Source organism: Ciconia boyciana, chromosome 4 (genome assembly GCF_034638445.1).
Source record: "Ciconia boyciana chromosome 4, ASM3463844v1, whole genome shotgun sequence".
In the NCBI taxonomy this organism is placed as follows: domain Eukaryota; kingdom Metazoa; phylum Chordata; class Aves; order Ciconiiformes; family Ciconiidae; genus Ciconia; species Ciconia boyciana.
Window position 1 is genome coordinate 60693640 of NC_132937.1, and position 238765 is coordinate 60932404.

At 39.2% G+C, this 238765-nt stretch overlaps 4 protein-coding genes across 12 annotated transcripts; 1 reads left to right on the plus strand and 3 right to left on the minus strand.

The window, feature by feature from the left end:
- Positions 1 to 7561: 7561 nt before the first annotated feature.
- Positions 7562 to 147916, minus strand: FRMD3 (FERM domain containing 3). Its single transcript, XM_072859275.1, has 14 exons — positions 147818 to 147916; positions 84380 to 84484; positions 71579 to 71621; positions 62325 to 62403; positions 50048 to 50145; positions 48706 to 48829; positions 36420 to 36507; positions 34515 to 34603; positions 32092 to 32155; positions 30971 to 31059; positions 27561 to 27635; positions 26916 to 26984; positions 23552 to 23673; positions 7562 to 8291 (listed from the first exon to the last, which is right to left on the minus strand). Exons 1-14 carry the CDS (start codon positions 147914 to 147916, stop codon positions 7696 to 7698), a joined length of 1740 nt encoding a protein of 579 aa, XP_072715376.1. The 3' UTR covers positions 7562 to 7695.
- Positions 147917 to 162692: 14776 nt separating this feature from the next.
- On the plus strand, positions 162693 to 168403 carry IDNK (IDNK gluconokinase). 5 transcript variants are annotated; one of them, XM_072859568.1, is made up of 5 exons: positions 163028 to 163099; positions 163273 to 163303; positions 163766 to 163852; positions 165427 to 165470; positions 167685 to 168403. In XM_072859568.1, exons 1-5 carry the CDS (start codon positions 163059 to 163061, stop codon positions 168043 to 168045), a joined length of 564 nt encoding a protein of 187 aa, XP_072715669.1. In that variant the 5' UTR covers positions 163028 to 163058; the 3' UTR covers positions 168046 to 168403. The 5 variants fall into 5 exon arrangements, with proteins under 5 accessions (XP_072715673.1, XP_072715669.1, XP_072715670.1 ...); XM_072859569.1 differs by having other exon boundaries at positions 163047 to 163099; positions 163273 to 163473; positions 167685 to 168402; XM_072859572.1 differs by lacking the exons at positions 163028 to 163099; positions 163273 to 163303 and adding an exon at positions 162693 to 162761 and having other exon boundaries at positions 167685 to 168402.
- A 5833-nt stretch (positions 168404 to 174236) lies between these two features.
- On the minus strand, positions 174237 to 203287 carry UBQLN1 (ubiquilin 1). 3 transcript variants are annotated; one of them, XM_072859565.1, is made up of 11 exons: positions 202989 to 203287; positions 189591 to 189742; positions 185297 to 185412; positions 183856 to 184118; positions 182885 to 183043; positions 181996 to 182239; positions 181377 to 181519; positions 180332 to 180415; positions 177659 to 177774; positions 177164 to 177332; positions 174237 to 175420 (listed from the first exon to the last, which is right to left on the minus strand). In XM_072859565.1, the coding sequence occupies exons 1-11, from the start codon at positions 203145 to 203147 to the stop codon at positions 175268 to 175270; spliced, it is 1758 nt and encodes a 585-aa protein (XP_072715666.1). In that variant the 5' UTR covers positions 203148 to 203287; the 3' UTR covers positions 174237 to 175267. The 3 variants fall into 3 exon arrangements, with proteins under 3 accessions (XP_072715666.1, XP_072715667.1, XP_072715665.1); XM_072859566.1 differs by having other exon boundaries at positions 174237 to 175442; XM_072859564.1 differs by having other exon boundaries at positions 174237 to 175423; positions 202989 to 203286.
- Positions 203288 to 209706: 6419 nt separating this feature from the next.
- GKAP1 (G kinase anchoring protein 1) lies at positions 209707 to 237831 on the minus strand. Of its 3 annotated transcripts, none has more exons than XM_072860146.1 (12): positions 237480 to 237831; positions 230272 to 230535; positions 227945 to 228088; positions 220755 to 220832; positions 219006 to 219135; positions 217916 to 217938; positions 217079 to 217231; positions 216581 to 216682; positions 214532 to 214595; positions 212940 to 213010; positions 211969 to 212046; positions 209707 to 210027 (listed from the first exon to the last, which is right to left on the minus strand). In XM_072860146.1, exons 2-12 carry the CDS (start codon positions 230482 to 230484, stop codon positions 209980 to 209982), a joined length of 1104 nt encoding a protein of 367 aa, XP_072716247.1. In that variant the 5' UTR covers positions 230485 to 230535; positions 237480 to 237831; the 3' UTR covers positions 209707 to 209979. The 3 variants fall into 3 exon arrangements, with proteins under 3 accessions (XP_072716247.1, XP_072716244.1, XP_072716246.1); XM_072860143.1 differs by lacking the exon at positions 237480 to 237831 and adding an exon at positions 236802 to 237123; XM_072860145.1 differs by lacking the exon at positions 237480 to 237831 and adding an exon at positions 236174 to 236775.
- Positions 237832 to 238765: the final 934 nt, after the last annotated feature.

Genomic DNA, 238765 nt, shown 5'->3' on the forward strand with positions numbered 1-238765 from the left:
TAATATATTTTACACTTTAGTTACAACATTGTTAGAAACTTGCTATTTCCATATCTGTAAAGGTGTGGTACCACTACTTATGTACCTTGTCTTTAATTGCTCAAAGCAACTGGTCATGTATACATTTTTTTAAAAATTACTTAGGCATTATGTTTCTAGAAATGTAAAACTAGGTTCATAAAACTAGCAGCAGTATTAAAAGTATTGAAATAACTACAATGTCATTGCCTTATCATTATTTTAGAACATTACATTACATTGCTTACATTTCTGAAGCATACCCAGTTTATAGCTGATAATAATATGAACCACTGGGTTTTTTCTCTTTTCTTCTTTTTCTCTTATATTCTATATGGGAGCTAAACACTTAGATAAATGTAACTGCAAATAGGATTACACTCCTTGCTTTGTATATCTTTGGAGAGAGTCGAACCCCCATGATTAGCAAGGCTTTCTGGTGTACATTCAGAGTTGTAAAATGTTTTACCTAGATGTGAGGTCTGCTTTATGAATGCTCAGTAATGATTACATAATTTCAAATTTGCTGTATTCCTTTTTCTAAGTTGTTATTTTGTGATTAATAGCTCCAGCCTTTGGGGGGGAATATCTTGTGATTTTGGAGTTCTGCTGATTGATTTTTGCTAAATGCGCTTCTCAATGTCCTGCTAAGGGAGTCCTGATAACTCCAGAAGTCAATATGCAAAGTACAACCATAAATTCAGAGGTGTTATTCTCACAGGCAGGAGAGTAGACACACCCACAGAGCCAAAGGCTTTGAAACAGAAGCTATTGTACTTTATAAAGGTCCTGAGAGTGCTGGATCATAGTATAATCTGCTATAACTGTAGATTTTTAGCAAATATGTAAGGACAGCAAGTGCTGTAATGCAAGTCGCAAAAAATAGCTGTTCATCACACGATACACAGGAATCAGTTGTACATGTTGTACAGCTCAGGAGAATTATAAGTCAAAGCAGAACTGAATTAAAAAGGACAGGAAAGAAACTGAGAACTGTCTCTAATATTATTAGAATGCTTTCAGAAACAGCCCTTTCAGTGTAAAAACTGTGATTTTTGTAAGTAGCCAGAAGAATTAAAAGGAAAGATCCTTTTTAATGCATTGCCAAAGATTTAGCCTGCCCTGTTATTGACAAACACGGCTACAGCTGCACTTTCCTACAAGCCAGGATGGCCAAACCACAGTTCACAAGCAGCTTAAAAGCAACTTTCCTACCAGCCAAACCGCAGTCCACATGCAGCTTAAAAGCAACTTTCCTACAAGGCAAACCGCAGTTCACAAGCAGCTTAAAGGTGGCCGCTGCAGTCCCTGGTGCATGCAGCCAATGCATGGGGCTGTGGGGTGAGGCTGCAGCCATGGGCTCGTGTGCCTGGCAAGCCCCAGCTGCCGGCCTGGCTCCACCTGATCTCAAAGCTTTTCTGGTGCTGGGTGTTCAGGGGGCTGCACAGGCCTGCACAGGGGTAAGAGAAGCAGCAGGGAGCTGGGGATGGAGAGTGTGCTGGGGACAGAGAGGGTGGACAGAGCTGTGGGCTATGCTGAAGTTCAGTGCAATGGTTTGGAGGTCTGGGGTGTGTGTTAAATTTGCATGAGAGATGGTAGAGAAAGAGGCTTAGGAAATGAGGATTTTGACAGGAGGAGCTTTGTACTTTGTGGAGTATAGTTGCCTAAATCAGAACAGCAAAGGAGGCTGTGATCAGAAGGACAATATACACAAAGGAGGAAGTTCTGAGTACATGGCTGGCAATAGAAACTCTTTTGTTTCCAGCCTCTGAGCTCCCTTCTCACACAAACATGCCAGCTATGCTTTTGTAATGACAAAGGCACTGCTCACACATTAAAAGAAAAGATTAGTCCTTTCTCTGTGTACCCATACTACATCATGTTCTTTAGAGACATGTTGCTTTATCTCATTTCTGAGGTGCCAAAATAACTTTTGGGGAAAGCAAGGGGGAGGGAAGAGGACTTCCCATCCATCTGAGATGGAGAAAATTGTGAGGATAGAATAACAGTCTCAAAGGTAATAGAGTTAGTAATATCCTTGGTGGGCTGTCCAAAGAAAATACAACTCAGCTATTCTGGCTTAACGGTAGGTTTATTCCAAAAAAGCAGTAGGTTGAAATAACAAGAACAGATAGGCAACTATGAAGCAAAGCTGATTCAATCTATTTTTCACCAGCAGTTGACATTTATTTGTTTTTATGCCAGTTTACTACAGCGCAGACATCTTCCTACATCACCTTCGTTGTTACAGTTCCCTGTAAGCATACCAGGATCTCAGACTGAAACGGCACATGCCATCAGCTAGGCAAAACCAGTAAAGGAATGGTGGGCATCATGAAGAAATCATGAGCTGCTGTGCTACTGAGTTTTGCATTCCGGTGGTTATATACCTGCAGAGTGGGGATTAGAGCTGTTGACTTAGATCCCAAGAACAAGATTTAAGCAAACTTTGTGCTCAGATGCTTTTTGGATTTGGCTTTGCAGAAGTCCTTTTTTCCCCATACCTGAAGTGTATCTCATTATGTCCACCCAGCTCTAACTGTGAGAAGAGGAATCTGAAGATTTCATCTGAGAAAAGCAGTGGGCACATTAGGTGACAATTTATTTTTTATTGCCCGGTTCACTGCACTAGAAGTTAATTTAAAAACATCTGCAGCCCTCTCAAAACTTCTCTTTTGGAAAGTATTCCTGTGCATAATACTGAAAATCAGAAAATATTTTAAAGTGGTTTTAAAACCAGATTTTTCAGAAGACATACCATTTAGTAGATCTTTTTATTACAGATTCTAAATAGGGTATATAGGGTTGCAATTGAGAGGCTTTCCATGTTCTTCTGTCTACAGCTCTTTCCAGTTAATACATGCCCTATTCAATAAATATAGCTAATTATTCTTCAGTCAAAGAAATGTAACCTATTTCACCTCAATTTCTAGCCCATTTAAACCAATTCTGTTCTCTTCATCTTTTGTGACTAGCAATTAGTAGGTGGTATTTGTTCATCAGGACACTGATGAAGATTCTAGGGGCACTTTGCTTCTCTGAAGTATCTGCCGTTTTGTGAGCTCAGCAAACATATCTGCATTGAAATTAAAAGCAAAAGTCAGAATGAAATAAATAGAGAAGGTAATTTTTCATGCTCATGTTTCATTTTTATTTTTTTAACTATTTTTTGTACTCCTCCACTACATGACTGTGAAGTAGAAATTAATGCCTTATTGTTCTTCATTGTAATGCAGAAGCAGTGAGCTGTGGTTGGGTATAGCAGTAAAACTTTTGTGATAAAAGTTATGCCACAGCTTTAAATTCCCACTACATCATTAAGCATCACTTCACAGGGACAGGTAGTGACCAAGTTTTCTAGGAGGGAGCTACAAGACCTGTAGAGGGCAAGCTGTGAACCTTTGTAACAGTGTAAGATGGAATTCCAGCAGGGAGTTCATCTGGCTGAGATGAACAGCAATAACCCGCATTAAAAGAAAGCAACTGCAAGCAAGACAGCTTCAAAACACCAGAGCAGCTCCTACAAATTTCTGAGGATAAGGCTGATGAAGGATTCGCCTTTGTAGAGGAGCAGAACGAAAGACATAAGACTACGGGATCAAAGTCTTGTAGCATGGCATTTAACAGCCATAATGGTAGAAATCTTCACAAGGTGTCTCAAGAGACCTTTTTCCATATAAACCACAGCTGTAAGAAAACCTACAGAAAATCCATACAAACAGAAGAGACAATTACTTCCTTTGGGATTTAAACAAAAAAACAACAAAACAAAAAGTTGTGAAATGTACCTTGACTTCCAGATGAAGTTTCTTGCATTCCAGTGCTTGTGATCTCCAGTTTAGCCAACATGGCTGTTGTCAAGTTTTAGCAGTTACCTACCGCAACCATTAGCACCAATTGATGCAGCCTGACTTCTTCAAATGCACATTTGGCACGACATTTCAGTGAGTTGTAATTTTAGAGAAATTTTGTGTGTCATTATTCAGAAAGAATTTATGACAAATGCTGAATTTCTACCCAAAGTACACATACTATTTTCATAAATTGTGGTAAGTACTTAGAATGCAAACAATGTTGAGGAGGATATGCTGTGTTCTTATATTAAAGAAGGAATGCAACCCCTTTTGAAGGCAGCATTATAACCTACACCATTTTAACTGAATAAATAGGTCTACCTGTACTATATAGTCCTGGCCCTTTACATTTCAAGTTGCCGGAGTCCATTTAGATTTTGACACTTTCTATACAGTACAGACATGTCTGCATCTAAATGTTTTATGTGCTCAAGAAGTAGCCTTAGTTTCTCTGACTTAGCTCCCCAAAATGATGTTCAATTGCCTCTTTGCAGACTGTATGTTTCTTACCAGATGCTTTTGTACTCTCTGAGCTCCAAAGCAACTTAACGTAAGCAAGCTCCATGCAAAAGCTGCACAGCTTTGCTTGCATAACACTCTAGCCAGATCTGCCTACCAAAAGGTTCCTACAGACAGGTCCTGACTTTAAAACCAGACTTCTCAATTTGTGTTCTGCGTGTAGTAATTTTATTTTAGGGCAAATTCAAGACTGTGACTAACTCTTACATGGTAAGACCGTTAGGCAAACCGTTAGGCCCTTGGTTAGTGCATCTGAAGCCATGTTAGTAACATCTTACTTTAAAGCACTTCCTTAGTGGCTCTCCAGCTGATGAATAAAAAAAATGTATGTAAAAAAATTTGTAAGAGTCCTAAGAAATCTGTACTATATCATGTACCAAGCAATTCTCAACAAAAACTCATTTATGAAACATCTTTCACCGTAAGAACTGTCACAACTGCAGAAAGCTTTTCTCCAGTGTATTTTTATTAGGGATTCCTGCCATCATATCAACATACAAAACAATCAAGATGTTGACATATAGAAATGTGAAATTCACTGTACAAAGATAAGGCTCGAGTTACAGGTATATTTTCCCCTTAGTCTCCATGAAATAAAACCATTTTTAATTCTTCCCAGAGTTGTGTTTATAAATGTTAGACAAACCACAAAATAGATTTCAAGTACATAACATTTTACAATAGAATCCAAGCACAGACAGAAATACACAATACTGTACCTATAGATGCTCCACAATCCAAGTCTGTCATCCTCATCAATAAAATACTAGACTGCTACTCTCTCTGAATATGCCCAACCATATCCTTCTGTGTGTATTACGTGGTCCTGGCCTTTAAGTTATAGGACTCTCATGACTTTCAGTTAAATTACTTTGACAGACCAGAGAATATCAGGAAGGAAGGGAAGAATTTTAAAAGGCCAGGCCTGAATGTATGCACATGGTTAGTAAAGGCAGGCACATGTGCACACACACACTTGCATTTAACCCTACATAAAACCTCACTGCACTGCACATTTTCTGAGATTATGTTCTCATGCAACTCAGCTATTTTCTGATAGAGTTAAATGAAGCATAACAATACTCCTACTTATGGAGTGCTGTAATTTACAGGGACAAGACTATATTTTTGAGCATAGGATCTAACTTACTTTTTTTTTTAACATAATTATCAGACTTATATAGGAGCCTGTATGGAACCACGTCTCCATAGTCCAGCAGGATGCCAGCTCTCACAGCCTTCACCACTCAAAACACCTTTTCCGACACCTTTGTTTAGAAACAATGCAAGTGAATCATTTCCCGTTAAGGCTAAATATCTACTTTAGTTCACTCTCCATTTCTATTAGGCTGAATGATTATTACCTCATAGGAAAGGATCATTTAGCTGCAAGTAGCACAAGTAACACACCAAGTAACTAATCAATAATGATTCTTCTGGGGAACAGATTGAAAGGACAAACAAAGACAAGAGAAAAAAGGCCGTTGTTTAATTTACCCTTTTTTTGGTTGGGAAATGAATAGCAATCCAAAAGTTTTCAACTAAGAAAAGGAACTCCTAAGCCCTGTAACTGTTTTGTCCTTTAAAAACTGGAGAAGATTAGAAGGGAAGGAGAAATCCTCTAAGGAAATTGCCGTTTTTGAACTAGACATTTGCAAAGGCTTATATGAGAAAACCAGACAAAACCGATTCTGTGATATCGAAACTAAAGGAATTTATTCAGTAGGAATTACAGATGTGGTTACAATGTGTTAAATGCACATCTAATAAAACAGCCTCAAATATATCTCCAATTCATAAATCTCTAAGCAGGAGAAAGACTCTGAGGCCAAAATCAGAGTTCCCTAGTTTAAATACGAAATACGTCTGCACTAAGATCTGGGAATGGGGGGAGAATAAAAACTTTCTCCTCTTAAATACAACCTCTGTGGTACATTTGAGGGCCTTCAAATTTTCTCAGCACTGGCAAGATTTTACTTAAGTATATTCTCTAAGCTATATTGGAATACCTTTAGATAGACAAATCCATGTTACACGAAACAGCATTAGATCATGTAACTGGGCTCGTAATAACAGGGAAAGAGGGTAAATATGCTGCTATATGTGAAAGGAAGCATATTAGTATGCACAGAAAATATGTTGTCTTAGAGATTAGTAATAATGGGCATCAAGGATGAAGATGCACCTATTAAAGTGTTTAAACCTTTAACTGTGAGTCAGTAGAATACTTTTATGTCAACTGTACAGCCTAATGCTTTGCTTTTTAAAAGGAATACATTTTTCTTCTCTATTATTTTTAAAAGTAGGTCACTCACCTACTGATTTAGCTAGGGTTTTGGCTTTTTTTTCTTCTTTTTTTTTTTTTTTTTTTTTTGCTACTTACTATTATCTTCTTCCATGTTATGTACAATAATCTACATTGAGACTGAAGACTCACTCTTCCAATACATACTTGGACTATCTTGTAGAGACTTTCTACAGCACTGATAAAGTGTAAGACAACCTCACAGGTAAGAGGAAGGATCATTTCTTTCAGTTCTGCTCACTTCCCCAAGCTTTACAACTGTGCCTTTCAGAAATTATTCTGCGTACTTGGTGTCCTTGCATCTCCCCCAGGCAGCCCCTACTGAACTTGAGTGAACTTTCTATGCATTTCCCAAACCACAGTCCCTCTGTATAGAGCTATATTAAACTCATTCATTCTCCAGCCAGTAGTTTAAAAACAAATCATTGCTAAAACACTAAAAACACCCTACATGCCCTTGTGCATTATTCTTACCAATTTGTACATTTAAATAACATCAGAAGTTGTCTTTTGCTAAAAATTTACCAAAATATTTTAAACACATAAAAATGTAAAAAACCAAACAAACAGAAAAACAAACCAAAAACAAAAACCCAGCATAAACATTGGTTGTATAGGCATTGGTTAGAAGAGATTGCTGAACTAAGGAGTATATTCAAAAAAGTTTTGCTTTCAGTTTCATTGGATTTAGTGTCATGGATTGAAAGGTTAAGGACAATGAAACTTATTGTGGCCCCATCTTATATGATGTAATAGATGAGCAGGAAGTCTGAAATGCAATTAAAATAAAGCTTCTTTTTGGTTACTGAAAGGTGACTATATAAGCCTGTAACTAAATGGGCAATTTAAGTATGTAAAGGGAACTTAAGAACCTGGAGAGTCTGTAATGAACTGGATATGAAGACAGCTACTGACTGATGGCCCCAGGGGCATTATGGAAAGCTGGCACTAACTGAAATTTTGAATATAGCCCTTAGTTGTATCATATTTATTTAAAATTTAAAAGCTGCCCAGCATGTCATGAATGAAGTTTATTTTGCAAGCCACCCACTGCCTAAGAGGGCAGTAATATTCAATATGAAACTGCTGAAACTCCGGCGTCTGACGGATTTCATGGAGAAAAGAGATTTGAAGGTCCGACTCCAAGAGAACAAGGAGAAGAGGAAACACAAACAACAACAGTCCAAGGCCTACAAGGAGAAGTCTGGAGAAACTCTTCACAAAGGCATTCACCTCTATGTTGCCCATTAGAAAGTCATAGCTCCACCTAAGTGCTCTCCGAGCTTCTTTCAATTCTTCCTCCTCTGCAATCAAAAATGCATTTTCATCTGCTTCCAGTTCCTCAAATGAATCTGTATCATCTTTCTCATTCTCTACTCTTGGACAGGTATCAAAGAGCATGTCAATCTCATCATCAACAGGGGTGGGCAGCAAGCTGGCACTAGGATTGTATACCAATTCTGAGATGGTTAAAGGTTCCTCTTTCATCTTCTCTTCCTGTTCAATGGCAAGATCAACATTCTCCCCAGTGTCCTTAACTGGGGAGCTTGAAGTCACAGGTACTGAAATCTCATCTTCCTTTGGCAGTTGGATACCTGAAAAAAGGAGATGAAAATAGTGATCCTAAATTTCTGCCTTCCTGGTGGCAAAACTCAATCTTCCAATAGTATCTAACAGATGTTGGAAAGAAGATTCTGCAATCATTTTGCATATTGAAGCTAGACCATACACAATTAGCAAAAACTGGAGAAGCTTTTCAAAAAGTTCCACAGGAGGGCAACATCTTTTACAACACTGCACTACACCAGATCTGCTTAACTGTGTCTGACACAGCTACCACTAACAATGGTGTAATGCAAAACAGAAAACAGAACAGCTCATTCTCTACTGGCAATCAGACTTCTGATATAAATGAATACCTAGTACATATGTGAATTGGAGCTATTTGGTGTATGATAATAACAACAACAACCACCCACCTTTATTTCTTTGAAATGAATGAGGAGAAAGTGATAAGATAATGGCTGAGGTTGGGAATTTTTAATAGAGCATGACATTAAAAAGAGACAATAGATTACCATGATAAATTCATATTAACAGTAGAAAAGATAAAAGGAGAGGAAGGTTGAAACACAGTATGAGGATTAGGTATCACTGAAATTGAATGAAAATGCCTCACCTCTTTAAAAAGCTCCCTCTCCTCGTGTCTCATTTTTTCCTCCAGTCATCCTTCTACTCTTCATACTCAGTCTCTTTTCTCCCCCTCCTTTAAATTTCTCTCTCCCCCTTACAGAGGAGTCTTTCTTAGCCTTACCGGTATGCTTGTTTCTTATGACCCCACTCTCTGCCCAAGCTCTCTCCTCTCAAAACTTACTACCCTTTTTCCAGTCTAACACTAACAGCAATAAGTCTGCAAAAAAGTCTATCCATTTTGCAGCTACATCAACACTGCAGTGACTGCTGTTAGTTGTCAGTTGCAGGAGTGGAAGGGAGGAGAGTCGGGCACAGAGCTCAAAGTGATAGGAAAACAGTTTTAAATTTGTCCCATGTCCAACACTCATTACCATCATCAGATGCCATCTATGTTCAAAAGGAACAAACCATACACAGTATCATGTGCAACAGTAATATATAATAACACTTAGTACATCTCGTTTTGTGACGTTAAGCATCTCTCCATTCTTCACTAATGACTAATCCAGATGCAACACACAGATAAAGATATAGCAGGTAAAACCAATACAAGGTTACATGACTTGTCCAACAAGTAACTCAGGAAATTAATATCAAAGTACTATTTATAATTCAAATTAGCCCAATTCTTTGAATTCAGCAAAAGATCTCTGTAAAAGCTAGCAAACTGACATTGTCAAAGATTCATTCCAGTTTTAGTGCAATAAAGATTAAGGTTCAGAGACTTTAAAACAACGTGGTATAAAAGAAAATGTATTATTACAGAAAAACAAGTAATCAGAAAAGCAGTACGTCTCCAGTGCTAATTACACTAGAAATGTAATGGTTTTCAGTGTGAAGTAAAAGGGTCTCAGCAAGCTCTATTAAAGTTTTCTATTAAAGGATGGCAAACATATAAAAAAACGAAACTAAACAAAAGGCCCATTATGGTCATTTTGAGGTGAGGGAAATAAAACATGACCTGAACCATGCTATAAGGAAGAGATGCATCACTGCTCTGTAAACAGGACAAAAATTGAAAAGCAAAAGTCCCTATCATAAAGACATCTACAATATAGGAAGATACACAGCTTAGACGCATTTTGGATCACAATCCTAAGCTACAATTTTAAATAGTAACTCAACTATAATTGACCAAAATTCTGCAAAGAATTTCTTTTTGAGATCAGAAGCCTTTTCACATTTTTTTCTTGAAAATGTCACTTTTTAAAATATTATTAGTCCTAAGAACTGTAGATACCATTCACTGTACTGAAATTATTAACTTTGTTTCTGAAACCTACTTTCCCTCTATTTGACTAGATAGCAAAAGAATATTCTTATGCCATTGGCTACTGATCATTAAGCTAGCAGTAGGCATAACTACATTTCAGCAAAGCTGGTGATACTTACCTTATCCTAGACTTTCTCACTGTTACAAATTTTGCATTTCTTGAATGACAAGGTCTTACAATCTCTATTTTCCATTTCTCCCTCCCCCTTTATATCTACCATGACTACCATGCTCAGGACAGGACATATCCACAAAAATCTCAGTTTCATAACTGATAGCAGATTTGTGCACTACCAGGTCACTCAGCAGTAGACCTGCCCTGAGCCAGACACAGGCACATGAACACATTTCTGCCAGAGCCCGAAATACTCAGTATTTGCAGTTGGGAGGAAATGCCAATAAATGCAACATAAAATATACAACATATTACAAATAATTCTAAAAGATAGAAGAAATGACAGAAACCCGCACTTTAAACCTACTTACATTAAATTACTCCTTGAACAAGCCAGCTTGCTCCTTACCTGACAAGACAACTTGCTGGATCCCCTTCTTAGTGCATGCTTTTATGTGTCATGTTATATTCATTACAGAAAACCTCTTCATTACAGAACACCATCCTCAGGAAGCATCCCCCCCTTCAGCAGAGCACATTAGCTATTAAAATTCATTTCCCCTTTTAAGTCTTCAAAATGGCCCAGACAGATCTCTCCCTCTGTAATTTGTTATCTTTTCCTGCTCTCTAGGAGTTAAGCTGGCCATGCCTCCAGGTGAGGTTTCACGTTCTGGCTAAATCAACCAAAAAGACCATTTCTGCTTCCTCTCATTTCATCCCTGAGCGAGCCAGCTTGTAAAGCTAACCTAGGAAAATAACTGTTTTTCTTCCTGGGTTAGTTCTCTGATGGTTTTTCTTCCTGAATTGGCTTGTCAGATGTCTCACGAGCACAGCACATTACCGGAGATGGAGAGAGAGCAGGGGTGCTTCCTTGACCAGCACCTAGCCAGCAGATCTGCATAGCTGAAATGAAATCTTGTCCTCAATAAAGAAAATACAGACTTCTCCTCATTAGTTTAATTTGACTACCTAGCTAATAATTCCTTGCCTCAACTACTCTGTCCTCTCCTATCACAGCCATTTTAGAAATTCATCACATTTCAGCATGAAACATGTTTTGTGCTGGAACTTACTGTCTACACCAGTCTTTGCATTAACAAATACACTTGCCACAGTCATCAAGAGGAGGATACAAACTGAATGAAACTAGACACAACAGTACATGAACATTAAGACGTAAGAACAGATTTGGGGGCATCTTTCTCCTAAGCATACTGTAACACTAGGTAATGCTGGATCATCAAACCATACTCGGAGTCATTTGAGAGTGCACTCATGGTATCTTAAAACATAAAAGCCAAAATTTTTAAACTCTGAAGTCCAACACATATCTTTAGATACACAAGTACTACAATTTTATTTTCCAATGGGCTTTTTCACTTTCTCTTAATAGGAGTAAAAGGTAAGTTGAGCCATTTACTTTGGCACCTCAATATGGATTAAAGGACCTAATTTTAACCTCCCGAATTTGAGAATCCTGGCCATAGGCCTCTCTATACCTGCTTAGATGCAAGGTCAGTAATTTATCTTCATCATGTTTCTCATCATAGAGAGGACAGCTGCAGCTACTGCAAAGAAAGGTCACATCGATTTATGATTCTTGAGCCTTCTCTCCTTCCCCAGAGTAAATTGCAGCGTGCATAACATACATAGTGAAGATAAACAAGAAAGATCATATTAACTTTCATTAAAACTGTATTTTTCTCAAATAACTGGCGAACTTCTGACTTTGTGATTAACCTGTAGACAGAAGGCAGCAGAGGAACTTTTTCAGATCAGTTTTTTTTCTGAAGGGATTGTATTAAAATTGGAATGGGTCACAGTTCTGAAGCATACATCAACTTTACAATCCACTATTTAGTTTGAGCAGATAACTTGAAAGCAACACAATGAGAGGAAGGCACACATGAAACTCAAACAATTACTACTGCCAATCCATCCTAACCATACTCTTTTCTAATATGGTAGTACAAAAATTACATCCTATCCTATAGCATCAAAGAAAAAAAAAAGTTCTAAACATAAAAGACTTTTCAAATAGTTTACGTGTTGTTAAAACATATTACATCAAAGTAACTGCATTTTACATCAGCCAAATACAAGTGCAAATAAATAATATTTTAATATAAAAAATTGAAAATTCTGAACAGGCATTAACTGCTGCTGTGGCAAGCTCATTTGATATTTAAAAAATCAAATATATAAAGCTGTTCTTTTGATTCCTTCACATTGCCTGTAACACTACAGCATTTCTCAAGCCAAGGATTGAGGAAACAATTAGCTATTAACCATGGTCAGTGTAAGCCCACAGCAAAGTTCCAATCATGTTGCAATATACAGATAAGTATGTAGGGTCACTCAGATTTTGATGGTGTCAAAAGACACAAGTGTAGTGTCATTATGGCACATATCATTTACAATGCTTGTGCAGGCATAAGAATATCACATTATAGCACTGAAATTCAGAATCACTCTACAGTACAAAAATACTCTAGTGACACAAATTTAAGAAAGGTCCAAGTTTTTCAGATACAGTTTTTCAGTTTTTCACTTTTTGGATAGCCTTCAAGAGAGACAGTTATCTGAAGTAATAAAACCAGGTTAAAAGAAAAAAATCCTCAAAGTCTTGCAATGGAAAAAGAGAATACAAAAGCTAAAGCAAGGCCAAAGCCAATATCCTTTAATTACTCTACAACACTGCTGCAAATCCTTTGCTCCTATTCAGACATAACAATTCTTTTGCTGCTACCCTTATAAGGCTACAATTTTGTATAATTTTTTGGGCTAGATTTTGAAAACTCTACTGTTTCTTTAGTTAAAATTTATACTGTGTTTAGATTTAAAGGACTATGACTTGAGTATTAAATTGCATTTGGGAAGACTTCTTCCTTCCAGTCTTCATTTTATATTTTTACTGGCAATTTATGTTCCGTACATCAGAATCTTTTAATACGTATTACTGGAATATCAAGTAAATAAGCTCAATTTTATTTCTTATATACCTATAGCAAAAATTTGCTACACTTTTCTGGCAGCTGGATGAATTTTACAGAGCCAGAGAGATCTCATTATGCTAGCCAAAACTCAGTACTTCCCTTTCACAAAATACTGGGATTGCTCCCAACCTCTAACTTGCTACAGCAGATAGGAACATGAACAGCTGAATAAAACATAAGTTTGCAGTGGTCATCTGCTAGGAACATGAATGTGCAAGAGGTCTGACATAAACATAATCAGCTGCCAGTGTTTCTAAAGGGGCCAAAATCAGCAGCTGAGGATTAGCAGGATGAAGGGCAGCCCCAGCGCCACGATTCTTAAGAAGCTGCAGTTGCTGGAAATACAGCACCCCAGAAAAATGTATCCTTTTAAATGTATTTAAAAATTCAGTTCACACGTTGTCTGGTGGCCAGATGTACTGCACACAGCTTTATCTACCAGACATGCAAACACAATTACACATCTGTAAAGGCTTTGTATAGTGGAGAAAGGAACAAGTGTGAAGATTTCCTTCTTTTAAACAGAGAACTGAAAAATTAGATACCGTCCAGAAAGAGCTGTGCTGGGAATACTTCATATAGACGTGTAAACAAGTAAGTCCAGCCAGACTGCAATTAGGACAGTTCCTTCCTATCCCTTTCACTACTTCCTCTAGAAATACTGTGTAATCCTTTGCTTATTTTCAATGTGGACAAAATTTATTTGTACTATGAATAGAATGACCTTTCAGAGGGAAGGAGAGCGTGAGTTTCTCACATCAGCAAAGTGCATGGATGTCACAAAGAAAATATAGGAAAGGGAATCTAGAATTGCACTAAACTCAAATGTTCCTCTACACAGGATCTATATCAAAGCAGGATCTGCATCACGGCCAGATGTCCAGCCCTCAGAAGTAGGAGGCCATAGATCCCTGCCTTACCCACATCCCGTGGCCATAGAAGACACCTGTTCTAGCTTTGCAAGGAGAGTAAATCAATGGGAGTTTATAGTAACTCCTTTTTGGGCAGTGACCTGGCTTTCCTGCTGGACATTCCCGGGAACTTCTAGAAGGGAGCAAAGCCCTGTCAGAGCTGCCAGCTCCATCAGCTGCAAGCACTGTGACTCTGCAGCGTTACAGCTGGCCTCCCAACTGCGTTGTGTGTCACAGTGTTCAACTAATGTCACAGCTATTGCAGCCACTGGAGATCACCACTCTGCTTTTCACACCCCGCAAAGCGCACCCAAAGCACAGAGATGGAATCAAAACAGAGCATGCAGCACAGTGGGTGTTCTGGGGTGCCTGTCTCTAACCTCCCTCTGGCCTGGAAGGAGCCCACCCCAGCACTGCTGACCCCTTTCCAGAAGCAGGATTAAGCAGTGAAAAGGCTGAGGGGTGTAGCAGGGAGAGAGGACTATGTATCATGGGAGCAGGAATGAGAAGGCAAGATACATCTGTCAGCAGCTGAGAGAAAGGGGAGGAGCTGCTGAAGGGACTGCAGCGACTCAGTGTCTAGCACCGAGCCAAAGAGAGCAAGGCCAAAAAGAGCTCGGCACTGATGTGAGAGCTTAGCACCCGAGAAAAAGACAAGTGGGACATTTCAGCATCCCCACGCAGCAACAGGGTTCTCCCAAGGAGTTATGTCCCCTGCCACGAGTTTTGCACAAGCTAACTCCAGTCCTTGTTTCATATGCTGATATACAGGTTTTATATGCTGATATAGAGGTTTTATGCACGTGTACACCAAAAGGAATAACGTCCTATGAACAGTACTGCAAAATCAAGGTTTTTAAGAACCAGTGTAGCCCCTATGCACAAATCTGTTACTAGACTGGTATCATATTAAACCAACAAGATGGCTTGTATCTATTTGGAACTAGCATTTAACTTCTGAGGTATAAGAAAACAAAATAATGCTTTTTCAATTTTGCTACTAATTTTTGAATCAAGGGTGTTAGGTACATTCTCATAGACCCTATAGTTTCCCCTGAGTGGTGAATTCGTAAAGCAAAGGCAGCTAGGAGCTGCTGCTACTCAGAGGCAAATCCCTGCAAGAAGCGAGTTCTCCTGTATCTGCTGTGCTTACTGCTTTCTGATTTTCAGTTCCCAAAAGTGTGAGAATATTCTGATCTTTGCCAGAACATTCTCAGTTAATTCTTCTGTAAATACTCATTTCTGAAATGAAGATTCAATAAAAATGCACAGTTTTATACAGGTGCATGGAAACTGAATCTGTCAACCTATATATGCAAAAATATCAAAAGTAAACAGTACCACAGAAAGCATGGAGAAATAAATTTTGAAATTTGTTTCAAGGAAACAGAGACATACAGATTGATAGAGGGACCAATCTATCCTTGGCAAAGGGATCTGGTATAAAAACAAGAAAAAAAACCCCTTTGTTTTGGTTGCTATCCAAAGCAATACTGAATACTTTTTGTTCCTTGGGTTGCACTCCTGTTATGTGTAGTGAAAAAGAGATCCGAATCAGACTCCTTTCCCCACCCACCCTCCACCCAGTACTATTATTCAGTATATTAAATTTTTCAGTATTTAGAAAAATAAAAACAACAAAGTTATGATCTGGCAACCCAACCCACTCAGTTGCAGTAAAACGCTAAACTGTATCCACTACTGTATTCAGCTGACATTCAAAATCTGCTACCAACCTGTCTGCTAATTTAAGAACTAGTTAGTTTTATCAGAAATTATCACAGTTTCAAGGTATTTCTCCCCCTCAGTCCAAGAAAACTACAAGGGCAAAATTCCAGTCACCCATTTGTTAGCAATTAACAAATAAATACACAATTTACGTAAGATATTACAACAAATGTCATTTAAGTTTCATCTCATTCATTCCCCATTTGCAACTCTGCTCCTGTTAGTAATTCATCCTTATTCTCTGCTGTACTCGATGTAACATTTTCATTCACAGTACAGTTCCTTTCCAAGAGACCACTATTAGCATAATAAATGGGGGGGATGGGGGGGGATGGGGGGGGGAAGGTTTGAGTAAAATAAATGTAAATTTACCAGCCCTTCTGGCTGTGATCTTGGAGCCATGCCGCAGTAATCGAATGCACACTTCCTTGTTGCAGTGGTTAACCATCCGCAAATGAATGCTTCTCTTGGTTTGGATTTTTACAAGACATTTCACCATTTTGACTATTAATTCCTCTTCTCAAAGTCTTGTAAAGGCTCTACCCATACCAGCTTTGACCTTTCATTAGTTCTTACCGAGTTTTAAGAGACTAACACAAGTCACTCTCAATGAATCAAATGACAAGCTTCTAACACGGCCAATAAAAATATCCCAGTAGGGAACAGAACGAGAGGTTATTTTTAAACATTTCCAAATGCCTCGTAACGTACAATACAAACTTCCACAGCATCCATCTCAGCTAGCAGTTGCTAGCATAACAGCTGAACTACACACACAAGCATAAAAATATCCAAGGCATCAAAACATAGTGCACTGAAACAAAAGGCCAGCATTTAAGGTCTGTTTTGTACAGAACAAAATGACACTGGGACCATTATTTTTCTAAAGAGCTTCAATTTGGCCACTGATGTCAGCTCCCCACCACTGCCCGGAAAGTATTTGTGGGAAATGTATAGATACAAAAGGAAAAGTAATATGCTGTGCTTACAAACCTTAGTCACAAGGCAAACCAATGAGATGAAAATGTGTTCATTTCAAGCCTAGAATCAAAGCTGACCTGCCTGTGTATAAACAAGAAGAGAAAATTCCTAAGTTTGGGAAAAGTGTCTCTCTTTGCATATGTGCTCCAGTTCCCACTTGTCGACAACTATTGGACACATTCGCATCCATCAGAAATAAGTGTTGCTTCAGAAAACTCAGCACTTCCCTGTCCCATCCAGCAGAAATATGCAGGCTCCTATAAAAGGCATGGCATATATATGCTGGCTGCTGATAACTTGCTCCAGCTGGAAGCTGGAATGCAACCACGTGCACAGCATCATACTCTCCTAGTGGGAAAGGAGCTCTGACTGGCTCCACCGAAACTACAGAGGGGAGATAAACTGGAAGGAGTGTGCTGCGGGGAGGTAGTCTTGGTAGCACCAATTCTTACAATAAACACCAACTTGTTCAATACGCAAAGGAAAGCCTAATCGAGGACGGAAGTGTCACCTGGACAAGGCTGTGAATGATTTCCAACTGGAGCACATTCACGTCAATGCGTAAACATGTATCATTCATGTGACCAAGCTCATGCAAAAGAGGAATGACTGTAAGATTTCAAGTCACTGCCCACAAACCATGTATACAAAACTAAGGGAGATTTATGTTGAAATCTTGCAGCTGAGTCAGCAATGCTCTGTCTCTACTATTAACTCACAGCAAGTAAGGAACAGGCTCTGTCTCCTGAGAGAAAGAAGACTTTGCATGACCTGACCTTGGCAGCATATCCTGCATAGTGGTTGGAAAATGTTTTTCAGCAAAGATTTTCCAGACAAGGAGCCTGCTGCTGTCCTGCAGAGCTGCCCAGGACTATCTGTGTGCAGAAGAGAGCCAGCAAGGCAACAGGTCTGCTCTCAGGAACTAATTGGTTTTGCAGCTCTTGCCACTCCCCTCATTCCTAAATTGCTACTCTACATATTACACAACGGAAAGGTTAATGGCTGGTGGGAACTGTGGCAGAGAGACCCTTAGCATTCATGCCCTGTTACCCAGGAGGCATAAAACAGCAGATGGTTATATAACTTCTCTTAAAATCAGAAAGTACGGTTTACAAAAGCATAAACAATCCCCTCCCAAAACCAGAAAACTAAAACTAATAAAACACTCTCCAAATTAGTATCCTTCCCCAGCCAGTGAAAATAGCGTACAGGAAACTTCTGTTCAAGCATAACAACTTTAATGTATTTGTGAAAAGGAAGTATATCATCTGTCTTCAGATTTTAAAGGTACCTTATTATGGCGATAAGGGCAATGTCGTTTTGTTTGTAACAAAAGTAGTGATCTTATTTTGTAGACACATGGCATGGTAAACACCTGGAAATCTGAGAATTTGTAAATAAGTTACAAAAGAAAGCTGGCAGAGCTAATTGTTGTTAGCATTAGGTACTGTTACCTTGAAGAAAAAGGTTTGCTTGCAAAAAAGTTGTTTTTAGAGGACTGTAAATCCAACTTAGTTTGTTGAACACAGACATGATGATGCACACAGTGATGTTAAGATCTCCTGAGGTCAGAACACTCTCTTGGGAGACATCCCAGAAAATCGCAAGACAAAGTGCACAGTAGTGGGAGAAACTTAAGATGACCAGACTTTATTCCATGAATGAGAGAACCATCTCAATGTTAAAAAACTACCAAAAAAAAAACCAATAGAAAATTCCAGTACATACAACCTGACCTAAGGGTGCTCACTTTGGCCTCTAATAAGTTTAATGGAGTATTAGAATAAATTAGTTATCTCTGCAGACCACAGGAATCTAGAAATAGAACCGTTATTTTATTTAGAAAAGCCACTAAGAAATCTGATGAACTACATACTACAATTTTTGTTATCATACACACACACACACACACATCAGGTACAATCAGCTAACAGAAGTATTGTTTCTCTTAATTTCACAGGAAAAGCTGATGCTACACGACACAAGACGTTTCATGATTCTCTCTATCTGATATATTAAGATAAATTGTGTCTCGTATACAGCAGGTATGATTTAAAAAATATGAATGTTGACAAGCTGTGTATTAGTTCTACCCAGAGAAACAGTTAACACTAAAACAGTATTTTTTTTCCAGTAAAAATTAAATTAACAACACTGAGCTGTGCCCAGGGAAAAAAGTGGACTAGATTACCTGTTATAGTGTTCTTGCTGTACAAACATAACATCTGAACAGATACTTAACATTATTTCATATTTTACTAGCATATATTTAGTATTTATTCATACTATTATTCATAAGTGGCCAATTTTTTATGTGTTGTTGCCTAAGCTGTACCCACAAAAGCTCCATATGCCTCTGCTCTACAACCAAAGCTTACACAGATGAGAACTCACACACACAGACAACTAGACTGGTAGTAGCTGCTGTATGCTCATTCCCATACCTGCTTGTAAGATGCAACAAAGACTCCACATTATAAAGTAAAGATCGCATTCCTGCCAATTAATTGCCATTAATGCAATATTTCTTATACTTGAGTGACACACAGAAATAAGTCTGCTAAAGGATAAGAGCTCTCTGTACACAACTCAGATGCACAGGCATACAATTTCATAAGAAAAAAAAAATCTTAAAAGAACAATGAGGACATCTAAAAAGTGTGTAACTCTCTGGGGAAATAAAAATGGAGGAACATGGAGTTTAAACAGGAGGAATTTAGAATGAGTCTGTGCCATCAACGCTCTCTTTTCTGAAATACAGTACAAGGTAGATCAGTCAATAGAATGACTGAAGCATGCTACTTTCACTTTGGTTGCTCCAAAGGCAAAAGTCAATGTCACCAGGAAAGTAATTCATGTATGAAACCTGAGCACAGAAGTATCAAGTGACTTAAAAGACGTTTTCATCACGTTGTCAAAACCACATTAATATCCTGTGACTCAGAGATGTGGGTTTGCCCTTTTTTTTTTTTTTTTAAATTGGACTACTCAAATACTTGAAGCCCTGACAGCATCTGGTGCTGGGAAATCCAAACACAATGATCTACTACCTGCAAAATAATTGCCAAGTGATCAGGACAGGCAATAATCTGTCTCACCATATCAGATGGTGAAAGAAGGCAGCCACACAATTCCTATAGCAATAGCAAAAGAAATATAATATGTTCAACTGCACATGAAGCAAGGACCATGGAAAGCACCTAATAGGACCATTCAGAAGGACCTAATCTGCCCATCTGTGACAAAGATTAATTTCACAATCACGCTTCTGGATACACTTAAAACTTTTGTAGCTAGGTGCCTTTTGAAGAACGTCTTTTAGGTTCAAAAGGTAGAAATAATCTCTCCAAGCATATCTGACACTCATACATGTAAAATCTAATTCCATGTGGTAACTTTCTACGCATGACAGTAATTTTATGGTTGCATCTTTATAGTACCATGCCTCTTTCCTCCTCCTGAGACAGAGAGGACATTAGTGCAAATCAAGAGTCAGTAACAAGGAATGTGAAAGCCTGAAGAATCTTAAGCAGTAGCAACAAAGCAGCAAGAGATGACCTGCAAAACCTAACACATCAGGATTTGAGATTATTTTTTTAATTTGATAAAATATGTATTGGCTGGTGGCCAATCTCTTAGGTAAGTCACTTACATAACTATAATTTAAAACAGGAATAAAAGCATATTTAAGTCAGAATACCAAGTCAAATCTGGGTGCTTAAATTAGTAATTGGACACCTATATATGGCCTCTAAGTGCAGACTGAAGAATTGCCTCTTGAAGAAGGAGACACCAATACACAAACTCAGGATATTTTTGCCTGCCATTCCAATAAAAAATAAAATGCCATTACTTGTTTTCAAATCCTTTTGCATAAGTGTCAACTGCTAAAGTAACTATTACAGTGATATCATGGTCATCCAGTATCTTTTTTCCCCACAAACAGTGGTCATTTATGACCACGTTTACTCAGCATACCCTTTCTTACATGTGTGCAAAACCACTGGACAATTTGGGCTTTTTTGGGGGGCAGCTTCACTTCAGCATGACAGCCAGAGTAGATTTGTAAGATGGAATTTCATACAGGAGAATGGCTAGGCTTTAGTTGTTTTTCTATATCCGTTTGCATCGTGTTTATTTTCCATCTGAAAGGATTATCCTAAGGACAACAAGGCAGGCTGAAGCTGCTCAAAATCCCCTGCAGACTCTGCTATCACCATCTCCAATGGCTTTGTCCCCTAGCAACTATCAAGTAATTGGCACAAAAGCTTCCCTCTCACCTGGCAGTTTCTGTTAGTTCCATTTCATACCACCCAGGCTCAGCCAACTCAGAGTTTATCTCTCCAGAAGTTTCAGGAAGCAGAGATATTTACTCAAGACACTGAGGTCACCATATTTTTGGCCATGTGTTTTGCTCATAATATATATAAGGCCAATTTAAAATTAAGAACAAGTAAATTTTGCTAAGTTAAAAGACAAAGCTGTGCACTCTCCTGAGTCTGCCCAAGGTATACACAGCTGACACTGCCATTACAGACAGCTCTGCTAATGAGTTGCTTGGGCCCATCTACACCGCACAGTGCAGCACCGTGTGAAGGTCTTGGCCATCAGCAGCTGGAACATCTGTATGCATACAGCAGCACCTTGCAGAAATACAAGCCTGGGTGCTGGAAGCTGCATTAGCCAACCCATGCAGTGTAGGGACATCTGACCAAGGCAGGGCTGCACTGTGGTCTCAACAGCACAGTGGAAAGCACCTTTGGAAAGCAACCCAAGGTGTTGACGCCCACCTCAGGCCTGGACATTTAGAGAGATGCCAAGGCTGTTTCACATCTGTAGCACATTAAAAGCAGTTTCCCAATGCAGTGGAGTCAGTCCCAGCGCTAGCTGCCTTCCCTCTTCCCACCTCCTGCTCCTGCCCTTGCCCTCACACAGGACCTTGCCTGACCCTCTCTGATTAGTCACTTAAAGTTTGAGCCAGCCAGTAGTGGGACATTGTACAGTTAGGGGCGTTTTCGCTGTTTGTTTGGGTTTTTTTAATTTTTGTTTTAGGGGGTTTTTTTAACTCCTTCTTCCAGTTCACTCTCAGGTGATTAGTGCTGTTGCAAGGGAGAAGATGGGAATCCAGAGAAGTGGCTTGAGTGCATGTGGGGGAGAGAGCCAGTGTCAGTGTCGGAGAGCTGTGGGATCAGTTCTGGCTGCAATTTGATAATACAGCCAAGTTTGCTGCAGGAAAATACTGTAAAAGAGCTGAGTACTATTAACTTAGCAGCTGGTGGTATTTAGCTGTGCATAACATATTCTACAGGAAACCCACCAACAAGTATTTCTATTAAATCGTAGTAGTAACAACAATCTGTCTGACTAAAAGGAAACATGACTTTCAAACTTATGTAATTCATACATTTGAAGCCAGCACTCTCTGGTGAGTGTATAGCAATGATAAGTCAGCAGTTTCCAAAAATAGATTTCATTGCTTAGAGTTGTAAGTGTGGCACAGCAGTCTTACAAGCAGCAAGCTGTTGTTACTCTGCAGTGGTGGCAACTGCCTAGCAAGAACACAGTGCTTGGTACTTGTCTGCCAGAAGGTGAATTCTCAGATACAGGTATTTCACAGCAGAGGTAAACAAGCAATTGTTAAAAATAACTACATGTCATGCAGCTACTACTACTCATTATAATAAGCTAAGTACACAGACAATCTAATTCGCCCTCTTCTTATTACATCCAGTGTTGAAACTCCGAAGAATGAACAAAACACGTTCATATGACTCCTATGAAATGAAATTAGGATGTACCCCCATGAAAATGAACATACTTGCTCAGCTGTTTTCTGTTTTCTCAGCTACCATTAATTGACAACAACAAAGCAACAGCAGAGGTCATATTTCCCAACTACTGAAACAATTAGATCACAATATCTCAAGTAAGAACCACTGTTAGCTTTTGTTTGGTTGGCTTCCTTTTTTATTAGGAAGAATGCAGTTATCCTCATTTAAATTGGCTAAGATGTTCATACCGTTCTTTGTAATGACTGCATATCAGAAAGACAGGTGCTGAATGTGATCTTTAAAATATCAAGGAATAAACAAATACATGGAAAATCTTGTTCTATAAAATGCATTCAAACTGATATTCCAATAACATCCCTTTTTGTCAATGGGATTAAATTAGCAGACACTCTTTCCCTAGCTGACCTACAAATAACATCCCTTTTTGTCAATGGAATTAAATTAGCAGAGAGTTTTTCCTAACATTAGAACAGGAAGAAAGAAATTGAAAAGTAAAGGGAAGCAAGACTAGCAGTAAACTGCCACTTTTCACTACTGAGTAGCTGCAGCTACTATTTAGGAGAATGCTGCTATGCTGAATTATTTATTTCCTGTTAAGTTCCTTTCACCTGACAATCTAATAAAAGATTTTTGAAACAGAAAGCTTAACAGCAATAACTTTCCTCACAATATATCTCACATGAGGCTTGTGCACAGTTCCTTGAGCTAGTGAAAATTTCTTAGTATGACATGCAGAGGCTTAATGGTGTACTCCTAATGGAAATTATTAGATTTTTTCCATATCCCTGAGTCAGTTACACACCTTTTTCCATATCTTTTATAAGAAATATTGATAGTGTTTGGCAGGAATCGAGGAATTGACTCACCTTCATCTAAAGGAACTTCTTCCTCCTCGCAGGGAGAAGGAAGGAGGGGCTGCAGAGGTTCCATGTTGATTATGAGTTGCTTGTTCAACGAGGGAGAGCTGCGACTCTGGGTAATGCTGGTTCTAAAAGAACAGGGAAAACAGGGTCAGTTTTTTCACAAGGAAACAACTGCAGTCCAATACGTCTCATCTCAGAATTGTTTTACATAAATTACAATAGGCCTTGGGCTATCATAACAAGCTCTGCACACTGAACGCTGCTTTCAGCTGTGTTATGTTGCACCCTCAGCAGATATAAACCTTTCAACATCTGAAGTGTAAGAGAAGGTTTTGTGCTGGTTTACTTCCCTTTATGCAGCCTGACTCCTTCTCATTTCATGCAGGATTTCAGTGTTTTGCTCCTCTCCCACGCTGCACAGCAGACATGAGTATTTGGCTTCAAGGAAGGGGAAGGTAAAGAGGATACAAATCAGTTTCCTGATGTTGTTCCATTGCCTCCGGGACTGGGTAAAGGATTTGTTACGATTTGAGCACTGCAGACTAAAGACTAAAGCAGGAACAACTGTATCCCTTCAGTTAACAGATACACAGTGCTCTCATTCTCATGCACCCCAGACACTGCCTCTACACCATGCCTCCAGCTCAGGCTGGTTTTCTTTCTTGTCTTACTTGGCTCTAACAGGCTTTCCTGGTAGCAGGTGTTGAACTTTCTCAGGAAAGTTTGAGGAATGCTGTTGATTCGCTTCAGTCATGGGGCTCATTAGCCTAAAATTATATTACTGAGAAAATAAAATGGGTCTTTAGAATAAGTTATCTGGCACTTACATGGTACAGGCCTGAAGCATGAATCCTGCAATAAATCTGCACCATTACATTATAAAATATTTACTCTTGACAAAAGCAAAGATGAAAGGGAAGAGGATTCTATTTGGCTTCAAATGGTACATAGGTACAGTGCTGAAGTTTCACAAAATGCATTTCAAGTTTGCACAAAGACCCAACTTACAATTCCACATAGATAAACAAACTGAACAAAGCACCTGTTGCAAGTGAAAAGAAGGGACTGTGTGTTGCTGAGGGTTTAGGCAAACTCGGGACACAGATGTCCTACTCTAAGTCACATTACATGTAGTTAAATGTTCTGTGGGGACAAACAAGCTTTCTTGCTCAATTGCCATGATTCCTTGCTCATTAACGTATGCCCAAAGCTACTTATGTCCTCATTTGCATTCTGTGAGCAGTCTCTGATAACTATTTAGTTTAAATTTTCACTATCCAAAGAAGTTTTTCACTCAGATTACTGTAATTACAATCACTCCAACCCAACAGCACCTCCACAGACTTGTTATGCATCCTCTGCATCTTTGTGCTTGCTGTAAAGAGCTACCAAGCAACTCCCAAAACAGGAGTTGTGCCTGGGAGCACCCATAAGGCTCCTACTCCATACTTATTTACAAAGATCCCTCCTTCAGGCATGTCCTGGAAGCAAAATATTAAATAATCCACTGTGTATTTGTCAAAAGAACTTGCCACCACATTAATGCTGCATGACTACACACTCCAACAGATTTTCAGTCTGTAGTGCTTTAAGTGTAATATCCAGACACAAAGATATTGAACAGTAACGTCCTCACAACTGCATGTTTCTTTCTCAGTGCAGCCATGGTACCACTCAATTCACTTTGAGGGAGGGGGCGCAGGGAAAGAAAACTTTAGATAGATAGATAGATAGATAGATAGATAGATAGATAGATAGATATCTGTATCTATTTACCTGCAATCGTATAATTTCCTCTAAATGTTTTGCATCTGAAAAACTACCATTTCCTGTCCCCAGATCCTCTTTCACAGAGTAACTTGTTTCTAAAGCTTGGTTTTTTTGGAGCTGAAAATTTTCTATGCTTTTTTCCTAGTTGTGCTGTTAGAAGAACAAGCTATCTACCGTGTCTCCCATTTCAAAACCTGCATTATAAAAACATTTGACATCATTAGGCTCTTTCTTAGTCTTTCTAAGACAGTGAACTTGGAGCTACCATAATATTGTAAATGCAGGCATTTTAAGAAGGTTAATCATAAAAAATATACATTACTATTTGCGGGTGTTAAATCCCGATGGCATTGCTTTATGAACTTATTTTCCCTCTGATCTGTTTCTTTATGTACACTGAGAGTTTTAAACAATATGTTTAAAATACTTCAAATACTGAAAGCAAAGAAAAGTAAAATACAAGATAAAAATTAATTTTACATGAAAATCTTTTCTTATCCTATGGAAGAAAGAAACCCTATGGAAAGTAGGCAATAAGCTATTTCCTTATGTGAGTAACTATTTTCATTTAAAATGCATTTGTGTGCCCAAGTAACATACCCTGCCTCAATGATGGACCTATATTCTGCCTTCTGTGTTCTCAGTTAACACATTCCAGACTGTCACTTACCCCATTTTTAAATGTAATCTGCAAAAGCATGTTCAAAAGCATCCCTGCATGGCCTTACTATTAGTTACACAGTAGGGCTGGACAACATATTTATAAATATTTGCTGCAAATACATTTCTACCCTTTAGTAAAGACAATCCACTTTTCTCTCAAATATAGATGGAATAGCCATATTCAATTAAAAATAAACCAAACACACCCCTCCACCCCTGAAAAAAATCACAATAAAAATAGGGACATGGCTGTAGAATCTCCAGAAAGTTAAGTAACCTTTTAAAGAAGTTTTTAAATAGCTTTTTCCTGCTCGCCTCTTTGTTCTCTTCCAAAGGACTATAATTAGTTTCTTATCAATTTTCACTGTCACTACAATGAGTGATAAGGACCAGAAAGTATTAGTTTGCTTGCAAAGTCCAGCTGCTTATTTCTAACAAGCCAAATATTTTTTCTCTGAAAAAAAGATTATCTGATCCTTTTTCTCTTTACTGAATGAACTTCTTGCTTTTTAATCTGACTGCGTTATGGAAAAACTATCAAGTATACCTTTAAACATACCCATATACATACACAGAACACAATCTTTCAAAACCGGGCAAGAACTAGGAATGAAATGAGAATGTACTTTTCTGTCAGGATCATATAGTAACAGCCTATGTCATAACACAGAAAATAATACAAGCTACTTATCTGACTGATTGATTAAACCCAGCTTCGAAGCAGCACAGATTAAGTTCCCTTGTGTAGGAGACAATACGCTATTGTCAGAATTTTGTAACACCGGCAACGCATATTTCCCAAGGCTTGCATGCCTCATTGTGGAAGCTCAGAATGACAGCCATTACATCTCACAGTAAAGGAAAGAGGATTTCTCTGTAGAGAACAATAATCCTCCTTAGTCCTTAAACTTTAGTATTGAATGTCAAGACATACCTGTGAACTTCAGGAGGTTCCCTCTGGATTTTTGAGCTTGCCTCCACAACCTCTTTGGCTACTTTTCCACTGCATTAAAACACGAAATAAATATTCAAGCAAATACTAAGATGAGCTCATTGCACACCAAGCACTATACATACAGGAACAATTAAGTTACATTCAAAAGAAGAAATTAAAAAAAAAAAAAAAAAAATCCCGTGCAGTGGATATATAATGTCCCAGATTAAAAATTCTGCTGACCACTTGTTTGCAAAGCTACTGAAGAAAAAGAAACCTTTTGTAGTAGAACGCTAGGATTGGGACTGGACTGTCCCATTAATGCACCCCTGGTCCAGAGCTGCCCAGTTACAGGGGGCATATAATCTCTACACTGGCCACACATCCTTGTTTTTACAGAAACTGCACCAAAAGTGGAGCCCTGTTCTGGTGAAACTGCCCTTTGACAGTAGTCTGCATGAAGCCTCCAATTTATTTTATAAGTGACGGTAAAGAGACAACAGAAAATCTTTCAAATCCTGACCTGGATTAGGTGTGAACAGGTCCTCAAGAAGGAAAAGCCTTCAATTTGCCATGAGTAATTACTGTCATTTTCTCTTACTTTCTGAAATGGTTTACCATGAAAAACAAACAGCAAACACCTACCTATATCGAAATCTACTGCCTTTAAAAAATATCTTGCTGCTGGACATGGTCTTGATCTGACTGGATTTTGCATACCTTGAAGAAAAAGAACAGAGGCTGTCACATTTTCAGCACAGAAGGAACCTGATGAGCAAAAATGAACAAGGCCAACTACAAGCTTTGTTATTTTTATATCACAAAGTAATAATCAGTAATTGGGCTTTCCAATTTTTTTAAGGTGTTTATACAAATTAGAATATAAAGTGTACATAAAACAATTCAGACAGCACAGAACAACTGAACATAAAACAAGTGATTACTTGGATAGGAAAGCAAGAAAATTAAATGCTGATACTTGCTGCATCTCTAGGGACTTTCATTCACAGGATGAAGGAAAGACCCTGGTACACCAAAAGCCCCTAGGACAAGTTTGCCCTAACGCTACCTTGTTTGTGGGAAGATATGGCTATTTCCACTTTCCCACTAGTAAAGTAAAGAAATAATAAAGAAGTGGTAACACTTGTGTCCAAAAGTAGTTGCATTTCCGATGCCTCTATACAGTCAACTTCTTAGTAGCCTACATCATATCCTACTGCTTCTCTCTAATCACGAAGTACACAGCAACCTTTTATCACAGTCTTTTATCACAAAGATCATGGAAGAGTACTTCAGACATGCCATCTCCTTGATGTTCTCTGCCTTCAAAATGGCAAATTGATTTCATATCACGTCTCTCATTGCCAGACCCTAGTAGACAATCTTCTATGATTTATATCTACTTGAAAATAATCACAACAGTCAACCCTGAGCCTGGATTGAGACAGGACTAAAATTCTGTTTTTCAAGACATGCCAAGAGATCATGACCGTATCTTAAATTCCAAGTCTCAAGCTCTTCTAAGCAGAGGAGAGGACCAGATCTAATTAAGGCAAAGTGTTATTATAATGAATTACTTACACAACCTGGCTACATCCGTTCTAGTCTAATTAGAATACCTTGTTGGTATCACACAGAACATAAACAGACAGGATTTATCTAATGCTGTTAAGTAACTAACAGTCCACACTGTACAGCTCAGTTTGTCTGAAATGTATGAAAACTTTTGCTGTTTCAAAACTACTATCCTAAGCCTTTATTTACAGATTGCTTTGGCATCAGTTTCAAGTTTGGAGGATTGTTGTTATTTTTCTGTACTCCGCATATTAACCATTAGTATTTTCCAATCTATCCGCCAGGTTCCTCTCCACTGAATATCACTACCAATCTTCATTCTACTAAAGTAGTCCTCTTTTGAGACCCACCAAAATTGAAACAGGCAAGCATCATCTTAAGCAATCATGCTAAAGAAAAAACCCCACAGTAGTGCCCTGAAAACATTTGGAAAGTAGAAAAAAACATGAGAGAAGCAGCCCTGCAGTCACCAAGGTCAGGGAAGAAAGAGGGGGACGAGGTGCTCCAGGTGCCAGAGCAGAGGTTCCCCTGCAGCCCGTGGAGAAGACCATGGTGGAGCAGGCTGTCCCCCTGCAGCCCATGAAAGATCATGCCAAACCAGATATCCACACTGCAGCCCATGGTGGACCCTGCCCTTCAGCAGGTGGACGTGCCCTGAGGGAAGCCGTGGCCCCTGGAGAGCCCACACAGGAGCTGGCTCCTGGCAGGAGTTGAGGCCTGTGGAGAGGAACCCATGCTGCAGCAGGTTTATCCTGAAGGACTGCACCCCATGGGAAGGACCCATGCTGGAGCAGCTTGTGAAGGACACTGGAGCAGGGGAAAAGTGTAAGGAGGAAGGAGCAGCAGAGAGAAACTGCTATGAACTGATTGCAACCCCCATTCTCCATCGCTCTGTGCTGCTCAGGGCAAGGAGGACATAGAGGAGTTGGGAATGAAGGAGTGAAGTTAAGCCTGGGAATAAATAGGGGAGGGGTGTTTTTAGTTTTGTCTTTATTGTCATTTAAAAATAGAGTAAGAAGCTGAGAAACAAATTAAATTAACCTTCCCCAAGTCAAGGCTGTTTTGCCTGTGACTGTAACTGGTAAGCAATCTTCCTGTCTTTATCCCAACCCATGAGCTTTTTCATCTTATTTTCTATCCTTGACCTGTTGAGGAGAGGGAGTGAGAGAGCAGCTGACTGAGCGTCTGGCACCTAGTCAAGGCCAAACTCACCACAACCATGTATTTATGACCAAAACCCAAACAGTTAATATTGCAACCATTTAACAATAAGAGCAGAGAGATGATATTCCTTTGAGTCTCCCTCAGACATCTTTACTTCGAGCATGAATTTCTCTCCTTTGGGTGGGAATTGTTTCCTATTCCCTATATTTATTTCTAGTAACATAAAATAAAACTGCTCAACCACCATGCACTGTTTTCCTACTTACATGTACTTCCAGTGGAACACACTTCCTGATAATCTTTTCATTAATTCAGTCTCAAATACAGTAAATGTTAACACAGAGAATTAACAGCTGTATTGTGAGAGTTCATATTTCCTGTTTCTTCATTGAATGTATCAATTGAATAGATTATATTGATATATTGTATCAGTGTTGAAACGAAAGAAGGAATCTTCTCCAAAATAAAGCAGGTCATTAACATCCATGTTAGAAGACATGTTCTTCCTTCCTACTTAGTTATTATTTACCCTTCTAGCAGCCCCCTGGTGTTGCTATACTCCAACACAGAAATAATATTTTTTATAAAATATGCAAGATGCTGTAAGGAGAGACTTAGTAGCAAGAATAAAACTACATGCCTAAAGGGAAGCATCAATAAACAGATCTAACAAAGTCAATGGAGGGCAGAAAGAATGCATAAAATTCCTTTCAAATGAGGAATTATTTTCAGGTTCTCTTTTAGGGAATAGGAAGGAAGATACTCCTTTTTTCTTGTCAATTTACAGGCTTTATTTTTTTTTAGAAGGGATGGCTGGCATCTTTCAAAATGTATCTAAGAACATTTTCTTATTTTTTCAATCATTGCAGACATTTGGGTTTTTTTTAATCAACTCTTACTAAACCTTGGATTTCAAGTGGGACAACATTACCTACTGGCAGAAGAGCCCAGAGAATCAAGCATAACAGATTGTTTCCTCCATTCTCAAGGTATTCAACAGCAGGGCTAAGATTAACAGTTATGTTCCCAGACACAAGTGCAGTACTGTGTCCATCCAACGTCACACTACAGAGCAGCAAAAACAGTGTGCTGGAAAAGTGTAATTATTCACTGCCAAACCCCTCCTGCCTCATTCAGATTTTAAACAATTTATAATACTGGCTTGAAATGAAATAATATTCCGCATTAACTTGCATATTTTCTGTTTGCATTTTGAATTTGATTAATGAAATGCAACATTTCACACTGAACAATCTTCTACTCACATGCACATTTTTTTTACTTTTAGTATAGATAATGATTTCAGGTTTACATACTTGTAAAAAGCCTGGTTCTCCACCCCACATTTCCAAAGATGCTTGCAGGCTGCTGGTGTAGAGGTATGGAATGACAGCACAGCCTTTTTCTAAGTGCAAGGAAATGAAGGCAAATAAAAGTAATGAAAATGTTGAATTCTCAAAGATTGAAATAGCTGTACCTGACGGCATCACCATGAACCGGATACACTGAAGACCAAGTTTTCCTGTGTAGCCTCAATCTGTGGTTCACCCACAGAAGTACAACCCATATGTAGCTGATATTTAAACTGCCCAGGCAATTGTTTCAGAAATAAAAGGGGAGGGTTGGAGGAGGCAGAGAAGAGCATATGTACAAGTGGCTTGCAGAATAAATCTGTACCAACTGTCTTCAGGCCAAAATCAAAGGAGGAAAGTCTCTATGTTCAATATTCCACATTGCACAGTTGCTGCACTACTTACCATCCACTACTCCCTGTTTCCTATGTCCTACCGTCAGATCCTCCCTGCAACCACACAAACAGCCCCTGATACCTCTGGCATGATTTCCTTCCTCCATTTTCTATTCCTTACCCAGACTGCATCCAAAGCCATAATCTTGGGCTATATCACTCTGCTTTAGGGGAAGAACTGAGTATAGCACACTGCAGGCAAAAGTCTGTATGATTTCAATGGCAAGAGCCCAATGATAGGACTCCTAACTATCTAGGACAGACTCCAGCCTATTCAGCTGACCAAGATTTGAGGAGATGATCATAATTAGCCAAAAATACCTCACATTGATCCAGGTATCAATGCCCACCTGAATTTTCAATCATATACAGATGTCACTCATGCTTTAGTGTGGGTGGGTACAGCTTTAGCGCTTTAAAATCTATTAAAACTTGACTAAACAGATGACCAAAACCACGAGCGGTCACCACAGCACTGCATTAATGTTAAGTGAGAAATCTCTCAACCCTTTTCAAATTAGACATTGTTTGGACAACAGCAATATTCATATTCACTCATATTCTATATTTTAGTTACAATATGAAGTACAATTATTGATTGTTTAGAAGTTTGTTTAGTTAAAAAATGATGTTAGGTTTTAGTTGACTCTAAATCAAATACAGAAGTTCTGTAAAAATATTAAACCTGACCTCTTTCTGAGCTCCAAACACATAAAAAGTCTTCCCTTCAAATTTCAGTTTATAGACATCACACCTAGAAAGAGAAAAATCATTTAAGTATAGGAAAAATAGATAGATCTACAGGTAAGAAAAGCAACTTGCATGCACGTTTCCCTGATTCCCAAAGTCGAGCAGGCTGTGAAATGACAACAAGCCTCAACAGACATCTTACAACCTTTAGCATAACAGCATTTAATATTCTAATCGTCTTTAGAGTAGAGAACATAAGCCCAGAGTATTTCTTTTACATCCCTATGCACCTTCAAAGAATTAACTTTGGCTGCTGGAAAATGAAGAGGAAATTAAAAGTAGACAGAAGCTTTTGTTTACATTCTATTTATTACACAGTTTGTAATTCCTCATATCTTAAAATCTAGGAATGGCTAATGTAATTAAATTGAGGGAAAGACAATACTCTTAGCCTGCATATGTTGCATAAGAAGGCATACAATTTTCTAGATGCAGGCACTTTTTACCAGCAACATCGTATCTCCATACTTATCTATTTGTGGTTTCATATCACATATCTTAGTAACTGACTACTTACAGACAGAGCACAACAGGAAGAAAAATAAAATGTTTGACAGCACTTATTACTGGGGCCTTGTGAGTTGCAAACCCATGTCGAAATTTAATTTAACCAAGGCTGAAAGCACAACCTACATATGGAATAGTGGTGCACTATATAAAGGCAATACAATGCCTCTGCTTAAATTGTAATGTAAATTTTGTCATTACCACAGCTAAAATGCAGACACTGTAGTTTTTCATAAACTCCTCTAAAGATTTTGGATGTCCGATGGTTGAAATGGGAACAATTCTTGAGGCAAGAACAATGCTATCCTGGAAACTTTATGACAAGAGTTTTGCTTTAACGTTAAACACCACCACCACCACATCATTCCAGTTGAGAAAGCTTTTCCATTGAAAAGGAAATCTCACATATGAATTTGGATTTTTACTGTGTAGTGCAAATTTCAGCTAATATCAGTTAAAGCTACTAGCACTCACTTCTGGGTCTCAGAAATAAAAGGAGCAGTACACGGCATTCAGATAAATCTCACCAGATCAACCTTCCAATGACCAGCGTAACACTGAGACAGTTTAATGGCTTTTCCTCTATCACTATTTCATTTTGTACCTAGTTTACATGCCAATGGACTAAATGAATACACTGAGGTCTCTGAAGGAACACGTTATCCTTGAGTAACATGAAAAACTAAGTGCCATGAAACTAATTTCCCACAGTATGGTGGATACATGCTTGGCAAGTGCTATTCTCTCCTCCCTGCACTGTAGACTGACATTACAGTTACACTGTCCTTATGCCAAAAGCACAACTCCCCAAAGCACTGTGACTAGGGCTACCTGAAATTAACCCTAGGGAAACTACAGCACAGATTCAGGATCACAAATGGATGGTATTTGACAGACGTGTCTCTGGAGCTCCACATGGAACTGAATCGTACAGACAGGACTACACTGACTTTATACCTCTTAGGATTACAGGTTAGTCAGCTCTCAAGGAGGTTTCTATGGATATGGAGCAGAGTCCAGCTCTACACAAAAAAAGCACCTCAACATTTCTTCACCTCCTGCCCATCTTCTTGCCACAAGACAGGCTGGGAGCGCTGAGGTGAAGCAGCCAGATCTAAGTAACTGCTGTTGGCATCTGCTTAGCAGCAGGGTTAAAATGGGATTTATCAATGTCTGAGCATGACTGTGCTCACTCTGCACCACATCGCTGAGGGCATGGCCAGCTGCTGTTACTCTGCCTCATGAGGGAGCTCAGTTTTACCTCTTCCTCAAACGTGGCTGAGGCTGCCCAATTAAGTCAAAAGTTTTACAGGAGCAGAAAAGAAGAGCAAAGCCAGACAAACCAAGGACAATTGTGTAAGTGTCCACTTCTTAAAAAAAGAGGTTAAAAAATAAAAATTCAAAGGCATTCTCACCTCCTCCTCTGCTTACCAAGTAAGTTCTTTTATAGTTTTCAAATTGAAGTTAATTAAATGAGGAAATAGCAACTTTTCCAAGAGTCACAAATAAAGATGCAGGTGGACTCCTGTAAACTATTCCAGACACCTCTGCCAATAAGCCTCACTGGTAATTTACAGCACAGTTGAAAAATCAACTTACTCCATTTTAGCATTTGTGCATTATGTTGACTAATGCACCCTGTGGAATAATTTTCACTGGAGGAAGAACAAGACCAAATTATTATTATTCTACTTCTCATCTAAGATCCTTTAAAACAGAAACATGATGGGGCAAGAGCAGGAATATTCACATGGTTCACCTTAAAGACAAAAATGCAGGTGAAGATAGTAGGAAGAAGGGAAGACACAGGAGAAGAGACTCTTGCATATCAATCTACTCTTACTTCACATGCTTACCATTTTAACAAATGAATTCTTTTATTCCCCTGGAAAACTACAAATCCTGCAGCTGTGAATCCTAAAAATGTAGTCGTCCCCGTTGAGTCCTTGAAAGAGAAAAAAGAAATATAATTTTCCCCTCATCCAATGAGGTATTTCTTACTAATGGCATGAATTGTTACTCCACTGTAGATTACCTCTATTTTGTTTTCCTTTTTGAAATAAATTTCGCCTTCAAATTGTACATTTCTAAAGAACAAAGACTGCTCTTGGCAATATAGTCCTCATTTATTTCTATTTAACTGAGTAACAGCATCTTATGGTTTGTTTCCGTCTACCTGTAGCTGATGACAACAGGGAATCCTTAGGTATACTTACTAATTTTGTTGAAAACATACTTCTGTGTATGTCCCATTCTTAACGTGCTGACTAACTACAAACCAGTGATTCACATCTGCTTCAACACTGATATTTTTTAAGATTTCACAATACATTGTTCCTGTGTGAGATGTTGTGTTGAATGTACCGCTGACAGACAGCATTTATGACAATAAGCAAGTACTTTTGAGTACAAACCAGAACATATGGTGATACTTGCCTTTCAAATAGGAAAGACCATTTTTTAAATCTTTAATTCCACAACAAAAGTTCTGGCTTATAGTTTTTGAGCAATGATTCAGGTGAGTTTTGTATTAACTGGATTTCCTGTCCATCCCAAGTTCCAGAACTTTTGCTAGAGTTAGTCAACTTTATTGTGCCTAAATAAATAAGGGGCAATAAAATAAGGGGGAACAGATACAGTGATGCTTCTGGAGTAGCAGCCACAGCACTGGAAGGAGCATGTCATAAGGAGCTAGGGAAGCACCTTGCTTTTCAGTTCACTTCCAGAAGACTGAAAAATTTTCCTTAAGCATGGGCCATGAACCCCTGCATGCTCCCACACTACAAGCCCTACCACACAGGTAAAGAGGAAATTCTGAGCCAGTTTTGACCCTGTTATAAGTGCCAACATAAGTTTCTGGGATGCCCTCTGAAAATCTGCAGTGTCATTTCAAACTAAAGTTTACTAAGTTGCTGACTTCACTGAGCTCTGAACCAGACGCTGTATTTCACACAGGACCACCATTCCTAGCAAAGTATATATGAAATCTGATGCAGCTCTGTATTAGAGCTGACTGGTTAAGGGCACTCACCACCAGAACAGCTAACTGGACAGCACTGCTGTTCCACCAAATGAGATTGTATACAAGCCAAAGTAAAAGCAGCAGTTAAAACATGAAGCAAGTAACACTAAAACCAAACACTGCAGATTAGTCAGATAAAACCAAGTGATTAAAAATGCAGGTGTAAGGGATAATCAGAAGTGGTAACTAAAATCACCTACTTATATAGAACCACAAAACAGGAAAGTGGAGGAATATTCAAATGTATATCTGGTTCTCCCCTCTGTACATTTGGTTTGCTGTTCTTCCTAAGATTTGCATATTTTGATGGTGTTTGAAAAACTAATCTGCCAAGGACTAACAATTTGTTGCATCTTCTGGACAAGAATAACACCGAATCCTGAAATTCTTGGCAAACATAAAATATTTCACACTTGGAGTATATAGAGAAACCTTTGCATTAAATGCAAAGAAATTATGAAGTATAATCAAGCTTTTATCATTACACTCTACTACATTCTCCTATGATGTTCTGCTTCCTCTGGAGAGACCTTTCCTTTGATTGATGCAGAAATGACAACCAGTCAATGTTCTTCTAAGGCTTAGAAGTAATACATAGTTCCAGGGCAAGTTCTTTTATAAATTACTCCCTATTTGTGCCTGGATAAAAAACAGAGCTAAATCAATTCAATTAACTTTTTTTTTACTAAATGTTAGTAAAAATAACATTTTATTAAATGCTAGTAAAAAGAACTGTTACCTTGCAAGGATGAGGATCGACACCGTAAGTTTCCAAAGAATATGCTTTCAGGAGCAAGTTAAATTCAGCAATAGCTGGGCTCTGACCTCTGTAATTACAAGAGAAACAGTATTTGACAGCAAAAAGAAAATAGGAGAAAAAGATTTTTTGACTGGAGTGTTTAAATGCCTAAAAAGGGAGGAAAGAAAAGTTCTTAATGAAATACAAACTATTTCAACCATATTCTGCTTATAATATAAAGATAGAAAACTTTTCACATGTTTTCTCCTGCTGAATTGTACAGTGCCTGATGTTTTCAGGTACATTCTGATGACTTTTTCTCAATCCTGAGATAACAACGTTATGCAGTTAACCAGAGTTATCCAATATCCTGCAAGTATTTATTGTCTTTTGATATACACACACATCAGCCTGAATATGAAATAAACCTCAGTATCTTTTTTCCACAAACTCTTGCTCCCCAACTCATTTAAAAGGATTGCACAGATTAACAAACATTCCTTCCAGCACAGGGTATAAACATGGCAATCATATTACACTGTCTACTCAGATGCATGCCTAATTATAGCAGTGCCTGTTACCATCATGATAGTTCAGAATCTGTCAGCTTTTCCATTATATGCTCCTATTTTTAGGGTGTCTATAATCAACCATGAATATACACTAAAGCCTGAAACATGGCATGCAAGACTTGAGTTCTAGCATAAGTTGCATTATTTGACTTTTGCTCTTCTAACACCTGCCATTACAATGAGCTCTAACACAGATTTACAATGCCTGTTTGTCAGTGAACTGTTCCGAGTATTATTTTATTTCCATGACTAGAGTACGTGATTCTAATAGATAATATGGTTTTGTGACAATAAGCAGTGCTTAGGACCTTTAGAAAGCCAGGCCTCATAAATGCTTCTCATACAAATTATCCAAAAAATGAGACATACACAAATCTTCAAGAAACACAGCAAGAGTCATACTTCATCTTACCCCTGCATTTTGGGGTCCAGTCTCACATTGTCACCAATGGCACTTGGGAATTGGCATTTAAAAACTGCTCTGTGCACTGGTGTAGAATAATTTCCTTGTAAGTCTGTTATCCTCCAGTAGCTAGAAACCAACAAGCATTGACATACGAGATTGAGTATCCAGCCCAAGGTTCAGTTTAACAATTACGACAACGTCTAGCATGCTTGTGGATGCCAAATCCTATTTTGAACCTACCAAGCTGATGCCCTGTGGCAATGTAAGTGTCAATAACCTTTCCTGTTACAAAGTTTTAATTCATGCTCATTTGTACTTCACTGCTCATCATCTCCCAGTCAATCCCATGATACTTCTTTGGCTTCTTCCATATGTCTTTTGGTCCTCCTTTATACTACACTACTTGGACTTCATTTCAGATCACATTTTTGTTGATGTTTAGCTTTTAAAGAATAAACACCACACAAGATTAAAGAAGAACTGTACTTCTTTCTGCTTCCTTTTTTGGCCTCTTTCTCACCACTTTCCAGTGAAGAACATATTTCAAATGGAACACCAAAAATTACAAATGTGCATTTACAGAGCTAAATATTTAAGGGGAAAACAGCATGAACACAGCAAACCAACCAAAAATGCTTATTTTGCCCGATCAGCTTTCTGATGGCTCTACTAAACTGTCTTTCTCCCTTTTCAATACTAATAAATCACAACTTTAAGTGTAATCACAACTGTAAGACCATAAATGAGCCTTAAAAAGGCAACAAGTTTGTTTCATGTACCAACCAACTGCACAGGACAGAAGTAATTAACTAACTTCACTTAAATTACTTAGAATGCTTATGTTGCATAGTGAAAAGGCAAACAAATAGACAGTTTGATTGCCTATTGGAAATTGGGCCTTACAGAAAAATAAGATCATAAAATGCATCTTTTTCCCACCTCCCTTTGCTGGTACAAAGGAAAGTAGTCACTCTTCTGGTTTGAAAGGACCAAAAAGCGACAAATAATTTGGAACAATGTGATTTAGGGGTTTTGGCATTTCCAAAAGAGAAAAAAATATTAAATTGTTATTATTATTATTAGACACATTAAAGAAGAATTAGGATTCTCTCCTCACCTATAGCCTCTGAAACTATGCTGTCTTTGTACACATCAAGTGGAACAAGCTGTGGTACTCGGAAAAAAAAAGCAGAAGACATGGACAAGTTTGATCTTATCAGATTACAGGCTAATCAAATGGCTACTGTGCAAAGCCTTAAAAGAACATCACAAAGGAGAATAGTCAAGAGCAATATCAAATGAAAAAATCCTCATTCATCCCTTATCAGGGGATTAATATTCAAGCCTTGATAATATGCTTTTCATCTGTAACTTAGCAATGAAATTTTCCTTACTAGATAAAAATGTAACTATAGCAAATCCTATCAGCAAAGAAAAGTCAACATTCTTTCATCAATCACTGATTTAACATTAGACATGCCTTTGACTGGCTTTGTTAAAAAGTCTTTAAGCTTTCTACATCCAACAAACAGCCTTACACAAAAATGTATAGAGTTTACTCACACAAGTGTTTCAACTAATGCCTCTTACAGTAGAAAAACAGAGAATATTTAGACAATGCATCTTTGCTGTTTTGTTACTCAGTTCTCTCAGGAAAGTCAGGCGTCTCTCTCAGTGCATTCACTCCTTTTGACCTTACATGACTTCCCAAATTTTTCAGTATGTATTCAGCATTAAATGGAAGAGGTATTCCCTTTCCATATGTTGCAGCCACTATAGCACCCAGCTGCAGTGTGCCAAAGGTTTTGAACACGACCAGAAAAAGAAACCATTACACAGAAAAGTTTCTGTATACCATACAAATAATAAAATGTGGATTACTTGTGAAATTAGAGCTCCACAGTTATTAGCTACGAATTAATGATTCAACCTAGAAAACAATATAAAAGTTCCCAATAAAATTTTAATGAAACAAAGACTTTAATAGAAGACTGAGAAGTCTGCAACACACTCTGTTTTCTCCTTTAGGCTCATGAGAAGTACGCACTAGAGCATGTACAAGCTCTGTTTATTCCCTGCAGGGCCCCCAATGCTGAAGCACTTCAAAGGCCAGGAAGCTCAACAGGGAATACTTCCAGGGTGTGCCACAGCAATGATCTACTTGTTTTGCTGGCTGCCCACACTAATTCACTCTAGAATTTTCTCCCCTTCATACCTTTCCTTTGAGGTATGTATCTGTTACAAACTGAAGTAGTGAAACTTGGTGAAAGTCAAGGATGAGATAGCACAGGATTGAGCATTAATTCCTTTTAACAAACAGAGAAGACTATATAGCAATAACAGCAAAGAAAAAGCAGTTTCAATGCTATTCTCAGTTTCTTGCTTCCTGAATGACCTTAGTGAAGTCACTTCATCTGTCTTCTCTGATTCTCTTACTGACTTATAAAGTGCTGTGAGATACTACTATTAACAAACTACTAATCATAATAAAAGGCATAATTATTGTCCATCCTTTTGCCTCATCTCTACATCAAACAAAGTTATTTGCTGCAGAATACAACAGCAATACTGTACTTGAGCATGCCCCATGTATGATTAATTTCTGGGTATTTATGATCTGTAGGGTGTTTCAATGTAATTAATTCAAAGAATAGATAAGTACGTACATAATGATCTGGCCTCTAGAAACATTACATGTTCACCTCCATGCAAATCAGGGAAAAGTACCAGCTATAAAGCTTTAAATAACATAGGCTTGGTCTCCATCAAACACCCTTTTCCCTGCCCTGAAACTGTGGACATACTTCACTGCAGTCTCGGGAGAGACCACAGTGACTATTTCAAGAAGGATCTCCATCTGTGAAATATTCTCCTTGTTATATGTTGGATCTTGTACCGGACACCCCTCAGCAGAACAGGGTTACCTGTGTTTCCTTTTAACCTAAAACAAAGACAGAATTCTGCATAAAGCATCAGCACATTTAGCTACACCATATACTGATCACAGAACTGCTTATCACATGGCTGAGGTTTTGCTGTTGTTTCTTCAAATCTTTTTACAGGTGGTTGAGACTCCAATTGCTATACAAGTATAGTACTAAAGGTCTTGAGTAGTTTTTACTTTTCCTTTAAGCTCAGGAGATTTTGGCAGACGGTGGCAATGTTTTTAAATACAGGCTGTCTGGTAGTATTTTTAGTCATGATAAACGTGCTGAGGAGGACTACATGGTATTGAAACACAAATCTGCTACAATTACCAGTGTTTCAGTTGTACGGGAGATAGTACGGCAACGGTGGTGATAATTTCAAAGAAAAGCACTAAACAAAGACACTGGTAAATGAAAGTGCATTGTTGGCTGTGGCTCAGTTTGTCAGAATAGCGAAGTCAGGCTTTGCACATTGCCCAGGCAGCAGTGCTGCTCCCTTGAGAACTGCCCAGGCCACCGGCACTGGGGAAGGTGAAAGCCTTTAAATGGGTCTGCATATGAAAAGAGACCCTATCACCTGGCAAGTAGCTGAATTGCTGAAATGTTGCTCGAACATATAAAACTTAGAACACTGCAGAACACTCAAATATCAATTTTAACTTGTACTGTAAAATTGTTTTTTTCTCTCAGATAGATAGAATTCCAGGATAAGAAAAACCTGTATCATCACTTCAAAACAATAATCAAACTCTTTTACTGAGTCTATTAAACAGTTATGGGTTTAATTTTACACCACGCACACTGTAATGACATGTGCCACTTACATAACTCCTTCTTCCAGAACATTTGAAATTACTTGTGTGCTTCAGAGATCAAGCTGAGATGGTATCTCTGAAATCTGTGTTTAGGTATTCGTATTTCAACTTTACTTCATAAATTGATGCAGTGACACAGACAGCTTTAAGCCTATTCAACAGACAGAATACATTTACAGAGCAGATGCAGTTTTAATTTACCTATTATTAATTTAAAATCTATTCCCATGATACAGAGACGTCTACTGAGCTATCTGTTTTTAATATCACAGTAGACTCATCTTTCTGGTCCTGACACATCTGGCCCATAAAGCCTTCTCCCAAATAAAGAGGAGGTGGCAAGGGAGCAGAGGGGCAGAGGAAATAGGTCCTTTCAGCTGATGAAGAAATCCCTAGATTGTAGAAATTCACACAGACATCTGAATTCAGCAGTATGCTAAATATGCAGAACCTGAATCCAAACATCACCATGAAACAGGCAACAACTAGCTTGGTAAAGAAAACAACCACATGTGTGGATCATGATTATGACCACTATTCCCAGGGCGGGGAGCACAGGCACATACACACATAAAATAAATCTTTCCTAAAGCTAAAAAAATTATCAATGTTACAATAAAAACAGCTACCTTTTTCAGTTCAAGTAGATTATCCTTTCTACTGAATACTTCTTGGAATTCCCATTAAAAGAAAAATCACATGTATTGATATATCTTTTCAGTTTTTCATTGTATCAGACAGACCTTTGGGAAAAGAGGAGGGAAAAGACACCTGTTTTGTCTGTGAAGTTCCTTCCTCTAGATTAGTTCTACAACTGCATCTTCCATTAAAATCATGCTCAGGTAAAGCTGCTCCTCACCATAAAGCTTCTGGAAATACTCTCTGTGCCACGCAAACACCAATCCAGCAAAACAGCATCCCACTCTTAACATTTTCTAGTAGTGCATCCAGAATTACAAGTACGGTTCCTTAATTTTAACGGGTTTTAAGCACACTTCTGTAAGAAAAAAATGATTCAGAAGAACAAAGCTTTGAGGAAAGCAACACACACATCATTCTTTAGGGAAAGGACTAGGTGACCAGAAGAACCTGTTATTTCAAACTTCTAACAAATATATGTTCCAGCCATCTCTCTAATTCAGTCAAATTACTACTGATAAGAATTATGGAGTGAAAGAATACACCAGAAGAATACAGCAGAATAGAAACAAACAAATTATTCACCTATTACAGCAAACACAATGGCATTTTAATACCAGATTGCTAAATTAGAGAGAATTAGGTAATTTTGAAGTTGCAGTGACATGTGCCAACATACAGCCTGATGGATAAACCTCAATGCCTACACTGGGAAACTGTAAATGAGCCAGCATAAGCTACCAAGGCTGAAATGAAGAGGACATTCAGTGCAGCCCAGGGCTCTAACGTAGGTGGGACCCCAAGCAGCTGCCACCACTATCTGCCTATGAACTCCCACTGCACATCATCGTCCTCCTCAGCTCTCCAAAGTCCTTGGTATACTTCATATAGCTGAGAACTACAAAGACTTCGGCTCCTTAGTCCTAGAAGTCAGCTATCCCTGCTGTAGCCCAAGTCCTGCCCTTTTCCAAACTCCCCTCTCCCCTCCATGTAAACCTCAACAGATCCTTGGTCCCCAGCAAAGTAGCTTCTGTCTCCTGTAACGTGGCTTGCAAGTTTTGGAGCACACCGTATGTCCTTCCAATCAGACTCCCTTTGTGTATATGAGGCCGTTAGATACCAATGTGATTAGGGTAGTATAAGAAGCTAAATATAAAGTGTAGATGAGTATGCCACCAGTATTAAATGCATAAGAGCAGATAGTATGTAGTTTTAATTGCGAGAAGCTCTTAAATGAAATACAAGATCCACCTCATTCTGGACTTGCTAAACAGGAATTTAGTTTTAGCACTTTTTAATGTATTCAACAGCATGCAAGAAGTTGCTTTAATCTTGGATCAAACGATATTAACACCCACAAAGAGAAGCATTTTCTAGCAACCCTTGCCAAGTCTTCTAGGACAGCCTCCCAGAATATACTCTAATAGTAACATCTGTAGTTATGCTTGCCAGTGGCTCCACTGACAGCTCCATGTCTGCACGAGAGCTGGAGAGCCAGATCAGCAGAGACCAAGAAATCCTGTACTCCTGCTCGCACCAGAGTCTAAGCACCCATGGTAACCAATGGTACGGTGAAGGGAATACAGTAAGAGTTAGAGCAGCAGAGGAAAGTTAAAAGTGCTTAAATCCCCACCAAGTAGTTACAGTACAGATGATGCAGCAAAGGATAAAAATGTTATATGCCCTTCAAATCAAATTTAAATAACACTTCTCATTTAGCTTGGATCAAAGACAAGCATTAATTTGCTACTCTGGTTTTCAAGAAAAAACTACCCTTTAGCTTAAAAGTCTAAATTGCTTTTGAGATAGTTAATAGCAGAACATGGCAGTGATTTCACACCCTCAGAGGAAACTTTTTCTTTTCCCAAAAGATGTTCTCCCACATACGACTTTTGCAAAAGCTGGAGTATTTGATACCCACAATGGAGATGACAGCCAATTCAGTAGCACTCAACCTTCTTGAGCCTGTATCCACAATGGCCATCCCAAGCAATAATAAATAACTTGCACTTTACCTATACGAGGTCAGCCTGGGAAACAGGCATTTGAACAGTTGATGTAACTCTATAATTTACTGGGCAAAGCTAATGTTTGCATAGGCCTGTCAGATAAATTAATAGCTGTTTACATAATACTTTCATCTAAATTACATGGCATAATATTTCATATCAGAAATAAGTAAAAATGGATCATTAGTTTTCAGGTGGGATACAAAAAAAAAAATCTTTATTTTCAACCACTGAGTCCTTTCAAAAAAGAAAAAAAGGGAAAAAAACACAATTCCTACAAACATAAATTCCCTTGCTAGGTATTCATGTGGATCTTCTCTTTAGAAATCTCTGTATTTTCAGGCGCCTGGCCTCAGGGAGCTCTGGCTGACAGGTATGTTTCAAAAGCCAGGGAATTTTATCAGAGTAATGAATGTTCTGTTAAAGGACATAAGATTTGATATAAATTCACAGGAAGGAATTTTTGTCTTGGAAAAGAGAGAAAGGAATGTGACTGCACTAAAAACATCTGATGTTTTAATTTGGTTGTCTGAAGCAAATCCCTCAGTTGTAACAACACAGAAGTCAATTTGGAACTAGTACTCACGCAGGTGTGTACGTTCGTACAAAGTCCATTCTTTTGTAAGAGGAGCCCACCAAATCCAATAGCAATAGCTAGAAGCAAAACTGGGCCAGCTACTAATGCAGGTTGCCCAAGCAAACAAACAGTACTAATTCTGCCATGGAAAAAGTACAACTGTTTTGGGAACATCTGAAAGGAGCAAAATCCTGATATATTAAAAAAAAAAAAAAACCATAACAAAACAAAACCTCAAATCCCAAAGATATTATTAAGATCACCTGAGTGATCTTTCACACAGAAACCCAGTAATGCTAGTAATCCCTGCTGTTGTGCTTGAAGAATTAAACTTTCACTCAGCTTTCCTATCCTCTACCTAGAAGATTTCATGACTCCGCTTAACCTCATTTCATGGGTTAGTTTTGTTTTGGTTTTCCCCAAGTCTATACAGAAATCTTCACTATATTTTACTTAAACTGCGGGCTTTTGGTTACCAGAAATAAAAATTAACTAAGGCTTTACACACTAAGCACAGTGCAGTGTATTAAATATCTTTAATACTGCCAAAACAGGTGAGAAGTGAGCATGTGGTTCCATGTACTTTTGTGTGGAAGTCAAGTAAAAGAAAGTAAGTTATTTTTAACCTGGATCATTTCAATGATGTGATTTACAATGCAACCTTACAAACACTGTACACATCTAACTAAAAGGGATAAGGGACATGCAAATGAACAACCTGGGGAGGGACCTTAGCATTCACTTCACTTGAAGAAGAAGGTATACCAGAATACGTTCACAGAATATCTAGATTTTTATGGCCCAAATCTTTTCCAGTCTGTTAAGAGTGGCAGGGAAACAGAAATGCAAGTAGCTAATACTTCAGTAGCTATGCTTTGTTGTAACCATACCCAAAACCATAACTTTGGAATCAATTTTTAATTCTTTTAAGAACAAGTCTCCAAGTCTCATCAGTTCCTAGTGCATCCTCACATATTCTAAGATTTTAAGTCCTAAGAGCATTATCTCTTCACCTCCCAGCAGTACACCATGTTTCAAAAGAGGACTTACCTGGAATGACAGGAAAATGAGTATTGTGATGAAATCAAGGCAGGTGTTTGCCCCACCACTGGTAAGGTTCAATGAAATTATTCCTGTACCTCTCCCTTTCTCAATGAGGGAAGAATAATTCATTAAAATTCACAGGACAATTAATCACATCCCAGTAAAGCTGACATGCATTTCTGTCTGTCACATTTATATTTTTGCAGTTAGGTGCAGTGGAAAGTCACATAAAAGGTCACATTTTGCTAAAATCCAGTGATGTTCTCACAGCCACAAAAGATAAGAAATAGGGGCACTATGTCGTACATCTGTTTTAACTAATAAGAACAAGGCTTTTAAATGACACAAGATGAGTCACTAAGTCACTGGCAGCTGTCACAGTACCCTATCGCTGCTTCCCAGGCATTCCCCTCAGTGTCTTCATGCGCCTTTCAAAAGGCAAATTCTTCCAACATGCCGTAGGACAGAAGAAAAGATGTGCCCAGTGAACAGGCCTTGAGGATGCTGAGACAGGATCCAGTGAAGAACTGGCCCCTTCCAAGCCACAGGGTTTTGGTTATATGGGAGCCTGTTGCAGGAGAGAGATGCCATGATCTTTGTTTATTTACACGTGCGAAGAAAACAAAGAACTTGCAGTGCTGAAGCTCAGAAGTAACTCTTCTGAAGGTAGCAGAATGGCAGCTGGATTAAAATGGCTCTTAGTCTCTTCTGCTCTCCTCACATGTTAGCCCTCCGCCAACACGTCACTCAAGTATCTTGTTACAAAAAGGCCAGGGGAACCTTTTGCAGCATTTTTAAAAATACTCATTGAGCAGCAAGTTATTAATTCTTATCAGAAAATTCAGCTTGCTGAATGCAGTGAAACAGATGTGCTGATCAATACCAAACAGAAGCCTGTAAGCTCAGTGTTTTTTCTAAGCATCTTTTTCCAGCTAGATATGGAAATCTGGTTGTCTAGCACTGGACATATCTATATATAGTTCATTTATGTGATGGATATGTTTTATTAATTTGTACTGCTAAAATAGAGATCCATGGAATTAAATATCTGGAAAAAGGTAAAACTTCTATGTGAATAGTGGATGTCTGATGTAAAAAAATGTAATAGGATGATCAATTTGGGGAAGACAGAGCTACAGTGGAAAATTGCCAGATAGTAGCTATCCAGACAGCTCTGAAACTGTCTTTGTAACCAGACAAATAGGTAAGGCACACCAGATGTTGACATAAGCAAAAGAAAACAGAAAAGAAAGAAAAGAGTTCCTGAGGGCTGCAAAGAGGTATAAGCCACTGAGCCTAACATTCATAACATACAAAGTGGTAAAATCTAGAATAGAAAGGGAATTAAGGAACATAAAGTGGGCTATATGAGGAGAGTTCTGCTATAAATTATAGTTATGCCTCAAACGCCTCCTGGAATTCTTTGCAGGAATCAGCAGATCCACAGGCAAAAGAAGTCGGGTTGATACCATCTGATTTCCAAAAGGCAATAACGAATAGTGACCCTCACCAAGACTGCTGAAGAAATTCCGGGGACATCCTCACATGCTGAGAAGCCATTGATGGGAGGAATCCATGACTAGGTGAATCCCAGAGGGACCTGTGCGAAGGCTTGTAACTTTTACTGTCACAGGATCAGGAACATTACACTAACGGGAAAGAGGGTTTAAAAAATGAGCTAGAAATGTGCCTGGTTATTCATAACAGAGGAACTAGCAGATTAAATTCACAATGGATGGGCAGAATTATGCACAAGGGAAAAAACCAACACAGAAAAATACATCTCTCCCAGGGCTATGAAATACAAAAAACACCAGCTTTGGCTAATCACCCTTCCTTCCCTTTTCCTAACTTTAAATAAAGGACTAGCCTGTACTTGAAAGACTGAATTGATCAAAATCTTTTCAATTGCACCTTGGCTTAATTGATGAAAGACCTTGGTTTTCAAAGGTTGAATTTATCCTTTGGAAATCTGCAGCCACTGTATGGAACAATACTGAAAGTAAGAGAAATTCTGTTTTCTTTTTTAAAAGGCTGTTTCTATGGGTCTGTGTAAAGTGCAGCCTGGACTGCTCTAAAAATATTAGATGTAGCTGTGCCATTTAAAACATTGTTTCACTGAAAGAAATATAAACAAAGTATATAGGTTTAGGAAGGAAAAAAGAGAAGACACATTAATACTGGCAAGCTTACTGTCATGAATGTTGCACTTTGGTTCAACAACATATTTGATAGGCTTCTGGGAAAAAAAAAGTGTTTTAAGTTTTAACTCCTCCGAAAATGAATTTTTCATTTTCTTTCTTTTTTCCCCAGGAACTTGGTGTCTCACAATCTAATTTTTATGTAAATAGTGTTCATATACTTAAGCTAAGCATTTACATATATCACAATATGAAAACAAAACATAGGGGTTTAAAGCAAGTGCAAAGAGCCTTGTAATCTTTGAATAAAAATTGTCCTTCTACTTTATGTAATTAATCGTCGGCTTTCATTTAATTTTCTTCACATCCTATTCCTCTCCAAGTTTTCCGAGGACTATCCTCAACTAAGCGAAATGAGGAGGGTATCATGCAAGCGACCGTCATGACGACTGTGCATGTCATTCACTGACAGTCCTGAAGAGGGTATAGTTGCACAACGCACTCTCCTGAAACACCTTTCTCTCCTGAAATACTCTGCTTCAGGGACACATTCAACTTTGAAACCAAAAGATTGATTAAGCTATCTTTCTCCGTTCCCCATTGTCACACTATTAAAAGTTTAGGACAGAAAAAGAGCATGCAGAGTTCTGAATCTCACCTCCTTAGTCTTCCAAAGAAATTATTTAAATACATTTCTGTGCAATTCACCACTATGTTAACAACCTACAGATAAAATAACTTAATTACAGTTTCAGTCAGGTCAATATCTAGCAAGAATTTTATAATTGCACTACATACAGAAATTTCACAGCAAAAGACAGTAAGTGTGATCCCTCAATGAAAGATGTTATTCCACTAATCAACCAGAGGAACACTCACAATGTCAGCCACTCCCGCTAACCAGACCTACATTTCAAGCAAATGCAGTCTGAATTACCAGCACACATGCAGGAATCAGCTATGATTAATGAAGGTTAACAGGAAACGAAAACCCACTAATCTGAAACCACATTTTCAAATACAGCATATTAGACAGTATATTGGTAGAGCATCTATTATAATCCAAGGAACAAACACTCCTAGTTAACATACACTATTTGGAAACAGATAAAAGTATTTCTCAGCTGTCTGTTTACCAAACAGCATTCTAAATTACCTGAATTCATTTTTATGCATTTCAGCTATTTTCTTCTTGAGCTTTTGTGACTGCTTGGGAAAAATCTTAAAGTCACTGATGTAATTCTCTGGGTGTTCATCAGGATCATGATCACCAAGCTCAGCTAAACAGATCCGAAACACAAAACAAAACAGAAAAATTCAATTGCAACATTAGTTAATATGGAGAAAACTCAATAAATACAATGTAACTGAATACACTTCCATGATCAGTAAGAATCCAGCATCTCTCAAGTAATCAATTGAAGAATTGATACTTAACTGAAACAACAAAATCCTTATAACTGCCACTTCAATCAATGAGTTTCAGGTGAAGTTCATGGTTTATTAACTGCAGCAGTAAGTAGCAATCCTAAACTATTTTCTGTGGCAGAAACATGCTCTGTAAACAGAGGCTCCTCTTTTGAACACCTGTCATTCTGGTATCAGGCAGAACTAAAACAATGCCCTCCAGATTCTCCTCTTTTTTACACCAATTTATCCTCGCTGATATGAACTGGTTTAATTCTGTTCTAGCAGAGAAACACAGGCTGTAACATTATTTAAGGTGGCCCACAGCATTTGACTCCTCTTCTAAAAGATGTGCCACTTAGGTACCCAAACATGGCATTTAGTGTTTTAATTTTCTACGTAAGCCTCTTCTAATAAGGTCTAGACTCTATCTTGTTTTGGATATGCTGCCTTATAATGCATTAATGACTTAATTCATGTTAAGGCAGAATGAAGGGGCCTTCCACACATATGAAGTCCCTAATCAGACATCTAGCTAACTACTTCTCTGTTTGCAATTCAAGACATATACCAGAATGTGGCCCTAAGGAAATGATGGGGAGAGACAGAGAGAGAATTTTAAAAAAAGGGGGGGGGGGGGGGGGGGGGAAAGACCTTTCTCCTTGAATTACGTCTACTATTTTTGCCAGAGATTCCATCATCACACAGGTCTTCTTTACCATAAGGAAGGGCACTGAATGACATTTTTTCCTGCTTAGTTCAAATGGAATAGGCTACATTTACATTCAGGATTCAAAACAGAATTTAGCTTTGTTTATAACTGGAATCTAACATCAATGCCATAATTTTTCACTTAAATGCTAAGACAACCCATTGTTTTGAAATTTTTTAAAGTTCCATTTGGTTTTAGTTGGCTAAATGGCTAAATTACTTAAAACACTTTATAGTGCATGTCAATGCAGGGCAACAGTACAACTGAAAAAATTATACACATTATTGCTAGCTATATTCCCACAACAGTTTTGAGTTTCTCTTTCTACTGAACACACCTATGAGTTAAGTATTTAAAAAAGCCTGCTGCTTGTACTTACCTTGTACAATACAGGCACCCAGGTAGGCAGCATCAGAAAAAGAACACAGCAAACGGCCATGGAAAATGTCCCTTTTTATTTGTAGATATAAGAGGTATCTGAAATATAATTTAAAAAATTATTAAAAGATGCCACATCATTTCCTAACAGGTTTAACTTATCAGTGTGAAACCAGTTGTGCAACTATTCTGGATCTGTCTCTTGCTACCTTAAATGGTAGGAAAAGGAGGCAAAGCGCAACCACAGGAAAAACTAGATGTACAACAAGAGATTTTTCTCACTAACAGTGAAATAATGACAGCAGAAGTAACAGAAACCCACTAAGAGATAGCATGGAGGGTATTTGATTTAAAATGTACAGCTCTTAACAATGCTCATTAGTAACGTGAAATAAATTACAGTAAAGTAAGTTCATTTGAGCACACCCCCTCTCATTAAATACAGGTTTGCACAATGAAATCTCTATCTCTGTAGACAAAATAGCACATTGATCACAGCGGAGAAGATATCTTTCCTTTTCTTTTTTTAATGCACAAAGAATCCTAGATGAAGTTTTGAGGCAGAAGCAACCCTCTGAGGCCCAGGGGGGCTGCGGGCACAGGGGACCTGCCCGCAGGGAACCTCTCCCATTCCTCCCAGAGCTGTTCTTCCTCCAGAAGAACTGGAGAAAAGAAAACAAAAGGCTCCTTCTACCTGCCCTCTGCCTCCTACCACAGAGCAGCATTATTTCTAATAGTAAGAGGAGAGGTGCAGCTGCGAGGCCATCGCTTTCTCACCCGGAGAGAGCAGCCTCCCAGAGATGGACCAACTCACAGCCCAGTCACACTCGCAGCTCCTTTCCCAGCCACCTAACTGGTTACAGCTGCACCATTCCACAGCTTCATCCCTCTGGGAAAATAAACCACTTAAGCATTGCTTTAGCCAGATAAAATCAACTATCTAGAGGGTGCTATCAGACTTCTGCAGTCCTTCAGGACGTTCCTTGATGCTGCCAGTCCTCTCCAACCTTGAGCTACAGTGTAGCCGATAAAAATGTGCTTTATGAATAACACTGATGTCAGACCTATTTTGCCCAAGTTACTTGGTTCTGTGTGTACCATGAGCTCCTGCACCAAGTAGCTTATCTGAAGCTTACAGTGAGTTCCAGATTCGAGCAAGACTGGAAGTATTACCTGAAGGGCAAGAGAAATTTTCCTCCTTTCCTTGGATTGTTACTAAATGCTACATAATTATGAGACACTTATCACTGAGAAAAGCAATTTGTTCTCATTGTGAACACATCCCTTCACTGCATTACAGTATTACAAGTTTCTACAGGAACCTGGCACTTTAAGGCTTTTTTTTTATTTAGAAACTCCTTTTTTTTTTCCTGTAATCAGTGTCCAGTAACAGCTAGCTAAGTCACTTCCATAATTTGGTACTGCTACAGTACAAGTAGTTCCCAGAGGAGAACTGCATCAGGGTGAACTGAAGGCTTCAGTGAGATGCAGTAAAAATTCTTAATCTGCAAGGACAGCCTACTGGAAAAGGCCCAGTATATTGATGCAGATACCACACAAAACTTGGGCAAATGAGCAGTCCCCATCCTAAAACTTTTGGTAAGTCTTACCAGGGTGAAAAATCGGGTTGTGGTTCTCCAGAGTGACCATTAGCTTGAGGCCAAACTGAGTTCACCTTTTAAGAAGTGCCAAAAAAAGCCACCTATGAAAGGGCAGCCCAAGATTTCACAGCATGGCTTGTTAGCTGAGCTGTAAGGTCAACAGAACTCCAGGGACACTGCACATTGTTGGTTTCTGAATTTGAAAATTACTATAATGAGATGCTAAAGTAAATAGGCTTCTGGAAAAACATATTAAGCCACTGCTCCCGACCTACATTTGCAGACATGAGGCTGAGATGTGAACTAAGAATCTGAAGTCTCAGGATCGTGCTAGGTCCGACTCTCCAGCTGTACAGATGGAAGCAAACACTATGAACCGTTACTTTTCTGTGAACATTTTGGCATTTACAAGAAGAAAAATTAGTTTTGTAGGAAATTCTTTCCCATGTAACAGGATTAGGTGCCAATGCTGCCCACCTTGACCATCTATTACAAGCCATTATCTTCAAACCCCAGGGACAATGGCAAATCTTCAAGAACTGACTCAAAGCACCTATTCAAAAGTCAGGCAGCCTCTCCCTTTCTCTCTCTCAAATGCTATGCAATAAATCACAGGTTAGATTCCTGAAGTGAGATAGCAGGGAGTCCCCCTCCCCGCCAATATACAGTTACTTTATGAGAATAAACCTGAAAACACACATACATCAGTTCAGTAGAATTCAAAACCTTTTTTTTTTTAATACAGGAAGACAGCCATAAATACAACAGTTTGTGATGGGTCACCAAGATGCTATACTGGCACTTAGGATCAAAGACAACAGCAGCATTGACAGAAACCTCTCAGAATGAGGGCAAAAACTCATTTCTATGCACTCCACTAAAATTCTACAGAGATGAACATGGGAGTTTGGGTGGGAGTGTGCACACTTGTGGCATTTCTAAGCAAATAGTTTGTTGCTGACCAGGATCAAAGATCCTCAATGTTGTTATTAAATTTCTGCATCCATAATAGTGTCAGTTATCTGAGCTAATCTTAAATAAGAAATATATGGTTTTATTTTCCCCAGAAAGAAATCAAACTGGAATAAATATAGATATTATACTAGTTCTTTGCTTAAGCCTGTTTGCAATATGAAACTCCCAAAAATTGTCAAAAAATACCCCCCAAAGTTAGCTTCATTACAATAAAAAACAATCTATTTCCATCTAAATTGTCAATATAAGCACTTTTGTCAATTACGTGAAGCCAATAAAAATGTATCATTATCCATTCCCTCCAGATAAATTACCGGCTCTGCAAGTTGTTCAGAATTAAAAAAAAAAAAAACCACCAACAACCAAAACCCAAAAAAACCCAAACACAGAATTTAAAAAAATGCAGAAAATTTTCATTATAATTCTTCTGTAACTTCAGTATAACATATTTTTCATTGTCTTGTCTCCCTAACATACCAGGGAATATTTCCTTTCCTTTCCTAATTGGGAAAACACAAATACATATTCAATTTTTGCTGAGAGGTATGTTAACAGAAAGTAAGTAAGAGTCAGCAGAGGATATATAACCAAAACAGCACATAAGATATAATTTTAGGGAAAAGAACATTTGTGCCTCAGAGCTGATTTCTTCCCAGTGATCATCCTGGGATGACAGAGCTGAACACAAGCCATCATGTAGGCTAGCTTCTGTCACAAACGTGGGCCACAGATGTTACTCATCTTTGCTTAAAAATGTATAATCCCTAGCACTTGCCAGTCTGAGGAAGAAGCTCTGTTTTTCCTCCCTTACATGAAAGGGGGTTTGTCGTTGCAATGTTTCTTTGGCTGTTTGGGGGCTGAGGGGGTGTCTCTTAAATTGTTCACATACCTTTCTATTACACTAATAATTCTGTAAATAAAAATACTGAAGTTTATTTTTTTCTGTCACTAAGTTTCTGTGCTACTGAGTTGCGGCATGCATTTGACCATTGAAATCCTTAATCAAATGGTTTGAAATTGCACTTTCAAAGAATTATTCCACTTCTGAGGAAAAAAAAGAAGAAAAAAAACAAAAACCAAAACCAAACATCTCCAAGACAGAAGGCAGCAGTCAAGAGGGCAAAAGAGGCACAAAGCACAGTTCACAGTGGAGACTGGAGAAATTGTTGTCTGGGACACAAGGGAAGCACTTGCACTTTTAAGAAGGGCAGGGGAATACCCATGCAGAGCAGAATCAGAGAGTCTGAATGTGTTTTTCAGAGACCACCCACGCAGCAAGCTGCATGGGATGCTGTTCATCTTCAGAGCAAGAAGGGCAGTCTGGAACAAGACTGAGACGTTAAGGAGTTATTTCAAATGAAGGAGATACATGCACTTTGGACTGAAAGCCAATGTTGCAAGCTTTGCCAAAGGTTGGCTCAACCTCAGACACTTCCTATAATCCTGATAAAGTAATTTATGTCCCAGATCAGCAAAGACTTATGAATGTGTACCTGACTCCTGAATTCAGTAAGGTTTATGCATGTACTTAAAATTGCCTACACTGACAGAAATAACTTGCAAAATCACATCTGATTTTGCTGCTTGTCGTGTCCTTCCACCACAGCTGTTTTTTCCAAGCCCTGGCACAAATTCATAGCCTGATTTACAGCCCTAAGTGCTAAGGCTTACCAGCAAGCTAGTAAATGTATGCTTCAGTGCTTACACTCACAAATGTCTACCATTGGAATAACCTCATTTCCATCTATTATCTGTTTGCAATACAGATGACTCAACTCCAGGTTAGCCAAGCCCTTCCTGCAACTGCAGATGAAGGGTCAGCAATATCTATTCTTGTTTTCAAACAGGCTTCATGACCCCCAGAGACCATGTTGCTAACTGCTTAACAGTCAATTTCTTTATCTATTTTAAGATGTTCAATGAGGCAAGAAAGCTTTCCCACAGCCAAGCTCTGTAGTTTGTCCACATAGTGTTTTTTTCTAGTGTTCAAGTCACTTCACTCATTTCATTCCAGTAACAAGCATTTCTGGCAGTGTTGTCACAGCCTTCCCAGCTGGCAGACACAGTCACCTCGAGAGATCCAGCAGTGTTTCAAAAATTGTTATCTCAGTGTGGTGTCTAACTTTGACTGCACTGTTGTTTCCCATGCTACTGTGCATACTCAGGTGCAGAGTAGCAGAGGGCAAATGCACGTGTTTACAATATTCCTGGATTGTGTGCCCTCCTCCCCCAGCAGAATTTATGAGTTTTTTACGTATATTATTCTGGACACCAACTTCGCATTCTGTCTTCTACAGTAGATATCATCAAGTACACTGCAGGAACACTAGTTTCCTGCCAAAGTCTCTGAATCTAACCTAAACACTAACTACTACATACTAGTACGTAACACCACAACTAAGAGAACATCTTTTCTATGCTTTACAGTGCCACCTAGATAACAAGGCTAACAGAGAAAATACATTCTCTAAAAATATATTGATTGTCTACTTACTAATATTTGAGAAGTATTTTGATATCTTATAAACTAAAGAAAAGCCACCACTCTATTAGCTACCAATAAAACACAGAGTTGACAGATAGATCTTGGAGTCATCACAGACAGGTCTCTGAAATCATCAGCTCAGGGTGCAGCAGCCGCCAAAAAAGCCAAGAAAACATTGGGCATCATCAGGAAAGATATTGTGAACAAGACAGAGGGGCATTTTGCCACTATTTAAAGCATTGGTGTAATTACATCTTGAATGTTTTACCTAGCTCTAGCCTCTGCATCCTAAGTAGGACATAGCTGAGCTCGATACAGAGAAGAACAACTAAAATGAGTAAGAGGATAGAGCCCCTCTTACAAGGAGAGACGGTGACTGAGAGGGAATAAGACTGAGTCTTATGAAATCTTGAGGGTTGTGGGAAAGGCAAACGCAGAACTGCTATTCACTGAACCCTGCAATACTAGAGCTAGGGGGAAGTCAGTGAAACCAGGAAATTGCTTAAGGCAGACAAAAGAAAGTACCTTACACAGCAGGTAGTGAACTAACTGCCTCAGGAGGCTGTGAAGAAAAACAGTATTACTAAGTCCAAAAAAAAGAAAGATTAGACAAATTTGTGAGCAACAGATCCAGAAAATAATACTAAAATGAATAGCCAGGAATGTAACTGTTAAAATTCCTAATATAATAATTCGAGAAATATTTTAGTTAATTTGAGTGAGGAGGAGATCATGTATTTGTTTTCTTGTTTTTCTGGAACAATATGAAAGTTTTGTTCACACTAGCATGGCTTAAACTCATCACAGCATTTGTAAAACAGATACACATGGCAACAAGCATGCCACAGTGATGTTAGTACAGCAGCTGCCCTTTCAATCCACCTAATCAGTCATAAGCCAAATTCTAGCAGAGGAATTAGGAACTGGGGACATAGCCATTGTGACTTCAAAACATAATCTTCATTCAAACACAGGAAAAAAGAAAAATCTTTTTCTCTTAAAATATTTAACACCCAAAGTAGTAGGAACTATCTTGTTAACTTACTGGGGAAACTGCATGACTGTCTTTTGTGTTAACAGGCACCTGTAGGAAGAACCACCCTCCTTGCTCTATGCTTTCTGGAAAGAAGTACTAATGCTAAGGATTCAAATACAACGAAAGTAGCAGCACCCCATAACCCCATCCTGAACCGATGTTCCTCCTACATTGCCAAAATCATCAGAGAAGCTCTGGATCCACAGTATTAAAAAAAAACCAAACAAACACCAAAACTACTCCCTCAGAAAGAAATAGTCCATTTTCTGCCCGGGGGTGGGAAGGTCACTTGAATAACAGCTCTCCAGTAATCTCAAATCTCTCATTTCTGTGGCCAGGATGATGACTGCCACTTGATCTAGCAATACATGGGCTCATCCTCCTGGCTTTGGAGCTGGCCAGTCCCTGCATTATCGTGTATGGTCTTTCCTTGGGAAAAGGGAAAAGTGGGAAAAATTACCATGCCAGCCAGCTGCTTGACAGCACTGGCTACAGGGAAAAAAAGCGCTTTACTGCTACACAAGAATTCATTTCACCAATGAATAAAGAGGACAAAGGAGTGGTAAGGGACAAGCTTTGTTTTGGATACTGAGTACATAAAAGCCCCACCACAGCACAGGAATAGATTCTCCTCTGCAAGCTTCCACAACTGAACTGCATCTTCTTAGCCCTCCTGCATTCTCCTCAGAGAACCACAAGAGGACCTCTGCATCTGTAAGGTCTCCTCTTCCCACAGTCACAGGCTCCACCAAAAAATCCAGGACTCTCCTGGATAAATTTTTTCCCCACCCTGAATGCTATCTGCAAGCATGCCAGCACCAAGTGCTCTTACTGACATCTCTCATTCATTTTTAAGACCTATGCTATTCAATCTGATTGTGAGTCCAATACTATTAAAACTATAAACTCACTTGACAACTGCCAATATGGCCTCGAGAAAGCCAAAACAGACAAGTGGACTTGCAGAGGCATCAAAACATAGCTACCATCGCACACCTCAAGAAAAGCAGGACAGGGTACCCAGAGAGGCAGAGGTATTCCTAAATCATGTCCGGAACAGGGTTCAGCAGGACAGGCCCACCTCATGTTGGCTCACCCTTAGAAGGATAAACATATCACAAGATTTTTGAACTGGCAAATAAATGGTTTGATACTCAAGCATTAACAACCAGCTGGAGCACTATCAGCCTCAACTGGCCTCCCGCTTCTGGAGGAAAAAGCAGGAGGCTCTTCCAGCACAAGGCAATATCAAGTACAGCTGTTTGAGACAGGACTAGTCAAGCATTACATGCATGCAGCTGTATTGTTCTTCCTCGCCCAAGCTAGCTCACTCAGGGCTCTTGAATTTGCCATGTTTACATTCCCTGAGTCTTTGTCATTTTATATGACTCCCAGTTAAACATTTTTTTATCTGCTTTTCTTGTATCAAAGTACTCTTTACAGTGTTTTATGACAGCCTAGTGATTGAAGAACTTCTTCTTGGATTAGGAAATATGGATTAGGAAAAAAGGGCATGATGAAAGCCAGTTGAAATAATCCATCTTTGTTAATTCTGCCAACTACTCACTCATGCCCTCTTCTAGGTCAGTTTTTTCTACAATAATCATGGATTACTGCTGATACAGTATTATCTGTAGCATTTTAGATCATTCCTTTGGGACCTCAAACGACTTTATATTCTCTCATTTTAATTATACATACACAGTATAATGTAGGGATTTGGAGATAAGAAGGCATGAGGCCTTGGGCTGCTTTATTACATAAGAAAGAACAACCACTGATTTATTTATTACCTAAACAAGAACACTGAAAAAAAATAAGATAGTAAAAATCTGTGCCCAAGCGTGACCAGTCTTTGGATCCATCTGTACACAGTCCCTTGACTACTCCCATTCTGTTCATACACAGCACCTCAGGCTTTCCCAGCTATGGACCCTCCCAGGGTCCTGAACTTTGATCAAAGAATAGTGAAGAGAGGCACAGAGCAAAAATATCTGTGCTTTCCAGAGAATGTAGTGGGGTGCTATGTGTACTCTGGATTGAGTGACCTCTGTTGTTACAACTTCCTTCATGGCAATTTTATATCTTTGCATGCCATGCCAGCAGAATAATCTTGACCATCATAGTGAACTCTATATATTCTTTTTTATGCATGTGGTTTGGTGCACATAGCTAAAGAAATCCTCCTCTCACCATCAAGCGTATCATGCTCTCTGGAAAAACAACTGGAATGCACCAAAAGAAAAAAAAGAAAATTAGGAGAAAAGGCAATTAGCAGTAATACTGAAAATGCACGTATTTAAGGCCTCTACCCCAATCCTGTGTAGTGTCACTCAGAAAACAGGCTGCAGAGCAGATGCTGATTTAACAAGAAAAGAAACCAAAATTATGTTTTACAGGTATGTGTGGCAGGGAACAAGGGAGATGTGAGGACCTGCTTGGATACTTGCTATTGTCATGTTGCTAATGCCTAATTACAAACTAGTAGTTATTACTCTCATTAGGGATGCTCAGTAAAGCCAGTTAAATGTTGTTTTCTGAAACTGAAGTACTTCGTTCTGACTTCACGTCACCTGTAAGTGCTAGACAATCAGATCTAGAAAGCCACATATGTACCATTCAGAAGAGCCTGACATCCTCCAGATACTACACATGAAAGCAGAACTCAAACCCTCAGAGATGGCCACAGCATAGAGGTATACCACTTTTCTACTAAGGTTGAGCACCTCTCTCAGTTTTAAAAGTTTACACAAACCGCTCAAAAATCCATATTCGCTGTTTGTGTGGCAATCTGCTGAGCCTCCAGTGCACCTGAAATAAATTCAGAGACCCAATCATTTGAGCAAAGTAAGTTAAATCCTTGCCACTTCCTCATCACTATTTTTTAAAAGGCATTGGAAAAACTGCCTGATTAGTTTAACTATTAAAAAGTGTGTCTTTAGTCTTTCTCAAACACGTTTCAAACATGTATGGCCTCACTGCCCCGCTGAGGAAGCAGTATTTCCAATAATAGGGACAGATCTTCCAAATCCATTTAGACAGAAGTTAAGGAGATGAGTTAAGAAGGGTAAGCATTGAAGTGCATTAAGGTTTGGACTTTGTTGACAAGTCGGGTTTCACATAGTCTGTTATTACAGAAACAAGAGAGCTCAAGGCAGCAACCCTCATGGCCATTGAAGTTAACCCGTGAATTGCAATCCTAACACCAGCTGACTCTAGAGAAAACAGTGATCAAAGACCACACAGAACCTCCTTCTGCACCGAGAGGCAGAAATTTTGTCCTGAGCCCACGGAACTCCTTATTTAGCAATAATATCTCAAAGTCTTAACATCCAGAGGCAGGCACTGGTTTTATTTCAAATGCACAGCTCTGGAAGCGATCGCCAATTAATATGAGGGAAGATGAAAGTAAGCGACTGGAATGGTACAACGTGACTGACAGTATTCACAGGCGTCCTTAGCACTGGAACAAAATGCAGTGACAGGCAAGCGCGTGGCTCGATCCTTTGCCCAAGGCACTCCTGGCCTCTGAACACACGCTGTGCACACATTTTCAGGCTCTTAAGTGGTTTTTTTCTATAATGTCATAGACAGAGGGATGACTTCAGCTAGGTCATTCTCCATCTTAATTTCCTGAAAATAGTTCCACCTGTAAAACCACAGACTAACTCAAGGATCGCAGGCCAGCCCAGCCTACCAAAGGTAGGACAGAAATGAAGCAGCAGTAATCTGAGGTGACAGATACTCAATTCTCCTTCTGCAAGTGATGTCTAAATGCTGAATAGTATTTCTATCCATGTTATACTGTTTTCACAGAAATCAACCAATTTACCCCATACACACACAGCTTCAGGTACTGAATAGATGATAATTTTTTAACACCAGATATTGCCATGGAAGAGCAGGAAAACCAGCTCTTTTTAAAATCTGTACATCTCTTCAATGTCTCTAAGGTACTTCATTAAAGATTTATTCCTATAAAGCTTTTACAAAGACTGCATCGACAGTAATCCACATGGGGGATTTAGACTGGGTTAATTAATATTCTGAACCGAAGAGTAGCATGACAATGTGACAGGATGAGTCTTACTGTATCTTAATTTCATTATCTAACCGGGGACTACAGACATCCGTCAGATTTCCACCCAGTTGAAGAAGCAAGAGAGCAGCTCTGTGACATGCTTAGGCACAGAGAGTAGCAGAAATGCAAAGCATTATTACTCTGACTCATCTGACTGTATATACAGCTATGAAGTACAGATAGCTTTTAAGTCAAAGGCTGGCAATATTATTAATTTATTTTCAAATAATCTTAAGCACACACTGCAACAAATGTGTTTGTCCAGTGAACAGAGCAGAGCCTAAAAAAAAAAATCTACCAAAAAGCCAGCTAGCTATCAAGGTTTCATGACTGCCCTCTGTCAAATACTAATGGACCTTTTTCTTCTAGAATTTCACCAATCATTGTAATCCAAGAAAAAAAATTTAACTCAAGCCAATTTAGAGCGTCACCTTGAATATGACCCTCTGCTTTAGATGATGAAGCAAATTCTCAGAGGCGAGTTACATGACTACACTTCACTTGCTCTTTTCAGGAGCATTTCCTATACTTTGTTATTGTGTAAGAGACCTGGGCAGAGACAAAGCAAAGCTTCCCAAATAGCTACATTGGGAAACTATAAAGTTGATGAGATACAAAAAGGCATCATGTGCACAAGGTGGACATATGAAAAGAGAAAATTCTCCTTTTTAAGGTCTTAATAGTATTAGTTTTAACAAAAGACCATAAAATATTTTTCATACAGCAGCTTGACTTTAAAAATTAATTTGAAATGTTCCAGCAAAGCCTAAAACATACTGACAGCCCAATACACTTCAGTGAGCTAATACTTGCTGCTTTGCATTTCGATAAAACATCTCCTGGGAGGGTATCCAAGTAGTTAAAAGAAAAAAAAAAATCAATTAATTACTGCTCTTGAATGAGGAAGGTCTATACAAAGTTTATATTCTAGGTCATAAAAAGTTAAATGTTCATCCAAGGACAAACACTAAAAAATAATGAAAATCCCTTGACTTCCCGGTTTACAACCTGTTCACTCAGCTAAACAGTTTCAGTATTTCACCCAAGATAAACAGCTATAATACGAACTGCATGTTCCAGCTGCTCTATACAAATATAAACTTACCATTCAGCAGAATGCAAGCTGTTCCTGAAACTTTCACTATGAGACCAGGGATAATGGGATGACTCCCATTCATGAAGTGAATTGCAACCATAAGAATTTGCAGGGCTTGGGGAAAGCACCAATGAAGAACTCAAGGCAACAAGTGCTCAGGCGCTCCGTGCTTCTGCAACATGCAACTATTATTCAGCAGTGTGACCTGCTGACTAACAACATGGTAATGCATATATACAGTCCTGCCACAGCTGGTGCAGAGGTCAAAAGAGCTGTTACTTTCCTACATTTTTTCCCCCAAGTACATTCTTGAAAAATACCCAGAGCAACAGAACATTCACAATGGCTAGTAGGAAGGATGAAACTCCCATTCGTTAAGTATGACTGATCTGTTGCACAGGTGTGTTTTCACAGCAAAGGCTGGAAATTTCTAATGTAAGCAACAAGACTTCTTAACCTCCAGAGCAGCTGTACTTTAAAAATATAAATATATTGCAACTCTACATCAGTTTGCTAAAGGTCTATCAGCACTTTAAAAATACTACCTTGTTTGTGGTCCTAAAGATATATACAAGAGAAAACTCAGTGAGGCTATTCATGTTTCTGTTGAAAGAGTTAGGGCCATTACTAAATTAAACTTCACAGCTTATTTCACACAAAAAAAGAAAACCTAAGACACAAAAGGAACTTATTTAAGACTACAATCCTTGCCAAGGGAAGAGTCAGGATAATCCTTGCCCAGTCATTTCACCATTGCCTCTCCTTCTGAAAGTTCTTCAGCAGCATCACTACTTCTCTGTATGTTACAGAAAAGTCCCCTTAAACTGCTTTTAGAAATCCACAGGTATCACAATAAATAAAAAAGCTATCAGTAGTGCAAATGTCTGTCTAGTCTAGTATTTCAGCATAAATACTGAGAACCCTACCCTATGCAACACCTGTCTTATTTTAAACTTGTTAACAATGTACATTAAATGCACAGACAAAAAAAACCAAAAAAATACCTGGTGAGCTCTTCTTTAATCTTCAAGGGTTCATGTGGGTAGAATTTCACTCTAAAGCACATGGTATATGGTGGATGAGCTGAAATATTATAAAGAAAAAGCATGAGAACAGTAGCAAATAAACATTGCCTTGGCCACTCTGAAGGAGTGGCCTCCAAGAGTCTTACAAAGTAGCCTGTGTGATGGTTAGCTCTGAAGCATCAGGCAGGGATTCAAACAAAACAAATAAATGTTATATATACATATGAAAAGAACAGAACATATGACAAAAGCAGCCAAAGCACGTGCAAAATACAGCTAAACTATGCAAATCAATTTATAAATGGTATTGCACCTCACAAGACTTACTGCTTGATCCAAGAAGTACAAAACTTTGGGATGGTTTTTTTGGGGGTTTGGGGTGGTTTTTTTGGCCAATTGATAAACAGGAAGCAATTGCATCTTGTCACAATGAGATACAAAGGCGTTATGTATGTTTGTTATTCCTCATAATGATAATGCCTAGACTACAAAATGGAAGAAACTGTTAATTCAATTTAGTCAATGAAGCTAGAGACAACAGAACTGTTTCTGTTTCCAGTATTTAATAAGACTACGTTACCTACTCCTGAGCTATGGTATCAATACCAGGCGTTAAGTACAATACTTTCATTTCTCAAAAAAGACAGACAGACAGAAAGACAGGAAGGAAGGAAGGAAGGAAGGAAGGAAGGAAGGAAGGAAGGAAGGAAGGACGGAAGGAAGGACAGAAGGAAGGAGAAAGAAAGAAAAAGCCACAGTAACAGGAATTATTTCAATTCCACAATCGTTGTCTCTCAGTTTTACATTAATGAACATAGCTTTATATCCTACTGTTCTATCTTTGATAGCATTCAAGATATTATCTAATCCTAGGCCAGTGATCTTCCAGTGACTACAGAAGGGACAGAAAGCAAATCAAAGGCTATTATTCTAATCAAAGAGGCATCTTGTGATAATCGTGTTAGGATAAAAGGCATGTGAAAACCAAGTAGAATATTTTAAAATATCACATCAGTCACAATATGCAGGTAGGCAGAGCCCTCAGAGCTATCTGTAGCCAGGTAATGTTCATGTTTTAAATTTCAGTTTGAAGTGAGAAGGAAAATACCACATCTTCAAAAGGTAAATGGCGTGGGGAAAAAAACCCACCTATATTACACAGGCCATGGTAACTGGCAGGCCTGCTGGTAACACCGAGAGAGAGCACAGGGATGTAACAAGCACCAAGGCAGAACTGCTGTCCAAGCAGCAAGGGCCTCAGCACAGTAAGCTGTGCAAGGGACCTCTCTACCAAAATGTTTACCAGCACAGCCATTTTTAGATGGACAGATACAGAAGAAAAGCTGATGCTTTAAACAAAATGGAAACGTGATCCCTGTGCTCATTTGGGAACGTCCTACAGACCTGAGTGCAGAATTATAATGCTTTTATTAAAATATTTAACTACGAAATTAACTTTATGCATACTCTGCACAGTACTTCAACATTTATAGACCCTTACTTTTAACAAGTTGTGGTTTTGGGGTTTGGTTTTGTTTTTTTAAAGGAAAGCATCCATGCAACTTTAATTCATAGTAAAGTGCAGATCTATAATATTCTAGTTAGTTTTAAAAGTCCCTTAGTCTTAATGTATACTCAATGCACACATTCAATCTAACCTTACTAAATCTTTAAGAGATGGTGTTTTTACAGAAGGAAAAGAAAGGAAGGCAGAAGAAAAGGGCAAACAAAATTACAGAGAAAATGGAAGAAGAGAACAGGTGAAACAGAGAATTACATTTTAGTTAATTTAATCTATAATTGTAATCTATAATCTACATAATTTCCTCAAGTTTACTAGCTCACTGGCTTGTATAAACTGCATGTGGAAATTAGTTCAACAATCATGATATTCTTGAACCTACTTTGACTGCAGTATTTACCTGTATGCTGCAGTTTTCCAGAAACACATCTCTGGATATCATATAGTTCCATGTGATGTACAAAGGCAACAGAAAATAAAAATGCATTACATCTTTTGTTATGGTTGGTATCTTTTATATGGTATGGTTATGGTTGGTATGGTTGGTATGTGGAGGGTTCAACTGCTTTTGAAGATGAAGGAATATTTTCCCCTTTCAAGACCTCATGTTGCACTTTTCTTAGCTATGGTCAGCCTCAACAAAAATTGCTGATTTCACATTTTCTTACTTGTTTAAATAACTACTCATTTAAGGCACAAGAAGGAATGTCAGAAGAGATGGGGATGGAGAGATGAAAAATACAGAAAAAAAGCAAGCAAGGAAACAATAACAAATAGAAACAAACAAGAGGAAATGGAGAAAGGAAAACAAGCCTTAAGTGTTCTCTAAGGATGGTTTGAACATTCAAGCTAATCCAATCTGCACAAGCCCTCTGAAGACAAGAGAAACACTCAGACTGCTTTCTGTGGGCTTCAGCATCTTAGATGCAACGCAGCATTGTCTTGCAGTGACTGGAAATAGGCCGCAAAACAGAGGACACTTATGTCCTCCCTGCCCTGTAATGGCAAACTAAAAGGTAAACCAAATTCAGTGTCCCAGAAAGGAAAACAGCCATCCACTAAGGAGTCATGTTGCCTGGACAAAGCAAAAGATAACATAAGTCATCTTAAATGGTTCCTTCTCTTCTCAATAGCCTTCTAAAAACTACTCAAGGGAGAAAAAGTTGCACTTTCAGAGTACGGTTCCACTTACAAAACGTGATAGAAGAGCCAACCTGTATTAAATGAGCAAAAGATCTTCCTCAGCAAAAAAGGACTTTTAAATGTCCTGGCAGATTTAGAAGTAGTCTGTGCTTGAAATAGGGATGCAGAAATAAGAACAGCTACTGCATGGCTCTGCAAGGCCCTAGCTAATACAAGCCTACTGCAAGACCCTAAAAATGTACTGAATTTTACCCAAATTTTTGGATGTCAATGAAATGATTGAAACTCTGGCTGTGGTAAAAAGAAAGAAAAAAATATATATAAAAGTTACAGTAGAAGAGCCACACTCTAGCAGTATGTGGTAGCCACAGAAAAGCAACAGCTGCCCCATATGCAAAGAGTATCATAGTGAGGAAAGGACGGCATACACTGCACTAAAAAATAGCCCATATTCAGTTAATAGCAAAGGTTGTAATAGAAAATGTTTTCCTTGTAGCAGAAGGACTGTACGTGACAGAAGTATACGCCAATGCACAGAATACACAGGAGATTTGGCAAGGCGGTTTGAAGCCTGCTTTGCAAACCTTTTCCTAGACTTCATCTTCTGTAACAATATTGCTCCTCAGCAGCGCAGCAAGCAATACAAAATAAGGCTGCTGCAGTCTCTTAAAAAGAGGTCCTTTCTCAGCAACACCTGCAAGAATGGCACAATCCCGACCTGCAATTTGAAATGTTAAAAAGAATATGATCCCATCCATCCCATTCATCTCTGGAGATAAGACAGTACCCTGCAATTACAGAAGGAAACAGGATCCTCTTTTTCTGCTCCTCTTTTCCAGTTAGAAAACCAGCCGCAAGCAATGAACACTTGAAAGGGGAAGGAGGGAACCCCCATAGCTATCCACTTTCCTCTCCATCTTAATTTTAAAATGGTTCATAAGCCTAATGTTCCTCCAAAAATGTATTTGATGATATGTAAACATTTAGTAAGGTGTTTGTCTTACAGATTTTACAGCACTGGAGAAACACACATGAGAACCTCATATTCTCTCATTCACTATATTCTTGTAGTGGGAAGCAAGACAGGCAGTGAATCGTATCAGCTCAAGAGATCAGATTGTCAAGCCAGACAATTCCTCAATTCCTTGAAAGCAAAATTACTTTCCACCACTTACTCACACATTAGTGGAAACGTTAACAACAAACCTTCCCAAAACAGAAGTCAATTTGTAGAAGAACATTTCTTCAACACAAAACTAGCCTGAATATAATCAGTTTTGTAATAGCTATAAGCCTTTTCTTTCAGAGTAGTCCTTTATCTGTCAGATAAGGAGCAGCTGGTATAGTGAAATGCCCAAGGCTTTGTCGAATTTTCTACCATCACAGGCTTTGCTTTCTCACTAAAAAAGATTCACAATTACAACAATTTCAAAGGAATTTAGCGTGGAGAATAATCCTGACTGCAAACTCCATTGCAATAGGGCTATTAATTTGCCAGTTTATGTGCTAACAGCACATAAGAGATGAAGGCAAATTAACAAATAAAAATATTTAAATGATATCAAATGCTGAAACCTGTCATGATCTAGACCCTCATGAAGGAACTACACACACAGGGTGGAAGGTTTCTAGGCTACTGATTGTATGTTTTTAAGGTTTATTTCAGCTGCATTTAACTAAGACAACCTATCCAATGTACATGAAACAGTAAGGATCTCCTAGCTAAAAACCAAACCTCTAACACCCTGACGAGAACAAAGAGGGATATGGGAGCTGCACCCCTTGGCACAGACATCAATGTGTAAGGGACTGCCTCACGTACTTTTAAGCAAAGCCCACTGAATCATTCATCTTCTGTGTAGATGAAGAGCTTACAGGGAATGATAAGGCCAAGAAAAACTATACATTCATGTTACCATTTTCTGCATAGAAAGACAATCTGAAACAACAAGAAAAAATATTTATGTAAGAGAAAAATTGTTCTTAAAAGCTGGTGAAAAACGTAATTGAAGTTTTAGAAGTGTGAACCAAAGATGGAAAAGGACAGAAAATTCTCAGCTGCCACTTTTGGGAAGGTTTCCTGTTTGTTTTTAACAACCTGCTTTTCATCCAGCACAAATACTAGCTTCTGTAATAAGCTGTACCAACAGTGTTGTTTTTTTGATTAAACAGGGAGTACAGATGGATACTGAAAGCCAAAAGCAGATGTTTAAATTATCTTCATAGCCCTGAGAATGCAACACTGCAGAAAACTCCCTGCATCTCTCCTTGATGTTACATATTCTCTGAATTACACTCCCCTACCAAAAGTTAGTGCTCATTTAAAAAAAAAACAAAAACATTACACTCAAACAGTCTTCGTGTTCACTGATGCTTCTGAAGGATCTCTGGGGAACCCTAAGACATATGCTGTTGTTTCCATATACCTCTTTCCTTACCAAACGAATCAGCTGTTTATCCATACCACTTGCTGAGCATGTTTAAGACAGAACACTACTGTTTTTTATTTTATGTATGAGAGATACCTGATCTACCATTGCACTCAATTAATTATGGGACAACATGGGGCAAGGTGGATTTTCATCAACCAGTTATAATAACGCTTTAAAGTGTGTTATTAAATCTTCATGAGGATCATAGGTAACAAATGTACAGCATTCAGGTTAGTGCCTGAAGAATCACACAAAACTTCCTCTTTTCACTGTGCATGGATTTATGAACCTCATATTTGATTAAACTCTTTTCCAGATTTGTACTGAGACACAAAAACTGATGACAAGTCTGTTGAGATTTTAGAATCTTTAGAAAGTTTTGCACAACCCATCTCTGCATCTGGGTTCTTGTTTCCCCTGCTTCATTCCATCTCCTTTCACATTTTATTACAGCATTAGAGATTAAGGAAATTAACTTAACAAATTCCAGTGGCCTGACACAGGAGAACATCCTTTTTGCATTACTCTCTCGGATCATCTGAGATGCAAGGCAGCAAGAAAAACATGTAAATTTTGAACTCCCGCAGATCAGAGCAACAGAATTTATTCTGTTCCACTGTGATCAAGAACAAAACCTGTATAGTTAGGTACTTCCCACAAAGCAGGTTACAAGATAGCTGCATACTTATTGTACAGAATAACCTTTAAAATTAATGAAAAAAGAGAGAGGGAAGGTGCATGGGAAAACTCTGTTCCTTACTTAAAACATTAGAGCTGATGTGACCAGTAGGATTTACACCAAGACATTCCTAGACAGAAAATAAGTAAAAGTAAGATCGCTAAATGGAGAGGAACTTTACTGTCAGCATCTGGGAGAGAATAACCGTGTACACAAAAACATGCAAAAGAACAGAAAAATTGGTTTTAAAAGGTCTTTATCTAGAACCACAATGATGCAGCTACCTTAGGCAACCTTCCAGAGAGTTTTTCAGCACCCTATTGGAAGTATGGTGCTCACAGCTACTGATCGTTGGCCACCAACTGGCTTCAACCAGTACAAACAAGACTGGCAGTGGTTCAGGACATTTCTCAGAGACTAAGATTTCCCCTCAGGCAAAATGAGTGGTAAAAATGGCTGAGGCACAGACCTAGACTTTACACATCATGTTATGACACAAACATTTCACCAAAGATGGAAAATGCAAAGGTTGATGCTGAGACAAAAAAGATGCCATGCCTTCATTCTTCTAGTGTTGCACCAAGACACATTTAAATATGGTTTCATATGTGATGAGACAAAATATAAAATATTTTGGAAGATTCCTTCTGTCATATCCCAGTGTTACTAAATATGAACTTAAAGCAGTCTTTGCTAAAGCTAAAGAAATTAAAATGGTAGCGCATCACACGAGAACCTATGCAAGCTTCAAAGCTTTAAACATACAACATTCTATCCCACCGACAGAAATGTATAGCTGCCAAATTGTGATTTCTGTACAACCTGACTGTATAGAGGGATTATGCCTGAATTATTCACATACTACTGAGGCCCATGAAATCTAGTAGCTATTGAAATTTGTATTAGAACACGACTCCCAGTCATTTGTTTTCTGTTCTGAATATTTGTCAATACTGAGCTGCATGAATAAATACATTGAAAAACTTGTTACTGTGTTGGGGGAAAATGAAGTTCCCCACAAACAGTAGCTGAGATCAAGTACGCAGCATTTGCAAATTCTGCTGCATGTATGCAAAACAATCCTATGTAAATCTGAGCATTCAACTGAATTTAGAACATTTTGAATCATTAGTATTAATACGACCTACTCTTGCATCAGAGGAAATGAAAGTTCATTCTTACAAAACAGATGATTTCACTGTTTTCTGAATTCCTTAATGGCAAAGAAAGACAAGGAAACCTCCATCTAATACAGTCACTGCAAATAGCTTTCTGCCCCTATTTTTCCCAGAAGTTATATACATAATGTATGTTCTATTAACCAGTCACTTCATTGCTTCAGTCTTTACACTTTCCACCTGCTACTAATTTCAGTCCTCACTTGTGTCACCTGAGACTGTGATGCTTTTCAAATGAATATCAGTAATGTCTACTTCTGAGTCTAAACCTTTTTATAGTAAACTGAGTATTTTTAGGTAAAATACGAATTAACCTTGTGTGCTTTTAGAAATTGTTTAGCGTTCTACATGAATACAGCATATTTTTAGAAAAATACATCAAGAGGTTCCTGATGTGAAATGCTTACAAAAACATCCTTGAAACCTGTGGGAGCAAAAGATATATTTATGCATAATCTACATGGATTTTACACATGCATATAAAAAATATATATATATATATATATCTCCTTGTTTTGTTTCCATAAAGGGTTATTGTAGCAACTAAAGTCCTTCATCTGTGACAAAAGATAAAGTTATACTAGTATTAAACTGAAGTTGCTCATGAAAAGCCAATCACATAGTTAATTCTACTTTTGTGTCCTAAACCTAAGGCAGATAACAAAACACCTTTGTTAGCATCTCATTCTCTTTTGCTGTTGTTGTTGAGACCTTTTCACCATGATAAATAACCTCATGCTAGCTGCATTTTGTTTTGCTTTTTTTTATGCATTCATTTTTCAGTCTTCAGAGTTTTGATTAGGATTTTACCCTAAAAGCCACACAAGTCCTCTGATGAGACCATCACATCACTACATCTGTGGAATTTACGGAGTACCATAGATCACATCTAGGCAACATCTATATGCAGATAGAGTTGTTTTGAATAAATCAAAACACTCTGAGTTCATCTGTTGGCAGAGTTCCTGAATATGTTGCTATGCAAAGTGCAAGAAGAAACATGAGCCCTTACGCTTTGTTGGGTGAAAGCAGTGATACAAATGCAGATTAGAGGATACTTTGAGGAAACCCTGTTCTGCTTTTGATAACACGTTGGAAGGAAGGAAGAGATTATTACAGTCCCTCTTTCCTTCCTTCACTAGCACTGCAGAGGAGCACAACTTAGTTTTAGCTTGACATTCTTGAACTTATTTTTTATTGGATAACACTCCAGCTACCTAAACACTAGATATAAACACTTCATACTGAATATGCTAGGTATATGTGTGCATGCTTATGTGCACATGTACACACATGTTGCAGTATATGCTATTGCTGCATTAACAGAATAATTTCTTGAACTATTCCATGTAGTCCAGCCAACACCCAGGATTAACTGTCTTTACATATTAGACAATCTCTTAAGTCTCATCACATTTTTAAAAAATACATTATCTCCCACACAAAAGACACCTTGTACTTATGCTTAAAACAGAAAATAACTGCATACAAAGGGTACGTGAGTAAAATTCTCCTTCATTTCATGAACTAAGTAGATAGGTAGACAACAGCTTTTATTAAACAAGACACAAGTCCCAATGACCTAAATCAAGTCTCCAGAACTGCCAAATAAACACTCTCTTCCACTGCTAGATATAAACTTCTGAGTACCAAAGTAGTTCTGTTTCCTGAAGAAGTCTTCACAGTTGGCCCATTTAACAGAAAGGATGAGCCAGATCATAACATTTCAAAAAGATAATTAAAATAGTACATTCCTATTTTGAGGAGTCTTTTTGAAATAATGATTGTAATTTTCCACTTGCCTGTGGCAGGAGCTCACCGCTTAACCCATAGCACTTGCGTTTGCTGGAGTGTAACAATGACCTCAAACCAATGCTCTGCATTGTCAGGAAGCAGGGGCAGTGGAAAGAAAGCAAACCAGAAAGACCTAGAAGCGGATTGCCACACTCCATATTTATTGCCATCTCGCAGCGGTTGATCGCATCTCACTGAAAACGAGAGCCAGAACATACAGATCTTCCCACCAGATCTGCCACCCCACACACATCAGCTGGCCTCTGGCTCTAGCCTTGAGCAGTAAGAGAAAGCTCTTGCTGTGCAGAGTACTGTGAGACAGTGAAATGAGGGTAGCATGGAGTTTTTAGGAGTCCAGATAGGACATGAAGGGCTTATTTGCACCAGGAAACAAATGAAGCATATTCTGAATTACTGCATGGAAGCACAGGAAAACCTTTGGGCATTTCAAAAGCAGTTTAAAGACATGAGCTCTCAACACTTACATTTCATTTGCTTGAAGATGGACTTGTTGGGCTCAAGCCAGTGCTGCAAAGGCAAAGCAGAGAGCAGAGGTTAATACGAATCACAGCAGACAACAACGTCCTTGTAGATGTATGTGGTACCAAAAATAGGAAGTAGGATTTTGGTTTCACTGAGACATACTTAAACTGGAAGAAGCACCTCCATACTGTTATAATACTGGAATTGTATTGTATAAGCATACTTGATGTTACCACTGCTTATAAGATGTAGTTGAGACAAAAATAAGACAAATATTTCAAAGACAAATTTAGAGAAGATAGGCTCTAGTGATTAGTTTGCAGTAGACATTTCAGTCTTACACTTTCAGCCATTTTTCTCCAGAAGAATGATCATATTGGACAGTAGGACAGACTATTCAGCAACATTAACATCATCTGTTCACTAGTGCTCTCTTCTACAGTTCTTATAACTAAAGCATGTGTAAATACTGTATTCTCAGTCAGCACCCTCAGAACACAAGCTATTGTTCTTTTCTAGAAAGAACTACAAATCTGAAGGGAAAAAAGTATACTTTTCCATGAAATGTTTACACTACAGACAGTCATTGCACAGCAGAGAGGTATGGATGCCTACCAGTTGGTGTATAACTTTACAGGGAAAGACTGCAATGGCAGAAAAACTTTCATTTTTTTTATTCTCCTGGAAAACAAACTCAGATGCTTCTGTGATGAAAATCTAGGCTCACATTTTAGGTAAGAGCCTTAGCACATCCCCTGCTAACACTAGCTGAACTGTTTAGGAGGATGTTTTGATTGACAAAAGAGCATGCTGATATTCGAGTGCCACTTCTGACCACAGCCAATAGCATTTGTACTAGGATTTTTCCTGTAAGCAAAAAATCTCCACACTAAAATGAGATTTGTGCTGCAGAAGCAGCTGGTCAAAAAGCATAGTATTCAGCTTTAATAAGCATAATCAACACTGGAAGGCCTTGCACTATGGGATTTCATTTTTAACCCTTTTCATTCTAGCTCTAAAACCCTATGGTCTACTGCAAAAAGAAAACCTAGAATTTTTTTAAACCATATGTAATACTTAAAATATCCTACAGCAGCTATTATTTTTCCTCATAACTTATAGTAATTCTACTACAGAGAAAGGCCAGGGGAAGATATTTTGTAGGAATTGTTAACAGGTGACAGAAAATTGTTATTTTAAAAATCATGATATCTCAAGAATTCAGTCAAAATCAGGGGTAACTGTAAATTAGTTTTATGGAACAGAACTTCTGACAAAACAAATACCTTGGAAAGAACATTTTCAAATATCTGCAGGTTATATGCTATGGCTGCTCAGAAACTCCTGCATATAGTTTACAGCAATATTGGAGATAAGCACTACTACATATTTCTGTTTGAAGCTCACTTATCACTGAGAGACTGATATGGAACCCTGGTACTCAAAAAACAAACAAACCAAAAAACCAACAACCCCAAACCTCAGCCACCACCACCAAAAAACAACCCCCCACCATTTCTTCACCTCTTTGCTCTCCCCACTATCTCTCATTTTGGGGAAGAAGAAGAAAGAAATAGAATTGAGAAAGTAATGACTGTTTCACCAACTCACCAGAAATATCTAGCTCATTTCATTCTTTTTTAGATCACACAGATACATTATTTATACATTTTGAGCTGAATAATGGGGAGTGAGGGTTGTTCATAAAAAGGTAAGGTAATTTAAGAAATTTGATACTGTCTGCAGTACTTTATAGATACATAATCCAGAATGAATTCACAGACAGGAAACCAGTCAAGACACCCAGATATGCAAGGTTTACTTTCCTTAACCTCTTCACACACCCACCCCACCTCCACCAGGATCTAGGCAGTCCTAGCTGAAGATTTAGACAGCAAAGAGGAACTGGGACAGTGAGCCGTGCTGTACTGTTCCCAGGGAACTGAGAGTTAAGAGGTATCTCACTATTTTCATCTAGCAGGAGCACAACACAATTTGTTTGATATTTCTTTTTGAAAGGCCAGGCTGAAATTCTAGCACAGACCAGGTCAGCATTTATTGCTGTTTGAAAAAGTCAATTACCTATTCTAACAAAAAGTCAGAGGTAAAAAAAGCCAATTTGCAAATATGAAAACCATATGAATAATCAAAAAGGGGAAACATGGATGATGTGCACCTCATGCTGTGCACCAAACCCCCAGGAATGCAGATTTAGCTAAAATGTCCAAAAGCAAACATGTTTCACTAAGACCTGACCTTTCATGGGTTAAAAATGGATTGAAAAGACACTGAGCAATTAAGCAGTCTAGACTTTCACTTGGAGGTCAAGGAACTGACAGGCAGTTTTTAGAAGCTCAGATTTCTGTGGTGACCTTCTGCTGGTGGAAGATTGCAAACGTGTAGGCAATTCAGCTGAATCTTCCAGAAAACTGAGCAGTTACTTTAGAATTTGTGGAGATATTCAAAGACACAGCAATTAGGTGCTTAATGCTCTCTGAGTGTCAGGGGAAGATAAACACCTAGTCATTGCTAGTGCTTCTGAAAATAGCCACCCCTACATTTGTTTGCGTATTTCAATTTGAGATTCAGGAAAGATTTTCCCCTGATTCTTATCTTCCAGCTTTACAGCATCGACTATTAATAATTAATAACTGTGCCTCATCTCTACTATAGAGTATTCATACTATATTTATTCCAATATTAATTAGCTGTTACACTAGGACCAGATTAAGGTTCCTATAAATTCATCAAAGGGTTTCTGCAGGAATTTTCAGCTGAAAAGCATCTGGCTTTGCAAAATTCTTTTTCCATGTATCAATCTTTTATTTAACAATTTTGCTGAAAAAGAAAAAAGAGTCCTCAGATTAAAGGAAAATACAACACTTTGAGTTAGCTTGTCAGGCTGAATTTTAAAAGCATTTTAAATCTTCAGCTGCAAAAATTTTCATTACTACCATATGCCACACTGCCTTGCATAGGTGTTTCCAATTCTTTCTTGTAAGGCTAACACCTCATAAGACAAACAAAACAGACAAACAAAACAAGTCACATGTAAACTTGGAACCAGAGACAAGAATCTTTAATTTCTCTCCTTGCAGTAAAATGTGGAAACTAGGGGAAGAAAAAAAAAAACCCAAAATCTTAGACAATTTCATTTTTGCTTCATGTATGTCACACTGATGCCCATAAAGGTTGCTTTAAATGGATGATGGCCTACACCCTCAAACCAGCTTAGCTTTATATGTGATAGTACTTGATGATCATCAGAAATCATTCCTGCAGAGGCTGAGCCTCCCATTTCCTTGACGGCATGTTAGCGACATGGTTGTTGCTCAGTGGAGAAGAAAGTACTTTGATCCTAATTCAGATAACACCTATTACCAAGGATCCTGTGAGGATATTCATGTTCAGCACAGCCAGTTTCTAATCTCTTCTGCTGAAAGAGATTTGGGTAGCATCTGGGTATCTAGATGGTCAAGGAGACATCGTCACAGAAGCAGAAGGCAGAGAGAAAGATACTTAGAGATCTTGAAGGTCAGTCATGGGATAGCTACCTAGTCTTGGTGCTTCAAGTGCCAGTGGTGAGTAAGCAAGCTACTGTGAATAGCACTTTTGGTCCTGGGATCCTAAAATATGCTGAGAATTGCCTTCTGACTAAGGTTTCATTGCGGCTGCATGCTGTGTTTCAGACTACTGCAATTTTTACTCTGTAAATACAGCCCTCACCTCTGATCAGCCTTTAAGTGGCACTGAGTAGTCATTAGCGAGGCCAGGTGTGTTCTTGCTTACCCACAAATGCTGAGCAGCTGATGTGCTACCAGCTTCCACAGCACAAGCTCAGGATGAGCAAGGACACCACACAAGGGCAAAAGCACCATTCTGGAAAGCCAATTTAACTCCACAAACACTGATGTGCTTTTAGTAAAGACACTTGAGCCAACAACCTATTTCAAACAAAGACATTCACTGAGAAGCTCAGACAGGACTGAGCTTGGTCTCGGCATAGCACAGGATTAAGTGTTTTAGAATAAGAAGCAGCGAGGAAAGAGGACACAATGTCCCACACCTATTTTTACAGCCCTTGTAAGGGGTCAGGTGTCATTAAAATCCCCACATTCTTCTTCCTCTACATTGCAACAGCCACTCTACTGTGCAAAGATGTGTGTTCCAGTCTCCTCTTTCTACAGACTCCTGCATAAGACCAGCACAAACCAAAGCCCACCTCCTAAAAAACCACCAAGCCAAAAGCAGGTGCTTGGGACCTGACCAACCAGAAGTCCAATGAATTCAGTGAAAAGTCTCTCCCCCCCTCCAACACAAGAGGCTTTTGATTTAGTCCCTGTGTTTGCAAGAGGAGCAGTAATGAAAGGACAAGCAAAAGTGGCCAAATGCTGTGAATATTTAAATCCCCCTCGGCAAGCAATACTCAGTCAAGTGCTCAGATGTGCATACAGTAAAACAGAATCAGAAGAACCTGCAGATGTCACAAGAATATTCCAGCCAGGCAAGGACTGGATTTGAAGACTTTGTTTAACAGACAGAAGAGAGCAGGAGAATGGAGATATGCACTGAAGCACTGCTAGAAAAGTAATAAAATTAATTTTATTTAAATCTCAACCCTGTACTAATCTTGAAAATGAATACCTAACCTTTTCCTTGAATGTAAAGCAAAATCAAAATCAATTTGCTTTAGCCTCAAGGCAGTGACTTGCACCAGGTCACCGCCTGCCAAAAGTCAGACTCAAAAAAAATAGTAACAGTATCCAAGGCTAATGGAAGCTCAGACAGAGGAATTAATTGGTTGCCCACTCTACAACAGCACAACAGATGCCAAATGACCCGGGGCACCCTGCATGTCTCCTTCTTCATGCCCTGAGGCTGACACTATTTTTTTATGCCTTCAAGAACCTCTATACCAAGAATATCGATATTGTTCTATTGCAGCAAAGGAGCTGTTCCTCTGTAGTACTCCCAAAATCAGGGCATCGGCTCTGGTTAGTGGTATGCTAAGCAGGAAGAAACAATGTACACCACTGTCACAAAAATTAATCTGGTCCAGAAATAGTACCATACGCTGGAACAGAACCACCATTTGTATGATTCTGAGCTGGAATTTATTAAACAAATTTCCAAATTCTCACTCTGTTATTCCTATTACACTAAAATATTCAGAGAAACTCCAATGCTGCAAGTTGGAGTAGCTTGACCTATCCATAACCGCTACCTTAGTTGAACATCTGGCCGTAACATCTGCATATATTGATGTATACATGAGCCACCACACACTCACAGCCAACAGGTTCACAATTGATGGGAAAAAATCTTTATTTTCATTAAAATAGCCTGCAGAATGATTTGGGTTACAAAGTTACTAATCTTCACACAAGATATTTCAGTTAGTAGCATTACTGCTGAATTAAGTGTATATGTATATTCACACTGCTATTCATTTGTGCCAAGATTTTGTTTAGTACATAAATGCACCTCTACTGGTAAAAGCAAGTATCCATTTAACTCAGCACTTTGTCCCTGAAAATGGCCTGAAGCAAACACTCAGAAAAAGAACAAAAGTAGTAGCTCCCATTGTGTTCACTGTGCTTCCAGCGTTCCACCAGCTTCCATTACAATTTGATTGTAAGTCTTTCTAGACTTTCATCAATTTGTCTAAACACTTTTTTTTATATTTTTGGCAGCTACAACAATGAATTTTATGACTAAGTATGGTATTTTTAAAACTATTTCTCGATACCTATTGCTTTATAATTTCCTTAAGTGCGTTTTAGTTCTGTTACAAGAATTACAGGGCAATCTTTCCCTGACCATCATCTCCAGGCCATTTTACATTATATTGTTCTCTCTCATTCTCTCTTGCTCATTCTCTTGCCCTCTCTCTCACTCACTGTCTCTCGCTCACCTCTTTTCCTAGCTGAATTACTCTATTCTAATCCATCTCCATATGAAATCCATTCCTACTTGATATCATTCTCACGGCCTTCCTTTTTCCTTTTCTAGTTCTACTATATTTTTTTGAAACAGCATGACCTGAACTGCACACACCAAGCAGGGTCACAGCAAGACTTTGTGCAAAAGCATCTAATTTTTGTGATAAATCTGTCCAGGAGGAGAGATTCATATGCATGGAGAAGCATTAAAATTTTAATTAACCTATGGCTCAGTCACTCTGGTGTTCAGCCTATAATACTTCTGCTCTATTCCTTCAAAGAGACTGAAGAGCTCCCAGATAGCCCTCTTTACATAGCTGTATGGAGCCTTACAAGTCATTACACAAAGACATAGCTTTGTTAAACTGAGGTTGCAGATTATCTGTTGTGTCTTTTTGCCAACCTTCACCACCTTCACGTGGGACTAAGTGCACATTTTTAAGAACATGTATTAAATAGCTGTTGTTGCTAAAGCAGAGACCAGCTGCACCCAAGACTTGCTGACCCTTTCAAAAGGTCTGTATGATGAGGCACTGCTGTACATTTTGGGTACATGTCCCATTAAAAACAGAACTGCTACTTCATGATAAAGAAATTCCTTACTCACAGACAACAGGCTGCAATTTCCTTCACTAGTAAATACTGGGACAATGCTGAACAACTTAGGTTATAGGATTAAACAAATACTCTGTCCAGGTCCATTGGAAGTGACATACTCTAAAATACAAGTGGGACTCCCCAGCAGCTTTACTAGTGAAACAAACATGTAATCTGACAAAAAACTACCTGTGTGTAGAGGTGCCTACCAGTTTTCAGTGCATCTAAGCTTGAAAGCAAAACAAGAATTTTATTTGTGACAGTTCTCTAGGGGGAGACTGGCAGGAGTACCAGCAAATCTGTAGTGCACAATGTCATCTTTCTAACGATGCACAGAGCCAGGCTCTGTGCTCTGGGGACGTCAGAAAATCCCAGTGTACTCACAGCCACCATTCAAGATTGGCTTCGTAGTGGGAGGTATTCATACAGCAGTTTCACTGATTTGAAAGCTTTGTTTTCATACTGGCAGACATACATGCACACAGCTAAAACCACTGCACCGCTGTGCTGCTCCCAGACAACGCTGCAACATGTCCAAGTGACAAAGCACCTTAATGCTTCAGGGTGATTACAATTTCTCTATAGTGACTGGTAAGACTTCACAGTTGCTTCACGGTCCTACAGTGGTCCTTTTCATAACACCTAACACTTCCACTCTACCCCATGGGTAGCTCCAAGGTATTTCTGCCTAATGACCACCTCACACTTTCACTTTCAAAAACACAATCAGAATCACGTACTCAAATCCACCCATGGTGGGGGGGGAACTTAAGTATTTCCAACTTTAGATCACTGCTGAGATGCCCTCCTGAAGGGACTTAAGGAATAAATTTCACCACACTGCCATCTTCCTTCAGCTCAATCCTCCATTGCCCTCAAAACCAGTGGCCTCTCTCAGCATGGGATCCTCTCTAGTGAGAGATGCTGAACAGTAGCTGTGTAATTTCATTCTATTCCCATCTCCTACCAGCCCAAAAAACACAAAAAAGGTGCTCAGTCAACCCAGGGTATCTGGCACAGAATTAGCCATGCTGCATTTCCTCAAGGGTGAGAGTGTGATAACTGGCCTCAATATAATAGCTAGTACATGACAATGTACCCACAGGTAGGTCCTTGAGTAGCAGAATCAGTAACATCTTCTCCAGGTATGTCTCCTGTTTGAAACTACTTATTTCTAAAAAATACAAGGTCCAAATTATGGTTTCTGGGTTCTTACAGTGTCTCTGTTTCTCAGCTCTCTCTAGATTCCCTATAGAGTGGGTTTGCCCTACAGCGTTTACCTCAGTGAGAAGAATAATAGGGTTTTACCCACCAATGTGGCAGCTTATCTTCATCAAACCTTACAGGAACTTAATGTTTGAGACCTATATCCCCAGCTAAATCTGACCAAAACTGGCTTCAAAAGTTACTATAGTTGAGAGTCGGGGAGAAAGGCAATGTGATTCCATATAACTACTTTTCTCAGAAATCCACGCAAAAAATTCAACAGTTAATATATGAACATTAGGAACTCATTTGTTCCCAGTGTAGTACCATTAGACATAAAATGGCATACTGCAATTACTGCATACTTTTAGTACAATCCTGGCTTTTCTGAAGCTACCCTAAGGCACAGTTTCCCCAAAGGAACCTCCAGATGTGATGCTAGAAGATAAAACAGCAGGTATGGTGTTGAACCTAGAGTCTTTAACTGCTAGTTCAATTTGAGGTCGTTGGCATTGTTACTCTCCTGTATATCCAAAGATATAAAAAAAAGCTACCATGCTGCCTTCTGTTAAGAGTGCCTTCCAGAGTTTCTTTTTTGGTATGGAATAGAAAATGGAAAAATATAGAAAATTTTACAAAGTTTAAGTATGCCTAAAATATCCACACACATTTAGTTATGCAGAAAGAAATCATTATTATAAAAGAGGGGCTGGGGGGAGGAAGGAGTATACATTATAACTTACTTGAAAAATAACCTGTAAAAACAACAGCTATTTCCCACCACAGTTTTCCCACATTTCAAAATTTTGTTCCAACCTAAGACAATTAGCTCAATTATCTACATTTTTCACATAGTCAGAAGTTCTGAATGTTCTAAACACAAATACTGAAACAGTTTGTTTGAAACATCTGAAATATTGAAACTTTTCATTTTTTAAAGTCTCAAACTCAGTCAAGTGTTTCAACACTCCTAAGTCAAAATGCTACATTTTGGTAGCATACTCTGAAAGAAGACATTTACAATGAATTAAAGCTAGTACTTTTGCCTGCTTGAGCTCCCTTAATAGATTACAAAACAAAAGGACTGCAAATTAGTTTTTGGAGCAACTCTGCAACCTTTGCACAAAAAACTACATACAAATAAAAGGGAGGCAAGCATCATTGGTAGACTAAATGCCAGCAGGAGTAATTCTGCATAATATTTATATATATATGTGTGTGTGTGTGTGTCTCTGTGTGTGTGTGCGCACTATATAATAATATACTATTATGTCATATAACTTAACTATTCAAAGAGCCAATCAAGAATAATTCACTAAAAGCCAGAATTAAATGCATGATTTTAGCAGTTTCATTTGGAACCACAGATATAGTGCTTTCTGTGCAAAGACAAAGATTATGCAGTGGAATATAAACTACAACAGAGGCATTCAACACTTCCAAGAAAATGAGCAAAGCAACATGAATTGTATGCTACCTGCATCAGAATCAATCATAATTCTCCTAAAATAAATGTTATGCTTTCTTGTTTCCGCTTTTATTCCATATTCTTTGAAAGAAACTTCAGAAGATGGTACTTAGTCTCTATCTCTGTCAATGTTTAATATAAACTCCTTCCATAAAATTATAGAGACCTCTCTTAAAATGCTTTACAAATCTACTTAAAAATTTTGCCCCATTGCCTCCATTATGGCCATTCCAGATGCTGCAGCTCTCATTGGCTTAATTAAGAAACAACCTCTCTTGCTTAAATGTTCTTTTTCTTTCTAGTTTACAGTCTGATGCCTGTATAACCATATACTGTTATCCTTTGTTTTGCTGCACTAAATGGGTTATGCCCTTCTTAACATCGTCTCAAAAACAAGCTCCCTGTTCTCTTTATCTTTCTAATATCGCTTCTCCCAATTCAGTTAAGTTGAGCTTTCTTAAATGCAGGCATCTAGATCAGAATAGCTGAGGTCTCATTAGGGTGTAATGACATCAATACTTTCCTGAAAATACAAATCCAAAACCAAAGTGTTTTCTTTCATAATAGCCACATCATGCTGGTGGCTTATTGCCAAAACCAGACCAGGCAGTATTAATTCTATTCATTGTCCCGCATCTCTTTATTTGCCTCCAGGGCACTGAAGTACATTGTCACACATATCGTTGAACGGGCTTAGGATGAACTATCACTTCCCTTCAAAGCAATTGTTCTCAGTCAAATCACCAGATTTAACTTTAGAAAGAAGCTCTTGGCGAATTCCACCTACAGATCTTTACTGAGCTACTGTTTCTGTTTTGTAATACATCTAACCGACCCATAAGAATGTACTGCAGGAAATGTCTCTCCCTTTTTCCTTAGTGGGACCTGCAAGAATTCCACAGAGCTTCAGAAATCTCTTCTACAGAGCTCTAAGTACTCTTTCCTGTAAGGTGGCTACGATGATATGACATTCCTCTTGTGACCCCGCTACAACTCATACTTGCTACTGCTTATTGCTATAACCGCATACCTAAACAACTACTCCTCTGTAATCTCAGGGGTTTTTGTTAACATGAATTTCAGGCAGCTAAGCTCACAACTGCTAAAATACAAAACTGTGGGAAGAGCCATCACCTACCTCATCATTTCAAAATCATGATTTCCTCTAATTTTCTACTGAGCTATTTACTGATGAACTTTATCTAGCTACAATGCCTGGGCCCCAGCATAATTATTTATGAAGTCCCATGCTTGTTATACTACTAGGAGACTGTTGGCTAGTATGTTTCTTTAAGATCAGAAAAAGATCAGAGCAGTCTTATGCTGACGGGAGAATTGTAATTATAGTTTCACCGTCTTTCTGCATCTGACTGGGAGGTATTCATGCATTTGTATCTGATATAGAGGTAAGACTCAGGTAAGTGAACCTCAACAAGATCAGAGATTCAAAAGAGCCAGATGACATAAAAACAGTATTCCTTTATTATAACATTTGTCTGCAGTTTAGTCCTTAGGATAGTGTTTGTTGCAGAGGAAATAGCCACTCCGAGGGAAAGCATTTTATGTATAAATATTTAGAAGTGCAATCTTAAGAAAAAGAAAAAAAAACAACAGAACAGGACCAAGGGACAATAGAAGATACTGCATGTAAAAATAGCTTATTTTGACGAATTGTAATAACCCTAAGAGAAAAATGTATGTTGTTTCCAACTTATTATCCAGAGCATATAAGTCTGTATAAAGAAATGTCCCTTATAATTCATGTCCTAATTAATGAGAGAGTTTAAAATCAGGAACTAATATCCAATTAGAGAAGTTATCCATCTACTTAAAAACATGAGAGTAATTATAAATCAGCATTTAAAAATGCATGTATGGAAAATGTAAGCTTGAGAAGTTTGCTTAACAAAATCCAACTGAAGAGTGGGCCAGTTGATATAAGCCATCCTACTACACAGGATGGCCACAGTATTCTTAGTTGTTGGATATAAAGGGAAATTAAGACCTAGGATTTTTTAGGTAAGAACATAAATGTTTTCTCAAATTGTTTTTTGCTATTAACCAAGAGAAAATTTAAGCTTCAGTATAAACTATAAACTTCCATAAACTTAACACAGAATTAGCTATACTATTAAGATGTGAAAGAACAACTGTGTAGCCAACAAGAATAAGATACTGGAGCGAATTTGTCAATATAGTTAACAGCTCTTTGAAACATGGGAACAACATAATGTATGATATAACGGGCATCCCAATGGGAGTGGGTTTTTAGAGGTTTTTCTGAAGCAACACTTTTTAAAATTATTCTGCCAAAAAAAATTTAAAGTTTTTACTAAAAAAAGCCTCTTAATTGCTGTTAACTGAAATAATTTTTCTGTAGCAATTTTTTAGTGACTGTCAGAGAAAGGCCCAATAAAAGTAAGTATTCATTAAGTCCTACCCAGTTATAGTCTAATCCAGCACTCCATCTACTTTTTCTCTCAATTCCAACCAGGTGAACACCTCTATAATTTTAAAGATTGTGAAGAATTAAGTACACTGGTCAGAGTAACTGCTAATTATTCTGCTCATTATTTTAATTTCAAAAGGAGGATGCAATGGAAATGATCTGCTGCAGCTTTGCAAAGCTACTGCAATTCTATAAGGTTGAGCAGAGGGCAATTCCCTAATTCCAGTGATTTTTTATAAAACTAACTAGGGTGTAGCAAGATATATCCAGCAAAATGTTTTTCTCCTCCTGAATCACAGCAGTTTCCAACTGGTGATCGTTTACAGATATTAAATGCCAGTATATGCCCCCATGATATTTAAAGTCATATCTAAGTCTTAACCCTGAGACCAGTAGGACCACACAGTGAAGGAGCAGTTCTGAATTTCACTGTCTGAGGACTTCTGCTTGCTGTGTTGACCATCCCTTCCTACTCTCAAACAGTAACAATCATTTGAAACCAAACAGGGAGTAGTAGTAGCAAATCACCTACAGAATACAACCTGCAGGACCACCTTCCAACTCAGAGAGATGACTAATCACTGTCCACACAAATGCCTAGAGCACAGGCCTGTAAATTTTGTGGCACAAATGTAAAGATGCTCATAGGGAGAACTAACCTGAAGAACCCCCCACAACCTGACTAATCATACCTGTTTTGTGTATTACAGATACTTAAGTCCATATGCCCTGTGAAAAGTGGAATAGAATGACTGCTTTCAGCTGTTAAACTCAATAGGATTCCCGCGTACCTCTCCCAAGAAGCATACTCTACAGAAAAACAGAAATCCCAAATTCCAGTGCACTGCCAGAGCCTAGAGCTACCCTGTGCTACCCCTGAGTTATGCCTATAGATCTTTTCTATCTTCAGTGCCCAGGAGAACTACACAAATCAGAATATATCAATTTACCTGAAACTAAATACATGAACTGAGGGGAAAATTAATTTAATAATGCCACTTTATGAACCTCTATGGATTATGGCCAGAATATAAACCCTCAGAGATACATAACTTTGCATTAGAACTTGCCTGCTCGTTGAAAAAAAAAAATCAATTTAACATTATTTAAAAGCAAATGTAGTCAGAGTTCATATACATACCCTCTGCTTCTCAGGGTCAACGTATCGAATGCCAAAATAGTCTTTTTCCAGCAAGCTGTAATAGTTGCAGATGTGGTCTATGAGAAACTGACCTTTAGTTTCTCTCTGTAAAAAGAGAAAGAATTGATATATTATTCTGAGTATTCTGAACTCACTGTCTATAAATATTAAAAAATTCTAACCAAAGTGTCAAGGAAAATGGCACATGAAATTTGTTGTTATTCAGATGAGGACAAGGATTTGAGCATTCATCTCCTCTAAAAGATGGAGGAGATCAGTGATCAATATACTCCCTGCACATTCACAAATTGATTTGTTAAGAAAATATCATCACTGCTGCTGCCTCAGGAAAACTCATGCTACTCTAATAGCTGCACATTTATAACATCTAATATATTACTAGTAACCATATTTCCACCTGATGCTATAATGGCATAACAGATACCCATTTACATATGGAATTTCAAAACAGCGTGTGTTTTTTCACATCCCCCAAGTTTGCAAGCAGTTTTGGCAGTGAGTACCTCACTGCATCTTTATGCAATGCCCACAGCAAGAGAGACCTGATCCTTAATTCGCAGGCAGCACTACAGTATAAGGAAGAAATGCCCAAATGACTAAAAGAGATGTTTTCATCTTTGCATTGTCACTGGGTAACTGTAGCCTTAAGGAAACTTCCTGTACACATCATGTTTAGTTAACGATCTCATTCTTTATTTCTGCTTTGTTCTGTAATACTGTGTTTCATTTCTTTTTAATCTACTGCCTGATACAGATAACCTACATGAATTTTCACATTTCTTCTGATCCAGCTAATGTGATTTTTTTTTCCCCTGAACTGTGATGTGTGTGAGTATTAACACTTCTCCTAAAATAGACCACTCTAAGCAGACAAAGGTGCTTCACTACAACGCAGTGTCAGGTCTCTGCATTTCTTTCCCTCTGTCTACCTGGTCCTGCACTGAGATGCCTCTGCTGTGGGCCAGGTAGCGCGTTTGCAAGACACTACCCTTTGCTGACATGAAACAACTTGAACTTAGCTCTTTAATGTCTACAAAATAGAAACTACACAGGATATGCAATCATATTATATTAAAAAATTACTTAATTTTTCCTCCAAATGACTCCCTGAAAACTTTAATGCTAAGCTTTATTCAACCTGCCTTTAAGGACCTAACAGGCAATTTAAACCATAAACAGCATGGCTAGGCAAAAATGAACAGATAGCTCCTGCATTTCTCAAGGTACTTTACAAAATTGGACATTGTTATCATCTGCATTTCACACAGGAGCAGCTGAGGCAAAGCCAGTGCTGTGACCTGTCCGAGGTCATACTCTAAAGGGCAGAAGAAGCAATGGCCTTGGGACCACTGCTGTCCCATGAGACCTACTGCTTCCCACGGAAAAAAAGAGACATGCTTCAAGACTGGAATGTTAGAAAAGAATACAATCCATGAACTACTGCTCTATTTTCTTATCTTTACAGTTAATAAGGAATTCTGATGTGGATGCAGTTGCTCATCATTTCGCTTCCATCACTGAACAAATAGATTAACTAAATAAAAAGCACCCTCAGTTAAAGCACTGACAGAGAGCTGCACAGCCCACCCAGTGCACTGGGGCTCCCGTGGCCATCCCCTTCCCTGCCACATGGACCTTCTCTCCTCCCAAATTCACTTCCAGCCACCAGAGAATTGTTAATTTCTCTACAGTTTTCTTTTTCCTAGACGCGGGAGGCTCTGCTGCTCTTCCTATTGTGTAAGCCATCTACTTCCGCTACTCCTTTCTTCCTCCACCTTCTATCTCCTACATGTTTACCCCTCACTACGTGTCCTTTACTCTTCCATATGCTGCTACTTGCCTGGAGGATACCACTGCCTTGTCTGTGCCATAGTGTATCTGTACTTTGTTTTCCTATTTTTAAACAGCCACTGTCAAAGCATGTTAACCCAATTTGTCTGTTTTCTGTACATGCTCACTCAACCTCATGCTTTGCGCCCTGCACTGCTACCTTTTTCCATGTAACATAGCTGCAACAGGTTTCCTTCTGTAATTGTTTCTTTCCAGCTTCAGGACATTTAAAAACTGACTTCTTTGCTGTTAAGAGTGGTTAACACCTACGCTGACATTTTTTTATACTGTACCCAGTTACAAGTATGGGCACGCTAGTGACAGCATAGAGAAAACTTTCCTCAAAAGGCAAAGCTGGTATCAAAGATTGAAAAGTACAAAAAGAAAACTGCCAGTCTCTCTGTGACTGACAAAAAAAGGTCTACACTTATACAGTCATATCTCAATGAAGTATTTTCTAGCTTAAAATCTTAGAAGTGTCTGCAAACTTTTGTGACTATATGATAAGCAAGACCGTCAAAATATTAAGACAAAATTGCACAGTAACATTTCAATACAAAGGCAGTAGGAAAAAATTTGAACACAGATGTGAAATTCAAGTTGCACACAGTTTTAAGATGAATCTACAATGAACTAAATAGAACTGGGGAATAACAGCTATTAGGTGACTCAGGTACAGTCAAACATGAAAACAGATTTTACTGACAACAGTGTACAAAAGAAATCCAATTTTTAAAACACTGGAAATGAGGAAACTAGACGAGTCATATTTTCATCTGACAACATCAGAGGGTGTTACTGAAGAACAGTCAGTAAATCTACTAACTTCTATAGGTTCACATTCTAATCCATTCATTTAACAAGTCCTTTGCTTCACCCACCTAAATAATCACAAAAGTTTTTTGAGTTCTTGAGGAATCTGATAAAAGTCTAGGGCACATAGAGTGTTTTCCAATCCAGGAACAACGCTCCCTTCCTAAACTGAATTGATGCCCTAGTTTTCTTGCTTGAAAGATAGATGATGGAAACGAACCAAACAGAAAAGAGCAAATGAACAAAAGCCTCTGAGCTAAATTCATGCTCTAGGAATCCTCAAGCCCTCCACAGATAAATAAATGGGACTAGTTAATAACCTCACCCTTGGTTAGTATACACTTCAGTTAATAGTGCTACTCAGTCAGCCTTCAAGCTCCACATGATTCATTACCAGATATTAAAAAAAGATTCAAGATGGATAAAAGTGGTTAAATAGGCACATACATAATGTAATGAGCGTTCTCATAAGAAACACTGTTCTAAATGCTCCACTATTATGCTTTTTAAATACCTGAAATTTGAAAAAAATCAGATCATAATTAATACACAGAGGAAAATACTTGATGTGGCACAGAGCACCTCGAGTCTGAATTCATAACAGATAGTGTGGCAAGAAGGATGGGCAATGGTTATTCATTTTGTTTTCTGCAAAGAGCATCCATAAACATTTACTGCATTTCTCTAACAATGCTCCAAATTCTCCTGAGCTTTAGAATCTGATGATCTTTCTTGTCTCCTGTGTTATTTGATACACTTATTACATATTATAGTACAAAAGAATATATTAAATCCAAAGCTGATTCTCATTTGTGAAAGAATATGGATAAATTAAATTAGGAACTGCCAGTCATCCACAACAGAGCACAAGAATGGATTTGGGTCACAGAATAATGAATATAAAACATTGCCTGAAATTTCAGACAGTAGCCATATAGCTTTCCAATTAAATGATCCTTTAAAAACAAACAAACAAACAAACAAAACACAAACCCCAGACCCTGCTATACCAATAAAGTATTTTGCAGCAATTCAGAAAAATATTTTTATGCTACATTTCAGCATGTTTGTCAGAACATGAAAAAAATGACCTTACCAAAAAAGCCATTATTTGAAACACTACTGAAAAATGTCAGTAACAGACCACGGGAATCTGAGAGCAAAAGTCAAGTCAGATTTTTAAAAGCTTCACAGCTGAAATCTTTCATAATTTTACCATAGTTCACCCAGAAGTCATCAACTATTCTGAAGTAGAGAAGACCAACCCAGGCAGAAGCAAGAGTCACAAAAGTACATAAGCATGAGAACCAAAATGTCCTGGATTGTAATCAATACATTGTTTTCAATGAAAGAATACCAAGTTAAACAAGTCACTTTTTTCAAGTCCCTTAATTCAAATACTGGCTATCTCAACTGAGATATATTTTCTTTCAGATTTCTGTAACCCATACTCTATAAAAAGTGTTCTTAAAAATGGCCTTAAACAAAGTCCTACAATGTAGCCTTTCCACACACTCACACAGAAATAGACTTTTGGAGATTCCTACAAATAATTTAAAGGATGACTCTCTGATTTGCTTAGACGAATAGGCACAGACAAGATGGGTATGTTTTTCCTAAGGCTGCATTTGAATATCTGACCTTAATATCACTAAAATCCCACAACAAACCCCAAAACACATGCAAGAGATATAATGCCAAGTAAATGACAGAATCCCTGAACACAGAAGGTCAACTTGCAAATGACTGTTAAACTCTGCTTTTTAAGCTGGATCAAAAGTTTTCTCTTCTATTGAAACAAGTATGTATCAAATTAAACTAGCAGCTGTTGCAAAAGAATTAAGCAAAACAAGGGACATTCTCCACTCCAACAAAACACGAAAACATGATCATACAGGGTCCTCCACTGACAGACTCACAGGACAACTTGAGTTTCTTCCTCAGCTCTAGCAACTGAGTAAGACATTGCAGAGATGCTTCATTTTCACTACCAGACACTATTATTACGGCTTCCGTTTCTGCAATTCTGCAAATTTACGACCGAGTAACCCAATCCCTTGGTAACTCCTCTGTTATGCAGAAACTAATCCAAACAAACATCTCCGTGGCTCTTGAGCAGTTTCAGTCTAACACAATATCCCAATCTTGTCCTTGCTTTGGGGATTTATTTTCTTTTTTTATTCCTAGTTTCTTTGTGCAAGTTAAAAAGCAAGGGAGAGTATATTTTGTTCTGCCAATTTAACCCTTCTCTGATGATGTAAAATGAGACCACAAAACATTTGTGACTGTTTCACAATTCTGAAAGTGACAGGAAAATAATTTATAGCAGTTTAACATCTTGCATTCAGTGAAATGTCTTCCTGATTTGCATCTGCTTCACTGTGGAGTTCTGTGTCTATTTATCTGAATGTCATTACAAGGAAGAGCAAGAGTCACCAGCAGATTAAACACAATGCTTCTGCTCTGTTATCTAACCACTGAAGTCCTGCCAGCTGTGCTTATCTCTGTCAGGAAGCCACTGACATTAGTAAGAAGCCGTGCAGAGTCATAAACACGGTGTTTATTTGTACCGGGGATTTCAATCCTCAGCCCACAAGTGTCTTTACTTGTGCGAACAGTTCCCAACAGTAACCCTCTGTATACAGCTGCTCATATACTTAAGTGCTGCAAGACTAATGTAAATCCACTCAAAAAAAAAAAAGAAAAAAGTAAATTACAAGCACATTTAAACCAGTATTTCTGTTTAAATAAATGGAAAGTCCAGGCTCTCAGGCAAGGCAACAATAATGTCTGAGTTTGTATGCTGTTTTCTTTAGTGTGTAACATATTTTGAAGTTCTATGGATGTGAAAAAATTAAATAAATTAATTCAAGAATAATCATAATACGACCATAGAACGAAACCTAACCAGGTCAGAAAAAATGGACAAACCCAATAAGTTCCCCTAAGGCAAAAACATAGTTCAAAAAGCAGCTTTACCCACTGAAAACTGAAATAGTATAGTTGACAATACCTGACAAAAATTATAAAAAGCAACAGAGATTTACAGAACTAAACTGCCTCCTCGACTGCCACCTCTCACATCTCTGACTTCTCTTCGGACATCCTCCTCCAGTAAAGAGGTCATTCTTCTGAGCTTCTAATGAGAGAAATGCCTTGAATCCCAACAGGCACACATCTTCCACTTCATTGACAATTATTCTATACTTCAGTATCGGGGCCTGCTCTCATACACAGAAGTGTGGCTGTAAAAGGATATCTGGGAGTAATTCTCTGTTCATGTCAGTTTTGGGACAGCTGTCACCACATTTGCATTTGTTTCCAGTGGCACAGCAACAAAGTTCACTAAGCATCACCATTGCACTGGGGCAGGTGCTATGGGAATGGGACTGATTTAACATCAAGCCTTCAGAGCTGACTAGGGAGGAGGACTGAGGGGACAGAGAAGGAAGGCAACCTGGCATGCCTGAATTTCACAGTGTCTTCTAGATTAATTTTTAAGTCCCACCCAAATAGCAACATCAAGAAGAGAATCCTCATTCTTCTGCAGCAACCAAAGGCAGCAAGGTGGAACATTAGGCCAGCCCTAAGCCTGACAACCTCCAGCACCCTGAGCAAATTTCTTACAGCTCTTTGGATTTATGCATTCTCTGAGATTACAAATGACAGTAACTACTCACAAGATGGATACACAGACAACTCCTTTGCCTTTTTTGCTCCATCTTTGGAAACACCGGTACGAATATCCTTGTGCAGATGTTTCACAAGAACTGGACATCACATAATGCCTTCACAATATAAACAACAATTAAAAACATGCCTGTTTCACTCCTCAACTAAAATGCTACAACCCTTCAAAAGGATTTCCTTCCTGCTCATAATCAGCACCCTCCGGTATTTTAAACTACTGGAAAATACACTGGAAGTCTATTATACAGCATTTAACTGGAAAATTTTCTCATTGCAAGAAAGGCCAGCTGTAATTTTGTTGTTGTTGTTGTTAAAGTTTCAAAGTAAAAAAAGGCAACAAGCTTTTGCTTATAAAAACCCAACTTGGAACTGGCAGATTTTATTTTAGAAGCAAAGTATTTATCACAGAATTTTCTTTTGTTTACAGTGAGGAATTAATTGTATTTCTACAAACCTCAAACAAAGGGAAAAAATCAGTGCTAATAATTCTTAATGAAAAACACAAAAATGACATTGCAATAAAGCAGTTGGCATTTACTTAATTACAAGAGTCCTCTTCCATACATTATTTTGTATGAACTACCTCTTGCAAATTATATACTTCATTCTGTATAGTCAACTACCTAACCAGAATTTGTATCAAAATTTTCTAATTCTAGAATGTAGGGGAGGATGGATTTTTTAATCTGTGTGTCTTAATACATTTTCTTATGTATAAATTCACTCATTTCAGTACACAATGTTATGAAATTAGCTTTTGTAAAAAGGTTTTACCTGCACATGTCCAGATCTTTCTAAGCAACTCCATCACTCATCCAATCTGGCAGAAATAAATCAAAGAATGTGCTCTCAATAGCAGAGTTTTCGTTATCTTCGTTTAACTGAAGGAAAAAACTGGCACTCTACTACATTGTTGGAAATCCAGCCCCAACACCATCCACTTACAAATGCCATCCAGGTGGAGCTGACTGACAAGACACAGGCTCAAGAAATGGGAAGAATGGAGGGATGTTTGGGAAAATCCTCCTCTAGGGACCAACACACATGTAATGCACAAAGCAGAAACACACCTTATGATACGAAAAAGTACTGGGGGAAGAACTATACTTGTTCTTATTTATCTACTCACTTCCTGAATAAAATTCATGGAAGATGCATCTCATTTTACCCTCATTTGAAGCGGGAAAGACTTTCAGTGGAAAAAAAGAAAAAGATGTGAATACATGAGTGAAAGCATTAGAGAGTTAATGCCCATTTTATTTCATAGGGACTTTAGCAGCCACTAGTGACAACCTTTGACCACAAGAACACTTCATGCCTGGGACACAAATTACCCATATTCCTCCAGTTTTAGAATTCATTTGCTAACCAGGAATGGGTCTTGAAGAATATAATTTATACAAAGATATCAGTCTTTAAACTCAAATATCTGAGCCCTTAATTATCAGTTGAGCCCCAAGTGCTATATATTAATTATTAGAACTAAATTTAAAAGGAAAAAAAACAACAACAAAAAAACCCACAAACCAACCTCTTCCTACTGTTTCATTTGGGCAACAAATATACAAATACATCTCAAACATAAAGGAGAAAGCAAAGAAAAAAGGAGAAAAATGTCTATGCTGAGAAGAAAATAAATAAGTGGAGAGCAATTTCAAGGCTGTATATGTGAATGCAGCTGTGGAAGCTCTATTACTCTTAAATGAAACTGCATGGCTAAATGTACACAGCATTGAAAATTTACCCAGAAATACCTGCTGTAGTGAGGTCAGAAATATATTTGTCAAAGATGATTCCTCTAGTGTGCTACCTCCATTGGGAAATGAAGAGGGTTATTCGAGGTTACTTATTTTTCTTTAGTTTTGCACTATTCGTTTGCAACAGATGGACAGCTTTGTCCATACAACAGCATATTTTTGCCTTCTGTTGAATTAGAGGTTATTGTAGGATGATATTGGTCAAATAATAAAAGATGAATGGGAAAAAGAAACAATTACACCATACAAAAACTACACAATGCCAGTTCCATGCAATGGAAGCTATCATAAATACAAAATCATATGGAAAATGAAAATTGTATTCTCCTACACAGTAAAACCTGGATGGTAGGAGTGAAAACAGATAACAGCTTTCACACAATCAGCTCTCGACCTCAGTGCTATTCTGCAAGTAGATTACTCTGACCCAGGAGTAAATTATAAATGACAAAAATAAATATTTATAGTTCACATACTGCAGTTCTCAAAAGTCGCCACTAGCCAGGCAAGCAAGCACAGAAGAAACCACAAATGCAATATTCATTTACAGGGATCATCATTGTTTTCCGTCCCTCGGCACATGGGCAACACTTGGTCATTTAGGTTTTATGTCCCTGAAGTGACGGCCTCACAGAAGGCTTGCAGCATTAACTGCTCACTTCTGGTAACAGCTTCCATTAGCACAGCATTCATGATGCTATCTGAGGCACTATTGATTTCTTAAAAGGAACTGAGTGCTTCTGTCAACAAATCTATCGTTTTATTCAATATCCAGCATTGTTCAGAAAAGCTAACTCTGCTTTCTCTCTTGCATCCTTGACATCACAATTAACTTGGAAGATACAGCTAGGACACACCATCATACCACATCCAGCAAAGCAGATGAGAGATTTCAAGAATGAGTTCTCAGCCTTCACCTACAAAGCAACCTAAGAGCCAAATCAGGATTTTGACAAAATTACCTTATGTCCCCTAGTACAGGTCATGGTCAACAATCCCCCCTTGGTCCCATGCATTACTTAATCTTCTCAGTGGGTTCAGGAGACCCATAAAATGAGGCCTCCCACATATTCTGCTCCAAGTACAGTTCTGTAACTATACCTTTTCTAACAGATACACAGCAATGTGCCCTGTTACACAGAAGGAAGTATTTTAAAAAAGAAAAGCAACCAAAAGTACTTCTAGCCAAACAAGACGCTTCCCTGAGCACAGGCAGAAGAGAGCACAGGCAGCATGGTGTGGCACAGCTTAGTTAAGCTGCTCACACAAAAACAGCCAACTGGTGAAGGGCAAGAATGCCCCTTCACAGCTACATTTCAGGGCTCAGCTGAATGTGTTGAACCCCAGCCCTGGTGAGAGGGTCATGCAGGAACAGGCGCACCATTGTTTCCACACCAAGTGGGAAAGTACGACCACAGCAGAGAAGGGCAAGTTGGAGGAAGAGATGAGCAGAGCAGGGGAGCTGCTGTTGCCATAGGGCAGTTGGTGCCCCCGTAAGCACTGGTAATGGCACCTCAGCTGGTCTCCCTCACCGCCCCCACCTTGGAATTAACCCCCATGTTCCTCTCCTCTCAGGGGGAAATACAGCACGAATGCTTGCAAGCATGACGTGGGGTGTGCATGCACTGGGTGGGAGGGAAGGAGAAAGAAAAGATCATGAAACACAATACCAAGAGGGAGAGATTTCCTAAGTGCTGAACTAATGCCCATTTGAAAGGCTGAGTGATGCGTGAGGCTAAGAGCTTCCATAAAGAACAGAATATATGACTAGATATTATGGGAATTTGATCCATTGTTATGTGCATTACTCCAGAAACACAAGCCCAGCTGTGTAACCAGTGGCCTGGCAATGTCAACTCTGAAGCATGCTGATTCTCTACAAGTGCTGCAAATCACGGATAATGTCTCCTGACAGACAAGACCCTCAGCCACGGTAATGAAGTCAACAGCTCCCAGTGAACCAGCTAAAAATCTAACTCATACGGTAATCTGATGTGATAAGGGCCTAGATAAAAACTTTTGGCTAACTGAGGAATCCTCACCATGCTATGCACTTGCACTGTCCAATAGTCATACCATATAATCACATCATTAATGCCTCAGAGGACACCTGTCATAATACCTTCTGAGAATATCCAAAAAGGTTTTTATGGATTGGAAGAGGGTGAGGATGCACAAAAAGCTTTCCCACCTTCTACTAATTTAGAATCCATCAACACACTTTTTCTTTTCAAATACTCATCTCGCTCACCTGCCCAAGGTAAGTAACTAATCTCTGAGAAAACTATTTGGTCTTTTCCCATGTGTTTTGACTGCAGAAATTTTGTAACTTGAAGGATCATGTTGGGTCATTTCCCAGTTGCCCAAGTGCTTTATTCCTTTACTCTCTTTGGGCAAACAGAAAGCAAAATTTTACCATGAAAAACTATTTCCAAACTGCTCAACCAGTGCTTTATAGACACACATGCATAAATACATTTTCCTGTCAGAAATAATTACACAGAAAAGAACCTCTCATCAATACTTCCCCCCACCCCTTGTAATAATCCCAGCTGTTAAATGCTTGCTGTGAAGGAAAACAAATAACATGAAATTTGTGAGATTAGACATCCAATGTTCAGAAAAGCAAATTTATGGTAGATTGAAAACACTGGAGAACAAAGTCCTCCAGAAGCATTCCTTGGACATAGTGCCTATACCAATGCACCCCAATGGCGTTTAATAAAAGCCAGCTATTGGCATCAGAGGAGGAACTCATTCTCTGTGTCAAACAAGCTTCTGTCTCTATGCCAAAAAAAAGTTCCCAGTTCACAATTTTTTTGTAGTAGGGGGAGCTGGATTGATTTTTTTTCTTTCTTTCTTTCTGGAGGTCATTCAGTCCTTGAAAGCCACACGAACTGCCTCATTAACACTACCTAAAATAAGACCTCCATTTGAGAGCACAGCCAGAACTCCCCTTGCATTTGTAATCATCACCTCACAAAATTTCAACTATGGTAAGTATTTTTTTTTATTCTTTTAAGAACAATTAGATATAATCCAGATTTAAAACAAAAATTCTTTCTGAATTTCTTTTAATTATCACCACAAAAGACAAAACACATTTTAAATAATGGTTAGCAAAAATCCAAACGGAGGGTTCTACAGGCTTGTTCCATTAACCACAGCTGCAAAAAAGAAGATAATAAAGCAATATGTTTTACAGGTCCCATAACAAATGAATTGTTTCTCCCTTACTAAATTCCATTTTTCTCCCTTACTCTGTCAGATTCATCTTCATCTTTCTGTCCTGCGCCCAGACTTCCTGTTCCCACACACTCAACAGAGATCAAAGGCAAACTGACCTAGCTTTTTACTGTTTCAGTAATTGGTCTGTTTTCTACATCTTAGAGTCATGGTACGTATCGACACACTATTAAAATGCATCTTTTTTGACTAAGCCAGGAACTCATCACACTTGATTCTTCTCAGCAGTAGTTATTCTTGTATCTCTTTTAAGATCCACACCCCCAAAATAAATCCTAGGACACTGCAAACATTTCTTTCTTACACTTAGTAACTGGAAAGCAAAGCCCTGAATTACATACCAAATGACAACTCGCTTTTCTCAGTGCAAACCCTGACCTCACAGAAACACTGTATATGTCTATTCAGGACACAATTTGCTGTCTTTGGTATTTATAACATTCTAGCTCTCTGCTGAAACTAAAGAAAAAAAGGAAAAAAAGAGACTTCAGAATATATGTTTAAACACTGGGAGTTGTCTGACATGTTCCACACTAGCTGGCATTTAAAAAAAGTATTGTAAAGTCACTCAGTTTATTGCACATGATGCAGAGGATGTTTATGCACACTGGCCAGTTTCCCTCAGCTATCCACATGGCCTATTGCAATTGAACACACGTGGAGGAAAACTCATTAAAACAAGAAAAGACTGGAGGCAGATACTGAACGGGATCACCTGTGTTCATTTTACTATGTGTAGTGGCGGATAAGAAAGCTATACAGTGAAAACTACATTCTGTATGCAATTAAGCAGTGCGTGGTTCTCCCAAGCAAGTCTCTTCAGAGAAGTCAAATTCTAACACGGAAAATTTAAAAAAAAAATTCAAAGTGCCTTGTTTACAGATGTTTAAGCACCAAAGCAAATTTTTTGAAATAAAGTCCTGTTCTCACATAGATGGTTAAGGGGGTGGGGGAGACCTGTTAAAAATTATAACATACAGTAACATTCATAAATACATTGTACAGCTGGCTCCTAGGTCACCAGTTGCATCAGAAAGGTCTCTCTTCACATTCCTGTTACATTTAGAGTAAAAGCAGAGCTGCAGCAAACGTCAGGACGAAAAATGAGCAACCTGACAAAGGACTGAACAGCTCTGAATACTGTCTCAAGGTAAAAAGTTAAGTAAGTAAGGTTTCTTTTTCTCCCCTCTAAGTGTTGAAAGATCTGTGCTGAACCTCTTGTAATTTGGGAGCAGACTAAGGCTACATTTTCCCTTCTCTTCACCCAGATCATCTATGGCTGCTACAGGCTTATGTGTAAAAAAAAAATCTCTTAAAAAGTCTCTTAAGAAAGAGCTAGAGCCAGCACAACACTGACATACAGATTATAACAAGCAAAACTCTGACAGCTTCATACCTGCTGTGCCAAATCTGACTGCAAAACCTCAGGATGCAATTATTTTATAACGATCCTCTTTTTCAAAACTGGAGAAGTTACATAAATGAGCAGATGACACCAAAAAAGAAAAGGTACCTTTGTCTTACAGCACAAGGCAACTTTTTGGATTTCTCTTTCTGCCTGACGCAGCAAAGCAAAAGGACTTTTGGGAAATAAAGTGAGAAACAAGCCAGCATGGGAGTGGGCTAGAGAGCAAGCAGACATTTCAGCACCCTTCTTGTGGGATGCAGCAGCCACCCTTAGCCATGTGCCCTAAGTACAATGCGAGCAGCAAGCAGGAGGAAGGCCGAGAAGCAGGGGAAGACTTCACCACCAAGTGCACTTCTGTCAGTAACCCAAACCCACCCATCTTCATGTGTTCTCCAAAGAGCCTTAGGGAAAGGACTGGACTCCCAAATCAGCTGAAAAAGTACCAGAGTTAAGCAGAACTGCATCAAAGACACATGAGACCCAGTAAACCAGGATGTGTTCTTCTAGTTAAGGTGGAAGACCCCCTTTTTTCCAAAGTGTTTAAACCTTAGTGCGGGAGTGACGCCCCACTCTTGTGCTGCCCTGTCCCACCACCTGATCTTCTCGAACCCTTCCCAGTCCTGCCCATCTTCCTCTTTGCCACGCAATAGCAGGCGGCCAGCCTCAGTCCACACGGGTGGGAAGAGCACATCGAGACACTCAACAGCCAATATGCTCTGCAGCTTTGGCTTTGCCACCTTCTCTCAGCAGAAACCAGAAACCCAAAAGTAAATGAATGTCAGCTTGCAAACTCTGAGCATTTGACTGCAAGGTACACTGAGTTACAGGCAAGGCATGGAAGCAGGCGTAAGTGGTTAGCAGTGCACAAGTGTCAGAAAAAAATGAACTACTGAAGGACACAGCTTCACAGTGTGGTTGAAAGGCTTTTCAATATTTAAATGCCAGTATTTATTTCTACATACGACCACCTATTTAAACAGTGACCCCACTGAGTCCCTCTAGTACATACTCATGCATAGCTGTCTTGGAGAGCAGCACATATTAGTCTCAAAATATTAATTTAAGATCCTATAATAGCAATGGGCGATAGATCAAAAATGCTAACCATCATCATGTATTCACCTCATAAAAGGCACTTCCTTTTCTAGCCTATAATGTATCTTTGATATCTCTCACACATACATACACCATACTTTTTTATGCATATGTGTCTATACACACACGAACTATACATAAATATATAAGAAAGAAAAAGGACTGTCAAGAAGGTCAATAAAAAGGACTAAAGGATTCTAAAATTAGAGAAGGCCATTAGATCATTTGGCTGTCTGTATAATTTGGAATATACAATTTTATCCAATTTACGTCTCATACTAGCCAACTTTATCTTCTGTCAAGCTCAATAATTGCATTTTTTCTACAGCAGTTCTTCAGCCAAGGCAGTCAATCTTGATTTAAAGCTTTAAAGAAAAAAGAGGTTGAAAATCTGCAGATTCTGTTGCTGGTTTATTCTACTGCATTATAAGCTTTACAAAACAAACTCAGAAAAAATCATGCTTCAGTTAAACTGTCAGCATAGCACCATGGAGCACCATAATTCCCTACGAACATTTTTACTAAAATAAAAATACTGAAAAAACCACCTATCTGTCTAGAACAATCTCCTTTGATCAAATTGATTTAATGAAGGACCATGATCTATTTGACAGCATTCAAAAACTGTTATTTTTAAATATATATATGCTGTCATATTTAATAACATCCACTTTCTCACAAACCAGAACACATTCCAAAGTTTTAAGCACAGCTTTTCCTAAAAAGTTTTAAAATATAGGCTTATCCTTATTTTATTGAGTCCCTAAAACATCTATGAGCAGCCAGCCTGAAGCATCATATTGGGTGAAACGTTTTACAGACCAATCAAACTACAGTCTTACAATATATATACACAAGAATCTATTTCAAACATCTACCTTGTTTTTCAGCATCATCCTTTAAAATTATGTAAAACTTCACCATCCCAACAGCTTCTGATATTTTGAACAGCTGTGAAGTTTAGACACCCTTTCTCCAAAAAGTATGAAAGGAACAACAAAGCATTCGAACATTAGGAAAATCCCATATGATAATCAGTTCAGCTGCCTAATTTATGCTGGAAGCAGTTAACTTGCTTTATATGTCATTTTAGGTGAGAGTTACAGGCTTGCAGCTTCTTATAAGTGTGGGACAAAGCCATTATTTGATGTGAGAACAGCTCTCCTGACTCCAGTGAGTTTTCAGCCCCTTGCTCAAGCACAGATCTTGTCCCCATGCATTTTGGGCACTCTCCCCACCTCCAAAAGCACCTCTGCACTGACTCATGCAGACTGCACACACGCCATGAACCTCAAGCAACAATACGTACAGTTGCACTAAAGGTCCCAAAGCAAAACGATTTTCCTGCACTGGTGCCTACTGCCCTGCCCTCCAATAGCTGATGCAGAGCTAGCACCAAGGAAAGAATAAAGGGTATGGATATCCCTTTTGTACTGGCACTGGAAACATCCATTTCTAATAAGTTAATGACAGATTAGTGAAACAGAAGGCAGGCAGGCAGCTCTCCCTGGGACGAAATTGCGCACTCCTGCCTCCGAAATCACAGGGCACCAGATGTCAGCCCCGGCTGTGTGACGGTCGCAGTTCCCGTCTCACTGTGGCTCAACAACTTTCTAACATTACCCTACATCAGGGGAAAAAATAAGCGTGGCTCCTCCCTCCTGGTAGAAACAAGGGAAATCCTCAGAGCCACGCACTGAATGCTTGAGCTGAATTTTATATTTGTCAAGTTCCCTAAAAAAAGCTCAGCCAAGAAGGAAGCAGACACAGAAAACAGATCCTGCCTACAGCAGGTGGCAATTCCACCCACTTTAGCCCCTGTGTGGCCATTTCAGACCCTCCTCTATTTCAATTAGAACACTTCCCAGTTTACTTCACCCTCCCTCATCTGCTACTCTGAACTATGGCCTCTGCCAGAGAGCTCTGAAATTAGCAGAAAACTAATACATGATTCTTCTACTTGCAAAAATATTATCAGATAACTACATTGTGCACATGAAGAAAAATCTCTCACAGATTAACTTAAAAATTCACACACGTTTTTCAGTTTCTTTCCCTGATCACCAGAAGAAAAATCATGATATTCCAAAACAAGTTGTACAACAGGAACAGGTCTCAACCTCTCAGCTGCACAATCAGGTAGCAGCCATCCTACCTTTCTCTAAGGCAACATCTATCTCCTGTTGCACATCACCTGGTGTTAGGGGTGACACTAGTGGACTGATGACGACAGCTCCCATTATGGCATTAAAATTGTCATGATATTTGACCTACTCCTGAAAGCTTCAGCTGCCATAAAACTGGGTAAGAATCTCTGGTTGAACTTAAAAAAGAGGAACAAGGAAAACATGTGCCCCAAGCTAAGGAAAACCCACCCACCTCCCTCGAAACACCAGAAAGTGAAAAAAGAGGCAAACTGTATTGTGTAAATACAGTTTGCTTTTCTTATAAGCCAATCTTGCAATTTTAGGGGTGATTTTCATATGCTTGCTATTGTCAGTATTGGAAAAGAATAGCAAATATGCTGTATGACATGCAGCAAATGAACTAGTGCAACCAAAACGGTATCAATAAAAAATCAGCCGTCAACAGCATCCTGCCAGGAGTACATAAATTAGACTCAACTCAGCTTTTCTCCTGAACACAGGATATAAATCCATGTCAAGGACAAAGATTCAGCTTTCCTAATGCAATACGCTTCTGCCTAGACTGTGAAAAAGCAAACATCTAAAGGTCATTTGCATCACAGATTTCAAATTTCAAATGAAAAAATGAATACATTTACTACAGCATTATATCTGATCTAGGAATAAGTACGCCACATTTTATTGAGATGGCTTAATGGGTTCAAACAATAAAATATAAACTCCCAAAAACTGTTTTGCTGTGAATATCAACATTGCTTTCAACTGCAGCAGCAAGACAATACAGAAAAATATCTCCTGTCTGAATGCTACGCCAAGTGTATAAATAGCCTTTATTCTGATAATCTATGATAAACACCTGATAATCTTTTCCATTTCATAAATTTTAGTGCTTGGTAATAAAAAAGTTTAGTGAAAAATTGCCTAGATTTAATGAATTATGTTTTGACAGTTTTCTGCCTTACCACTTGCTTTTCTATCAATTTCTTTCTTCATGTGTAAAAAAAGCTGAATTACACTTCCTTATGTTTTGATGCCTATTTTGGTATAGTGAGGAACAATGGACTCCCAAACCCTGTTCTGTTATGTTCTTCTAGCACTGAACACCCTAAAATACAGCAACAAAAACATCTGAGGGCTTAGTTGTATTATACAGCTTTATAATGTAACCATCCATCCATTCCATCCACTTAGTGCCAGTATTTCAGTCAAGAAGAGAGTCTTGCTCCAGACTAGCCTGAACAATGAATCAGCCCCTCTGCAGACAACCAGAGGGTAAATTCTTATTAACTTTTCATCTTACTAAGGGACATTATGACTGTCTCCTGGTGATGCAAAAAAACATAGGTATTATATAACCTACTTCCTCCAGAAAGGAGCTCCATTAAGGATGGACCAGGAAATTTGTCTACTTACAAGAACATCTCACAGTTGCCTAGTCCATGTATGGAAAATCTAAGTAATAAAATTATGTATCTGTTTTCTTTTCAAGAGCAAATTTATTTACTCGTAAAGAGAATAAAATGGCCAAGAGCAGCAGCACTGAATGCCAGAGCACGTCTTCCCTCAGAAACATAAACTATGAAGTACACTAGCTCTTTCCTACATGCATCCTAAGCTAAGAAAAACCCTAACCCCACCCCTGCCCAAAGCACCACAGAGCAAATAAAAAGGCAAACTGCAAACTTAGTTGCCTATACTGGCTTCTCAGAGAAGAGCACAGAAAATTCAAGGTCTTAATCTGACCATTAGTCACAGTCCAACATAACCTAAAGATCACATAAAGGAAATATGGACAATATTTCTATCCCCCAGCCAGTCATTTGGGTTACAGCCCAGGACAGGCAGATGACTCCACTGCCAGCACACTACTATACAAGGCAGAGGAAAGCAGAACCATCCCAGATAACAGAGGAGGGAAAGATTACAAGGACAGTATGGAACGCATGCAGCAACGGACTCAGCTTTGTCTTGACAGTTTATTGAGGCTGGCTCTACATAAGCTTTACCATTGAGATGGCGGAAAGCAAGGATAACCTTCAAACATTCAATACTAACTCATTTCAGGGTGTTCCATGCCTAAAGCATGTAACAGTGAGAGTGGCAGCAGAATCAGCATAAAACAACATACTGCTACCACCTGCTAGCCAGCTTCTGGGCTAGCAACACAGACTGTCAGGCTACCATAACAAATTTTTCATTGCTTTCAAAAACATGTGTGAGAAGAATTTTGAGAAGTTTATTAAACCATTCTAACTGAGTAAATAATATAGTTCAATATACTTTCAAATTGCATTTTTAAAATATTAGCTCAAAGGCTGATTTTAGGGGATCCCTTCTGCAAAAGACCATATTTTAAGTTATTTATTATGCATCCTGAACCCCACTCTGCAAATCTTACTGGTTTTATTTTTAAAAATTCAGAGCGTAATTCTGCAAGGGTCAAATGCCCCACTAACTTCACATTGATAGAGGCTGAATAAGTTAAGAGCTAGGAGGGCGGGAAAATAAAAAGAAGCATGCACCACACAGCATTTTGCAGTCTCAGGCTAGCATCTCAGCCTACAATGCAAGCTGCTATTCACACATCACAAAAGGACATCTTAATGCTAATTTATGGAGCTCAAACTTGTACATAGCTCCTAAAGTGGAATAAAGAGTTCAGTGCCTCAGTTCTCTTGGTTTGGTCTCAGTAAGATTCAAGGTATATGTAACATGAGCAAGCCAGGATCACCCTTTCTTGTGTTTCTCTTTGCATTAACATGCTTGCCTATTTTCTTTACTCTCGACTTAAATTTTTTCTGTTTTCAATGTGTTAACATTGCAAGATGCAGCACTGCACATCACGCAGACTTCTGAAGGTCTGAAATACACGCATGTATCATGGTAATATCACACGCATACATCATGCCTTCTCAGGAAAAAGTATAAGGAGGGCCAGCCACAGAGATTTGCAGAGAGGAAGACGTGGGCCCAGATTACCCTGTCCACTTGCAAGTCCTCCTGTGCAGGGCAGAAAAAAACAGAAAAAATGTCAGCAGTCACAAGACTCAGCAGTAGCCCAGAGGCATCCACTTGAAAGAGACAGGGCAAATGCATATAGCTTTTTACCAGCAGCTAACCAACCGCTAAAAGGAGTGTTACAATGCACGAGTGTGAAGGTGCAGCACTCATAGCATCCCATGACACACATGGGAACTACCAAGGATGAAACAGCTGCTGACTCGAGATTGCTGGATCCCTTCAACCTACTTGCAGCAGGAGCCTTTGAAGAGTTTACTGTATTCCCAAAAATAAGCCAGAAGAAGTAGGTTTGCTCCCAGTACCAATTGGTACAGTCATGGGAAATTACATCAGAGTGTTGTTCAGCAAAGGTATGAACTTGAAGAACAAGAGGAATGACAGCAGAACAAGAGGAATGACATCTTCAAGACAAATGGATTGAGTAAATTATGCAATGAAACAGAAAGTTGCAGCCTCAGTTCTTCACTCTCCTTTCATGTAAACCAAAGACATCTGCGTATTAATTTCATTAATTATGACTAAGTTCAATTTTAAGGTTTTCTAGATATGAAAAAGCTAATTAATTAGTTCAGCTTTTATGTTCATCAGTTCAAAAGTAAGCTGACCAATAAGTTGCATAAATCTTAAATATTTTAAAAGTAGAAGGCCTTGAAATTTTCTTTGAAATTCCCTAGGAAACTGAGTAACACAACTGATGTCTATTTTGCACAATCCTTATGCTCTGTGATTTTTCTTTCCAGGACATGCCAGTCATTCCCCTCATGTTTTAGCACACCTAATGCTACTAAAGACACTTCAAATGAGAACATGCACGTTCTAAAAAAATCAGCCTATAGGAACGTGATATTGATTGTCTTTATTTTTAAAAAAATTTAAAAGGGAAAAAAAGCTCTTTGCAGTTAGCACTTTAATAAATTTTACTAATATATCTCTGACTATTTATTGAACAATTGTTGCTTAAAGCCAAAAAATACAGTCATTTAAATGAAATAACGGAAACAGAAAATCCAGCATTTAGAATCATCCAACAGAAAATCCAGCATTTAGAGTCATCTTTTCCTCTGGTACACAAAGATGAAGCAAATGGGTTTTGCATGGATGATTTATGCAGTAAACGAGGACATGAAATGCTTTCCCAGTTCAAAGCACCATTCTGGCCACTACTGCAGCCATGCCTCCTGTGCACTGCCTCTAACAGGAATAGCCCCATAGCTTCACGCAGTTCAGCAATCCACTTACCACCGTTTCTTCCTTAATTCTCCTCTGTGTGTCGTTGCACAAAGAGGTAACACGGAACAACATATGCTCTACAGCTCATGGCAGTTACTGACCTCGCTCTGATCTCAAGAGCAGATCCCTATTTCTTTCACTGGGGACTTGGCACTTGTAAATACCTTTAAAAAAACAAGAAAAAACAAAACAAAACAGACAAACAAACAAAAAAACCCCAAACAAAACACAACAAAAATTGGATCTTGATATGAAAAAGGTGCCAGGAAAATTAAAAATAAAACAAAGCACCAGTCAAATAAAAAACCACGCATGTATGCAGTGGATACTAGAATTTTACTTGGATCATGATCTACTTTAAAAGATCTCTTTTTATAGCAGAAGTGACCATTATGGGCAGGCAAGAGAACTGAGCCTGCTACTAGCATCAAGCACATTCTTCCCATGTTCGCTGAACTGTAACAGTAAGGTTTTCTTCTCTGCTGTTTCAGGTAAAACTCGTAATTGACAGCACTGCTGCCAGCATGGCCCCATTTCACATTTTCACACTCTATTGTTACTGAACACTGGCAGTGAACACTGATGACTTGACAGCACTTATACTTACAAAAACACAAGGAAATCTAATTACAATATATATTTACAAGAGCAGATGGGAAATTCTTGTCCCTTTCATATGTACTGACAGTTCTGACCATTTTTATAGATCACATTGGTACTGAGGGTAAGCTATCAATTAAAATTTTGTAAATAAGGTCTAAATAATATGATGCTAACCTATTAATCATAGGTATTTTTCAAATTTTAAAAACCTCATATTGAATACATATTGAAAGTGAACATAAAAAAGCAAAATGCCGTATTGGGGGTACTAGAAAGGAAGTTCATCATGACCTTTCTCTTAAATCATTCAGTCGTCATAGTGATCTACCTGTTCAGTGCAGGGCTTTTACTTACCTTCTCAAAGAAAGGCAAATTTTCTTTCTCAGAGAAAGAAGCAATTTTCTTTACAGCAACAAAAAATACTTCCTTCCTGATTAAACATTTATCTCTTCTTTTCCACCCCCACCCAGAGACGGTTAAATTAAATCTAGCATTCAATCCAGTGCACACCACTAGATCCTGAATTGCCAAATTTACCTTGAGGAGTAAATGTTGAAGCCAACAGGAGATGCTACTGGCTTCAGAAGGGCTCTACAAAATACAAATAGCCATTCCTGAAGAATATGCTTGGGAATCCCGCAGGCAATAGGCCCTTCAGTGATCATCAGTTTCAAATCAAAAATCTGACCTTTTCTACATAATATGCTAGAAGCATATGGGAGGTTTAGAATGATTTCTCAAAGTGTTCAGTCCAACTGCATTTGAAGTCAGTTGGAAATTATTTCAGTAAGAAATGGATTAGAGCCAAAAAACTGATTATTAGCACTGAAAAATGCTGACAACAAGTGTGATCACACTTCATGCCCCATGCTATTCTCTGTATTTTGTTTTTCTATTTACCTAAACGAATCCCCTCTTAGCTTTTAAGCCTGGCTGCTTTTCTGTCTCACATGGTGATGCCTAAATCCTGATACTTTTGGTCAGCATGTGCCTGGAGCGGAATAAAAAATGGGCTCTGACACCTAGGAAAGCAGCAAGACGGAGGACTCTGAGGGAAAGCAGGAGAAAGATTAAACATTCTCCCTCCTACCCCGTATTTCTCCTTTAACAGGCACAGGAGTGATAAAGCTTGACCTAAAGGAGGCCTACAATAAGCTACTGTGCTTCAGGCTCTCCTCCCGGGGACCCGCTGAGCCTAGCCCAGGCACAGGACAAGGCTCAGCTCCCTACAGCAAGCCAGGAGCCACTCCACAGACTCTGTCCCTGCACCGCGCTGGTGGGTTAGCAACATAAAAGCCCCACATTGAGATCTGGGCAGGGGCAGCTGACCAGAATGAATATCAAAAACGTGCTTCTGCGGTGCAAAATAAACTGATAAAATAAGCAAGTAGATCACCTTCTGCCCAGGACTTCAAGCAGTCACCTCTTCTGCACTCCGTGGCCATTCAGCACTGCAGGCACAGCGTGGATCACGGCCACCTGGGGTCTCCTGTTACAAAAATGCAGGCTTCTGCCTCAAGAGCTAACAAAGCTACCTTTATCCGAAAGCAAGACACATCCATTACTAGCCATAAACCATTACTTGCACAGATGCACATACACATGCTTATACACTGGTTAGTTTTGATTTATTTCTAGTGCTACAACTATATACACTATGAAGTTTCTTACCACTCTCTTCCTTTTGGTTCTGGCTAAGACACAAGTCTATACATTAGCTGATATCCTCAATTTATTTTTCACCTTTTTGTGAAGTAAAATATTGTCTTCTGAAAATACCTACAAAAATTAGGCTGACAAACAGCCAGCGTTTTAAAATATTCAGACTATGAAACATCTAAACAGTCTGGAAACTTGAGTCACAACTTAAATCTTCATTATTTCCTCTGAAGTAAGTTTCTTTTATTGTCTAGAAAAAGGCTACAGACTAGAAACTCAGACTTGTGCAACATTATGGGCATGTAAGCAAATATTTCACACAACAAGAGGGAAGAACTACATATTACCAAGTTGATTTGTTTGTCTAACCTAGCCATAAAAGAACTATCTCTTGGGTACACAAGTAATTCTTCTCCAGTCAGTTTGTCTCTACATCAGGCTTTTTAGCCCTGTGATAAGCACTGCACCAGTGGCAATACTGCGGTACAGAACGTGATGAAAATACCATCATGGCTTACTGTGCTCTGGGTCAGTTCTCAAAAACCTGCAGTCACCATGGGAATGGAGTGAAAGCCTAAAGCAATAGAAAATGAAAGGGGAAAAAGTCCTCAGTGCCTGCTCCCTTAAGGAAGTAACATGAACAAGAGGAAAAAAAAAAAATTAAACACCCTTCTGGTTCATCAGAGAAACTCAAAGGTTGTCTGGGCCGGAGTATTCCTCCCTCCCCACATTCCCTCCTCCTCTCTCTTTGTATATTTGCCATACCAGGCTTTTCTGTCCAGAGAGATTGTTTAATATTTTCTGCAACAAAAAATAAAAATAAAGGGCTTTGTAATCTTCCTACTTACAAGTTGTGCACGAGATTACCATCAATCTGTCCTACAGCTCACAGATTTACAAGTAAGGAGGTGAAGTCATTGCTGCTGATGGAATATGTCTCTAGTAAAAACATAACTAGAAATAAAACATCGCAGAAAACAGGTTTGCCTTTTTAAAAAATTATTACTTAATACATGGAGATATAAAATGAATGGATAAGTACTAAAAAAATGAATGTGGGAAGAGTAAACAGCTGAAACAGTCCTTATGTACACCACTGAAAATCACCTCTTACACATAAAAGTGGTTTCCTCAGAGATTGAGAGTTCAGCATGTGCCTTCAGTTTCAGCAGACTGAGAACTGTGAACTTCCTAGGTAAAAGCAATCTGTATGACAGTGTCTCTTTGCAGGATCTGTATGCATCAGAGCTGCAGAAGTCAGGTTAACCAAGGTCTCCACTTCATTACCAAATTGGCCATATATCACAGTACTGCAAAAACGTATGCAGAAAGTTCTGCAATCCTTCATTTTAGAGCATAATACAAGCCCCTATCACTGTCACATAACACTTGCAATAAATATTAATAGATTCATCTCTCTTGTGGCACCTTTCTGATGGAAGTTAGCACCGTGCTTCCTATTTCAGCAAGAAAACCAAGACACTTTGAGGCTGGTTTGAGAAACTGAGATTGAGAATTTCGCTTGCTCCTGGTGAAGGCAAGTTCAGTACTTTGCCTGCAACTCAACCCTGTGCATTTATACCCTGAGAATTTGGGACTCTCCAGTTTTGAAAACCATAGCCACAGTACTTTGGGGTTTGTTTTTTTCCCCTCTGAGGTGTTTTCCTAAACTTAATGTAAGTGAATTAGCAGAGATCCTCTCTTTACTCATAAATCCTTCCTCTTCTGTCTCCACTACAAATCAGTTCCTAGTGAGCTACACAACCATTTCCAACAGGATGCCAACACAGACAGGTATCTGCTGCTTGGCAGTGTAGGTTTATATTGCTGCTCACTTCCTCAGTCTCATCCTTCTCCATATCAATTTTGGACCCTATCAGCTCAGCGGCCCAAGGCTGTTCAGACTATTTAAAACAAGCCCCAACAGAATAACATTTTGCAGAAACGTCAGTTTGTGTCCCCAGCTGACAATCCTGCTTGTTTTCCCACCAGCCTGGCTAGCAGCTATGTAATGTAGCATCAGCCTACGACTTTTATTCATCTGCATGTCATTTTTCTTCAGAAACATGCATGAACAAGGAATCTACACCCTGTTAAAAATACCACAGAGGGTGCATTTAACAGGAATACAACTGAAGCCCACTGTTCTTTAACAGGACAAGAGGCATGTGTCCCGTTGCTCTCATACAAGCTCTGCCAAACTGTTTTGGGGAGAAGGAATAAAAGCCCACCACCACTCATTCAACTTCCCACTTGCATACCAATTTTCATGTGTAAGCACGAGAAGCTAACCCCTGTGACCCTGTACTACAGTGATGCCATTCACATTCATGGAGATAAACAACTTTACTCCAGATAAATGCAAGTTTCATAACTGCTTCAAGTTTTGCAGGCTCTTTTACAATAAAAGGTAACTTATTATAACTAAATATTCTAAATACTGTAACATAGGACCTTAGCACAAAGAAAAGTTGTATAAATGTTGATATAAAAAGGCAAACTAGTTGCATTCCTAAAATTTACCTTAAATAAACTTGTAGTAAACAAATATTGGTGCCTAATGAGGGTAAGTTCAGTGATATCATTAGACATCAGTATATCAGAAGTCAAGAGAATGCTCTACAGATTTTAAAACTTTTAGCTTCTTTCACCCCACACAAATAGTCTTTTTTCAAAGAACACTGGTATGGCATTTACAGACTACTTTCAAAAGCAGGATTACTGTACATTTTGCAAAAGCACACACTTTTAAAATTACCCCAGTGGGAATCAATGTGAAGCATGGGGTAGAATCAGGGTGTACATGTGAAGTAAAAATTTCTCAAAATATCAAAAACCCAGACGTGCTACTTTGCATGTTGTGATTTTATTTTACAGATCAAAAGTTCACCAGAATAATCTCATTGAAAACTTCATGTAACCATTCCAGAGGCTTCATAGACTCCCAAAAATGGAAGACTCCCTGATACTCAAATTATTTTGTAAGCAGACACTACTGCAGTACACCACTTACAAATTTGTGTCACTGTGGATAGGATCTGCATACTCATGTTACCAATTTAAGAAAAAGGTGCACATACACAGATGAAGTCATTTATCCATTTTCACTTCACTTGCAGGTAGACCTGTGTAAACCTTACCAAAAGCGGCACCAGAACTGTTAATATCTGTTCGAGACTTCGAACCATATGGGTCTCTCTCACCATATGGCAATACAGGGGTCTGAGCTTCCCACTACCAAAGAAAGCTTCTGTAGTCCTACATTTACCCTGCTTGTGCAAATCTGTGACAAATCTCTGAACATCTGAGTCTTTGCTCTCCTGTAAAATGGGTCTAAACTACCTGCCCTTCTCTGAGAAAAATCCATATCCATTAGGGTCTGTAAATAGCTCCTTAAAATTTTTACATTTATTTGCAAATCTATTGTTCTAGCCATCAAAATTTCTAAAGGGAGATAAGAAGCTTAGCCCTTTCAAATCTGTAAGATAGTTACCACAGAAAAGCAGACACATCAATTTTTGTGAGATGTGGGTAGAAACAAGTGTAAAATGGAAGTAAAGACAAGATGGCCCAGCCCCAACTTTGGTTTTTGCTACTTGCATGTTTTCCTTTTGGTCAACTGCTGGAGAAAATGCACATCATTTATGCTTTCGTGCAAAACTGGAGGGGCAAAGACATTCACCTATAGATACCTAAGTTCTAAGCAGGGCATTGGTATGCTTTAAAATCAGGCAACTGCTTAAAGGGTTATTAGACGTGTCTCTCAGGTACTTTCTTTAGCTGTAGACCCATTGCTGTCAACCTCTTCATATTTACTTTTCTGCCTCCAACACCGAATTGTGAACACAGTTGACGGTACATCTATTTGTAACACACACAAGGAATAGAAGAGAGAAATGCACATAGGAGTAAAGTATACAAGATTAACACTGATCTATCTCAGTCAGCAGTACTGTGATGGATTGCATCAGTAACTATCTATTAAAAAGATACACTACCTCTTGTTCCTCCTAAACCAGGGTCTATACACTCTAGAGAAGCTAAGTGGTTATATGCAGACTTCTATAGGAAGTAAACTGCAAGTTCAAAAATGCATACTAAGTAGCTAGTATGAAAACGTAAGCTCACTACATGGAAGGTTTCAATAAAGGAATTATATCCTTGTTGGCTTCCTCTTCCCTTCCTTGAAAACACAACATAGCATTTTTGCCAGGTAAACTACAGACAATGGCATAAGGGACAAAGAAGCTGTGAAGTACCAGCTTTACATTTTGATGACTCCTTGCAATCAGATGACTTCTTACTGTAATATTTTTTTTAAAAAAAGGAATAAAATGGCTGCAAGATTCATGGAAACACAACTAAGAAATCAGCAGCAGAAGCAGATAAAACCTGAGCTCTTCCAGGCCTCTGCTGTAGCTGCACCATCTTCCCTCTTTGCTCACTTCACTTTCCCAATTTCTGTGACCGTGACAAGAAAAGAAATGCATTTAAATCAGAACACAGGCTAAAAAGAACAACTTCAGGAGTAAAAGTTTGTCCAAAATGTTATCTGAAGAAGAGTCTGAAGTAAATTGTTCACAGTTTTTAGGAACCCCTATGCAAAAGGTTTACCACAGAAGTTGCTTTAAATCTGCAAGGAAAGCAGACCTTCCCATCCCAGCCATCATCAGAGTATGAGAGCATGATGTGCACTAATTCTAGCATGTTTCACATTTCAGATGTTATGTAGGTAACAACACCTACAGAAAAGCAGAATAAAACACAGGGAGTAATGGTGAAATGGTGGAGAGTTAATCCAATCATATAATTGGTTAATAAATTACAGTTGTATAATTAAGATCATACATAGTAGCAGGCAGTTTCATATTCACTAGCAATTAAAAAGGAAGGATGGGAAATAGAATGAACCCTTGCACAGAAAAGCTGCTACTGTGTAAATCAAAAGATGACTAAATATGTACTTCCTGGAGCAACACAAGTATCTATGGTGTCCACCTTTAACACCAAGGTAAAAGCGATGTACACTACAGGAATGTCTCAATGTATTAGCTCAATTACTTCTTGCTTCAATTTCTTTTATATTTATGGATTTAGTTCAAGATGGTATACTGCTTACTGTCCTCAAATCACCCCTTAAAATGAAAGTGAGTGCAACTGCAAATCTGCTCTTTTCCTGTATAATCCATCAGTCCAGGTCAAAACTGCACAACAAGCTGGACAGCCTTTAATTGGAAAGTCCTGGATGCGGTAATTCATCATCTCAGTACAATCACACTTATGAAATGAGTGACTAAGACTGACACTGAGGCTACTGTTCAACTGAGGGAAAAAAAGACACCAAAAAGTCTGTAAAAATAACATTTTAATGACATTTTTATTTATTTCCTTAAAGACTAACTATACTAAACTGTTTATAAAAAAAGTTTCATCCTTTGCAGAATGCAATTACAATCTTGCTGCCAGAAAATCCTCCACATTAAGTACATCCCTGTTAACTAGTCTGAAGCTGACTACCACTAAACTAGTAAGACCCCAGATGTTGCCCTCCAATTAATTTCCAGTTTCTACTGTATTCTTTCAGCAGCTTTTTGGCTTAAAAGCTAGTCCAGACTCTACAGCAACAAGTTTATAGCTCATTTTCAAACTACTGTATTTGGCAAACAAGAATTCTTAAACAAGCTACTAAATCCTGAGTTTCACTTTAAGGCACAATTGTGTTTTATAAGATAGTATTTTATGTTTAGTTGCTTACTTTGTCTATATTGATCAGTTCATCTCATTCTAAGGCAGAAGTTTAACACATCTGAACCAATTCCTGTGCACCAGCAGCAAATCACTGCAACCAGCTGTTCAGCTTCTGAGTTAACCTGTGAAATATCTTTGAAGACATATACTGCATCAAAACCACTAATCTATATCAACCAATAACAAGATTAAAAATACATCAAAACAGAAACTTAAAATATAATTAGGCTGAAGAGGCCTATCTTCTCCCCCCACCCTCCCACTTATTCTCAGGAGCTGTCACAAATGACTATATGCAAAAAAGCTCTTCATAAGTATAGATGCAGGAAGTATTTATCCCTTGCAAACATGTGATGAAGCCCACATGTATACAAACCCTAAGGGATAAACAAATCCTCTGAGAAGCATGGTCGCATCAGAGTTCCCCTGACTTGCACATTTAACAAACTGACAGAGGCAAGAGGATGAATGATTGTAGCACACTCCTCCTACAAATGCTAAGAATAGTTTTCAAAATACTGGATGAGGTCTAGCCAGGAAAAGAGAAAAATGAGTATCTATTTAAAGACAGAAGAACTTCGCTTCTGCCAATGGTGATTTCTGGAAAAAAATTAGCATGAAGCAGAACAACTTCTTAAATTTTGAGACACTGTTCTTGGTTAACACAAGATACATTCAAAACCTGTGCTAATTTTGATTAAAGGATGAATGATATCTACCATATTAAAAGAACTTCGTATGCAGCATCTCCAGCAACTATTATTAAATATCACCACTAATATGATTATAGAAAAACAGAATAAGCAGTACACTAAATATTCCTTCTGTACTGCACTTTCTAGGACAAGCAGTATATGATGATATCACTACATCCATTTTCACAATCAACCTCAATTATGTTTGTTTTTCCTCTTCTCTCCCCCTCTTTTCCTTTTTAATAGAAGCAACCAGAAGTTAAATATTTCACTTGCTCTCCTAAGAACAGCAGTTACAGGATACACAACAAAGCTAACAGAAAAATCTCATCAGCTCCACTCGTTATCGCCATGGTATCAGTATTAACAGACATCACAGTGTCCTCAAATCATTAAACAGCGGGATCTCATCCTTGGAAGTTGAGATCCTTAGGGTAAAATATATGGAGTCGGAATCATCCATGGTCAAACAGCTGAGTACATACTTAAAACACGGGGGAAATACAGCTGCTTGCAGTACAGCTTCAATTTCTTTGTTGCATTCATATTTCTCCATTTAAACCCTTTGGAAACTTTCTCTACTTGGCCCTCAAAAGCATTTACCTGAGAAAAATAAGTATCACCAGTTCAGGTAAAGACTTTTGCTTTAATAAAATAATACCAGAGAGAGAGCTTTGCTCGTAGTACTATTTAAGCCTCCTAGCAGCTTAAAGTAGTTGGGTCTTTGCTGCAGAGCTTTATTCAGGGAACATTTTGTTTAGCACGTAGCATGACCAGGAAAGCTCAAAAGAGGGTTGATTTTCTCTTTACTGATAACGAAGAGACCCACTACATTGCTTCTGCAAAGACTATTGTGCAGGATATTGTCCTCAACAAACTGCTCAGAAGAGTTACAGACAGTCAAGTAATAAGTGGAGAAGGCTAAAATTAATTATGAGATAGTAATGACAATGTCTGAACATACAAAATAGGTGACATTTCCTTTTCATTTGTGAAGTTACACTAACCCATAAATGTCCTTACCTTCTCTGAAGAGATCCTGTTCAGCAATCCAGGACTCTCATTTACTGTAACACCCCAATTATTTGCAAAGCCATCTACCACAGGAATGCAATGACCTCCTCTGAGGATGTTTCTGAGGGATACAATATGTGCTACAGACAGAAATTGCACTAAGACAAGCCTAGCCACTTCATTAAACCATCATTACTAGATGACTCCACTGCAGAGTTGAAATTTGTAGAAAAAATTCACAACACACCTTACCAAAGTGCCTTGTTAAGGTATTTTTCAGAACAGGACCTCAGCTCCATACTTGCTGAACCTGCAACCAGATCAAAGCCAAGAGGTTGGATGGCTCTGTGTATCTCCTTCACCTGACCTCACAGGATTAAAAGCAATGTAGAGACCACAGCTTCACGAGGCAGGTCTGAGAGACATCCACAAAATGTGCATGTAGGTATGCATTCAAGTTTCCACAAGTCATTGTAAGAGATGTTTATCTATGGTTATTAAGTGCAGTGCCTGGTACTTAGAAGCTCAACAGTTGTATTGGGTTTGCATGGCAAGGTTTGGCGGGGGGGGACGGACAGTCTATAGGGGTGACTTCTGTGAGAAGCTGCTAGAAGCCTCTCCTATGTGCAACAGAGCCAATGCCAGCTGGCTCCAAGATGGACCAGCCACTGGCCAAACCTGAGCCCATCAGCGACGGTGGTAGCGCATCTCTGATAACATATTTAAGAAGGGGGGGGGGGGGGTACTGCGGTGCAAGAACAGCAGCCAGAGAACAGGAGTGAAAATAGGTGAGAGAAACAACTCTGCAGACACCAAGGTCAGTGAAGAAGGAGGGGAGGAGGTGCTCCAGGCACCAGAGCAGAGATTCCCCTGCAGCCCTTGGAGAAGACCATGGTGAGGCAGGCTGTGCCCCTGCAGCCCATGGAGGTCAACAGTGGAGCAGATACCCAGCTGCCGCCCATGGAGGACCCCATGCTGGAGCAGGTGGATGTGCCAAAAGGAGGCTGTGACCCTGTGGAGAGCCCTTGGAGCAGGCTCTTAGTAGGACCTGTGACCCAGTGGAGAGAGGAGCCCACGCTGGAGCAGGTTTGCTGGCAGGACTTGTGACCCTGCGGAGGACCCATGCTGGAGCAGTCTGTTCCTGAAGGACTGCACCCTGTGGAAGGCACCCACGCTGGAGCAGTTCATGAAGAACTGCAGCCCATGGGAGGGACCCACGTCGGAGCAGGGGAAGAGTGTGAGGAGGAAGGAGCAGCAAAGACAATGTGTGATGAACTGACTGCAACCCCCATTCCCTGTCCTCCTGCGCCTCTCCAGGGGAGGAGGTAGAGAAAATCGGGAGTGAAGTTGAGCCCAGAGAGAAGGAGGGGGTGGGAGGAAGGTGTTTTAAGATTTTGGTTTTATTTCTTAGTACCCTGCTCTGATTTTGATTGGCAGTAAAATTAAATTAATTTCCCCGACTCAAGTCTGTTTTGCCTGTGATGGTAATTGCTGAGTGATCTCCCTGTCCTTATCTCGACCCACAAGCCATTTGTCTTTTTTTTTTTCTCCCCCTGTCCAGCTGAGGAGGGGGCTAATAGAGTGGCTTGGTGGGCACCTGGCATCCAGCCAGAGTCAACCCACCACAACAGTCTACTTGCATTCAAGCAAGACAAGGGCAACAAATGCATACACATTTTCATATATAGTATGAGCTTCTGAATTTTACAAATCTGATCCTAACAGCTAATGCTTATTATCTGAAATTTATTATCCTAGATAGACTTGGATTAGAAGTCCACCTTTAGAGCCGCTTTAGATGTCTATAATCAGGTCTAGGAACATTCTGATATCATAAAACAGTATCATTTGGTCTGGACTGTCATTACTCCTCCCCTCCCTTTTTATGCCACCCTTTTGTCCACTACAAAAAATACTTTTGCAAGTTTTTTTTAACAAGAGCCTACTTCTTGCTAGAGAACGCTTTTCTTAGTGGGCCAAGAATAGACAAAAGTCTTGTTCCCTGTCAGACCCCCCAGTAGACAATCTTCAGGGGACCTCTCAAGCTGTGATGGCCAGCTGCAGCTATGAGAACACTGCATGTTCATGCAGAATTTTCTATTTGTGCATGATCTGCATGTCAGCTTGTCATCTGGCTGTGCAGGAATCATAACTGTTTCCAGAAACAGAGACTGTGCCTGCTTGCAGAAGCAGCTCCTCAGGAGGCATGCCTTCGCTGTGCCACCGATGCTGCCAGCACACACATTGAATGCTCTTGAACAGGATTCCTTGAACGGCTTCAAATGAGACGGTCCGGCATGCCCTTGCCTTAGGACAGCTTCTCCTCCTAGGGCTGAACCATCAGAATCTTGAAGAAATCAAGATTTCTCAAAGAAAGCTCGATCCAGCTGCTATGGTATAAATTTTACTTCAGTAGAGAATAAGCCTTCTCCCAAGACTCAGTCATTAGTATTGCTTCTTCAAGTAGCTATGACCTTTCTTTGATGTCAACAGAGCTGCCTCTGCCTGGAAACTGTTTCCAGCTTTAAAACTATCTGCTCCTCCTCCCTCCACACACACACACACACACGCACACTTTCTCTTGTTCATCTTGAGCCCTCTTTGGCATGTTACTAAACATAGCAGAGCAATCAAAGAAAATGGAAAACAGTTTGAAATATGGGACTAACAGCATTATATAAATTTTAGTGTAATGTATTAGAGTTACAAAGAAGAAAAATTCCCTAGCAGCAACAGTATTTTAGAGTCCAATAATATTTTAGAGTAAATTATCACTTTATAGAAGACTTTTGGGACAACCACCCCACTCGACAACCAAATTCATCTTTACTTGTGTTTATTCCACAGAAAAGCAGCAAATGGACCATTCTCAAGATGACCCGCAAGATTAGGAAGCCCTGATACAGGGCACTCAGAAATCTTAACTGTCTTCCTGCAATTCTCTCTCTCAGGAATCAAGCATTATCTCCTGGAAAAGCAAATCTATCTTTGGCTCGTATTTTGGCATAAAGACCTAATATGTCATGATAGTTGATTTTTACTGTGCAACCCCACCCTCCTCAATACATCTCTCTGATAATCTCTAGAAAATGCTCAGCTGGTTGGAGCCCTGGTAAGCACCAGTGCAGTGACCACTTCAGGGAAAGGATTGGAGGTAAAGCTCTAACTGAAGTTACTGAGAGTGTGACCTGTAAACTGACTAAACAAAATCCAAATTAAGAATGTAAGGCTTCCTACCCAGGACTGTTTTAAAAGGTGCTGGACTCTTTGGTGTCCGCATTTTTATCTTCAGCATAGACTTGAGGATTCTAAGTACAGAAACCAACCTGGAACCCCGTAATTCCTAAAAATGTTAATAGTTTCCTGGAGTTCTAAATTGACAATTAGTCTTAGCAATATCCGCTAGCCAAGTGACTTTACAACAGAGTATTTCTTATTTTCGGTTCTATTTTCTTTTCCTCCTACCCTCACATTATTTCATGAGGCTGTTCTTGCAGAATTGATGGAACTAAAGCAAATGTGCATTCCAGCTGGAAGCTTACAATCACAGCTTTCAAATGACATGCAGTGTTAATCTCAACTCACTCTAGATGGAGATGATAACAGCAGCTAGAAGTATGTTCAAATTACAATGGCAAAAACATGAGGTAGTAGTCATACCGACCAATTTTGAAATAAGAGCATTTTCCAGTGTGTTTATAATTAATTTTCTGATGTTTTGAGTATTGAATTTTTCTCACAGATCTCAGCTGCTTTTAGAAACACTGGAAGTCACACATGCAATGCCATTTCTCAGAAAATATACACTAGCCACTTGAGCCCATGATACCGTATCAGCAGCATTTCCTGTTTCTCCAGTCAAGAGGAGGTATAAAGGGAAATTACTGGAGCTAAGAAGGAAGATAATGAAATTTGTTTTTTGCCAACATCTCCTGTTAGCAGCTGCAGCTTCTCCTTCTCTCAGATGCAGAGAAGGGAAAGCACATGCTACGTTAGCAGTAGCAGCAAGGGATTCAACATTTGGCATACATTAAAGTAGCACAATGCAGTGCCAGGTCAAGATACCCCAGAAACTCTGAACAGGACTCTTCTGGCAGAAATCAAAGGATCAAATCCAAATTTCTACTGCTGGCTTAAATTTAGCTATACCGCTCATCTGTCTAAGAAGATTCAAGTACCAACAAATACTGAACTAAACAGGGTACCATTTTTGCAGTATACAAACTTTAAGTGTGAGGTGGAGTTTGCAACTGGAAAAGCTAAACACACTTCATCTTATCATTTTAGTTTCTATCAAATTTCTGTATCTTTATAACACAGGCTTAACTCACAATCAATATTCAAATTATTTTCTTCCCCTTAACACTTTTTGCAATAAATCACCCAATTGATTCAATTTTCTTTGGGGCTACAGTACTTCATTTAAAATGCCCTGAATAGTGAGTTTATGCATCATTTACAACTCCATAGTTAACCTGTACCATCTTCTCCACAGATTTAAGTGGTTACCACACCAAAGCCTTTCAGTCAATCCTAGCAGCATGTATCTTGCCCAGCAAACAGTATTAACCACGCCTACTGAGCTAAGCAAAAGGAGAAAATTATCTCATGAGAAATAATGATTCAATGAGATTAGAGTTGTCCTTTGACAAGAATTACACAGCAGATGCCGTCTTTTGCTAACATGCAACTTGGCCACAGTTCAGCTGGTCATGTCTCTGGTTCCCCATATGCTGTATTTTATTTACGTTTTTGTGAGATAAAGAGGCTGATGAATACAGGGACTTGACCTACACAACAGCAGATCTGACCCTTCCAGTGGCTCTTTCTATCATCCCTTGCTCCCCATTGTGACAATGAGAGGCCCCATTCACGTAAGAGAGAGGAGTTAAGTTGACTCTGGGAAAATGGGCTTCTGAAAATTGCCCTGAAAGTAGCAGCTGAATCCCAGCCAGGAATTTTCACAGCTCGCCCCACTTGCAGGTGCAACTTTTACACATGTACTACTGTAGTAGATTGGATCACACAGAGAGGAACAGGTACACAGGAAGCTAAGTGAATTACCTCTTCAAAAAAAAGCTGAGGACTCACGTACCGCAAAACCATTGACCTTCTCCCCATGCTCATACCATACATTTCAACTCAAGAGACGACACAAGAAAACAGTGCAATAAATTGCAGCAATTGTATCCCACCCTTCCATGAAACCACTTACAGAAAACAAGCAATAACACACTATTTTGTAAGAACTCATCCTAAAAGGTGGTGGAAGTTGCATGTACCACGCACGTCAGGGTGAGCTGGTAGTCTCAGTTTCAAGCCCCTCCTCGTTCAGATGGATGACTTGTCTATAAGGCCACAGTCCATTCAAAAAATTAACAATTATAAGACTTTCTAGCTCCGCTCATGAAGCAGCAAGATAATAGCATTTTCCCAACTGTGTATCATCCCAGGCAGGTATATACTCTCTTACAACTTGCATAGAACCCAAAGCCTTTGAAGCACATCAACAAAATACTTCAGAGCTAACTGGCCAAACTGTCCATAGCACATTTTGACACCAACACTAATAGCTAATTGAAACTGAACAGGTTAAACAAGAAAAATCCATCCCAAGGAGAATGCAGCTCTTACAAATTAGCAAATGAGCATCGATGTGTCCCTTTCAAATCCCACACTCGATGGCTTGAGGTGGCACAGAGAGAAACACTGCCAATAGACAACTAATTAAAAGGAGCAGTAGGACATGATGCCAGAAAGATAGATTTTTTTCCTTATCAAGAACAGGAAACAAGAAACTTCCTTACAAGTCTTCTAACCAACACTAAAACATTAAATGCTAAAAATGCCAGTAATGCTGTCCTCTCATCACTGTTCATACAATAAAATTCATAGTGTACAAAGCACCTAGTATCCAACAGGGGAAGGGAAAACCTCAACAGTCCAGATATTAAAAAAAAAAAAATTAAAAAAAATTCCAAACTCACTAAGATAATTTCCATAATATCTATCTGCACTTTTATGAACATGCCATGTAAATTTAGGAAATTGGTTAAATGTAAAGTTCTGCAGTAAAAATGCTGGTCCATTTCTTTCCTAATTGCACAAAGTAAGTTGTACCGACAAAGTGTTCACAAAAAATGTCAATTCAACAAATATGAAGCTTTGAGGAAAGTGTTACGGACACCAGCTCTCTGTGAAAAACAGAGAGAAAATCCTGACATCTCATCACATCAGGACATTAACTGAGAACACACAAAACCTAGGGGAAGTCCACATTTACCTGAATCAGATGGTGTCCCAAGAAAGGAAGACCCTAATTCTCACTTTATTTGCCTATGTAGGATACATCTGATTATGAAGATGAGATTTATTTCACCTCTGCTGAAGCTGTACCTAGTTTTTTAAATAAATTCATACATACATGAACATGCATGTGTGTGCATGCATGTGCGCAAGTGACAGAAATGAAAGAGAATAAAAGCAATAGTATTAATATATCTATATATGTCAATATATCAAAATTTATGACAAACAATTAGGAAATGGGGAAAGACCTCATTTGAGCTTGGGAGAGTGGGAAATTCAGCCTAACCCCAAACCCAGCCCTGGGTCAGAGCATCAGGAAAATGTATTGGTGCTATTCAGCCCAAGGCTGAAATATGCTGTCCTCCACACTTCTGGGGACAAAAAAAAAAAAAAAAGCAGTTAATTCACTCAGGTTTACCATACAAGTTGCATATTTGTAAAACTATTTTTGCTAGCAGGCTTAATTATAACCCTTTGAAAAGATCCTGAGTAAGTTGATAGAAGTTAAAGAGGAAAAGAATAAAAAGTTGCAACTGACCATCTGCTATGCTTCTTTAAAGCTTTAAAAGTAGTTAATTTTTTTTTTAATCCAGTGTCTGACCACAGCATTATATTCTCCATTCTCCTTTATTTCTTATTTTTCTTGCTTTATCTTAGTCATCTTCCCCTTTTCTTCTTTCCATCTTCTCCAGATAAGATTTATCAGTAAGCATCACTACAAATTACTAAAAGGGGCACTACAAAGGAAGCAGAAAAAATGTAGGAGGAAAGAGAAGTGAAGGTGACCAGCAGTAAGAGTAGACTATAGTTTATTTTTTAACTGTAATGCTGTAATGTGTTGTAAAATGACAGCACTATCTGCCAAGCAGTGAGAACACAAATCTACACCTGCTACATGCACAAGATCCTACATATATTTTGAGTTTTTTTCAAATTAATTCTTCAGTGTTTTGAAAGCAGTGGCTGATGTTCAACAATTCTATTTGCTTGCTAGTTGCTACTGCTTATGGGTTTCCAACTTGTTAAACCAGGCATACGATGATTTTAAATGGCAGATTCTGGTCCACAGCCAGCTCTGTACTTTGTCAAGGCTCCACCAATGGCCCAGATATGCAACGCCTCTTACGTTCTGGCAGGAAATCCTTCCCCTGCTCTCCCAGGGCCTTGGGAAGTAGCTGCAATGTGCTGCTCCAGTTCCCAATCGCTTAGAAAACATGCTGTGCCTTTTGGCATTGCAGAGCTAGAGTCAGCACACAGCAACTACTCCCTGATGCCCAGCCTCATGGACAGTGAATTAATCAAGGTCTGCTTTCAGTAGACTCAAATTAATTATGTAGTCCTTTGTTAACTATGATATTCACAGAGTAAACAGCTCAATGACCAAGTGAGTGTAATTCATAAAACGATTACAGATCATGAAAAGGACACAAAGTTTTCACCAAAAGCCTGTGAATGGAGCTTGTTTGGGAAGTTGGTCCTTGCAAGCAGTTCAGGTGCTGCACCCAGGCCTCATGAAAGAAACCTTCGTAATCTCTCTACAAATCACCTGTTGGGAGAACTTGCATCAAAATAAATAATCTGTCTTTGTTTTTTTACAGAAGTTCACCTAAGCTTTACAAATTGGTATGTATGCAGGAAGGAGAAGAGATGGGTTGGAGGAAGAGCAAGAGTAGGACAGGTTAAAAAAGCTCAACTAGTGACAGATTGTACAATTGGTGGCTCCAACTTGAAAAGCCAACAATAAACTGCTGAATGAGGCAGGAGCAACTGAAAGAAGATGTATTTGCAATTGCAAAAAGCAAAGTCAGGATCAGCCCAGGCTCTGAAACTGAGCCAGACATATCATTAGTTTCCACAGCTGAATCAGGTACTATGTCACCCAGTGCAATGCCTTTGAAAAGCAGGTGCTGTGGAGAGGGGTGCACTGAAGGGCAATGCAAAATACAAGAAACACAAATTTAAGTGAAAATCCTCACTGCCTGCACCGTTTAGCAGATGTGGTAAGGGAGGAATAAAGTAGCACAGGTTACAGAACTATCTGTGGGGGATTCTCAGTACACTAGTAATAATATATTTACATTTCATATAGAACCAGGGTGATGTAAGAACAGACCACATTATTTAAATTAGATAAACAAGAAGGAAGAAAGAAATAACATTACCATTAGACATTCTGACCTGAGCCCCACAAGCTGTGTGAAATGATGGCACACATCAAACTTGGCACCCAATAGCTCCACATTTCTACTTAAGCTGGTCCATGTATCTGCAACCTGTCCTGGTATACATAAATCAATAATCATAATAATAACCTAACACTGTACACACACACACATACACACACACATATATAATGATAAACTAATAGTATAGTATCCAATATAGAAAGACCATTGTTATCATGAAGCAGTTGCAACTCAATATTTTGACATAGCTGTACCACAGAAGAAAATATATTAAAAAAAGTTTTCACACTTCAAAAATCCAGAGATCGAACAGTTTCTGTAAACACGTATATAAACCCCATAAATTGAAAGAACTGAGGAATGCCAGCTACCAATGAAAAAATCTGTTACAGACTAAACTGACTCCACCAAAATTAACATCAGAGATGGTTAAGTATAAACCACCACTCAGCCTTTCATTCAGACATACTTTTTCCTCATAATAAATGTATACCTGGAGTCCTGATCATTCCTTTCTGATACGGCTCACAGAAAAAGAGGGGGGGCTCTGGTTAAATTTTAAATAAAAGCAACTATATAAATATTTAAATAAGTTTTTTTTTTTTAAATCAGAAACATTAGTCATAACAGATTATTACTCCTGACCTTCAAAAATAGCACCGCTTCAAGCACAGCAAAATCAGCATTTTGATAATTTATTCAAATTTTATCTTAATTAGCAAATACTGCATGCTACAAATAAAATGCTCTCACAGAAGAATGAAACAAGCATTTGAGCTTGGTTCTAGAGAAGCAGTTAAATATATCATTCACCCACAGCTGGGCTGACAGAAAAAACCCTTATAGCTTCCCTCTGGTCTCTCAATATACTATAACCATGAATACTGAAGATCCCTTCAATTTCTGATGGCAAACAGTAAAAATCTATTAAGGAAAGAGACCACAACAGATTTCCTCAGTCCTTTTGGTTATACTGTGGAATACTATTTTCCTATTCATTTGCTGATTTTCAAAAACATAAAAGCTAGACTATTAGGCTCAATCATGTTTAAGGCTACAAAGGTATGCAAAGTCTCCCTGGCACTCTGAAACTAAATTACAAAGGCAAAGGGAAAAAAAAAAACAAACCAAATGAAACAAACAAACCAAACCCTGAACAACCACAAACCAAAACATCCGAGGAAGCATTCTGGAAAATTTGATTCTTTATCCACAGATTGACCATAATGGAAAATACAGATCTTGCAATATTACATATGAATGGGAATATTTTGCCTTTGGTGAAGATATATTCAGCATGCAATTAAAAAAAAGACCAACACTTGAGAGTATCCAAAAAATGGAAAAGCCTAGAAGCAAATGCCTCTGGATTACTAAATGATACAAGTTAGGAATAAATTAGAGAACTGAGATTAATATAACAAGAGTCCATAAGATCTGGCCCAAGAATTAGCCATAAAGCAAAGAAGTAAAGGCCCAGTTCAGACTTGCTGAATTTCACCTGTTACTCAATTTTCAAGCATTCACTATGGCTTAAACCAATGGGCCTGTCCCATTCCTAAAGACCCATTTATACTCTAAATATATCTCCCAGACACAGAACTGATACTGGAGTGAAAAAACTTCCAAAATATAATGTTTAATAGAAATGAGAAGAATAATGTGAATCTCACATTGAAAAAAAAATGTTCTATGGATAATCTTTTCGGCAGAACTTGCTCACCACTGTACAATAAGAATGTAAACAGCTCTTAATATTCAAGCTACAACTATACCTTAAGACGCGCTATTGTGACTAGAATGGGAATACATCAAGTTTGTACTTTGTAACTCGGCTGCTGCCAGCCTGAAATGTCAGAAATGGCATAAATAAGACTAAAACCTTTATGCACAGCATTTTGTAGTCCCAAAGAAGGAATACCCATACAATGAAGCTGATAAGGAAACACATGAAGAGGAAGGATTCAGAGACAGCTCAAAGGTTTCTACACAAAAAAATATCATCTTGTCCTTGTCCCCCACATGTCCAGCTGCAAGAAAGCAAGTTCTTGGGGTCCCAGCTACTCACCCCATGGACCTATACGCAGCAAGATACAGGAGCCCCAACCACACACAAACCTCTCCCCCTAGACACCCCCATTGCCTGCTACAGGTGTGCAATCAGTTATCCCTATCCCATGTAACCCCTCAGCACCATTCCTAATCAACACCATCCTTCTCCAAGCTACAGGCAAAGCATCCTCCCCTGCCTCAAGCAAGGAAGCAGCCATAGCAGAGCCCACCAAGGGGTGGCCTGTACTCCTGGTGGCACAGTCACAAGCCACCACTGTCACAAGCCACCACTGTCACGCCTCCAGTAGAAGATGCTACTCCTCATCCTCTTTTCACTTGCATCAGCAGAGGGCTGTGCAAGCAGAAGAGACCCCTCTACTTGCCTACTTGCTGCCTGTCTAACCAGCAGCATCTCCCAAATAGCAACTTTGAGACACCCTGCTGCGCTGGGGCACAAAGGGACTTGCATAAGAGAGAGGACATGTGAAGTGCTTGCAGCAACACCAAGGCTCCTATTCTTAACACTACACCACTAAAAACTTCAGCCAGGGCAGAAGCTGGGTCCTGCCTCCCATCCCAGTAGGCAAGACATCCATATAAAGAGTGGGAGTGTGGGTATGTATAAAGAGAGGAAAATACTCTCTGCAACACTGCCCAATAATACCACAGATAGATAGAATTGATTCAAGACCAGATATGTCAGACGTTTGACACTTTAGTCACACATCAAAAGATAACGGGCAGGAAAAGTTACCTTTTTAAACTACCAGCTGCTTCTGGAGTCAAATAATTGAGCTGAAAATTTCTGATGATGATGACAGCAGCTTCTAGCCTTCAGGGATTTTCAGGACAATCTGAATACACTACCCCTAAACTAAAAAAAACTAAAAGCATGGTCTTAAAAAAAAAAAGCTTAAGGATTAAAAAAAAATACAGTAAAATACAGGTCCTTCCCAGATATGGCCAAGGCAAACCTCAGTGCAGAACTGCCATACACCTACAATGTGTGTAATGCTGTGTAACACTGCTTGGTGACCGATTTCTTCCCCAGAGTGAGTTCCATTAAAAATAAAAAATTATCCACAAGTGATGCAGATACTGCTTCTGGTTTTCCCCCCTCAGGCACATATGCCTTATTTAAAATAAATAACTTAATTAATTAATTAATCAATTAATCATGCGCAAATAAATAAAGAAATAAATGTTTTTACAGCTAAGTAATAAAATGCACTCATTCCCATTTACCTAAAAACCTTTGCTGACACAAGGACATCCTCTGTGACCAGTCATTCAATCTTTAGTATTATTATGTAGTATTCAGTGAAGCACTCAGCAGGAATCAGGAAAACCTTCATAATAATCCCTTCTATAAATTATGTTTCATGACAGATTGCATGCCCCAAAATTTCCCTCTCTTCAATTGAAATAAGTGTGTTTACAGTCTCCCACTTAAATAATACACTTTACTTAGCTGTTTTATACAGGATAAATTGGGTTTATGTGACTGAAAATGGCAGAAGCTAGGTATCTGCTCTTAAAATAATTAGAAAAATTCATATCCTTAATGGGCTTGATTCTTTCCAGCTAGTTTATAAGCAGAGTAAGACTTCTATCTTCAGAAACACTGATGTCCTATTCTCAGAACATTATTTATTGTTAATTTTTAAATTTTTATTTATTTATTTCAATTTTTATTATTTATTACATTATTTATTTCCAACCCAATGCTGTCTCTTTCCTTCAAAATGCTTTCAAACATCACGTTGTTGTGATAAAAAGAAAATAATACAAAGTTAGGACTGTTACACTTTTGTGACCCTTCTGCAAAGAAAAATTACCTACACTGAAAAATCTATTTCAGTAAATGTGAATACTTGAGACCTTTATATTTGCCTCCTCCTAAGCACAATAATTTAAAAAAAACAACACACAGCCTTGTAAGTTCCCTTTAAATTGATAATTCACTCTGTTTTACAGACCAGCGGCAGGCCTGCACAGGAACAGAAAGCAACACAGCAGCCCAGCCAGTACATGAGCCCAGCAGTTCGCGGCCCTGACTGACTCCACACTGTGCAATCAGTGACAAGCAGAGGTTCACATTTAGAGGCAGAATTTAGCCCACAATATAAACTGCAAAGGTGAAAACGTTTACAAAAAACCCTCGTCAGGCACACTTTACAGTAGCAGGGAAGGATCTTCAGCTCTAAACTAGTCAGGATTTTTGCTTGCTTATTTTTGCCAGTAAAACCTGAAGCTAAATGGGCACTGCAGCCATTACACACATTGAAAACCGCTGCACAAGTATGCTGGATTTACAATAGCAACCAGGAAACTACTGACATGCAAAATAAACAATTCCATTTTAATATTTGCACTTTTTTCTTTAAATTGATTGCCTTTAGTTGATAATCCTTGAAAATGTTAATGAACATAACCATGCCATTGTATTAAGTATACATACGTAATTATTTAAGCAATTAAGTATTGCCAAGCTGAGTTCAATACTCCATTTCCATTTGTGTTCTGTTCTAATGGGATGGGCACTAGAATTCAACTGAAAAGTAAACAAAATAAATGTCTACTAATTAAAACTAAACTATGGATTGGCAGGGAATCCAGCAAGTTATTTAAATGTTTTGGATGTAAAAACAACTTACCAAAAAAAGGAAAGCAATATGTACAGTTGGAGATATGGACTACTTTCATGTATGTTTTTGTTATCATTTCATTCACATTGCTAAAGAGGAAAAAAGCCTTCTTTCTTCAGTTCTCATCAGTTTCTGAAGTTTGTACAAGTCATTGAGGTGAACAATCTGTATGATTGTTCAAGGAAAAGCTATTGTTGTAAATAATGGATAAAGAAATACTGTTACAAAGCAGTCAACTTTTATAAGGTTTGTCATTTTGGATTTTTTTTTTTTAATTTGGTACCATTAAACATGTCAAATTTTAGATTCCACTATGTATTACGTTATCTAATCCTTAATGTATTGTGCAGAGAAAATGAAGCAAAACATGGATTAGTGGCTTCTTACAACAATGGGATGGTTTGTAACTTTCCCTTTTTCCTTGATTGCAACCCAAAAATCATGGATAGACCTAGCAACATCACCACAGGGAACTCCAGTTCATTATCTGTTTGCATCAGGAATAAAATCAGCTTTATTATAGTACATAAAGTAAACAACCTCAGCGTTCTGAGTGCTTGCAAAAGACTGTCTTCGTGAGAACTACGTAGCCTCATACAAATTATTTATTTGGTCTGACAAGTTACATAAAATTAACTTTCAAAGCTGATTGTGATGCTCATGTGATTTTGGTAGTGCATCCTCAGCCTCTTGGAAAAACAGTACTGAAGGTAATAGCTGTAACATTTAAACCAGCAGCTACTGTTCTTGCCCACAATCCCAGACTGTCAGTACGCCTACACCAGCAGAGCTGGGTACAATATTCCAAACCTCTTCTCTGTTAACTTCAAAAGAGCAAGCTGGGAAACCACTTACAGTAAATTTAAAAAACAAGATGAAGTCATGCCTGCAAGAAAATGGCCCTGGTCAGTGTAAGCATAACAAAATTATAAGAAGGCACATGTATTTTAGAGCAACTGCTTTTAGGTACTATGCATGTGCAGTTCCAGATTCCAAGCATGATTCAGGAAATAAAAGGTGACTCACGTATAACCCATGTACCTTACATATATCCTCAACCATATCGATTCCACTGACTGCATTGGGATCCCTCAGTTGGTTCCACTCACCTTAACGCACTTTGGAGGATTTCTTGAAAAAGAGCTAACCATTTCTCCAAACTAAAATTTCTGTATATAAACTTCTGTCTTTGTTTCCCACCCTGAGCTTCTGAAGTGCTTTGCACCTGAAAACGGATCCATTTCCTGCAGGATGTTTTGCATTAAAGATTTGTTTCTAACTGATGTCACTAACTGGTTAAACAAATAAGAGTTGTACACACCTTAATCTAAATTAAAAAAAAAAAAGTGTAAGCTTTGTGTATTATTCATGGTACAGTTTTGCCTAAAGCTGATGTAAATTATAACCCTATTCCTACAGTAACATAGATTAGCTGTAAAGCAGTAGACATAACTTCTAATTTACCTCTAAATCCACTCCACCAGGAGTTGAAAAAGCATGGATCTGTTCAATTAGTTACACGCTAACGTAACTGGCATCAATGCATTTTAAAGTACCTGAACTTCTGTCCCTTCATATTCAAAGGCATTGGTTCAATGCATATTTTGCAGTTAACAAACACGTAATCTGTCATATAGCCTAGTTATAACTGATGAAAAAAATACTTTAAGTACTCTAAAATTTAGATATAATGAAAGGTATGTGTATTTGCGTATTCCACTCCTACTTCTCTGGCGTCAGCAGTAAGGAGAGCACTATGTACACTTGCAGTCACTTCTGACTATCCAACAAAGTTAAGGGGAAATCTGTTGCAAATAAGAAAACTACTTTAATAATTCAGGTGTGCCATATTAAACCTTACACATAATATACCCGAGTAGTTCATGGATAATGGTGTAAGCATGCGACCGGTCTTCCTTCACATTTTTGGTCAGGAATTGAGAACAGTCACAGTCTGTTGGCATTCTTCACCACACAATCCTTAATCACATTAAACAATCCTTTAAAAGCCAACTGTGAAATGTTCATTTTAAAGTATTTAAGTTCTTTAACTAATTAATTTTCTAACAGACTTTCCCTATATTGCAGTCTTTCAGCACTAACATTTAAGCTGGTTGCCTCATGCCAAAAGTCTGTTATCTAGTCTAATTTTAACTATTCTAGTTTAGTAAACTAATCTAGTCTAATTCAACTTAATCTAGTCAAACACCTGATACAAATCAACATAAACATTTACATTATTTTTTCTAAATGGATTTTCATTTTCCCTAGTGACTCAACTTTTTTCTCCAAAGCGGCAAACTACACAGGAAGACAATAAGCGGCTCACCAGCATTTGTACCCTACTGCAATGTTCCCTAACACCTTGTTAAAACCTTTGAGTTTTTCACACTAAAACTTTCATGTCAGAGATGCCAGACATTTTTTATTGTTAAAGAGTGTCATATTTTTTTAAGCATTAAAAGCTGCTTATCATATTGAAAATCATACCATTCAAGGTCAGAGTGCACATAATTTGTTGGATAAAAGTACAGCAATTTCGTAGAAGTTGAAGAGCTCAATGGAGTTGAGACTCACCTTTCAAGTCTCTAGATAACATTATGGGTAATCCCAAAATAGGGCAAGTCTAAATCTAGATTATATCATCCAGAAGAGTGTGACCCTGCCAGCTCACAACTGGGCGCTAGCATGTCATTCAGGATTCTCCATGCCAAATTCAAAACAAAGAAGTATTAAAATATCATTTATTAATTGAAAATGGAGTTCTACTGCTGCATGTCTGGAGATTTATTACCTTCTTGGAAGCACACCTAGTACATAGTACAACCAGCTTCATAGCCCATGCATCCTTAGCCTGTCAAAGAAGGCTTTCAAAAAGCTCTTACTTGCTCAATTAATTTTGAAGTATGACAAATCTGATGTTCTCCTAACACACATCTACTTTGTTTCCTAAAATAATATTCCTATCACAAATAATCATTACTCCTCCTAACCCCTAAGTAGACAAGGGTATATAAAACAAGTCATTCTTTTGTTACCATCATTTTGTGACTAGATTATCGCAGCTTCTGGCCTGCTAAATGCCATTTTGCTCCACTGGTATCTTTCCAAAAAATGATGCAAAGATCTTTTCCCTCGTCTACTGCTTCAGCATATCCCTTTGCACATCCCTCCAGTGATTTCGTCATTTCCACCAGCTACTCTTCATCCATCTGTTCCTAGTTGTAATTCACCCCTGTCTATCAGGACCCTCCCACTTTATGCCTCCTTGTCTCCTTCCTGCTGAGTGAGAGAGGATAGCAATCACGTACCCTTCTCAGCTCCCACAGTCCACTTCTTAAACTTCCAAAACAAGCAACTCTGCGTTTCCTTCCAGCTCAGCCCTTCTGTCAGGAAGGAGGGACCACAATATACACTCCATTCTAAACCTCTCTTTTCTTGGCAAAGATGACAATGTGCGGAGACCACTACATCATGCTGCCCAGCATTGTTTGTCTGCCTGTGCCCACCTAGGCAACAGTCTTATTTTAAGAATGTAGGCACAAAATATAACTCAGCTGCATTTGAAGATTTAATAGATTACTGTCTGCCTTGGTGAACACCACCCAACTGCAATATATTAAAATGTATTGGCAAAAAGGCTTCAGACTATTATGTTTTCACTCCTGGTTGCCATGAACGAAGAGCACATGCAGATTCAAGTACGACTTCTCATCTAAATGGCAGCAAGCTGTTTTATTTATATAACATACTATTCCACTGGGTGTCCATGTCCTCAGACATGACTAGGAAGTGTATCTTACTTCGTCTTTGCATGGCACAATGGTGTCCTTATCCACGCTTTAGGCTCTGAGGCACTGTTATGGTAACACAGTCAACACTGCTACCACTGCCCATGGAAATGCTCTCCACATGCTTCATTCTCTGTGTCAAGCTGCCATTTGCATGTTGGCTCTAAGCTCCTTGCATTCATTAGATATACTGAGACAACTGAAGCATCTGAGTTTTGGTTGTTTGGTGTGGGTTTTTTTTAATTACAGAAACAAACTAGCAGACATTCGCAATGAAAGTTGCCCAAACTTGTAAGACACACATTTATCATTTTAAAATTGCAAATCCTGCAAAAATAAAATGGTAACATGGTAGAGAAAAACAAATTACTAGCATGGAGGAAAATTATTATCAGTCCCTTTTGCAAGAAAGCAGAAAAGGGTACACTGAAAATCTGTGACAATACTAGCACTGGGGAACAATGGGCTCTGAAAGAAACATGATTCTGCCCTCGCCACATTATAAGCCTCTGAAAGGCATACGGTGTCATTTTTGGAAATTCTAAATGTTTCCTGTGCTGTGCTCTCTATTTGTATTCCTGAATTATTATCTTGTAAATAATATAGAAAAATATAATGCTTCAGATGACCTGGAGTACTGAGGTCTGGTGGTAACACTGCCATGCACAGGGTCATAGCTCTGCTTGTGAGAATCACATGACACAGGAAAGCTTAATGCTTAACATCCCTCTGGGACACAGTATCTATCCCACCCAGCAGAAAAAGACATTTATCAATTAATCCCCTCCTATTCTGGAGTAGCGACCATGTAGAGACAGCTTGGATGGCTACTTCTCTCCTGAGCACTTTGGAGGGACACAGTGACCCTGCAAATCCAGGAAGAGTTTTACAGCTACGCTGTGATCAAAGCAAGCTCCAACTCCTCTCTCTGCAAAGCAGGAGAGGCTCAGGAGGCAGACAATAAATATGAATGATAATTCGGTTCTCCACACTACACATAGCAAAGCACATTCTCATTGATGAGCTCTGCAGCAGACAAGTTCCAGTTCAGTGCAAGATACTCCATCCCACACAGTCACCTGAGGAACTAAATGCTTCTTACGAATCTCAGGGAAGATGTTGCCACATTAATGTGTCTACATGTAGAGAGGGGAGAGCATTAGTGTTTCCATCCCAGATTTGAGAAGTTTGTAGTCATTCTTGCAGAACTCATACAGTGCTCCAAATTAAACAGCTTCCGCTACAGCCTCTCTCCCAACAGCAGCTTTTATTCTTAAAATCCAGACATACACCTCCCAGTGTGCCCCATAGGAACACTATAAATAGACTTTCGGGGATGAATGGTTCCACTATGACCACAAAAAGTCATGGAAAGCATCTCTTATTTCTCTGAAGGAGTGGACCACATCAGCCAGCCCATTTCCCAGGAGCAGCCCTGACTATGACCGTGGGTCCCTGCAGCCCCACTTCAGACAGTTTCAATCCTATATTGTAAACCAGTAAACCTGAACTTCACTACTGCTCAGTCTGGCTAAACATTCATATCACCCCTGTTTAATTTTTCACTAACTACTGCTGTGCTCTAGCTGCCAAACACTTCACCAAAACTCCCATCCACACAGACCAAGATGGACGGAAGGCAACAGGCAATTTGTACCTCCATGCACCCTCATACTCTCCTGGGGATAAAGGCAGTTGCTCAACATATGACTTTACCATTATATCTTGCAACATTTTACTAATTGCCTCACTGTCAGGGAACTGTTCCAGAATTTGCTTAATAAAATTTCTTACACCAGCTAAGCCATGGGATGTGTCCAGTGCACAAAAATCAGTTTTAAACATTTTTCATTCACTTAACAGAAAGCATGTTACATGCCAAATTTGTAGTCATAGTTCACATCCTTATATGCAATCTTCACCATTTGTGGTCTCCCTACATAAAGAACAAAATTAGACTACCAGTATATGCTCCATTACATTTGGGCCATTAACAAGGTGAAGGATGTCATCAATATTACAGCAGATCCGGCACCAGTTAAAGTGAATCTGCATAGATGAAGGAGCAATCATTAAGGCTTTACAGACTCGCTTTCCTCCAGAGTGTCAAAAATCCTCCCCACATGCCCTCAAGTGCTGGAGTTCGGTTTTGATCTCTGATTTAGCTAAAAGATGTGTAAAAGCAGGCACAACATTATCCATTGACTAAGTGCCTGAGACAGTCCTGTGTGTTGTTTATTCCAGTGAGTGCATAAAATACCTTGCGGTCATGAAACGTGTCAGAATGATGTTTACTTTGAACAGAAATATACAATTATCTTGTTCATAAAGCACAAACCTCTCTCTTGGCAAGAAAACTCAACTCATGATATTTCTGCAAAGAAATACTGCTACAGGAATCCCAGTGCACCTTTGGGAGGGCAGTACTTTCCCTTTCATTTCCCTCCTTTTTTAAGCATACATTTAGCTGTTCTATTTAAGGAACGCATGGGAAAGGCTACATAGTTCAAAATGAGAAGAACAATATTCTGTCGAAGCAGATCCAATTTTAATTACAAAGCAATATTAAATCTGTATGGACACAACAGGAAAACAGAATTCATTAAACTGGCTTCCCCCTGGATTCATAACCTTTCTTCATCATCCAGCCTGCAGGATAAAACACTCAGAATCCTCCTCCAGCAAACATCTTGGTTTCTGCGTAAGCAGTGAATCCTCTGGAGAGAGAGGAAGCAGAGAGAGGTTAGAAAATGCAATTCTCCTGTATCTGTCAGAGAAGTGCCAAGCATTATGTAGGGCACAAACCAGCTCTGCAGGTTCACCATGAATGTAGCTCTTCTTGTCTTCTCTGAGTAGTGTCAAGTCAGCGAATTAGGAATTTCAAAACGGATTTACATGTCACCATGCCTACCTGGTTGTTCTTTAAAAAAACAGAAACTAGGAGAGGGGAAAAAACCCACTTTGATGCAGTGAACAGAAAAAAAAGTTCCCTCCTCAACAGATTACCTGTGTGGCCAAGACTGAAAGCAAAGAGGTTTGCTTCATAGAGAAAAAGGGTAATAGAATAATACTAGTAATACTGAGACAGGCAGCAAGAGAACCACAGAGGTCAGTTTGGGGCAGGAGAGGAGGGAGGACATCACAGGCATAACTAGCAACCTGCCTGCACATCAAGGAGAATATATTACCTCTTGGGCCATACCTACCAACACCTGGTAGAGTTTCCATCTTTCTTGGAGTACCATCAAAGCACAGCTTGGCTAAGAAGAAGGAGGGCACTATTAGAAATCAGTGCCCTCGAAATGACCAAAAGCTCCACCTGTGGATGGTGGGGAGAAGAAGACAAAGGAAATACAACTCTCTTGTGGTTTTTGGATTACAATGATAGCTCTGATCACAAAGCAACAACAGCATAAGTATTCATAGAGTGAAAAAGAACTGTAAAAAGACAGGTGTTGGAGATATGAATACAAAAACATTCAGTTTGTATCTATTTTTTCAGGACACAAGATATCCACTGAACTATTTATCAACTCATGAACAGAAAACTATGTATCATTTCCTGTAAACAAGACAGGATGTCTAAGTAAATTCTAGCACAACAACAAAAAAAAAATTAAAGGATATGAATATTCATACAGAAGAGTATGTTAGTGGTGCTAAGAGTTTTGACAGGAAATTCATCTAGGGAGGAAGGGAGGTTTAGTTTTCAAAAATTGTTTGTTTCCTCATGCTATATGAAAACCCCTGCACGACATAGAAACATTTCCATTATTCCTGAACCACCCCAGTATCATTCAGGATTTCGCATAACAGTGCAAATGTAAAGAATGGGCAAAAATCTGTACTATAAAGACTGAAAGTGCTGGATCTCAATTTAAAAATACGTAAATTCCATTAAGGCTGTGGGAAAGACATAAAAAATGTAACATGACTTGAGAAGGGTCAGCCTAGCAAACCATGAAAATAAAGATTTTTCTGATTTTAAAATCAATGAAAAGAAATTAAATTGGTAAGAATAAATTAGTCAATGAGCAAGAAGGTGAAGAAACTGAAGTTTCTAAGGTATGACCGGGCTGTTATAAAACGTGATTGTTACAAATTGCAGTTAGCAAAACAAAGATATACAAACAATTAGGATACTGTAAAAGCCTTACAATTATACAGACCATTACAGGTAAGTTACAGGATGTATACAAACACACAGATATACACATTACCCTGTGCAGAGAGTGTATTACCAAGAGCAACAAAACTATAATCAGTGAGTCAAGATAATTCACTGAGACAGTAAAGTACAAAAGATTAGTAGAAAAGAAAAAAAAAAAGGAAAAAAGCCCACCAAAATATAGCATGAAACTTCAAAAACCAGTACTTCTGGTAATCACTGTCCAAAGACTAACTCCAGATCATCATCAAAACTATGATCCAAAAAAGCACCTTAGGGGAAAAAAAAGCCCATGAGACAAAAGTAAGCAATTATTAGTGCAAATCTATAACAATTCTTTGAACATTCCCTGTGAAATAATTACAGGAATCAGCAAACCAGGGAATTATGTTTATCAACAGATCTAGGTTTCTGTTGTGTATCCAACACAGTGTATTGCCACACTTCCAAAAAAAGTAGAAACCATAATTTAGGAGTGCCATGAATACAAGCACTGCGAAAAGGACTGAAAACAGTCTGGAGGACTGAAGAAAAAGGTAAAAGATAAACTGATGAAAAAGAGGTGCAACTGGTGAATTAGATGATGGCCTCAGAAGGGTATTGCAGGAGTCTGGGTTTAGGCATGGTATTGATACCTTCATCCACGATGGAGAAGACAGTAAGCTAAGAGTTGCTGAAAGGCAGTAGAAATCAAAACCAGTGGGTCAGCAGGGCAGAATTACAATGCCTATTTCCCCTCCTGCTCCAGTCCAACTCAACCCCCTGTGGTTCTTGCTACATTCACAAGCTGTACGAACCTGTAACATAGTGGGGAGATGGCAAGCTATTTACACAAACCTAACTGCAACAGAGCTCACCTCTTAACACCTTAAAGCAAACATGAAGTAAAAAATAAGGAGGGAAACAGATTAGAGTAGTAAAAATTACCTTAGTGGTTGAGATCATAGATTTAGGAACTACATGTTCTTTCACTAGAAATAATTTCTAAGTAACAGAAGACGACAAAAAACAGGTGCAAACACTGGAAGAGTGTAGTTAATACTGCCATCTTCTCTGCAATGCACCATATAACCGCTGAAATCTCTACACAACTGGAGTCTTTCTCTCTTCCCCAAACATATCAGCATTCAGCTCCTGGAATTTCTTCTTCTACAGTAGTATTTTTTTCCCCCCTTTACTTAAGTTAAAACTCAGTCCAACTACACAAATTACTTTGTGCAGTCTCATCATCACAACATGAATTAAGCATTCCCTTATTATGTTTTCCCTGAAATTACACCATAAACTCTCCTGGGCAAGACATAAACCAGCCTCTGATTCTCAAAAAGCTACAGGATGAAAGTTGCTCCTTATTTGGTGGATGTGATCCATGCACAAAAAATAACCAGAATTGTCCTGAACACATTGTCCTGAAACAGTGTAGATTATCGTTCATTTTTCACTTAGATGTGCCACTCCTTTTGTTTTAATGACCACAAGCCAGCAGCATTGTTTGGATTGGGGACTGACGATTCCTGCTCAAGTCTTCTCCGTTCTGGTGGCTGTAAGGTACCAACTGCAGACCCCATGAGAAAACTAATCCAGAAATCCTAGCAACGTGAGTGGATTCTCCAGCCAAAACAGAAAAGCCTCCCTGGATCAGCACCTAGCAACTGGTGGGGGCACCGCAAGCTGCTGGAGCGATTTCATGTGAACCGCTGAGCCCGCACACTGAATCACTCATGGCACTGTCTGCAAAAGCCTCTGCTGCTTCCTTCCTTTTCCCTGGACGGAGCTAAAGAAAATTCACGTAGAGCAGGAGCAAGCGGGGTCAGTGTGTTTGGTGTACTCCACCTATTGGCACACTGAACGTCTCAAGATAAATCCTTGAAGTCACCTAAGTTCAGGCTGGCACTGCACAGCTTCAGAGTTCAACTCGCACCCCGGGTAGCTGTCCCATCCAGCGCAAGAGCAACCATCAGTCTCTGACTGCGAAGTATTTATCTTTGTTACCCAATTTTAAGGTAACAGAGTGAAAGTGAAGGATCAGCTATATTCTACTCTGAAAAGCCTAAAGGAATAGGATTAAAAGTACGTTCTATAGCATCTCTGTGGCATGCATAGGATTCCACAGAGCATCTCATCTGCATTTGTGCGCTGACTGTTCAAAGAAATAACCACGCCGCATTTCTCACTCCACTACAGGGCTTGGAGTTTGCATCCATAAAAATAAAAACAAAAACAAAAAACCACCACCAACTGATGTCCTGATCTCCTGATCCTGCACAGTACTTTTGTATTAGACTCTGTTGCTAAGAGCATTCAAAAAAAAAAAAAAAAAATCAAGAATCTGTCATCCCAGAAGAGATTACAGGTTCAAATCCAAGATTACAGCCACAGATCCTAAACACAGCTATTTTGTAAGCACCTACTAAAACTAGTCCTACTCCCCATTAACTACCAACAACTGTTTAAGATGCTCCACACCATACTTCAGATTTTTCACTTAGAAGTGAAAAATGTTATGAACACAGTTACCATTTCACATGTTTTAATATAAGAACTATAAAATATATATCTTTAGTCATTGACAAAATCTTTTTTTCTTTTTTCTTTTTCTTTTTGAAAACAGAGATTGCATCTATACTAAAACTACTAAAACCCTCCAAGCATTTCCGGGTGTTGAAATCCACCACCCATGCTAGCAAACTGTTAGGGCATTGCCTGACTAAAATCCGGCCTGTGCCAATTAGCATTCTTGCTGACGAGTTCCCAGGCATCGCCTGGCAGATAGAAAGGGCCCAGGAACCATTCCCAAAACGCAGTTCACACACAGACACTCTGTTTTGGAGACAAAAACATTCAACTCGCCTGTGTGCCTGGAAACAATACAAATACACCATTACACTCTGAACTTTATGCATCAATTTCCACAGGATTTCACCATTAACTTGAAATTGTTTGTGACTGCTTTTTGGTCTTTTTATATTTAATAAATTATCAAGTCCTATTGTAAATTCTCTTGATACTGTTTGGGTTTGGGGGGATGAGGGGATTGTTTATTTGTTTTCATTTTGTAATTCCATTTCTTTTTTGCTTCTGTTGCAGTTACGTGAAAGACCAAAAAAGTGGGCATACAGACTGACTGCATTGAAAAAGGTTTTACACAGTGTTGTCAGAAATACCCAAAGTTATCTTTGCAACATGTGCCCTTTTATAGTAACTTTACATATTACAACATCAGGACAAAAAATGGCCAGGTGCAAACCTTGATTTTTAGGTTTTTTTATAAAGCACAATTATCTTCCAAAGAGTTGCTATGGGGAAAATGTCATTGTGAGATTATATATTTGCAAGAAGCAAAGCATGTCTTCAGTCCAGATTGTTTACTTCTTCCTGGGGTTTAAGTAAACAAGGGAAAAATAACAAGTGTTTTTAATGAAGATGTTGACTCATTTAACATTTTACTAAAGGAAGCCTTTAAAGAGAAATCATTTTGCAGCCACTTAATACACGTTTCTTACTGTAACTATCTTGAATGGCCAGATTTCCAATTACTGCAGGAGGTATTTCTGTTTGTGAACCCTTCTGCTGAAAAAGATCTCACAGTATATAGCCCATACCTTCTCATTTCTGCCTGTGAGCAACCTTTAGAAATATTATACATATACTTAACCTTATACAGATTGGTATGATCCATTTTATCTCAAGTTTCCAGAATTACTTTCAGTCAGGGGAAACTTTTCCTCTAAATGTAACAGTACTAGAGCATCAATGTTCATTCTTCATACCTGGGTCCTCCTTAATCAAGTTTCTCAGTAACTCCCATGAACAGCAACCATGAATAGGATGATTACTATTCACACTTGGCCTACTACTGCTATAATTAACCGTGAGCTGGAGAACAGCATCTATCTTGACAGCACACTGAAATGGCAAGAGCTGATTATCAACACACCTCCATCAAAAACAATGGGTTAAACCCTGGAAAGAGGAAAACAGGAACGCTTTTATGAACTCAGTGCCTGTAGCTGGAAAGGATAAAATAAACTGACAGTGGAGGATTGCAGGAAGAAAGAGTGTTTGGGGCCTTTTTTTTTTAGTTTTATGCCAGAAAGAAAAATATTTAGTATTAATTTAAGTACTGCTGAATTATTACAATTGTGTTTTCACTATCAGACAAGGAATTAAAACCAAGTGAGAACAAGGGAATCCGATAGGAACAAAAAGACGATTTGTAAGGTCTAGAAAGAGTTTCTGAGAAAGCAAGGCTAAGGAGAAAAATGAGGCTGTATTTAAGCAAACAAAGAACGAAGGAACAGACAAGCAGCCTCAGCTGAAGGAAGAACTATGAGGAGATATTTTCCATATGCAGCAGGGAAAGACACAGCAGAAGTCATTTTGGTGACAGCTTGACTTTAACAGGAAAAGGAGAGAAAGATTATCTGAATGCTATGAACCTTGCCAACAGGTTGATATTATCCACACCAGGGAGTGGAGGGGGAGTGCAAGAAGAAAGAGAATATGAAGAGAGTCGTTTTCAGTATGTTTGATTTAATGAGCCAAAATACCCAGAAGGAGAAAGGCCTGTGCTACAGAAAACAAGCATTTTACCACAGAAAGAATTACTCTCCAATCCTCCCAACCCGCCTGCTTTTTTTGAGGGAGAAGAATAAAATCAGCTGCCATTTCTCCCATTCTTTAACCTAAGTGTTTAAACCTTGAGTTTTTAACATCCTCTCTGTTCCAGGGGACCAGCAACAACCATACAGGCAAAATCCAGACTCCCTGTTTCACCTTCCCATAGAAAAGGCACTAATCTCTTATTTTGTTAAAGGTCATTTCAGGAGAATTAATATATATTATTAAATCTTTCCTGACCTATACAGAAACCTCAGTCTAAGCAAATACAACCAAAAAGTGAAAATACAGTACTTCCTCACCAATTATTCATTTTGGCTCTAATCTTAGGCCAATTGATTCTGCCAAATGATTCCTTCTCAGCTGCCTCCTGTATTAGATCTGTGTCAGTGTGCTGAAGATGCCGGGACAGGAGAGAGCATCTCAAGGTGCGAGAAGACTAAGCCTCATGAGGTGCCAAAAGCCCTTTCAAGACGAAAGAGTACCTGAAGTTCCTGCAAGCAGAAAGCACTCTGTAACTCACAGGAGCCACTTTCCACCTCATGGGATCAAACCGATGATTTGCAGTTTGGAGATCTAAGCTGTGCTGCATTGTATTATTGATTTTCCAGTTGCCTTTTATTACTACAGCTCCACCCCCACTGTTCAGCCAGTGTCCAAACATGTGTGACAATAAAGAATGTAAAAATTTTTATTCAAAGCTGTAACAAAAATGAAAGGTGGGTAAAACTGAAGAGATTATACTTCTATTTTAAATCAGTAACTATCCTTTTAGCTTGTCCCTGTTAACTGGCTAACTTTGTCTAAGGATACCTGCATTTTTTATATTTTTTCCTCCACACTGCAGCACCAGGCCTCACCAATATATTGAAATACTTATCATCTACACTGTTTGTATTTCCTGAAACACATGTTCATCTTCAACCCTGGATCAGGCAAGTCCTTAAGCACACATGTAAGTTCCCCCGACATTGTTTACTAGCAATCAAAACATGAATTACAATGCCAATTGCAATACACAGGAAATACACAGTTAAAATTAAAATGCAAGAGCATCGTCTTTAGGATAGAGAATTTTCAGATTTTGTTCATTAATCAGACAACATGGAGTGTGGGAAAAAACCTAATTCAACATCATTAATAAGCTTTATCCAACACAAAAGCAGTTCAGCTGCAGTTAGCATATAGTGGATAAAAACCTGCATAAGCCAACTTTGTAAGTATTTTCATTTAAGAGTAGCAAGAAAGAACAACAGAGTTTGTGAATTGGTAGCGATATGTAAGTATTACACACAGATATGTGCCTTTCCCCTACCAGAGATACAGAAACCACTGTTAAGCAAATAATGAGCTTCACAAACGCTTACCAAAAATCCATCAAGACAATTAATTTCTTAATTTGTAAACGAGAACTCCCAACACCCTTCTAACTTTCTAGTAGCACTTTCTACTTTGTTTCCTTTTCAGCCCTGGAAGGAGCTAAGAGCACATCCCTAAGTGCTATTAAAAAGAAAACATGTTACTGCAAATTTAATCAAACACATGAAATGACAACAGAGGTAGCTTTAACCCATAGGCCTAGCTTACTTAGAGAGGCTTCTCATCTGCAGCTCTCACTAAGAGTGCCTGTTGTAACTACAATTAGAGGCTCAAGCATGAAGTTAGGAATACAAGCCCTAGTATGCAGTTTCTAAGATGCGTCAACAGAACACAGCACAGAATCCATCCTAACTTGCATCCCCTTCCTTATCTCGTCTTACTATTTTGAACTGTTACAGCATCATCCCAGCAGCTCAAGGCGCTTGCTGGTTACAGTTCTGACATTGCTTACAGGATAAATATAAATTCACTAAATCTCCTGCCTGCTGTCTACATAATCCCTTAACCTTTCCCTTTCTGCCGCTATGGTTCTCTGCCTTCTTCTCATCTCAGGCCTCTCTGCTCTTTTCAGTTCTCATGCTGCCTTCCCTTTCCCACTTCTTTTTCCAAATCATCCACATTCAGCATATCTTCACAGTGAGATTCACGGCCACTGCCCTTTTACCTCCCAGTCTGCTTCAGCATGTTGTTTTGTTTTCTACACTTTATTGAGGGATGGGAATTTTAAAGAGAGAGTTCTTTGGTTAACAGATTTCTATTAGATTTAGCATCTGCCTGCAAGACACAGACCAAGCAGAAAATATTAAGCAAGAAGGCAAGTTTCTAGTCATCAATGTGCTACAAAAAGAACCAGACAGGACAGCGTATGTCACATTTGAAAGGGGAAAAAAAAAAAAGTCAAGCTAGTAAATTATTAGCCAAACTACAGGCAGCAGTATTCAAATTGCCCAGAAACTGCTTCTGAATTAAGATTAAAAAGACAAAAGGCCATCTTACACTATTGGAACATCAGTGGCAGAATGAAATGAGCCTTCTCAGATTTTGTCACCCTCATTTTTACTTATGCAAAAGAAAGTAAAAGTTCTAAGAAAAGACCACAAGTAAACCAAAGCTTTGCTCTGCTTGTTTTCTTCCTGATTTATAAAGCAATTTTTAAAAATTGCTCCTTGCTCAGAAGCTGGACACACACAGAAATTCAAGTTTGTTCTTTTCAACTACACTCAAATAATCATTTAGATACATATAAAAAAAAAAATTAGTAATGTAGCCAGGCGATATTTGAGGGGATATCTATACAGATTTTTGTTTGTGAAAGCTCATACAAAGCAAAACCTGTGTCATCATAAAGGCCCCATTACTACACAATTTTACATATGGGCTGAGGCACAAGAAGATCCAGTCATACAGCATTTCTACAAGTAAACACACAGACACCAAAGTTCACTACCATTGCCAATAATAAGCTCCAGCTGAGAGAAAAGCCTTGTTCATGCCAACCTTATCTGCAGTTTTGCACAGCTGGACATGAACAGCTCAAGGAGTAAAGTAAAACTTCTATTAATTTAAAAATTAAGTAATACATTAAATGTAGCATTTTTCTAGAGTGAGCTTCTAATTTTGCATTAACCCAAACAGAGAAATAAATTTAGAGTTATAATGGTTACTAATACACACTTACTCATATTTTTAAAAAACTAAGGGAACAGCAGCATGCTCAAGAATCACTTCAGTTAAATGAGGTATACTGAAGCCCATTCCTTATCTAAAGCAAGCCAGTGGCACCACTGAACCCAAGGTGTACCTACATATTTAATAACAAACAGTCTACCATAACAGGACCTTGGCAGTTAACTTTAACCACAACTGAAATGAGCACAAGTAATCTCACAGAATAAGCCAGGGGAAAAAAAAATCCTTACTATTTCAGATGTTCAGGCTATTGTTACTAAAAGGTTAATTAGATGCTTGAGGTTTTTGCATGAAGCCCTGCAAAAACGGGAGTAAAGTGCTCGTTATGTCAATGACTCAGAAAATAAGTATCTCATTAGTACCTCCAGAAAGGAGGTCTTCCTGCTGCTCCAGACACATTTCCAATAGTTTTGAAGACCTATTTCCCCCACTGCCCTCTTTAAAGCCTTGGTTTGTGCTTTATCAGGCAGCCTGCACAAGCAGGTCACCTCTCTCTCTTGCACATGGAAATGGACAGTGGCCACTGGCCCTTCGGACTGTTTTTCATAACCTCTCCGTTTTAGCTGTGCCACTACAACTTCATCCTACTGCTGCTGTAAGACTGCTCAACGTACAGGTCCCAGAGAGGCTTCACAAACAAACAGAAAACATGTGAAAATAAATATCATAACAAGAATTAGTTAAGCATCGCCGGGCCCCAGCACTTTCCTGTGTCTGTCACCACTTCAGCTAATTTGCCGTCACGAAGTCTCTCAGACGAGGAGGACGACACACTGAATCCCGACCTTTGAGCTGCAAACCTAGCCTTGAGCAACTTGGTGACCTACATGGCAGCTGCACAGCTCAATAACTAGTTGGCTGGAGCCTGCAAATGCATGATTCATCTCTGATTCTCCCCACACCACCCCATATGCTGCCACTAGACTGTTTGCTATAAAATGTAATTTCCAAAAGCAGGCTCTATTAGCCTGTTGGCTCGCTGAAACACTGCTTTGAAGGAACTCTAACAGTGAAAAGAAAAATTTATTTTATTTTCCTACCTAAACACTATGAAATTTACACAGGGAGAAAAAAAATACACATATATATGCAGCGCCTAAATACATTTGCTCCCACTTACTTTTCCTAACACTACCTCCCAATGTTTTAGCCAGGTAACACACAATTCTGGTCGTACATTTTGTAGGGCCAAAGATCTACAGTGCATCCGCAAAGATTTTAATTAGCGGACGTCTCTGCACTGAAGTGGTACTGGGGCCCTCTGATACCAGTCCACATGTGCAAGTCAACTGCTGGAAAGATATTCCTGAAAAAGTAGGGTTTGGCAAAACTTAGTGCACTAAAATGAAGCAAATCATCAGCTACATACATCACCATCCAGACTAGCTGCATATCTCCCCTCCTTTACCCCTGAAAATGCACAGCTAGAATTTCAGTCATCACCGTTCCTTACTGCATCCCGTGTCCTTACAGACTCTGTTGGCATTTCTCAGTGTTGTAGAATTAGGCTTTCTTATCCTCTTAATGACCAAAACACAGCTGTCCAACATGTTCCAGCTGGCACAACCCTGGCATCTCTGCTGTCAACCCAGCAGCGCATCATCTGGGCTATTTTGTCCTGCTGACTATGCATTGATATGCATACGTACAAGTAACTCACAACTTTTTTTTTTTTCCCATTCAAAAATAAAACTGTAGCATTGTGAAAATTCCTAGCAAGTTTTGTCCACATTATGAAGTCCAAATACAGATCTGATCAAGAGGCTAAAGACAAAAAGTTGAGTGGTTTGGGATTTGTTAAGCCTAGTGTCTTAACAGCTACGCACATAGAAGAGGACAAATAAATTATACAGCTAAATTATATCTCCCCTGGATATACAGTGATAGGTAAGGGGTAGCTAGCTATAGATAGGATTAAGCAGTTCGAAGCATGTGGCACAGGAAAGAGTGAAAGGTAAGTCAGAACTATGAAATGTCATCATTGATGACATTTCATAAAAAATTGCATGTTTTTGCTGAAGCGACCAAGAGTGAAGTGGTTCCTCATGCTAGGATCTGCACTTACAGGTTTAGAATTTCAGTACCCAAAAATCCTAGGGAAAAAAAAAACCAGGAGCCATTCCCACCTTCCAAATATTTTTGGTCAGTGTGCAGACTCAGGGAAACAAGTTCTAGATGATTTTATAATAGAATTCAATTTTCAGGATTACCTTTAGAACTGTAATAGTTAAAACATTTTCAACTGTGGCATAAAACACTTTTCCCCTGCATGCATTACATGTGGAATGACCCACAATGACACAATACGATTCAACTCGTTCTGAGCTCATTACCTCACCTTGCACAATGTAACACCTCAAGTAATGACTGTTTTTTTCTACCCTGTGGGCATTGAAGGGCACACTCTTTAGCACGTGTAAATCTTTTGAGTGCTATAAGTCTATAGAGCTGTAATGACACCATCTCGGATTCTGACTTTAAATTCATCATTGTTTAAAGAGACTAATTTTTAAAGATGCCAAATAAGTTATGCAAAGCTTGCATTAAGCTCTGAGAAAAGACTCTGAAGGCCACTCTGCTTCTTACCCATTAAAGCTATGATCTCATAACCATGCAACAAGAGCACTACAATGATACAGGCACAAGATGTTTCAGTGATTTCCTGTTACTTCCAGGCTACATGCTGTTTGAGGGTAACTAGTACACAAGTACCGGGTGGGCGAGGGGTGGCTGGAGAGCAGCCCAGCAGGAAGGGATGTGGGGGTGGTGGTTGACAGCAGGCTCCATGTGAGCCAGCAGTGTGCCCTGGCAGCCAGGAGGGCAAACCGCAGCCTGGGGTGCATCAAACACAGCGTTACCAGCCGGTCAGAAGAGGTGATTATCCCGCTGTATTTACCAATGGTTTGGCCTCACCTTGAGTACTGTGTGCAGTTCTGGGCCCCACCATTGAAGAAGGATGTGAAGGTCCTTGAATGCATCCAGAGGAGGGCAACAAAGCTGGTGGGAGGGCTGGAAGGCATGTCCTGTGAGGAGCGGCTGGGGACCCTGGCTTTGTCTAGTTTGGAGAGAAGGAGGCTGAGGGGCAACCTTCATTGCTCTGTACAGCTTCCTGAGGAGGGGAGGTGGAGAGGGAGGTGCTGATCTCTTGTCCCTGGGATCCAGCGGCAGGACACGTGGGAATGGTTCAAAGCTGTGCCAGGGGAGGTTCAGACTTGATGTTAAGAAGCATTTCTTTACCGAGAGGGTGGTCAGACACTGCAACAGGCTTCCTAGAGAGCTGGTGGATGCCCCAAGCCTGTCAGTGTTTAAGAGGCATTTGTACAATGCCCTTAATACCATGCTTTAACTTTTGGTCAGCCCTGAATTGGTCAGGCAGTTGGACTAGATGATCATTGTAGGTCCCTTCCAACTGAAATATTTTATTCTATTCTAGTATTAAATGGCTCATTTGGAACTAATAAAAACCAGAATTTGGTCCAAGGAAAAAATGCAGCTTTTATCTCATGGCACTTGATTTTTTCAGCCATAGCTGGTCTTTGTACAAGACCACTAGCTTGACTTAAAGCTGTGGATATTTCATATCACCAGAGACAGAAAGACCAACTGTGAGTGACAACCAACTTCCTAAAAGACCATTCACATCTTCCGATCTGGATGCCAAGCTCATCTCAGTGATTCTGTGAATGCCATGGAAATTTCAGAGTAACTTCATTTCTACCGCTTGCAGTTTAAGAATCTGTAAGACTTCCATACGCATCAGAGTTTGGGTCTTGTTAGGACACCTAAAATACCCCTGCTTGCGCACACTACAAACATTGCTGCTCCACCAGAAATTCACGGACTCCGCACTCTTCGCCTCCTTATCCTTACTACTTGAAGGAGAAAAAAGGGACTAAGCAGTTAGGACGAGGGACTACAGCAAAGTTGCTTTCTTCCCAGCTGCACAGCTACTATCACTGACAACCCTCCTGGAAGTTATCTTTTGCCTGAAATTAAGAGGAAGGGGGAGAAGCACTTCATGGTGAACTCTGCCCGCTATCTCAGTAACAGCGTCTCCTGACACCGCACGCCGCGGGCCTTGCTGCCAAGGCAGGGCTTTCCCGGCGCCGGAGGGCAGGTCCTTCCTCCCCGCACACCACCTCCGCAGCACCAAGTGCCCACCGGGGCGATCCGTCGCCGCGCCGCGGGATGGGGCAGGCGCCGCCGGGGTCTCCCTCCTCGCCCGGGCCACCGCTCCCCGGGGGCGCCGCAGCCCAGCGGGCTCCTCCTGCCCGCGGCGGTGCCGGGCCAGGGGGGGCCGGGGCACGGCGGACCCCGCGGCTCCAGCCGCGGCCGGGCGGGCTCCGTGCCGCGCTGTGCAACGCCGTGGCGCAGCGCCGGGAGGCGGCGGAGGAGCCGCGGCTGTCCGCGCCGCAGGTGCGCGGAGCCCCGCGCAGGGGAATGGGGCGTGCGGGAGCTCCCGCCGCGGCCGCGCCGAGCCGCCGCCCGGGCCCTGCGACCGGCTCCGCGCCGGCGAGCCGCCGCCGGCGTCCCGGCCCGGCTCTGCACCCCGGGCCGGGGTGCCGCTCGCCGCCCGCCGAGCCGCCCCGCCGCCGCCCCTCTCTCTCCCCGCCGGCACCTGGATGTGGCAGGAGATCTCGGAGTCGTCCAGCAGCCGCACGGTGCATTTCATCTCCGGGCTCAGCGACCTGATGCTGGAGCTCCGGAACCGGATCATCCCGGCAGCCCGCCCGCCGCCGCCGCCGCCGCCCCGCAGGCAGCCGCAGGGGGCCAGCCTGCAGCGGCGCCCGGCCGACCGCGGCACGGCACGGCACGGCGCGGCGCGGCGCGGCACGGCGCGGCGGCGGCGCCGCCCCTCAGCCCCGCGGCGCCCCGCCGCCGCCCGCCATCCGCACGCCCGCCGCGGCTGGGGCCGCCGCTGCGTCAGGCTGCGCTCCGCTCGCCGGCCTCGGCACCCTCCTGCGCCCGCCCCCGGCCCGGCCCGGCGCGGCGCGGCGCGGCCCGCGGGGGCACCTCCCCGCCCTCACCTGCTCCCCCCGCTCCTCCGCCCCACCGACCCCGGCTGGGCTCCCTGCGGGGCTCCGCGCCGTCGGGCTGAGGAAAAAAAGGCATCCCGGGGGGGAAATGGTCGGCGGGTGTCTTTGCCTTCCCCGCCACAGGCGTGCTTCGCCTGGTTTTGAGGGCACCTGAGGGACGGGTACTCGCGTGGGAGTGCCCGGTGCCCCGCAAAGGGGGACATCCCCTCAGCTGCCGGCGGGGAGTGAAGTCCCCACGCTGCTTGCCCGCCTGTAGCGTGGGTCTCCGGGGTATCCCAACACAGCCCGACGCAGGAGGAGGACTCTGTGAAATAATATATGTGTCTGTATTTTGTTATCTATATAACAAAATTTACCATAGAGGGTGAGTGCGCTGCAAGGAAACAGAAGAAAACATAATGCAACTTCATGTAAGGGTGCGAGTCTTGGAAACTTGTTTCCTCGGGGAAAAAGAATGGTCCATTATGGAGGAGCAGTCTCATCCCATTGGTTGCGTAAGTTGGAAAGAAAATACAGCATCCAGTGCCTTCACTGTTCTGATCTCCACCACAAAAGGCTATATACGTTCGTGCAAAACCTTGCAGGAAGCAAGCACTGAAGTTGATCAGCCTTGGAACAGGGATCAGCACTGTGTTGAAAAAGGAGAACTTCCTTTTTCAGTGTGAAATGAAAAACAGCCAGTGCGAAATGGGATGTGACTGGAAGTCTACAAAGAGAAAAAAAATCCTGACAGCCGCACACAAGGTGTATTTCAGTCATGTTGCCTATTTGTCCTTGATGACCTCTAAACTTCCATATTTTGAAAATACTTCTGTGTGAATGTAATGTTCTTTTGAAAATCCAATGGAAAAGCCAAAGCGCCGCTACCCTGAAAATGCTTCCTTTGGGTTTCTGCTGGACTGTTAACAGCAGGAAATACAGATAACCACAAACAAATGAAAAGTATATAATCCTCACTGCCATCAGCTAATAAATATGCAAAGCCCTTTAATGTGGAACATAAAAGAAAAACTGTGAGTATATGCTTCTTGTAAATGATAAATGCTTCCTATTGCGTAGTGAATAGTGAAGCAAACCAGTTAGTACTTAAAACAGATTATTCAGCTCAATAGCCACAGTCAACCCACAAAGTATGGAAGAAGGTCCTCATCAGCTGAGATACCAGTTGTGGACACCCACTCATTAATAATAAACACTTTTTGTCCTACAGTCCTGCAGCATGGGAGCCCAGTAGAGGCAGGATTTCAGCCCACATGTAGATTGACTCTCGGGCGACACGGATTTTCCTGTCTACAGTAGAGAAATAATCTTTACTCCCTAAGCTGGATATTTTCTCTTTCCTTTCAGTCTCTGCAGCACGCCCTTCTCCATCCAGAAGGGGAACTAGAAGAGGGAGCTGAGCCGATGATGAAGCTTTAGGGAACAGGTTGAAGTCTACCACTGCCAGAGGGTTTTTTGCTTTACTCTCAGAACCACGTGGAGAGGCATGAGCTTGCCAGGAGTTCTCAGAGTTACAGACACAGTGATGACTGCAGCATGAAGTTCACATCTCCAAAGTGACCGTTACACAGCAAGTGTGAGCTGGTGTGTATGACAGCAGCACAGCTGCAGGAGCACAGGGCACAACAGAATTTTACTCGCCTGGTTTAAAGACAGGTCACTCATGTCTTTTTGACACTTTATTTGCTTCTTTGATACCCTACACCATGTATAGAATCGTAGAATCGTATAGGTTGGCAAAGACCGTTAAGATCATCGAGTCCAACCATTAACCTAACACTGCCAAGTCCACCACTAAACCATGTCCCTAAGCACCACATCTACACGGCTTTTAAATACCTCCAGAGATGGTGACTCAACCACTTCCCCGGGCAGCCTGTTCCAGTGCTTGACAACCCTTTTGGTGAAGAAATTTTTCCTAACATCCAATCTAAACCTCCCCTGGTGCAAATTGAGGCCGTTTCATCTTGTCCTATCACTTGTTACCTGGGAGAAGAGACCGACCCCCACCTCTCTACAGCCTCCTTTCAGGTAGTTGTAGAGAGTGACAAGGTCTCTCCTCAGCTTCTGCTTCTCCAGGCTGAACAACCCCAGTTCCCTCAGCCGCTCCTCATAAGACTTGTGCTCCAGACCCTTCACCAGCTTCATTGCCCTTCTCTGGACACGCTCCAGCACTTCCATGTCTTTCTTGCAGTGAGGGGCCCAAAACTGAACACAGTATTCGAGGTGCGGCCTCACCAGTGCCGAGTACAGGGAGACGATCACTTCCCTACTCCTGCTGACCACACTATTTTTTATAGAAGCCAGGATGCCACTGGCTTTCTTGGCCACCTGGGCACACTGCTGGCTCATATTCAGCGTCTGTTGACCAGCACTCCCAGGTCCTTCTCTGCTGGGCAGCTTTCCAGCCACTCTTCCCCAAGCCTGTAGCGTTGCATGGGGTTGTAGACTTGAGGTGCCTGAGATCTCTGTGAGACAAGTAACAGACTTCTGTGTTTCAGTTACCACAGAAATACAGTCACTACTGGCACAGAATACAGCAGCCGTCTAGCAGGAAGTTACCAAATAAATGAAATGACAAAAAAAAACCCTCCACCCCATAAGGAAAAAAACAGGCGATCAAAGCAAACATTCTGCCCAGTCAGAACTGCAGGATGTAAATCCATCAAATGGATTTTGCATCAGAGGTTAGGACTGCCATCCCTTCCTTATTCAAAAAGCATTATAGGCCTTTTTTTTCCTACAACTAGGAGGCTCTTAAATGTCTCATACCATTACAAATTATACAGAAAACCCCACAAATATATTTCAACAGCCATGCCTGACTTAGTGCACCCCTTTTTGCCATATCTCGGAGGCCAAACAATCCTTATGCAGCTAGCTTTTGGAAAGATCCCCTGAAAAGTCAGGTACTTCAGGAACGGACATTAAATAGCATGGCCAGTATTAGAAAACACAAAGCGACATATAGGTAAATTCAATTCAGTTACCAGTAAATGCTGAGCTAATGGAGTATTAAAAAAAAAAAAAATACACTGCTTGTACACCTGTCCACTTCTGACTCAGTGGAAGGTCATTGGCTACTGCTATTGCTGCCAAGACCACGGCATGTTGTAGAGAGGTCTACCCAAGCACTCACCTGGCTTCATACTGCAGAGCTTGGGAGTTCTGATGGGAGATCTCAATACCAGGTAATTATGGCTGCAAGAAGAGATGTTGGTGGGTAGGCACATGCTTGAAATGCATTTGAGATTAATCAGTCTCAGGACTGTCACCACTCAACACAATAGCCATGTTCTCATTCTCTGTTCATCTAACTGGTCATTGAATGAACTTGCTTTGGGCCTAGAACATCTGGATGGAGTAAGGCACAGTAGCTTATACTTCCTATTTACCTAGGAATTGCTGCCAGATATGAAGTTAGATTCAGAGATAGCAGGGAGCACTAATGAGCTTGAGTAGTACTTTGATTTCTGGATGATTCTGCATGGAGCCGAACTACAGAAAGTAATAGTCAAGGGTTTTCTCTTCAGTGACTGATCATCATAGCAACTTTACCTCTTTAATTTAACATTTGTAATTTAAACAAGTATATACACACATATATATGTATATATATTTCCAAATACTCAAAGATTAATCCATAAATGCAACTGTTGCAGCTGTAAACATGCCTGCCTTGGGTCAGACCTTGGGTTCCACCATGGGTAGAGCAGATTCACAATTCACTGTCCCCACAGGGGTGCCCTGCACGACACACTAACCACCCTCCCCTAGGCCTACACCTGCCCATTGCCTTGGGCCTCTCGTGAGGTTCTCACAGCCAGGCCATACAGCATGTACAGCAATTAGCTGTGGCTAAGACTCTCAGAGATCACGGTGCCATAAGCAAACAACAGTAACTTCTTTAAAATTAATGAAGTCTAGCACAGTTTAGATTTGACTCAGTTCCCTTCTACAATAGGGTTAGGATCTCCAACTCTAAAATATTTCAGCTGAAGACAGATGATCTGGACATTAGGCTTATCCAGAACATATCCTGAAGAGTGGAGGGTGGAGGTTGAGCTAGCAATGAACCACTATTTCAGAGAGCAGTTTACTATAGTCAGGGAAATGTGAGTTTTGCTCTCAAAGACACACGGTCCACAGGAAAGCTAGCTTCCTTGGTCTCCTAGAGGTCCCATTACACAGAAGAAGGTTTGGATGACTTCTGAAGGACCCAGTTCACCAGGCAAACAACTTGTTCATACAAAGGCTCCAAATTTTTGTGCATATACTTTGTTTTCTTCAACGGAATTGCCTTTGAGACACACACTGTATTTGTGTAAAATATATCCAGAAGCCAAGCTGAAATTAGCAATGAGCTAACTGAATAGAGCTGGCCATACTAGGCAGCACTCAAAATATGAAAACAAACAAGCTCATCAATTGTTATGTATACAGAGAAACCCCACACCTACAGGAAGCTTTTTTTTTTCAATCTTAAGTAAGCATTTGGAAGGGAAAAAAATTTATTTCACTTCATAGCAAAAAACAATTGTAAGGAAAAAGGGGGGGTTTACATCTTCAAATAAAAGGTCTCTCACGTCTGAATATTACACCAGTAATTTGAAAACTATATAAAATATTAATGTATATTTCTATAATGCCTATTACTGTACTAACAAACACTAAGAGTATTTAAAGATACATAATTTACAAGGAAAAGATATTTAAATAGCAAAAGTTCTACTGATTGCAATGAGGGCAGAGTTGAGCCAGAAGCTGAAACTTCAGTTCACATAGAGTTTCTACTTTCTTTTACATTACAAAAAACATTACAAAAACATCACATACTTGTTGCATGAACAAGAAGGCAACAAGATCTGTAAAATATGACATTATCTGACAGCAGTACCAAAGTACTTGGGATTTTCATGTTTGTACTTCAAAGGGAATTTCTATTGTGAGCCAAACAGGCTCTCACTCCAAATCCACTAAAAAATGCAGAGCTATCAGTGATACATTTGGCCATAATTACCCCAGCAAAAAGACCTAAAGTCCTGTTGGTATCTGTAGGGATGTATCACAGCTTGCATGGCACTGGTGGTCCTGCTGGCCTCCAAATTCGTTGGGTGTAGTTGGGAGGGCAGTCACAACCACGGCTGACAGGGGGAGCAGGGGCAAGTCAGAAGTATGCATTTTCTTCCACTGCTGAAGTTTAGCAATCTCTGCAAAAATTCAGAAGTAATTATGTGAAGAACATTACAATACTCCCTTCCAGCGGAGAAGGATTGGTTGAATTTACAGTACAAACTTCTTAGCAAACTTCCTGCAGATGTCACCTGGAAGTTCAAATATCAATCAGCGTTTGTCCGAGTTAAACTGTATTGTACATTAGCACACTTGAAAGTTGCTTACTGGAGCAAACTTTACATTGATTTTATCCACACAAGACAACTACCATGAAGGCAAATGTCAGCTCCCAGCCTTTGGTTCAGAGTGTACAAAGTCAGTGAGATGATTATCGTGGTTCACTGGGTCCTGGGACTTGCCGAGAGGTTTTTACCAGTAGGGATTGAAACATTTCTTTGGTACACTCTTCTCTTTTCAGGGAACATACAGCCAGTCCTGTTTTTCTAATACTGTTGTCAGGAAGACTACAGCAGGCAGTGTACTCTCTCAGAGTTTAGCTTGTGGCCTCTCCAAGGAGTCTCTCTCCTCTGAGGACCATGTTTTTTCCCAAATGCTTCTTTCACTACTGGTTCTCTCTAGTTGCTTTCACACAATCCATGCAGTAAGCTTCCAGGCTTGCTAACAGCCTCAGAGAAACCCTGCAGCTCACACCGCTGACAGACTAACAGGTTTTGCATGTGACACAACTGGTGGTTTCAGATGTCTACAGTTAATTCAGTACCTACAGGAACCTGGGTGTCTCTTGCTGAATGCAGGTTGGCTGCCACATCCATGTATCTCCCCAGTCTGGGATGAATTAAAAAAACATTCCCGCACCAGTGACTTAGTAATCCAAATACAGGTACTCTGCATCTCCTGATCAAGCTGAAAATCAGAGCCCTGGTCTCCTGACTGTGTTTGTGCATAGACAGAGAATATAGCAATGCAGATCTGCCCATCAAAAAAGTTAATTATTTAAGTAGGTATAGGTATATTTGCAAACAATGTTGGCAGGTGGAGAAAAGAGGTATTGCCTACCTATAGCTTAAACAGCTCCTGTTTTTAATAGTACTTGTCTAAATGAATGTTTAGTAAGGCTCCAATTCAAAATACAGTCTAATGTTACACTAAATAGTCACACTTTTTCAAGTTTTTCATTGCAGGGATGATAAAAACAAGAGTAAAAGTTGATCATTACTGTAACACTAACACTAGTCATAAAATATACAAAAACTACATTAGCATCAGTTACCAGGTGGCCAGTCCAGCAAACTCTTCAGAACCAGGCTTTGAAGAGCTCTCAGCACCCCAAAAGCCTTCCTTACTGAGTGCACAGAGAAATAATCCACACCACACACCTATTTGGTGTGTTCTTTTATACTGTTCTTGTTACTGGGTAGAATTTGGACGCTGATGGGCAGAACTCGCTTGCAGTAACGGCCTGTTTCCATGGCTGCTGCACATGCACTTTGAAACAGCTGAAAGTGCTTAGACCAGTTTGGGCTGTTTCTATAGTTCCTTTTCTTCTTTTTGGGTTATTCTGATTTTTAATACTTCTGTCATACAATTTGAATTTTACATCCTTTGTCTGCACTGGTAGTTGTCTAACTTCAAATGTGTTTAAAGCGCTTTTCCAACCAGGAATGATCCTTGAAGTTGGGGTCTGTGTGAGGAAGCACATTTTACACCATGTCTAATTTGCATAAATCAAGGTGAAGTCCAGCAGATAAAAATTCTGCTTTGCACATGAGGTAAGTCAGGTTCCTAGTACATTTTGTGAACAAATTAAGTAGTACCGGAAAAACATGTATCATATACAACAGGTATTTCAAGTTCGTTAATCTTGCCAGCATCTTATCTCTATCCAGAGTCTGTTATTAAAGTAATTAGCACTGTGATTTTTTATATGCAACAATAGTAATATGCAACAATAGTAATATGCAACAATACTCAGATTCCGATACAGCTCTCATTATAGCTTCTGATTTTTGTCATTAATTCCTTTCCAAATTACTGTAAAGACTATTGCTCTTTATTGATCTGGCTCTTTTAATTATGTAAGAGCTAATAAGGACAGGATTTAAAGCTGCAATTACCTTTGTTGCTGAACTTCCTTGCACATGAGAGGCTCTATGGCGTAAGAGCTAAGTACACTTGAAAGTGATTGCAGAATGGAGGCTTGGCTACCCAGGGAAGAGATGTGGACTAAACGAATGCAAAAAAAATCAGAGACGCTAAGAAAGCACACTTCAAAAGCACTCATTAGTAACTGCTCAGTAATAGTAATCTTATGACTTACTTGTAGGAGCAGCATTTTAGGATACATGTATTTTCTCCTTGCCACTTCCCAAAGCCAGCAGGTGGCTACATCGTACTAAGGCTCTGAGTGCTTTCAAAATTAATGGTTCTACGTCAGTGGGTACTGTTGCTATTGTAAGTAATGTTGAAATATAGAGTACGTAACTTTTACTCCCTGGGTGTTAGGAGACAAATGCAAGATGAGAAGATAAAATAATAAACCTGTTGCAGAACCTGTACTTCCAGGAGGCCAGAAGCTTTCAAAGTGACAAAGCGATCCTGGAGAAGCTACTTATAGTCTCACATAGAGTGGAATAGAAACAGTATAGCTCTCCTGATGTCCTCTTTAGCTATGCCTGGCTTCTTTTTGAAGATACTAAAGAAAAGAGAATTGTCTTCCCATAACTCTGTGGTCTTCTTTATTTCCAGTCTGCCCCCGCCAGTAACACTGAAATCACTCCAGATTGCACATGTCTGTGGCCTGCGAGCAGTAGCTGTGCACTCACCATGAGCACTATGCCTGCCAGCAGCCTTCCACACACAGGCAGGAAGATCCGTGTATTTTCCTGACTCTGCTCGGAGCATCAGATGTAAGCCCTTGACTTTCACAGTCACTTTTGAATCATGCTGCAGCTCTAGTTGTTGCTCTGGACTGAAACCACTGCATTCTCCCATTTTTTTACAGTCTCGACATGGCAGATAAATAAAATATTATTTTAAGACCTCAGGGTTTCAGACAGATTTTCATTTGTTGAGCACTTCTCAGCAGTCTTTATGTTAATGCATTGATTTTCCTCAAATCACATGGAGACTTTTTTATGTGGGAAGACAGACTTTGATTTCTTATATACAATTAAATTTCGTAAGATCCTTGTGCAAACCTGGAGTTGGTATCGAAAGATTTACTCTGGATTACACTGATGAAGTATAGCCCATAAAATGAAGGTGTTTTCAAAACCTAAGGAACAATAATGTAAAAAGACAACTAATCTTCCAGTGCTTATCTACATTAATTTTCTTGAAAGTGAGTCAACTACCCATTGCATAAGCATATTATAGTATTTCCTTTGTTGTTGCTAGAAAAATAAAAAGGAATTAACAATAGCTTCTGTGTTTAGAATTATATGTATTTAACTTCTAGATCAATGTTTTCTAAGGCTTCTCTATACAGAAATTAGTGAGCTAGGACATGTACAGGTTATAATATGAAGTATTGCATTCTACTTTCACTTATAGCTAGGTTCAGTTAATTTTGTCATTCCTTCAGCTTCACAGTCAAGCTGAGAACATACTTATGTCACTTAGAAGCAACAAAGTAGAGTCACTCCCGTTCCCTCTTACCTGTTTTTTTTGTAGCGCAAACTGGAAAAATACGAAAAGTTATTTACAACTCTCATTTTTTATTTCATGAACATCATTCCCTAAAGCTCTGCACTTCAGTATGAAAAAAATTGGATGAGGTAGTGTGTACAAATACTTAATTTGATTTTTAAAACCTATAACAGCTTTAGCTGGATTTACTGATCCCAAATGTCTGAAAGCTTGACAGATTCATCAAACTGATGATTTTTTTTCCCAGTACTGGGAAATCCTGTTGCATGCAGAGATCCAGTTTGTATGAAGTTCTCCTCAACCCCCCAGATATCTACTGTACAATCAAAAGGAAAGGATTTCAGACAGTGTATTGACCAATTTTACATTGCATAGAACAAATTCTGAAAATTGTTGTGTTGTGGTTTAACCCCAGCTGGCAACTAAGCCCCACACAGCCGCTCACTCACTTCCTCGCTGGTGGGATGGGGGAGAGAATCAGAAGAGTAAAAGTGAGAAAACTCATGGGCTGAGAAAAAGTTTAATAAGTAAAGCAAAAGCCACGCACACAAGCAAAGCAAAACAAGGAATTCATTCACTCCTTCCCATGGGCAGGCAGGTGTTCAGCCATCTCCAGGAAAGCAGGGCTCCATCACGTGTAACGGTGACTTGGGAAGACAAATGCCATCACTCCGAATGTCCCCCCCTTCCTCCTTCTTCCCCCAGTTTTATAATCTGAGCATGACAGCATATGGTATGGAATAGCCCTTTGGTCAGTTGGGGTCAGCTGTCCCAGCTGTGTCCTCTGCCAAATTCTTGTGCACCCCCAGCCCACTCGCTGGTGGGGTGGGGTGAGGAGCAGAAAAGGCCTTGAGTCTGTGTAAGCACTGCTCAGCAGCGACTGAAACATCCCTGTATTATCAACACTGTTTTCAGCACAAATCCAAAACATAGCCCCATACTAGCTACTATGGAAAAAATTAGCTCTATCCCAGTCAAAACCAGTACATGTTGGTACAGTTTTGATTAACACAGCCATAATTTGAAGCTGATTTACTTCATAATGAGGACTAACTGTGACTAACAGAGCACCACAGTATAGGCTATTTCAGCAACTCTCCTCACAGTGAACACATCTTATTAACACTCTCTGACTTGTATTTACTGTCAACACATATCCAGGATTTAATTTGAACCCCTAAAGGTCTACATAAATTTGGGCCTTAGCTGCTTGAAAAACAGTCTTTCTCCCCTTAAGATTCAGGAAGTTGAGATTCCTCAATGTATCTGAGCCCTCACTTTTATAAGAAGCAGACATCCATCATGCTGGATGTTGCTGGCAAGTTTTAAGAGGTCTGTGCACTTTTATAGTAGTTCACCATTATGCTGTGATAAGTTTCAATTAGGAATTAGGGTGGGAATCTTTTTTTTCTACTTTGAATTTGGCAGTATTCTGAATACAACAGACCTTTCCTAGTATCTTTGGGAAGGAGGCAGATACAATAAAGTCAAATAGAAATAACTCCAGGGAAGTAAAATTATTTCATTCATATTTTGTGTTACCCTTCTCTAAAATTAGGCAGCTAATTTAAGTAGATGATAAAGCTTTACTGAATTCAAATACAAACTCAGTATCAGACAATTAGTCAAACTGGAAAGGCTCAGAAAGACACTGAAAATACTCCAAAAAGCCATAAAATAGACTATCTGCCATTAAAAACATATTTAAAATACAGTATCTGGAAAATTCTTTTGGGGCTAGAAGAAGATGATGGGTTTTCTGGTAGGTATTCTTGAGGTTCTTTGCCTTTTAGTTCTTGACAGTTCATCCTTCACCATTATATTTTAATTTCACCTGTTATTAAATATAATAAATAAAACATCAGAAGACATTTACATTCCATTGTCTCCTATTCCAGCTATGTGAATGTACTCTGGAATTCATGGAACCATACAGTTTTTTTATATAACTACATCAGAGCTTCAGAATCAAGTTATATATTCTGCCAACACTGGAAATAACAAGAATTTTAAATGCTAGAGAGAAGGCACCCATGCCAATTATGGCAAATGGTCTTCAAGGGAACGACAGCATCAGAATAAATTTCCTAAGATGTGCATATATCATTAAATGACAAAGACTAATATGAAGTTCCTCCATGTTATTAAAGAAATAATAAGTGGAAAAAATATTTATTTTGTCTGTGATGAGGACAGACTGGAAGGGAAATCCTCATTCAACTCAAACCAAAAGGAACCACATACCTTATTGGATCTACAACTTAATTAAACACATCTTAAGTGGCTACTGAAGTATACGCAATGTGATCCTGTTAAGCCAACCATTTGGCTGAGTTTTATCCAGTCATCTCTCCAGTTGACTACTAACATGAATTATATCTGCACAAATCAAATGAACCACACCAGCAGGAAGTCTGAAAATAATTCCCTTCTTCGCATTGCCTATAGGCTCCTGTGTTTGTACAATTTAATTACTTTTCTCCCTCTCCTTTTTCCCCTCCTTGCAGCAGCATCTGCACAGCGCACTGCTGCCTGTACAGCTCTGTTAATGCACGCTCATGGTTTGTTAGCCTGGGCTTGAGTAAAAGACAACTCCTGGCAAGGCTTCCTGCAAATACACTGATATAAGGAGCTGTTAGATGACATCACACCAGCCTGGCATGGAGCTTTTTATAAACTGCAAAGTTATGCATTATGAAACAAAGCTGTCAAATAGAGAAACAGATGCTTTCTCTGCTTTGTAGCAATCTAGCTGGATAAAATGGTGATAATCTGGTTACAAAAGTGGTTGGGTGTGCACTGTAGGTGGGGTAGTCAGTTGCTCTTGATGTTAACAAAATCTCAAGAGTCGTTGTGACAGAGCAATTAAGGTTTTAATTCTGGGAATGAGAATAGCAATCACGATAATGCTTCCAGGGTCAAAGTGACCACAGGTATTTTTGGGGTTGTTCATTTGGATCTCCCAAGAACTCTCATCCGAATGAAACATTTCCCCCTGCCTCACAATTAATCAGCCAAGAAATTGAAAAGATGTGGCAAATTCAATTACTTTAGCACAATCATACTGCTATTACAGCATAATTTGTATTCAGTCACTGGGCGCCTTAAAGGAATCATTCTGGTCTGTTAGTAATTTGAGGACTGGGCTGTTTGAGTAGTAGCCTAATAACTTGGAAGGTTCTGGTCTTTGTTAAGAAATTCTTAATAGTCATGTGAAATACAGGCAGTTCGAACCTCAATTAAATGGGCAGAGACAGATAACAGTAAAAAAACCCATGCAAGGCATCCATCATTCATAACTTTATTTGAAGTGCCCTGCAAAGGAAATGAAATTTCATGCAGACTGGGAGACTTAATGTACTTTCTGAGAATTTCTTCCAAGGTTTGATTCATATTAGGTCACATTACCCTTTTTAGCTTCAGAAACCAGGATTGACTCAATCTTCTTCATTTTGGAGAAGCACTTCTATTTGAGAAACTAGTGATATAATCTACTTAACTGATGCACATTTAATAAGTTTATTCCTTCAAAGGAGGAGCTAACTTAAAATACTAGTAAAGAAGAAACAAGTTTAATTTACTTTATTAAGAATCACCACCACTATCAGATCTCTTATCTAAATAGTTTTGGGTTTGTTTTTTGGTTTTGTTTTTTTTTTTTTTTTCCTGTCCAGTGTAATAAACTTATTCATTTTGCAATCACCTAGATAGCCTTTCCTTACAGGAAAAAAAAAAAAGAGGAAGTCCAGTGTATATATTGAAAACAGGGAGATATTTTCCCATAAAATCAATTTTTCAAATTTCAAGGCATGTCTTTTGTTATGGCAGTGCCCATTAAACTATTTTTTTTAATTGAAGAAAAATAAAAACACTTTTCTAACTATTCCTATGCTAGCAGAGAAACTGAAAGGTGAATTGTAGAAGGGAAGAGTTAAAACTAACTGGACAGATCAGTATCATTAATAGCATGTTCATGTAAGACCTCTTTTATTATTTCAAACCACAATTTCTTATGCAGAAGCATGAAGCCATGGATAAGTAAGCAAGGTACACCATTTCAAAATCCATATGACAGCATATTTGAGAAGATATTATAAAACACCATGATTTTTTAAAATCCAGGTTTTTTAAAACATGGATAAACCTATAATGTTATGTCAAATAATCATAATTGTACAAGAAACATTGCATCAATATATTTAAAATTAGCACTACTGCCTATTCTGGAACAACTCAGCACCTGTAACCTAAAGAACATACTTATTATGCACTACTCCACATTGATAACTGCGGCCTCTAAGGCATTAGCAGCTGACTCCCACAGTTACAGTGAAATGTTCAATATGATATAATCATCCTTGGAATCCAACCAGCGTTGCTGTTTTTTCATGGGTACTTCTTCCCTTCCCAACACCCTACTGTCAAGCCACCTACTATAGGTACCTGCTAGCCCTTCCCCCGGGTAGGATTATGAGACGTCTGAACTCAATTCTGCCGTTACCTCTTTTTCCGCCTGCAAATTGCGTGTAAGTAGAATATATAGACCTTGGACTGGAGTTTCCAGACATTTGGTTATTTAGTCAAAGTGCCAATTCCGACCAATCTGCTGAAGTCCATAAATCCCTGCCATGCCCACTGTGCATGGGCAGAGCAACTTTGCCACTCATGTACGGCGTACATGGGCTGTGCAAGAGTAATGAACGCAGTGTCTGCAGTAACTTGCTGTGCACGCACAGGCCATCGGTCAGGAGCGTGAGCTGCAGGTCTGGGACATCCCACAGCCATCAGGCGTGCCTATTCCCCTTCCTCTCTCTACCTCGCCTTTCTCAAGAAGTATTGTTCCCTCCACACCTCCACCCGAGACACAGACCTACTGCAACATTTCCAACAAGGAAAAAAGAAAAAAACCCCACATTGCTCCACTTGCACATTCTTGTCATCCATATTCTCTATTTAGACTGCAGCCTTTCCCATGAGGAGACTGTCACCCGAGTCTTTTGTACGTGCAGGGATTTCTGTTATCCCCAGCTACTACCATGCTGCAGCCCTCGTTGCAGCATCACCTGTAGGCGGCAATTTCTCCACCTAGGATACGATGTGATCCTGCAAAGATGAATTTTAAAAGAGGAAGCTGAAAACAAACAAATCACACAACGCGAAGGCCACGAATTTTCTGGCCTTCTGAATTTTGTATTTCAAAATAAACATCTACAAACAGCAGCGGTCTTTTTCTTGCCTGACACGGAAGCAGGGCACACACCATACTCTGCTGAAGCCACCGGGTGGAGCAGCTCTCGCAGGCACTGCACATGCTGCCCCCCCGCGCAGAAAAACTCCATCAGCGCCGGTGGGCAGCATCAGCGCTTTTGATGCTTAAAGAGCAAAAACGCTGCTGGGTCAGATACACATACATGCTAACAGCAAGCATACCTCGTGTCTAAGAGCAATTTCAGTTTAAAAATATGACTCGATTAACCCTTAAAAAATACTAAAACAGCGCTAGCCGCGGCATGGCTAATGGGTTAATTACATTTTAAAGGCAGACCTTTGCGAGCAAAGGGCAAAACAGTGTCCAACAGGCATTAATGCACGCTTCAACGCGCATGGCAGAAATTGTTATTTCTATGACCTCGCGTGTGCTACCGAGGCTGCAAACAGCGAGTACAGCGCTGGGGATCACCAGGAAAGAAGCGCCCGACCAGGCAGAAAAGCTGCAGGCAGGAAGGCTAGGGAGCAGAGCGGGTAGCTTCAGCACGCGGAGCACCAGGGGGACACGACACGCGTGGAGCGGGCTGCCGGAGAAGGGGAGGGGGACGCGGCCGCCGGGCAGCCGGGCGGGGCAGCGGCGCCGGGGCAGAAGGAGCCGCTTTCGCCGCCTCCCCCCGCGCCCCGCCACGGCCGTCCCGGGGCCGGCCCTCCCCGCCGCCGCCCCGCGCCCGCAGCCCTGGGCGGGCCCGCACACGCCTCCCGGGGCCGAGGGCGGGCCGGGGCGGCGGGGAGGAGAAAAGAGGAGCGGCGCGGCGCGGCGCCGGGCTCGCCATGGTGCTGGTGGTGGTGATGGGCGTGAGCGGCTCGGGGAAGTAGGTACCGGGCGGGCGGCGGGGCGGAGCAGCGACGGGGCGGCGGCGGCTGCCCCGGGCGGGGGGCTCCGGCTCGGCGTTGCCGGAGGTTGCCGGAGGCCGTCCGTGCGGGGGTCTCGCCGCTTGCCCGAGGGCTGGGGGAGTTGTAACCCACTCTTTCTGCTTCCCTGCAGGACCACGGTTGGGTCGCGGCTGGCGGCGAAGGTACGGCTGCGCTAGGCTGCGGGAGCGCCGCCTCCTCGGCGCTGCTCGGCGGGAAGTGTCCCGCCCTGCGCCGGGCAGCCCGTAGCGGGCTGGCAGCAAGCAGGCAGCAGGCAGGCAGGCAGCAGGCAGGCAGGCAGCAGGCAGGCAGGCAGCCGGCCTTCGCTCACGGCGTAATCCCCGCAGCTCGCAGCGCGGCCTGCCTGTCCCCCGAGCAGGGCTGGTGGCTGTCACCAGCGCGGCGCAGCCTGCGCCCACTTGAACTTAGTGCCTTGATGCGTCGGCTGTTGCTGCTACGGAGCTGACTTTGTAAATTTTGCTAATCATCATGACATAAATGGTGATGCATACTGTGGTGTAAGAGGCCTGTAATTTCTTAGGTGTGATCTTTGTAAATCGTGGGGTCCGTATTAGCTCACCTGGTTTGGCTGAATGATCCATAATTTCACTTTTTTTTTTTCTTAGCTGGGATGGAAATTCTACGATGCAGACGATTATCATTCTCCAGAGAATAAAAAGAAGATGGCAGAAGGGATACCACTAGATGATGAGGTACCTTGTATAAACCCTGGAAGAACAGTCATCGACACGTTTATCTTTGTACCCGCTGGCACATCCTGTTAAAGTAGATTGTGCTTTATTTTGACTAGGCTGACTGTAAGCATAGGCTGAATTCACAGGTCTGCAGTTGGTAAGAGGGGGAGGCTTTTTATCTTACAAAGGATTCTGCATAAAAAAATAGTTTATCAAAGTATGCTTGGTAGCTCACAAGGGATTTGATGTTGATTCAGCATTTGTCAGAAATCTCTCCCTCTACATCAATATACAGAATTGCAGCTTTAGATTACATGCTGCTTCTTTGAGTTAAATGCGTGAAGACAGATAAATGTTTCTACTGAAGTACATTTCATCACTTTCAGTTACTGCAGGGATTACTCCACAATCTTCTGTTTTATACGCTCCCACTTAAAATGTGCTTCCATCCCTTCGGCCTGTTCTTCAGCCTAAACAGAAAAAAATGATCAAGTTTAGTTTGCAATACTTACGAATTCAGAGACTTGAGTAAATTAGAAAAGTTACAAGTTGACATCTCATGAACTTTTTCTGGGAAATCTCTAGAAACGTAAAACTGAACTACGGAGTTCTTCAAAGCATTCTCTACAGACTGAAAAAAATAGTTTAGATGCTTGTTAAAAACTTTAATATTTCAGTAGTGGTTGGAAGTTCATATAAGCCAGTATGTCATCTAAAGCAGCACTGCACAACTGAGTGACTAAACCATTGGTGTACGGTGCCCAGCAAGAGGGAAGCATCTTTTCCGAAACACCAGAGATGCAAAATTGTGAGGGTGTTCTTGAATGCCAGTGGGAAGTTATTCTGTAATGACAATACCAAAAAAATGTTGCATTTACTTGTCCACGTTATCATTTGTTGTGCTCACCCAGCAGTAACAGCACTGAAAGATGAAATGGGAGCAAGTGCTTAGTGCTCAATAGGTATGACAAAAGTTTGTGGGAGCTTAAAATTTAAAATAAGGTTATAATGAGAAGCTGACCAATCACTCACATTATGTTTGCCTAACTACTGAGGAAAGGTGTTGCAAAATTGTGGCTAGGATTACATTTATTTGTGATTGCTACTGACATAAAAATGACATAATTAAGGTATTACAGATAACTAAATTTAGATCTGTCTGTTCCTGAAAACGTCAACTTTGATCCTAAGCATTGTGTATGTATGCCAAGATATGAGGAAGAAGAAATAACAATTCAGGCTGTACATTTGAATTGTATAATAGAAGCAAGAGAGAAGTTGACTGTCCTTCAAAGGTTTACGAGGTGCATGCGACATCTAGATACATAATACTTCCATCAGATACTTGTAGGTATCTGTAATATAAAAAGTACTATGCCACTAAAACCATCTTATTGATAATATGCCTAGCACTTCTCATTAGCCTTCAGGCAGTGGTAGCAAATCCACATTAGGAAGAAAGAGAATTAAAACTGAACTTGCTGTACAGTTTAATGCTAATTTTTGTCTCTAGTCAAATGCTCTAGTTGTTAGGAGCAATTGTTTCAAATCAATTTCATAAAAAATTTTGAACTAACTTGTTTTCTTTCTAGGACAGGATTCCCTGGCTTTGTGCATTGCATGATATGCTAAGGAGGTAAGAGAACATCTAGCTTTATGGAGTTTGGGCTAAAGACAAAAAAAGTACCAAAAGTATTTTCCCCATTGCATTCCAAAGCAGAAATATACGTAGTAGTGTAAAAACATTCTGCAGGTAGTAAAGCCATTCTATTTTCACTAATCTAAGCTGTCATAATAATTGCTGAGGATGAGATAATCCCTGAATAATAGTGTTGGGAAAATTGTTGCCAATGATAGTTGTTTTTCTACTGTCTGTGTAAAACTAATTTCAAGGATCCAGTTCATTAATAAACCTGATGTTAGCTACTTACAAAGGATATAACCACAAAATACACTGATAATGAAGGTAGGATAAAATTTTTTACAGTATTGTTAGTTTGAGTAAGATACGGTGTCACGTTTGCTTGACACCATCTGCTATAGGATCCTCACAGAGAAGCTGATGGAAGTATGGGCTGGATGAGCAGACGGGGAGGTGGATTGAAAACTGGCTGAACAGCCAGGAGCAGAGGGTGGTGATCAGTGGCGTGAAGTCTAGCTGGAGGCCAGTAACTAGCCGTGTACCCCAGGGGTCAATACTGGGTCCTGTCCTGTTTAACATCTTCATTAATGATCCGGATGACTGGGCAGAGTGTTCCCTCAGCAAGTTTGCAGATGACACCAAACTGGGAGGAGCGACTGATCCAGAGGGACCTTGTCAGGCTGTAGAAATGGGCTAGCAGGAACCTCATGCAGTTTAAGAAGTGCAAAGTCCTACCCCGGGGTGGGAACAACCCCAGGCACCAGTACAGACACTGGGAGGCACCCAGCTGGAAAGCAGCTTGGCAGAAAAGGACTGGGGGGGCCTCGGTGGACACCCAAGTTGAACATGAGACAGCAGTGTGCTCTTCTGGCAAAGCAGGGCAGCGATATCCTGGGCTGCATTAGACAAAGTATTGCCAGCAGGTCAAGGGAGGCAATCCTTTCCCTCTCCTCAGCACTGGTGAGGCTGCCCCTGGAGTACCGTGTCCAGTTCTGGGCTCCCCATTACGAGAGAGACATGGACATACTGGAGAGCATCTAATGAAAGGCCATGTAGGTGATGAAGGGACTGGAGCATCTCCCAAATGAGGAAAGGCTGGGAGAGCAGGGACTGTTCAGCCTGGCTTTACACAGTGACTGTTGCTTGCTTGTACACATCAGGTCAGTGTACCGCATTGGAGCATGGGTTAATGCACTGAGAAATTTATCTATCTGGATTGTTATGCTAGATCCATTGCTTTATGTTACATGCTAGCCCAAGGCCACTGCCCAGCTCCATAAACTTTGCAAAATCAAGTGTATTTTAAAAGAGCCTAATGCCAATGTTTAATTACTAGTACTTATAAGTAGCTGAGGCTGGCACTGGCTTACGTAGGTGATAATAATAGGTATTATAAATTCTTATTTTCCTGTAAACCAAAATCTGATGAACATAGCATGGTTTTTAGATAGCTTTGCACCTAATTTTGGTTTGATTACAGAATGTATTTTCTTAGACAGATGTTTCAGTCACTCTTCATAGAGACAACTAATTCTGGATTTGCTTTTTGGTAGAACAGACACACCCACAATTTAATGCTTGCTTTATTTTAAGAAACCTCGCCAGTAAAAAATACATGTGCAAGGCATTAATTTACCTGCATCCAATCCCTAGTTTAACTTGAAGTGGGCCTATATGCAGTGCTGCCAATTAGTATGGTTACAAGAAACATAAAATTTAACATTAAAGTTAAATCTGAAACAGTGAAAACAGGTGTTGGAAATATACCTGCATATGTATTTAAGAACAGAGCTCTGTACTGTCGGCAGCCACTTACTCGCTAGACAGATTAGTATAGTAATTTTATAGATAATGGATCGGTGTTTGTATGGCTATTCAGTTGCTGCTGTTCTGGGCAATTAAGGAAATGATCATTACAATTCCTTGTGCTAGAATTGAATTTAATTCAGGAAAGAATGGTGGCTAATAAAGAAGGTCCCCAAGACTGAGATTTTACCAGGAGGCTGGCTAGCCTGACCTCAATTCAAAATCACATCTTTACCTGCATTGGAAATTTGGTTTCAAAATCCTGTCAAAATGATGAAAAAATGTCACTACTCCCCAAGGGTGTCCTCTGCAATGATCCAGGTCATGTCTCCCTCGTTCAGCAGAACTAACAAGCCATTTTGTTATACCACATGTGGATGTATTTTTTTGTCTTTTTGATAGAGAAGAGTCATCTGGACAAGATGCAGTTCTGGCCTGTTCTGCACTGAAGAAGATGTATAGGCGTGTATTAGTTAGTGGAGCATCTGCAATTGAAAGCAACCATCCAGAGCAACCAGGAGAAAACGTAGCACTGAAGATCCTCTTTGTTCATTTGGATGGGCCTATAGACATCATTGCTGGCCGCCTGGAGAAGAGGAGAGGACATTTTATGCCACCTGAACTTCTCAAGTCTCAGTTTGATACTCTGGAGCCTCCTAGTGCACCAGAAAACTTTATTACTGTCAGTCTAGAAAAATCTCTCCCTGAAATAGTGCTGGAGATTGAGTGCACCATTTTTCAGGGTGAGGCCTTTCTGGAGTAAGTTTCTGAATTACGCAGACAGAAATTCCCTTAAGGATACCAAGGGTATGAAACACCATTTTAATTATTAAATTGATTATTAAATCAAAACAACTTATTTTTCCCGATAATTAAATGGATTGCAATGTTACGAGCTGGTTTACTACTGTTGGTATTTTTATCATCGCTCTGTAAAAGACATATAAAATGAAATTTTCAAAAACTGTCAACTTTTTAAACCCTTCACCATATTAAGTTAAAAGGCGCATTTTAGGAGGAGCCTGCTTTTGAAAATCCTGCCAAGGGTCACACACAATAATTTAATTTCTTCATTTTAATTTTTACTCTATCAAACATGGAGATGGGCATATCTGCTATTAAGTGAGGAAATACACCTTTGTTAGAAACAATATATTTATTTTTCTATAAGTATAAGAGGCAGGAACATGCGTGATGAAGTTCTGTGCCTGACACTACCACTATCTCACTGCCAGATTTTCAAGAAGTTGTAGCTTCTGTGTTTGTGTCCTTGCTAACCTCACCAGGGCACTGGTGACTTCATGAGAGCTTTCGTGAAATTTCATGAATTCGTGGATTCATGAATTCTTATTGTATGCATTGAATGCCAAGCTGAAAAAGGTGAGAAAAAAGGTAGCAGTGATGAGACAATACAAAATACAATTGTATGGAAAGCTTTAGAAGTAAAGTATACGTGGCATTGTACCAGCTCTGAACTCGCATCCTTCATGTACAAAGTGTACCCACTGAACCGCAGTGGAAAGTGAGTCAACCAGTGATCTAAGATACTGAATACAAGACTGATAGATGTTCCCTTCTTTAAGAAAAACTAACTTACTCTTTCACAGTTGGACCTTCTCCTTCACTTCCCTTTTCTGGTGTGCTTTAGTCTTCCACCTCAGCCAACGTCCAGTCCAATATATGCTTATGGATAAGCGTTCATACAACTGCTTTAAAGCTTAAGATCAAACTATTTCTAATACACATTTTTCGCATCTTTTTTTGTGATCAGAAAATTCCAAATATCCAGTCAGTTACCTAACACATAATTTAAGGTTAAAATCCTTTTTTATTGCCAAAGTGTTTTTTAAAAAGTTCTTTATGCCTTATTACACAAGAGGTGCCTTTTTAGCTTAACTTAATGAAAACTGCAGATAGTTTCTGTAAGAAAGATTCAAGTCACATCTGTGTAGAGTCGTCCCCATGTGCTGTTGCCCATGGATTATTTTTCATGTGTCATGCAATTTTTTTATTTCTAGGATGATGGATGAACTCCTTTAGAAGCAAAACTCATGTTTCAAAGCATCTTTGGTGTAATTTTTACCTGGATAGCTATTTGAAAAACGTTTGTCTCGGTTCTCATTTTGTATGAGTAGTAAGGGCTTTGTGGTTTACTACACAAACTATTGTGCTTAGATCAGTGCAATAAATGGGCATTATCTGACTGAAAGCGGGCATTTTTATATACAGATTTGGGATTGTAGACATTAACACACCCACCCAGAAGTGGTCTTTTCCTGTTTGTTTTTGACCTGGAGGGAGAATACCAGGCAATCACCAGTTTTAGTCTGCTGCTGTACACTACAGCAGCAATAGAAAAAACGCTTGCTCTCAATTCACAGCCTGTTTATTCTGTGAGCCAAGGTGCAAGCTTAAGATTCAGAGGCAAAGTTAAGTGCATGAGACAGCCATGTCTCGCTGATTCTTAACACCCTCAAATTTCAGAGACTAGGCACCTCTTCAGACCAAGTGACTTGTCAGAACTTTAACAGTAAGTTTAGTAGCTATGAAAATCAAAGAAATGGCACCCTCTTGTGGTACCTCTGCTTTTAATGAAGTCTTCATATTTTCCCAATACACCCTTTTACAAACAAGGAGTTTTTCTAATACACCCATTATGAAGTGCAGATTTATGCTCACTTTTTTTCAGACACAGTAAAACTAGATCATGTCGCTGTACAGTGATGGGAAAGCAGCTGCATCCTGTCACAAACAGATGATCAGACCTTCAAATAAAAAAAAAAAAAAAGGGCAAGATTTTCAAGTGTGACTGCCAAATAGGCTAGACTCTAATTTTCAGTCTGCTTGTCAGCATTTATAACATGCTTACAGAGTGGCTGGCACTAACAGAAAATTGTACTCAACACTTAAAAACCATTCTCTCTTTGTGAAGTCTATGTAAGTACCTTTGGTTTTGGAAGTCTTTTCTAAACAAAATAATAGTATGTTCTTACGGGCAGTTCATGCTTCTTCAAATTAGGTGTAGGTATTTCTCACTCTTTGGTCCAATGACAGGAATATTTCCTTGCCTTAACCTTTTAATATATTTGCCTTTTGCTTTTACTTAAAGCAAAACAAAGTATTTCCACAGTTCAAATGATGCTGAAAGGACAACAAAGTGACCACTTAAATTAACATGCCATTGATCTTGTGAAGGACAGGTGCAGTTTTCACTACTGGAGTTCAGTACTTTAGTCGGTTACATCCTAATTAGCTGTGCTTGAAGGTTGTAATTCCCACTTAAATCATTCCATGAAAAGAAGACACCTCTGTACCTTCACTATTCCAGCCTCCACATTAACTAGAACTTATCAGCACCTAAATCTAGTCATATTTTGCAGACCTAGTAGTGTTCATGAGAACCTCCTGTTTCCAAGAAAGGGCAGCTGGCAGTATGTGGATGAACACAGCAAGATGTTAAACATACACCAGTTTTTTTCAGAATGGTAATCTGAAGATAATGCTCAGCATCTGCATTTCTCAGAATCTCAGGAGAGGAGTGAGTTTGCCTCCACCTTGCTCCATCTCAGAGGGGGTCAGATACAGCCAAAAAAATTGCAGAATCTGCGCCTCTCAACAAACAAGTAGAAACCAAGAAGCCATTACTTTCACTGGAGAGTGTGCATGAAATCTTCAGGAACACAACTGTTATAGATGCTTTCCCTCTAAACTCTTCCTGCTTGCTTTTTGTTTAGAAAAGGAAGGTTGCAACACTCCTGGGAAACTTTTCATTAGCTCCATCTGATACTTTATTTGTTTTCCCCAACACAGAACCAGGCTTGTGTACTTAGCTGGACAGAACTGTTGCAATTTACTATTTCTTAAACTTTTGCCACAGTGCCACATCTCTGAGCTTTACAATGCTAAATCCACAGGGGCTTGCAGGAGTGGTTGGCTTTTTCCCCTCTACAATGAAAGCCTGCTTGGTTTCTGCCAGCCTGTTCACATGTGGCTGCAGGAATGCACAAATTGCTTAAAAATAATACTGAACTTGCATTTTGCAGGGCTATCTGTGGAAGCCAGCTCCACAAGTTGAAACAGTTCCACATACTGCATAGAAAGTTGTTGTCAACTTAAGTAGTTGTTTGTTACCTGCTGTCCTGAAAGACAATGAAGCATTACTTCTGTTCACTTACATCCTGTGCATCACAAACTAAAAGATTAAGATGACAAGTCATCCAAATGCTAACCACATACCACTGGTCTCCGATTTTAATTATGCTGTGCATGTGTGCTAGTGGAAGGAAAAGATTGCAGAAAACCTCTGTACATAAGTTTCATTCACCTGCCCAAACACAATCTTACATTTAATTTACTTTTTTTTTTTTTTTTTAATGAATTTAACACTGTATTAGGGATGTTGTATTCAGTTTAGTTGCAATTCAGGTTAATTGGGCAGGTTATTTACATTTAGCTCAGGTTATTTGGATGCAAGTTTTCTGCCCGTATTTTGAAATACATTCAGCAAAGGCAGCAAAAACTAAGGAGGAAACATCTGGAGTTAGAAATTGCTTTTCCTGTCTCTGCCATGAGCAGAAGTTATCTATGGAAGGTACATGCACTATACCTCCTCAAGAATGCGTGCTAAGCACAGTTTGTAACACGCTGTATAAATACTGTACCTACTACAGCATAAGCATTTTGCAATGCTGTACTGAGGAAATAAAAATGGAATGTTAGATCCCAATAGCAGTATCCATTCATATATTAAACACAGGAAGGGTAGAGTCTTCTTAAACTGCACGGGTTATCTATACAGGCAAAGGAACAGACCCAGCTGCCTGCCAACTCAGCTCCAAATTGAGGTGGTTATTTTACTATGCAGGCACTGAACCAAGAAGAGAATTAGACAGACCACATCCTTTACAAAACTAGCCATCTTGCTGTCACATTCCCAATACTGTACTGTAACAGAGTTTGATTTGAATGTATGCATTTTAAATCTTTCAAATGGCATCTGTCAGTTCACACTACCATGACTTTCTCTAGCAGTAGTTTGATGATCAGGCAAGGCAGTTTTGTAGACAATCCTATCAGATCATTTGGTCCAATGTAGGGGAAAAGAAGAAAATAGGAAAATAAAGAGACAAGCTTCAGGCACACATGCCCTTCTTCAGGTCCAAAATGCAAGCAGCAGTTTTCAAATACAAGTTATCAAAGTGTTCAGAGTTAACTGTAAGATTGCTTCTGAAAGAAGAGGTAGATAATACTTCTGAATAAAGAATTTTAAAGAGGGGCAAGAAAAGGGGGAACGACTATGGGGGCAGGGGTGTGAACAGGAACATTGTAATATGCCATAAAACCAACAAGTGTGATCTTTCTTTTATTGTTAAAGATGTAATAAAAAGCCTACCCTACCTATAAACTTTGCTCTATGTACTGTGTTGTCTGACAAAACTAAAATTCCTCCTATGCAAAAGATGGCTCAGTGTTTTACCACTATGTACAAGAAAGTTAGTAACTTGTTACTACTTGACAATAGTTACTGATAAGTATTGTCAGTAACTTCAAGTGTTGTCTTGAAGTACTGATTGTACTTCAAGAAGGAAATTTAGTTCAAGGGCTCATTGTAAAATTTAGGTCAAACTTCATCTCTTGTTGAATTGCAATAAAATTTGACTTCAAATAGAGTGTCTCTTAGTTTGTAATGTGTAATACTTAGAGAGGTGAACTGAATGTTGTCTCAAGATAGGTGTTCATGCTTGTTAGATTCATTGGTTTAGTGTCTTGGTAAAGCTTGGTAAAAATTATTCCCTTCCCCACCTCACCCTCGCATTTGACAGTAGCCTTTTTGGATGTTACGGATTGCATTCTTGAAAGGACCTGCCTTCTGAATGACCAGGGGTCTTACTTTTTTAAAGCAACTTCCCAGTTAAGGTACGCTATAAAGTCAAATCAGATTAGTTACTTTGAAGATCCTGATAAACAGTCGTTGTGAAAATAAGTGTAAAAAGGTAGTGATTATTCTACAGAAACTACCTGCTATTTATCCCTTCCCTTGTACGCAGTGCAATGAAAGCTACCCACCGAATAATCACTGTGAAGGTAGGATGATGGGCCTAATCACTGTCTAGAAAATAAAAGTAATAACAATTTTGTACCCAAACTGTAGGTATTTTTAAAGGTTTTGACTGTATTAAACTCATCTTACTAATAGATTCTATTTTAATTTATTTCTGTTTATCTAACACTGCATGCTGCTGCCCATATGAGACTTTGATCCAAAGGCCAACCAAGAGATTTTCTTCAACTTTTCCCAGTACCATGCATCAGCAATATTTGATCAATTTACTTACTGGCAAAAGTAAGAGACAAGATTACTGGACAGCGAGTGAAACTTCTCTTCTGTGATAGAATACAATACAATTACTGCTAACAAAACTGCATACATTGCTTTGCCAAAAGTTTTTAAAATTTCACTACATGCTGAAGTGTGCTCAACTTCTTCCTTTACATCGCATTATAATTTTGCTTCAACAAAGTGATTAACAACTTTGCGTTAAAACAGGTAATTTTACACCACTTGCAAGCAATGATTTTTAGAGTAAACTGAATTTATAATTGTGCCATCAAAAGAAGACTGCTCAAACCAAGTGTTTAAAAGCAATACAGGAATTCAGTGAGCATGTTCACAACCACACTGATGCAGAAGACCAATAAAAAGCAGATGCCATTCAGTAACACACGCAGCAGCATCTTTTATTCTGCTACCCCCACCATACCTAAGCTAGTAGTTTTCAACATCATATGCCTCTTACTCTCTTCCCTCCACCTCACACTCCAAGAATTGTTTACTAATCTTAGCCCAGAGCTGGTGAATATTCCCAGAGCTCACACTCAAATGCCAACATTGAGCTGGTCAGTCATCTTGAATTCTAGGTAATCATCAACTGCAAACGTACTGAGACAAGATGCTTAAAGATTTTTTAATTCATTTATTACCTGTGCACAAGAGAAGTAACTACCAATAAAAACTCAAAAGATATACAGTATTTTTTACATGGTGGTTAAAAGTAATTAGAATATCACATGACCATGAAAGTAATGTTTCCAATTACAAATCAGAATACATGTTAGAATCTCAATGGAACAAGCCAAAAAGCCTTAGAAGCAATTCCAGAGCACAAGGCAGCTCCCCTTTAATTTGCACAATGATAAAGGTAATTTACAGTTAAACTTTGTGAATATTGAGACAATGTTACAATGCAAGTTTCTGTACAGTTAGCTGTAAAGAGATAACCAGAACAGTAATTCTAGTATATTTTAAATGAACTTGCTTAAGCATTTTTGCTGAGATGGTTACCAAAGATGCTGGAAGATTCTACACCAAAAACATGTCTTATGACTTCCCCCCTCCCACCCCGGCTTTTTTGCGTTACTTATAATCTCATTATATTGCAACGTGTAAATCTCTAGAAATGAGCTGTCTCCATTGTATATATTGTGTTTATACTTTATACAAATTGAAGCAAAAAATGGTAGATTACTCAAGTGGTATAAATCTTACAGCATTTTGCTAGCAAAAAAAATACACACCAAAATCACAATAAGCAGTATTGGTACCCACAAATTGTAGCTTCAATTAATTTGTTTCCTTTTTAATTTGTATTCTACATAAATTACTACTGAAGGCTAATGTTTAAGTAGTAAATAAACTGGACAGTTGTAGGTCAGACAAAACCTGTTCACCCAACTGTGAAAGCTGATATTGTTTCAAAAAAAAATCACAAATAATGCAGAACAAAGGAAGTGTGATGCATGCAGAGTGAAAATGCATTGATTCCCAGTTTGAAGAAAACTACTGCACTCCACCTTAAAATGCATCAGACCCATTTTAGTTATAACAAGACAATCCCAAGAGTCAGAATGAAATAAAGCAAATATTTTAAAGATTTAAGAGCTGTTATCAAAAATAAATTACATTTTTTCAAGTTAAAGAAACACTGCTATGAAGGCTGAGATCCAAGCAGCCTTTCAATAGCTGCATTGATGTCTCCTCCTGTTGCTATTAGCGCTTGTAAGTTTGCTTCACGGTTCAGAAAGCCCATTGCACTCAGCTGCTCCAGTTGCTGCTGAAATCTAACTTCTGGATTTTGTAACTGCTAAGAACAAAATTTCAAGCTATAAAAGCATAACACACATTTAGCAAAGTACAGGATTTAAACATAGTTGGTACTGCACTACTCCATCTTTACTAATTTCTGACTACATCTTTTTCAAGATCCTAAAACTATACTATGACATAAATTCAATTCACAATTGAATTATTTTTTTAACAAGTCAGAGCAGCTTCAAACTTTAAGAGTATCTACACTTACATGACATTCTTGAACTACAGCAAAAGGTGCTTGTTTGATAAAAAGGGATTAAAATTAAACTGGGTAAATTTATGTCCCATAAACAGTTTCTTAAAGATATACATATAGGTATTTTTTAAAAATGAAAGAGTTCAACCTAGTAACATGAAACAGCAAGGATTATGATGATGTCATTGTCAGCAGTGGTGAACATCACAGGCTTTTTTTTTTCCTTGACACAAAAATCACCTTTTTTTTAATAGTCTAAGTATTTGTTGTCTAAAATTACCAGAATTCTAATTGTTAGAAAGCTTCAGTCTAAGGCAAACTGACAGCTATACTTTATGGGATGAACCTGTTCACGCAAACTCATGGCAAAATTCTGCATGATTTCAGTGGTATATCTTCAGTTCAGAGGCATTTTTGAATCAGAGCAATTATAGGAAAATAATATACTGCAGTAATACTGAGAAGTCACTTTTTGAAATCAACGAGCCGATCCAGATACCAACACAAAACTTGTGCAGCTACTGCTAATTTTCCTTTTGTTCTAATTCAACAGTTTCATACATCAAGAAATTACTACCAGCATTTAAAGTCTGCATATGGTTCCAAACCAATACAATGTAAAGACATAGCCTGAAATTTAAGAATTGTGCCCCACCTGCTTCTCCCAAGCAAAATTAAATAGAATGTTGACTCAAAAGTGTAAAATTTGACAGCATAAGTGAAAATGTATGAGAATATGGTTTCCTACAGTGACACCCACCAACGCTTGCTTGTGGTTAGGTAACAAGAGAAAAAAGTTTATCAGGTTAGCAAGCTGAACTAACTCACCTTGTGGCAACAGAGGAGAAAAAAAGCAAGGCTGCCCCTTCCACCAGCACTCTGCCATTACAGTGGGTATGTAACACAGTGTAAGCATGCTGTTTCACAAAGCACTCGAGAGTTAACGGCATGTCTCCTTTAAAGCCAGTCTTGCTCACCACCCTACAACTACTGGCAAAGCTGCGACCTTTGCTTGACTTCTGGAGCTCTCCGGAAACCCTTAATCCCACTCAGTATGTTAAAAAAATGCACTGCAGTCTGGACCTGCAGAATGTCAGTGAAGCCATACAACAAATTTGGGCTCCAAATAACCAGAGTGTAGCTATTCCAAAGTGTGGGACAGAGGCTTAGTCACAGCTAGAGAGTAACAGCCAACAATACAGACAAAAAACACAGAGGTAATGGTGTTCAGTATGTTTAAGCTTTTCTCCTGCCTGAGCCCACACTTCACTTGCCTTACCACTGAACCTTATCACCTCAATCTGCCTCAATCTTTCCAAGCATTTCAGAAATTCAAGGATATGAAGATGAGCGTATAAAAATCAACCATTCAGGACACTTTTACTTGCACAGCTGCACCACCACTTTTAAGCCTCCTCTGCTCTTCCTTTGACCAGAAGCATCCAGGGAGCTCTCCCCTCAACTATCAGCCTCCTTTCTAGTGGTTTATAATGAAAAATGAAAGTAAGAATTAAAAAAATCTCGAATATACTTTACCTGAGCATTTGCACCAGCAAGTGCCTGCAACATCTGCTGGACAAACTGCTGGTGACCAGGTTCAGCAGTTCCTGATGCTGGACTTGTATTTTCACTGGGAACAGAACTAGGTACAGTGGACCCTGTAGGAGCTCCAGTGCCTCCCAGTCCACCTAAACCAGGATTAAATCTGCATAAATGACAGAAAAAGAAATATACCACTTGAATAATAAATAGTAGCTTGTGTCTTCTCATTTATTTAATTACTGGGTAAAAATCCTGTCAAAGAGGGGATAACAATTTAAGTAAAGTACTAAGACAAAGACCAGAGTCATCACTGTTTAGAAGTGCATGGCAGGCAAAAATGCGACAAATTCTAAAATGAGTTTAGTTAAACTAAAAAAGGCAGGAGGAGGAGTCCTTAATAAAAACTGGGTAAATCTCTACATGTAAAAAGAACGGACAACATAACAGAAGAGAAAAGTTCTTGTCCAAATTTCTAAGAGGGATTCTTACCCTGGTATAAGCCCCGGTGCTTCTGTTGCTAGTGTCTGCAAGCCCTGCTGAATCTGTAGCAAAGCCTGCATTGCTCTAGGGTTTGACATAGCTGATAACGTGTCAGGATTCTGCATCTACGAAAAGGAGAGAAACTCTTAATCATATGCAATGTTCAAAGTTAATCTTTATCACAAGATGTTTTATAAAGTCCGATATAATTTCAGAACTTGTTTTTCAACTTTATATTTGAATATTTACATGAAATCCTTCAGGTATTTTTTCTTTTTTGAGAAAACTTTCATAGGAGGTGATCAATGAACTCTCTAGATGTGGCCAAAGCTTTTCAAATGAGAAGTACACAAGAAAAAGTATTTTCCATTACCTCTTCTAGCAGACTTCATCTTTCAAAGCCATAGGACCATATTAGTCCAACATCATTCCAGAATTAGTCTCCTATATCATACTACTGGTAAGCAACAACGCTGAATACAATGAAACTTGACCAACAGATATCTAAGAAAGAGTTATACAATACTTCTTTTTCCTAACTAAATTCAGACCACAGCAGTTTGAGCACAACTATTTGTGCATGTCTCCATATCTGTAGTGCCCTCACAGCCTAGAGAAATGCAAACAAATACACTGCAAAACATACTAGCAAGCAAATGTGTAACATTTAAGGGCTCTCACTCTAGTGTGACTTCAATTAAAAACTGGCTTTCACATCCACAGATAATTTAAAAGGCAAATCCTTTTCATTTCTGAAATTAAATGTCCAGAAACCTAAGCATTTTAGATACAAACCCAGAACTAATGGCTTATGCTCACCCCTGCTTAGAGATGCCACAGGTAAGTGAAAAGTAATGTGTTTCAGTCACAAGTGACAGTCTTGGTAGCCACACCTACTTCAAAATAGCACAGGCTTATTAATCTTAGCAGCCTTCACCTGGCAACTAAGACCAAATTCCTTCTGCTGCAAAAACATTTTTGATCCACACAGAAATGCACAGATTAAAGTCACACTTCCTCTAGTGCAGAGCAGAATAGGACATGAAGAACTCTGGTCTGGAATATGGGTGCATAATGAGACTTAAGCACAGCAAATTGTTAATATTTTCCATTCATCTCTTGGATTTTTATCTTCCTGATAGCTTAAAGTCAGAGAATAACTAAATATATAGCTGGCAAAGTTTACCGAAATTTTAAAGAGGAAAACATTTTGGGTTCTCCAAAGAAAGCTGCTGCAATTACTTTAACAAAATATTTAAAATCACGACTTACTGTCTTGATATTTGGATTTGTTTTACAGAAATGGTGGCCTAACAATTCTCAGAGCACTTAGGTGACCTGGATCTTGTCTCTATTAATGTTAGTAATTCTAGCTGTTAAGTAGCAGCAATTCTTGTTAAGGCTTGTATAAAAGCTGCAGATGGAGCAGCTCACAGATGAGTTTTCCTAGTTCTGCTGGGCAATTGCCCTTTATTGTAAAAGATGCCTTCCATTATGCAGAGGAACATTCCATGGGTTCTGTCACCCAATGCCATAATACAAATGGCAGTAGATAAGCAAGGAAGATGAGCTGCAATATTGTCAACATCCTGAGAATATCCAGGTATTTCTCCACTTCACCTGCTAATGCTGCTGATCATCTGACATAACATAGTGAATACAACAGAGAACTAGCTGTGCAGATAAACCCCAAGGTGATACTGACAGAAGGAGATAACCAAAGGAAACAGGAATGATTCCTACTGTGCTTCATTAATTACCATTTATTCACAGATTTCAAAATATACATGTGGTACTAGCTGTTCAGACACGACTGAGTCATCACAAAGCAGTGGCATTATGAAACACTACAGCCATTCATGTGGTTGAAACAATTTAAACAGTTTCTTCTGAACACCGAACTTCCTACTGTAATTCATGTATGTGTTAATTATTTTACTCATAAAACTGCCTGTGTGCAATCAGATCTTGACAATTCACATCTACTCTGATTTGCAAGGACTGCCTAATGATGGAACTCATGCACTGGATTAAGTTTTCAATTCCTAAAAAAAAAAAAAAAATCTTGCTTGCTCCTAGTACACAGTACTACTACACACTGTGACAGCTAATATCAAGCATATACCTGGGCTGCAAGCACGATGTTGTTAAGAGAGGAAGATGGTAGTAGGGCAACCTTTACAGGCAAAAAACTTCAAAACCCACTTCTTTTGAATTAGCTAATGACTTGGGTCTTTCAAGGCATGCTGTAAGATCCCTTTACCCAAATACTTAAGGCAGGTTTGAAGAGGTATGATAAAAGCACAGTAAAACTTTATTCTAGTAGTGGGAAAAGTACTAATCTTTTTAATGTGTGAAACAAATCATGTCACAAACAGGTGTTCCCTGCCTGGTGTGCAGTATGACCAACTATTCCTTCTAAGTAAAGAAGCAAAAGCAAATCTAAGCGGTTGTGCTAGTCACAGACAAAAATATCCACTAAAGGTCAGGTTTAACTTACGAAAAGGATGAAGACATTAAGCAAGAATTTATTATCAAGGGACAATCTAAGCTGGTGTCTAAAGCTAATGAGAATATATTACAGAATCTAGCCTTCAGTCAAATCAAAGAAAGACACCAGTTTATTGAAAGTATTGCTTATTGACTTGCAGACATTTATTAACAGCTAGTATCTCATCTTACTTGCTGAAGGAAAGTAGGAAGTTGTTGTCTCATTTGTTCCTGAAGTTGAGGATTTCCAGCAAATAAAGGATTATTCAACATCATCTATGGGACAAAAATATTTAACTTCAAAGATCAAGCAGTAAAAACCACAGGGGGTTTTAAGACACCTACTTACATGGTAATAGTCTATGAAAATAACCTCACAGATTAATAATTATCTAATTCTCCTTTGCCCAAAACTTGTTATGAACCACCAGCCTGAACACATTGCAGGGGGTTTTTTTTGTTTTGGTTTTTTTTTTTTTGTTTGGTTGTTGCTTTGGTATTGTTTGGTTGTTTTATCTTTTAAGTGAATGAATTGCCAGATACTTGCCAAGACAACCTCATTTATACTACAAGAAAATCCTTTTGTGCTCAGCCTCCACTACAGACCTAAGTGATAGTTTCCCTGTAAACATCACCTAAAGTCAGGGATATTTTCCAAGTGAGTATTTAATAGAGAAAAGGTAACATTTTTTAACCTCAGTTCAGGATTTGACTTGGGATATCACTGTTTTAAGTAAAATTTGAAAGCACTTCTATGATACCATTCACAAAACAGCATCTGCACTTTTACAGTGAGCACGGGTCACAAAAGAGAAGTTAAAACCCGAATAACACCTAGGTATGGCACCAGCTCCCCTCCCTTCACCTCTCTCCTCCCAAGCTAGTGGGAGTTTTTATTTACATATCCACTTTAATTTACAACCAAAGCATTTGTTTTGTCTAACTGGTTCTTATGCTGGCTCACAAATTTAGGGCTGTACAAATATACACAAACTTACAAGTTATTTTAGAAGCATGCCTAGCATGATGTCCAACTACAAATTGAAGAAGCTCACTGCAACAAACTGTTAAATGTAGGTAATTATTTCAGTGAGTTAGGCATTAACATTAAAAACTGGGCCATTCACTACAGACAATTGAGATGTTGGCACAGGTGAAAATTTAACTGTATCATAGATTCAGCTCTTTTCTTTTTACTTCAATGCACACAATACATTACTACACCAAATGCATTTACCTGTACTGCAAGATCAGGATTCTGGCTTAACGATTGCATCATGCTTCTCATATAGGGTGCAGACAACATATTCTGCATAAGCTGTGGGTTTTCTGTTATCTGCTGTAATAAGCTCTGCATTCCTGGTGTGTTGAACATACCAGCTTAAAAAAAGTAGAAGGCCACTTTAGTAAACATCCTGACTATCATCAGACGAATCTAGACTACCTAAAACCAGGATATAACCACTTGGTTTCTAAGAGTTTTAGTCCTTGAAATACACCTCAATGTGGTTCTGCTTACACAGGCGCATGTACCATAGAAGTTAAGACAGAGGCTGTATCCAACAAGCAGTCCCACTATGTATCTACATTAATAGCTGTTTTCACATTTGCCACACTATCATTCATCTAGAGATTCCCTACCTTTGTTATTTTAAGGCAATACACAAGTACTATTATCACTCTTAGTTTACTTTTCATGTTTGCTTTTCTACAGAGGACTTTCATACCAGTCAAATGTTCTACGAAAGTAAATAGCAGTAAAAACTTTGAATCAAAAATTATCTTTCTAATGAAAGAGTCATTTCAGCAAACTCCCAAGTATGTGCAAATATATGCAACTGCAATAACAAACACACCTCCTAGTCCAGGTCCCAAATTTGGTACAGTTGAGGTCTGTCCCGTACTGCCAGAGGTGCTATTTCCAGCACTACTACTGCCACCGCTCTCACCACTGGTGCTGGTACTTGTCGTGGAAGTCTGCGAGCTGGACTGGGGAGCCCAGGGATTTGGTAGAGGATCTCTATTTTCTGTACGAGACGGCTGACTGTCCCCTCCTGTTGATGCATTGCTTACTAAAGAAGCAAATGGGTTACCTCCAAACTACAGAGGAAGGAAAGCAAACATGTATCATCTACTAAAGCCAATGGGTTTTAAGTCTGCTATAAATAGCAAGTTACTTTTCCAAAATTACACGTGAAGATAAATGTCGATGGCTCTTGATGAGTTATACTCACCATCCTGCAGTAATTCATTGTAAATATTCTGAAAAAACACCAACACTGAGAGATACTAGCACTTCCAAAAAAATTGAATCACATTTCTTTGAAAGCTGTGTTGCCACTACGCTGGTATTTTGATCACAGTTAGATTATATCTTGCATACTGGTTTCCAACTTCAAAGTCTTTTTTAATTCCCATCTTAGGTTCCAAGTTACTAAACACACCCTTAAAAAACACTTTCTTGGACCTCAGAATTTTAAGGCAAAGAATTAAAGGAATTCAAATTTAAGTAACACAGAAATTCATTAACTTTAAAATAGCTTCTCAAACACACAAAGCGGCATCTGTATTTCTTCAAGCTTAGAACAGCACAGAGTTTTTAAAGATCTTTCTTCTCAAGAGTAAGAGGCCACATTCAAGCTTCAAGAAATGTTTTGTCAAGTACACATTTGGAAATTTACATTACTTACATGCTTTTATTTTTAAAAATATTTACTTTCGGTGGCATTTGCAATCTTTTCTCACCTGTTCCTGTGCTGCATTCAACATTGGCTCCTGAATATCTGTGTACATACGTCGCAAGGCATTGTATCCACCTGGTATACTTTCCAGGTTGCTCAAGGCTCGATCTTGGTTTCGCATCATTTCCTGCATCATTGCAGGGTTTCTAGCAAGTTCTAGTGTCTAGGGAAGGGGAACGTTTAATCTGTATTAATAAGAAATCCATCCTAAAGTGAAAACATCAGCATTTGGCAATATCTCAGTTACCACTGTCTAACCCAGTTTGAAATTATGATTAAAGCCTAATCAAGATGTCAGCTTAGTGGGAGCCAACTGAATTAGGTATTTAGCCAGCATTCCACCACAACCGTCACTATGCTGGCTGGGTCAGGAAGCACTGGCTAAACAGAAGAAAAAACCTTGAAGGAACTATTATTTTTATTTCTTCATCTTTTCAGCACGATATACTCCTATCATTTCTAACATCATTACAGCAGGCAGCCTATAATATGAACTTTAAAATCAATACCTACATTTTCTAAAGTATCCATTTGTTTTTTGATAGCTTCTGCCACACAACATATTTTACATACCATCTAATTTTAAAAGCACTCAGAAGTACCCACAGGTAGATAAAATGAAAATGTGTAGCATTTTGAAGAATTACTACTTTTGGTAAACTCATTGGCTAGGCAACAGAAGGTTTCAAGTGCACACAGGGACATCCAAGTCTAACCTCAGAAGACATGATTACACAGTCTTCAATGTCTTTCAAAGCTATGCTGCTGATTTTCTGAATAATCAGTCTATTTCGGACATTAACAATTAGAAATACAAACATCAGTTGCCTACAGCAACCTTTTATGGATTTTTTAACAAGCCTAAAAACTTCAAGAATGTTTAAGTACTCAACTAAGCATGTCCAATTCCTGCTCTGTTGTTCACAGTTACAGTATAATCAAAGGTCATGAACTTACAGAGATCCTTCTACATACCTGTCTCATTATATCTGGATTATTCAGCATGTGACTGATTTCTGGATTTCTCTGTATCAGTTGCTGCATTTGAGGGTTAGCCATAATTAACTGCCTCATCAGGTCAGGATTTGAAAGCATGCTCTGAACAAATGGATTTTCCATTATCTGAACCATCATTTCTGGGTTGGACATAAGTTGCCGTTGCATCTGACTTTGCAACTCTGAAAAGTTTGATGTATTTAAGCCCAGGCTACTCAGACCTGCCAAACCTCCAAGGCCACCTTTAAGAGGATGAAAAAAATATAATTGTACTTTCACCTTCTCGTATACTTCCAAACACATCCAGATTCTTTCTAAATACAAAATACTTGAACATATCTCACACTTCAAAATAATGAAAACGAATGGAAAGTCCATCTTTGCAAGGCTGTTAAGGAGTTATCCACTAAGAGTTTGCTTCTTTAAATAAGACACATAACTAAAAATCCAACAAACTGTATCTGAAATATAACTTGTTACAATTCTAATAGCTTTTCTTCTAATTTTCCACAAGGTATGTTTGAGTTTTGGGGCCATAGGTCCCGCCCACCCTACCCCCCGCAACACTTTCCAATGCATTTATAATAATTATTTATCTGTCTCCTCTCGGCTAGACTATAACCAAGAGAGATCTCCCAGTATGACTCATATTCCCTATTCTAATTAAAAAGTAGAGCTCTTCTTCTTACTAATGCACCAAGAACTAATTATGCTTTGAATTCCCCTCCTTTGCTGAGTCCAAACAAAAAACTTCAGAAGGTACTAGTCAGTCTGAAGAACTGTTTACACCTAAGAAAGCAATTGCTTACTATGGTTAGCTTTTCCAATTCTACCTCTTCTCCACCCCCGAAAGCAAATGAGATTAAAAAGAATGAACCAAAAACCCCACTGTGATTATGGAAATAAATAGTATTTTTAAGTCAATAGACTGAAGCCTCTTTATTCATGAAAGAGCAGACTGATAATGCTATCAGACTTGGAACCTGAGAAATACTGAATTGTAAGATTAGCAGCAATTTTGTTACTTCTGTTCCAGATCTTGACTTGATGTTACAGGTCCAACTTCATCAACACTCTACTCACAGCAATTCAGATACACTTTTAAGGAGTGCAAGGACACTGGAAGGAGTTTCATTACCCATAGTGCCAGAATATAACATCAGTGGCACCTTACTACTGAAGGTCAAACAGCACAAGTCTGAAGTTCTGCATATAAAACTAAGGAAACAACTCTCCTCTGATAACTTATTGATCAGAAACCTTCTACAACCAATACAATAGATATTTATAATTAGTTTTTTGGGTGGTGTGTTTGTTTGGGGGTTTTTTAAAGTTCTGTCTACGTTAGAATAAAGCATCAGGGACAATTACCTGTATCCAAGAGAAGATACCCACCATGCTACCTAACAAATATTCTTACCCAAGCCAAAAGGGTTACTATTTGTTGAAGCTGGTGTTGAGGTACTACTGCTTGATGTTGATGTGGTAGCAGTACTCCCAGTGGTGTTTGCTTGTTGAGCTGGGTGGTCTTGTGATCTAAAAAAGCAAGTTTAAAAGTTGCAAGTTTAACAAGTTAATTTAAATAATGTCATTAAATACAGGAATAGTATCATACTTGAGAATCTTAATTTACATCTTGATTCTTTCTCAAAAATCATACTATTATCTCTAAATGGCTTCCTGTAACAAATTTTTCTCAGACATCTGTAATGTCATCAGTTTTCCAAAACAGTAGTTTGAAACATTAAGAAAATGGATGGGCACCACTGCAGCCATTACCACCTTCTCACCCTGTTGCCGGGATGCCTGCCAATCAACTCCTTCATCTGTCCTTACCTTGCTTTAAGGATCCTTGCCTTATTCCACTATACTTAAATACTACTGATTACATGCTTGGGGCTTAAAGAAATAAAGCCTAGCAAGATTTAATGTCGGATTTATTTCACACCACATCTTTAACAGGATGACTTGCTGAATGTGAAATTTAGTTAACATCTTATTTCATTAGAAGACAAATATCAGAATCTCAGTAACCTTTAAGACTTCGGTAACAGGGTAAAAACATAGGTACACAAAGTGAAAGCCAGCATAACTTAGCACAGGCACTAAAGGCTGCCCAAGTCATATACTCACCACACCTTTCTACTGCAGAGGCATAAACATGGGTGCTGCCATGTAGTAAGAGATCAAGGAACTGAGCTTGTGTAAAGCTAACCTGGCCTCTATTCAAAAGAAAAGAGGCTAGTTTGAAACCCTAATCAGTTCTCCAGTCTGGCTCAACAACCAATCTCATAAATGCCTGTATTTGCAGAACTACAGCATAAAATAACTTGTAGAAACTATGAACTCAGACCTCACACAAAGATTTCAGGAATCGACAGTACACTACGTCAGGGCTGAACTGAGATGAACTGAAATAGGTAAAGTATTTCTGCTATTATAAAATTCTGTGCTTGTTTCACTAAAGCAAAGACTGGAGGAAAAACAAAACAAAACAAACACAAACAAACAAAAAAAAAACCCCAAGCCTGAGAGACGCCTCAGGTCCAGAGGCTTCCCTGAGGTTTCTAAGAGTTCTCTGACTCCAGGCTAAAGATCAGCCACCAAAACCAGACAGAAACCAAAGGAACAATGAAATACTTTGCACACTTCACAAGTTCTTTCACCAAATCAACACTCGCTTATAAGTAGCCCATCTCTGCTACACCTTGCTGATTTGACCAGTGTTCCTGTAAACAGGTAAATAAAACATGGGATGCCAAGTCATGAAGGTATAGGATGCCATGGGACCAAATCACCTCACTCAACACCTTACTGATGTGCTGGGTGCAAAGAAGGACAAAGGAATTTGAGTCCACAAGATCTAACAGTTCTTCTAAACCTTAAGTTCATAGTGATTCCTATGAATTCAGTTTTGCATATTTTAATTTATATTCCTTTCTTGTTTACTTTCAGGTCTATCAAAACACACACAGATGTTGCTGAATGAAAGCGTGTCCTAGACGAAACCTTCCAGACCGACACTAACAATCCAGGACAGGGAATACCTGGATACGTGGCTCTGACCTAAGTTGCCCTGACATAAGGCATCGGGTGAAACTCTGGGCTCCTGAGAAGCACAAGCATTAACACTCTGTAACTTTAACAGCAACTGCAAACTTTGAACACAAGGCAACTACCGTTAGTCAAGCAGCTGCAACTTCAATGACGAAGGTACCGACTGTATACTGACTGTGGATCTTCTGCTGGAGATATTTTGCTTCTTTTGGTGTAGAAAAAACATAAAACTTTCCTCCGTAAGGAAAATAATAAGCATAAAACCCCATTTAGTTTTTCAACTGAAAAACTATTTTGAGAAGCAACTGTACCTCTTCATGTAACAGACAAGAAAGGTTCTCAAAGCAGGACAGAAAAGTAGACGAGACTGAAAACTTGCAGTTCATAGTGCTTCTATGGAAACTGGGGGTATATACCCTCAATATAATGGTTTGAGTGTCAAGTCTGTCAGCCTCAAGTCTTTCAGTGAAATTCCTGTAACGTACACATCTTTTATATCCACTTTGACATTATGTTTCCTCCTGTCACTTGTGAACAAATTATAGGTGTTGACTTGGAACTTTGTACTCAGAAATTCAAAGCAACTTCACTGCCCATTGTTAATCACTCACTGCTACTCTGACACTGTATAGGCCAAGTTACAAAATTACACTGAAAGCCTGTATCATTCTAGAAAATGTAGCACAGTAATAAAATTGTCTTTTTTCAACAAGGATTGGTTGGGATATATGAGGATTCCTATTTGAAAGTTACACATCTAATATTGTTTAGAAGGGAAAAGATCATCTTCAGATGTAGTTTTGGAAAAGAACTTTTGTTTATTCAGATACATGGCAGCAACAGTAGCAGCAACAGTCAACAGAAAGTAAATGGCATAGTGTAAAGTGGTTGGTAGCAATCCAATCTTGATACTCATGGCTGAAGACCAGCACTTGCCAGGCCACACCAGCAGGGTGTCTTGCCAAAAGGCAAGTCTTGCCTTTTGGGTCAAGCATAAAATCCAGGTATTTTAGTAAGAAGAATATTGAGATGGTTCAGGACAATGTTTTACTTTCTCAAAGGTGATTTTCATGGTGCTGGCAGTTCTCTTTAGCAGGTCTTAGGACCATATTTTTAGTTTATTCGAGCGAAGCTAGTAGATGAAAACATTACTGCCTCATTTGAAGATAGGGTAGATACATGCAAAGGGTCTATAGTTTTTCTTCATACTTCCTTGTCTGAGACATGATTAAAACATTCCGAAGATAATGGCAATACACTCTTCTAAAATTATTTTTAAAAGTGGGAGAGAGGGGAGACATGGATTGCAATGCTGACAGGACCAATGCAGGGACACCAAAAAATGCCCAAAAGCCACAAATGTGGCATTATGCATGGGTGCATCTTTGCCCAGAGGCAAAGTGCAAGAAGGTACAAGAGACTGGCACTGATATTTCAGTACGTATAGTTACTGTAGGTCCAAGTCCAACCTATGAAGCCTCTGAAGACTGTGCAAGTCAAAAGCATCGTGCTATCACTATTCGTGAAGCCTCTCTTGCTACACTCAAGACTGCAGGCAAAAAAAGCAGAAGTCATTACAAGAGCAGAATACTAGTTTAGATGCACATAGCACAAAATTGCTGTATTAGCTAATACTGTATACAAGATTGGGATGGCTATCAGGCCTAAATTTCAGCCTGGGGAGGCATAGGGCAGGGACGGGAGACCTCTGCCAGCACAAGCAAAAGTGTTCTGACAGAGATACGACTCCAGGACAGAGAAGACAGTCCCGCCGGGATGTAAGCATGGAATTGAAGACATCAATTTCAACAGGTCCCTAAATTTAATGCTAATGTTATTAATAGGCCTTTGTGACTTGGTAAGGCCTGGAAAGGGAAAGCATATTTCTTTTATCTCGCTTTTTCCTTCATCATGTGATGTTTTCCCACAGGAGGAGATCCTTACCAGAAACAACGAAGACAAAGTAAAACAGGAGCAAGAACACTTTCAGAACAACAAACATGTTATTGACTAAGCAAGCTACATTCAGTTGTGGGATGTATTAGCCTACTTGCTGAAAGGATTTTTTTAGTTGAGCCTTTTCCTTCTGGGCACTTCACAGGAAGTAATGTGGAGATGACATAGCTCAACTGATGCAACTTTCTCATCATCATTTTAAAGCTGCCTCACCAAAACAAACAAAAAAAAATCTTAAAATCCAAGTCTTTCTGCTCAGCCAGATAAATTAGTTGCACTAAAGCAGTTCTCTCAAATATTTTCTTTCTTTGTTTTATTGAAACAGTAAGGATTAACTGCAAGTTTTCACACGTGAAAAGAAAACTGCAGAACGTATCTTTATGGATGGTAAGAGCTGATATCTAAGAACTATGGAGCGAGAACACAGCCAGCACTCAGCACTAAAACAAAAAAGTTAAATAACAAAAAAGCAAGAGACTTGCATTTAGAATCCACAAATCTAAAATATAAGATAAACCAAATAAAAGAGCACTGTAATTTCAGACTGTTATTCTGCACTAACTGTGACTAAGGAGCTGATTAAAGTGATTTACTCAAATTTAGGTTTGCAGGAAACCTTTCTGCCAACAGAAAGCTGTTAAGAATTCACAGTATTTTTACTTCTTAGAGGTAAATAGAAGATCACTCATCAGTAAGGTTACCTGTTTTGTGTTTTGATAACCAGGTGAACAGTGAGTCCATCATGAATTCCATGCTGAGTCAAAGTGTCTTGATCTTTTAAAATTTTTCCAGCAAATATCAACACAAGCTGATCAGTGTGGGACTTGAAACGCTTAGAGATTTCTTCCTTGAACTAAACAAAAAAGTTAATATTATACATTTATGTAATTGAATACTGAACTATATTTTTTTTAATTATTTAAGGACAAGCTGTTTTGTTCATATCTAATGTATTACTCCACTTGCACTCCACATTCTGTTTTACACAATCTAGAAATACTTTATTAAGTTTTCTCAACTTTTTTGTCCATAGGAAGATGGGAAATAATTATTTCTTTTTTCATACAATAAAAATAAGAAGAGTTTCACATCTAGATCACTAGTTATATAACTAGCAATAACAAAAATCTGATTCCACTTAAAGACTACTGTGCCTTCAATCACACATGCATCCATGACAATAAATATATACTAGTATTTATACTACTTATATATACACACATATATACACACTGTAAAGTATGTATGTAATTATATACTGGTAAGTATACACATATAGATATACACACACACACGGGCGCGCACACGTCACTGAAGCCATCCATTGCTGAAAGACTGAGGATGCAATGTCCCAAGTACAATAAATGTGTCTACAGTTTTGCTGGAACTGAACACAGAAGTAACCTCTCTTAGACATATTTTTGCTGCCCTCCATGTGTCAAAACTAGCATTTGTTTCCACACAGGCAAAAGCTACCTCTCAGGTGTCTCTGCTTTCTCATTCAACATATGACATAGCTACATGAAATGCAGTTGCAGCCCAGGGCATGGTGAACAGCCACATTCTTCAGCTGACCAGGAAACCATACCCTCATTAAAACAACTGAACATGAAAGCCCATGTATACCTTCTTGCCTTCCTAGCCAATAACAATCAGGTTATGCTTTGACTGAGTTCTGACTGAGATTTATTATTCTCTAGAAAAACGCTCTCACCAAAAGCCCAGAATTCACAAAACTTAAAAAGGGAGATATCCAAGAAAAATGCTAAGGAATGACTAAATTATAAGAAAGACAGATAAATTTATTCCACAAGACTAGTCAGTAGGCTAAGTATTTTTAAAACGATCCCAGGGAGTTAGGAAGTCCTTCAGAAGTTCACCTATTTAATATTTTAAAATTAAGTTGACCATACTGCTTTAAAAAACATCCCAAACATCCTAGGGAATTCTCACTCCATATAGGAAAATTAAAGATTAATCTTGCAATTAGTTATTAATAATTACATTTTATAATACACAGAACTAAAAAAGTAAAATCCCACTTTATTATGCTTTGAAGGTGAGTCTCTAATTGAAAGGGTTTATAGTGGAGGAAGAGGGAAAAAAACAGATTTTTTTTTTTAAAAGAGAGAGAGTCTGAGAGACAACAGAGGTAAAAAGTCTCTGTTTGGGGACGAGGTTGCCCTTGGTTAGTTGAAAGTCTACTCGCACAGAGTTAGTTCCAGTTCTTGGGGAAACAACTTTTAAGTCAGCCCTTATACGGGCAATAGACTTGCAAGTATTCCAGAAAGTCACTCAGTCCATTCCTTCCCAAAGGGGGTTACTTACCTGAATTATTCCTGACATGTTTATCTAGTTTGTTCTCTGAGGTCCTCAGTGACTTTTTTCCAAGAAACCTATTCCAATGTTCCACTATCCTACTACTTCGTTGTCCTGTCCACAATGGACAAGGCAAACAGATTGCTGATCTCCTTAGCATAAAGGGTTGCAGTAAGGCTAATCTTTCCTTGAGGGTTGTTTTCTAATCCAATCATTCCCACCACTCTTTGGATTTTCAAATCCAATTACATCGTTTTGTAAGTGTGGGGCTCAAAACTGGCCAAAATATTCCACACCAGTTCTTATCTATACTTAGTGGAACAACAGGATAAACCCCACACCCTGCAGGCTATATTCCTATTTACAAGAAAAAGTAAGAAATCCATGTGGGAAAATACTAGTGTAACAGTGCTGACTTATTTAACAGCTATAAACTCTAGACCCTTTTCATGCAGTTGCCTCCTATTCTACATTCTTCTGGTTAATTATTCTTAATACGCATTCCAAACTAACATAAAAACAGCAGAAATACTCACAATTTGGTACAAAGCCAATGTGTAAGAATAAAGGACTACCATACCATGCCAAACCAAAGAGTAATGTCATTTACCCAAACTCATTTATTATCATGTTTTCTACAATATGTTGTGAAAGTGAAATCCACAACTTCTCATCAGAAGGCTGGTGCTGTAGTATAAACAATATTCACAGAATCATAGAATTGAATTCATAACTCAAGTTGGAAGGGAGCATTGAGTCCAACTCCCTGCTCCTCGCAAGCCTACCTAAAACTAAACCACATGACTAAGAGCATCATCCACACGCTCCTTGAACTCCAACAGGCTTGGTGCCATGACCACTTCCCTGGGGAGCCTGTTCCAGTGATTGACCACTCTCTCAGTGAAGAACCTTTTACTAACGTCCAATCTGAACTTCCCCTGATGCAGCTTCATTCCATTTCCTCGTCTCCTATCACTGGTCACCAGAGAGAGGAGATCAGCACCTCTCCACAACGGTTCCCCTTGAGGAAGCTGAGATATCGATTTGATATGGCGGACTATTTGATAGATGAGGAATTGGCTGGATGGTCGCATCAAGAGGGTAGTGATCAATGGCTCAATGTCCAGATGGAGGTTGGTGACGAGTGGTGTCCCTCAGGGGTCTGTATTGGGACAAATACTATTTAATATCTTCATCAGTGACAAACAGTGGGGTCGAGTGCACCCTCAGCAAGTTTGCAGATGACACCAAGCTGAGTGATGCAGTTGACACACCTGAGGGACAGGATGCCATCCAGAGGGACCTGGACAAGCTGGAGAATTGTGCCTGTGTGAACCTCATGAAGTTCAACAAGGCCAAGTGCAAGGTCCTGCACCTGGGTCAGGGCAAGCCCTGCTATCAACACAGGCTGGGGGACAAAGGGATTGAGAATAGCTCTGCCAAGAAGGACTTGGGGGTACTGGTGGATGAAAAGCTGGACATGGGCCAGCAATGTGTGCTCGCAGCCCAGAAGGCCAACCATATCCTGGGCTGCACCAAAAGAAGCGTGGCCAGCAGGTCGAGGGATGTGATTTTGCCCCTCTACTCTGCTGTGGTGAGACCCTACCTGCAGTACTGCATCCAGCTCTGGAGCCCTCAGCACAGGAAAGACATGGACCTGTTGGAGCGGATCCAGAGGAGGGCCACAAAAATGATCAGAGGGATGGAACACCTCTCCTATGAGGAAAGGCTGAGAGAGTTGTGGTTGTTCAGCCTGGAGAAGAGGTGGCTCTGGGGAGACCGTATTGCTGCCTTTCAATACTTAAAGAGACCTTATAAGAAAGACGAGGACAAACTTTTTAGTAGGGCCTGTTGCGATAGGACAAGGGGTAATGGTTTTAAACTGAAAGAGGGTAGACTTAGACTAGACATAAGGAAGACATTTTTTACAGTGAGGGTAGTGAACCACTGGAACAGGTTGCCCAGAAAGGTGGTAAATGCCCCATCCCTTGAAACATTCAGGGTCAGGCTGGACGGGGCTCTGAGCAACCTGATCTAGTGAAAGATGTCCCTGCTCATTGCAGGGTAGTTCGATTAAATGACCTTTAAAGGTTCCTTCCAAGCCAAACTATTCTATGATTCTATAATTTGTAGACTGTGATGAGGTTACCCCTCAGCCTTCTCTTCTCCAAGCTGAACAAGCCAAGAGACCTCAGCGGCTCCTTGTAAGTCTTGCCCTCAAGACCTTTAACCACCTTGGTCGCCCTCCTCTGGACACGATCTAATAGTTTGATGTCCTTCTCCAAATTATCTTAAACCAAGCCCTGTTATACTTTTCTAGAAGCTGCTACTTACCCATAAGGTCAAAGAAACAAAACACCATTTATAGAACATAACCAAACAGTATCTAATATTACTAGTGCATAGACATCAAAGGCTATACACTTCCTTTTCCCTACTTGCATGTAATGCTATTTAGATGATCTGCAAAAACAACACTATAGTAAGGCATGAATGCAACAGCCAATGTATCAGGACCCCCAAAACAACCCCTACAGCAACATATGTGCATGATCCAAATGCACAATAGATCTCTTTCCAGCCACAATAATAAAACTGCCAAGAATACTGATCCAATTTTGGCTGAGACGCATTTGTATAAAAAGCCTAACCGAAATGCAAAAAAAAAAAAAAAAAAAAAAAAAAAAATCAGGTCTCTTCATCACTTCACTTGCATTCAGCACAGCCTTGGGACTTCTGAACTGACAAGGTAATGACAAGGACCAAGCCCTCTGTTTGACACTTAATTCACAGAAGACTACCACATAAAACCCAGGTTACCATGCAAAAACTTTGCAAATGAGTATGCTGATTAGCGTTAACAGTCAAAGATACCATCAGTAACAGATTAGGTCCATGCACTTTATTTTTTGGCTGGGGTAAGGGGAAGAGAATTGTCTATACATTTGTAAAACAGAATCCCAAAACCGTTTTCAATACATGTGGGTTTGTTTTGTTTTAATTGTCAGCATCTAATGTGTTGCTTCGCGGGGGGGGGGGGGGGAATCTAAAAGTCAAAAGAGCAAGTCAGTCTTCAGCATCACCTGATCTCTGCCAATACTGGAAGATGATTAGCCTTAGGTCGGAGTTTGGCACAAGTCACTACTGTTTGCACCATGAAATAAGGTCAAGCAGGGTGGAAGAGAAGACCCTTTACCATCCTCTGGGGGCAAACATCTATCTTCAGTATTCTCAGTCTCTCACTGTTAATGGTAACTGAACTGCAAGACCATTCCCCCACAGTAAAGGGGAAAATCCAGAAGTTTCTTTAAATTCAGACAGTGAAAGGACAAGAGAAATGACTGGCAATTGCGTTCTTACTCCCACAGACCTTATCTGTGTAGTTTTTATAGGACTCCCCACTGCTCTTACTGGCAACAAATAATTTGGGCGGATAAGGTGCTACAGCGCTACGGTAATGAAAGACAGCATAAACAGTGAAGACAACTATGTCAATTTTCTTTTCCCTAAACATCAATCTAGGATGTATCACCTCAGAGCCTCAAATGAAATATACACAATCAACAACAAAGGGAATAAAGGAAATGAGAATATGACGATGGGAACTAACACATATTTAGGCAGTTGTAAAAAAAGAAACTCTGATATTGTTTAAATCTTCCATTTGTACAACTGAACTAAATAACACTCTCAGTAAATTACAGTTAAAATACTCTGTCACCTGGGAAAACTAAAAGCAGGAGTTCAAAGTGTCACGGGTTGGAAATCATGAGCATTTCTGTCCAGTTCTCCTACTGCACTGACTCTTCCTTTTTATTAACATGTAACACTCCAAACAATGGCTTCAGCTGATTTGCTCTACTGTTCTAAAATACAAGTTTTACTTCATTGTAATAATATTAGGCATTGTGATATTACAAAGGTGTTCAGTTATATCTGAGCATAGAAAAGGACTTGAAGTTGTAAAAATAAAGAATGTTTCACCATACCTAATATCCAGCATATTCATGGAAACTAGTTCATTGTACTCCTCTAGTAACTGAATACAATAAAAATAATGTAAAATGATGTCAATTTTAGACATGATTATTAGATGAATCAGTGGAGAGAAACACAATGGGAATCAGACTGAAACAAGACTAACATCTAGACAGAGGCCTGGTTTCCCTAGGGAGAAAAGGAGAAAGGATTCTTAACTGGAGTGAATTAATTCGAGGTCACAGCCTCCTCAAAGCATGGCAACTTGCAGATTTGACATGAATTAGAGAAAATCTAAAGCTAGTCTTGTTGAAGCACCTTGCCCACATTACCATTTTACCTCAAATTAACTTGGTTTTATCAGCCTTTTTTTTTTTTAATGGACAGGAAAAGTGTAATTTTTTTACATTGAGAACATTCATGGTTTTTAGCAGCACACCAGCACTTCTTGTTTACACTCTCAGTTCCCATGCCAAATATCCTCATCTTCGCGCAACTTTAAAAAACTCAGCCAAATACTCTGCTAACAAAACTCGGCTTTTTAGTTCCAGGTTAACACAAAAAAAGGCTCCATGAAGCAAGTCAGGACTTCTATTACACCTGCTCAACTTGATTGCCTCTGAAGGTTTTTGCAAGGTATGGGTGGACACCATGGGGTTGATGCCCAGTGCTGAACAAACGGATACTCGTACCTGAGCTAGTTAAAGTAAACATTTTGTCACTGAACAAAGCAAACGTCTGAATACACATGAAGTAGAACAGCTGACTAAAACAGAGGCTGTTTTGCACTGTCACTTTGCAGAGCAGATCCATACTTTAAACTTTAACCTATTAACATCTGACCATCTGACAAGTTGGCCTAGGCAGGGTCTGGTAAAAAGTTATTCCAGGCAAAGTAAAAATCTTAACATGCAAACTGTCCTTTGATATGTTACCACCATGTAATGATTCAAAAGCTTATGCTGACTCACTCTATGACATCAAATACAGCAACTGTAATAATACTACTATCCATTCACATGACAAAGTGCTGTGAAAAAGGAATAAAAAGAGGAAAATAAATAAATGAAAAATATTTTCCCAAATCCGCTCAACCTTGGCTTAGTAAGACATATGTAAAAAATACATTACAGTAACAGTCTGAAAGAGGCCTCAGGGAATTAACAGTCAATTTCCACAGAAAAGTAACAGAAAACAGGCCCCTAAAAACTGCAACTGCTTTGAAAATACTAAACTACAACTTTATCTAGATGACAATAAAAAAGCAAAGTTGCTGACTCTTCCCACACCAAACTCTGTTTTGAACATGGTAGTGGATGACATGGAAGCAAAGGTTTCTGTCTAGAGGGCTGAACTGCAGTTTATGTTCCCAGCAGCCCCTCAAACAGCTCTATTACAAAGAAAGATTATCAAATGGTGTTACCTTCTTCAGCACTGCTGTTTCAAAACACACCCATGATCATTTAAACTTTCAACTGACATTCCTAGTAACATACGCAGTTAAGTGTCTTAGCCGGACTCTAGTCTTTCTTACACCCACGCCCAGCAGTTTCAACAGAGGCTAACTTTGATGAGCTCCAGCTTTCTTTTATACAATAGAATTAATGGCTACAGGTCTTCTTGACCCAAGAAGTAAGGAACCAAACACACTCATGGCAATGCAACCACTGATAGCTGTGGTCTCCTTTTCTGATGAATCAGACCTGATAATCTTATGACAGTGAATTAAAGCGAGTCAGTGAAAACAGGGTTTCATTGCACAATCTTGGACACTATACAGGAAGGGGGACAAGAATTTGTGGTTTCAAGCAGGAAAGCACTTTTGGCCCACAGCTCATGGTTTATAGCAGATAAAGCGTAGCTAGAAAGCGCACCCAAATTAGGCTTCTATATAAGCGTATTCTGTCTTTCATGACTCGATGGAGTTATCTTCCCATGCCTTTGTCAATGATCCATACTAGTTTCACAGTCAAATTATTTCCTCAAATCCCTGCAACCAAACCAAACTCACAAAAAACTCATCTCAACAAACAAAGTCAGATTCTTGATGAGCTTACAAGGCTAGTAGCCCATAAAGGGAAACTGTGGTAGTGCAGCCTAGAGGAAAGGGCTCAGGACTCATGATCCAGTCAGTTCTATCCCTTCCAGGCATCCTTCAGCAAGCCACACCAATCCTCCATGCTTTGACTTAGGAGAAATGGTTAGCAATACTTCCCCATAAAAGCACTTTGCAATCTACAGGTGGAAAGTGTTGTACTTGCAACAGGACTAGTCTGTTCTCTAGCAAGTCACTGAGACTGGAAAAGGGCATAAAAGGATTATGTGTAAAATGGGATTCTTGCAGCAGAGCTCCTTCTTGAGAATCTACTCTATGCTTTCCTTTTCATGAGACAGCAAAAGATGCTTTATCCTTCAACCTAACTGGGACAAGCTTGGGCAACATCCATTTTTCCTGAGGAAACACTGAGATATGAGTTACTGCTGACAGAAGAATTCATTCTCATCTGACCTTCTAGGTAAGTATCTTTAAATTGTTTGACTTTTGCAAGTTTTAAATTTAAGGTGATACAGAGTATAATCGTGAGTGGACTACAGACAGAACAGCTAACATTCTTTTTAGCCTGTCAGTGGTAGGGAACAACTAACCCCATCAACAACAAGAAGTTTAAATGAAAGCATTTTTCTCCATGTCACCATGTATTTCCAATTCTTAAGATTTTGGCCTAACCTTACTCCCAGACAGTGACCCTTCTTACACAGCCAAGGTTTATAGTCACTAGACTGAGATGTTGACTGGGCTCTAAAATGAATATATAGAATATCTTACCATGACATGTCTAGCACAGCTGTTCATTCATTAGGGTTTTCTCTGCTGTTGGCAATTTTGAACAGTACACAGGATGATCTTTAAAAATTCTGTGACACCCCTGACGCGTGACTGAGGATGAGGGATGCTAGCAAAACAAAACCGCAGGAAATCACAAGAGGAAGGCATGCCCTACTTAATAAAGTTTAAAAAGGATAAAAAAATTGAAATATCAAAATGAACCTTTTACTTTTCTGCAGAGAAGTATCTGTACACAAGACACTTCACAGTATTATACAAATAGGTATTCTTATCTTACTGTATCTGCCAGTCATTCATCAGAAAACGCTTGCTAAGTACCATTGTTAGATAACTGATACTTTTGAGTTACATCTCATTAAGCCAACTCTCCAGAAAGTCAATATACCTTCTTCTAAAGGGTTTTATTCTACCAAACAGCCACCTACCATTGCTCCAAAAAAATTTTAATCAAGCTTCCAAAATGAGAAAAAAAAATAGCTTAAGAAACATGAATAATCAGAGTATATTGCAAGGCAGACTCCATGAAGAGTCCCACAGATCTGTTTCAGTGCACTGAGACACCAGACAATGGAAAACCTAATGCTAAACAATTCATGTACTCAAGTGCCTTGGGTGCCACAGAAAGCTAAATCATGATCCTGGAAAAGAAGAACAAACTGGACTGCATTATATAGTTTCAACCTCTTTTTATTGTACCATTCAGTAATCCCTGGACTACAAAAAAACACTGAGACAGAACTGGATTAAGTTAAAAGAATTGAAATTAAACTGTTCTTATGAAGTAAAACATTACATAAAATATTAAAAGCACGTGCAAGTCAGGAAAGATGCTCTACTACCAAATCACCCAATGTTCTTCCTAACATTTACACCTGTGTGATCTTTATAAGCAGAATATTAACAATTTGGGATCATGAGAACCAGGCACAAATCTGAAACCCTGGACTTATGGATTTAAAGTTTCAACCATGAACTGTACTCAAGTTGTAATCAGAGAATACAACTTTATGAGACACTTGACAAAAAGCAGAGTCTCAACACAGTAGGTCAGAGTTTTTACCTATAATTTAGTGTAGTACAGAAAGCACAATATTTGTGTGTTCACTTAGTTTAAAAAACATTACAAGCTGTTAAATATGCTGTTACTGAAAACTGTATTCCACACTGAAGAGAAATTCCATAAAAAGGTTGAAGTTAAATAAAAATGGAAAAAAAAACCCACAAAACAACCAAATCTGTTTTGTGTGGAACTAAACTCAATTTCACTAACTTTTCCAGATGGACATTACTCTGAAATTTTCAGATAATCACACAATTGACAATAATTCTCTGCAAGAACTGCAAGCTTCTGAAATTATTACTGCAGATTTGCTATATCCACTCTTTCTTGGCCTACCAGTTAAAAATATACAGCAAGGCATGTCATTCAGTTTCAGAGTTGTAATGTTCACGGAATGCACAACTTGGTATCTTGCAGTCTGCATACACATTGGTGGACAGTAACTCTGAACCGGTTACAATAAACACTTGAACACTGCAAATGTCAACACTGGGCATCACAAAAAAATGTACCATGAAGTCTCAGCAAGCTTTAACTCTTCTAAAATTCCCTTATGGTGTAAATAGTCTAAATGATGAAAGTAAAACTGTTTTTCCATGTAACTGGTTGCAACACCTCATCACTCAAACAATTCAAGTCATTCACTAAGACATTAAGACATGAGGACATGAGTTGTCCATAACGTGAGTGCACTTTCTCTTTGTATACAGGCTTTACCAAAACACATTGTTAAATCAACTCTGCTAAGCAAGGAATTGCAAAGATTGTATTGCCATGAACTCAATAAACCAAAGGACAAGAAAATAAACCAAAGGACAAACAACAACAACAAAAAGACAAAAGACAAACAGTTTTACTGAACTAAAGCGTCAGCACCATCAGGGTCAGCTAAAGTCAGCATGCTTCTAGGTATTAATCTTTACCTACAATGTATTCATGAAGTCTTTGCACAGAGCAAGATCAGTATCATACCCAGTCAAGAAGCAAATATTTGGTCCTTGTCCTACCTAATACTGAGCCAAACTGCGCTCAGCACAATCAAATAGCTTCCACAGAAAAACAGACAGATGGGCGGCACTTGCAATCAACTGACCTTCCAGAGTGGCTTTGTACTTGAAGGTTATTTTCCATTCCAATCTGCATACTTGCTGTTCTAGCTGCACAACACAGGATAAGCAATAACAAACCCTGTGTTGCTGAAGTCTTCCAACATAGCGAAAAGTCCTCCTTGACTTACGACAGTTGCAAATCTGATTTATATTAATGGAGCACCATAAAATATGCTTTCTGTAGCCCTAAATTTGGCCCTGATGACCCAAAATACTGACCTAAAAATCTAGATTTTTGTCCTGGCAGTATTCCAAAATGACTGCAAACAAATAAACAACAAGTGAACTCATTAAGTCATAACATTAGGTACAGAAACATACAACTGAATGGGGTTTATTTTGCTGTACAAGTTTAGGGGTTTTTTGTTGGGTTTTTTTTTCAACCTGCAAATATGGCAGGCATTGCTGGCCCACCTAGGCCAACAGAACAAACCACTTGCTGATCCCAGATGCACTTGAATGGATGTTCAACCTGTTTTGTATTTGAGATTAACCTATTTTCAAGGCTGGCTCTAGAAACATCACACCTACTGTTGATGCTTATTATTAGCAACAGCTCATTTTTACAGTTTAAGAGCAACAGCCAATACTAGTCACATTACAGGGACAGTGCATTTTTTAGTTCTGGATATGACATTGTCTGGGACTCCAAGCAAATGGTCGACGCACAGGGGCAATTTTACTTCACAGGAATCAAGATGTAACTGCAGATCTAATCTGTTAACAGCAGCTCTAAGAGAGACAACATGCAGAGTTTAAGATATCTTAAAGACATTTTAAGCAGTGTGTTCTATTAATTATCTAAACTTGTGTCGCTGCTTTCAGTAAAAATTCACATTCTTGTTAGGTTGTATAACTATTTCTTTTTTTTAAGATAATCGCTTATTTGAAAACCTAGCAGCCCCACTGGCATTCGCATTTGAAACAATCTTGTTAAAGTCAAATAGATTACAAAATTCACATCTTAAGTAAATTTGTTTATTATTCCTGAAGTACCCAGAATAACTGCAGATTGGTCTTCTGGACAAATGTGATCCTCAGGTTAGATCCAGCATATGTATCTCTCTTTTAAAAAACAAAACAAAACAAAAACCCCAAAACCTGCAAAGACTTTTACAAAAACTGCATTGATGCTGCTCACAAATCTATGGAGAACAGAGAAGTGAAAAGCACCCCTTTCAGACTGAGATTGCTGGGAAAGCAGTGGACAACATTAAAAAGCAAACACAGTCATTTTACCTTTGGGAGAAATGCCTAGATTAAGCTTGCAGAGAGAGTAGCTGATAGCACACAATACTGCAGCTGCCAAAAGACCAGTGAAGACAAGAGAGTAGTCTCACCCCTCTGGCAGCTGGAGAGAAGACCTCAATGAACCTTATGTCTGGGATACTTATAAGCCAAATGCTGACATTAAAAACCCTGAATCTAAAACAGATCCAAGTGTAAAAACTTGAAAGAAATATCAGCATTTTGTCTCTTCACAGCAACTAGGTGGAGCAAGAGTCTGATACTCTAGCCAAGGTGCTGGCACTACATTTTACACTTGGGAGCCTTTACTTCACTTTTTGTATCCTCCCCTGATAACTACACAGCGTCTTTCAGCTCATCCATAAGGAATGATTTCAAGCTCTGTGTCTAGATGCCAGTGGCACTCTCACACATGTAACCTTTTCTTGGTGATGTTTGCAGTTATCCGCCATACAAAAAATGTTAAGTCGAACTGAGTTGCCTCATTTACAGACATTTCAGTGAGAATTTCAGAGAAATTCTATGGAAAATGAAGTAAGCTCTGAATCTCCTTCAGGGAACTTCACTTTCTGGAGTTTTAGCACAGCAGTGTCTACATCCTTCAAAAGGAGGAGATTCTGGCTTTATAGAGCCTCTACCTTACACTTTGATTACACCTCTTCTATGATTTGTAGCTTTCTAATCTAAACAAAGTTCTAGTCTATACTTGCATGGAAAACCTCCAAGAAAACAGAAGAGTTGCAAGAATTAGTGTCGATGATTCAGTAGGTGTTAGTGCTTCTGCTGAGCCAAAAGCACAGACTTTCACAAGGATGCAAAAGAGACCCCAATAATTCAGTTATTTGACAGTAGCGCCGTGCTAAGTACCATATCAATAACTAGCACATTTAAGTACAGCAGAAGGTGTGCTTTATTTGTACTGCAAATTTTACAAACACAATCTAAAGACCTGACTTCCCTAAAATAAAGGCATCTTTGCATAACCTACTCTCTGTTTTTAAAGACAGTTTTAGATCAAGATAACCACTGGCAATACAGCGCTGTGATGCAGGTGACTACATACATTTTCTATAGTCATGCTAGTTAGCCAGCCAGCCAGCCTTCTACTTGCAGACTGAGTCAGCTCGACAAGACAACTCACAGTTAGCAAACGAGCTATGTCCACCTCCCGGGCCGGCTCTCAGCATTCCGACAGGGAGCAGAGAAACTGGGGAGGACGAGATGAAGCGGGAGGTTTCTTCACTACCCCCGCTAGCCTCAGATGGCAGCAGTCCTCTCCTGGGCCGGGATCGGCCCTGGTACTCGCCCAACAGCGCCCAGAGCAGCCCGGGCGAGCAGGAGCTGCTTTGTCACCGGGAAGGGCCCTCGCCCTGCAGCGCGGGAGGCGGGAACCGCGGGCCTGGGCTCTTCTCCCGGGCCGTGCTCCAGCCGGCCCCGGGCCCTAATCCCGGCTTGGCGACTCCCGCCAGGCCCCCCGCTGCCCACCCCCTCGTCCGCCGGCCCGCCAGCCCCCTCAGCCAGCTCCGCTGCCCCTCACCTGCCGGATGCTGCTGGTTTCGGACACGGCGAACTCCTCCTTCTCCTTGGGAGTCTTCACCGTGACTTTGATGATCCGCGGCTCGGCAGCGGCGGAGCCCCGGCCGGGGGAGTCCGGGGGGCTGCGACCCCCCGCGGGACCCTCCGCGTTCTCCGACATGGCGGGGGAGAGAGGAGACCTGGCCGGCTGCGGCCGCACAGCTCCCAGCAGCTCCAGGCAGATCCTCCGCACCGCCGGCAACACCCGCTCCCGCAGCGGCGGGCGGAAACAGCCCGTCTGGGCCGCGGCGCACGCTGATGACGTCCCGCATCGGGGAAGTTACTAGAAAGGGGAGATGCCTGCCCGGGCGTGGGCTCACCCGCCTCACTCCTCCGGCGCCTGCGCGCTGGAGGAGTGAGGCTGTGGCTGGGAGCCCGCGCATGCGCTGGAGGGCCCGCCGCCAGTAACTGCCCCTCACCTGCTGCTCGGGGAATGGACGCTTCCGAAAGCGACACTTTATCTTTCTCAAACTGCTCCAGGGAAGCTTAAAATTTATTTTCAGAGACAAGGGGAGTTCTGTGCTTTGAAGTTGCGGGTACATACGTGAAGGAGGTTGCTAGGAGTTTCCCAGAGTTGGGAGCGCGGGTGCCCGACGCCCAGGTGGGGTTTGTAGGAGCTGTAATTTGTAACGCAAGGGCGTGTGGCGTAACGGAGGCCTGTCATCGCCTGCGAGGTTTTTGTGTTGGAAAAAGCAAGAAAACTGAACTCGGTACAGCTTATGAACCTAGATCAAGGGAATCCATCACGCCTGTTGCTTTTAAGTTACTAGGCACCAGCTAAAGGGTGGGAATGCTGGGATATCGGATTTTCCTCAAACTTGGTCGCTAATTAAAGCTAGTATCGCCAAATTAGGCATTCTGCCAAAATACAAGTGCTTTTCCTGTCTCTCAGGAAATTGAAGATGCGTGTTCCGGTTTTACTGTAAAATGTATGTGTGGCTTTGAATTCTAGAGTCAATTGCCCTTTCTTCCTTATCCTTAAATAAGAATTGGCATTTCCCACAGTAGCCTGACTCACCAGATGATTTGCTGGCTTGGTCTGCTGTTGGGATAATGTCTCAGGAACTCTATGTAAATTGGTTGAGCTGATACTAAATCAAGTGTAATACAACATGGTAGGCTCCAACCCTCTAAAATTTTTACTAAAGGAATTTAAAACTTGCTAAGAGGTTTTAAAATAGGAATACCAAAGACTGGTTGAAGGCGATTCCAGGTTTTGTCTGTCCTAGAGCTTTTGTTTGTTGCAGATAAAAATAATTTCAGGCATATTTAGCTACTAAGCCTTTCCTTGGTCACGCTTGTTCCTGTTCCACATTAGCCATGACCCTAGAAGGCGTTGAATTCTGCTGTGGTGGAGCACTTTGACACATGCCAGGGCTACATTGTCCTGTCGACTGGCAGAGTGAGGGACATAATGAAGTAAAATTTTGCACTGCAATCAAGCAGTGATTTCAAGCAGAAATCATGCGGATCAAAGTGCAAGGGGATGTTCCTCATCCCAGGCTGTTCTTAGTTCATAGATACCACTCATGCTGACTGTATCGTTACTTGAATAGAGTTTGTACTAGAGTAGCAGAACTACTACCTGGTTATGGTTAGCAGAGATTTACAAGTTAGAGCAATAATCATTAGTGTTATTTACTGATTTTTTTACTGTTATAACAGACAAGAATACAAAAAATTTACAGAAAATAACTTGGAAGCTCTCAAAAGTTCTTAAGCAAAGAGGAAGTTTTAGCAAAGAATGGTTGTTTCTTCATCTTAGTTTTGGTACAGATAACAGGGACATGGGGGCTCATTTGCCAGTACTGGAAGTGTTAGGATAGAAAATACCTTAAAACAGGACAACATGTGTTCACAGTCAGATAGTTGAACACAGCTTACATACAATGCATGGAAAGTGAAAATGATACAGCAAAGAATTTTGAGTTCTTAATCCTCCTTAGGCTGATGGGTTTTTAAACACTTCTTTCTTTCCCCTTGCTTTTTCTTTTCATTCTCACTTCCTTCCACCTGTGCTTTTATTTCCCTTTTCTATAACCATCTGTGCAACTTTTCTTAATCAATTTCTGATCCTAAAGAATATAATTCAGAATGTTTATTAGAGAGAGCAGCTTAATTTTTATGCTACTCCCTTTTCCTGACCCATGGTTATGGTATTTACTGCAGAAGTTCAGCTTAATTCCCAACTCTGACTAGACATCTTCAGTTTGGTATTTTTTCCATAGGTAGTTGATTTAAACCAATGCAAAGTCATCTAAATTGGCTTGAAGCAAACAGACAAACAAACTGAAAATGAATGTGCAGTGACCAGAGGGTATTTTGCATCAAAACGAAAATAGTGGCTCAGGTCAAGTTGAACCAAATTAAGAATATCGGTAAAAGGTTTTGAACCACTTTGGCTAAACTTGGTTTAATGTTTTACCTGAAGTTAGTGATGCAGTTTTGAATTTAAACAAGGTCTCAGTCTAATGACAGTAAAAAGCTTACATGCAAGCTCTCCAAAGTTTTGCTATGAACTGTGCATAACATTCCTTATATTTCTGAATATTAAAACCAAAACATAACACAAACACCTGTGATTTATTCTTAACATGTAAGGGAAGAGTATAGACTTCTGCTTTCATATGACCTTAAAAAGGTATTCTATATGTTGTTCCCCGTTCCTGATTTGCCAGAACAAAGGTTAGAACTGTTGTTTTAGGCACAGTTAAAGGGGTCAAATTAAAAAAGCTGCATGCTGAAGTGTAAGTGGATAGACAGCAATTATCTTCCTGCTGTGGGTATGGGACTCGCTGCGTGGATACTCTGCCTTTAGTACAGCAGATCGCAAGCACAATGTCTTGTTAGATCTGAACCAGAGGGCGACATCCTTGTCAGCTCATCAGTAACTAATAACTGAAATGCTGTTGTCTCACTTTCAGTGGGGTTTGCTTTACTCCTTGAAAGACACTAAAGATCTTGATAAAAGTAGCATTAGACAGGAATAGAGCCCTGAGCTTCTGAACTGTCACTGCTAGTTCTTAGCTAGAATCACACACTCAGAAGTCAAGAACAAAAAGTCATTGTTTTTATTATCCTGATCAGTTAATAGGTATTTTCCAGTTGTACTCTACTACGTAAGCCCCATGCCTATTTTTGTTGGTTTGATTCACAAAAATAATATTTAAAGTTTTGTAGTTGTATTTAGTCATATCCATCCCAGCAGTTTTTTTTCTCCAGCTCTGCTCTGCATGTACGCTGTGCTTTGGTCCTTCCAACAACCTCTTGGTCTCCCTAACCTCTGTTGTGCGGAGCATTTTGTTTCTTTAGGCAAAGACACTTCAGTCCCCCTCATTTCAGATTTTTTTCTCCAGAATTCATTAGTATTCCTAATTTCAGTATGGGAAATTTCAATCTGTAGTATTGCTTTAACCACCTACTTTAAAGGTAGTACAGAACCTATGATGTCTAAACTGTTCAGTCTAATGTTCAGTAAATAGGAGCCTTTTTCTCTTCCTTCTGTTTATTCTGGCTTTCTCACCTCACCTTTGGTTATGAGATTCTGATGATTTTTTTTTTAATGTACCTTCTTTTTAAAAGAAAGGGTTTATTGTGTTGCTACATATACAATTTACAGCTTATTTCAAAGCAACTAGGACAGATACAGAATACTTTTGAAGATTTGTACAGGAAATCGGAAGAATGACAAAACTGGCTATTGCCAAGTTATATACACTCACAGTCTAAAAATGACTCATTGTGGGAAAGTAATAGCAAGACAATTGCTGACTTTTCAGAAGAAAGCATACGGGGAGTATCCCTCCTGAAACAGGCTGCAACAGCTATTAAAAAAGCTTTGTCTTTATGAACATTCAGTTATTACAAATGTAAAAGGAACTAGATATGAGAAAATACAATTTATTTTTTTTCCAAGAGTCATACAAAAATTTACAAGTAAGAGTGACATAGTGGTGAACAAATCAGCTGACGGAAAAATTTCTGTGGAATTTTTACTGGACTGGCTAATACACCAAGTGGCGAACAGGGAAAGGAGTTGTGTTGAGCAATGAGAACTGTATTCACCATTGCCCAAATTAGAAATGTATGTCTATTTCTTTAGCACTTAAAAACAGAATGAGCTTTTTATAAGGACGTGAACACGCACTTTTAGAATACAAATTCTGTTTCATTTTAATATAATTCCTTCTGTTGATAATCAGCAAGCATTATACAAACTAATTTTCATTTATGTCAAAACTCAATAGCACAAGAAACAACACACGTCAGTTCTGCAGTGGTTGGGAGCGGGGGCAGAGCTTTTACTGACAGTCCCAAAAGAAAAAAAACAAAACTAAACAACCCCATGTCACATAGGGACAGATGGGCAAATGAAAACTTAGAAGACGACAAATTTATAGGATAGCAGGTAGTCAATCTGTTGTATTTTGGTTTCTCGACAGCTGAAGGAATAGAACTTCGAATTATTCTAAATATAATTTAGCAATTTAATGGCACCTTGAAACAGACTGATTAGATTTTGGGCAGAGATATATATTCTGGATTTCCTAATTAAAAATTGCTTACAAATACAAATGTTGGAAAAGAAGTCACATCTTAAAGTTATAGGCACCACTGATTTCATTAGAAAAAAGTCTTGGTCTTGTTCTGGTATTTCCTGTGGGACAGCAGATAATGAAAAACGTACCACCTCCCCAAATAAAGGGGCTTTAGTTTGAATCAGACTATTAACAAGACAGATTAGTTTGTCCCACCCAGTAGTATTTTATCCGTTAGGATAAGATGCTGCAGTTATGTGTGGTCACAGTTCTGAAAAAGTGGTATCAGTCCCATCCTGAGGATGTGGTATTTGGAAATTATTTTCAAAGAGTTGGCCAGAACAAAAAAGAAAAAACAAAGAAAAGGTAGGACAAACAAATCAGTGAAGCCACAATAAGATGTCCACTATTATTATTATGAAATTTGAATAATTATGGACTATTAGTAACAATGTCTAATTTCTTAGAAAAGTCTTATTTCACTGTTAGCATCTTCATGGTATTAATTTTCAAAAGTCACTGCTAACTATAAAAGCTTTACAGATTCATAGTACCTTTATTGATAAGGACTTTTGTCCCGCTTTCTTCTCCTGCCTCCCAGTGAAGTGCTGTCTTCACACATACTTTGCTTTGGAAATTGCTTAGTGCTACAGTGTGTTCAAAAAAAAAAAGACTCAGTTAAAGTATTCTCTGTTTAGATCTACAGATATTTTGCTTTGTGTCCTCAGTCTCTTCTCTGGTTCTTTCCTTCCAACTTCTGTGTTCTCTGCTGCTTTCCCAGGTAACTGACAAGAGATTGTCTAATCTGTTTCTAGTCAGCCAGCTCCTACTAGTACTTCAGTAATGCTCCACTTCAACAACTATCCCACAATAAGCAAGACCTCAGGATTTAGTACTACATTCAGTGCTGCACAAACAATTCTGCATTTTTATAGCCATAAAATTGACAGTTAACATGGGAAAAAAAAAAGTTTGAGCTTTGTCTCTTAGCACAAGAGAAATTGTTTATTACTAGGCAACCTCTGAAGAATGACCCAGGGCACTTTTCAAAGCTAACAGGTAGCTAACAACTCTTTTTGCATAGTAGTTGCACATGTCAGCTTCTACATTTTGCAGCTGAAACCCATGTAGGTATGGAAAGGATAAAGATTGTAGAAGCATAGAATCATAAAATGGTTTGGGTTGGAAGGGACCTGTCAAAGATCATCTAAGTCTGCTCCCCTGCCATAGGCAGGGACATCTTTCACTAGATCAGGTTGCTCAAAGCCCCATCCAACTTGACCTTGAACAGAGGGATGAGGCATCCACAGCTTCTCTGGGCAACCTGTTCCAGTGGTTCACCACCCTCATTTGTAAAAAATTTCTTCCTTATGTCCAGTCTAAATCTACTCTCTTTTAGTTTAAAACCATTGCCCCTTGTCCTGTCACAACAGGCCCTACTAAAAAGACTCTCTCTTATAAGGCCCCTTTGTATACTGAAAGGCTGCAATCAGGTCTCCCCGTAGCCACCTCTTCTCCAGGCTGAACAACCCCAACTCTCTCAGCCTTTCTTTATAGGAGAGGTGTTCCATCCCTCTGACCATTTTTGTGGCCCTCCTCTGGACCCGCTCCAACACCTCCACGTCTTTCCTGTGCTGAGGGCTCCAGAGCCGGACGCAGTACTGCAGCTGGGGTCTCACCACAGCAGAGTAGAGGGGCAGAATCACCTCCCTCGATCTGCTGGCCACGATTCTTTTGATGCAGCCCAGGATACGGTTGGCCTTCTGGGCTGCAAGCACACACTGCCAGCTCATGTCCAGCTTTTCATCCACCAGTACCCCCAAGTCCTTCTTGGCAGAGCTACTCTCAATCCCTTTGTCTCCCAGCCTGTATTGATAGCAGGGCTTGCCCCGACCCAGGTGCAGGACATTGCACTTGGCCTTGTTGAGCCTCATGATGTCCTATACAGGGATGACTGCTGTAATTTTTAAATTTTCTTTAAAACAGATCTGGATTCAGCAACAGCAAGATGCTTTTGCATGAGCTGTCCCATTTTCATTTCTGACTTGGTGAAACTTCGACCATTTGCATACTAATGCATTTGGATCTTGACAGTCATTAAATAGAGTCTTCTTAACTGAGAAATTCTGTGAAAGCAAGAATTCAAACATAGAAATGGAAGAGTATAATTTTATTGAATGATGAAAAACTAATGGCATCAGTTAGTTTCAGCTCTGCTGGAATACTATTTTTCTAATTTTTCTGTAGCAGAAAGTGCAACAAATCAATTATTCAGGCTGTTAAACAAACTAGTAATTGTTAATTTCTCTTCAAAAACTGCATAGTTGAGCAGTTGTACAACAAATATATAAATTTCTGCAAAACCCTGAAGAAAGATTTGATGTTTTTTTGCTTTGAATCTGGTGGCAAAGGAGATCACCTGCACTGGTCAGATTCTGAGTGTCTTTTCCCTTTTTTCCCACTCTGTAAGACAGAATTAAAACAAATATTTAGTTAATATACTAGACATGACACTTTATATCTGCAGTTATTTTGTATATTAAAAGTAGAATAAATTAACAAAAGCCTCAGGAGTTAAGTTGCATACTTTTGTTAAATTATGCAACTATTATGGGATGCAAACTCGTCTGAACACAAAATATTGTTATATAAATTAAAACAGTCAAGGCACTTATAGGATACGTAACTGAGATGTTAACATCTAGGGATAAAACCACACTGGTTTATTGCCTTTTTGTTGGTTTTTGTTTGTTTCTTTGTTTTTAATCCATAGGTTTTGGTTACTTTTTTTTTTGAAAGGCATCCTTATGTTTCAAAGCAGTATTCCATAAAAAAGTGAGCCTCGTTATCAAAGACAACACCACAAGAAGTAGTAATATAAGAAGGGTTGTCCTGGTCAGCCTGCAAGATTACAGGAGAGAACAATAAAAGCAGAAACAATAATCCCTGCAAGGCAGATGAGACAGTTTTCCTAACACAAAACACACAAAAACCCCCCAATTAAAAAAAAAAAGTAAAAACCCAGCCAGCCAAACAAAAAAACCCCAGGGTGATGAATTAAGCAAGAAATACAGCAAGATGTGAAAAGATAAAAGCATATTAGACTGGGGAGGGCAGGAGAAAAAGAGCAACAGAATAGTTGATTTTGCAGTAATTATTAGGCATATAACAAAGACCATTTTTTGTAATTTTTCTACTGTTATTCTTTTAATCCTGTTTATTACAATTAACCATGAGATAAATTTATCTTACTCAAAAATTTCTACTTACAGAGAAAAATACTTAACATTAGCAAAGGCGTGGATGGGAGGGCAAAACAAACAGAAAGACTGAAGTTGTAAGTCAGAACAGTGATGTGAATGACTGAATTTGGCAAGAGATTTACTTTAGTCTCAAGTAGTGGTATGAACACTCAGCTTGTCTGTAAGGGACTGAAAAAGCACATATATTGTCAACTGCTGCAAGACAATTTTAAGAAGGAACTTGCTCACTTGCGGTGAAGTAACAAGGGGAAAAAGACAACAGAAGATGACGAGATTACATACAGAACTCCATGTAATGCTAGCCAAAGAATTTGATGTAATCAGAAAACATTTGTTGCTTCAGGAAGAGTAGTTATAACTTAATGAGCCAGTTTTCACAAAATTATAGTATTCCAACACAATGTGTTGCAACTTGAAATAGGATAGCTTGCCAAAGACTACACGGCTACCTTAGAAGTCTCCATTATATACTACAGGCTGTCCTTGCAACCTATGCAAAAGGTCACAGTCAAAATAAACAAATAACCAACCCACCAAACACCCCCCCCCCCCCAAATGTGTCAAGTCATGCACAAGTACAAATCCTTATTTGCACATACTGTCACTCTTTAAAGAGTCAGAATGTTAAGCAGCATACTATTTATGTGAAAGTGAACTGAAATTCACTAACATGAGTTGCACTAGCAGCCAAGTTGAACAAAACTGCATATGCACAGTGAGAAAGACACTGATCTTATCACTCATATTTCAACACAACTTGCTGTGAATCTCCTACAAAGATTTGGCTAGAGACAGAAATAAGATACAGAACCACAGAAAGAATCTGGCAAAAGAAGCCATGAAGTCTACAGTTATTCCAGTTACACACAGACTTAGAAAAGGAAACCAACTTGTTGCTTGAAGTATGTGTATGGACAAGCATACTTCAAGAAGTTTTAAAGTACAAAACAGGTGGTAGACTTCAACTTGCCAAAACTGTGCTTTAGTGTTGCTACTCATTATTTTTCCCCTACAATATGAAACACTAATTTTTTTTTAACTGGAAAAATTCGAGCTAATAGGTCAGTTCAGAGCACATTACCTCATGATAGCCTCAGCTACATTAAGAACAGGTAAACTTCCAAACACAGAAAATAACTACCTGATATTTTGTTAATTCTGCCTGCAGTAGTTTCACTTTGGATCTTTCTTGCTCTAATGCAGCATGAAGTATAGTTACCTAAAACATATAGAATATGAATTTATAAAATATCCTTAGCATCTGTGAGTTTATCAAGTCAGTGTTGTTCTCCATTAGTATTGTGTTGGACAAACAGGTAATACATGCAGAGTTCAAGAGTGACTACCACTATCATTGTGCATGAACTGAAAATACAAGTAAAGTATTCTTTAATGACTTTTATTTTCCAAGCAATATTCACTGGTTTACCTGTATAATGATATAGAAGAGCTATAAAGTTAGAAACTCTTCTGACTTTTGGACTCTGCCTTAGTTTGTTCCATAAACCAGTTAACTGATGTAGTATCACACAACACAGACAAGCTTATTATATCACCCTCAAAAAAATAGTACTGTGTTACATAGAAGACGTTTGGACAAGTCAAAGGCTTAGAACTAATAGTCACTCCAGACCAAAAACTAAGCATAGAGGTCTTGCTTGCTGTCCACTACAGTGACTTGCCAACTGACACGTCTTAAGTAATTTGTAGCTGACTTGTGTTTGTCAACTTGAGACTAGAAATAAAAAATAAAAAGCCCAAACAAACAACCACCCACCCAGGAAAGAAGCATCTTCTGAAGCACCCTTCTGAGCTTCCTAGCTTGGGTTACCAGATAGTGATATTCCTTAGGTGCTGTTCAGGGAAAAATCATTTCAAGCGTGCTGAGGTCTGCTGTCTTTCCAGAAACAATTCTAAGTGAGTCGTACTGGAAATTTACATAATACATAACCTCTGACACACACAGTGCAGGGCTAAGGATGAACTGTAACATTTTTTGCTTCAAACAAGTTTTTGTTTCAGCTTCCTCCCTCCCCCGCCTCTATCACTGCCTTAAATAAATAGCATCTTTGAAATACCCGTGAAATTTTACATTTAGAAATCCTTGCTTACCTGTACGGTCAATTCATTTTTGATAATTTGAGATTCATCAACCTGTAGGAGTATTTCTGCTTTGTCTTTCACTACAGAGAAAGATACACCATGAGGATCCTTCTAGATTTACAGGTCTTCATCTGCAGTAGCACTGTGACATCGCTTTATTTCACTATTTTGTTACCACTAAATAATGCCATCTTCACTAAAAGAACAGTAGATGTAAATCAAAACCAACCATTAGATACCAGTGCCATTAGTAGCAGCTTGAAAAGTTCTGGAGATTAAAACCCAACCTTGCACTACTTACCCGACACTTAACCCTATAAGCAGCATGGATTTGAGAGACATCCATTGTGAACAGAGTCCATCAGAAAACTGAATATTGGCAATGGATCAAGATTTTGGGATTGTAAGTTTCACATACGAGCTCAGTCATTGCTATAGAAACTTCTATTTACTCAAATATGGAGATGATTAAACTATTTGGCTAGTGTCTGTGAAATATCTATGGATAACTTAAAATTCTCAATATGAAGAAATGAAGTTTTTTCAAGGCTCAATTCTACCATGAACTTTCTTCTCCCCAAAGTACAGAATACTCAGTCTGTAGAAAAACACAGAATTGCTCATTTTATAGTATGTTACTATTCCACAAACAAAGAAAAAACCTTCAGAACTTCACCTCTTTCCTCTCAAGATGAAAATATTTCATCTTGGCTCAGACACTGGCCTGAAGTAATAAAGTTCCAAGTTAAAATCTGCAATGATCAATCACATTATGAACATGTGAACTAGCTTAGACATAGTTTTTGTAAACATACTTTAAAAGAAAAAAATTGAGCTCTTTTTAATCTGAACATTTAGACCAGAGAAGAAGCTACATTCAAGAGCTAAATGAAGAAATTGAAAAGCAAAGGCAATTTTGTAACAAAATTAGTGTGGCTAGCATCACAGACTCAACTTCGTCAAGCAAGATTAGGAATATTAAAGGATAACTATGCATAACAAGTATAAAGATACTAGGACATTTACATATACATGAGTGTGTATATATATACATTTTTTTCCCAAACTTTGACAACAAGCTCTGAATCATAAAACTCTGAATAGTGTTGTAACAGAAGAAAATTATCACACAGTTGCATATATAATACTGTGGTTTAGCTATCCCTATTCATTGTGTGGCAAAAGACTTGCTTAGGCGTAGAATGTTTCCAACACAGTTCAAAGCACAGCTTGTAAAGATGCAAGAACTGAAGAGTTTCCTCAAGTGTGTCTAAACAGATATGAGATCAGTCCAGAACAAATAGCTGTCACTAGCAAAAGAAAGTCTAACTCGAAGAATCATTGTACCTAAAACATAACTGAACAGTTTATATTTCAAAGAATGATCTCAACATGCAACTGATTATTTCATTATATAATAACAGAAATGCAGTACTGTGTGGTCCACCAAATTCTGTAGTTCACTGGAGTCACTGCAAATTAATAGCTTCTTAGTTCTTTATAGCTGTCACTAAGTCAAGTTATTTTTAAAAAGCTGCTTTGAAAGTTCCTTCCATGTTTTAAAAAGAACTTCTAAGTTTCCTGATAAAACTCTTACTTACTTTCACCTTCTTGCATCATCTTCAGAAGCTGTGCATTTCTTGCTTTTACTTCTTTATACTTTGCCTGTATTAAAGAGATTGAGTTATTACATGTATACCCTACTAAAAAAAGTATTCTATAAAATAAGCGTGACAGAGTCAGACTTGGAGTTTAAAATGATGACTTCTGCAGAGAATCTAATCATAGAATCACAGAATCATTTAGGTTGGAAAAGACCTTTGAGATCATCTATGTCTTAATTAAACTACAGCCAAAGTAACGAACACACAACACGAGAAGTGGATTAATAACTGAGAGTCGAGGAAAAAAGGCAAGCACAAGGCTTAGAGCAAGTTAAAAATAAGAAAGTTATTTCAGTGCATTGATAGTGCAGGAACCACCATTCAGGTCTGCCTGAAGTATATAGGCCACTTGCATCAAGGGCTTTGTGGTTTCTCCCCTCAAAAATTACAACAATTATAATGCACTTTCTAGCTACTGAGATAACATAAATAGTTTGCCATATTACTTGGCAAGTAGGTCAAGACCATACTGCTCTACAGATTATTTTATTCAGCAGTTATTAGGTTACAGTTTCTTTCATTTTCAACTCTTTATAGTTCACTACTCAAGAACCTATTTTTGCTGTTTTTTCCAATCCATCTGATATCACCACACTTTCTTCATAAGTCAGTCTTTTCCTTAATTGGCCACCAATGTCAGTTCTGGTCATGTATCTTAGCTGTAAGCTTGTTTTTCCTGTCACAAGTCTCTTCATACAGTTTGCTCTTGTAGGGTCTTGTAAAAAGTTTAATTTCAGACATACTTTTTTTGTAATAAAGAAGCTACTATCTTCCACTTCAAGTATCACATCAGTCCTTGGGATAATTAACTTACATTTAAGCCAGACCTTTCATTGCCACCTAAAACTGTATTAAAGTTTCTGGACAAGTTCATAAAATTAAACAGCTGTATCATCGTCCATCACCTCACCAGTATCCTTATGCATAGTGTTTATTCTGTCAAATGTGATCAAGTGCTAATAGTGGTAAATATGAATGGTTTTATACTTTAAAATGTCACCTGGGGATTCCAACTTTAGTACACAGTGAAAACAGCTGTTAACAAAGTTCATGTCTTTATTACTACAAGTAAAAGTGCTTCTTTGAAGCATCAGAAAACTCCCAATCTGTAAACCTTCTCAGTCTACCTTACGCAAGGAATAAAAAATAGTAATAAAATCATTTAAAATAATTCTATGGTGCTTTACTGTATTTTGTTACAATGCCAGTTCCTCATGGAAATTTTGCCCTTTTTGCTCTAGATACTATCCAGACAATGCTAACATGGACTGAAAACAGGGTGACAGAGACATTTTCCCTAGCTACTCCAGTATATGGCAATGCCATGTAATTATTAACGAGCAAATCTTTTTTTCCTGGTGTGTTTTCACATATGGTGAAGCTGATTTCCAATTTAACTTCTGTTATAACAAAATACAGGACTCCGTTCTTGTTACACTGCAGCTTTAAAGGAACTTCTCAAACCTGACAAAATATTCATTTATTTCTTTAACCACGTCAAATATTGGACTGAATCTACAAAAAAATCCCAACAATATGTAGTTCTTAAATGCCAGAAAAGCTGAGTAGAATTTAAAAAATAAATAGGTTTGAAAAGACCCAAGAAAGTCCAACTTCCTGCTCAAAGCAGAGCTAACTTCCAAGGCAGATCAGATTGCTCAAGATCTTGCCTAGTCTTGGATTACATCTTTATTTTTCTGACCATGAAAATAGCCATACTAGAAAACAAGTAGTGACTGATATGCCAGATATAACATTTATTTCTGGATGCTTTGTCTTGATTCTTTTGATTATTTTTAGACGCTTAACTTACCAAGAAAGACCTCTTCACGTGGTACTGAAAGAATAATTTGCTCTGTAATTATGTAATCCATGGCCAGTCTAAAGCATCTCTACAGATTGGTCACATTTTAATAAATACTTTGTTTCAAAAGTATAATGATGTTAAATTTTGTCTCCTATTTGAAGGTATTATCAGCTACATACCTCCCACTGAGTTATTATATTTTTCAGTTGCTCAATTTCTGCATCTTTCTTTTCAAGCTCGAGCTTTAGCTGTTCTGTTTTTCCATCTTTCAAAACACTCTCCTATAAGCAAGAAAACATCACTTCTTAATAATTTAGTCATGTGAATTTGATCCTTGGGAAAGGCAACTTATTTGTCAGAGAAGATAATTTTTGATCAAAACTAAAGAGGTATATGTGCATAGATACCAAAAGAATAAGAAACGCAGTAATAAATATTGGCATTTTCTGTGGAGCAAAAATTATTTCAAATCACAAGTGTTTCATGTTAAAAAAATAAAGTCATTTAAATACCTCTTCAGATAGATAAAAATATTACAGTGTTGTGGGTTTTTTAATTCTTTAAGATTATCATGCTTTTGATTTGTGCTTTCTTCTACTCAGGTGCTCCCTTCTGATCACTGAATAAGCTTCATTAGGCAAACTTCTTCACTTCAGAATGACTGCTGTTTTACATGCCTGGTTGTGTTCATGAGATGTGCAGTTATCTGTTTCACTGTGATCAGTGAGCTGGACTCTCCTTTTCTCTCTTTCAAGTATCCTGTGAACATCGTCTTCCAGCCTGTTGAAAAATCCTCCATCATGCAACGAAGACTGGGAAGAGTTCAGTTCCTGTCAAAAATAAGTACTATAACATACCTTCCTTTACATATAAGTTAATATTGAGCTAGAAGTCAGCATGTTTAAAGAATAGCTTAAGTCATGGAAAAGTATTACATCTAGATACTGTTTTATGTTGTACATCCTGAGAATACTGTAACTTCCACCTAGAGAATATGATACCAATTGAAGAGCCTAGAAATTAGTTAAGAGTTAACATTTAGCTGATGATGAGATTACACAAAAGCAGCAAGTTGGAATTTAATCATTTTGCACTATGACTACACTAATTTATGTTTTATTTCACTGTTCACTATTCTTCCCTCAGAGTTTCAATATTTGTGGACTACACCACAGCACAGTAGCATCACAGTACTTTCTTATCTAATTTGCTTCTTTTTTTTTGTACAATTTGTATTTTTTAACATGCTTTTAAATCTGCAAGTTGCATCAAAGACTATCTGAAAACTAAGGAAACGAGGTAGTTCTAAGAAAGCTAATACTAAGTTCTCAAGACACAAGAGCTGCAGACATACATCTCTATTAAATCTGCATCTGTAAAAGCTTTCCAAATAGAAATCAGTCAGTTTCAGAATGTATAATTGATTGTTGCTACAGAAAGTGCCAAAACAATTACCTTCTAAACATAAGAGTTACTTTTTTTTTTTTAATTAAACTAGTTTGAATAAGACTTACCTCATGTTTTTTAGCAAGGTTATCTGAAAAGAATAGAAAAAAATGACATCAATAAGTTACTCATATCTTGTACAGTGGGCTATTGAAACAAGACATTTTGAAAAGTGGGGGGGAAAAACCCATCTATTGGAGTTCTTCAACATTAACTCTCCTCTCAAAGTCACAATAAAAAAAAAGTCATTACTAAAGCATTAGAAGCCAAGATTATAAACTATGTATTACATCAATCCCTGTTTATTTGCATCTTCTCCCAGATCTTTCAGACTATTTAATCAAAAGCAGCATGCCATATCCATTTGCTTCAGTTAAAGTGGAAGGCAATGTCTTTAGTACAGACACTTAAGGAATTTGTTGGTCTGTTTCTTTTTAAGTCTATTTAGGCTTTTATAGCACGTATCTCACTGTATACCTGAATGCGTTCCATGCCTTCCAGATTGCTGTGCTTTCTATCTTTTTCCTCTATTCGGATTCTTTGGAAATAATGTGTTTAACAAATATTGTAGATTTAGATAAAAACATCCTTAAAAGAAAAACCTTAGAAAAGAAGTTACTTTCTTCCTTTTCTAGCATCTACCTTGATTTCTTCACTAAAATTCAGAATCTCAGCTCTATAGACACAGATTAAGCAATTTAAAACATATAAATAATGCATATAATGAGTATATATAAGTTATTTCAATATTTACTCATCTTAATAAAAGCCAGTATCATGAAGAAACAATGACTTGCTATTACCCAGGAAACAGAGAAACTCAGTTGCCTGAGGAGTGCAAACTTAGAAAACAAAAAAACCCACTTAGATTTTTAAAAAAAGTCACGTTAAGAGTGATTGAGTCCACCACCCACCCCAGGGATACTACATGAAATTATGTTGTCCTTAACCTCTTCTTTTTTTCCTGCTAATCTAACTAGCCCATTATTATATAATGAACACTTAGCTTTTAGGCTCGGTAGGACACAATAACTGCAACTCATTTAGTGTTTGTTTAAACACAGTATTAATGAACAGAGACAGAAGGGCATTTTGCTGTTAGCACACACACTATGAAAATTCCAAGTAGAACCGCTCATATGGTATGATAAGGCATACCTATATTACTGTCTGACTGAAAGTCTTTCAGAGACACAGTGAGAGGTTTGTCTTTTCCTTGCTGGTTCTTTTTCTCTTTCTTATTCACAGACTTTGACTGAGGTGAAGTATTTTCAACGTTTTCATATTCCTAGAAGAATAAAGTCCCACTGGTATAATTTTCTTCAATACCCAAATATTTTTTCCTGAAGCTTTATGAATTATAGGAAAAAAATAATGATAATGTACTAAAGGAGATTTTAGCCTCACTAGGAATTTGCAGGCTTCAGATTGGTTTAAAGAGTGCAAGACATATCAGCAATTAAGCATTGATTCTGTTCTCTGAAGTAGAGCATTGCTCTTCACTAAACAGCAAATGAACTATCAGCCTAATACTTCCTCAATCACCTACATCAAATTTTATCCAGAAACTTATAAACTGAGAATATATGGTAGTCAAATGCAGGAAGGCAGAGTGCTACACAATGCAGTTTAGCACTTTCTTTAAAAAAACAGAGGTCTACTGTACCTTCTTTTTATTCTCAAAATATGCTTACTCATTCAGTAGAAGTCAGACAGCTATTAGTGTGCAGCAATGCTCTACCAATTGACCTTACTCCTGTTGAAATGAGACAGCCTGGTACACAATATCCATTTGAACTGGAGTCCCACCTCCCCACACGTCTACGTTAACATTTTTACCAAATTATCATTGTCCCAGTTGTTAAAAATAATCTTTAATACTAATTAATTAAATATTTTAATTGAGATTATTTAACATTTAAGATTATTTTTAATCTGAAGAAAAAAATTGTTATATAGAAAGCAAAGATGGAAATGTAGTGCTTTTCTTTCCACAGAAACAAGATTTATTCAGCATACTCATGTACTGTATATTTTGAATATACAGTATATATTTTAAATTATTCAGAGGTATTTATCAGAAAGTCTACAAACAATGCTATGCTACTATGCCTGAAAATAGTCTTCATTTAAAAAAAAAAAAAAAGAACTTTTAGTGTCTAAGTTAAAAATTTATTCTTGGTTTTCAAGCACTATGGTACTCTTCCCCCTCAAAAAAATTAAGTATCGTACAGAGATATTTGCACAAAAGTGCACACGCAATTTTTATTTCTCTATTATACATAATTATATTTAAATTTACATATTTTCATAACATTTAATTGGCTCCTGATTTATTGCAAATAAGAAGCAACTTCCTGTTAAAAATAAAAAATTCACCTAAGCATACTTTTTCAGAACAACTCTTCAGTGTTCTGTAGGAACCACTCAGAAAAATAGCATCCTGACCAGCTAAGAAAATGTATACAGCTTATTAGAACGAAAATATTTACACTCAAACCAGAGAAAAGATGTTAGCAAAAATGCAAATGATTCAACCATAACTAACACTTTAAGGCCTAAGGAGAAGTCAGTGCTTTGATTCTCTTACTCTTCAAGTGTGCTGGATTTTTTCTGAGGAAGGTCAGAATCTCTTGTACTCTTAAAAAATTTCAGCACATTTATATGCCAGAAAACTGAAAAAGTAAAACTAATTTTCCACCTTTACAGGCCAATTAAAAAACCCCACCCCATACTATCATGTATGGTTTCTTTCAAATCCAATATTTCTCTGAACTCTTAAGGATCTGAACAGTGTAAGTAAACAATTTACATTAAGAAAATGGTACTTTTAGGAGGGTTTTTTATTTTTAAAATTCAAGCGTCAAACTTGTACAGCTTTTACATTAGGATGAATCCTGCAAATACCTTTTTGTGCTCTTCATATTCCAGTTTGCTTAGCAGCAATGCTTTTTCAAGATCCGCTTCAAACATTTCAGATGTCAGCTGAAGAAACAAAATTAACATACTTAATGTGACTAGGTTGCTAAAAAAAAGCGGACAAAACCACTAAGACCATGCTAAAATTTCAGTTTCAATATACATATCGTTACAATTGCCAAAAAGCTAAGTTTCACTCATGTGACAGATGGCATTATTAACAGCTAATATACCTTTTTGTACCATAAGGAACGAAATACCTTGCTTCAGGAAACTTTGTGATGGATGTAGGCATACAATAAGTTGTGCACATCTATGTAATTCCGTTACCATCTTGGTGATTTGTTTGCATGAGATTTCTTAAAAATAATTTTTATTTTTAGTCTGAAACATGAAAACCAGAGGATGTTAAAGGATAAAAATGGTCGTTGTAGACCACCAAAAAGTCTAAGTGCTCATCCACTGCATAGAAAAGATTAGATTAAGCGCAATTCATTTTTTTCTTAAAAGGAGAGCAGAACTAAGGAAACCTGCATTATTTCAAGACGTTTTCTCTTTCATTTCTGAAAAAAGTAAGTAGGTAAGTCTTCTTGGGAGATGGAAAGAAAATTTGAAGCTTTCTAGGTGTGAGCTGTTAAGAAAGGGAACTAGGAACAACACAACAGGAATGAAGGATGGGATATCTCTTTTTTTCTTGTGTTATAGGAAAATAGGAAAGTGGAGGAAAGTCCAGCTCCTGCTGCAGAGAAGGTTGAAGGATTGAACTGAGAAGACCAATACCAGCAACAGTTCAATGGAGCCAAAATAAGAGATTTACCTAGAGGAGGTAGATAGTGGATAATCTGAATGTATGAACAGCTAATAACCTATGTTACTGTTTACAGCAAAGTTAACCAAGATTAAGTTGTTCTGAATGCAAAACTCTGTTCCTCTGAGGTCTATTGTCTTAAGGAATCACTACAATCCCCTGTGTGATATGCTGCCAAATGGAAGCCTTATTCTTCATCATAGTGCTCTCCTTTTTATGCCCTTAACTGAAATATTAATTAGTAAAAATAATTAATTTAACCATCATTTTATTGTTCTTTGAATTTCAAATTGAGGTCCTTTTCATTCATTCCAGAATAAACTACAATAGCTGTTAAAGTGAATAAATTACTTAAGCAGTCTTATGGTACTTTGCTCCAACTGGGCTGTGTGAGGTACACTAGCTTTTTTGTCTATAGGAACCATGTTCTGAAAAAAACCTTACAAGTTCTCATATGCTTTACATATGCCTAAAAGTGACTTATTATATGGTGTAAAAGCACACACATTCTTCCTAATTGTTTGTTCAACCATTCATATGATCAGTCTCACGTAAGAGAAAACCAAAGACTGGCTTCTAGTTTTTACCACAGTAATCCAGCCCTTTTTTGAGCGGTTATTTGAAACACAGTAAAACAGTGCTCTCAGCATAAATTGCTACAAGATTTCAGGTCGACTGCGGGGTGTTGTCATTCCTAGCTTTGCGTTTGGTTTGTAGCTCAAGCTTAGCATCGACCGATTGTGCTGGGCCTCCCTGGCAAGGTTTTTGTAGCAGGGGAGGCGGGGAAGAGCCACGGCAGCAGCCAGGCCGGAGGCGCCTCGCAACCCCGGCGGGCTGCAGCCCCGGGGGAGCGGAGGCGGGAGCAGGGCAGCCGCCCGAGCGCGGCCGGCAGGGACGACCTTCACCGGAGCGCTAGGGTGGAGGGGCCCGCCAAGGGACCCCCGTCTCCTGCGCCGCCCGCGGCGAGGGGACTAGAGCAAAGAGGGGGCAGGAGGGGTTCTGCAGCAGCAAGGGGTGTTTTTTTCCTTAAGTGTTTGTTTTCTTTCAGTATCAGAATCAGTAATTAGAGTTTTGATAACTGACAATAAATTGACTGAAATTCCCCCCAAATCAATGAACTGGTTTAGCCCACAACTGTTGAATCTGAGCTGACAATGATAGTTATCTACCAAAAACTAGGCCTTGTAGCCTGCTACACTGAAAAACTCAACATGAACATGATGAAAAAGGAGAGAATGAGGATTAAAAAAAAAAAAAAAAACAGACTGTCAAAAGAGAACAATTAACACACAAAAATAAGGTAAACTCAAGAAAGATGAACTTAGGACTTTTGTGTGTCTGAAAGTGCTAATTTAGCACACAAGCTCCTAAATAATTATCAAGAATTAGTACTACCACAATTGTTGTAACTATTAAACACAGAAATTGCATTTGTGATCTCTAGTACAATAACCCTATCATAATTCACTTACCTAGCAGTCATTCAGTTCAGGGCAAGACCAAGTGTTTGAAGCTAGCTATACAAAGGTCACTACTTCTAAGCAGCAGCTTAGACCTGAATATTCTCAAAGCCAGTCATCTCCCCCCTAGTTTCCCAAACACCTTCAGTCCTGCTTCTAAGCATAGCCTGACTGTCTCAGAATAGATAGCTATAGGCTCACTACCACTTAAACTTATCCAAAAATCTAGAAACCATGGGTTCCTTTGCTAAGGTTCTGGGAGTGCACATCCAATAGGCAACCGCTGGATTACACCTAATGGTCATAAGAAATTGAGATCCATGCACAAAGCTCTTACAGTGACTCTCTTAAAAGCTTTGCTGAAGAAAGGCCATGCTGAAGAAAGACCATGATATTTATGTAATAGCTCCATAGTTAAGACAAATGTTGACAATCCTTTAAAAGGAAAGTGCCAAGCAGTATGGTAATTTGGAGGGTAAATACAAAAAGAGGAACTCTTCATGAACTGGGAGATGCTCTTTGTGGAGCTGACCTCTGTGGAAGCAGTGAGATCCTGTTTCTCACCCAGTGCTGAATATCATCCTCCACTGCAGTATACCATTTAAAATTTACCTCTTTGTTACCAATATTGTATTGCTGGACAAGGGAAACTACAGGTCTGAGAGGCTAGGATTTCATGCTTTCTGCATCTGAAGAATTCAAACTAATGTCTCTCCTCTCAGATAAGCATGTCCCAGTTGCAGTTTGAACCTTCCTGCCAATCAGTTTCTCCAGCTCAGAGAAGAAATGCTTTTATTAAATCTTATAATACAGTCAGCATGACTTTATGAAAAAACAACACAGGGACAACAGAAGTGTTCAAAGTCCTAATCAACAATTGATGCAACCTTGACTGAACAAGGTATTCTGTCAAACAAACCTTTCCAAAAAAATTGCCATAAATGTAGAATAATGCTATTTTGTTTGGGAATTCTGCATTCTAAAGTCTGCTGAACCCACTTTGCAGCTGGTCCTGTCTTTCCCGTAAAAAAATAACCAAAACAAAACAAAAAACCCCAGACTTTTCATAAACTTCCAACACTTCTCATCTACATCTCAAAAGAATACCTTACCTCTTCTTCCTACTACAGGGACCTCCTGTAAGTTTTAACTACCATCTCTTGCTAATTTTAAGAGTGGTGCTATTGTGGGCTTCAAGAGAGTTTAACTGATTCTTCCCTTTAACACATACCACACCAACGTAAGCGTGGCTTCTCTCTCTTTTCCTTTACCTTTTTTCTCTGTATCTGCCTTTAATACAACAACCTGCTCTTAAAAAACTATAAACAGACCCTACCAAGTTTATATTCCTAAAGTGGTGGTAATGATATAAGCCGGTACACAAGCAACAGCTGATAAGGAATTTAACACCCTCCACATGAGGCTTCACCCTCTGTCAGAATTCAACATTCAATGGGCTGAGAGGAGCAGGACCTCACTGCTAAATGGCTAAGACACTTGACTTGGGTAGGGTAATCCCTGCATACGTATATGTGTACCATGCAACATCCCCCAATAAAAGTAAGGCATCTTCAGTGAGATAGAATGCTGCAGATGTAAGTCATCCTGCAGCCATACTTTTGGCACAATCATAGGAAAAGAAAGAGAAAAGCTTGGAGCACACACACCCCAAATTTTATTTCAAGTCATTTAACAAACTACACAGAAGCTAGACAAGTGCCTGCCCCACCTCCTCTTAGGTTGCTTAGAGAATACCACCAAATGGGCCATGTTTTGAACAAGCGTGAGGAAAAACTACCTGTGTCCCTCAGTAATGTATCAGTTCCGAGTCCCTGTGCTCAGATTGACTAGACAGATTATTGCTCAGCAAATTTGCTTTTTCAGACCTACTCCAAAGCATATGCTCTTCTTCACTCATTACTATGCTCAGAGCATCAAGTCTCTAATACTTGTACCTTGTGTCTGTAATCAAATTTGCCTTAAGATCACAATTCTTTAAATCAGAGTTATCCCTGGATTCTTCAAATTATGGTCTTACAGAACATAACAAATAATAATTTAACACAAGTGATACACAAACGCTGTAACTCATTACTTCAGAAAAGTAACATTGAATGCATATCCTGAAATGGAACTGTTATGACAATTTGGGCAACAAGACTACAGACAATAGGACAATCATTACTGAAACTGTTGGTGATAATATTAAATAGAAAAAATAAAGCATAGCTATGGATATTGAAGGCTCATGGTTCTTTGTGTAACACTGGCCTTTACTTCCTATTTTTTATTTCAGGGTCACAAGTCCTTTACTGCCTTGTTAGTAGGCTACTGTGGAAATCAGTGGGGACTCACAGGCTTTCAGTAATTCTCAAGAGCCTAAAAATGCATATGCTATAATTAAACTAAATTCCTCACCATTTTCACTTGTGTCCTTTTTCCCCCCCTCATATAAGAAAAAACAAGCTAATTCGATGCCTGACAGTGCTGTAATACATGGGTGGCATCTACAAACAGTGAAATAACAGTTTTAAAAAGAGTCTTACTGCTTATGCATATTTTATTGAGAATATCCTAACAAGACATACATTCCATATTATATACTTTAAGCTACAGCAAACATGTTGATTGTTGTTCTAAGACAGGAATCACAAGTAGCAATTTCTTTTTCCACCCATCAGATTCCAATATTCACATTTTTAAGAGTTTCTGGGTAAAGTTAAAAGTAAGTTTAAAGGAGTCTGGGCAACTTTTTGGCACTTTTAGATCTAAAACCCAATGCTTTAAACCATTTATGAACCAAAAAAGTTCACTGTAACCTCTATGGTCAACTCAAAACCTATAGTGTCCAAGTCATACCAATAACTTGAAACAAAGTTTATTTCCTGTTTACAGAATATCAACTCTGCAATCTAACAGTGATCATGCCAGTGTCAAGCATTTCACTAAATGTTTAGTATAGCAAAAGGAAAGTTAATACAGGATTTGTTGGAAAAATATTCACAGTCCACACGGTACCTCCATTCTTTATGTTCAGTCCACTGTGACCACAGAAAGCTGTTCAAAATGTAGCTGTGCCACAAAACAGCCTGTTCTTCAACCTCAAGAACTGTGACAGCATTTGGCTATTCCCTTTTCTCATAAAATGGGACAGATGTCTTTAGAACTATAACAATTGTATGTTACAATTACAGTAATTGCTCTAAAGTTATTTTTAAAATAAAAGAATCCCAAGGTAACTTCACAGCCTATGTGTCAGTAAGATCGAAATTAGTAAGAATTTATTGTTTACAACTGAGTTTACTTCGGCCATCTCACCACCCAGTAATTAGGCTATAAAATTCTTTTTTACCTTAAATAATTGCTTCATACCGCACAGAATAAAAACACTGCAAGTACTGAACAAAGCAAACCTGTACCTTAAAAGGTAATTCTGAAGTTAATTAGCTCTGGAAATTTTCAAGAGGATTATTAGGTCATTACTCCACTGCTAGGACAACCATCTAGAAGCCTGCAAAGTTAAGAACTTGGCTATACTCTGCTTAAGGAGGCACCTATACCAAAGCATTAGCAACATACAAAATAGTCAAGGACAGTATCCAGATGTCAGTCTTTTGTCAATATGGCTTTCTGTATCGGGTCTTAATTAGAACAAGAAGCAGTTCAATATCATCTTTTCTGGCGAGAAACAAGTTGAAAATTTCTCTGTAAAAGAAAACAATATCCTAGTAGATGCCAGCGTAGAGGTTCCACAACTTCATGAAACACTTAACTCCAGCTGGTGTCACTCATTAGCAATTTGCCTTGAAAAAGTTTGTGCAAAGTTAAATACTGCAAAGGGCCATCTTCAAGCACAACAAGACAGCCCAAACGATCACCCACAGTGAATGAGTGCATCATGAACAATTATTGAAAAGGAATCTAGAAAAAAGTGTGCCAAAACATTCCTTTAAGCACATCTGAAAAAATGCACTAAAAGAAATCCTTTCTTTGTCCATCTATGCTATTTTGGCCCAGAACAGTTGAAGTACTGCAAACAATTCAGAACATTCATATAATTTAAAACACCATACAAGAAAATCACTATACATTCTTCAGTATCAAAAAGGAGTATTTTAAATGCTGAATTCATGTCAAGAACCAAAAAGGCTGATTTTAACTGTAAGTACTCTTCCTAACTGACATCACAAGGACAACAACCTTTTGTATTTGTTCAACATGAAGATTATTTTATTGTTTTGGATTAAGTGCATTTCACTGTGTAATTTCTGTTTGTGGTAGCTTTGGCAAGAAACACAGTGAAAACATTGTATTGACCTTCATACAGGCACAGTCTTTGCTTGATCTCTAATGTATTCTTCCAGTGTTAATGAACCCTACTAACAATATTATTATGAAAAAGATGTTCTAACATAAAAACCAGAGGTTCTTACACTGATAGGACTACCCTAGTGTGCTAAAGGACAGTCAGCACACAGAGTTCAAGTGTTGTTACCTAGAAAGGAACTAGTTATTTCATGCCTAACAGACCTTACCAAGCCTGGTTTACTATGGATCCGTACTGTATATCCATATATTGCTCCACCAAAACATCCCCAGCTTTTCTCCCACCACAGCATTTCACCATCCTTCCATGGAAATACTTCTACTTGTTGTCCAAATAATATAAATTGTTCTTACCATACTCCAGTATTCGCAGTCCAGCTATGAGGTGTGCAAAAAGCAGCATGTGCTGGCTCTAAACTATATTTGACAGAAGATGTGGCCTCAATTTCCACTGAAACCTTTCCTTCTATGTGGCAGTATTTTGTTGCTTCCCCTCCAGCCACCTCTCTTTATGCATGAGATTTAACTTCATGGAGTAACATATTTCAGGAAAGCCAAAGACAGCTAAATACAGTAAGCTGTACCTGCTCATCTCTTTGTCTCCACTCCTGCCAATTTTCTTCCTGAGAGTCCTTCTGCGTTGCAGTGTGCAGTTTTTGTTCATGCTGAGATAGACAGCCTCCATGTGAGGATTTCTGAGGAATCTTTTTAAAGGCAAGATTTCTGAGCTGAAAAACAGTTATTTTTAACATTAATCGAAATGTTGACAAGTATACAGAAACAGTCTTAATAGACTAACAAAGGCATTCAGACACATGTGCAAATAGACATGTGTGTGCTTTAGCTTACTCCGTAGTTTGGGATACATTTTTGTTTAATCGTATATGGTACATACCATAATGTAAAATTGTGGAAAACTGTCGATCCAAAACACCACAGCCTCATAACATTAAAAAAAATTTAAAAGTAAGTATATTTTGCCAGCTGAAAATGGTTTCAACAAATCTGAAAAGATAACTGTGTCCGACCGATTTCATGCTGGATCAACTATTACGGTGTCCTTGCACCCAACCCAAATTAAATATAATGCCAAAGAAAAGGTGGTATACACAGATTTGGCATCAACAAACAGAGGAACTAGAGGTTCTAGTAGAAAAAGAACAACACAGACAGTCCTTACAGTTTGTCAACAATCTAAAGTTGGTCATATTTTAAGAACCTGCAATAAGAATTCTTTTTAATCACTGCACCACATAGATACAACAGTATCACCTTAAAAATACCTTACATAATTATAAAATTTGAAAGTGAACAAGTAACCTGCAAATTTGGCAGCTCAAAGACATTCACTGCTCAAGCTTAAACATTAACTGACACTCTGGTCCTTACTTGGAGTGAAAATAAAGGCACCGATACAATCTACTATCAATTTAGAGACAAGGATTTCCTTAACATAAAGGCTCCTGGAAGGAAGAAAGAAGCTATTATCAGATGAAAGATGAAACAAAAAAAACAAAGTACAATTCCAGTGTTCTCCTTAATGTGTGTTTATCGAGTGTCATGACTCCTCCTTAAAATGGCAGCTCACCTTAGCTTAAAGTTACTTAAAATCTGGCAATAATGCAGATACTTCAGAACTGCTTTCCCCTCCCCTCCAAACTGCCCCTTGCCATACTGCCTTTCGCTTTGCTACTGCCTTTCTTGCTGCCTGCACCAGCACTACAACCCCTGCCTCCTTCTTCAGATTACAGTGCTGGCAAGAACAGTGTTGCAGACCATTCTGATTTATAATTTCAGTGGAGCATAGCCATAGACAAAGTACATGCTGGGGTGAAGAAAATGAGTCGGCCCTTACTTGCCTCTCTGCCATCACAGGAAGAAGTATCATTTCCATACAAATGAATTTCTGTAGACATATGCAATGCATATGCATACACACAATTATTTTGATGGCGTTAAAAGTTTTGATGGTGTTAAGGCAGGCGTAAAGAAGCATCAGGGTATGCTTATTGAAAACTTAATCTTCACTATAAAAAGAACAGCATCAAAGCTGAAAAAAGATCACTTTACTTAGCATTACTGCAACCACTAAAATTTCAAAGATTTTAAGGTTTAATAGATACTAAAAGAAAAAAGATGGGTTTGGGGGTTTTGTTTGTTTTACATACTACATTTGATAAGAGATGTGTACAGTTTCAGGCAGAAAAATTATCTCAGATCAGTTGTCAGACACAGCAATCTAGAACTCCAGTTCCCAGAATCCTGGAACAATTCTTTCAGTCTCACTTAATTTCCATTTCATCTGAGGTTTAGGAATCCCAGTGTCAGAAAATCACCATTGTTTTTCACTCCACCCCCCAATTCACGGGGGAAAAAAAAAAAAAAAAAAAAAAAAAAAAAGGGCTCTGGATTTAACAGATTAATGGGCTAGAGTGATGGATAAACCTGAAAATTACAACTTAGGAAACCAGATTTTAAAGCTCTTCAGATAGAGTAGGTAGGTCTAGCTATCTCCTAAAAAGAAAAAAAAAAAACCTTGAAAGCACCTTTGAATTTTAGCATGCTGGCTGTCCAAGCAGGCAACTAGAACTGACTACCTACTTCTGAAACAAGTTGTTTCCTAGCAATTGTTAGAAAATGTTCTCATTCCCTTCATAAGAAATTAATTATGCTAGTGGTGCTGTCAAAAAAGTAAAATCTAGCAATTTATTCTCATTAAATATTTTTAACTTGTATAGTAGGGAGTATCCTACTTTTATATAAAAGAATTCTTAATAAAGCAAAGAAAAAAATTTCAGTCTCTGTGACTAAGTAGCATTTGTTTCATAAAAAACCAAAACAATGACTTGTCAGGGACAGCAAAAATTATTTATAACAACCTTACCCACTACTGAAAATATAATCCCTTTACCTCATTGGCCTCACTCTGCTGCTGTTCTTTCTTTTTTCTCCTTTTCTTTCTTTTTTTCTCATTTGTAGATGATCTTCCCCCTGAAGCCTGAGATTTACTGGCACCTCGGCCACTTCTTCCTTTTCCAGGCTCTGAATCAGTATCGCTTTCCACTTGTAGTAAAGCAAAACGAGATGCAGTGGTAGGAACTGAACTGATTACAGTAGATGCCATTGCCACATCTGAAATTCTACTGAGCTGGCTTCTTTTTAATTATGAGGCTTCCTAGGAAAGTAGCATAGAAATAAGAATGAAAACAGTGTTTGACCAAACAATCAATAATTCATACCTGTTAGCTGCAGGACTAGTATTAAAAAAACCCCAAAGCTCAGTAAAAATATAAAGAAATAACACTAAGTTGTATTATCTTAAGTATTTAAACAAGAACTACAAAAGGAAAGAACAATCTGTAAAGCAACAGTTATTTTAGGCTAATACATTTGTTCCCGAGGGATTATATTTGATGGAAAAAAACAAGTAGAAGGCTCTAGAAGAAGTTGGCCTTCATGATGTGGAGGAGAAAAAGGAGGAAAAAAAAAAAAGATATGGGAATAGTGTAGTGCTCCAAAACTGTTCCAGATGCCATCCTTGGACCCTGACAAACATGATTTGAGAAAGCAAGTAGATACTATGCAGACGCAGGCTCCAGTTTTGGATAAGCAGCCTTATTTCTTATTTTACAAGTACTATCATTTTGTTCCCAAGCCACTGGAGATTCAACAAGCAGTTTTCTCCACGGGAAGGCGAGCCCAGCATTGTGGCTGGTACTGTTTTCAAATGTTAGGCTCACCTGTTCTTACAGCAGAACACAGACTATGTGTTGAGGTGAGGCAGGACTGGGAAACACACTTAAGCCTTCCATTGCCTCCTGTATCTATAACCTATGTGTGTACCCCCATGACACAATTCCAAAGTACAAATCATTTATACAGTGTAAAATTTAAATTTTTGGCATAGGAATATTTGGCTAATTGCAAATTTTCTATGCAAAGTTTAGGGAATTAGGAGAAGACTGAAAGTAATGTTATTTCATCAGTGATTATAAATTCCATAGAAAACAGACATCTACCTATGTTGATGTACTATGAAAGAGAGGTGTAGTGAAATAATACATACTTTTTCAAAGCACTGTTTGAAAGGAATCCTTACAGTTTGACAACTGTAAACATAAAAAGTTGAATGTCTGCTTAAGATGGTCTACAAATGTGTTGCTTGTTAACTACTATTACAGAATAACATGAGAATCTACAGAAATTTCAAGAGATTGTTTTGATTGATAAATTCCAGACTTTCTCAAGGACAAACCTGTATAGGTGCTCTAAAGGTGCTCAGACATACCAACAGGAAACAATGCTATGTTACCAATGCTATGGTGAATGGTCACCATTGTGACCATTACCCAAAAGAATTATTAAAAAGTAATATTACATTTAATTTCTCAGAGGTGAAAGAGAATGAGCAAGTAAGCTAGTACTGTTCTTATTCAGGTTTACTGAAGACAAAGGTTACAGTGAACAGCATTCTTCTCATACAAAAGGTACCCTCCTCTGTTTCTTTCAAAAAAGGAAAATGAAGCTGGTTGTATCCTAAGAATAAAACAAACTTGACATCAAATTGTGAATCCACCTGATGCTGAAGTTCACACTCTCCTATCAGACCACAACCATGGATCTAAAAGAACCACATAAGTCACATCTAAAACACCGTAAGTAATTAGTACTTGTTAGTCTCTTTAAATTATTAAATAACAGGGTAAGTTTGGATCTTCTTGGTTTTGTGTGTCTGTTTTTAAATGCATTTTAATACTCAAAACTCTATAGTTATCGTGCTTAGGAGCTTAGTTACATCTGAGAGGTGTTGTGCTATTACTACTTGAACATGCAGTAAGTTGAAATCTGAAACTCAGATAAAAGATATATCTTCCCAGAAAAATAGCACCAAAGATAAGTGCTCAGTCACGCTATAACATGAACTTATAATACTGGATAGTGCTCTTGGCACTACACCGGACTACAACAGGCTTAACACTGGAAGTTTGTAAACTCTCTCCTGTATTTGGCTGAAAAGAAATTAGTGCACTCAGGATGACTCTTGTCAGTCAAAAGCTTGGCACTTCTAGTCTCTGTCTACTTACTGCAATATATTTGGTTTTCATATTAATAGATAAACAGCACAACACAGTCTTTATTAAGTTGTCAAGTGCTAATGGTGCAAAATACTTCTTTTTGCCCATACAATTTGAAAACATTTCATATTTTCAAGCTGCAGTGATAGCAGCTAGATCCTTTGGAAATACAGTTTAAGGGAAAACATCATCAAGATCCAATTATTAGTTAGTAGTCACTAGTTTTTATTGCTAAATTCCAGACTTTCTCAAGGACACTAGTCACTGTCAACGTCACACTCAAGTGACATTAGTCACTGTTGTTATTAGAACAGCAGATAAAGAAAGATGAAAAGAGGTTGGACTTAGTTAGCCATAACAGCTGAAGCTCTACATCACTATGAAATAAGGCTGCAAACTCCTCTTTCCCTTTTCAACGAATAAAACAGGTAAGCTTTTGCTGTCCGACTGTAGTTGGCATGCACTTAAGTGCCCAGCTGAGAACCACATTAAGCAAGTACTACCCATGGAATTCTGCTGTTACAATTCACTGAAATACTTCAGTGACAACATGAAAGTAATTTACAGAAGTTTATTTGTCAATTACATCTGTTTCCACAGAACAGAAAAAATGGAAAGTAATGAGCTTGTAGAGGAAGCTACAGATAGATGAGATTATAGATTATTTTTCAGTTAAGTCTAGAAGAGCTGTTAACATTGCTAACTCAGTAGGACATTTCAATACAGCTATTCATATTACAGCAGGATCTAATCATCCCACTTCTGCAATACTTAAAGACGGGTCCAGTGATTCACTGAGGCCTACCACCATGCCATACTTCACATTTTAATATCACACCAACAATTCTGACAGACAAATTTTACCAAGCACCTAATATTTCAGTTCCAAGACTTTACATGCACACACCCCACCCTCAGGAAATCAATGGGCTAATCTCAAAAGCTTTCACCTAAGCATAGATGCTTGCTACCCCTTTTACAAGATTTATTTTTCCTTTAACAGAGAATTATAATTCGTGTTGTTCTTTAATATTATAGATATGAACAGTCTTAGAAAATCAAAGCATTGACATTCTTGAGCTTGAAGCTGTGCTCAAAGAGGCTTTCTGATCACACACAAAAAGCATTCAAATATCACAGAGTGTTTTGTAATTCCACAGATTAAACTAGGATCTGAAAAATAATTTTGACCATTACAGTGCTTTCAAGAAAAAGTCTGGCAGTCTGAGAAATGTTATGAGTTCACAACAGTCAGCTGGCCAAAGCCTACCTATCTAAATACAAGACAATTCCTTTCCTTACAATATGGAGTACAGCGAAAATCTCAAAGAGGAGTAAAAGGAAGCAAAGCATGCTTGTGGCATCTACACAGCTCATTAATACTTCAAGTGAGACTGCAAGTTAAAAAAAGCCCAACAAATGCACATCGGTACTTAAGTTGTTTCCATGTGTGTCATGCATTAGTGCTAGTCATACGCTTCTGAGAAGACTTTCTGTAATGTACCAAGAAAGTAACTAACCCTCCGTTTTTATGTTAATGAAAAGATCACTGATAACGGATTTCAAAGTTGCAACATCACTATGGCATCAATACACAGGTGGCACCAGTAAATGACCCAGTTTCAAAACTTTCTGGTTTGCAAATCACTAGCAGACTATTAGTTCAACTGCCTCTGCAATCTGTTTCAAACTGTAAAGTTTGTGAAAAGTGTTCCTGCAACCAAAATACCTATTATTCAGATTCATATATCAACAACATAAGATAAGCATGGTACACCATATAATTTCAAGGCAACATAAAAGCATTTATTATGGCTAGCAAGTAGTAATTGTTTTGGTGCTCTACTCATTCCTCGGTCACACTCTTCTATAAATAATGTCAGCCTACATGAACGGGTTATTTTGGAATTTGATATTGTATCAATAGATTATACCAAGTTGGTCCCATTTATGCAACATGTAATGTATTACTTTAGCGTGTCTGATACAGTGATTTGTAAGCACAAAGCGCTTACTCTACCTCAGGTTCTTACTAAACAAAGAGACGTATTTAGAAAGTTAAATTGTGACATGACTGAAAAGGTATCTTTTTAACTTCAGTTCCCTGAAGTGTACTAAGTATTATTTCAGAAACATGAGATCGTCAATGCCCTGAAGAGCTTCAGTCTCATTTTAGAGATGATGTAACAAAGATTGCAGTAATAAAAGTAACACGCTCAGCTGATGTTACCATAACTTGAAATCCCTTTTGTAGCAGTTACTTACATTTCCCCATGTTGCAGGTGAAATAGCTTTTGAAATACTTAAGTTTTAAAAGCTCTACGGTAAACTGTCCAATATGTATACTAAGACGAGTTTAACACGCATCTGCAAGCTTATTTTGTTTGAGCATCAGCAGCTTCCTGGCCTGCGTGCAGCTTTGCACATGTGCATGAGTTACCATTTAACTGGCAAGTGTTCAAGCACCTCTAAGCAGTGAGCAGTACATCACAATTTAGAAACCTCTAGTCTGATGCTAGTAGTACACCTTTAAGCATCCGTGAAATAATCACATAGCTTTTAATGTGAGGCTTTACTATTTCAAGGTAAACATGCTGAAGAGCCCAAAAATATAACCCATTTCCTATTTAACCACTTTCATAATCAAATAAACTGCTAATAAAGATGTGGATTTTAGAAAACTTTGAAAACAGGGTATTGTCATGCTAAAGCTTCTTCCCACATGCCGTCTACTTGTTTCTACCACTCAAATACATATTTATGATAATCAATATACATTCTTAGCAAACACCTGAAGTATTGACTGACTTCAGTACTTGCTTGTAAACCTGAAATAACATTAAAATACACAATGCACATTTGTAAATGAAGGAACATGTCCATTCCCTACTAGCACTGATCAACCTTCGCACCTTCGGCACATTACATATTGATCTTTGCCTGCTTATACATTTACCATGGCAAGGCCAATCTACTTTTCCTTATCAGTGCATTTACAGGAAGTTTTGCACAGGAGGTCTGCCCAGCTGGACAAGCTCTCTCCATTTAACTTGCTTTTGTTTTACGCCATCTGATCAAAAGCTATAAAGCTGCATTAAACTGCTCTAAATCTTTAAAATTACTTGAAGTCATCAGCTTGTCAATGAGTTTCACAAGTAACTTTACAGCAAAAAAAAAAAAGAAAACCAAAACCCAAAAAACTGGTTCAGAAATCTACTTGAGAGTTGCAGCACTGGCATACACAGCAGCAATAAACCTATGGCAGGTAAAGGGCCTTGCACCATTTGAATGGGGAATATGGTGAATTTACTGTTGTGCTTTGGAAAAATTAATGTTTTTGAGGAAGAACGGTTTTTAAAACACTTTTTAAACTCAGGATTAAAATGTAAAAGCGACCAGGCAAGTCTGACTTTAGTCTGAGCATCAGATGCTGACTGACAGTGTAACCTCCCTTGCTTTTCTTCCCATGATTCACCCCCCCCCCCCCCAAAAAAAAAAAAAAGAAAGTTAATTAGTTAAGCTTTAAAGTTAGGAACTTCTATCTAACAAACTTTGAAACTTCACGCTGAATTTACTGTGTGTGACTAATGCAACAAAAAGTACCAGCATTCCTAGATACCAATACATACTAGTAACCTTAAATAACCAGTGATCAGTAAGTACTACGTCCCAACGACGTTCTGGCTTCCAATTACGATCAGCGTTGCTACTGTAGCTGACTTTTTGTAATTAACGCACCTCTCTTCGAAACACACAACCAGAAGCAGCGAGCCCTGTCTGTGCCACAGATGACAACGAACAGGTAGCAAAAGCCGCTTTTGGGGAGGAGGGCCCGTGCTCCCGAGCCGGGCAGAGGCGCCCCCGCCCCGAGCGCAGCCCGAGCCTGCCCGTGCCACAGGGGGACGCGCAGCCCGACACGTCTGCCGCGCACGGCGGGCTGCGCAGAGCGGCGGCTCCCTGCGGGCGCGTAAACGCGAAGGCGGCGTACGAGACGAGGCGAGGAAGTTCGGCCGGGACAGTCGGGCGAGGCGGCAGCGAGCCTCCCGCCCTCAGAGCGGGCAGAGCCGCCCCAGCGCTGCGGCCCCGCTGGCGGCGGGCAGCCGCGCGCCCCGGCCGCTGCCGGCCAACCGCCCCGAGGTGCCGGCCTTGCCCCGCGGCCGACGCCTGCCGCCCCGACGGCGACCTGGGCCGGGGACGCCGCCCTCCCGCCGGGGCCCGGCGAGGCCCACTCGGAAAGAGCCGCGGAGGAGGCGCGGCCCCCGGCCCCGGGTGGACGCCCGCCTTCCCCGCCGCTGCGGGCCCGCGACCGCCGCGGCAGGGGCAGCAGGTGGGAGAGGCGGGCGGGCGCCCCCCGCGGGACACTCACTCCGGTCGCGGCGGCAGGGAGCGGAGAGCGGCCGCGCCGCTGCCCGGGCGGGCGGTTACGGCGGGCCGGCGGTTACAGCGGGGCGGGGCGGGCGCTGCAGCGGGCGCTGCAGCCGTCGCCGTAGCGCGCGCCGCTGGCCGGCGGGTTTGTTTACGTCCCTCGCCCGCTGGTTGGCTGGGCGCGGGGCACCGGGGCGCGCGCTGCGCTCCGGGCGCTGCGTCACCGCGGCGCTGCGACTGCAGCCCGGCCGCCGCCGGCCGGTACGGGCGCCTGCCGGGGTCAAAATAACTAACAGGGCGCGGGGCGGCCGCCTCCCCTCAGCCCCCCCGGGGGCGGCCGCCGGGCCGGCGCTGCCCGGCATGCACCGCGGGAGCGCCGCCGCCGGCCCCGGCGCCGCGTCGGAGGTCGAGGCGAGCCGGGACGCGCCGTACCGCTCAGGGGCTGCGCGAAGGGCGGGCGTCCCCCGGGGCGGAGCTGCGCTGCGGCTGTGGCTGTCGGGGCCCGGCCGCTCCCGCGCCCCCGCCCAAGGCCGCTGCGGGGGGTGGCGGGCGCGGCGCTGCCTGGGGGCGCTGGCAAAGCAGGGAGGGGGTTGGGGGGCACGGCAGGAAGGCTGATGGCGGAGAAACCGGTGCGTGCCTCCGTTCCCCTCGGATCCCCTCAAACCGCGGCGCACCCTACCTGTGCCAGCCGTGACGGGGTGCGCGGTGTTCCCTCGAGCTCCTCCAAGGCGCCGCCCTCCGCGAGCGCTGACGGCCAGCCGGACGGCTCACCTTCGGCAGAAAAACTCGGCAAGACCGGAGTTGTTGGTGCGGGCACTGCTGGACCAGGGGCAACGGACAGGACGGTGCGGTGTAACCGTGGCGTCCGTCAGTCTGGCAGAACAACCCCTTGTCCTTGTCCATTCGCATGGTTTCTTCCAGCTAGCGCGCTCGCCGTGTGCTCTGATTATAGACCGTCGCATAAATAACCCGGGTTGATGAGGCTGGCCGTTTGCAGTACGACGAAGTCTGCTGGACTGTTTAGTGTTCGCTGTTAAGTAAAAATTGTGTAGTAGTAGGGGTGCATAAAGCGTGCGCTTGTTGAAGGGATGCCCTGCAAATAGTTGTTCTTACAAAATATTTTCAGATTCATTGGAAGCCCTACATAGAATAACCTGCTCAATCAGCACACTGGTCCTGAAAATCAAAACTGACACACTGTTTATTGGCCGTGCAATAAAAGTACATCGTTGGAGTTTCAATAGCTGTTAAATCTCACCTTTGTTTAGGTATAGATGGGGTAAAACTTCCATTAACATACTAAAACCGAGATTTCCTTCTCAAAGGTGGTGCAGTATTTACACAAATCAGAGTACTTCTGCAAGCTACTTGCATGGGGTAACTCCACTGTTAATGTGCAGTACTAAGGAAAGAGTCGGTGATGGAAAGGGCAAGAGTCTATTATAGAAATGCAGCCATCAGAGGGTTCAGGTAATCGTAGTAGAGAATTCAGATCGTAAGTAAAGTTAGTTAATATTCACAGTTGCTAGCTAGACAAGAGAACGGATTATATGCATGGCTTTTTTTTGTCATTAGTTTTAGCAGGACACAGCAGGAGAAACAGTTGTTAATAAGTGAAATAATGGCATGGTGGGTCACTGCAGATTAGCTCCATGTTGTTTTTACCCCCATATTGCAGATCAGCTAAATGTCAATGAAGGCCGTAAATGCCAGTGAATAACATCAAGGAAGTGAAACAGAGTGATAATAAAAGCCTATCAGATAAAGTCTTGTTTTTAATTAGCAGAAATAAGAGGAGCTACAATTGTCTGAAAGAGGTAAAACCTTTTCATTTGTTAGCGCTATTAGAGTTACATAAAGGAGAACATAAATCACTGCTTACTTTTCTCTTCCCTATATGACTGCCTTACTGGCCTCTCTCATTGCTTTGCTTATGTTAGGTCCCTCTCATGGTCAACAATGCTT

Bases quoted from the DNA above. Each gene is read 5' to 3' on its own strand.
- FRMD3 (XM_072859275.1), bottom strand. From the start codon at position 147,916: ATGATCCGGTTCCGGAGCTCCAGCATCAGGTCGCTGAGCCCGGAGATG. The intron at 71,622-84,379 runs GTATGTATATGA...TTGCCTTTGCAG, and splicing joins TTGACCCTGAGAAGCAGAGG to CACTGGCTTGAGCCCAACAA. The intron at 26,985-27,560 runs GTAGGTGTTTGC...GTTTTAATGCAG, and splicing joins GGCAGTAGATTTCGATATAG to TGGAAAAGTAGCCAAAGAGG.
- IDNK (XM_072859568.1), top strand. From the start codon at position 163,059: ATGGTGCTGGTGGTGGTGATGGGCGTGAGCGGCTCGGGGAA. The intron at 163,100-163,272 runs GTAGGTACCGGG...GCTTCCCTGCAG, and splicing joins GGCGTGAGCGGCTCGGGGAA to GACCACGGTTGGGTCGCGGC. The intron at 165,471-167,684 runs GTAAGAGAACAT...TCTTTTTGATAG, and splicing joins TTGCATGATATGCTAAGGAG to AGAAGAGTCATCTGGACAAG.
- UBQLN1 (XM_072859564.1), bottom strand. From the start codon at position 203,147: ATGTCGGAGAACGCGGAGGGTCCCGCGGGGGGTCGCAGCCCCCCGGAC. The intron at 185,413-189,590 runs GTAACCTTACTG...TTGCTTTTTTAG, and splicing joins GTTATCAAAACACAAAACAG to ATCACAAGACCACCCAGCTC. The intron at 183,044-183,855 runs GTATGTAGAAGG...CCCCTTCCCTAG, and splicing joins ATCCAGATATAATGAGACAG to ACACTAGAACTTGCTAGAAA.
- GKAP1 (XM_072860146.1), bottom strand. From the start codon at position 230,484: ATGGCATCTACTGTAATCAGTTCAGTTCCTACCACTGCATCTCGTTTT. The intron at 220,833-227,944 runs GTACAGCTTACT...TTGTTTCTTCAG, and splicing joins GGAGACAAAGAGATGAGCAG to CTGACATCTGAAATGTTTGA. The intron at 210,028-211,968 runs GTAGTTATTTTC...TCTGTCTTACAG, and splicing joins CAGAATTAACAAAATATCAG to AGTGGGAAAAAAGGGAAAAG.